General features: G+C 40.6%; 3 protein-coding genes and 1 long non-coding RNA gene across 9 annotated transcripts; 1 reads left to right on the forward strand and 3 right to left on the reverse strand.

Annotated features, from left to right (window-relative positions):
- Positions 1-35,136: 35,136 nt before the first annotated feature.
- EIF3H (eukaryotic translation initiation factor 3 subunit H) lies at positions 35,137-121,976 on the reverse strand. The gene is made up of 8 exons (XM_064395182.1): positions 121,821-121,976; positions 103,737-103,893; positions 52,095-52,262; positions 50,511-50,610; positions 48,983-49,132; positions 40,822-40,942; positions 37,419-37,551; positions 35,137-35,401 (listed from the first exon to the last, which is right to left on the reverse strand). The coding sequence occupies exons 1-8, from the start codon at positions 121,938-121,940 to the stop codon at positions 35,304-35,306; spliced, it is 1,047 nt and encodes a 348-aa protein (XP_064251252.1). The 5' UTR covers positions 121,941-121,976; the 3' UTR covers positions 35,137-35,303.
- Positions 121,977-135,285: 13,309 nt separating this feature from the next.
- On the forward strand, positions 135,286-139,308 carry UTP23 (UTP23 small subunit processome component). Its single transcript, XM_064395196.1, has 3 exons — positions 135,286-135,745; positions 137,757-137,931; positions 138,805-139,308. Exons 1-3 carry the CDS (start codon positions 135,558-135,560, stop codon positions 139,189-139,191), a joined length of 750 nt encoding a protein of 249 aa, XP_064251266.1. The 5' UTR covers positions 135,286-135,557; the 3' UTR covers positions 139,192-139,308.
- Positions 139,100-149,528, reverse strand: LOC135284005 (uncharacterized). 6 transcript variants are annotated; one of them, XR_010349574.1, is made up of 4 exons: positions 149,434-149,528; positions 147,955-148,138; positions 146,591-146,774; positions 139,100-143,738 (listed from the first exon to the last, which is right to left on the reverse strand). It is a non-coding gene; the product is annotated as an uncharacterized LOC135284005 (long non-coding RNA). The 6 variants fall into 6 exon arrangements; XR_010349573.1 differs by lacking the exon at positions 149,434-149,528 and adding an exon at positions 148,966-149,170; XR_010349570.1 differs by lacking the exon at positions 149,434-149,528 and adding an exon at positions 148,946-149,170.
- Positions 149,529-166,885: 17,357 nt separating this feature from the next.
- RAD21 (RAD21 cohesin complex component) lies at positions 166,886-187,501 on the reverse strand. The gene is made up of 14 exons (XM_064395241.1): positions 187,277-187,501; positions 181,170-181,343; positions 179,704-179,833; positions 177,517-177,616; positions 176,397-176,503; positions 175,315-175,518; positions 174,674-174,799; positions 174,363-174,485; positions 172,504-172,727; positions 172,028-172,187; positions 171,557-171,708; positions 169,910-170,059; positions 169,362-169,445; positions 166,886-167,490 (listed from the first exon to the last, which is right to left on the reverse strand). The coding sequence occupies exons 2-14, from the start codon at positions 181,311-181,313 to the stop codon at positions 167,299-167,301; spliced, it is 1,896 nt and encodes a 631-aa protein (XP_064251311.1). The 5' UTR covers positions 181,314-181,343; positions 187,277-187,501; the 3' UTR covers positions 166,886-167,298.
- Positions 187,502-245,919: the final 58,418 nt, after the last annotated feature.

The following is a 245,919-nucleotide window of genomic DNA, read 5'->3' on the forward strand; positions in this document are numbered from 1 at the left end:
TAACTCTTCTTTTGACACAGGCAATTATCAATGCTTCTTTGGTTACAAACTCTACTGACATAGAGGCTATTTGTTGAGGAGTTGGGTGTAAAATAAATCATTCTAGGAAAGCTCTCACATCTTTGGCAGGCCTGAAAAATCAGGTTAGCTATCAAGGACTATAAATATATATCTGTCTCTGGATTTTTTTTCCACCATCCTTGTACTCAAATCATCCATACAAAAGTGTATCTTCTTCCTGCAGTTTTTGTGGCTGCATTTCTCTTCTGTCTGTTTAAGTCACTTAATGCAACATTTTTGCTTCTGCAGCCAATACCTAGATCCTTGTCTGCCCTTGTGAAAGAGGGTGATATCCCAGGAGACTTATTCTATCCTTTCTGTATTTGAATCTCAATTAAAAACAATCTGTCATAAGAAGACATGAAGTGGGACCAGTGCAGAGGGCTGAGGCCTAGTCTAATCACCTGAAAGGGCAGTTCAGGGGCTGATTCTGCTAAGGATCTGCAGTGGGACATGTTGTAGGATTGGGCTGAGCCCCTTTGCTTTTAGAGGACCACCAGCATGAACTTGAAAAGTCCTTCATCCTGAACATCCTTAGTTTTTCACATGTGTAATGTGAAAAGAAGATCTTCTATTATTATTATTATTAGCCTAGGCCTCTCCTACCAGTTTTGATACAAAATATTTAGGGGGAATTTATTCTTATTGAATGTCTGAGCTGCACTCCACACAATGAAGCCCCCAGTCTCCAGTGGTTCCTCTTGTAATACAAATCAACTACAGTGATAAATATGTCTCTCAAGGAACAAGTTTCTCTCAGTCAATGGAGTTCAGAGCACCCCCTTAGGCAAATTCACCCTTTCATGCTTAGCATTTAAAACTCATTTTATGAGCTGGTTATATGTTTATAATGTTTAATCTTTGCCTAATACTTTTTATGGGGTCCTTGTGGATGAAGGGTACACTTTGAGGGAAGTCAGGCTATGTGAAAACTGCTTACAACAAGAGCTGGAAGGAATGGTTAGCTGAGAACTGGGGAATAATCCTGTAGGTCCTTAACACCAGAACTTGAAAATGAGGGAATTACAGCTCTTTTCTGTTATTCTGCAATTTTTAACTCAGCTTCTCTTTTGGGTCACGAATGTTTTCCTATAGCCAAGGTAGATAGGCTAATGGCTGGATGGGCCACACCATTTTTATGTTGTCTCATAATAAAACTAACATTAACTTGCCTTCTCAAAGCCTAAACTGACTGCAATGAGGATATTCAGCCCTTGGAACTCCCACTGACTGTTGCTGGAGGCACCCACACAGGAGGCTGACCTTTAATCCTGTTGCACTGCTTCAAGGTAACTCTGTTCACTGTGCTTTGCAGTGGCTGGCTCTCCTGGGAAGTGTCTCTATAATATTTGCTAGCTATGAAATTCTATTCTTTTTAACTCAATGGAAATAAATTTGTGCTTTCTGTAGGGGATCTGGAGAGTTTTGCATCTGTCAGTGCCTACTGATGACCTATGTCAGCATCACTCATCTGCACAGAAATCCTCCTACTCCTCCTTCTTCATCCCATCCTTTCTGGACCTCCTCTGAGCTTGAATGAGCTCTCCAAGGAAAAAAGCAAAGCTCAGCTCCTAGCAAAAAAAGAAATCCCTGATGATTTCAAGAGACTTAGGGTCATGGTCTCTGCCCTCCTCCTTGCCTTTACTTCTGTGTGCTAATCTCTGTAGATAAAAACATTTGTTCCCACATGCTGGATGACTTGCAGCACATGCACCCATGAACACCCTCTATCCACCTTCACATAAAAACAGTCCCTTGCTGTTTTCTACAGTGCCTCTTCACAGAGCTTTGTAAAAACCAGCAACCCCACGTGGTAGAGCAGCTCTGCCAACCCTCCGAAGGCTCAGGACTAACAGAATAGAGCCCTGCAAAATGTGTCTTCTCAAAGCACTCAAAACATCCACAAATTTACCATCAGAACCCAGGGAAAACTCTGGCACTACCCAGGGCTGACAGTGAGCTGGCACTCCCAGCCAGAGGGAGTTCAGAGGCACTGGGCCATGTGGACCCTGATCTGTCCTGTGTCGGGGCTTGTTGATCACTTTGCTCATTAGGGTGACTGTATGAACACTGCAAGGCCTTCGACTTTGTTATACCCAAGTGCAGACCACTGACATAAAAAAGTTATATTTTCAGAAAAATATATTGGAGCAGGCTCTCTTTTATGAAAAACAACTCATTATTTCAAACAGCTCCTTTGCAGAGCAGGTGCCTCTGCCTCATCGGGTATCAAGCTCGGCTAATGTTTTGATTGCAAATAAACATCTGCCTTGCTTTTAACTCACTTACACTGACAGTTCCCTGTAGCCATTTGCAGCACAATGTGGTGTGAAATCATCCATGTGAACTGGAAATCTTAATTGTTACTCTTGTCACTCTTAGTCAACACTGCAGGCTCTTACCTCACACCAAGTGACACCAGTAATGGACAAAAACATGAGGTACTGGTATTTATCTAATACAGCAGCAGAGAGGGAAGGCCCTGAATACTCATTCAAGATGTTGACCTGAGCAAAAACAAAAAAGGAATTATTTGGATGATGATTCAAATCAAAGGCTCCAAAAAACACAGAGATTATTTACACTGTAGAAAAACCTTTTTGGCCTGCTTAGTACTTTTAAACAATTTTCCTGTAGACATAGGGTTGCGATGGATAGTAATTATTTCAGTCCTTAATACAGACTTCAGCCCCCTCCTTCTTCTCCTCCCTCAGAAAAAAAAAAAGTTATAGGTAGTAATTTTCCTTCATTGGCCAACACATGGCTGTGTGTGAAGAATACTCTGGATATCCAGCACGATGTAGGCTTTGATGGATGGAAATAAAAGATCATTCTCTGCAAGCTGGAGCTGAAATGTTAGCCTTTGAGAGCAAAGGTTATTTTATCAGGAAATAAATCAGAGCCCTCTTTCATTACTGTTTTTTTCCGTGCTCATCTCAGTGATGACTAGGGTGTGTGTTCAGACCACAGGAATCTGAAGAACCACCCAGTCGCTTCATCAGTCCTAGAAGACGACAGGGCCCAGAGTCAGAGCTGCACCATCCTGGATCCTTTTTTTTTCACTTCTTTTTTTCCTTTTCCTTTTTTTTTTTTTTTTTTTTTTTTTTTTTTTTTTTTTTGCATTTGGTCTTATTTCTGTTTGTTTGTTTGGATGTTCTCATTTATAGGCTGGTGGTTACAGTTCATTCCAAGGACTCTGAGCCAAGAGACGCTGGGTTTTTCTTCCAGCAGCCTGTCCCCTGTGCTGCCATGCCACAAGATGCCACCCCACGGTTCTTCCTGATCCATCCCCGGGGAGCTGCCTTCCCCCAGGCTGTGGAAAGCACAGATCCTTCTGCAGATCAACATCCATGGCCCTTCAGTGCTTTTCTTCAAGGAAGAGGCTTTGCTGTTCTGTCTGTCACATCTCCCCTGTGCTCACAGCTCGCTGCCAGCTCCTTGTGTGTGGCACTGGGACAGCGTGCCAGCCACGGGGGTGGCTCCAAGGGATGTGGCTGTGGAGCCTCCAGACCCCCACAGAGAGAGGGGACATGTCATTAGATCTTTCCTAGGGAGGCATGCAGGAAGGAATTGCGCTCTGTCCCTGCATCTAAAGCCACAGGAAAGAGGGGCCCAACTGGAGATGTGAGCTGGAGAGGAAGGAGGGGAGGTTTGGGGACACAAACTCAGGATGGCAAGGGAGGAAGGCACTGGGACAAGCCTGCACATGCATAAGCATCCCCCAGGGTGGGTGGCACAGGCTGCCAGCAGGGCAGAACAACAAGTGGCCATGGAGAAGCAGGGTCTGGGTACACGAGTGAGCAAAGAGGATGAGCACAGGCTGCCAGGGAGCCAGACCCAGGCCCACAATGCCTCCCTACATCAGTCCTCAAATAAACTGGGACACCACACCTTTGAGAAAAGATACAGCTATTTATAAGCATTCCAAGTATGCCTTTGATGCTATTTCAAAACCCTAAGATATAATTTAGGGTTGCTTTTTCTTTTTTTTTTTTTTTAAGAAAAAAAAAGAAGAGAGAGTATCACAGAAGAGAGAAAAGAAAGAAGTTTAAAACCAGAAATATAGTCCTACCATCACAGCTCACTGCTGACTTACAGGCCTACAGGTCCCGCTCAGCCCCTGCTTTCCTGGCAATCAGACTTTTTAATTCACTGATTTATCGCTGAAATTTCACACAATTAAGTGTGTATTTTTTTTCAAATATGAATTTTATGTTTATCAGCTGCTAAACATACATCACCCATGCCCCTTCAGGGAACATAATAGGTATCACCATTTTACAGATGGCAAAATTAAGACATCAACACACTAGGTGACATATCAAGTGTGCCAAAGCAAGCCTATGTCAGAGATAAGGTGAGAGCATGACTGCTTCATTTTCTGCTCCGATGCTAAATGCCACGCTTTTCTTTTTAATCTGTCTTTCTTCAACCTGGCAACAATTTTAAGTCTGACTGGTGAAATAAGATCTACAAATTGAATGTCTATCAATGATCACACTGTGACTTACATTTAACACCAAAATCCTGCCATGGATGGAGTTTTTGTTTATTCTTGACAACAGTGTAGATTATACATTGTCTTAATCACTGGACATACCCATCTTTTTGGATACTTCTCTGCTGCATTACAAAGGTCATGAAGCAGTTGCAAGATCCAAGCTTTAGAAGTGTCATTGATCAAGACCCATGCTATGATATTAACCACGACAGAAAGTTCCTTTGCATCAAATGAGCATAATTTATGCTGCTGCAAATGGGTCACTTCATCAAGACCTCTTTTGCTTGACCATATTTTGCACAGCTTGGTTCACACATGGTTGTGAAAAGTCTCTGACTAGGCTTTGCAGGAACAATCAACTTGTAAGGGGCAGCTCTGGCCTGGCCTCCTCAAATGAGGTGAGAGGAGTATCTGAACCAGCATTTCATCATCCTGAACATGCACATCAAATCTGATAAATTTTAGAAGGGAGCATTTTAACCATGGCTGTGACCTTTTTTGATCCTGGCCTTGTGCCCATGATATCAGTCACATGCTATGAGAACAGCAGCTGGGTTTATCACAGCCTACATTTTCTTCTATCTAATTACAGTCCTGAAGTCTAAATTATCTGCACAGCTTTGTTTGAAGTCTACAATGCCTGCTTTGAACATCCCTTAAACTTCCTGCTGGTCTTGCAAAATCTTTCTCTGATTGCTCTGGAGGGTTTCTCAAGGACCCAGCATACTGAGCAGGAGCCAACAAAGGCAGTGTCTTCAGGTAAGTGTGAGAGCAGAGTCTAATGTGCTAAAATTCAGCAACAGTATGCCATGAGTATATTACAATATATTTATATCCTTTCGCTCCAGATGTGGTTTCAATTCTTCTCCTCCTTTAAGGCTTCTTTATGCTGCTCAAATGATACAGAAAGAAATGTTTTAAGGCATCAGTGTCCTTCTGCTAGGAAACATCATCCTTATAAAACAGCTTCCCTGCTGGCTTGGGAATGGTGTTATGACTCTGGCCCTCTCAAGCCAGTGACCCTGGAGGGAAGGAGGGAGAGCAAGGGGAAGGACAGAGCAAGGACAGGGAAGGGGAAAGGCCTGCATGGAGAGGGCAGCATGCAGAGCATGACGATGCCCTGACAGCTCAAAGGATGATTCTCCAGGGCATCCATCAGAGTGTGTGGATTTGGCACAGCCTGGTTTTTGGTAGCAGGGGAGGGCCACAGAAGTGGCTTTTGTGAGAAGCTGCTAGAATCTTCCACCATGTCTGACAGAGCAATCTCTGATGGTTCTGAAAATAGACACACCACTGGGCCAGTTAGAGAGGCTGCTAACCCCTCTGTGATGACACACTTAAGAGGAAAATCAAAGCAGTGCAAGTGTAGGTTTTTCCCAGGGGCAGCCCATGGCCATGCTCCGTGGCCTCCTCCATCTCAGTGTAGCCTTCAGTGACCCTGCCTGCCTGCCACCCCCAGCCAGCCACGCCATGTCCCCTGCCCAGTGCCCCCATGAAAAGAGATGTCAAACACACGGTGCCACCGCGGCCACCGCCGCCAGCCAGCAGTGAAAACATGGCAAACAACTCTCCAGGGCAGAGCCTAAACGAGATCAACCTCTTGGCACTGCAGGGTCCTGCAGGAATCTTTAAATTGGTGGAACTTGCTGGCAATGGCACCTACGAGCAGCAGTTTTTATTCTGGTCAGAGAAGAGGAAGTGAGGACATGTGAGGGAAAACAACGCGGCAGCACCAGGGTCAGTGGGAAGGAAAGAGGGGGAGGAGGTGCTCCAAGCATTGGAGCCAAAATTCCTCTGCAAGCTAGAGTGAGGACTGTGGTGAAACCAACTGTCCCCTGTAATGCATGAAGTCCATGGGGGATGCAGAGGTCCACTCACATCCTATGGGGAAAATACACCAGAGCAGGTGGATGCCACAGAAAGCTGTGATCCAGTGGGAGACCCAAAAAGAGAGAGAGCCCTTGCTTCCAAACTAGAGCAGCCTATACTTGGAAGACTGCACCCTATGGATCAATGACCCACGCCACAACAGTTTTGGGAAGACTGTTTGCCCATGGGAGGGACCCCGTGGCATAGCAGAGAAGACTCCTCTCCCTGAGCAAACAGAAGAGGATCTCAAATGATGGATGAACTGGGCAAAATCCCCACGCCCTGTCTCCCTGCACTGTTGGTAGGAAGGAGGCAGGGCCTGAGGGGGGGAAAAAGAGGTGTTTTGAAGACATATTGTACTTCTCATTATCCTACTCTGACTCTGTTAATGAAAAATTTACTTTATACCTTCAAATTTGAATCTGTTTTGCCCCTTACAGTGTCTTCCCCCAATCCTTATCTCAACTCATGAGCCCTTCATTTATTATTTTTTTCTTTTCCTCTCCTCTGCCCAGCTGAGAACAAGAAAGGAGTGAGCAAATGACTTTCATGAGTGTCTGGCATTTGGCCAGTGTCAAACCATGACACAGAGTCCAAGAGGTGCCCTGAAATCCTTGGAAATGCAGCCCTGCCTCCCGGCCTCACAGAGGGTATTTTATCCATACTGTACTCCTGGTTGGGACTCCACACATACCTGCTGAGTTTAACATTTGTGATAGCCTGAGTGCATCACTGAAGCATATTTAGCTGTACAGTACAGGGGAAGTTAGCAAAATATACTGTGAACAGACTTAAACACCATTTTCAAAATGCCTTAAGGATTATTTACTTCATTTTAAATACATGTATTTGAAACCTGCTTAAATATATCTTTAACTGAAGACTGGACATATTCCAACAAAGTCATCTATATAGTTGAGCAAATGATACTCAATTTATGACCATTTGTTATTTTATTAAATAAAAAACAACAAAAATTGTCATTGCCAAAGAGAAAAAGAAAATATCTCCCCAGAAAACATGTATTTACTTAGTATTATGGCTGCTATACAAGTTAAGAGAAGCCAAGACATTCAAAATCAAGGCTATCCTTTATGCTTTTACCCAGCAGCTATATGAGGTAAGAGTCAAGTGCCAGCCATAACTTGCATTTCTTGTCCAGCACTGGTTGATGTACCAATTTGTATGTTATGGCAACAGGCTTCATCTGTTCTTTCAAACCCTTTCCTGCTTTTGCAGTGCCTTCAATAAGCATCCAGAATTATCCTCTTCCTGACTCTTTTATCTTCCATCTTTTTTTAAGCCAGGACTGCTGCAGCTCAGCCATCCCTGAGATGGTGCCATAGCAGGGTTTGGGGCTTGGCCCTCCCAAGCCTTTGGTGGTGGGGGCAGTACCTGACAGCCTGGCCCCAAACCCAAGGACAGACTGTCCTGGGAGAGGCAAAATCCCAGAGGTCCAAGGGATGGAGGGGAAGGATGGGGGCCAGTGGCTGAACCAAGGGGCCAATCCATCCTGGGACAGGGAGTGCCTCGAGCTGCTGCAGCAGCCTGTGGCCACACACCACAGGCAGGGGAGCATGATGCATGTTCCTGCAGCTTTGGGCAGCTCCAGGTGCCAGCTGCCTCCACCCAACCTCTCTGGACTTGCATCCCTGGACTCATCTGCCCTCCCAGAGCACACTCCAGGCCCTACAGGCACTAGTGTGGAGATGATCCTTGCCCTGAGCAATGGCTGGATGGTTGCCCATACTTAGGGTCCAGCAGGAAAGAGATCAATGTATCCCCATAATTCAGAAGCACCCAGGCAAAGCTCAGGATTTCACAGGTCCTGCCCAACGTTGTGACAATGTGCCTAGACCCAAGAAGAGCTGAGTATCAGCCACAACAGAAGTAGCTGGTGAGCCTCAGTCCACAAACTCCTCTATTATTTACTATACAGGTTGCATTAAACTAAACACTTGAGCCACAGAACAAGACACCAACCTCTCAAGTTCTGTGCAGCCTCAGAACTGAGGGATAATCCCCTCTGTGAGAGGCATACTGGAAGGAGAACCTGACATTGTTCTTGCCAATGAGCTCTGTTCATTTCTCTGAACCAGTATCACAACATACAAGCAAATAATTTCCTGATGTATTTTCCAGAGTTCCCTTGTGCACAGTATTTGTCCTCTCAGTAGCACAAGGAGAGGAGAGAAGGATACATTCAGGGGCAGGTGTGGGAGAGGGGTCCCTGACCAAGGGTTTGTAGGGGAATGGCTTGTACTTGAATTCAGTGCATGCTGGCTGACAGGCTAAAGGGTTGCATACCAAGTGGAATTAAGATGTGCTAGTTTTTCTAGCTCCTATAATTTTTAAAGAACGGAAAGAAAAAAAAAATCTCGTTGAATTAATCTATTTCTTATGCTCATTCCAGCTGTGCTTAATTTACCCTCTGCTATTTCTTCCCTCTGATCAAGGAATGCTGTACCCGTACATTCATATTTCCCCTTAAAATCCCTGTGTTGAGCAGAGCTTTTCTTAATTGCTTTAATATGCTGCATTCTGGGATGGGAGAAGCTGATCCAGAGTGACAACTGCTCCTTGTCCCCCAGCAGCACTGCAGCCCTGCTCCCCCGTGGGGTCCATCCTCCAGCCTGCAGCCCCTGCCCTGCAGGCTGGGCTGCAAACAGGCTCTGGCTGCAGTCTGCCCGTCTGACCCAGCTCTGCATGTGCAGGGAAGCAACCACGTCATGTGCTTGACACAGTGACACCAAGCACCCTGCAGCAAAGCCAGAGTATTCCCCTCTGCCTGGCTCACTTTCATTCGTGGATTAAAAGGCGAGAGAGAGGCCTTTAGGGGGTCAGATGGAACCCAGCATCCTGGCAAGGCTGCCCAGCCGTGATTTAGCAGCCAACGTGCCAGATGGACCCAGCCTGGAAGAACAGGGATGGGGCAGCGCCAAGCCAACAAGGCAAGGGGAGCACAAAAGGGAGAAACCAGGGAAGAGGAGGGAGATTAAGAGGAGTTTGAGGTTTTGTGTGTGTGTGTGTGTGTGTGTGTGTGTGTGTGTGTGTGTGTGTGTGTGTGTTTGCCTTGACTTGGCTGCAGCCAATTTCCCTCCGAAGCCCCTCAGATAACCTGGGCTCTGCACTTAGCTCTTGCATATCAGATGGGCTGCCAGACAGAGCATCTGTGCTGCAGGCAGCCTAAACACTTGCCATGAGCTCTAATGCCACAGGAAGACCTCTCTGCAGGCAGAACAAGAGCCTTCTACCATCAAGTTGCCTTGGCTGAACCAGTGACACCAGTATGTCAGCCCAGAGCAGGGACACATCTTCCACCACCTTTACCTGCCTTCAGTTTCCTACTGACCCACCCTGCAGATGAGGTGTTGCAAGGCTGTGAGAGCTACCAAACCACAGCCCTGTTTTCTTCATGTGAAAGGAGTTTCCATGAGTTGTGCCGGTGGTTTCATTTTTCTTGTCCTTGAAACAGTATCCCATACCCCAGACAATGTGTTATTCTGTTAAGCAGTACAGGAGTGTCCAGGAGGAAGGTACACACCTCTCCTGAGGATGAACCACAGAGGGGTAATGTATCTAGACCCCTGCATAATGACCAGACTGAACATAACACAGCTCTTTGCCAAAATAATCACCCCAGGTAGGCCACTCTCATGAGCTGTGCAAGTCATTAGGTCTAACGTATGTGGCAGAACTGCTCAGCAAAATAGGAATTACATAACAATTTATGAGGGATAGAAAGCATATTCTATGCCATAACTTCCTCCTCATGGAAATTTCTCTGTAGGTGTTTCTCCCCAGCCCTGTTCCCCTGCTGAAGATGCCCTCACTGTTACTCAGCCTCACGTGATGCCCCTTACTGGGAGTCTGTGGAGACAGCTCCCTCGCTGAAGTGTTTAGGATTCATTGCTCCCCTCTTTGAAAGCCACTCCAGGGAAGCTTGGGACAGATCATGTAGCAGGAACTTTTTTTTATTTTATTTTCCTATTCTGACCTTTTCAGAGACAGCTGAACAACCATAAATAGACCAAACTCTTGGAAGGAAGGAAAAATAAAAGAAAGGCAGGCAAGATGATGATGTGAAGTTATGCAGTGAGACCAGGAAGCTGACAAAGAGGTAAATTATCTGGCCTTTTACAGAGATGGTCAATGGTGGTGTGTACACTGTGCCCTGCCTTTGGCTTTGGAACAACCCACAAGCAGCAGCCCAGTGTCTGAAACAAGCTGGGCTGAGTCTCCTGGATGCCAGGGAACACCGGCACCACCGTGCCCACTAACAGGCCAAGCTGGGGTTTCCTCCTCTTGTGGCCACAGCTATGCTTCACCACCGTCTGGCTGGCTGCTGCTATTTATTCCATGATTTTCTAAAAATGTGCTCAGCCTAGATGTCCAGACTGTTGCCAACCTCCTTCTTTAATAAAAGTAACAACAGCAAGGTATTGAAAATCACGAGGCATTTAGAAATATACAGACTCCTTTATGGGTGAAATAATCTAATAGACAAGCTGTTGTTAATTTACAGCCTCAATTTTCAGACACACTTCTTGAGTCAAAAGTACTTCCTGCTCCATAATTCCTACAGGGACACAGGTGGCCCAAATTGCAGTATACATCTACTGTACATTAAAATGTATTTCGGACTTAGCTTAAACATTTTTGAAATCTCAAGTTTATGTCTAGACTATTTTAATCAGCTAAATGTCATAATAAGCCATATGTTGGGCTTGATAGGTTACATATACCAGCCCTGCTCATAAAGTATCAAAAGGTGTTTTTAAAAAGGAGTCTGTGTTTGTTTTACCAGGAAAATGGTGCTTTTAGTCAGTCGTATCAAACCTACTGGCAAAGTGCACAGGCTCTGACGTAACTACTGGGAAAGACGGAGGCCGGGGTGGCCGCAGCGTGGGGAACAGAGATGGCTCAGTCCAGCCCACGGGCACACGCCGGCCCTGCTGGCAGGGAGCCTTCTCCTGCTTCACCCGCGGAAGGGCTGCGGCACAGTCACCCCGCACCCCGAGGCTGCTTCCCTTTGAGGAGCATTCCTGGGCTGAAGTGGATGAATGTTTTTTGCCAGACCCTTCCATGCAGGAGCAAAGGGCACCAGCCAGATCCTGAGCAGCACTTTGCATCAGGTCTTACCAGTGTAGGGGGTGACCAGCTAGAGCAAAGCAGTGCTGGCAGGTTCTTTGGGTTACACCGGAGAAAGAGGGCTTTCACCAATAAAACTCTGCCATTACCAAATTAAATTAATTAAGCATAACTGCACAAAATCAACCATTCTTTCTCCAGAGATTTCGCTAGTATAAACCAGCAAAAATCAAAGTCTCTTTCCTGAGCATTGTTAAGCCAAAACGCCCAGGCTGGGAAATGACCCATGACTGAGGGATGCCTCATGCCAGAAGGACGGTTCCCCACCACGTAGGCTGAAAGGGATCCTCTGTTTGCTCTGAGCCACAGAGGGCCTATGGCACACAGACACGTAGCTTGGACTGGCTCCAGCAGCCAAGGATATACATGCACACAAATTCATCACACTGTTGTATGAGATTATTTCCTTATGAAAAGCTGGCTCCCTTCTGGATGCAGAAATTCCCCTTCAGCTTCCAGCTGCTGCCACGGGGAGGTCTTGCAGCCCCAGCTCAGGTGCCCTGACCACCAGAATGGCTATGGGCCATGCCATGCCCAGTGCCCCTCCAGGGCAGTATGCCCATCCCCCACATTCTGTTCTCCTGACAGCCCTGGTGCAGAAGATTTTTATTGGAAAAACCACATATGGCCCCAGGAGACATATCTGTGTGTGTCCCAGTGGATGAAATCTCAGGAGTTCTACGTCTGGCCACTTGTCTCTGGAGGTTCCCCAGGGACTGAATATACATACGGGAGAGCTTAAAGAGGATTTTAATTATAGTCTCTCCTCATGAAGAACAGTCCATTCAGTGCACAGAGATCCTCAGGGGCAACACCTGAATTGTGACTAAAAGTAGAGTAACCCTCTGGTTACCCCATCACAGTTCCATAGGATGGGCCATTTGAGATAATAGCTAGAGTAACCCACAAACTGTACACCAACCCCCCCTCACACTATCCCAATTCTTTGGCTCAGGGGTAATTTAGCCAGTCACTTTCCAGATGCAATTATTCTTCCTCCTTTTAACAAGGCTCCAGGGCAAAGGATGAGAGAGAAGTTGTCACGCTCTCATTCTGCAAAGAAAGTGTACTTCCTCTGCAGAGTGTGAAATACAGTCCAGTGGGGTGAAACCATGGAGAAGCAGAGCATGCCCATGGTACCAGGTAAGAATACTGGCTTTTTTAAAAATATATTTTACTGTCAGTTTCTCCACCACAAAACATAAATCCTTACGGGATCCCTTTTTTCAGAGTTCCCCTGTTTGCCAGCAGTAAACATCTGAGAGCTGTTTTTATTCCCACAACAGTTTATTGCCATGCAAATACCATAATTTTCAGTCTCTACAAACAGAGAGAGATCGTCATCCACCCAGTTTGTTACTATACTTGCTGGGCAGAAGGATGTAGTAAAAGTCATGATTGCTCTTGATGTCCAAACTGGAATTCCAGTTTTTAACTCTTTCCCTGCCTCTGCAAGCTTAGGGTTATTTCCTCTAATGCCAGCTCGTCAATTTGAACTCTGGTGTGAAAATCTACCCCAGCTTCTCCCTGCCATGCTGACCACCTGAAGAGGAGGAATAGGCACAGAATTACTAAGACACAGTGGTAACTCATCAGCCTGTGGAAACTGGTGCAGCTTCACTGAAGGTGCCATGCTGAAGATATGACATCAGGGCTTATGGCCTGAGTCCCAAAATAATAATGAGCCCATGGCCATGACCCACCATTGGTCATTTCACTTTTTTCTCTCCCAGGCATGCATCCAAGACCCTGTATCACTGCAGTGTAGGTCTGCCCAACACCTTCCAGTCTGTCTCTCTGTCTGTCTGCCTGTGTCTGGACATGAGGAGTGAGCTTGCTTGCCTCAACAAGAAACTTTGGCATGTAGCATTGCAGGAAGGGACAAGGCCAGCTGGATTTAGGTGGCCTCTCAGGGTGTTATTGGTATAGATGGATCAGCCCCTTTAAGAGAGGACACACAAGCAAATGTTGTAATTCTGCAACTTCTGGATGACTGATTCCTAATATGAGTGAACAGGAATCAAGAAAAGAAAGAAGGAAGCAACTAGAAATAAAATGGAAAGAGTAGACAGTACCAGATGAGTCTCTTTTCTCAGACACATAGCTCAGCTGGGCTGGGGACATCTTGTTTTCTGTAGAAGGAAATGATACCAGAACAAGGAGAAGGAATGGGATCTGTATTAATCAATAAAGAGAGAGAAAATTCTGTTGTTAAATCAGAGACACACCGAGCCTTGCCATCACAGTCACCAGGACTGCGCATGAGTTTTCAGTCCCTCTACAGTTCAGCTTCACCAAGGTGATAATTGCTCCAGGTAGGATCAATCCACCTAATTAAGGCTCCTCTAATGCTTAATACAATGGTTCTTCTAATTCCTAATATATTCATCATGGAAATGACATGCCTCCAGAGACTTCCAAAACGTCAGTCCTGGCTATATCCTTAACAAGGGCCTAGAAAGAGCTTCACAGCCCTGGGTCCAGACATGTAATTCAGCCACAGTCTTTTCTTTCTGTGGGAAGCAAATCTGGGTGTGTTGGAAGGGGATGAGCAGTGTCCCCTCTCATCTGGCCAAAGAGAAAACCAGGGCTGTGAGGCACCTGCTCTTCCTGCCTAAAATCAGCTCTTCAGGGAAATCAGGCACTTCTTAAGGAGACCCAGATCCCATTAACAAGTAAATCCATCTTTCCTGTCAATTTGATGCACCACTTTGTTCCCAGATGAAGGGAGTTGAACACAGCTGTTACCTTGAAGGTCAAAGTCTGAGCTCAGTCTTGCACCTGAACAGGCAAAGGACACTTCTTGGTGTGATCCTGCAATTATACTGAGACATCTCAGCTAAACACTCTCACTCACATTCTTGACATGAAACATTTTCATAAGCACGTACATTTCTTTTATCACTGAAACTCTCTATGTGGCTTGTTTGGGGTTTTTTAAATCAAATCCTTGTGTAAGGTGTTCCCACTTTTAATCTATTTCTCATTAAAAGTTGTTGGGTTTTTTTCCTAGAAGTAGCTTTGCTTTCATTTTTTGAGGGTCTGTTGAGATTTCCTTTTTTAAACTTACAATGAGGATGATATTTTTAACAAGCAGTAATTATAAAACACAATACCTGATAGCTTCACAGACAGATGGATCACAAGAGAGTGTAACTGGAGGTGGGTAGGAAATTACACCCCTACCATTCACAGATGCCTCTGTTCCTTAGACAGAGACACTTCTTCTGATCCTTGAGAGCTCTTTAATCTAACAAGCACACAGGGAAGAAAATATCCTCTTCTACATTGAATGTTGTTGACTACAGCTCTGTCAATCAGCACAACATTTCAATTAGGTTTTAGACAGTGGATTTTGACAAAACACTGTCTGTTAGACCAAAGTTGCTGTTTGTACGAGTTGCTAAATTGTGTGATGCATTTTTCAATATTTATCCAGTCCTGAATCAAAGTTTCTATCTTTCTAAAATATATGCTGCAGTTTCACCATAAATTGTTATGTTGGGAGCAGTTCTCATAGTACAAAATCTACAGCTTGTGCAATACTAGTCAAAACAGGAGTAAATTCAAAAGCAACTTGGGACCACAAACAGCAACCATTTTTTTGATGAGTTTTAATGTTTTTAAGTACCAAAGAATGATACAAGGCTGCTAAGTCACTCAGGCATTTCTGAACATGCCTAAGTCTTGAGTAATCCCTAGTGCTTCTGTACCATTTCTATTTCCAGAAATAACCTGTTCAGCTCTATGATGAAAGGCTCACACCCACACAGAGGAGCACAGAGACACCAGTGCCGCCTCAGTCCGAGACAAGAAACCCTGTCCCAGCTCCTCCAAGGCTGTCCCAGGACAGCATCAGCCCCAGGAGCTAGGAAAGACCCCAGACCATGAGCCCACCAGGACAAATCTCTGGGGTCCTGCACAGGACAGGACTGAAAAGAGGACAGGATTAGGTCATTTGTGCTGTGTTTGTGTATTTCTATCTGCTTTACTCTGTGTTCTTTCAGGCTGTGCACACAGGTGTGTGTGTGCACTGGGAACATGTGCTCAGTGCCACTGCTGGCTGGGCCTGAGGCTGAGGAGCTGCAGCAGCTTCCCCTCCATAGGACTACTGGTTTTGGCAACTTGAAATATAAATCTTGTGAGTATTTTCAGACAAAGCTTGAAATTCAGCATCCATAACTCTTAAATGAATTGTTTAATGTCAGACTAAAGCAAAGCATGAGCTGCAATGGTCATTATTAGAAAAAACATGGGAAAAGTAAATAACAATATCAGATCCTCTTAATAAAGCCAGAGTATCTCCATTCCCAGCTCCATCTTAAGCTCTTCTGGCAGTGAAAAAGATAGACAGGATATGCGAAATGATGGAGAGAAAGTCACAAAGCAGGGAAGGGCACATCCTGGGAGGTCTGCAGGCTGTCAGCTCTTTCAGGGCAGAGGACAATTAGATCAATGTAACACACATTTGTAAAAGGGTCCTGACCGAGCAGATCAGCCTCAAAGGACCTGACGCCCTCCCAGGCTGCTGAAGCCACTGACCCAGAACAGAGGCAATCAGGGAGGCAGCAGCACAGCCAGCAAGCAAGAAACCTGAGCGGGAAAACACAGCCAAGGCCAGAGCAAATCAGATGATGGTGTTTCTCCTGGTGTCTCCCCTAGACCACACCAAACACATCCAAGAAGAAGCAGTTATAAAAATATCATTCACAAAATTAGAAGACAGCGGGGAGGAGGAGGAACAGAGGGAGTTATTGACAACATCATCAGTCCAACAGATGCCCACACCTCTGCCATCCCCACTAGAAACTGGGTTAGGTCTTTATTTGTTGGGTTGGTTAGTTGGTTGGCTTGCTTGTTTGTCTTGATAATAATACCCTGTGGGTTTCTTCTTTTTCACCTTTTGAGTTTTCAACCTTGAAGTTGAAAAACTCTCAAGTTTTTCTTCAACAAATTTAGAGCATTACTTAGAAAATTGCCTTCTTCTAACACAAAAAGAAACCCAAGATTCTTCTCTGCTCACAGAAAATGATTCTAAAGAAAATATCAACATCAAAAGCCACACAAGAAAATTGCTAGACCATCATTTTTTTTCAATCAACTACAGGAAAGAACACATTCCTACAGGGCAGGTGAGGAAGGCTCCCCTCTCATCTGCTCCTGTGACCAAAAAATCCCAATTGCTCATCTGTGAGGGATGATTTAGTTTTCCTTAGCTATGGGACAGGTAAGGTACAGAGGTCTCCTCTCTGAGGAGAGTACAGAGGTCCAATGCTCTCTCCACCAACTCTGCTGCAAGTCATGCACTTGGCAGGGCAGAAAGATTTGCTCTTTGAGTAGATTTGCTGTTGCCATTACGGGGAATGGGCTGCAAAGTGCCTGAGGCAAAACAGCAGGATCCCTCTATTTTAAGGAATGTGTGTGTACAGTGAGTATATAAACCAGATCTGACAACCAAAGCGGCAGCAAAATTAAAAGAAAATGAAAAGAATGCTATTTATGACTGAAAAGAAAAATCACTTTAGGATTAGGAACAAGCAAAAGAGAGCCAGCAAACTATATAATCCTGTTGCCTTGTCTCTTCCAGTGTTTTGAAACAGCAACAAAAACGGCCATGACATCAATGTTTAAAATGCAGCACATGCCCCAAATGTCTTTTACAGTGGCTGTTCACGAGCAGGGTTAAGCTCTGCTGCAGCACAGCCAGATTTATCACTCAGCCAGTTGCCCACAGAGCAGGATGTATGTACTGGAGAGATCAAGCACTACAGACCATCAGCCACTCCTGAAAAAACTGGCCTGACCAAACAGATCAAAAGCCCAACTACTAAGTGGTAACCTGCTCACTAATTACCCTTGTAACGCACAGTGATTGATTTACCTTTCTTTATTGTAATCATATCACCACTCACCTTTCCTAGGTGGGTACCTTCGGCCCTGCTGCCCTGGGAACTCTGCAGGTGAATGCAGGAAGTGGGAAAAACCTGTCACTGCTACAGGACCAGCAGGTCTCAGCCTGAAGCCATGGGCTGTGCATTTAATATTGGCACATGACATCTTTTTGAGGCAAAAGCAGCTTTTTCTTAGCATTTGCCCAAGACCTTGATTACAGGAATTAAGAGAGGGGAATGAAGTGATGTCAATCAGTCACTTCCCATGCTGTGCCCCAGCGCTGCACTCTCCTGTCAGACACCCAGTGCATCTATCAACTCCTCCTCAGGGCAGGTTGGGATTTTGAGTTTAATCTGTGACCACCAACTAAGTACTGACCCCAGTGTCCATGGGCTGTCATTGATGTGACACAACAGAAAACAAACATCCCCAGAAAGACCCCACTGCTGGGGTGCAGGGCAGCAGCAGCAGCACACAGTCCTCTGCAGGGCAAAGTCATGCTGACCAGTCCCCTGACAGTTTCATCCATCCCTAGGAAGGAGCTTGGGTTCTCTGTGAAGCAGCAAGCTCAGCAACCAAGACCACACTGAGCCAGCCTTGAAGTCCAGCTCCCGTGAAACTTTTTCTTCCACGGGGCTAGAAGAGAGCATCCAACTTTCAATTTCCTGCCTGCAGACACTTTGAAGCTGGCCCATACAACTGAAGTGTATTTTTTTAGTGTTAAATTTAAAATTCCTACATGTAATACAGAAAAATTATTACAGATGCTGAAAGGTCTCTAACATTCCACCTGAAATGCACACATTGGATTAAACCCTTGGATGCAATGTTTGAATTTATGTAGATCGTTGTAAAGAAATAATTGCTAAATTAAAATCTATATGAGAAAACCAGTGAAGGTGGATAATTGCAAAACAAGGCATGTAGGACTAGATAGGAACACAAATTCTACCTCAGCCACTTATCAATATCAAAGTACTTCAGACAGAAGTGATTATTTCACGGAATATATGTAACAGCACATAAATCCTTCATCCGTAGTGCCTCTGGTGCAGCCAAGTTCCAAACACTTATCCAGCTCAGCATTGCTCAGTGGGGCCTATGGGCAATCCACAATCCAAAAGGCACCAGAAGGTGGTCCGGGAACTGATTGCAGAAAAATAATTAAGAAACTAAACCAAAACACACACAGCATCCCACGCAGTTGGCAGGCGTTTATGTCAGTGCCTGCCTACAGGCACTGCTCACTCCCTGGCTGCTGGTGCTCAGATCAAAAAACCTTGTAGGTCCTTTGATTTTAAAAGATTGAGAAATGCTCATTTAGCTTCTGTGAAATAGGGCAGAGCTCTGACTTGGGCTCCCAAGGCCTGAGTCTTCTCCCACTGAATCAGGAATGTGCCACCTCCTCCCCACTGCTCCTCCATCACACAGAAACCACCAGCAGAATGTTCCCTGGCCAGTAACATGTAAAATATGCCTCTCAAATTCACTCAGAAGCCTTATCCTGTCCCCACCCCGTGGTCCCAGCCCTCTGTTGGTAGCATCACAGGGCAGGACTGGACCCACTGTGCCCAGGTGCAGGGTGGGCAGTGACGAACAACATCCAGAAGTGATGTTGTTCCATCTGCCCTTGCAGAACCCCCCCACCCGTGATCACCCCATCCCAGGAGCATGACAAGAAATGCCTGACCCTGAAGAGCCTACAGGGCAATGGAGTTAAACCATAGCTACAACTGAGAGATGCAGCTCATCCAGTAGCTAAATAAAAGGTGAAAGGATCCCATTATTCCTAAATTTGCCATCCTGACAAGCACCAAAGCTTGAAAAATAATAACATCTAGAAATATTTCCAGGTATGACAGACTCTGCAGTTTTCCAGTGGGCAATTTGCATGACCCGGGAGGAATTATTGGGTATGCATGTTTAGCTGATTGATAGATTTTATTAGTAAAGCAGATTTCTCTGTTGCAAAATCTGTTCCAGTCTTCAACTAGGAGTAAAAGAACATTGTTTCTCCCCAATAAAGAAACCAGCAGCTTATAACTTAACTGCCCAAATTTAAGAAAAATGTAGTTCATGGATTTTTTTTTAATTACCCTGTATTTAAAGAATTACCAGCAAGCACCCTGTTTCTCTTGTTGGGAGCTAACATCAAAAAATTGCCTGACAATTTTTCTAAGAGCCAAGAAAGTCAGCTAGTAATCATGTGGAGTTGTGTGGCCAAAGGTACATAAACTGGCTTCACATGGGACCAGCAGTAGATCAGATTGCATTGGGCGGAATGAAATAAAAAATCCCAGAAGTCTAGTTTCTTTGGAAATGTACCAAAACTGTCTAACCATACCAACCTGGCACATCGTATGTAAAAAGTGACTATTTCCTAGTACAGTATATGGGGTGTTTTATAGAAGTCAAAAAATCAGAATGGCCTTAGTCTGACATCGTAAACACAATATACTGTAATGTCATTGAGAGACTACTTGTTACCTACTTGTCCCAAGATTAATGCTGAAATTGAGCACACAGATCTACCTACAGTTTCCCTCTGAGCGCAGACATGCCTGAAAAATCTCTTTGACATACAACTTGGAAATAGTTACAATAACTATGTAATAGTAGAAACCACTTCTGTTTAATTCACATATATTATTTACATTGGCCCAGGGAGTTTACAGCACTAGGAAGCAACAGCAAGGGAATGACACCTTGTTGTGCAGCAAATCTTCTTCCTATCTGCAACACAGCTGCTGTCCTGCTTGCTGTGACAGCAGGACTGTGTTAGGAGATCCAGGTTATTCTTCCTCCCCAGTCCCTCCTCAGCTGGGGCAGCATGGCAGGGACAGAGCCCACAGCCACCACAGCAGGGGAAGCAGGTCTGCAGAGACGCAGCTCTTCAGCTTGGGCTGGCTTATCTGGTGCCATCCAAGAGATAATTTTTGTCCCCCCTTTTCAAGAGCAGGCCTGCAAAGGCAAGTCTATGTGTAAACAGGTTGCAGAACATTAACAGGTGTCTGCACACAGTTGATAAGGTTTAGGTTTTCATGATGATAACAGATGCAATTCTGCTGTGCTTCAGGTGCAGATGGAGGTTTGACAACAGGGAGGGAGTTGTCATTAAAGCCCATGAGCCCAGTCACAAACTGCAATTCTGAAAGTGACTACATCCTTAATCTATTCATATTTAGCATTTAGATTAGATTATCTCTTTTAACAGGCTGCACTGTGTCTTGGAGTCAGTGCATCGTTCTTGCTGAATTAGATATATTTTCTCCAATGTAACTTACAGATCACCAGCAGCCTGGAGGCACGAATCACTTAGATTTCAGTAATAAGAAAGAATGGTAATTAAAAGATGCTGCAGAAACAACAATCTAACACAATTTTATGCAAATCAAGGTTTCTTTAAATGCAAATCAATATTTGTTAAGATTATATTCTCAAATATAGCTCGTGAGCTCCTAAAGGAAAACACTATGACTTCAACTCTCACGTAGGATGCCAAGACTGCTAGAGCCACAAAATAAAAAATGAAACAACAACAGTTAGATTTGATAACATTTGCTCTAACTGCAGATACTAATCACCAGGTGTCCATAGGCATGCAGAAAAGACAGCAAAAAAGGTGAGAAAGCACTAGGAAACCAATATGATCAACCAATTTGCAAGCAGCACAGGACCTAAACCTGGAAGATTCTGCCCACAGCTCCTTCAAGACAGTTTTCAACACAACTTTACGTAGCTGCATCTAGTGAGGGCAAATCAGTCATGCTTGTAGCAAGAGTGTCTCCCACAGTTACTGGTTAAAGGATCACCACACAAATCTTTGTGTGATGATCCTTTTGGGTCCCTTCCAACCCAGAATATTCTGTGATTCTGAATCTAACAAAGGTGACCATCCTTGCAAGAGTAATGCATGAAATGAAGAGTCTAAATTCTATTTATGACACTTGCTCCTAAAGTGCGAAGGTATTTCTGAAAACGGGAGTCAGACACAAAGATCCCTGTTCTTCTTTTTGCCTTGTATGGTTATTAACTTGCAGCAATTAACTCGCCGCGTTCCCGCTGGTGCCTCTCTCCCCAGCGAGCGTCAGTGGGTCTCACAGTTTGCTCTCCTCGCTGCATTCCTCGGCTGTACCACATGTCAGTCCCTTCCCTTCCTTCACAAGGGCTAAAGGCTCATGATCAGAAGGTCCTTTCACAGCCCTTTCTAGCCTCTCCATGTCCGTCTTGGGGTTTTTCTCCTTCTTTTGCCATGAAAGGACAGAGCGCAGAGGAGCTGAATCAAGTACAAGGTTTTGCAAGTTATCTGCTTGCTATTAGGTATCACTGTACAGCACTGAATTATTTATTCCAGCTTCCTAGGCAGGTGTGTGGCAAATTTCCATACAGCTTTAATGGGAATCAGATTGCCAGCTTCAAACCCAAATTCTTCATCTGCACCACAGCATGACTGTGAAGTGTTGCTGAGCAAGGGCGGGGTGAACAGCTATGCGGGAACAGACCGCAGTCACAGCTGGGAGAAGTATGTGGGTCTCACTTAATAAAACTTGATAGAAAATATTTGTAGCTATTAAAAAATATCGACAAAGGCACGATACACTTCATGTAACCAACATGATTGTCTCACTAAGATGGACACGATCTGGATTTCAGAATTTGATCGTCAGTGGGGACTGACTCCACTTTCAGAGCACGTTGGAGCACACACACACCTGCTGGCAGACACAGGGGAGGGTGGCACAGCACAGCAAGAGCACTCCTTGCATGCAGACTTGCTTTATTCCCATTTCCAGGTGCAAATTCAGGGTTTTCAGAGTATCACATGCCCAGCATGAAGAGGCAGATCTCATCTACGTACAAAAGACCCTCAACTCCAGTGTGACCTCAGAGGAGGCACCAGGGGGATGTGCACTTGACTGACAGTCTGCATGCACCTGAGCAGGTACCCCTGTGCCTCCTGTGCAGCCAGCACAGCTCAGGGCACAACCATCCCATCCAAAGTAGGTGCCTGCATCTGGTCCCCTGGGCATCACACACTTCACAGAGGCACCAGAAGACCAGTGAGATACCAGAACATAGCTGAGATGAACCACTCTGGGGCCAAGTGATACACAAGGGCCCTTGGCAGGTGGTAGCCTCTAGATCAAAGCCAGCTTGTGTGGTCTCATCAAAGGGCTTGCACAGGCCAGCAACCAGCAATGCAGGTGGCATGGCAGCCAGGATCTCAGTGGTATTGCTGGATCTGCTCTGGAAGTAGGTAGTGGGATGCTCCCTGGGTGGTGGCTCCCAGCAGTGCTTCCCCTGCCAAGTTGATTGCTAAATATTTAGCCTACCAACCCATAATCAGGAGTCTTTCATGAGGAACCATGGGGTGCACTTTCCGCATAGCACACTACAGACCTAGATGACCAAAAAAAACCTCTAATCAAAGAGCAAGAAACACCCCTCCTCCAAAAAAAACAAAACCCCCCTCATTTCACAGGGAAACAACAGAATGCCTTTGTTTGTTCCTTGCCAATGTCAAACATGATTCACAGTCAGATGTTAAAATAAAATGGTCCCATTTTTACTGTATTTACTACATCGTGCTGATTTGGTCAAAAGTAAGACCTCTTAAAAATTACAAAAACCTGAGCAGCTTCTGGAACAAAAATCCAGATCTGAGCGGAAGAACAAAAAGTTGGTACAAACTGATAGTGTCTGAATTTGTTTCTTTTAATAGATAAATGTCTGTGATTATCACAAAATGGGTAGAGCCAGCAGTTTCACTGAAGAGTCCTTGACTGAAGGGTCCTCATGGTCTCCCTAGGCTTGCACAAACTGAATGACTGCACTGCTGGCATAGCTGCTCGCCTTGCCAGCAGGGCACAAAGGGACAGCGGGGAAATTATGGTCTCAGTTATGGATGGGGAGAGGGAAAGCTGTGCCTGGATACTGGCTATGTTTGCAATGCTGCAGCCTGAAAGTGTGCCAAGGGCAAGCATGCCTTTATCACAGCGGAGCAGACAGAAGCATTCAGCACACCTGAAATTTGAGGGTTTTAATCTGAAACTTCTCTAAGGGGGATTCAGATGGCCAGGGTACCATGAAACCTTGCTTGAAGCTCCTACTTGGGAGCAACATCTATCCTAATTATTCACTTAAATAAGTAAGAAAATAAAATAGAGATGGAAATAAATGTGTAAAGGAGTTCCATTTTGGCCATTGTTTTGAGTCACAACATGGAGTTCAATACTGCTGCTGTCTCATCTGGTTCCATCTCCAAATGAGATGTTTCAAACCAGGATAACTACACTTGCAAATTGACTCAGTGAGCTGAGTATTGCAAACAATGTGCAGCAGTGAAGGGGAAGCTCTGCAATGCCAGTAAAGCTTATTCTGAAAGAGGCTCACACACAAAGAGAAATGGCAGTCACTGGACAACAGCAAAATGGTGCTGGGGGATGTGATGGGTTTGGGTGCCTTGGTGAAGGCTCTGATTTGCAGATATAAGTGGTGAGGACACATTCCAATTCTTCAGAATAAAGTGTCATTTGTGAACTAATACCTGAGAAAAAAGTTTCCTGTTCCACCAAGACCACTTTCACTTAGCATCGCCCTACACAGGCACCTACTTGCTCTTCCCAGATCACCAGCATAGTCTCACCACTTGCAGAAGATTGCTCATCACTGGCTTCAGTCTGCTCATGTTCATATTTATACCTAGTTTGAGCTACCTCCAGGCAGAAATATTCCCACCCAGTAATATGAAAACCCACGTTTGCATCTGCCCTTAATGTCTCCCTCACACAATGGGCACTTCCTCAAGTCAGTTGATTTGTTAGGGCAGATAAATACTCTGTGTCTTCCTAATTCCTTCCCTTTCCTCTCCCACACCAAGACATTTCAAAGTGATCCCCCCTTTGCTTACTCTCTTAGTGACCACCTTCCTACCTGTGTTTTTGAAACATACCCTGGTTCAAAGCTGGCCCAGATCCACTGCCCTCTGACATGCCAGGCTGAACAAAGAACAGGCACTCATTTCCCCAGTCCTCCCTGTAACCTCAGTGTCCTCCTGCCAAAGCACAACACTCATACAAATCCAAACCAAGAAACATGGACGTAAAGCAGGTTTTTCAACCCTTCCATGTCAGAAATGACACATATTATTAATAGCCATTACTCTTGTTATAGCCCCTTTGGAGAGTTCAGACTTTAATTCATGTCTTTGGCAAACCAGTCATGCCAGGGACACTCACCTGGTGAACTACTAGAGAAAATCTTGGCCTGGAGATGACAAAGCTTTTCATGACCAGGGTGAATAAAATAATTCTTGCAAAAAAAAGATGTAGAAATTCAAAGCAAAGGCTATTAGAGTATAACTTTTTTTTTTTCTATCCACAATTTGTGATGAATCAGAAAAGACCCTGCTATTCCTCCATGTATCACCCTTCAGTGACAAACAGGATTTGGGTTGAAAAGACCACAAGAAAGCAGAAGACAAAGGTACGTACTTGTCAGAAGTGTCTCCTCCTGTTGGACTAGAGCAAACATCTCTGCCCAGCAGCCCACACAGGCTGTGTGCCAGCAGCACACTCCATCTGCTCACAAACCACCATGCTTTTGTAAATGGTCACACCTGAGCCTGCTTTTGTCACTTGGGGAAATCCATCTTTTTATCCCACTAGTTGTGGACACTTGTTCTTCACTAAAGTTAGCCTTCTTCAGCTCTGCAAACCCCAGTTCTCCTGGCTTTCCCACCTTCTCTTTTTCCTCTGCCTTTACCCCAGGCCCAGATGCCAGAGCATCTCACTCCCTGATGCACACACACACCTTCCCCAGCACAAGCCCAGCACTGCTGCCCCTACTGTCACTGTGCCCTGCCCTCCCCACCTGCAGGGAAGTTTTGAGTAGAGCTTTATCACCAAAAACAATGGAAAACTGCACTGAGAAATGGCATGGCCTAGCAGCACCTCCTAGCACTCATAACGAAAAACAATGCAGGAATTGGTGAGGCCTAAAAGATTTTTTAAAAATAAATTCTCTGTATCAGGGTCTCACAGGAGGTGCGTCTGGGCACTTTTTTTTTTTTTTGCCATGCTGAGCAATAGAGATGGAGAAAAGTGTGATTGGTCATCGAAGGGCACAGCACAGAAGTAGTTATGATCTTGAGATGAGACTTCATTCAAAGGGACAAATAAAGCAATGAATTAAGGTATCCTGGTGGCAAAAGGGCTATTACATGTGAAATAAACAACTTTAATGAGGTTGCAACCCTGGATTTATAGTCCCATCTTCATGTGCAGGACTTCAGGTGCATAAGTCCATTAGCACTAATGGGATGTGCACAATTAAAGCCCCATACAACAAGATGAGACTGCTGCTATTAAAATCAGCCATGAACAAGCTTCAAAGAAGTTCTCCCATTTAGCTCAGCAGAGTGATCCGAAAGAGAGCAGCTTGTTTGTAGCTGAGCTGATCACTTTGCAAGGTGCTCAAGTATGAGCACGTACATTGAATTCTCTGTATGGTGCCTATGAATGGCTTGGATGCTGCTCCTGCCCTGGACATTTTAGATCTCCTCTTCCAGGAATAAGCTTCTGCTCTCCATGAATGGTCAGTAAAAGTGCTGGCTTCAGTCACCATCAACTCCAGCTTTCAGTCTGGGGAGGTGCTGGCACAGAGGGTATCCTGAAGCCTCCCTCCCTCTCGATTCCTTGGCACATTGCATGGAATGCCCGGGCTGGGCAGCGTGGCTCAGCTCACAGACACTGCGTGTCCCTGGGCTCCCAGCAGAGCTGTGCCCAGCTCAGAAAGGACTCCAGCTAGCTGGGCTACCACAGCCCAGCGGGTGACTTAACCCCATCCCTCTGAACTACTTGCTCCCAAAGACAGCTCTGGGCTGGCCCATGCCCTGGCACAGCAGGTATTTAGCTCTGAAAAAAAAAAAGCGTCTGGGGATTCAAAATCAACATCACACAGCATTGAAGATATTCTAGATTTTCATGGGGTCAAAAAAAAATTGCCTAACACATACAAAATACAGGACAAATGGCTCAGTATTTTAAATCTGCAAATGTCTCAACTGTTCTCAGGAGCAGAGTACATATTGTACACCCCAGTGACAATGTGCCAGCTGAGACCCTACTTGTTTACCTGCTATTAAATAGTGCCACCAGGCAGCGATCTCCACTTCAAAAGGGCAGCAGTTTATATTATCAGTTTCTTAAAAAAAACAATGCAGATAATACAGTCAGAATTGCTTTCTTGCCAGAGAGAGGTAAAAGCTATTTAAATCTGAATAATTCCACAGCATATCCGAGGGTAATGGAATAAGGTGCAGAGACTGAAAGCAGAACTACAATGACAAAACATTAAATACCAATATGACTTTAGATATTATATTATGCTCTCCCAAGAGTTGTAATTCTTCAGATATATGAAGCATTCAGAAAAATTGAATTGAACTCTTCATCACATATTTTTTTAATATAATATTAAAAATGTAATTTTACCAGAAGCCATGGGGAGTCTTATGTTCTTAATACACTTAGAGATTTTTACAAGCTAACGTTAAAACTGACTGAATTGTCACACACATTCTTGCTCACACTTAAGTCTGGTCTGAAAGCTATTCTCTTTAGTTTTGCACTGTAATGCCTATATTCTTGTATTTTTAATACTCACAGATTTCAACAGTACAAAATTTTCACATCACCCCTGCAACGTCCATGTTCACACAGAATCCAATAATTTCACCATCAGCTTTAGTTGCAGAAGGCTTAAGCCTAGAAGTCTCAAATCTGATAGCCATTAAAGAATGAGCAAATTTCCTAGCTAATCTAATTTAGCTAGCACAAGAACATTCTCTACAAGGCCAAGGATATTACTGGCAGCACAAGTAGCCACACTTATGAGGAAGCTACTTAACATTTTCCATTGTAATACTCTGCTTCAGGATAACTTTGAACAATTCAGGCTAAACATTCCTGATGTTAGCTGTCTGACTAATAGGATCTTTTTTGGGAAGCTTTAGCTCAAGGGATTCAGCTATTTCCAAGGTTGAGGTTACAGAAAAGGGGGGAAAAAAAGAGAAAAAAGAGAAGGAAAGCTAGAGTTTCATATTAAAAGCTCTGGCACTTCCATAAGGGAAAATGAGAGTTTTGATCTTAAAATTCAAAGAATGACCAAGGATGAAGGCTGACAATAAGTAACATGATGATCTAATAACCGAATTAAGAAACATAAGAAATTAAAATCAGGTGCTAAGAAGAGGGGATGCAGAACAACCTTGTCTGGCTGGTAGCATTACCAGACCAGAAGGGTTCATCACATCTGTGCATTTTGGCCTCAACATGGCTTTGCTCTTCAGCAGGTAGCAAAGCAGCTCATTAACACCTTTCTGCTGTCAGGTACACATAGCAGGTAATTGCATTGCGCTGCTGCTTTCCACTCTCTTGGCTCTCAGAGAGAGTAACTGTGTCTCCAACACAGCCTCAAATACAGCTGGCATGGCAGTCTACACAAATTCATACAATAATTTCTGCTTTACTAGACTTTGGAAATCTGAGCCCTCAAGAGACAGGAAAAACCTGAATTGTCAGTGCAATCTTCATCCTGTTACTCAGTACACAACCTTTTAATAGCCTAATCATGTACTATTTTCTCCATAAGATGTAATAATAAGGCAATTATACTTAGATTCTCCAAATGATATCAAGGGCCTGCTGAGCACGGGCTGGAGTGAGCACATGAAGTACTTTAAATGCATATGACAGATGACAGCATCTGTCTTAAGGAGCTTACACTCAGAAAATACAAAAGAGAGAATTGCTACTTGTACTGGAGGAATGAAGCACAGGGATTCAAGGACCTCAGGGAGGACTTTTATCTGGATCTATTGTATCCAGGTTTGGATAGGATTCTTGTTGGGCTCACGTCTATATTGCCAGGCAGATGTGAATGAAGTAGCAGCTTGTACATTTCAAATCAAGAGCTGCCCTCTACATAAAGAAATTTTTCACCCATGTCTATCAGCAGCACTACTGACACTCTAGTACCTAGAGTGGCACATTCTCTGCTATGGCCTGGTGGCAGGCAGAGCTTGTGCCTGGCGAGCCACAAGACATGGACAAGCTCCTCTCCCTTGGGACTGCTAAGCCCATGGCGCAGGTCCTCTTTCACCTCCTTCAGTGAGGAATACCTTTCTGTATTTTGTAGGAGAAAAGTAAAGTTTGGTTGTCCCAAGAGAGGAAGAAAGAGCAGCTGCCTGTGAAGGGGGTGAGAAATTTCAGACAGATGTCTGATTTGTGCCACTTATTTAAAAGAGATGAAAAATACCATATATAAACAAAAGGAGTCTCTTCTAATAATGCTATGATCTAATGAAAGTTCTTATGATTTAACAAATATTCACACCCACAAATGCTGACTTTTCTGCCAGCATGTGTAATTTATAGACAAACACAAACCAGTCACTTTATAACTTTATAACCATGGAAGTGGTTTGGTGCTTGATGCAGAAGCCTCTCATAAATTACCTGATTTCCCTTCTACAGATACATAAAATTAAATGTCTGGGTATCCCCCCTAAACAGAAGTTTTTCCTTGGAGTGTGATGATTAATTAAATGATCATGGAAGTCTTAACAAAATATCAGTTTGCGAATGGGAGCTCTTCACTTCCAAAGAGCTTGTTTGTCTGCACTCCGTGTTAGCCAGCCCAGGATGGATGCTGGTGGTCCCTGTGAGCGCAGATCTGCACAGCCTCCCCTTCACACTGCGCTGTGCACAGCCGGTGGTGTCACATTAATGAAGGATGATGCTGAGCTTTTCTAACGAGGCAGAGCTAAGGCAGTCATGCAGTCTCTTAGCTCATCTGATACCTTCCAAACTCACTGGCCAAGCACAGTTATGAGACAGAGCAGCGGGCTGAGCTGCCAAGGCCCCGAGCAGACCTGCAGGACACAGCCCCGCGGGCTGGGAGCTGGACCAGCACTCGCTCAGAGTGAGAAACTCCTGGAGAGAGAACTGAACATCTCGTGTGGCTCTTGTGTGTAGGAGTCATTGTGAACAGCTATTTGTGGTTGAACTAAGAAGACCAAAAAGCCACAAGAAACCAAGCCCATGATTGCTTGTGCTCACATATATAACAGTAGAAAGTGCTCTTCTATGAACTGAAAGGGCTTTTCCTCCCTAACAGTACTAGACACTTAGATGTCTTAGAGCATGACTCAGGAGTCATGTTAAAAATTATTAACTTTAATATGACCTTAAAGTCCCTGTAAAGAAGTTGTTAACATCACTGGAATTTGTAATTGCTAATCATTTTGGAAACTATTTTCTTCATAGCCAGTAACAACAGATTTGCCAGACTCTGCACAGCAATTAATACGCTCATGCCTTTTTTGCCTTTTTTTTTTGTCCCCAGTGAAAAAATAAATAACTATCTGTGGAAATCACACATTTGGTCCAAAACAGAAACAACTCGTGTTAAAACTCTTCCAAGACAACTAACCTTGATCTACTTCTAAAATACATAAATTGGTCATTATTAGTCAGGACTTCCCTTTCAAGCACATTCTTTGCCACATCTTGAAAAAGACAAGTCTATTGCAACTGGTGAGTTCTAGTTATATAATATGTTTTTCTGCCTCAGATGCAATCTATGAGCTAATAATTAAATGTGCTAATGTTAAAGGAGCAAAGTGAAAGATCTGGGAACAAAAAAACCCCCAACTTAATTGGTTCTGTGACAGAGAAAACCTATTTAAGTGCCTTGTTTTCAAACATCAGGATACACAAGCAAGCAAACACTGCATGAGTTATGAGACCCTGAACCTTTCAACCAGATTTCAACTTTCCAACCTGAGGGATATGGCTCTCCATAAGTTTTACTGAGAGACAAGGGATGAAATCACACACTGAGTAATGAAAACGTGACATATATAAAACTACATATGTATTGGTCAAATCCAGAAGGGAAAAAAAAAAAAAAAAGATTGACGTATGGCATTTAAGCAACATCACCCCCAGTAACAGAGAGAGACTGAATAAGTTGATCATTCAAACTAGAATGGCAATCCTTGTTACACATATTATTTTCATCTTACGAAGTTTGGAAGGCTTCAGCTATGTTTCTGATGGCTGAATACATTGCTACTCTTCCTTGTTTATTTTACTGACAGTCTAATGCCTTTTAATATCATTGTAAAATGGATCTGGCCATTTTTCCTCACATATAAATGTTTGCTTTAATTGAATAAGACATTAACTTTTCTTTTATTAAGGAGCCTTTTGCTTTTCTCTCAGTAAGGAGCCTTTTGCAAAGCTGTTGTTTTTAGACATCCTCCACAGCTCTGCATAGTTCACTATTGCTAAGCATATGATGAGCTGTGTCAACAGCAATCTGTTCTGTCAATAAAAGATCAAAAATAAAACACAAGCCCAACTTTGTATAAACCTCCTTCCAGTAGTAAAGCTGACATGAACAGCTTCTGAACAAGTCCCTCTGGACCAGTCCAAAGAGCAGCAGCACCACCATCTCTTGAGCAGTGCCAAGGTTTAAGGCCCTGAAGCTGAAGTGCAGGGGCATAAGAAAGTTGAATTTGGGATCATACATGACACCTGAGCAACTCAAAGCTCCAGCATAAATGGAATGTTAAGAACACAAAATTTAAACCATCATTCCAACTGCAGACAAAGCTTTCCAGAAGAATTCATGGAAAAGTAAATATAATGACAGAAGGCATGGGTTTTAGAGCAGCATGCTGGTTTTGCTTAAAAATCAACAAGCTGTGGGCAAAATCTGAAGAAAATTAAAAGGCAGTATAAAATTCAAGGGGAAAAATGCACAGACATGGAAAATCATGAGGGATGTATCTCTCACCCCAGGGCTGTCAATGCGGATAAGAAGCAGTTCTACAGACAGGAATTCAATTCCTCTTGCTGCACACACTGCACATATTTTGACTGGGATATTATTTGCACCACCAGCTTCTAATGATGCCTCAACAGAGCATTCGGCGTCCTTTGGCTGCCAAGTGAGAACCATTAAATAGTGCTTGCTTCTTAAAGATGCCTCAGATTGTCACCTGTGATCCGTCATATCAGAGATTTGTCAGAAGGCAAAAAACTGAGCAATACAGACCAACAAGATGAATGTTTGGGCGCAAAAATTTGCAAAGTATAAAGAGCAAAAACACAAAGATGTCAAATGTTCTTTACAAGTGTTATTGGTTACCAATGCCAATCCCACTGACCATCCTTGCTAGCACCAAAACCTCACTCAGACCTTCTCTACTCTGCCCCTCTGTGCACGTGTTTACATCTGCACAAACACTACCCATTCTTACATGGCAGCTCCTTATACCCACGCTGGTCAGCTCTGCATACATGTCCAGACTCCAACAGGACACACAAGAGTAGAAATTATGCCTCCTAAATCTTTAAATATTTGGGAGAATATCATGTGGAGCTGAAAAGAAAAAAGGACATGATAACCTGGGCAGAAGGTGGGGAGCACCCTGCGTTTCCTCCATGTGGGCAGTCAGCAGCAGAATGCTTTACAGCTTAGATGGAGTCTGGTCCAACTTTGAGAATACCAAACTGAGAATGGAAACAGTGCATCATATCATGATATCAAGACAAGATCACATCAAGTATGTCCCAGTTACAGAAAAGCTCTCCCATTTAGTTTCATTTTCCTTACATATTAATGTTAAGGACTAGATTGTGACAACAGCTGTGGTAGTTAACTGTATCTAAAGAATTTATTTTTTTAGTTAAACCAATAGACAGTCCAAAGTTTAGCACCTTTTCCTATGGCCTCCTGAGCATAACTGGGGTGCTGGTCCAACCAGACACATTTCAGACTGTTAGAAATGCTGAGATTAACCTGTTCCACTTTGCCTTGAGCCGAGTGGGAGCATGCACCATCCATTGCTGTGACTACCTCAAACAACCAGAGCATGGAATTTCTGCCCCTTTATGCAACACCAAGCTGCATCCACCCCACCCTTCACCAGCAAAGCCTTTTTGTCTACAGGACAAGGGTGCTAGGACAGGGGCACCTGTAAGTGGCAGCCATGGCACTGGGACCTGAGCTAGTGCTGTGGTTAGGGGAAACAGCACTTCACATCCACGTTTGCTCCAATTATCAGTACAATTAGACATTTCGCAAGTAGCAGTGGAACAGAGGCAGTAAATCTCACAGCAAAATCTCACCAGCTATGCTAGTGAAGATCCTAAGTGTTAAACAACTAGAAGAAATGCTGTTCTTCTCCAGCATCAAAACTAAGATAATTGTCCCCTTTCTTCTCCTTTCAGATGTCACTTTTGAAAGACTTGCACATCTAGCTTGAAGGGCCTGTAAGATTCACACCAATTAGAGATGGATGCCATAGCAACACTTTCTCTTACAAGGATTACAGTTCTGCAGAAATAAAAAATCGATTACAAGCCAGTTATCCCAACACAAACCTGCATGGTTAGGAGCCTGACAGGAGATGACAGCTTGATGCAGACCATGTGTGTAACTAGTAACCACAGGGCAGGCTTTCCCCTGTGTGCATGTGTTACCTGGGAATATGTAATGGAGGGAACCACAGGGCAGAGGCCATACCTGCCTCTGCAATGGCTTGCTGACCAAAAAGAAGTTCTAACTTATTTATATGCATTTCTCAAAGACACAATGTCACTACCTATTCACTAGTCTACAGAAAAGGCTTTCTGAACAGACAAGAAAACAGAAAAAACAGTAGTGCTACAATAGTCAGAAACAGAAAGGACACGTTGTGGTGAATGAGCTCACTTACAACAGGTAAAGAACAAGTAAAAGCAAAGCTATAGAAATACATAGATAGTGGGGAAAGTCCACACTGAATCCAGTATGAAGACACAGCCCATCCCTATTCATCTCCAATCTCCACAGATGTCGATTCTCTTTTATTGATCAACACATTCAAGTGACTCCACCTCTCTTGCCTCCCAGAGAAGCTTCCTATGATTATTTCCACCATGACAGAAGACCAAGGTGTAATTCAGAACAGAACAGTTAAATCATCTCCAAAATCTTCTTACACCTCACTTACTTTTGTATCTCGTTTTCCTCTCAGACACAGGTCTATACTTTCAAAAGCTACAAATCTCTACTGAAATCTTCCTTATTTCTTAATGGACTTTAATTGACATCTAGCGGGTTTTCAATCTGGCTAAATAAAATCCACGGAGCTTGTTAAGCTTCAGCACAGAATATTACTGCCTTCTTTCTCCATTACATCCTCAATCCTAAAGAACTAATTCAAAACACACAGGTTGTTTTTAACTTGTTCCAAATATTTGTTTTGCTAACTTTGCAGACCTCCTAGTATGTATAATGTTACTGCTGCTTCCTTCCATACACATAGAGTCAGTCTTCTATTCCCAGTTATCCAGGAGATTGTTTTTTCTCTCTCAAATATCTCATCTTAGCCTAATTATCTGCTCCTACTTCTGTTCCCTGGCGGTTATTTTGGTGCTACAGAAAACTAGAAAATTTAACACAGTTTGAATATTTTTTGTATAGGACATGAAACTCAATCATGTGGCACTGTAGCAGGATGCTTCCGTGATCTCTGATTTCAGAGTTCACTGTATGAAAGCTAACACAAAAAAAGGTGCCCAAGGTTTCCAAAGTAAAATATCAGCCTGGCGATTTGACAGATATGTGAGGGCTGAACAAAATTTGCATGCATATCTACATAAATATTGCAATCACTATAGTTTAGATTGGAAAAGAATAAGTACTTAGTCTAAACCCCAGGTTTGACACAGTTATGACTTTCCAAAATATTCACCTTAGAGGCTGAAATATTCCATGATAGGTCCATATTTAGAGGATATGATTTTAAAAGACCAAACCACACTTCTTCAGCTATTTTAGGCTCTTGGTATTCAAGACACAATGACATGCAAGAACTCAAGGAAAAAAAGACGGAATCATGACAGCAACATGTGTGAATTGCCATGTACTAAATCTTTAACTTTCTTTTTAAAAAGATAAGTAGACCAAGTTCAGGAATAAAGACTCATCCACATGACAAAGCTCCAGCAGATGCTGCTCTTTTACACTGCACTGGCTGCTCCACCTACTTCTGGACTTTCTGTCATGAACAATTCAGTAGCATCACTGGACTGCACAGAATTGCTTAGGTTGAAAAAGACCTTAAGATCTCCAAGTCAAATCATTAACTGGTTTTCATTCCAGCTTTTGGTTCCAGATTCTGATTTCAACCCAGTTGGTGGCAGCAAGAGAAAATGGGAACACAACAAAATATGGTGGGGACCTGTCTCCACATCCCACTGGTTTTGTATGTTCTGAATGTGAAGTCCAAGAAACATTTGTGATACAGGAGGACCATTGCACCAGACCATCCAAACAGATTAAAATAAAAATGAGCAACTGCCCCAAGTGTCTAGCACATCGCAGTTGTAACTTCTCAACCAAAACTGGGAAATCTTAAATTTCTTCTCTAAGTCAGTTATAGTGAACATTTGTAATATTTGTTTTTATTTCTGACTCCAAGTTAAATAAAACCTGTATTATTTGCTATGACTAAACATGAATAACTGCCAAACATTTATAAAACCTGAGTGACCACAGAAAATTCCAGTTCAATTCGGCCAACAAGTAAGAAAATACTAAAATATCATTAAAATGTGCCTTTATTTTTCTATTATAAGAGAATTCTACATAAACCAAGTTGACTTTGTTTTACAAGACTTTCCTCCCAATATAATAAATTTTCAAGATGACCATGAACAGTGTAAAGCTGTAAATTACACTTCTTGTTGAGGGCTTCAGCAAAGTTTCTTCAGTTGTTGTAATCCTGGAGAGCTTGAGCCATGAAAAGCTTGCCCAGGTTCTGTGCATTGAACTCCTTAATATTCTGGCAGTAGGTATTAATTTGACCTGTCAAAAAAAAAAAGAATAAACCCTTGTCAGTTTTGAAATTCAGAAAGACACCCCAGATCATAGTTTTTCAAAAGCCAAACGTGTGTGAAGCACTGAGGATTTATAGAGAAGCTACTAACTCTGCTCAACTACTCCACACTTAGGAACTCTGTATTTTCAGGATGCCCGAATATATTCGGGAAGAAGAAGAAACTAAATTAGGAGAACAGGTAAACTGGTATGTTCAAAAAACGCCTTAATTTTCCAGCAATACTACAAACTATTTCTGAAAATATATATCACAATAGAAAGAATGAGATTCTTGCTACTGAACTGAAAGTTCGATCACATTAATTCTTCAATTTAGCTGCTCTTAAAATTCTGCTAGACTGCATTTCAGTTCTGTTCTTATGCATATGCTTTCTCTATTAGAATATTTGCAATAAGTACTTTTCAGCAGCACATTGAAAATTGTGCCATTCCTCTCTGACATTCTGCTAGCCTTTTTTTTTTACCTAACATTTCACTTTATTTCAAAAATGATCAGGGTATGAAGATTTGTCAGTGCTTTACAAATCAAACGTGCCCATCAAAACATTTTTGTACTCTTACAGCTACAAGTTATTTCCCTTGTTAGCTACGAATAGCAAAACCTGAAGCCAGTTTAATCAAAATTAGGGCTGTTTAGAAAGCAAATAAAGTCTCGATTTAAAGCTCTATTTGAAAGTTTTTCAGTGCCTCAGAGACAAAGAGCTAAGTTTTATTCTTTATCCACAAACTACTTCATCTAAGTTGAAGTGGATGCTTTCAATTCTTCCCCTGACTATGGTAAAAGAACAAACAAAGAAAGTGCTTTGGCTGAAAACTGTCTTTTCCTTTAAGTATAATAGTTTTCAATCCCTTCTCTCATAAGGGGTGATTCATCCTAAGCTTTCACTTTCATAAAACACACGTCTACACATATACACTCTTCAGTTGCCTTTATAAGCTCTGCTAGAGCTGAATATTTAAATACTTTAATGCTGCTAGGTTTCAGTAACTGCTAAAAACTGTAAAAACAACAGGGTTTTCTAAAAGACTCTGTAAGGAGTAATAAATCAAGAATATTCTTTCTTCTAAACACAGCACTTATTATCAGTGTGAAACTATTAAATATTAAAAAAATAATCTCTTGGTCACTTCAAAATTCAGGTAATTCAAATCCACTTTTTTTTTAAATGTCAAAGCAGTCTTTGATGTACAGTACATCACCAAGATTTTGAATTTTCTCTCAGTACAAAACAAAATGATAGGTATCTGGTCCAAAAAGCCTGCTATAGTTAAACAATTTGCTTTCTCATGACATTTTCCAAACTTATTTCACTTAGTAGGGCACCCAGGTTGCCTGCTCTCTGTTGACACTGTGAGGTCCCAGGTATTTTTACCCTTTCAGGAGGCACAGGACAGGCACTGACAGTGCCTATGCCTGCAGCCCACCAGTGAACTGAAGAAATTGGGGGGTGTATCTCTAACTATCTATGCTTTGTTTCCATTTGTATTTTTCCTCTCCTGGCAGTGCAAGAATATGGGGATAGTTTCCCTAAATCTCTGGCCATACAAAACAAAGAAATTATCTCCACTCCATTTGAAATTAAAAACAAAACCTTCTCAGCTGCTGCAACAACCAGTTCAAACCTAGAAATATTATCAATAACGTGGGGCTGCTGTCAACTGCTCTGAATCAGAAGTTCCAGCCCAAAGAGCTTATTCCTGAGCCTTGTCTGTACAGCTCCTGGATTTCTGGAGCTGAGAGAGGGGCTGGGGCATGAGTGAAGGGGGGAGTTACACCCATTCATGGAGAAAGCCTTCCCCGTGGAGCACGGGGGAGCTTCCTTCCCCTTACAATATCAAGGATAGGATGTGGAATGCTACCAAGCCAAAGTATCATACCATAATGGCAAAGGTAATGAAAACTTAAAATGCTTTCACAGGATACTTTTTCCCAAGCAGATATTCTTATGTTAAGAAGTAATTTGAAAGCACTGCTAAACATTACCTGCAATAAGGAGTGACTCCATTCTTGGAGGTGGTTGTGGTGGTTTAAAAAGCTTATTGATGTCCTCCTCAGGAAGAGGGGGCTCTCCTCGGCTTTGACGCTGTATATTTTCTTGCTGACGTCTCTGCTGATACTGAAAATAAAACAACAGAATCAAAATGCAGCAGGACTTACAAAGCTGAAAAAAAAATTTCTTTTCAGATGTTTTCAAGAAACCAAGCAACCATACTTCCTTAAGCAAGTATGTTTTAAAATTACAATTTTTAATGCAATTCAGGCTACAAACGATATAATGCAGTTCACAGTTTATTTCAATTCACTGGCAACAAGGCATACCCCATCCCACACAGTGGCACCTTAAAAAAGTGAAATAATGGAGAATCATATCATACTGAAGTAGTGGGGTTAGCTTCTAAAATTTTTCAGAGATAAACACTGTATCTGATGGAAAGAATACAGCATGGTTGAGAAAAGCCTCTATTGCCCCACACAATAGAGAAAAGCAAGGGTGGAATACGTAGGTATGAGAAGCCACCACCTCAGAGGGTTGCACAAACCAAAAATTCTCCATTTTATGTAAGTTAAAGGTCAAAATAATATTAATGTGAAAGGGGAAGCAAACTTGATTAAATAAGATATTTTAAGCCAAAAAATATTAACTCCAAACTGAGAACAAAGTGGTGGCTGAAACCAAGCACAATGGTTCATTTCTCCCTTAATATGCTGGAATAGCAGCTTGTAAAAGTTTTTCTGCTATATATATATATTAAAAAAACATTTGTTTTCCATACTTCTCTTTGCCACAGAGATTACTCAAACTTTATAAAAATTGAGACAAACATTTCTGCAGCTATCAGATAAACATTTGTTCTTGCAAAGCTCATAAATTCAGAAACTATGTGAGATTTCATACTGCATGTGGCAGTGAGGATTCAGTTATAAAGTTTGTCTTCAAAGTCCTCACATTCAACACAAGAAAAAAGTCTTTAAGGAGACAAAGAGTACAGAGTGTTTTCTCTTGCTTACTTAAATGTATCTGTGATCCAATGAGTTTGAAAACAGTTCTTACTTGGTGGCACAATCAAATGAAGTAATTTTTTTCCAGTAGTAGTGACAAATACATGTTTTTGGACAATGTTAAAAATAAAATCTGAAATGCCCATATTTGTATGTGAATTGCATGCAGTTTCTTCTTTCTTTGCATTACCCCAATTCACTTCTCAGCAGTCTGCCTATTATTCTTTATTGAAATGGCTTGCTCTTAATCACAATTGCTCCATTCTAGAAATTGAAGTTACAACCACTAAGTATGCTGCAATGAGCCACTACTAAAGCAGCTATAGTTAGTAAAGAAATTAAGTGAGACACCATGGAACCTACTTTGCTCTGCTTTTCAAAATAAATACATCCCCTTGTTGTTAACAAAAACCTTTGAAGTAGATGCCATTTTTCTATTCAAATTAGGCAATAATGGGGAAAAATTCTGAAGATAACATGCATGAAGCTTCTATGTCCTTGGGAATTCCATAGCCAGGAAAGACCACTGATCATATGCTGCTTCCCTAAAATATACCCTGTCCAAGCTGCACTTTACTTATGTGGAAAAAAAAAAACAATTTTAAAACAGTCAGTGATGAAGTTCTTTTACATGAACAACAGGTGCTCTTTTTAATTATCACTTACTGTGTGTGGCAATACCTGCAACATTTAATCTTGAAAGTGATCTGGCCCATTTTCAGTTGGCCAATATTAAATCTTGTCATATCTCTGTCTGCTAGATAAAAGAGCTCAAATTTATTCTTCATGCAGGCATCTCTTGAGTAAGCAAGTAATTTGTTAACTTATCACATTATGTGAATTCTGTTCACCAAAATTTTCTCTCCAGGCTTTCAAATAATTCTCATAGTGCTTTTTTTTCCAATTTGCCACCATCCTCCTACAGTCAGACAGAGCACTGCAGCAAGAGGAAAGAAAGTAATACTGTCTTCAAATGCCAGAATAGTTAAAGTTGGAAGGGACCTCTGGAGGTCACCTTGTCCAACCCTTCTGCTCAAGCAGGGTCACCTAGTGCTGCTCTTCATACTCAAAGATTCTCTGATCAATGGATTTTAATTCTAATTCTCTAATGCTTTGGATTTTAAAGAGGCCCTTTGGCACTAGGAATTGAAAGTCAGCATCACCCAATCAGCATCACTATTTATTGATACTAAACATGACTCAAGTGTCCTTTTCAATCAGAGAACAGTCCAACTTCTTCACAGTCCACTGGACTACACTTCTTTATTTCTAGATGCATGACTACATGTGATGGCACTAAGACACAGTTTGGTTTGGAGCAAAACTTGTAGTTTCACCTCTTTCATTTAATGAATCTCTTAATCTTGTGTCTATGATGTATTTATAAATTATTTTGGTTTATCCCAATAAACATGTAAAATAGCAAAGAAAGCTAAATCCATACCATGTGTCACTAGAAGTGAATTCATTTGGTAATTGCCCACTGACTAATTCATTTTATAAATCTTCTTGTACTGGGTTTGTGTGTCAATATTTTGGTAGCAGGAGGACTACAGGGTGGATTCTGTGAAAAGCTGACAGAAGCTGCCCCCATGTCCCATATGGCAAACAGCAGCTGGCTCTGAGGTGGACCTACCACTGGCCAAGGCCAAGCCCAACAGGGACACTGACAGCACCTCTGGGATAAAATATTTCAGGTGGGGGGAAAAGAGGAGAAATATGCCAGCCAAGAGAGAGGAATGAGAGTATGTGAGAGAAACAACCCTGCAGACACCAAGGTCAGGGAGGAGGGAGATTCCCCTGCAGCCTGTGGTGCAGAACATGGTGAATGTGCCCTTGCAGCCCATGGAGCAGGGGAGGAATGTGAGGGGACCTTCGCTGAGGAGAAAGGACCAGCAGAGATGTATGGGATGAACTGACCACAGCCCCCATTCCCTGGCCCCCTGCATTACTGAGGGGAAGAAGGAGAGAACGTTGGGACTGAAGTTGAACCCAAAAAGCAGGGATGGGTGAAAGGAAGATGTTTTAAGATTTGGGTTCATTTCTCATCATCCTACTCTGATTGGATCAGTAATAAATTAAATTAATTACCCTAAGTCAAGCCTGTTTTGCCTGAGATGGTAATTGATGAGTGATCTCTCCCTGCCCTTAGATCAACCCATGAGACTTCCACGTTTTTTCTCCCGTGCCCATCTGAGGAGAGGAGTGATAAACTGGCTTTCTGAGGCATCTGGCACGTGGCCAGGGTCAACCCACCACACTGCTTAACAGTGTATTTTTGAAAGATCTTGCTGAGATCCCAATTCATCCGTCTTGGATAACACAACCCAAACTGTATTTTGTGGGGAAAAAAATGTTCTCATTTAAGTTTCTCCATGTTACCAACCTGATGTTTCTGCTGCTGCTGCTTGCTTACGTTCCTCAGGTAGGTATTGTACTTAACAATGTCTTGGCTCATCTCATCCACTCTGTCCATCAGCAGCTGCAGGCTCTTCCCAAGATGATTACTGAAATGGGAGAAACATTCATGAAAGATTTACTACTAAAAAAATTTAAAATTAAAAATTCATTTCTGTCTCTTGACCAGTATTTCTGCAATAATGGCACCATTTGCAAATTTTAAACTTCCTGATTATCTTTGTTCATACATTTATTTGATACTTTACATGGTATATCCTCCTCTAGCATCTTTGCCTTACTGCAAATACCAAGTTTAAGTGTTTTGGTCTTTCCAGGAACCTCCCACTAATGAAAAAACAATGCCTTGCATGAATTTGCAGTTATTAGAGATGCAGGTCATACATATAAAAGAAAAAGTCTGATGTTTTTGTGACATGCAACCCAAGCAACATTCCAGGAGATGTGTTCAAAGTGCTTGGTTTCAAAATTGCTTAAAAAGTCACTACCTGAATTTGGTTTTGCACAAATTTTCAATTATCCCTCTGTTAAATATTATTCTGAGTAAGAACAGTTAAATATTCTTCAGAACTCCATCTCATTAACCATGCCTGGAAGTTCAGCAGACATGGTTTGATCCTAGTTGTTGAGAGGGAGTCTGTGTCCTGTCCAGCCAGCTCCACATTCCATACCATAGGCAACATGGAAGCAGCAGGCTGGGCGTGTCCAGTTCCAGTTATGCGATCTACTGCCTTGGCCAGACAAATGCAGTCTGTTAAACAACTTTTATTGTTACCATTTTTAGCAATGGATTCAGTATTTTGCAGGAACATTCAACTTAAGGTATACCTTCCAAGTCAAAGTTTTGGAAGTTTTTAGGTTGGTGCCCATGGAGACATCCTCCTAAATTGTGTTTACAGGGCAGAGCAGTAAAAGAAGGACACTTTCTGCTCTCTATTGATCCCTTTGATCAGAAGCTGTATTGTTGGCTCTGATGTCCTACTTGGCTGAAGACCAACTCAAAAGCTAAACTTCATCTTTCTCTTCCTCAACTGAAATCTACTAATAATCACAAGTTTCTTTCCAATTTAAAGTTTGGTGCACTTCAGTGTCAGGATCACACCCTTCAGTCACTGCTTCACCATATTATCTGAGATTCTCTCTTCTTTCACAATGCTTTCCTATCATCCTACAGCCTATGGACTGGAGAAACTCTAACTGGAAGACATAGGCATAAAGTCAAAAGAGAACCACACATGTAACACTGTGCACATCCCTAAGTGTAAATTATTTCCAGAATCCATAGACCGCATAGCTGGAGACAGGAGCTGATCATGCACTTAGGAATACCTGCAGAGAACAGAGCTGGAGACACCCTTATCTCTGAGGGCAAGGACAGCTGTTTCACTCACTGAGCTGCTCCCTGAACAAAGGTCTGCATCAGGAACTTCAGATCACAATTTATTTATAAGCCAGATTGTTAAATTGCACTTGTGTACAGAGGCAGATGGTGTGGAGGATTTCAGCTCCACAGCAGCAAGAAAGGCGCCACTATAATAATTATTTTTAAACTTCTTGGGGTTTTTTTTTCGGTTGAACATTTCAAGCACATGATATTTAGAACTGTGGAATATTGCCATGGCCAGGAGTGTGCATGTTTTCAGTTTTTTACAGAGTTTATACTGTATGGAATTAGTGTCAGAACTGGGTATTATCAGAAATGCCTGTATACATACACACTAATAGCTTTGTAAGGTATGTGCACAACAGAAATACATAATTATTTTACAGATAGTGTCCATGTGAAATATAGCTGGTTACAAACAATGATTTTATATGAATCTCTTTGGGACCAGCTGAGTACAACAGAGCACAGAAACAGAGAGTTATTGTCAGAAGTTGCAGTAACACAGTGTTTGCTCTCATTGCCAGGGCAACAAAAAACAGATAACTTAAACAGATGTGAACTGAGACATGAAGTGATAAGTATGTTGCAAATACAGAACCAGCCTTTCCCTCAGTTCTCATGTGGCTGATACCCTTTTTTGCTCCATCTCTTAAAAAAACAGAAAGACAAATAGGAAGCAGTTTGTAAAAAAGTGTATGTATGATCTCTAAGCAAGCTTTATTCAGCTGAAGTTTATTCTGCTGATACTTTGGAATTAGATCCCATTGCTCCAGCCCATAACACTCATCATACACTTCATTTGCCCAAAGGCTGCTTTAGGCACCTCCATACATTGTGCATTCCCAACAGCAGATCTCAATGATCACACTGCCAGGTACCTAAATACCCCCTATGCATGAATACAATTTTTAAAAAGCTTTTAAAAAATTATATATATATTAAGTGGTGCCAATAAGTGCTGCTTGCATCCTTATCTAGACTCACTTCCCTACAGGGCTCTGTGACTGTCAAGTGTAGACAATGCGGAGCTCAGCACTTGCATTTGTTGTTGTTCTGGGGATCAGTAATAAAGAAACTGCTATTTCAATGGCTGCATTTCAGTCAGCAGATTCAGCAAAAGAGTCAATTAAATTGAGTTTACATTTAAATTAGTGAGTAATGCAGACCAACAGGAACAGACCTATAAAGCAAAACAGCTGGTGTTGAGAAACCAATGGCCATGCTACATGTGTTTGGGGGGGTTCTTATCACTACTTCTGACATGGTCCAGTGATCTGCAAGTGGCTGAGGCATAGTAATTATCCTCCCAAAGCCTCTTTTCAGTTTAGTTTCATCTGAAACAAATAAGGTCTGAGATCACACAGTGGTGATGACCTGAAGGCACTCTTGAATTGAGCTAGAAGACAGCTCCACCTTAAGATAGCACCAGGAGACCACCACTCCTCTGGTACAGTGAATCTTCGTGGAAGAAAAGTATCAGCTTTCATCAGAAATTCACCCCTCTCACATGGGGACCATGTTCTTTTTTTGTAAAGAAATATATATAAGAAAAGGGGGAAAAAATTTAAAAATCATAAAAAGTACCAGCCATGTGGATTCTTACACATCTAATGAAGAATAATCTAATCTGAGAACACTCCTTCACCACAACTGTTACCAGAATCATGGACCTGTAATCAGTGACCCACAAAACTTCTGGAAATTTATAATTTGAGACTTATTTATGTAGCTTAGATAGCATAATCAAAAATGCCCCAAAATGACTAACGCATACAAACTGCCAAAGGGAAATTGTCAAAGCCTTTTTACATCACAAAACACACTAGAAACTATAGTTTGGAAAGCAGTTGCTTGAGCTGTGCATTTTTTCTGTAACAGCCTTATATGTGATGGGATATAATTGTTTACCCACAAGGGCAGATATAAGATCAGGTCATTGACACATGAGATTCATTGTTTAACAGATTCCTTGTTTAACAGTTATCAAATACAAGGGTCAATTAATTCTGAGGGTGAAAAGTAGAAGCCTGTGAGCACAGTAGCCTAATCTGCAGATAACACTGATGGTCTTTCCTGTCTTGTTCTTTCTGCTGGTGAGACCTGCAGTTGGCAGTGATGGAATCCAGTGCCCACAGAAGGAGAAAGCAACAATGGTACATTAACCAAACTCACAGATCACTCACTGCACAAGGGCATCCTCTTAGAATCTGACTAAGAGACCTGAATACAAGCCTTCCTCTTCCCAAGGGAGTGCTCATACCACCAAAGCCTCCCTTTGCAGATGTACTGTAAGGAGAGCAAAGGTCCAGTTCACTGTTGCCAGCAAAGGCAGTTTAAGAGGTTCCACCATCAGCATCTCCCTGATTCTCCCTCTCTGCCCACAGGTTACAGCACTCTGAGCTGTATGGATTCAGCTGTTTGCGTGGGCACACTTCAAACTCTTTCAGTGAAACAGTCTACTGTAAATGCAAAAAACACCCCCTGTTGGGGTTTCTATTTTCTTTGGGGAGGCAGAAGGGAAGGCTGGAAGGGAGGAGTGGGAGTCTGACTTTTTCCATCAGACTATACCACAAAAGCTATTTGTACAGCCATATTATGAAACAGATGAGGAAATAAAAATCTTTGAGGGTGGGAGGGATGTAGAGATGAAATGGGGGTAGTGGGGAGAAACAAGACAAACAGCTGGAACTGGAACCTCAAACTGGCTCTGCTTCTGTAGCATTCATAATTGGGAAGTACACATGAAGCCCACATTCACTTCAGCATCTTTAATCAGAAAATGACTCCAGACACACTTGCTAAAGGTCTAAAACACCCAAAATGAAGCTTCAAGTCAGACAGCCAAGCTTCAAAGAGAAGCAGCAATTCCCATGGCTCCCAGGGCCCATGTGCTGCTCACTGCTTTGCCTGTGCTAGGTGCAGCTCCCGGGCTCCGCTGGCACAGCCCGCGGGCCCTGCTCCTCTGAGACACGAGTCACGGTGCTGCACCCGGGCACCAAATTTTGGGCTACAACAATCCTCAAACTGGAGACGTGCAAAACAGACAGCCCCCTAAACTTGCCTACAGTTACCATAATTGAACCCCCTCACTTATTTATTTTGCTTCTACCATGGCTAAGGAAGATGAGAACAAGGTACAGCAAGAGGAAGCGTTGGTAAATGCTGTATCTGCTGCTCATTTTTTCCACTTTCCATCAGCTCCATTGAGGCGCCCTCTCAGCCACTGTTTTTTGGGAAAGGTGCCATCCTGTACAGAATTTTCCTCCTGGTGGGAACATCTTTGGGTAGATTAGAGAAGTACTGCTGGGCAAAGCACATCTTTTTGATTAAAAATGTGTATAAGGTACGTTCCCACCACTTAGCAGAACTTGTTTACATCTCAGCATTTGAGCCTGAGTTCAACCTGTGCTGTTTAAGAGGATTTTGTTTGAATGAGATATGTAAGTCAAGAGTCTTGAGTTCCATTCTGTTTTCTATTCTAACTTTGATGTGTACCTTTGGGCAACACATTTACTCTCTCTGTGTCAGGTTCCCCCACCTGCAAATTAGAGATTTTCATAATTATCTTAATAATCCGTTAAGCACATTGAGCGTTTTAAATAAGCAGTGAAATGTGTAAAGGTTAATATTATTTTTAAAAGGCAAAGCAACCCTTCTTATGTTACTTCTGCAAAAATACTGCATCTGATGTTTGAAAAATATAACTGCCAAGTAGATGTTAGTGCAGTAAATGTTCAGCACATGTTTGCTTCCACTGACGCACACTATTAGAAAAATTGCTTGAGACAAATTGAGATATTATAGAACAACCCTATTATGAAGCTAGACCACAAAAAAGCTTTTTTTAATTTAAACTAGATCATCAATAGAATAAGGAAGAGATGGATGAGAATGAGAAAGTTGGTTGTAATTATTTCCCTGCAGATCTGGAACATTATCTGACAGGATTTTAATTCTTGAGTCTCTATCAAAAGACTGGCAGCACTCCAAGGTCTTCAAGACGTTTTGGTCCTTAAGAGTAACAGGATAACTGTTTGAGTAAAAGGCCTTTACTTGCTATTACTTGCTAACCCTGTGCTAGTCTGCCTTCAACCTCTTTGTCTAGAGTACTTGAGTCAATTCACATTTCACAAGAGAAACACAACTTTGTGTCCAAAAACGTAAATTATTATATACAATTATCACAAATATACTTCAAATGGAGAAAGAGTCTAAGGTGTAAGAAAAGTGCCTCAAATAGGTAGAGCTTTAAACTCAGACAAGGTGGGTGGCTGAACATGTGAAAATCTTGATGAAGCAAATTCTCCAGAAGAGAGGAACTACAGGTAAATAATTTTACTGCCAAAATCATTGCTTCAGAGAGTACAGAAGTTTAGGGATGCTCCCAAGGAACTGAAAAAGCCCCCCAAAAAGCCCAGCAGATCCTAGACTCCAAAGAAATCAAACAACAACAAAAACCCAAACAAAAATAAAAACAAACAAAACCTCAAACAAAAACAAAAAACCACCCCACAATCAAACAAAACAAACTAAGACAAAAACCAAAACACAAGGCCAAATGCAAAAAGTAGCTTTGAAGTTACTGTCATCAACAGCAAAGTTAAGTGAGGAAGATACACACCAAAAATTAAAAGTTGTTATCTGAAATGTTTTAGCCTAAACTGCTGAAAGACAAAAATAAGAAACTGTAAAAATAAAACTCCAGAATAGTGGAGGTTTGAACTCCCTACTTCAGGTAATATATACTTTGACAGAGTAACCTTGGTAGCTGAATGCAAGTAAAAACTAGGTAAATATTTCAGCAGGCAGTACAAGTCACCTAACCTTGAATAAACAAGCATCAAAACGCTTTAATTTCCCACCTGCTTTATACTAAGATATCATTGAATGTAACCTGCCTGGTAACTAAAAGCAGCTATCAAATATTAAACAAATGACACATACAAAAACCTCCAAACAACCCAATGGAGTAATTCCCAAAACTTTCTCTCCTTCAAACCAAACTAAGCACCTTATGTTCCTCAAAGAGACCAGGTGAGCTTCAAAAATCTCCAGGAAAGTCTGTTTTTAGTTTCAAGCTGGTACTTCTCTTGTTCACTTCTTGTTCCCTTTACTGATATGAAGACCAACACAAAAGCCTCTCTTGCACCAGACATTTAACACCAGAAGGGAAAGTAATTTGTAGATTTCTTATCTTTTATCTTGAGTCAGGACAGTGGCACAGAACAGTTACTACGTAAGAACTAAAGGTGTGATTTGTGGTCTGTTTAAATTACTTTCCATTTCCAGAATTGTACTGTGCCACGAGCAGTAGCCCTTACTAGATCCAGGGTGCCATGCAATCCCAGCCCTTTATATAGGAGGAAACCCAAAGAATCAAATGAGGGCAATGCTGCCAGGCCTCCTGGAAACCTTCTGTATCCTCAGCATGGTCCTCATTTTCACCACAAAATGACAGAGCTCACAAGGAATCAAACCATTGTCATCTCCTACATCCAGTCCTCACCCACTCCTCAAATGGGAAAAGCTTTGTGATCTTTGACCATGGAAAGAAAATGACTTACAGAACGCCTGCAGAGTCAAGCACACTGAGTATCTCAGCAAGAATTCCTCACTTCATTAATCCCAACGTGCAAAGTAACAACTTCACTGGACAGAATTACTGACTCAGTATTACTTGTGGCATTTGTAAATACCCCAGAAGAGTTCAACCTTATATCCGTTCTCTCTTGATCACTTTCTCTAAAAGCTATCAGATCCCTCTGAACATCCACATAGGCTCAAGCAGAGAAAGTGGAAAATTTCTGCCAACTTAGGCAACACAGGGACCACTAGAAATACATACCCATTAACTTGAGCCTTACATGATGGGGGAGGGAAGGGGAGCAGGACAAAAAAACGAAAAAAGGCCACTGGGATCAGAATCTTGGCAGACAATAACTTGATGCCAAAGTGAAGTGTTTTACCCCAAAAACCTCTTAATGAATGCAACCTAGCTTTTACATGTAACACGATACTGCATTATTTTGTGTATCTCATTATTTTGGCCAGACCAATAATAATCCAACTGTATTGTGTTGTCTAAGATTTAAATACTGCCCAATTTTTGATCATACTGCTATAAGTCAAGCCTATAAGTCAAGCCTACTTTGTTATCAAAAGTGGATTTTCAGACCAAAGTGCTACAAGAAGAAAACGTTATTCCTAGACAAAGTTATGGGAAGATCATTTTAGAAACTCTTAAAATAATTTCCAACATCATGAATGCTGTATGTCATGACAATCAGTGGCATTTTTACCAGTTTATCAGAGCCTTTATTATTTTATTTTCAAATTCATCCTGCTACCAAAGTAGAAGAAATGCAATTTCTTTTTTATTAAAATAATTTATGTAATTACTAACAAAATAGCTAACAAACCCTATTTTTATAGAACTATTTGCCTGAAATTTCTGAGTGCCTATATTTTCCTGAAAAAACACACTCTTCTGAAACATTTATACATTTCAAACACTGCAAGAATATGAGGATGAGACTGAATTTAGTCCTTGAATCTAATGCTACAGTTTTACCATGCAGTTTTTCCTTCAGCAAAAAGAACATGAAGGGTAAAGTGTTAACCCCATTAAAAGTCAAGGCAAAGCTTCCATGGTCTGTAATGAGACTGGGATTTCACCCAAGGTGTTAAACTGTGGTTTGGGAAAGCGAATAAAAGTACATCCATTATTGTAACAAGTACTTACCTGCTAGCCAGACTGAGCAACTCATGTCTATCGGCTACTGCGGATTTCTTTTCCAGTTCCCACAACATCACATTGATCAGGTACGAATTCTTAATTACAATAGGCACTTCTTCAAACATGTTTTCATATGCAATATTGGCTTTTTTCAAGCTGTGAAAAAAGTTACAGAATAATTACTAATATAAACGGTATCTCTCTTATTCTCTTTGTTGAATTGTTGCTCCAACAAACAAGTTTTGTAAAAATTCTTGATTTTCATAGTTCCACAATTAAACAAGAGCCAAGTTTTGTTAAGAAAGCATTTGCATGGCAAAACCTCACATTTACGAAGACTAGGAAAAGCTGCTCTAGGAAAAATTCTCAGAAGACAAGCAGCTGCCTTGCTTGTTAATAGATTACCTACGTGAAAAAGCCTCCAGCAAGAGACTGTACTGAGAGGATTAACTCTGCCCCTTCCAAAATATTTTACTGATTTTCCTGCCATCAGCATTTCTTGAGCAGAACTAAACAGTTAGTTACCACATGATGCTAAAATACCTTTAAATATCATAACTATTAAAATGAAGAACTATTTTCCCACTAGATGAGTAAGTAAAATTTTTACTGACCAAACATGTAGATTCACAAAATATTGTATGTTTTGGAATAACTCAATTCTGTGGTGAATATTAAAACATAAATTTTCAGTGTGTATTTTTTTACAATATACACATAAAAAGCTATTGCTGTTGCTTTATAATGAAGTAAATAAAGCAGACAGTAACATTTTTCATAAAATATAGATATAAAAGCATGATTTAGAAATTTCTAAGGAAATAGAGCCTTAACTGGTTTATATTCATACTGGATTTTGGAACAAAAACTTTTGCTTTTTGCCTCCACCCCCTCTTTTTTTGACTGATTACGGAATTGTTTGTTCATCATTACAGTTTAAGACACCAAGCAATGAAATGAATACATTTTTCCTCAACAAAGTGATTTTAACAAGCTGTTTATGCTTTTGCTATTGAACACCAAGCAGTTGGAGGCAAAGGATGCTAAGGCCTACATCTGTAACAAGTAGCTAATCTTTTGAAAAAGAGTAATTATCCTACTTTACTCCAGAAGATGGTGTCCACATGGGGAGTTAATTTGGAACAAATACACTGGAACAGCTATTCCAGTATACCTGTTCTATTTTAATTCTGGGGGGAAAAAAGAGCTTGAAGACAGGTTAGCTATTTCCCTCGCTCCATTCATTTTTTTTCCTGTTTTTGGCTCTGCTCCCTCCCACGGTCCTTGCAGCACACCCTCTGAGTAGCCCCAAACCCAGCCTGGGTGTCCCCACTTCTGGAAATGCCCAGCCAGCCTTCCACACTCCTCAGCCACTGTGCCACTGCACGCCTGTCACAGCTCACACAGGTCTGTTCTCCCCAGCACACACTGTTACATGCGATGCTAAAATACAGCATTCCATCATCCCAGGGACCGTTCTGCATCCCAATAATTCAGCAAACCCTAGGAGAAAACATCATTTGAAGTTACTTACGCTTCTGGAGAGAAGTCTTTTTCCTTGCAAACTTCCATCAATTTGGGAGTCAGCCTATATGCCTTCAGTGACAAAGACCCTTGGGCAGTCTTAATGGGATCTATTATTAAAAATGGAAGGAAGCTTATTATTACCAAACCCAGACTGCCTTTTTCTTTTTAAATATCTGAATGACATAAACAGGAGGAAAATTACTAAGTAGTCCTAGTGAAAAAAAAAATAACACAACAAACACAGAAAAGACACTACAGCAGAGGCAGTCCTACTGCACTGCTATGTAAAATACAACCAATAATATAAAGTGATGCCAATTAGCAAACTTAACTTGGAGATCCATTCTACTTGTATTATTTCCCCATTAAAGGTCCAATTCACATTTCCTTTTTTTTATATGAACTGTCCACAGAACTTATGTAAGAGTGAGTTCATTTAAATAAAAATTCTTCCTTCCAGTCATTCTGCAGTAAATGAAAATATTCATTAAACAACATTTTATATTAAAAAAAAGTAATTTCAGAGTAGCAATAAGCTAATGCAGATCAAGCTCCCATGCCACTTTGTGCATGACAATGTAACTGGTATATACAAAAATTCTTTTTGCCTTGACATACTCTGCTGCATTTAGGGGGAAATTTTCTAAACAAACTGTTACATTCCTTGGACAAAGAAGCTTAACACTTGCAGCATGATAACAGCTGAAGCATGCCAACACAAGAATAAAAGCTGTGTTAACATTCATGTTGTCTGAAACTTAACACAGTAAAACCTTTAGCAATCGGTGATAAAATGAAAACCAAAATAGACTGAAACAAGTGGAAAATTCATCAAGGTCTGATGATGCAATGTTTCCAGCCAATATAAGTATACTTTAACAACTTGTTCTTTACTGTAATCCAATTGTTAACATACTGAAACAATTTTGGGGCAGCTCATAAGATTGATCGTATTCATTAGTATTTTTTCTGACAGATACTCAGGACGTTACATTTACTTCTCAGCTGGAAACTATATGCAAGTCTGCCAGATATGGCAAACTGTGAGTGTTTGGGGAGGGGGAGGCTATAAAGCTGTTAAATTGCCTACGGTTCTGATACAGCACAGAACATCTGGTCTGGAGAGCTTGAGGAAACACCATTAAATAGGCAGAAAAGAAAAAAATCTTTGTGCTAAGAAACAGTCCAGGTTTTGTATGCTTCTGTCAGAGGTATTAAAAAAACTTGGCAATTCGTGTGATGATTGGTCAGTCACGTACAGAGCCAGACACGCTAGCAAGCGGGGTTTGTTAGACATCTGGTCGGGTTCCACCAGCCCCTTCCACGAGGGAGGGGAGATGAAGGAATAAAAATGAAGCAGCTACTCCAGCATTCCAAAACGTACACATCAGGGCTCTGATAGCAAGAAAAATAAACAGAAAGAAGGAAACCCTGTCTAGACTTAGCTGCTGCTGAGGCTGCTGTAGACACAGGGTTGGTATTTACTCGAAAAGGCCTGCCAGGCTACTCTTACAGGCAAAAGACAGAATACAAAAATAGTAGTAATAATATTAAGAGGGGAAAAGAGTAATAAAGGAAACCTCATACTAACCGTAAATGAGAACTACAGACTCCTCAATTGCATGCTGGTAACTGAACTGGGAGTCCAGGAGGGCACGGGTGACAAAAGAGCCATAGTATGTGGACTGGTACCAGCCAACGTGAAGATGATCAATGTTTACGTGGCGCAGGCTTCGCATCATTTCCATCTGGTATTGGACTGGATTACATAAAAAGCATGTTAAAAAAGTAAACTTACACAATCAGTACTATTTAAAGAGAAAGCTTGATATTAAATGAGTAAATTGTATTTCATTTTCATTTTTGCAACTGCCTAGAAATTTGTTTACTCACTGGACTGTCTTCATTAAAACCCAGAGTTTCCTCAGAGAATGAGAGTAAGACCAGCCTGAGTAAGCAGACTTTTCAGCTGCAGTTAATTGCTAAAGTGATCAACAAACTGTTACACGTCATTTACAGTATGCATTACCTTCTGCATTCATAAAAAAAAAATGTGATACTGGGTTTCATTAAGCAGTAACATTTTACCATTTAGTAACAAAGACTTATTGTGATTTAAGTTGCAATACTGTCTGGAATTAGGCAACTTGTGGAATCAAAAGGAGAATTATTTAATGAATACATGAAATAGATTATAAACTGTCTTTTTCAGAACATGAAACTACATTTTCAGTATCAGAGCTTGGGGAACCAGCTATAGCTGTCAGATAGTTTTGACTGCATTTTATTTCCAATTTTTAACACTGTTTATTCTTTTTAGGTGTATATAAATGCAAAGGATGCATGCATGTACATATTATTGTTTATAACATACACATATCTAAATACAGAAAGTTACCTTAAACATATAGTAGAGAACATATTTTTGTAAGGTTTTTACACCAACAGCTGTAATGTTTTCTTGTACCAAGACAAAAATTCTATTTCTATTAAATACTCCATTCAAACAATCACCTTCATGGAAGAGAGCTCTGTTCAGGAACATCTAACATAATCCCATCACACAGAACAACACACTTTATCACTGATCAGACCTTTTAAACAGACAGACACTGTGCCTGCTGGTTAAATTTAAGGAAAGAGAAATCATTGTGATTATCAGATGAACCAACATTAGGAGCCAACTCACAGGAAATCAAATTCAACAACACTACACAATCCTTAAGTTTTGTCTGCAGCTGCAAAAATTACAAAGATAACACACACACACCCCATGTGTTCATTTTTGGTAATTTTTTTCAAGGCTTCTCCTTGTACTGATGCAAATATGATATTCATTATAAAAGAGAGAAACACAAATTAATTAGCCGCGGAATGTGCTACATTTTCAGAACCCACTTCATATCCTTTAAAAAGGGGGGAAAATATCCACACATATTATTTAAAGATATGAGGAGACATTCTTCAGGACTGGACAAATATTTTTCCAACTTATCACTCACCCTTGCAGCACAAACTACATTCTGCAGTCTTCTAAACTGCTCTATCTGTCTGACTGTTGTATTGAAGTAACCTTTAAACACTTACAGAAACCCTTGCAGACTTCTATCAGTATGTGCTGGTGATTGCATTCTATACCATAGTATCTTAACAAGAATTACTTGGAATTTATGTTTCATCCAGGGCACCATGATAATACAGCATCCCAAAACTAACACAGGAAAACCACCCGGGCTCTGTTCTGAAATGCCCTAACACAGCCAGTGCAGGAGAGGCCTGCTCGACGTGGGTGTCTCTAAACCAAGGCAAATCTGGAGATGCCTCTACACTCTTCAGGGCAGCCTGCACAATTGATCAAACCGCTATTTCCAAGTCAGAATGAAAACCTTTCCCTTTGCCAGACCTAAGCAAGCTCATTGTACTACTTCCAGAAACAGAGGCCAGGCTGAATGAAGCTACTTACCCAGAGCCCAATGCTTTTGCATCTCAGTGTTCAGCTCAAAAGCAAAGATCTAGTTTGTCAAAGAGGCTCTGTCCTTAAACTTTAAATGTTTTTGTGGATTTTTTGGAGGTGAAGATGGTACATTTCTGAATTTTATAATTAAAACAAGAACACAAACCTCTCCCAAAACAAACTAAGACTCCTCATGTAAGCATGATTTTGAATTTTAAAAGTATATCCAATTATTAAATGTAGCTAGAATAAATTCTTTTGGTTAAAAGAAGCTTTCCAAAAGTATATCTGTGTAGATAGCAAGAATTACTTGTTTCTCACGACTTGCTACAACATGCTAAAAAATGAAATTATAGTTAGAGCCTTTGTAGCCAAATGAAGTCATTAAGAGGAAAAACTAGAAAGGATTTTCAAAAGCAGCTGAAACAGATAAAGGATTTTGTGATAATTAAATTAAATTAAATGTGGTCTTTTTGATAGCTGAGCTAGACTTCTGGCAGTGGTGGACTTCTTGTAATGTGGACACTCTCAAAGTAGAGGTGGTCATGTAATGATGTGGGAAAGATACTTAGACATAGATTCCTATAAAATCATGTGGCTGATACATCCAGATAATTTCCACCTTGAGAAGTGTAATATCCAAGAGCAGGAAAACATCCAGATTTTTTACAAACTTGAATAAAGGCTTATATCATGCTCTCAAGTGCTCTTCTGAGAGCTAAATGGTAACAAAGTTCCAGGACAAGCTCTTTTCTTAAACACAGTACACCCAGCAACATGTAAGTGATGTTACACAATGCAAGAGATACTATCCAGAAGAAAAAGGACTCACTGAAAACCATCCAGATTTCATGTCAGCAATTCCTCCTCTCATGACTGTTAGCAGTTAGATGATAATGAAGGCAATAGTGGAAAAAATGTCAAAGAACCAATAAAGCATCAATAGCTAACATCTTTGCCTTGGGAAAACAACTGCAGAAATTAAAACATGATGCAGTCCCCACCAGGGAGAAATGGAAACTCTTTTAACCAAACATATATATTTTATAACATGTATTAGTAGCTAGATAGCTCCAACAAGCTGCCAACTTGCACAAATGGGTAACAGCCCCCAAGCTGCTTTTGTTGATACCGTTACCACTGTTTCTTTACATCGTTTGCCCAATCCACAAAACGTCATCTTTTTACCTAGAAGCTTAGCACAGACTGGGCATCTCTCCATCTATTTATTACTCAATCTGCCAGCATTTGGGACAGTTGTGCACTTTTTCATGTCACAGTCCCTCCCAAGTCACTCTGCAAAGCTGACACTGAAGGAGCCACTTAGTCTAAAGTGCCCAGAACTGAGGTGAGCAAAGGAAAGGGCAGGGGAACAGCCAGAGCAGGATGCTGCCTCCTTCTCCCGCACATTTAGACAGTGTACCTACATTTTAAAACAAACTATTTGTTCAGGGATGTCCTTATGATGAGGAAAGGAAACAGCCACACCTGCACTTCCCAGGGGTGCTGCTTGCACTGAGAACGTGCAAACTCTGTCTCCTCAGCCATCAAAGCTCTCCCGAGCACTCGAGATTCTTAGATCTTTAAATTTTTTACAAATATTCTCTCTTTTCTTATTATTAAAAAACACCACCTCCTTCCTCTAAAATGGCAATTTTTAGTTTGCAAAAAATGGGCGGGGGGGGGAGCTAGAAAGGATTAAGGAAGCTAGAAAACATTACAATAATATGTCTAAAGCAAGCAAAGTGCAAAACTATACAATAGGGGGTTTTGTTTGAAAATGACTGACTTGTGTGGATTTGTATTACCAAAATGCCTTGACTGAAAAATCTCGACAGTAAACCCTATTACAGTAGTTTATTTGTTTTAATATTTACCGTAAAATATTTTTTAAAATAATAGAATACCAAAGACATCTTCCTTTTCTAGAAAGCACTGCCAATATTAGAAACTTTATCTGGGTTTTACCATATATAGGAGATATATACCCTACCTTACCAACAAAAAACACCCTCAAAAAAACCCCAAATCAAATAAAAAAAAAAACACAACCAGAAGAAAAAATACATAATATATCAGATACAAGACAAAGAAGTGAACCCTGATGTAATTAATGGCCCATTCAACACTGGGACAATTTAGCCATGTTTTCTATACCTTAAAATATCTTGTCAGTAATTTCACTATTTGAAAACCTAATTTCAGAATAGGTCAAATCAGCTGAAGCATTGAAGAAAGGTCCATCATTATTCTAAAATGCAAACAAATCTAAAACCCTAGAGCTGAAAGGCAACCAGCAAATGATGCAAGTTTACTTATTACTGACCTGCTTCTTTACCAAGACAAATTAATCAGAATTCACCTCTCGTGGGATCACATATGCATGTTGCTACAATTCAGTCCTTAAATAATGACTGTTATCATCAGAGCAGATGCATTTCAGCCTGGCCACATTCAGACTATCAGTAACTATTGTGACATGTGAAACCCACATGCCCAATAGTGGCCCGGAGGCAGTGTATTTGATGACCCCTCACCAGCTCAAGGCCTTAATTTCCAAAAGATAAATTAAGTTGATACACCTTAAGAAATTTGATTTTAAGAGCAGCAATCCACATGCTTCCTAAAAAGCCACACCCCATTGAAATGGAAGGACTCTGTACCAGTTAGGTGCCATAGACTGACCGGTTTTATGGTGCTCATCACCAAGCTTGCTGCAGTGGACCCTGTGCAAAAGAAGCAACAACCAACTCTAAGCTACAAACCACTAACATCTGTGTAGCCTTTGGTCTGCCACTCACAATTTAGTGCTTGCCTCAACCCGTGTTTCCAAAATTTAAGTGTGCTCAAAGAGCAGAAGTTGCATTGCCTTCAGGAGGGCAGGTCACTGGTTCAAGAACTAAGTGGACCTTCACTGCTCCCTCACCTCCTACAGCCTCCTCACAAAGACATGCTCAGGAGAATTAATCTGAGGATGAATATTGCTTCCTCAAAAAATGCTGAGCACCCAGAAGACAGATGAAGTAAAAAAATTTAATCAAGATTAGGCATACTGTCCAAGGGACACAAAAGTCCATCAGAAGAGACAGCACACAGGTTCTGTGCCGACACTTCTCTGAATTTAACTAGCAACATGAACATGCAAGTTTTGGTTAATCTGGTCGAAATATACTGAAACCCCCCCAAATATTCCTTTTATAGCACTGCTATTAATGTGGGTTGTATTTTTGATGCAATAATTTATCTGTTTTGAAGTGCTACCATGTGGCAGCATGCGTACTGAACAAGTGCTGTACACTTCGCAGCACAAAAAAATTTGCGTTTTTCTATACATATTAACTTTGCCAAACCACATGTATGCTTCAGACAGTATCTTCAATGACTAAACCAAGTTAGCAGATGCGAGTTCAAGGAACCAGCGTATGCATTTGAAAAGAAGGAAAATTGATTTATTTAATTTAGCACAGAGAATTATGGAGACAACAGATTAATTCGTTTCCCTCCACACACACAATCTCAATTAATTGTCTAAAAAACTATGAATCACTATAACTGCATCTATTGATAACAATTCCAATTGTGAAGACACAAAAAAAGGAATGCCACAACCAACTTGTTATGGTTAAAAAATACAACTAAAAAGAATGAGAAAAGAAAAACAAGAATTCAGAATTAATTCCAGTAAAGACAATGTTTCATCTGAAAAAGCCTTTAGATACTGTTGAAATATATTTCTCTGTCCGAAGTGTGCACTACATATGCATATAAATATTTACAGATTTTTATCTATATCCAACCACCTCATACATACACACTTCTCCCAAGACAAATGCACAAGCTTAGTAACTTAACAATTCTCCTATTCACAGAGAAAAAAAATTAAAAGTAAATATTGCCTTCCTCAATAATATTAATTTCCTCCTCTGAAATATCAAGTCAGGGTTACAAAACAGTGCTCTATTTTATGCACTTTTGCTATACAGGACTGAAAGCACCTGACCTCATCTAAACCTGGAAGCTAAGCAGAGCAGGGTCTGTAGGTAGCTGGATGGGGAAAAAAAAATCACGTGAAAATAGGCAAAAGTCCAAGAGTCATAGTCATAAGAGCACTAAACAAAAAGCAAGTCAAAAGACTTAATTCTACCCCATTTTAATTGCTAAATTGAAAAATGAAAAGAAAGGTAGAACACATCTGGCCAAATCACAGAATCACTATCACTAGGTTGGAAGAGATCTTCAAGATCATCGAGTCCAACCCAGCCCTAACACCTCAACTAGACCATGGCACTGATTCCCACATCCAGTCTTTTTTTAAACACATCCAGGGATGGTGACTCCACCACCTTCCAGGGCAGACCATTCCAGTACTTTACCTCTCTTTCCATAAAAACTTTTTCCTAATATCCAACGTATATTTCCCTTGATGCAGCTTGAGACTGTGTCCTCTGGTAGTGCCAGTGCTGCCCGGAGAAAGAGACCAACCCCCACCTGACGACAGCCACCTTTCAGGGAGTTGTAGAGAGTGAGAAGGTCACCTCTGAGTCTCCTTTTCTCCAGGCTAGACAACCCCAGCTCCCTCAGTCGTTCCTCACAGGATTTTGGTTCCAAGCCTCTCACCAGCTTTTTTTAAGGAATTTTGTGTTCTAATGAGTTAGCAACAGAAGAAGAAAAACTGAACATTCACAAATTTTCACTTTCTGTACAGGCTATGAAATAAATTGGCTACCAATCTTTAGAAATCCCCTGCTTCTATGCCACCAACACTACTGCCCTAGTAAGAGCCAACCTCTTCTGACTGAATGCTTATTACAGCAACTGAGGCTTCGCTAGTACCTTCATGTTTTTCTAAAACAAAAAGGTCTTTGCTTTTATGAGAAAGAATGAGAGAAACAGAAAAGGAAAGACTCTTCAGTACCAATTCATTATGTACATTCAATAAACTCATTCATTTTTAACCTTGATTACAACTCAATGTTAGTTTTATGACAGCACTCTGTGATATTAATTGTGCTCAACAGAATAAAGTACAGGACACCCAGAGGAGATATCACAATCAGTAGGTGAACAGTGAAAAGTAACAGAACATAATAAAAATAAAAACCATCATTTGGAGTGCTTCTGTCAGGAGATACTAACCCAAGTGTAAGCATGTACCTCCAGACTGTTTTTTACTACCAGAGCACAGTCCCCACCAGAGCTGATGACCACAGCCCTGGTATTATTAGGGACAGGGAGAACTGTTCTGGGATCAGGGACACCCCAGCAATGACTGCCCATGACTATCTTGCCACTTTGCAGAGGTGGCTCCAAGCCATAGCCAGCACAAGGACAGCTGACAGCTCCTGACCAAGCAGGGCAAGGTAGGAAAGGGCAGCTCTGTCACTGGAGGGAATAAAGGATGAGGACAAGTTTTGAGAGCAAATGAGTAAAACAAGGGAAAGGGGAGCACCAGGATGTGCGTGACAGGACAACGGGAAAGCAGAAAATGGAAGCACACCACTTCCTGCACATGTGCTGGCACTCGCCCAGGGTTTTCTGACAGTGGGTTTGGGGCTCTGGTCTAAGCACACAACCAGTGAATTAGGAGGCAATCAAACCCATCAACCTATTACAGCATTTTATTAACACATGAGCAAACACTCAGATAAGCCTTTGGACAAGCTAAATCTCAATGACCACACAATTCAAGATAATGGAAACTTGTCCTGTTTTTAAATAAGTACATCCAAGCCTCAAGACGACTCTAAATACAATGGGTAGGACTGTCAAGGTAACTTGTGAAATTGTCTTCTAATGTATGCAACATTATTCCAAAGGATAAAAGCATCATAATACTATCTTTCAGAAATATTAAAACACTGAGTTTTCAAAAAGCATTTTCAATTCAGAAATCCACTACAAACTAGCATCTTGAAATAAAGTTAAAATCAAGCAATATAATTCAACTATTTTGTTGGCAATGATTATCAAGAAGAAATGGCCAAAAGAAAAATCAACGTATCTGAAGGCTTTCTGCCATATTTTTGAAGTATTTTTTTCACATTTATCTAGAAAGATCCGTCTTCACAGATCTTACAACACTAGCCAATTAATACTCCATCTCTTTCCATAGGGCAGGTAAATATTATTCTTGTCCAAGCATCCATCTGGCTTACTATACTACTATTTCTACATTGATTGAAGACAAATTTGATAAGAGATCGAAATCTTTATCCAGAGAAAAAGTTTCAGTCAGCCTACATTGTCATGACAGCAGTAAATTGTACTACTAAAAATGCCATCTGTTCAGCCTAAAGCTTGCTTTCCTTGTAAGAAGGCAGGAAGATGATATCTCATTTCCTAATAAACATCACATGCTAATGAAAGCATCAACTGTTTTCTATTAGGAGTGTATTCCCATGCACTTCAGCACCTTGAAGCCTTTACTTACACCAATTTTGTCCAGTATCATTCTAGCTGCTAACATGCAAAGGTGGATTAAAGGCATGAAAAGGAATTAGCATGGTCAAAAAACAACTCTGTGTTATAGTAACCTCATATCTAACAAAGCACATTCTTTTTAAAAAAGTTGTTTTTTTAAAGTTTCCTAAGATATCCTTAACTTTAACAGGTTTGTTTACTCTAGTGAGGATACATTTAACAGGTAAAAGCCCTTTCTTTACAAAATATCAACATCTTCTTTACAACATATCTACCTTAATGCTCTAAGTTACAAAGCAATTAAGCACAAAATAACACAAAAATGTGTGGTGAAACTAATTCCTTTCCTACATAAATGTCAATCAGATTAATGTATTTTTTATGAAATTTTATATTACATAAATACTCAAAGAGGTTATTCAATTACCTGGAAAAATTTGGAAATGTTTAAAGATTAATGAATTACACAGTCACTTTTACTTTAATATAATACAGATTTTCATATTCAACAATTTGAAAGCAGAACAGGAACAGACTGAAATGGAAACAACTCAAAACTCCCTGCATTTTGAAAAGCAGTCATTTCATACAGCATGCATCACAAGAAAGTCAGTCTCATTTAGTTAATAACTTATCAGTAAGTGAAAAAAAAATGATGACTTCACATAAGGGGTTTTGGGCCTTTGAAATGCCTCATCTCCTCTGAAAACACAGAAAAAGCATTTTTCTTCTTTGTAAAGCTTCAAAGTCTGGGTATTTTCTACCAATCACTGTTTGCACTGCTGAAATTCGAAGGGCAGTGGGAAGTGGAGGGACTTCTTCCACACCTTATTAAAGGTCAATACACCCATCTTGTGTTACCAGATACAATAAAGCAAGTGGTTTTCTGATGACTCAGTATTAAATATGCACAAATCTGCTTTCAAGGATTTCTCACATTGTTCTTAAGTTTCAAGCTCATAAAACACGGTCTGAACACAGAAGCACACACAGCCCCCATACAGCAATTTTCCTGAATTGTCTTTATAGCAATTCATTGCTACTACCTATTTCTTCAGCTGAAAATTACACCAGCTATTTTTCTGTGACCTCCATCAGCCCATCATGTAGTGACAACACTACTAAACATTTAGCAGAGGGAATCAGTGAAGTTCCAATTTCTGGCAAAACAGAAGAACATGGTAGCCGCCCCCATAAACTCATCCTTTGAATCAAAATTACACAGGTATTTTATTAAAAAATAAAAATATTATTGTATCTTCAGCATTGCCCTTACTGCTTCTTCCCACTGGGGGCCTACTGTGCAAGGCAAGACCTCCCCATGCACTGGGAAGGCCTGAAGCAGTCGCCATCTATTGCTCCTTTCAGGAAGGCAGAAGGACCCCACACAACACCCAAAATTCAACTAGTTTTACAAAGTCTACCAGCTTTGTCTAGCCCAGGTGCTGTTACTTGCTGAGCAAACAGCTATGAAATGCCACATTAACTTCCTTCTCTTCAGCAAGAAGAGCATTTAACGATCACCCTTCATTTAACACAGCAACTAGGAGCTTTGTCTAATACTTAGATGAACACAATGTCACAAGGACGCTTCAGCACGCCTCTTACAACACCCTTAGAGCCCCACCTACACCTCCAAGTAACACATCCCATTGAGCAGCCCAGGACACAGCCTGAGACATCCCATCTGACCAGCAATGACTAAGCTGAAAGCTCTAACAAAGGGCAGCTTCACTTGGATCTCTGCTGTAGGACCATCTACAAGTGCTCCTCATGGCTGTCAGCCAGGTCTTCAAGCCATGACCAACACTTTCATTCACAGGAGGTACAAGTAAGCCAGAATTCAAGCCAAGCCCTACCCAGCAGACACATGACAAAGTACCTCTTGACTACAAGATCCAGGGTCAGACATTTGCTTTGCCAAGCATTGACTTCCAGATAAAATGAGTCAAGTCCTTTTGCTTGCAATCCCTGCCACAACAGAAATCTTTGCCCTTGTTTAGCTTGCAGGCAGATTAGAGTGACGGGTTCCCTTCTGGTTTAGTTCTTGAGCTAATGATTGCCACTACACAACAGACACACATATTTAACACCACTTATTATCACTAGGCAACTTTTCAAAAGAGAGGGAAAACTCAGCTTTTATTATCCAAACTCTAACACAAAAAATTCTTAACAGGCATACAAAAGGGTAAGTAAACAACCCATCCACCCAAAGATTTTTCTAGATGAAGTGAAAGGTTTGCATTTCATATGTGGAGGCCATGGATCCATACAGAGATGATGCCTAATGACAGCCAGAACTGAGTATATCAAACTCCATTTTCTGAGGGGCACATCTTACACTAATATTTTATTGTAGCATGATGGCTACCAAGAGCTGTTTTCAATTCTCTTCAGGATAGTTTTAAGTTTGTGAAATAATATGAAGGAAACCGATTTTAGATGGGTTCAAAAGTAGAAGACACTGATCAACATTTTATACGGCGCTTGAGGAAAAATACTCAATTTCAGAGGAAGAGTAAGACTACCAGTCCAAACCTTGTGAAAGTATTTGCCCAAAAGACTCTTAAATTACTGCAATTAGATCACAAGACATGTTCTGCTTTTTTATTAAGTCTTCCCTGCCAACCAACAGTCACAGCACAGTTATTTTGGAAACTGTTGGCTGCACCAGGAAACAACAGATTAAATCAAATTCTCATAGAGGTAGTCCCTTCCTGCATGTGAAAATCAGCCTCCTTTGCTCCCTAAATATTACATATAATATTGTGTACATTTCAACACGACAGGTAATAGCTTTAGAAGAGTACTGGAGATGCAAAAAGTTATACGGTGGCCACAGATGCTAGCAGGCAGCAAGAGCTTGCAGTGAGAGACATGACACTGACCAAAAATTCATCATCCAGAACTGATGGCATCCAAATTTTCAACACACCTCATCATACAGCTAAGCAGTAATGTTGGAAAAAAGCCAGTGCTACGCTTCATTAGGTAAAACCTTGTTTTTATGCCAATTTCAAAACAGAAATGTTCAAGAACATCACTAATACATCATTATACTGTTTCCTTACATGACTACTACCACAGCACCTATCAATTAATTAGCATGCGCAACATTTAATTAGTGAAAGAGTATTACAGTACTTAAGGTTTTAAAAGTGTACAGTTTCAGGCATAACAGACTTCCAAATAACTCCAAAATGATGCTTTAAAACAGGTTAGGCCATGTGCCAGGGAAAGCTAGCAGGTACAGTTTTGAAAGGCTCAGTGGCAGCTACCGCACCACTTTAACACCAGAACCATCACAGTCAGGGACACACAGCAGATCTTGTTTTAACACACAGGAATCCACTGCAGTACCTAAACAACAATGGCTCAGTTTTCAGAGGCTTTCTACGTGGATGTAAAAAAAGTAAAACCTGGTACACCAGAGTGGCATTTCAACTGGTCAAGACTGATCTAGACTAACTGTGCATTAACTGCAATAACATTTTCCAAATCCCCAAACTATTTCTATACCGGACTTCCAACCTTGTCCTGGACAACCTGCATAGTTAGCTACTACATGTCCCATTTTCTTCCCAAGGAAATCAGATGCATCATCATCACTTACTGACTCCTTTATTTTCAGTCATGTGTGTGCATATATGTACACATACATACATACAGACATGAGGAGGGTGGTAGAAGAGGGAGAGAGGAAAGAATACATACATAAACACAACATATACATATATATATCCCATATGTAAACAGACATTTAACCATGAATCAAGGTGTATTTCCCATGGTAAATGTAATGGTAAAAAGCACGTGACCATGCTTTTATATACATAGAAAAAGTAAGGTAAAGGCAACTTCTCAACAACAAACCAGACACAGAAGGCTGACAGTATTTTCCAGTATTACAAAGTTAATCTCAATCCTTACCCCCACTCCAAAAAATTTTCAGCTTACAATTTCTCACCACTGTCCAGATAATAACACCATGGTTAGGGAAAATCAGGCCAAGGTACCTCAGCACAGAAATCCCCATTTCACTGAGCATTACTCCTGCAGTAAGGAGCTACAACACTGCACAGCATCTACTGAACGGCAGAAGTGGAGTTTCTAAAGCCCAAGCTAACACTAGTAACGCCTGCATCAGTACCACTTCCTCAATGTGTCCTCAAAGAAACAATGAATTCAGGCCAGATTCAGGAAGTCTATTCCATAGCCCAGCAATAGGAACAATAAAACCAGGAGTGGTAAAAACAATCATGACTTTGCAGGAGCAGCCTTTGGCACACAGCAATTTGAGACTGTGAACTGTGTTCAAATGTAAAGATATGAAATAATTTAAACAAAACTAAAACCCACAACAGTTTAAGAATTTAATTTTGAATATAAAGCTCGTGTCTTTTAGATCAAGCTACACAAGACAGAGTCAGGATAAATTCCTCCTCTTTCTAGGGTTTGTAACATCATATGGCAGAATTTTGCAAGCCAAAGCTAATATTTCAGCAACACAGCACTTGCAACTTTTATATCTAAGTGTGGCTTGTTCTTTTAAAGTAGCCAAGAACTGAACTCACACCCTGTTTGAACAGGCAGAAAAAGTGCTCTGTGCCAAGAAGGAAGTTATAAACTTAAAGGTTTTTTACATTCGAAGTAAGTTGGGAAGCAGAGGGGCAGATTCACTGCAATCAATTCTTTAATGAGTAAGAGAAAAAGCACAGTACATCAGAGCTGGAGGCAGTAGGCTGCGGTTCCACTGCTTGCTCAGCTGAAGGACTCCCTGATGGGGGCTGGACAAGTCAATTCTTTCCACTCCTGCTTGTTCTCTGAAGACTATAAACCCTTGGGACAGCACTCACCATTTATTCTGAACAAAGCCTCGAAGCAAAACAGTTTCATTTGAGGAAGAGATGAATCATCAAATCACTTGGTGGTACCTATTTTTCACTAACTGCCAAAATGCCTTTTGTAACAACATTGTATTTACAAACTCAAATTATAGTTGGAGGGGGGGAAAAAGAATACAACAAGATTAATACTATCCAAACACACTTCAGAAAAAAGCCACAAAGATGATGAGCCATGGAGGGCTGTGAGCAGCAGCACTAAGCCCATCCAGATGCCAGTCACTCTTTGTGTGCCCAAGGGATTGATAACTGGGTCGAATACCCTTCTGTCATCTTCATTAATGACCTGGATGATGGGACAGAGTGCACCCTCAGCTAGTTTGCCATGATAAAAACCAGAAGGAGGTTTGTGCTGACTTCCAGAGTGACTTAAACAGGCTGGAAAAAAGTTCAGCAAAGAAAAATGCAATGTCCTGTTCCTGAGGAGGAAGAACCCCAGCCACCAGCACATGCTAGGGCAGACTAGCTGGAAAGAAACCCAGCAGAAAATGCAACTGGGGGTCCTGGATGGACATTCAGCTGAGCCATCAATGGACCCTTGCAGCACAGGCTGGGAATTCTTGGGGATTGGGCAAAGCATTCCCAGCAGGTCGAGGGAGGTGATCCTTCCCCTCTGCTCAGCCCTGGTGAGGCACATCTGGGGTGCTGAGTCCAGTGCTGGGCTCCTCAGCACGAGACACGGACCTGCTGCAAAGAGCTCAGGGACAGGGCACAAGATGCCAGGGGACTGGGGCATCTGTCATTCCAGGAGAGCCTGAGAGAGCTGGAGAAGACTCAGAGGGATCTTATCCATGCGTGTGAAGATTTTGGAAATTCAACTTCAATATATGACAAAATAGCTTTTTTGTTTGTTTGCTTTCAAACTCTGAGGAAGGGTAAACTTCCCAGCAGGCTGTCAAGAGAAGCTGTAGAGCCTCCAGCCTTGGAGACAATTAAAACTCGCGTGTACAACCTGTTCTAGCTGTGCTGCTTTGAGCAGGAGGATTGAACCAGAGACCTCTAGACACTCCTTCCAAGCTCAGCAATTCAATGATTCAATGACTGAAGAAGATGGCTTAGTAAGTTAGAATACAGTAAAGAAAAATAACAAAAAGAAATGCCAAACATTAATTTCAGCCACATAAAACATTTTTTTAAATGGGCCAAAATCACAAAGTACTGCTAATTGTTAAAATAAAAATATCACAATATAAGTAAACCAGGTTTGCCTTGAATAAAATATAGGTTTCTAGAAACAAACAACCACAGTGTGAAAGCACATTGAAGGAGATTTTTTGTGTTTCAAAAGCATTTATTTTCATTCTGCATTCATCTTTTTGTTAATTATTGAAAACGTTAAAAGCAATTATACAGAGCACTATATAATTCTCAAAGGATTCAGCCTAAATACTTTTTCAAATGCAAACAAGACACGAGTCACAATAGGTGCAAAATCTTTGGTTAACAGCCACAGACTATATTTATTTTAGACACTCTCACTGAATGTCAAAAATGTAACAGAAATTGTTTCAAAAAAATTAACATGGGTAAGCCAGTCTGAAAATATTTTGTTACACAAACTGTGCTTAGATTTGCATCTGCAGTTCAATATGGTAAGCAAATACAAAAATACAGAACTGTCAAAGGACAAAAAGGAAACAAAGCCAAGGACTGAATAACACTGAACTGCAATGTCAAGCGGACTTGAAAATAAAGGCCTGGAGAATTCATTTTGTTCAACAGACAAACGTGGCAGAAAGAAATGCACATTAAAAAGCATTTAGTACATTGACCATGATGTCCTATTTTTCAAGTTGCATTTCAATTTTTAAAACATGGTGCTGCAGCCATCAAGAGCAGACTCAGTAAATTCTCTTTAATATCAATATAATCAGAATTACTTCTAGATGGACAGCTAAAGACTCCTTCTCCACAAGATATTACAAAGAATGCTATTTCCTGAAGTATTTCACTGAAAAAAACTAAAAGCTTCCATTTGACACAGTTACACATTTATACCAGAAAACAGTTCAAAACAATACAAGTTTAATGAGTGGAACAGTGGCAACTTTGAGGTATCTGTTAAGGTGACAATTCAAAAAGAATAACCTCAATTTATGCTCACCTAATTATTTTTAATTTCCCAATGTATTTTATTTTTATGTATAACAATGACAGTATCAGGTCCCAGCGGGGAATCCGCAAACTTTGTAAGAAGTTCACTCTGCCTTAGATGAAAGATGTTTATATCATTCTCAAGAGTCCCTAAACAACTACTTAAAAACCTGCAATTTGTGTTTTAAACACCTCTTCCATATTTTATCATTAGAATATACTGAAGGGGACTGGAAAAAAAAAAAATCCTTCTTTCTGTGGGAAGACTGAAGGCTCTCTAATAATAATAATAAGTGATGCTTATTAGAGAGCCTTAATGTATCCACACAGACACAGAGCTTGTGGTGTATATGCACAAAGCTTTAGCCAAAAAACACCAACAAAATCTTGTTGATTGGTAGCATAACAGTTTTTTCACGCCCAATGCATTCAGTTGCTGATTAGCTAAGAGTCTAATTCAGTTTTTTTACAAATAATCTTTCTTCAATTCTTACACATAAGGAGTTCAGGAGTCTTGAAACCATGTCCCACTCCTTCAGCAACTGGAAGATTCCACACAGAAAAAATGTCCTTGCCGAAGTCCTGAGACTTAGAAACACTTGAGAAACTGAGAATTGCACTACTGAAACTTCTCTGCAGGAGAGCTGAATTCAGAATGGTTTGAGAAATCCAGATCTCTACCTCAGACTCAGCATAATCTAGTCCATGGTGATCCATCCCACTTCTGTGATGGACAACCAGTCCCTCCTAAGTGACTTCCAGGCAGCTGGCTAAATGAGCTACATTATCATCCCAACACATTCCCTTGCTGTCCTTTAAAGGAGAAGGAGGCCAGGGTCTTCTCCTCTCCTTCTCTCTTGCAAAAAGGCCATGTGGCAAACCAAGTCTATTCTCACAGCCTCCCTTCTTAGGCATTACTTTGGAAGCGTGAGGAGGACCAGGAATACAACCCTGACCTTAAAGACATGCTAATTAGCTTTTAAAACAGACCTCCAAATTCCCTGACATGTCCTTACACCATTAAACATGCTTGATGAACAAAATTCACTAAAAACAGATAAACATTTCACTTCCTCTCCTCTACAATTTTCCCTGGCAAAACTTTCCATGACATGGGTCTGCTACACTTACTTTTTGTTCAGAGACACCAGACACACATCAGCTTTTGGACAATGCTGTAACTCAAATATGGCAAGGGTGGCACATGGTTTGAGCACAGGAGTAGCTGTGGGTGGACAGAAGCTGAGTTTCTCATACTCCATCTGCACAGAGGTGAAGGCCTTTGTGCAAAGGCTAAACCAGTGATCCACACAAGTGGCCCACTTATTCAAAGATGAAATTAAAAGATTAATTTCCTTCAAGAAATATCAACTGCATTAGCCTAAGGGACGTCTTCTTGAGATTCATAATTATTACTGAAATTACTGAGGCTTCTTCATCTAAAAGACTACTTTATGCTGTGAACAATCTCTAGCAGCAAATATGTAAGATATCAAACCACATGAACTATTAATAAATACAGAAGTAGACAACAGGCTTACATAAACATTCAAAATCCACTCTGTTTAGTGTTACATTATCATTACAAGCAAGCTTAGTCTAAGACTGGATCATTATACAAATGGAAATTATAAAATATCTTGCTGAAATACAATCTAAAAGAAAAATATATTTAATATGAGACATTACAATGGTTCTACAAGTTATAAAAGGTTTCCTTTATCTCCAAATATTCATAACATGTTTAAAATATATTCTGAATTTTATTTCTCACAGTGTTTGATATAAAAAACAAACCAGAAGGTTGCCCTAAAGATAAATGAAACATCTGGTGGAACATGTAATAAGCTTCAGGCTCACATCTGCTACTGAAGTTAGTATTCCCGCACCACAGCTACAAGCCCTATGCAAAGCTCTACAAGAATAACTGAGAACAGGGAGGATTATAGGGAACACATTCCTCAATCTAAATTGATATTTCCTCTTCCATCTGAATCAACATTATGCTTCCATATGTATGCATTAGTGCCCAGTGCTAACCCTCAGTGGAAAATAATTTCTAAAAGCAAAGTTATCTCAATTAAAACCTATCCTATTATTTTATATGGTAAGGGGTTTTAGGCAGTTTAAAACATATGAAACCATTTATCTAGGCATATTTATGTACATAAATATATATAGCTAAAACTGGATATGTGCATATATATATACAGAGTTTCACTAGTTATAGAGTGAAAGCAAACTTACAGTCAGTTCATCCATATGTCATTACATTTGACAAAACTTATTGGCAAAATAACAAAGAGTACACAGTAGACAGCATAGTTACTGCAATTATATAGTAGTGAAGCCCCACGTATTTTCAAGCAGTAAACTGAAAAACTGATAACTGAAAACTGATAAAAATGAATGTAAGATATTTCCTAAGGAACAAACTATGTCTAACTCACATTCCTGTTTCTATAAAATGACTGCTCAATATTTATCTTTTTTCACCCATTCACTCCTAAACTTTCGATTTCTTCCATAAACAAAGACAGCAAAATGTTTACATTTAATGCCAACAGAAATTGCTTTATATTTGTGACATTTTAAAAAGACCCTTTTGTGCCATGGAGAGTTTAGAAAAAGGCAGATATCTGCACAGCAGGGAAAAAATGCACTTACATTTTGCAACAGCTGTGAAAGATCAGTCCACCAGGGAAACCAAAATCAACGGCAAACTGGGAAGTGTTTAGGAAATAAAATGTTTCCATCACCTCATACTATCATTCACTTCCATTAGTACTGACGAAAGAGACTGGATTTTATACAGTGTTATAAATGACAGGAACATTACAGGCAGTGGAAACAGAACTGATCACTAAACATTGTTTGGTGACCAACAAAATTGGTCACTAAACAATTCTAACATCAAACCTGGGACAAAAAAGCATAAATACCCAGCAAGCATCTGGTTAGTCAGAAGATGAAGAAACGATATCCACATCCAAACTTATTTTTCTTGGATAAAAGTTTCACAGTAGAACGGAAACTGATTAAGATGTTTAATCAGAGAAACATGGAAACTTTTTCAAAAAATAGATTACATGGTAACACAAGCTGTGCTGCAGAAAACTCTCAGTATAGGGCCCCTTTCTCACACTTAAATTTGCAAAAATTCATTTATTATAATATATATATTTAATGCAAGACATGGGAGAAAAACAGGGAAGATATAAATGTCATGCCATCACCTAGGGAACAGAAATTACGGACTGGCCACAGAAAATGTGATCAGGCCAGTAGTTCATTGTATAAATCATACACAATACCAAGAATCTATCATGCAGAAACAGAATTGCAATACCGAGCATGTCAAATCATTACGTGTTACTTGTGTCCTGCTCCTTGACACCCTGCAGAAAAAGGATGAAAGGTTGCAGGATAAGAATGGACAAAGAAAGACTGCTTCTGACACAAGAAGAACCAAGGCATGGAGGGAGCACTTGCATTTGTTCAGATTTAAGAAAAAACAAGCAAGCACCAGCTTCTCTTCCAAACAACTGTTGCATGTAATCCACCTTGCAATGTAACTCTGGAATACTTTGAAGACAAGTGTGATGCAAACGTTTTTCAGAACTCAAAGCAGCTGGCAAAGTAGGGGCAAAACCCACCCTGTATTCCCAAAAAACCTAAACCAACACAAACAACCAAAATGTCAATCTGATGCACAGAGCCCTATGAAGCTTCCATGCTAGGCTCTAGAAATCCATTATCTATTTACACTGCCTTGTACACAGTTTGGATGAATCTCAAGTATCGTCTAAATGCTCAAGTAACCTGTCTGTCTTTGTGAGCTCAAATTTAGTTATTCCTTTAATGAGAGTAATTTTTTACAGAAGCTGACATGTCTACAGCAGTGAAACAGGTAATACTTTGCTCAGGCTTATTTCAGAATTACTGTATCTGACATTATCTGCATATTTAGCTGAGAATAAATAAGTCACCACAATAATGTTTACAGCTCTTGGTAATTTTATGATAAAATAAAGTCTCTGCTGTTAACAGACAACAAAGTAAATAAGCTGGCAACAAAAATTAGACTGTTTCATGTCACACTCAATCCTTTACCCTCAACTGCTGCTGAAATGGGTGGTCGGTCCATACCCAATCTTTCTGTTCCTCCAGCTACATGAGCTTCATCAATTTATTTGATTCACTCTCCAGCAGATCAATAAGCTGATCTGACTCGCCATGCAAGCCCCAGATCCTGCACAAGGCAGGAGGCAGGACCAGGCAGCCAAATGCACAGAGGAACAATTGGGACGACCCCCATCCCTCAGCAGATAGATTAAATCACATGTATTATAAAATACTCAATTGCAGAGAACAAATCTCTCCTTCTAGAATGAACAGCACTGTAACTAGAAACATCCAATCAATTATTTTTTCTTCCTATTCATCATTTTTTTTAAAAAACTGTCCTAAAAATATCAAAGAAGGGATAAATTACATGTTACGGTTAATTTACCATTCTTGAAGCCATCCAACTTAATCAATACACCACTGCTTTCAAGCCACAATACAAATGCTTTGGTTATCTAAGAGTTGCTTTGCCAGGGGTGCTTAAATTACAAAATTTAACAGCCAAGAACATATTTAAATTAAACTCTACCTACAAAGGTCTTCCTACAGCAATGATCATTTGCCTCAGAAACTGCAGAGCAATGAAATGGTCTGCTCCCAGCAATAAGTGCTCTAACAAGAGCTATAATAGATCAGGAAAAACATCAGCAAGACACTTAAATAACATCTAAACCATTTAAAGTCATCCAGAACTTACAGAATTGATCAAATAATACATATGTACTTTGTTTCTTACATTTGAGAAACTGAGAAAATATTGTAAAACTAAAAGCAAGGGTCCTGTGTCACTAACTGGAAACTTTAATTTACTGAATTTACAGTGTGAAGGATAAATACATAGTCAGAGTGCCTTACATACTGACACAGGATTTATGCAGCAAATGATTAAAAAGGAGTGTTAGAATTCCAAAACACAAATCTTCTCTTAACAAAAAAACAAACAAAACCAACCACAAACCCCCTCACTTCTGTGTGGAAAGCTGTCTAAAGAGTAGGCATTTGTTTTGTCATGGAAAACAAGCATTTGAAGGGGTACCATGTATTGATACAAAAAGTATTCTGATTATTAAAGATACAATCCAGTTTGAGACAGAAAAACATGCAATAGAAGAGTGCATTAATAGTCAAGGTATTCAGAGGCTGCTGGTGTTAGAATTACTGATTTGAGCATTTTTATGGAACATTAAATTAGGAAATAGTTTCTGAAAATTCTATTGCCAAGCAGAATTGCGGGACTTGAAAACGGTGACATATTTTGCTTTAAGTCATTCTGCAGTCTCCTCTCTATCCTGAAGTGTGTGCAAATCACTATCCCCATCCATGCACACAGATCTCTGGTGCTATAGGCAAGTAGGAGTAAGATCAAGTTATGCAGAGGAAATAATGGTACACACTGTATTTCAGTCTTTGCCCAACTAACAACTACATGAAATAAGTCAAGACAGGAACCATCAAAGAAAGTGTCTTCCTCTCTGCATAATGCTATACAGACAATGAATCACAAAAAAAAATTATTCAAATTTCAACTGTGGGGAGGGAGGGAAGTGGCAGAAGGGAGAGAGAGAGAGAAAGAGAGATAGAGATAGAGAAAGAGAGAGAGAGACCAGAGATTTCTATTCTTGGTAGACTGGCAAAATAGCAGAATAACTAAAAGGCTTGAGGCATATGTTTAATTTTACAGCAAATGGAGAATCAAGTCCTGGAATTAAGTTTGATCTTCACACTGGATCACAACAGCATGTTCCCACAGCACCAGTTAACACCTCCATACCCTTTACTAGGTAAGTGACATTCTTGGGCATCTTCATCTTCAATGAAAGCCACATCACCAGCTCAGGCTTTATACAACCCACTGAATCACCTTTTACCCATTTTGCAAAACCTCTCAACTTCCTCTCTGAGTAGGACAGCTGAAAAAAACTAGCCAGTGTATTTTCTTCTTATTATTCCCAGCTGTCTTTCTTCCTTAGCTTGACGTTCCCTACAGCTCATTTTCTTTTCAATCCAAGCAAGCTTCACGTTGCATAGAAAATCCCACCTTGAAACACATCTGCGCTTTTTGATGCATAAAGCTTACTAAAAATACTGCTTTAAGTCAAAATGTAGGGATCCTCTCAAGTTGTCTCCTAGACACATTCTTAAAAGAAATCAATTGCAACTTAAAACACAGCCATTCATTCCTATGTACAGGATCCACAAAGCAACAAATAAACAATCCAGTCTCTTGGTATCTTCTTGTTTAAAAAATATTATAATTGGCCTTCCTTTTGCTTTGACCAGTATACTGATTAATTTCTTCATATCAATTCACCAAGCTAATACAGATAGCTCTCCTATTCAACTGCTTTAATACATTAATAAAGAAGGCTGGAGTGGAAAGGAAAAGCTGTTGTTGCTACAACAAATACAAGTATATCTCTCTACTTTTAAGCTTTTGTCTAGCTTTCCAGCTTCTGTGAGTAAATACTCCTTTAATACTAAAGGTTCATTTCCATTTTCCTATTCTCACACTTCCCATCACCTTTTGGCATTATTTCAGCTACATTTTTACAAAAAGCACAAACACTGCAGACTTTGCTTATGAAGAGTTGTCCAAAACCAGCTGCAAATCATTCTCGCTTTTCTTTGAGGAACCACTCCTCTGTTAGGATGCTCAAGAAAGCTTGATAAAAATCTATTAATTTATCAGGTCTACTTTATAATCCCAACACTCAAATTGCTAACACTTCCAAGCAAGGGAACATGGCAGTTGGTGCATTACACAAATACAACATGACCACATTTGGGTTTACAGGTACCCTACAGAAATAAGAAAACGTACAGCAACCCCTCTGGGGCCACTGTTTTTGTGCTGGTTTTACCTGCTACACCATCAAATGGATGCTGCAAGCAAGGAGGACACTTTGCTAGGAACTGAAGAACCCATTTACACTCTGTGAGTCACTTAAATAAAATTTATGGGAAAAGACTGAGTTCCATGAAAAATTAGTGAGTAGCTTACAAATTACTCTAAAATTCCTCTGAGATACCCAACTTCTAGGCACATTAAAAACCAGCAGAGAAAACAAGCTTGTGTTTTAACAGAGACAGTTCATTAAACTGAATACTTGAAAGGCTGAGGTACTGTAAGAATCAAAACACCAGAATGATTTTTTTTAAAACCTTTTCAGCATATACTTAAAAACAAAACCAAACCAAAACAAACAAAACACTCAGGGATACAGGCCCCTCCATCTCACCAGAACACTGCGTGCAATTACAGTTTAAAATGTGCTTAAACAAAGAACTCATGAGAGGTTTTGCAAAAAATCAGACTGCATCAGCTAAAGCACAAGAAAAACTCGATTAAAAGCATGTACTTTGTTGTAAACCAAATGTGTTACCCTTGAAGTTTATACATTGAAAGTAGTTCTGTGTCTAGTAAAATGGAAGGTATCTCACCTTATCATCTCTTTACTTGCATATTTCTGTGAGAGTGTAACATAGTACTGCCTCATAAACTTGGAATGAAAAACTATCATCTCCTCCAGTAAATACTTTCAACATTTAACAGGTTGAAACATTTAACATATTTGGGTTTTACCATTTGTTGCTTAATTCTGATCACTGTTTTGCTTTTTCTATGGCCAGATTACAGATATCTTCTCTTCCTAGGGTGAAATGACAATTGAAATATCGCCTGCCTATATATTTGCTACTCTCTAAGAGAGAGAGAGTAAATTTACAATTTTATAAACGCCAAGGAAGCCTAGGGACATTTGTTTTAATACAATAAATATGGCCTTTGAAATATTAAGGGACATTCCCAAGCTTCTACCCCACCCTTCCTCCACCTTTGTATACTGCTCCTTTTTTCTGCAATAGCCCACACTTCCACAGCAGCTACCAAGAAACTAAAAAAAATAGAAGAACCAGAAAAATCTGCATGTTACCTTCATGTTATTTAAAATAGCCAGAAAAGGTGTCTGAAAAACAGTAGATTCCTTGTGCCTGTAATGTTAGGTGTTAAGTGTGACTAGATGATGGTCAACTCAATTTGTCATTGTCTTTTTGCTCAGTTAGGTGAGACTAGTGGAATTTTCAGAATCAGGTAAGTAGCTGGCTTATTCTAAAGAAAGGCTTAAATATCCTGCTTTAATCTGCCCATTGCATGGAACAGTGAAGTTACCAAACTTCATCTTTTGTGGAATTGTATAAAAAAAGTAACTGAAAATCTGTTTGGCTTACTTGATTTTTTTCCTCTTGGTGATAACTGACTTATACAAATTAGACAGGAAAAAAATTAGGAGCCATTAATTAATTATGCTTAGAAAAACAACATGTTAAAATATTTCTAAAGATTTTACTTTTCCCCCTTTCCAGTATCACAGTAAGAACCACAAGCTTTATTTATTTTGGCATGACTTACAATCCATTTTTGTCTAGCTGGTTATAATATTGTGCAGTCTTCTAATAGATGTGAAGTATCCTTTTTTCAATAACAAATTACACAATCTATTAGCAAGTCAGCTATTTCTCTTTCTTTTTCAACCACCATGAAGGGCAACCAGATAGAGTAATTTACTGAAATGTATTTTCTTTTTACTCCTAAAGAAAACAATATACCTATGATAAGCAACAGACAGTGCAGACCTCAAATACTGTGATTCTTGTAACTGTTCAGGCCTTGTTCCCCAGTTGGTTTTACAATGACACATTTTAAAAATGTCAAGGAAAAATTTTAGAAGGAATGTTTCTGTTGGGGAAGAGGGAAAGCACTATTTACATGGCCAGTTTTCAGATAAATTCTGTTTAAAATAAAATTAGCCTGAAACATCAGAATACTAGTAAGCATGGTGTGCCAAAAACATATACTACCATCTGACAGCACCTCAAACAGATTCTAGTCATTAACTTCGTATGTGTCCTGAAGTGATAATATTTTGTATAAACAGCTCGCTTTGCTTAAGAAAATAATCCTGTTTTCTTGATTATGTTTGAAGCAAACATCTTTCCTGGTATGCAGACAGATCACCTTCCAGAATATCTACAGAGCACACTAAGTTTTTGCAGTATGTACTTGATATGTGGTTTTTGTGAAATACTGTCTACCATGATGGAATACACAATGATAAAGTACTTCTAGCAATTTTTCAAAAGCATACAAAGCATGTTCCTCTGACAAAAAGAGAGCAGTCTGATATGGTTTGGCCCTCCACATGAAGATCTACCTAAAGCCCAAGTAATTATACATTTCATATCCACTTCCTTCATTTTTAGAAAAGGAAAGCCATGATTTCATACGTAGAGGATTAGACCATGAAAGCCCAGGGAAAGGAAAACCTTTAAAATCTTTTTTGAACAGAAGACATACACTGAAAGTAGAAATTATTATTAAAAAAGAAAACACCACATGTTCTAGAACAGATGCCCACATTTTCATTTTGTAGTGTTATCAGATTAGGCAGCACAAGGCAAAGATTACTATCCTCTTTTCATACAAAACACAGCTTATTACCAATTTATGGTGAAATACATTCTTTGCTGTCAGATGTTCAGCAATTGTGTGTCTGGGAGCTACAGAAAAGCCTACATGAAACACCATATCTGCATTTCTGGCATGACTAAGGGAACATATATTAGGTTTCCATATGGAAGTTCTCTCTTAGGTTAACAGCAGGAGTTATTTTAAAAAATTACACATTTCCCTCAGTGTCAAAAACTTGCAGGCCTCAGGGTCTCTTGTGGAGGTAAAATAATCACTTAGCACACAGTTCATCAAATTTCTCAAATGCTGGTTTTTGTGCATTGAATCAAAACCTTTGATTTTTACAATGCAGAAAATAAATTCACCCATTTTAGCCTTATCTTTACAGAAAGAGATTATACTTTAAAAACAATACCCTGCTTTTTAACTTCTACTTCTCATCACCACTTCACTCCCAGTAACACAGAATTACAACTCCCACTCCAGTAAATACACTGTTTCTTCATGTATAAGTGCTCTTCTCTCTTCTTCCACTCTTAGCCAATCACATGCCCATATTTCTTTCCATGGTCCCTGTTTCTTAAGCTTTGCCTGTTTACTTATGCAACTCTCACTGAGTAAATACAAAACTAGTAAATTACCATCTTATAAACATAAAAGTGGTACACTGTCATCTTCTGCATTTCTCACTGATATGTTTTTTTGCCAATCCTCCTTTGCCTATTTACCTCTGGGGACTATGGCTAATTCATCTGATTTTTTTTCTCAAAAAAACATGATAAAGACATTCTTTCCCAGTTAAAACTGTAAGTAAACTCTATCTTGTAGTCCATTTGTTACTTAAATTTAGTAACCCACTTGGCTTGTTCAAGTTCCAGGATGTAACTGGCACATCTCTATTCTCAGCAGAATGGACCTATAGTACTATTTCACTGTTATGATATAAATTAATTACTACAGTGTTCATTACAGATCTCATGTTATCCACTAAATTTGTAAAAATTCCTTATTATCAACAAATATAAGGACACCTACTTTTACACAGCAAAGTTTCTTAAATAACAAAAATGTATTCATTTCTTAAATGTAAAATTAACTAAATGTAATCTTCAAATCAATATTGACCTGCAGTGAGATTACTAGTGTTTTACTCTTCTTGGGAGTAAAGTCTAATTAACTTGTACTAAAAGTAGTCAATTCAATTTTAAAAAATAAAAATAAAATCTCTTCCTTCAGGGCTGAATCATTAAATGCTAAAAACTCCATTTCCAGCCCACTGTGAAGGGAAATGGTAAATAGGTGTTTCAAATAGGTCAGCTGGATTATTTGCTGTAAAGATTTAAATAACACTGCATGTAAGAGCAATGTTTTCTTGGGCATTATTATTTTACAAACTCTTTTGTAGAAGAGGCAAATGAAATGAATGTATGTTTCAATGAAATACAAAGCTTTTGAAAGAAGTCTCTACATGTTTCTGGAGTTTTCTGCATATCTTAAAAATAATTGTGTAAAGCAACCGGGAGGCCCTACTACTTAGCAGGATGCCAATTTAAAAGAAGGAAACAACATGTTCTTTTGCCAGATTCCAAATCAACTTGATGTCCAGGCCAGGAACAAAGAACCACCATGCTCTGAGATAATAATTTAATAAAATTTGTGGCATCCCAAGTAGCAATCTTTACCTCAGCATGATATTCACAGGCATCAAATTTAATAAAATGGCCCCAATAAAAGTTAATCAAAAGTGTTTAAATGTATTGGCAATAAAACAAATTTTATGGCAGCAGAGTCAGTTCTCTTCTGTGTGACAAATGAACTGAGCACAGAAAATGGGTGATGCATCAATACCATTTCAACAATGAAAAACGCATGCAAGTCTGGCAGGAGAGAAACTCCACGCAGGAAGAGCACAGAAATTAGTAAAACACCCATAACACCATGCACTTTGTACTACACAGAAGAGAAAAACAACCAAAAGGGTTTGCTTTTCTTCAGCATGGCCATAAATTTACCCAGGCTACAGCAACAGGTAATGTCTGATCTTTAATTAAACTGCCAAATGTAGAACAAGTACCAAACACTAGAAAAGTCACCATCTGAAGGTTTGCAGGTATTCTTGTAAGAGACAAATTCTGCAGCACTCTCTACCGTGCCAGTTTGAGCAATTACCAGTATGAACCTCTGAAATTTGTAACACACGAATTGTGACCCTAATTAGCTTTCTTGGAGTTGGATGATGAATTGGAATGAGTTGGTTAATGTTATCTGTATGCATATATTACAGAAATTTGATAGAATCATTTTCACAGCAGAGGAGCTAGAACCAGGTGATCTTTAAGGTCTTTTCCAACCCAGGCCATTCTGTGATTCTAAAATTTTTAAAAACAGCATCAGCAACTGCACTTGGCTCAAAACTTTTTAACTTGTCATTTGAACTTAAAACTGCTAAATTCTTTTCACTGGCAACAAGCAACAGGACAAGAGGAAATGGCCTCAAGCTGTGTCACAGAAGGTTCAGGTTTGACATCAAGATGAATTTCTCCACTGAAAGGGTAGTCAGGCATTGGAATAGGCTTTTCAGGAGAGTGGCGGAGTCACCATCATTGGAAGTGTTCAAGGATTGCCTGGATGTGGCACTACAGGCTATGTCGTGCAGTAAAACACTGGACTCAATGATCCTGGAAGTATTTTCCAACCTTAATGATTTTAAGGTTTCTCCCTGGAAACAATCCATTACCCTTCTCATCACAGCAATCATCCTGTGTCACCTAAAAAGTTTCTGAGATTCTCTTCTGTAACAAAGACAAGCTTTTTACACCTGTTTCCAAATATTTCTCTTTAAGACACTAGTTAAATTATGTTCAGCCCTAGTCACTCTTATTTTAAGGAAGAAATACTGTATGGCCTGCCTAAATGAGAGGCAGATCAGAAAAAAGACAAACCACAAGTTTGGTGGAAAAAAAAGTAAGTAAAAAAATTTCATCTACCTTGAATACTTCACCTTATAATTTTGCCTTGCAGCATGAGATGCACTGTGGCATATTAAGAAGAAGAAAAAAAACCCTACTTCATCTTGTGAGGCAAAGCAGTTGAAATGAAAGATTAAAACCAATTACCAGTTCTGTCAAGTCCACAGTACTTTAACAGAAAATCCTGTTTACCTTTTTCTTTTTCTTCTACAAAGCTGAGGTCAAAAAATGTGTTCTGCTTACTGAGCACATGACTATTATTATATTTTTCTCACTACCTTTGACTCTCCAGTGTCTTAAAACCAAAAGGAAGTTACTACCAATAGTTGCTACATGTAATACGAAATCATGTTCTATAATGTGGGGAGGTATATACTCAGTGTCCATTTTTATCTTTGTGTACTTTAAATCAGTATATTTTCATAGTTCAAAAAAAATTCTGAAGTACACCTCTACCTTAAGAATTACTACTTTGAGTCACCTTTCTGAAGATAGCTTTTCATATATACTACTACAAAGGATGCAGCCTGTAGCACTGTTTCCCCTAAAACACAAATTTCATTTTCATATGCCTCTTTAACCAATTACTTGAGGTATCCTTTCCCGGGACATACCTAACTTCTATGTACTCCTGTTCTCCTAACCAGTATGGACAAGCAGGAATTTTACACTGACATGGTTAAAACAATAAAAAATTAGTTCCGGTTATTTTATTCCTAACATGAGGGAAAAAAAAGACGCATAGGAAAAAACTAATTGGAAGTTTACTTTGGGTAACAGAGAGAACGCAATTTTATTTAATGCTCGTAAACTCTAACAGAGACAAAGCCATGCCTTCATGGGAGCATTGTTAGTTAATTTTTAGTTCACCCAAAACTGCCCTGCCACCACCAGCAAAATACATATTTAGCTTCAAGTATGGCAACTCAAACACTACAGGATTACTGGTTTATGATTTAAGTGACAAGAACAAAAGAGAACAGACGAAGAATGTATTTTGACACCTGTATTTTGAGAAGAGTGGGAAGAAAGTCAAGACTTAACTATTTCCATGGTAATACTCTGCTCTTCAGCATTTAAAAGAGACAAACAACTTGCATTGCTCTAACTCAGTTAAAAGAACTTTATTTCCTTTTTCAACAGCTGTCACCTGTAAGACCACAGTTCAAAGGACCACAGGGAAAAACACAGGGAAGGAACTCACAAAACTGAAGAGCTGGAGGAACAAAAAGAGCTAGAATCAATTACTGCCTTTTGTGTAGGGAAATTAAATGTTGTGATGCTAGACATTCCAAAATTAGCATGAAACGAACTTCAAATACTTCTGCCACAATTACCCAGGCATCCCAAGGAAGGTACTTCAATTCTTCTATGCATCAGCTTCTTTAACCGTAAACTAGTGATAGTTTTTACCTCACAGAGAGGTTATGAGGCAATTAACTGATCATAAAGCATGCCAAGATCGTCAAATGAAAGGTGCTATGCAAGTGCAGCGTATTAATCTCACACTCCAGGTACAAATCATTCTCTTATCCCACCTTTTACCTAGTGTTGGCAGCTTTACAACCATTAAAACTCTACTACACACGTTGGCTCGATTCCCTGCAGCAGACATCTTAGACACAGTGCACTTTTGTGGTTCAGCTACCTACACTTTCCTACATAAAACAGGGCATTTGGTTCAAGACATCTGCAGCTTCAGGTAGACTGCCCAAACACCCAGCCTGCAAGCGGGATACAGACTGGTTTTGGCTGCAGTACTACAAGATCCATGAAACTTCTGTCAGCTGCGTGTAATGTATGCTGCTAGATACCATCTAATGAGCATAAAAGCTGGAAAGTAGAAGCAGCAAAAGGACCACCGGCCACCCTTGCGAATTTAACTTTTAAATGCATATTTTTCAAAACATGCATTGGTTCTATTACCAGTTAGAATGCTTACACTTCATTCACCATAATGTTATTTAAATTATATATTAGATGGAGACTTCCTTCAAAATTAATTACACAATTATTAATTTTGGAATAGGCAGTTACCTAAAAAAACACTGGAAAATTTACACTCAGGATCACTGGTGATACAGATCCAGCAGAGGTAGCAAAAAGGACAGTGCAACAAAGAGATAGTGCTTTTATCAGCCTGGTCTGCAGGTCAGAAGATCAAGTAGAAAAAAGGGTTTCCAAGCAGGAAGTGCAGGAGAAAAAGAGCAGCAGTGCAAGCAAGGGCAGTTCTGCTCTATGTTAACAGGACAAGCTGGGGGAAGGAAAGAAAAAGATCAAGGCAAGAGACAAGAGAATTATAAATCAAATGTAACCCTAATGCCATAATCCGGACAGGGAATGGGAGAGACTTTAAAAAAGAGGTGACACTAAAAATTGATTTATCATAGAGTGATATTCCATACAAAAAGATGGAATAAGACACCAAACACTTTAGAAAGCTTAAGAAAATACAGCATTTGCAAGGTTCCAGATAGGACAGAAGAGCAGTTTCAGAGTCTGCATGTGTGGATGACATGATGACAACAAAGCCATTTCAAAGATAGCCTGGGACACCACGAAGGCAATGCAAAACAAACCATAATGATGATCAAAGTTACACAGCACTGGCTAAACCCACTTTAGTCCTGCATTCACTATGGCTTCAAGTTATGATTTACTAGTATAAACAAAGTCTTTTTTTTTCCTTCCACAGCTCAGAAGTGCTTTGCAGTTTCCCCAAGCCTGAAACCTACATCCCTTTCCATTCTTTTCTTCCAAGTCTCTTTTGAGTAATTTTCCCTTTTCACAGAGCCAACAGCAATACCATTTTATAGATGTTCAGTGTGCTAGACACCTCTCTTCTACACAGAGACAAAAAGAAGCACACATATACCTTTATACTAGTTTTGACAGGAGAAAAGCATTTTGGGAAGAAAAATATCAACAGGGCTTCTAAACAGTTCATACTTTTTACATTAAAAGACTACTGAGGTGTTCAAAAATACGTAATCAAGTACGTTCTTCATGTCATGCTATATTCATTCTGTACCTACATAAAAAAAAGCAGGGGACCAGGGTGGTCTTAAATTGTAAGAGTTTGAATGCATATATATGAAAAAACGTATTTAACATTAGTAATAAAATTTTATGAAACTTCTAGTTATTCATCCATGTCTACAATTCTTTTATCATTTTTAGTCACAATTTGATAAAATGAGAATGGTGACCTTGTGTTAAGCAAGATATGACAGTAATCTCTGATGATACTGGAAGGTGTATTATTTTACCACTTTACAGAATAAGCTGAGTGGGAAGGCACCCACAAGGATCATCCAGTCCAACTCCTGGCCCTGCACAGCACATCACCAAGAGACCCACCATGTGCCTCAGAGTATTGCTCAAACACTTCTCAAACTCTGTCAGTGCTGTCACCCCTTCCCTGCGGAGCCTGTTCCGGTGCCCCAACACCCTCTGAGTGAACATCTTTTTTCCTGATATCCAACCTAAGCCTCCCCTGACACAACTTCAGGCTGTCCTCTCGGGTCCAGTCACTGTCTGCCACAGAAGATCAGTGTCTCGCCCTCCTCCTCCCCTCATGAGGAACTTGTGGAGTGAAGAGGTCTCTCTTCAGTCTCCTCCAGGCCAAGTGCCCTCATCCACTCCTCATATGGCTTCAACACTTTCTTTGCTCTCCTTTGGATGCTCTCTAATAGAGAATATCTTTCTTATATTGTGGCACCCAAAACTGCACACAGAACTTGAGGCTGCCCCAGTGCAGAGCAGAGCAGGACAATCCCCTCCCCTGCCCAGCTGGGCCTGATGTCCCCCAGGACAGGTTGGCCCTCCTGGCTGCCAGGGCACTGCTGGCTCATGTTCATCTTTCCATCAACCAGAACCCCCCCCCAGGTCCCTTTCCATGGCCCTGCTCTCCAGCCTCTCAATTCCCAGTCTTTCCATACATTTATGGATGCCCCATCCCTGGTGCAGAATCTGACACTTTCCCTTACTGAATTTGGTATTGTTTGGGATTGCCCAGTCCTCTAATTTGTCAAGGTCTTTCTGCAGGACCTCCCTGCCTCTGAGGGAATCAACAGCTCCTCCCAGTTTTGTATCACCTACAAACTTGCTCAGTGTCCCCTGCAGTCCCGTGTCCAAGTCATTTATGAAGATGTTGAACAGCACAGAGCCCAAGATGAAGCCCTGCAGAGCCCCAGGAGTGACAGGTTGCCAGTCTGATGTCACCTCATTCACTGTAACCTTTTCCCATTATGTCTTTATCCAACTGTGGGCTGGACATTTTGTCCAGAAGGATCCTGTGAGAGACAGGAATGCTGAAGCTTTACTGGATTCCAAAAAGATTACAACAACTGCCTTCCCTTAATCAACTAGGTGAGTTACCTGACATGAAAGGAAATCAAGTGTGATACCAGGACCTTCCTCCCATGAAGCCATGCTGGATGTGACCTACAGCTGCATTGTCTTTCTGGTGTTTTCAATATGTCTCAGAATAACATTTTCCTTAACTTTGCCAGCCACTGAAGTGAGACTGACAGGCCTGTAGTTTCTGGGCTCCTCCTTCTTGCCCTTCTTGAAAACTGGGATAATGTTCGCCAGCTTCCATTTAGCTGGGACCAGTCTGGATTCCCAAGGTAGCTCAAAAATCAAGAGAGGTTCTGCATTGACATCAGCCAGCTCCTTGGGGTCCTTGGATGAATCTACCAGGCACCACACATTTGTAAGGATACATCTGGAACAGCAAATCCTGCAGTTTCAGGGTCACCTAGGAGTTAATCATTCTCTCAGTCATGGTCCTCCAGCTCAGGGCACCCCTTGGAGCCTCCTCTGTGTTGAAGAAAGAGGCAAAGAATGCATTAAACACCTCTGCCTTATGTCTGCCCATGTTTGTGAGGGGACCATCCTCATCCTGTAAAAGGACAATTTTATTTCTACACTGCCTTTTGCCACTAACAGATCTGAAAAAAATATTTTTATTGCATCCCACAGCTCTGCCCAGATTCAACTCCAAATGATTTCTGGCCACACAAACCCTCTCCTTACAGAAGCAATCAGCATCTCTGTATTCCTCTCAAGTGTTTCCAGTGGGCATGCACCTTCCTTTTTTACCTTCTTTCCAAGAGAAGATCCCTGCTCAGCCAAGCTGGCCTTATGCCTCCCCTGCCTGACTCCCAACATTTGAGAATTGCCTGCTCCTGTGCCCTTAGGACGTGATATTTAAAATGTGACCAACAGTGATGGACCCCAGCACCTGCAAAAACACTTTCCCAGGGGACTTTACTCACTAATTCCCTGAGCAGGCTGATGTCTGCTCTCCTCATGTCCAGAGCTGGGGTCTTGCTGGCACTTCCTGTCAATAGAGATTTTAAACTTTAGCACTTTGTTGTCAATGTGGCCAAGACAGCCACCAATCTCAACTCTGCTCATGAGATCCACTCTGTTGACAAGCAACAAATCAAGGAGGGAACCTCTCCCCATCAGCTCCTTAGGACCTCCTCCATAAAGGTTTTTGTCATCCAGGTTTTTCAGTAATCTTCTGGTGCAGGTTGTACCAGCTGTGTGATGCTCCCAGTTAATTTCTGGCAAGTTAAAGCCCTCCATAAGGACAAGGACAGTTGACTTGGAAGTGTCCCTTAGTTCCTCAAAGAATAAATTCATCAGCATCATCATCCTGGCTGGGAGGTCTACAGCAGACTCCTGCAATGACATCTGCATTATTTGTTTGCCCCTTGATTCTCCCACAGAGACTCTCAATTGTGCCACTACCAACTGTGAGCCCCATACATTCAAACACTTCTATTACATACAGTGACAACCCCCAGCCTCTCCTGCCCTGCCTGTCCCCCCTGAAGAGCCTGTAACCATCCAACAGGGCACTCCAGACACAGGACTCATCCCACCAGTAATGTCAAATCTCTGGGACTGGGACAAAGCCTGAGGTTCCTCTTGTTTGTTCCTCACATTGCATATATTAGTATAGAAACATGTGGTAGATTGTATCCAATACCTGGCAAAGCAGATTGGGGGATTCTCTAGTACTCCCTCAAATTTTGGCACCATCGCTGGCAAGGCTTGTTAGTTCCTTTCTCCATTCCAAGCTAGATTAAAGTTCTAAAAATGAGCCCCATTACCTCCTGTCCTAGAGCTCTTTTTCCCCTTTGAGACAGATGCATCCTGTCAGGAGTTGGACTGGCTGTTGAGTATATCATCCTACAGTCAAAAATCCCAACATTTTTCCACTGACACCAACCTCAGAGCCACACACTGACCTGATGGATCTCCCTATTCCCATCCATATTATTTCTTGATAGCAGAAGGATCAAGGAAATCACTGCCCACACTCCTGATCCTTCTACCAATCGCCCTAGGGCCCTGAAGTCTCTTTTGATTGCCCTCAGACTTCTGTTAGTTTGTCACCACAGCTTGAACAACCAAAGGGGATGGTAATCAGAGGCTTTATTGACTGGAGAGTTTTTCAGTAATGTTCCTTACCCGATCCCCTGGGAGACAGCAGACTTCTCTGTGAGTGGGGTTCACTCTGCATACTGGGCCCTTTGTACTCCTTAGAACAGTCTCCTACTGCAACTACCCCACTTCTGTTAACAGAGGAGGTCGTGATGCAGGGTAGAGGTGGAGTTACTTTAGGAGGCCCCACTATCCCAGAAAGACCTTCACTCACCTCATCAGATGTCTGGCTCTCTAGTTCCAGAGTCTCACACCTTTGCAGAAGGTGCCAGTCCTACTTGTCAAATTCCAAGGAGGAACCCCCCTCCTGCTCTGTGCAGTGACCTGCTTCCAGCCATCATCCTGAACAGACCCTTGACTAACAGTCCTTTGACTAATTACCGTGCAGGGTTCTGAATCCACCTGCTTTTCCTCTGCAATGGAGGTTTAAGACTCCCCAGAGTGTTGAGACCATGGTGTCTCTGAAAAGAACCGGTCAATCTCTTGCTCCTTTGCTGAAATACTGTGTAGCCTATTCACTTCCTCCTGTAGCTCCTTCACCTGGTGACACAGCTCTTGAACCACAGCACACCTTCTGCAAAATAACCATTGGCTCCAGCCTCAGGGAGAGGTATCAGGCACTTCTGGCAACCTGTGACCTGGGAAGCTGCAGTAACAGTAACTATAACTGTGAGCTGTAATCTTCAAAAACACAGAGATAGGCCTTTACCTGAGCAAAAGATCTCCAATATGTACTAGGAAATAAAACCAAAAAAGTCTACTTGAGCTGAAGGCTCAGAACATTAGCAACACTTTTCCTAAAAACGGACTATCCAAAAATGTGCTCTTAGAAGTGACAATGACTATTTTAATACAAATTTACAATAAACAAATAATTTTATCAACACATTTCCATATTTAAAACCCACATATTTGGCTGAAAGACTTACACCTATGGTAGAAGTAACTTAATGAGTTAATGGGGACTGGGAGTATACATTAATATCATGCTTTGACACTTGAATATAAAAATTGACCACTAACATTTGCTTTTTTTCACCAATACCTTTTTAACCTTAAGAAGAGCACTACATTTGAGACCTGACCCAGACAGAAATAAATCCACTGACAAGAGAGAACTGCAAGTCTCTTAAACACACAGACTAGGTCCAGATAACCCCAGGCAGTGACATCTGTCCCCATTTAAATGGCACTTCCCAGTTCACACCTGTACGAGCAAGGGCTTGGCTGCAGAGCTGGCTGGAGCTGCAGCTGGTGGGAAGCGCAAAGCCCCAGCCTGGAGCGCGCAGCAGCACCGGGGACACGCCGGCACCGGGGACACGCCGGCTGGGCACCAGCAGGAGGGACAGCACCTCAGTCCAGCATCTCCCGTGGACACACATTTAGAGGTTCACTTAAGCTCTGAAAGCAAGTAAAAGTATAGTGACACAAGGATGAGAACTTCTGAAGCAAGGAAAAGTGAAATAAGTAGGAAGGTTACAGAGTACATGCGTCTGAAAACACAGACCTGCTGCCATTTCAACTAAGATTGTAGCACTTCCTTGAATGCAAAACAGTCAGTGGTAAAAGTTATTAAAAATTTTAGCTTAATTATTACACAGTTGTTCTGAAAGTGAAAATGTGGACTAATGAAACAGTTGCACATATTTAATGAATTTTAATATTAACATTACAATTGCTAAAACTATCAAGAAAAAAACAGATTTTCCAATCAATATATATATATATGGAAGCTTCAGCTTTTGTATGCAATTTGAAAACAGAAAAACGGAAAACCACCAAAATCAGACATTTAAAAATGGGCAGGATTTGCCCTTTTCTCCCAAATGTGCCCTATTTCCTACTAAAATTACCTGTTCTTATTTTATACAGTAGCAGATCTTAAAAGACATTTGGGCATTACTCTATGTTTACCATGTTCACATCAACTACTTTGCTTTATGTTAAAAAGGAAAAGCCTACAACATATACAACTGAGTAAAATGACAAATAATTAAAAGTAAAATATTATTTCTTCTTTATATTATTCTGACATGCTTAAACTACATCAGTTGAGATGTTTTCATGCAAATGTTGGCTTTCCATTTCATAACTGTGCCTATTTCCAATTAAACCAAACCGCCTTCACATGAGCCCCTGTACAAATGAAGACTTCCACATACAGGAGGGTGTATGGAAAATATTACTTAACTAGTTGATCAAATTACAGTAGTTGAAATGCATCAGTTTCAGTAATTTAAAAGTCTCTTTCAAATTCAGGATAAATAGGATATCAAAATCATAGGGACAGAGCTAAGTCATCTGATAGCCGTTTCCTCCCATTACGCACTGTTTGCAGCAAACATCTGGCTAATGTATCCTTCACGACCTCCCCAGACTTCCACTCAACCTGCCCCACCTTACCACTACTCTTATGGTGTTTCTCCTCATGACTCACCCTTAATACAAGTTGAACCCACTGCTTCTTCTTGCAGCCACCCAGGACACAGGAAAAAATCTTGGGCAAAACCATTTTTTTTTTAGAGATTTAATCAAATGTCCCTTCACCTTCTCTACACTGAAGAATGCAAAAGTACACAACAGAATCAATCCCAATTAAAAACTACCGTCCCCATTACTATAAAACACTAGCTGTTACACAGCTGTAACAGCAAAAAAGGGCGGAAGGCAGGGGAGAGGGACTTTTCAGCAGCAGATAACTTGCGAAGAAAAGCAGTGTCGTTCGAGGGTCAATAATATGCTCAAGTATCTATGACCAAACCAATACCCAGATATCAACAAACAAGCAGCTCTCCTACCTCTGCCAATCAGCAAAACCTCAAAGAATTATAACCTCCACGACTTGTATATAGTGATGGCTTTATTTCATAGCTGCAGAACTGTATCAAAAATTTATCAAAGAAAGAATAAAAACAGATCTTTCCCCTATTCCAGTTATTAAGATGTATTAGCAAGTATGAGCAGGATCAGAGGCTGGACCCAAGTGCTCCTCCTTTCATGTTAAAGTGCCATTTAAATGCAAGAAGAGAAAGCAAAGGGAAATTTTAAGGAGCACGTCTGCGTTGTGCAAAGGGCTGTGCTGGGAACCCAAGGCTGGACCAGGAGTGCAGTGCAGAGCTGTGCACCAGGCCTACAGCCGTGCCTCCTTGTGACACCAGCTCCTAAGGGACACAGCTGCACCAAACCAACACACACATGGCCTTAGTGACATCTACCCTGATCCCTCCATCCAAGATGACAGTGTCCCATTCCATGTGAACTCCTCTGTCTGCTGCCAGCAAGCCTGAGTTATTACCACTCTCTCCGTGGCATGATGTGTCCCACATCTACTGAAAGTCATCTACTGCTCTTTCAGATTACAGGTGTTGTTTAAACAGGTGCTTTTGTTCCCAGGTTGACACATTGAACTAGCATCTCTCCCATACCAGTTTCCCATTTGAGTACTGTCTTGATTTTTGCAATTCCTCTTTGTATTGTGTCAGATTAAAATCTAAATCCCAGTGATGACAAGGAACATTGATGTTGTAAACAGACACCGCTTTAAATAAAGTTGTGATCAAAGTATCGAGTAGCCCAATAAAACCCAGGTGGCTCTAGCTTATCGTATGCCATACTCATTATTTCAAGCGTCCCATTTAATGGATTTCCAGGTGTCAACAAAAGGTTTGTGCCAGTTCTTTCATTTCTGGCTCTGTTCATATATCTGGTGCCTTTTGATAAGAAGGTCTAATATTAAAAAAAAAGTTTAAAAATACTGTTTTTTAAAATTGGGCATTTCACCACAGTTGGCAAAACCACAGAAACCAATGCGTCTTTGTATTATTCCCCATGTACATAAAGCATAGCTAATTACAGAGGAATACCAAATGACTCATGTTTGCCATAGTTTTCTGTGGGCTAATGTGTTTATCCAAAAAAGTAAAAAAAAATTTAAAATTTAATGTCAACTTTAAGAGATTTAATCTGAAAGTTTCACATAAAAGACAGTCAAAATTTTTAACTACTTATGGAAATCATTACCTTTAAAATTGCTATAAGCCCTGACAGCAAGCAAAGAGAAAAAAAAGCAGATTTGACATTTATTCTTCATTTAACTTTGTGCATTATGTGTCTAAATACATCAATTAATTTTTCACTTGAAACATCATTACAAGAAAAATGCCTTGGAAGATTTGGTCAAGTATCATACAATGGAGCACTGTGAATAGCAGGAACCTTTTTCAAATGTCATTTTAAAAAGTAAAACCAAGAGCTCAAATTTCTACATTTGAGGATAGAGGGATGTTTTGTTTTTAATTCTACACCACTGCATCAAAGTAGAATTTTACAAGGCTCTTCCTCATCCCTAACCCTGTCATTCATCATTTCAAGTAGTGTCTTGCTTCCTCTCCAAGCACATGTTATTTTCTGACCCACTATTTCAATTTCTTTGCAAACAAAAGAGACAAAATTTTTGCATGGAAATATGGTTTAGAGGTCTAATCTTTCTAAAATACTATGGTATTTTGCCTTACAAACCCCCACTTGCCTTTCGGTTATAACTGAAATTTCAGTTTCCAAATTAGCCAGGTAGAGATGCCAACAATATTCCATTGAAAGCCATTAAGAACTGGACACCTAAACTCCTGTGCTGTTTCTAAAATGTTTGAGCAAGTATGTGTTTGTATAATGTTCAGGACACCCAGAGCCAGCTGACGCCTCTGGGCATGAGCACAGTAAAGCATAAATCAGGTCACGCTTCCTAGTTTGAGAGCTACACAGCTTTCAGGGTGGAAGCACTAACCTCATTCCAATTTACATCTAAACATTTCTTCCTCCCACTCCTTATTCCATCTCCTCAGCATTCCTCATATCTTCAACACTTGGTGCCTATTGGAAACCATCACTGCCTCCAAGTCCAGTAAACTGACCAATCCCAAACCCATCCTCAACTGTCCTTTCCTCTAGTCTGCTATCAGTAACGCACCATCAAAAAGAATTTGACACTGAAATTATCTAAAAAGAAAGCACATGGCAGAATGAAACTATATATAAAAAATACATACAAAAAAAATATATATGCTTGCAGGCAGACATTTCATTAATATATTTTTTTGGTTTTGCAATTGTTTTTTCTGTTTCTGAGGAGAATTGTCATATTTGGTCTCGTTCCTGAACAGTTGGTGTTGCACTCTTTGTCTCTGTTACACATGATGGGAAGTATGGAACTAGACAGCAACATACCAAGTCTAGAAAACCATTCTCAGTAGAACTGAAAAAAAAAAAAAATCCTGCCCTTGTACCTTTAGTTACTCCTTGGTGGAGTGAGGACAATGTTTCTCAGCTATAAGAACCACTAGGCTCAGGAGAGAAAGACCTTCAGAATTTCCTGAGTATACAAAGACCTCCATTTTTACAAGTGCCTGCTGTTCCACTGTGTGAGAAAGTCTTTCAGGCTCAGTGTGTACCAGGAGTGGCACCCAGTGTCCAAACTGCATCCTTACAACAGCGTCTTCAGTTCCCTTCTCAGTCTCTCCTTGTTCCTTTCTCCCAGGCTGCAGTTACAGAAAATCAGCAGTTCCCTGCTTAAACTGTACATATACTCTGAGCAAAGTAGTTTACACACACTTTTTGCCAAACTGTTTAAATCAACTGTGCACAGATGAAAGAAATTTTCAACTATTCAATGTGGACAACAACTATTAAATCCCGTAAAATACTTCAATTAAGCCACAGAGATACAGATTTAAACTCTGAATGAAATCAACATTTGTGTAGACTATGGCCTTTTAACTATACTCAACAACTGACTTCACAGTCCCAGGCTGATTTATTCTCCATCATTGGCACTGCTTCAGTAGTCCAAACCACTCTTCCTAAACACGTTTTGTTAGAACAGAAGTAAAAATCACTAAAAGAATTGGAAAAAAACCCCAAAACAACAAAGCACCAACAACAATTTTCTTGCTTTGCAGCTATGCAGGATTTTATAGATCATCTACCGTGCTTGGCTAAAACAACTGAGTAAAAATAAGAGTAATAAATCTAGAAAATAAAATTGTTTTGTTCTTCCCAAAACTGATCTGAGGGATAACATTTAATTTTAAACAAGACTCAACACTGAGAGTAAGTTATAAAGAAAGCTTCCCCCAAATTGCTGCAAAAGCTACAATTTCTAGTTTTTTTTTTATTTCACTACCACAGAGTAGCAGAAAACAGATCAAGATAAAACACTTAATTATTATAACAATTATACTAAAGCATTTAAACAGCTATTATTCTATCTGTAAGTAAGAGCACAGTATGGAACAATGGAGCAATACAAACTGGTAAAAAGGAAAAGAAAAAAATAGGAAAATAAAAAAACCCCTATTTTCATCTACATGTGAAAGTTAAATTGCAAACACCCTTTTCAGTAGTTTTGCCAAACTTTACCTGGTCAGTTCTCCTGTTTCACTAATATCAAAATCTACCCCCCCCCATGACATCTCTCCCCTCAAACAACCAAACCCAGAACTATTTGCCTCATGTGTGCAAGCTGCAAGAATATTTCATGCACCTCTTTGGGAGTCAAATGCCTTGCAGCTAAGTGAAATTCTGAGTTTATTAAAACCTAAAAGATTAGATCTACTGCAAATATCTCTAAAGAAGCTTTTGTTTCTCAACCAAAGACACAAAACTGGCACAATTTAACACTTTATCGAGAACTTCAAAATCATGATGTTGAGTCTGCAGTTCCTCCCTTACCCCTCCGACTTCTCTGCTGCATAAAAGAATACTACAAAATCTGCAATACACCCCACACGGATCAGGTTTTTATATATAAATATATGTATATATATATATACACACACACAGAGACACTGAACAGCATGCTCAAATCCTTGAATTACTTCCCCGGTAAGATTTATTTTGTTTCAACGAGACTTCTACTTGCAAAAACACGCACACATTGCACAGCAAATACATCTCTTGTTAGGTGCCTAATATGGCCAGGGAAACCATTTTGATTATTCTGTGCCCGCTTATGCATTGTCCTACAAAACAATAAGATAGAACAGCAAGAAACTAGCAATTAAGAGAGGCTAAATGCACATCGGGAATCACTAAAATCCACGCTAGCCAAGTCAGGAACAATATGACTGATGAATAGGCCATATTATATTAGGATTGTTAGCAAGTGTTAGAAAATTATCCTTAGCAGATGTCCCTTATGACCTATATATATCACACAAAGAATATGCCTGCCTTGTTTTCTAAAAAAGTTTTAAGAAATCTTTCCATTTTTATTTCTGACTAGAACTCCACATGTCTGCATGTTTGCTATAAATATGTACAGAGGATTTATCACATGAAACTTACAAAAACATACAAGTATTTTACCGTAAACAACCTATTTTCATGTACAGTTTTCTACTGCATGAATTTACGCTGTACTGAAGCATGTAATTCAATAAAAGAAATCAAACTGTGTATTGAGCACAGTGAAACAAAAGACAAACTGCATACTACAAGCTACACACTACAACTACAACTTATCAACTGACACACCACAAACCAAAACAGAGTGAATTTCTTCAGTCAGATGGGTGAGTGCCTTATCTGCAATAAAAACATTTTGTGGATGCAGTCAATAAGGAATTATATAAATTTAAGTTACTGTACATTGTTACATGTGCAACTATGCACACCCTGCTCATCTTCACTAGAGCTTAAAAGCAGTTTTTACTTTCTTAAATTTTGCTGGTATTAAGATTCTATACACTGCATTACCTTCAAACTACAGAGATAAGCAAGATTTTCTCAGTTTGAGCATTCTCAGTTTCTCCATATATTTTTGACTGACTGCACCGCTGGATTTCACAATATATATTAATCATAAATAACTAATGCTAAAATAAAGATAAAAATATAAACTCTACTAAGGACTTTTTCTTTTCTATAAAAGACTAGTATTTTTAGAACCCCTTTAAAATTCTATACTTTTTTATGAAAAAAAAATCTTATATCTTTTTAACTCCACTGCTGTAGTGGGTTTCCTGCCAGCAGAACGGATTTCGAGTCTGTTTCCTCAACATTTAATTTCAAATTCAGTCCTGAACCTTGGGCCAGCTTCTTGTCTCTGCCTTTCCATCAAAAAAATAAATGTCAACACTATGAATAGAAGAGGTGCAACTTAGGATTCATGTGTACTATTATCTTGAGTATGGAACATTTTCTTAGAGAATAATGCTACGTAATTTGTTCATATTATGCAGTTGATAAGTCCATAAAACATTACTGAACAAAAAATAAGAATGAAAATTATTTTTCATAATTTACTGCTACTATTTCTTTCAATCAGTTTCTATTACCTCTCACACAGATGTATTGATTTGAACTGCTTTTCAATAGAACTATAGGCATTTCCTTAATTTTAGCTCTCAGAAAAAAAAAAAGGGATCTGCTCATTTTGCTGTGCTTTCCTTCAGCTCCCTCAAGTTTATTACAGCTTTCTTTGGGAAAGGAAATGGCTAAATACTTGCATTAGCAAAAAAGGAAAGGAGGGGGAATGGAAAGAGGTAATAAGAAGGTGTTGAAAGAACTCTCTCTTCCTCTTGGTCCAGTCCCACTGGGAAAAGAACAGATGAGTGCAGAGTCCAAATTCATGGCCAGGGCTGAGGGGAACCACAAGGGCCACAAACAATTGGTCTCTTAAGAAAGGACATGCTACAGACCCAAGCAAGACATGCCAAAAGCACAGAGAGTGAGATCCAGGCAGTGAAACAGCCACTCCTGCACCACATTGTCCAAGACCAAGAAATAATCATCAAGGATGATGATGATGATGAAGAAGATCAAAGTTTTTAGCAGAACTGACAATACTGTCTTCACTGCATTGCGTTTCCTTCTGGATGAAGCTTTAGTTCCTCCAAACACAGAGGGAGACACAAGAGCAGATATTAAGTATGTGTGTATATATATAGATACATATACACAGACACACTTTCATTATTTAATTGGTTATCTGCTTCTGTGCTGTTTTATTTCTTTAGTCAATGTTGAACTGATTATATTAGCACCAAAAATATTCAATTCAGAACAGTTCATTCGTAATATTTTACCAAAACTGAAGGTAAAAGAAACTGGGCTTTCATATTGCTGACCATATAAAAATTAATGAGTTTCTGCAAGTCTTACAAAATTATATGAAATATACACATAACAAACTAAATTATTGTATATCGTGATTCTAAATAAAGAATACAGCTAAGATAGAACACAAGTTATGAAGTAAAAGCTCCTGGCTTCAAGATGAAATCTTCCATACAATGAAATGCTTAAATGCATAGCTGAGTCGGATACAATCTCCCAGCTCATTTTAATGCTGCTAAAAATCAGTTATATACATCTAACTACCTATCTCTTGCAACAGATGCTTTTCTAATTTCATTTTCAGGCTAAGTAAGTGAATATTCTTAAACACAATTTTCAGTAAAGTACAGCATGGGAGTTTATTAAGTATGATAATAATATCTCTGCAATTGCAAATTATGGAGAAAAAAAATCAAGCAACCTACAACAGATTTTAGGCTAGGTTTTTCTGTTTAAAATTGCTCAAGGAAAAATGCCATTAAATATGTTTTCTTTTAAAAAAAAAGCTAAGAGTTAGTAGAACATTTTGCATTTTAAATCAAATTGCACTTATTTTGCAGCAAAATTTCAATGGAAACTGATTTAAATAAAACTTTAATATGCATGGTACTTAAAAGAGCAAAATGATTTCTCTTTTTTGATATAAAATTAGATGTTGAACGAAAGGATTAACCTACCACTTTAAAGTATTGTCCCTACAGTAAAAATCAACTCGAAAATCCAGAAATGCGGTAAACAAAGCATTTCAGGCAGTTTGTGCAATACTGTCAGAAGAGGAATAGTTGATATACAATTTTTAAGTCTGCGCAGTCCAGTAGTGTAAATCCCTTTAGATAAGCCAAGGAGTTCCATCCCAATTGCTGCCTCCTCTTTCTTAGTTACGCGTGGTAGAATTGGGAATCAAAGAATCAAACCTGCAGAGCAAGCAAGCTCCCGTCCTGCTTTTAGGATACACACACATGGAAGTCTGAATCAAATTCTCCCCATCTACACTGAGCCTTACAGCACACAGCACATTCAGGCTGATTTAAGAACCGCAAAAACACTGAGTTAGGATAGCCAATGCACTTTCTAACGTATTTTCTGAATTCGTCTGTGTAAAAGATTACGGGCACCGTATCAGATGAAGGCGCCGTGCACCCCGCGCTGCCGCACGCCCGGGACACCCGGCCGGGCCGTGCGCTGGCCACGGGCGCCCTCTGACGGCGGCTCCGCGCCTGCGGGGGACACACGGCCACGGGGAGCGGGGGACACACGGCCACGGGGAGAGGGGGACACACGGCCACGGGGAGAGGGACACACGGCCACGGGGAGAGGGGGACACACGGCCACGGGGAGCGGGGGACACACGGCCACGGGGAGCGGGGGACACACGGCCACGGGGAGCGGGGGACACACGGCCACGGGGAGCGGGGGACACACGGCCACGGGGAGAGGGGGACACACGGCCACGGGGAGAGGGGGACACACGGCCACGGGGAGAGGGGGACACACGGCCACGGGGAGCGGGGGACACACGGCCACGGGGAGCGGGGGACACACGGCCACGGGGAGCGGGGGACACACGGCCACGGGGAGAGGGACACACGGCCACGGGGAGAGGGACACACGGCCACGGGGAGAGGGACACACGGCCACGGGGAGCGGGGGACACACGGCCACGGGGAGAGGGGGGACACACGGCCACGGGGAGAGGGGGACACACGGCCACGGGGAGAGGGGGGACACACGGCCACGGGGAGAGGGGGACACACGGCCACGGGGAGAGGGGGGACACACGGCCACGGGGAGAGAGGGACACACGGCCACGGGGAGAGGGGGACACACGGCCACGGGGAGAGGGGGACACACGGCCACGGGGAGAGGGGGACACACGGCCACGGGGAGAGGGGGACACACGGCCACGGGGAGAGGGGGACACACGGCCACGGGGAGAGGGGGACACACGGCCACGGGGAGAGGGGGACACACGGCCACGGGGAGAGGGGGACACACGGCCACGGGGAGAGGGGGACACACGGCCACGGGGAGAGGGGGACACACGGCCACGGGGAGAGGGGGACACACGGCCACGGGGAGAGGGGGACACACGGCCACGGGGAGAGGGGGACACCCGGGTGGACACCCGGACAATTCACTTGCCTCGGGCGAGAGAAATGAAATAAAAGCACCGTTTCCTGGCACTTGTGATTACAAAACCATGCCCTGGCACACACTGTCGCCGCCGACAGAGACAAGTGCACGCATCACACACCCAAGGCACGCTTCAGCCCGCACCAGGTAAAGCAGCCTTTCAGTGGGATTTCTTCTTTCTTACCCACTGAAGACAAAAACCTCCAGTCATTACAGGTAAGTCTGCACAGTACGAAAACTCAGGCAAAACATCTAACAGGCTGCATGCCTGCTACTCCACTGAACCATCACAATAACACAAACCATGTCAATGTTAGCTTCCTTTCAAGAAACAAATCAAGGGCTTGCACTAGGGACAGGTAAAGTACAAAATAATTCAGGTATGATTAGCAGTTTTATTAAAGAACCTTGAAGATGTGATACATATCATTAGATGACAATTAATTTTGTCCATTATTATATTGCAATATCAGTTCTGGCAAACCACAAAAAAAATATCGAAGGTCAGATGACATTATTTTGAGTATTTAACAATTGACCATCCACCCTTTGTCATAATAATCGGAATTCCTTTTATAAATTAAACCTTATTGAGCCTATGATCTATTTCACACATTCATTATAGCCAAATGATAAAGAAAGAAACAAAAACAAACAAAAAAGCTTAAAATTCTATATCCTTTCTTTTGCATAGAGAATGAAGCGTAACTTCATAAATGCATGGACAAAACTGACGGGCTTTCACGAGCACTCAGTAATTGAAAAGTCAACATTTACACAGTATGGCTTTCTTCCTAAATTACAACAGGCCTTACAAAAAACACAGATGAGGAATTTACATAAACGGACAAAACTGGAACCGGAACCAAGGCTGTGATTACGGAACTTTTGGGTTATATGTTCCTGTCCTTAATGAAATAAAACTCAAATGTCATGTAACCTGATTTCTTCATTTCATAAACATTCCATTTTCTTAAAGTAAACAACAACAGACATGAGCTACAACTGTTATATCTAAAGAGAATAAAGCTATACAAACAAAAAAAAAAAGGAGAAGAAAAAAACAGCTAAAATTGTATCTGCCTATTCAGAACATAGTTACAGTCACTGCATGTTCAAGGTCTGCCATACAATACAAGAGACATACAAGATGATAAATACAATGATAAAACCTTTGATTTAAAATGGGAATAAAACAAGAAAAACTGACTAAATCTAACCTGGACAGAAGCCTTTACAGAAAGCAGATGAACCAACACTGCTGGGGATGGAGCAGTGATTTAATGACACCAGGACTTCTACAGCAATACTAGCAATAAGCCAACCCTCACAGAGTCCATTCGGACCCCATTGCAACAAGGCCTATGAAAGCTCTAGAAAATATGTCTTAAGGGAACAGCTGATGGAGCTGTGTTTGTTGTCTTGAGTAGAGGAGGCTCAGGAGGGACCTCACTGCTCTCTACAACCGTCTGAAAGAAGGGTGTAGTGAGGTGGAGGCCAGCCTATTCTGCTGTGCCTGCAGTGAGGACCAGAGGAAATGCCTTAAACTGAGACAGGAGAGATGCAGATTCAGTATTAGAATTTTTTTTTTCCAGTGTTAGGGTAGTCAGGCACTGGAATAGGTTACCCAGGGAGGTGTCAGATTCACCAGCCCTGGAGGTGTTTAAGAGGTATCTGGATCTGGTCCTGGGTGATGTGGTTCAGGGGCTACAGTGACAGTACTGGGCAATAGTTGGACTTGATAATCCTCTTTTCTTCCAACCCTGATGATTCTTCTACCTGAAGCCCTCTGCCTCTGCAAGGACCACATGTCGGAGGTGAGTGAATGGAGCAGGTAAGGCTCAGCAGCTCAAACTGCTGCGGCCCCTGGCCAAGCAAAACCCTGAATAAGCACTATTTATGAGCTATGACACCTTTGTATCATAGCTCATGAAACTGCACCCATCTGAGACTAAAAAAATGGTGGGTTTGTGGAAATGTTACACTATGTTATTCCTAGTTGTTACTGAATGATTACACAACTAAATACTAAATACAAGCTAAAGCACAGAAAACCATGGGTAATTGAATATTTAATCGTCTATCTAACTTCTAACCTGAAAAACAAAATTAATCTTCTTAAGTAACAAAGTAAAAATCATGTTGGAGGATAGCGGGAGAAGGCATCAGCTTTCCTTCTGAAGCATTTCAGAGGGAATCTAATAAAAGAAGAAAAAGCCACAACCATATAGAACTTATTTTGATGTATAATTATATAACTGTCTCAAAGTTCTGATTGGCATATTTACCACAGGACTCAGTTTATTATCTTAGCTTTGTAAACTAAGTTACTAAAATACAGGGGACTGAAATAAATCTGTTTCAAAACATCTCTAATGAGTGACAAGAGGTATGCTTAATTTTTTAACTGTTATATTTCAAAGAAGGGAATATAAATTTCTTTTAAACTGGGACAAAAGCTACTCAGTGAAAAGGACTGAAGATAAAGTCAATAAAGTGCAAGGGATTGAACTTAACATATTGCTTAGAAATACACAGACATGAAAAGTACATACATTTATCAGGAACAACATAGAGAAAAGAAGGTTTTTAGCACACCTTAACTGAAGACAGCAAAACTATGCTCAGACAAAGGTTTGGAAGTGCCCTAAAGTGAAAGCACTTCTCAGAAAACCATCCTCAGTGAGACAAGCTGGAATACTACAATTTTTCACAGAAGTCCTAAGCCAAAAATCCTTACAGCAGAAATCTGATTTTCCCTAAACAAGAGTTGAATCTGTGGGGTGGAGGATGTGGGGGGCACAGGAATAGGGCATGTATGTATAAATCACTGGAAGTATCTTTATGAAATTTAAGATCAATGCTTTGAAAAATGAAGTCAATGCCTATGAGGATTTAAGTGCACCAGCAGTAAGGAAACACAGTTATGTGAAAAGTAAGTGCCTAACCAAAAGCACAAAGTGCAGCCCTAAAATATTGAACTTTCACACTGAAGCATCTTTTGCTGAGGACTCAACAACAACTCTGCAATTTTCCTCTATTAGCTCACACATCATCAACTAAACTTCACCTACAGATTTCTAACAGAGAGCTGGGTTGAACCCTCTCACCCCCACTAAAAATCTCATGCTGCAGCAGACCAGCCTAAGCGTTTAAGACTTCCCTGACAGAAAATCTTACCAAAAAAATTGCACTTTGTAAGAAGAATCATAGGAAGACAACACTTCAGGAGAAACTTTCTATGATGAAAAACACCTGTGGATTCATACGTGGTGGACAGCCTGCCCACATTTAAAATAAGAATTATCTGAATCTAAAAAACCTCTCTGCGTTCTTTAGTTTCAGAAATAGTCCAATTCAAACGGCATTAAAAACCGTTCTTGCACTCAAAGAACAAGTTCAGATATGGGGTTTTTTTTTTAAAAAATTAACTTCTGAAGGAATTCTGTAACAGCAAATAGTCAAAATTTGATATTATCTCAGATAATATCATTAGAAGCAAGAGACAAAATGGCACCATTACAAAAGCATAACTAAGCATATCTAAAGAAATGGTTGTTGTAAGCAAGTTTAAATACATCTTTATCAAACTGATTCTTAAATATCATGCATACCTATTTCAAGTTCAATTTAAGGATATTTTCTTAGCACCCTCAAAAATGTGTTTTGTATTAGGTTTGCACAGCTTAAAAGAGGAAAACATTCACGTAAATGTGTCTTGCCAATTACCCAACAGTTTATTTGCTCACATGTCACCCTCCTGTACAAAAGCTCAAATTCTCTTAACAACAATCACCTCGAGACCTCTAAGGCCTACACTAAGGCAAAAGATGATGCAACATCATCCTGATAAAAGAGCACATTAAGTATTATTCTGTGTGATAGCAGTGCTGAAGTGTCAAGACCTTTGTATTTTCCCTCCATTTCTGTGGGCCTGAATTTGTGCAAATATATAAAGCCAGGTAGGGTACTGAAGTAACACACAAGTCGTAGGGGGAAGGAGGTGCCTTTTTTTCTTTGTTTTTTAGCATCCTGAATGTTAATATTCTGGCACATAACAAGAGATTTCTCTACATGAATTATCTGCATCTAGAAGATAAAGAATCTTTTGAAAATCTGGCAGGATGCTTGCATAGGGAAACACAGCTCCAGGGAAAACAAACAGAGGGCATTTATCAAACTTTTTTTTTTTCACATTGGCAAGACAGAAGACAACTCTGAGGAGCCTAAAAAGCCCAAAGGCTCAGGCTAGCAACTTCAACAGCCATTTTGTTTAGGTTTTCATCTTCTCTAGGCTCTACTACATAAGTTAAAGAGCTCAACAGACCCCTACTACAGGGAATGCAGAATGAACACAAGCACTTTGCATTTCCTAAGTGGTTCAGTCTATTTAACTGTATTTCACTGAGAAGAATACAGAGGCAACATCTCTGTGATCCATGTAGTAAAGGCTAGGGAAGATGGAAACCAGTGGGAAATTCTCCTGAATTAGCTCACAGGGTTTAGCACAGGCAAGCTCCCCAGCCTGGCTGCAGATTCCCCACCACTGCCAGAGGCAGCACCAGCCTCACTGCCACAGGCTCACTTCCCACTCTGGCCAGAGTTTGCTCTGCTTTCTGTGCCCACAGCTTGGGAACAGAAAGCTGAAAAGCTACAGGGTCCAGGTGAGGAAAGCTTTGCCTTTGCACCTTACATAATGTGAGGATTATTGCCCTAATAAAGGAAAGACTTGTACCAAAAACCTCTTTCCTGGAAGGAAGTTTCTCCCAAACACCAACAGTTGAACCCTGCATACCAGATCACAGGCTTAGAGCTCAGGATGGGAGCCATCCTATGGTGAGCTGAATCCATCTCTGACACTGAGAAATTTGTTTCAATACTTGCTCTCCTATCAGCTACATGGAAATAATTCAGCCATTTTCTACAGAAAAAAAAAGAAGCATGGGGTCCAATTAAGAATTTAGATTACTCCAATCATTTGAAGAGCTCCAGAAGAGAAGAAATCTTTAAAATATTTTTTAGGCATTAGTAACATATAGTTCTGACCCAAGTGTTATTGTAGGACAATTAAGATTCCTTTTTGTTTTGCACTCTTATTTTCTTTGACCCAACTGTATGATCCCACAAAGGAAGCAATACACAGCAACAAAACCTTACCAAGTTGCAAAGAATTCTTAAAATTATCTCTGCTATAAAAGCAGAGTCCAAGATTATTTTGTTGTAAGATAAAATATTAATTCAATAATACCTAATCTCATAAGCAAGAAAAAGCAGTTTATACTTACAGATTAAGTGATCTTGCTCAAACTGAATTATCAAAAGAGAAGCAACTGCAACTACTTTGACTATATTGCCTCTTTAGTTACTCTTGAAGTTAAACTGATTCTATATGCCCTAATAAAGTTTTTCTACTAGTATCATTAAATACACACATGCATACTTATAATATCAAGATTAGAACTGTAAGCCTTTTAAGTTTGATTTATAAATTTGATGTCATTCTGTGCCAAGCCAATCATACTAACTTACAGTGTCACTAACAAAACATCACTAGGACCAGCAAAAAACAAACAGAAAACATCCATTCTTAGAGAACTTAGAGACTTAGAGAGCCAAATGATCACCCAGACTTCAAGTTAGCCAAAGCCTGACAAAACTTACAAAGCTCTGCTCTCCAGGTTTCCAATGAGTACTTAACACACACAATTAAACCCAGAGAGGCAATCTGTGTGCCGAGCTACATCCAGACGTGTATGTATGCACACACATACACACAGCCATTTCCATAAAGAGCTTTACAGTGATTATGAATTACAGACAGGAAACTAATGTAACTTCCTGTGTGGAGTCTCATTCTAAAATAAATGTCCATATCATACAGTATTCATTCCCTATAACTTCCCTTATACAGACAAGCTTCAAGTTGGATATTCAGCACAGCACTCCAATTAACGTACTGACACTTCAACCCACAGTAAAAAATCTGGGCCCATACAAACTTCTGCTCATTGTGAGGGAAAAAAGGCCTTTATAGCCCATACAGATAGTTTTTTTAGTTTAAGTTTCACAAAACTGTAAGTATTACCTTCATCAAAGTCTGCATCATCTTCTGTATGTTGAGGGAAAGGGAAGCAATTTGTGATTTCCAGTCTGTCATCCACCACAAGACCCAGGAGCACGCCTTGGACCACTTCATTCCCCTGTCCTTCTTCTTGGTAATGTTTAATGATCTTTAACACAACCTAGAACATAAAACAATAAAATCATAATATGCAATGCATTATTTTTGTCCTCAAACTATGTATCTGGAATTTTAAATTTGCTACATGGTTTAGAGCTGCAAACCAAGTGAGCTTAAGCACCAGCAATTTTAATACAGGTTGAGGAACAGCCAGCCATCCTAATATTACAGGGAAAAAACAAGACCATTAAATAAACCATCAAAATACAGTTCTAAACCAATTTTCTGAAACACCATTCTAAAATGAAATATTGATCCTTTTTACTTTAGCTTGTTGCTTTAACTGTGAGCTTTTAACAGTATCTTGCAGGTCCAATAAGCCCCTTCTTCAGGGACATTGTGCACAAGAAACTAACAAAACATCTTAAAAAACTAAGCAGAAACTGGTAGAAATTTTTAAAAAGGTGCAGATCCCATCAAATTTCAATTACATTAATCTTCTAAAGTATATCTCACTGCAGTTTTACTTCAGATGATAGTTCAAGTTATATAACGTGAATGGCATGTCATAGGGTATTTAAGGGAAATCAATGATAAAAGAAAAAAATATGCACAAATTACTCATAATATTTTTAACAACATAATTTCCACTTCCTTCCTTAAATCTGAACTCTACAATGAATAATTCTCATGAGATGATCCTGTAAATTGGAACAGCATGAACAAAACCACCCAAAAATAGTCCGTAGTTTGCTAGCAACACTTCATACTTGAATAACATTTTATACTTGACAAGAACTACAATAAGGTAAGACACTAACCACAAACATTGACTTGAAAAAACTTATGCTTTCTCCAGTGTAGAGAGGTTTATTTTACTAAACCCTAATCCATCCATTCAAAATTCAACATAAATGTCTGATGATTGTTTCCATTAAGCATTATACTTTAACATCTGCTGGCAAACAAACTAGTTTAGTAGATTTCAGCTCAACCGCCCTTAGAACAGACTTTGTACAGTCAAGTACTGGCTTTTATTGAACGTTCTACAGGGGAGGGGGGGAAAAAAAAGGAAGTTAAGATCATATATATATTTGTCCCTAGCTTTCACCTTTGTTGATTAGTAGCAGATGTTACTTTTTGTAAAGCACCATTAATGTATTGAAGTACCACAATACAGATTAAATTAAAGAAAAAGGAGAGTAGAATAGAAATTATTTGCAAATACACTGCCTTCTTGGGCTAAAATGGGAAAACTAGCTTCATACTTGGAGGCAGGGCAGAGAGGGTAAAACTGAGAAGAAACACCCATTTCCATCTAAGTTGCATTTCAGTACCAAAATGGACTAATACCCTCTGATTCCTTGTTTATTTACAGTATCACTCATTTGTGCTTCCTCTTCAATCTAGATATACTTGCATTGAAGCTTCTCAGTCATAGATAGAAAGCAACATTTCACTCCAATACTCATTCACATCTGTCACTCAAATCCTCTGCAGCCACACCTTTTTATTCAATTTGCTACAACAGGTCTACAGAGCAGAGACACAAACAGGTACTTTGGTTATATACATCTTATTTCATGGGAAAACAATAAGGAAACAAAGATCAGTGGGCAGTGAAGCAGTACTTAACAGGGATGGAAACAGTTACAGCAACCACCAGTTTGAGGTCACCTGGACGTAGCAGATGAACGTGCCACAGAGCCAGCACATAAATCATATTCAACCTGCATTTAGTGTACAGCTCAGGTTTATAAGCCTGAGGTTTATAAGACATAAGCCCTGTCTTCCACAGTCACAGCACCCAGAACTGCCCTGCCAGAATACAGCACAGAGTATACTCAGCTGTCTACTGTACAACTATTCTCAGCAGCTTTACAGTCTTGTAAGCTTCACCTTTTCCAGTATTTTTCTCATTTTCTCTTGAGCTCTCTATGCACACTGACTGTCCTTGTTAATGTGAGTACTATTTGCCTGTTTGATTTCATTCCAGGAGCATTTGTGATACAATGCCAATTTGCTGCAGCGTTTCTGATGATAATTGCTCACAGAAAGCAGTCACAAATCAAACAAGCATGAGCTGTCACAGAGTATCAATAATTTTTCGGAGAAAGAAAACTAGGAGTTCAAAACTCTTAGATGTTAACCAAATACTCCAATACACAATGAAGTTATTACACAAGCCTACACTTTTCAATCTCCAGCCTGAAGACCAGAGCAGACATTATTCAGGGAGATAGAGACCCCAGGGATTTAAGCCTACCTGCAACTTTGTTTTCCAACAGAGTCTGAGAAAGGGAGCAGAGAAGTTCATGAACTCAATACTCCAAATTTCACAACCATTAGGACACTGCAGTGTGTTTATGACTGCACTGGAAAACACATTAGCTACCAAAATGGCTTATAAAATGATGCATCCAATGACACAGGATTTTTGTTTTCATTTTGGTCTTTGTTCTGAACAGTTTTATTTAGACACATAAGACATCAGTCTTTTGTACAGCAGACTCTTCAACTCAGACTGAAAAACCTGCCACCAAAACACTACCATATGACCAAGCAGGAAATGTGCTCTGAAACTTGTGTTTCAGTACTAAAAACAGACCTGCAGGTGTAAAGCAGAACTATTTCTCTAGTAATTACATCTGCTACAACATTAAAAATGTCATTTCCATTTGTTTGCTAGTCTAGATACAGCAGGAAGGGCTGATCACTGTGCAAACACCAATGCCATGACGTTTCTGACTGAATGTACAAACCAATACTTCATACTGAATAAACCACATATACCCAAGAAAAATGAGCACTAACTTTTATCTAAACATTTCCTAAAAGAAAGAGATGTTATGTTTGTGAAGCATCAGAACAGAATCAGAGTAGTTATATTGGTCTGAAAATAAATGTAGTAAGTGTTAATATAAATAATGCAAGTAACACAGCATATTGAAAAATATCAGTTTTTCCAAATTAACACTTTTTAAAAAATTCCAAAGAAATCTGAATGAACACCAGTATAAGCATCTTTCAGTCAATGCTAATTCACCTTCCAAATACCATTTATAATTCCCCTAATAGGAGATATTGCTCCTTTGTACAAGCTATGATTATTTTTAAATACCTGTAGACCCTTCACTGCTATGTCAGAGCTACACAAAATTAACAGCAGCCAAACCAAATCATTTTAACTGCTGCTGTTACTAAAGCAATGCAGCTGGCCAGCCAGGAAAGGTTATATTTTTAAGGAGAAAATGTACCAAATAACAAAAAACCCCTCAGATTTCTAAACTCTAATATCCTGAACAGAAGTCAATAATCATAAGCAGCACGATTTAGTAAATCAGCATGTGAGAAATATTCAGGTACATAATGACTCTTTAGAAAAGGATATACAAGTAATTCCTAAATAAAACTCAAAGAGTCCCCCAGCCTTGTAAATTTAGTGTTCAAAACACCAAAGTAATTTAATCACCTGGAATAACCACTTGTCAGATTTTAATGACCATTAATCCTCAATTAAAAAAAAAACCAAATCCACTTTGCAATTCTGCAGTGCTTCTAATCTCCAAATCTTCAAAGCACTGCTCAAACATTAAGAATAAAGTCAAACTAAAAAAAAAAAAAAATTAAAAAATTGAAAGCCATTCTGAAACTATTAAGGACATCAAAGATACATATTTTAACTGCATACTGCCAAATTTTAAATTGGGCTACATCCCGACATCATAGTTGTTAATTTCAAAAGTTTGTACCTCTCTACAGAAATACATGTGACATGAACCCACAGCTGAAGTATCATGAGCCTTTGGGGGGAGATTCTGTGAAGATCCCACTGAAGGGACATGAATACACCAAGATGCACATTTCTGCATTTATCTAAAGAGAAACAACAGCAAATCAAAGCACTGAGGATTCATTTAGAGCAGTGTTCCAGAGAGCTGAATGTCACCACACTGAAACCAGATTTCCAGTACCTGTGCTATGTCTTGCACATGTGAAATCAAACAAGAGAGAGCTTCTGTTAGTCCAATGAATACATGATGTAGCACACTGATCTACAGTCTTAAATTAAGTATTTATATCTTTTTAAATGCTTAACATTTTTTGCCACCCAAGAAAGCTTTGTGGTCACAACCACTAGCATCAATTGCCAGCATCTGGGGAAGGGGATGGGGAGAGTCTAAACAAGTCTGTGTTACTTCACACTAACGTGGAAGGTGCCACAACGCTCACGTCCTCTCAGTACTTAACACTGCTGCAACAGTGATCAACAGCTAGCTCGGCAAAAGGGGCTCGAAAGCTATCACTGCTAATAACGTGTGATACACTTTGAATACATCCATATCACATTGGTAGCCTTCTCCATACAAATCCTTAAAAGTCAAACCATGAACTTTTATATTTTTGAGTGTTTCAGCATGAGCAATTTTACTTAAACTCCTAGCATAAACCAAATTCAAGAGAGAACTGATAATGCAGCTTTGTAAATGGATAGATCACAATGTCAGCCATTACTAACAATGACTCAGGCAATCGTGTTAACCTCAAAGTTGCCTGGAATCAACATCTTCTTGACACACATAAAATGCATATATGCCACCTCTGGATAAAGAGTTGAACTGTTTAGCAATAAATAGCCACATGAAGACACATCTTACTCTGATTTAGTGGCCATGTCTCCTTCCCCAGGTAACCCCACACCAAAGGCAAATCTACAACTGGTGGTGTGCTGAAACAATCAATTAGCTATGCAAAAATGAAATGTAATTAAACAGATCTGAAATCCTCAAGTAAGAATGGAATGGCTTTATTTTTAAACAAAGATTTGGAAAAAAATACAAAAAACCTAGATATCATGAAACATGAGTAACGTTAACATTTTAATAGTTCCAGATGAGGTTTTTACACTACAGATAAGTGCTTATCCTACAGTTACAAAAGACAAGTTCTGGAAGCTGACCAAAAAATCTTGCCTTGAGCTGATTTGTCTCCTGGCTACAGCACCATTTGATAAGACAATAACAGAGACTCTCAACTTTCCTGCCAGGAGAAAAGCAACTCTGAAGTAAATTAAAGATATTACTGCAACGATTAACATTAAGAGAACATATGTCTGATACACATGACGCACTCTTCCAGATGATTAAGGAGACAGATGTTTATAGACACACATGAAAATTCCACCTTAATCAGTGCAGTCCACAGAAATGGGTTCTAGGAAGCACTGTGACAGATATAATGTCAGAAGTAATACAGAATCAACAGGTTGATACCCTGGTCTCATGGCTGTTGGATATGAACCTTCATGGCACAAGACTTGCCACCACATAAAGTCATGGCATGAGTCCAACACCAAGCTGAGTTGTGTGGTTGACAGTCCTGAGGACAGAATGCCATCCAGAGGGACCAGGACAAGCTCAAGAAGTAGGCCACAGGAACTGCATAAGATTTTATAAGAGCATGGGCAAGGTGCTGCACCTGAGTCAGAGCAGCCCCCAGAAGCAGCACAGGCTGGGGGATGAATGCACGGAGAGCAGCCCTGCCCAAAGGACTCGGGGGTGCTGCTGCATGTGAGGCTGGACATGAGCTGGCCATGTGCACTCACAGGCCAGAAAGCCAAACGTGCCCTGGGCTGCATCCAAGGCAGCGTGGGCAGCAGGTCGGGCAGGTGACTCTGCCCCTTCCACTCCACTCTGATGAGATCCTGCAGTGCTGTGCCCAGCTCTGGACTCCTCAACACAGGAAGGCCACAGACCTGTTGGACTGAATCCAGAGGAAGCCACCAAGTTGATCAGAGGGATGGAATACCTCTGCTATGAGGAAAAGCTGAGAGATTTGGCCTTGTTCAGCCTGGAAAAAAAGGCCTTGGGCTGACCTGACTGGGGCCTTCCAGCACCTGCAGGGAGCCTACAAGGATAATGGAGGGGCTTTACAAGAGCATGTAGTGACAGGACAAGGGGAATGGCTTCAAACTTAAAGTGGTTCTAGATCAGATATTAGGAAAAAATCCTTAACTGTGAGGACGGTGAGGCACTGGCAGAGCGCCCAGAGAAGCAGTGGATGCCCCATCCCTGAAGTTGTTCAAGGCCAGGTTGGATGGAGCTCTGAGTAACCTGGTCTTGTGAAAGGTTTCTCTGCCCATGACAGGGGGGCTGGAAGTAGATGATTCTTAAGGTCCTTTCCAACCCAAACCATTGTATGAAACTAAAGATTAGAGGTGAAACTGAATTTTGCATATTATACTAATCTCAAGAAGTATGACAATTTTTACTGATAAACACAGAATTCACTTAAATGCATATTCCAGCTTATTTGCAGAAAACTTTGAATTTTTCTAGATTCTCTTATTGAACAGGACTGCATTTTTGACCATTCCTGACATGAGGGATGTCTAGACATTTTTTCTTTTTTCTTCATACTTAACTTCAGAATAAAAGTTCTTAAAGCTGTCAGACCAATTTTATCTCAGAAGAAGTAAAAGAAAAACCATTTTTAAAATAATTTTCCATCAAGACCTTCAACATCTTAAAGTAATTATTTTGGCAGATATCTTCAATTCTAACTATGTTTAGTGGCCAAAAAAAAAAATTAATTCCCTGGGAAGTAATCAAAACCTACTTAATCTAAACATTCTGTTGAAAAGGCCAAGACTGAGTAGACTTAAAAGGAAGGTAACTTCAGAAAAATGTTGTTCTCAGCAGCAGCTTCAGAAATAACAAGACTTAGCCCTCACTGTCCCATCTAGAAAGTGTAGCAGTCATCCTTCGGACAGAAGACTTCAAATGCTCCGCAATAATTTACATTTATCTTGACTTGCTAGAGCCTATACAGCAACATTTATGAAGTCTTTGTAAATACAGTTCGTGGAATAGTAAGCTTGTATTTTATGCCACTCAACAGCTAATTCAACACCAGATGTTAAAATCTTATTTCTGAACTTGACAAAAATTTGGGGCTTAAAAACAATAATTATATAGAAGCATAACAGAACGATGCATGCAATTTCATACCATCTCATCTGGGTGCAAATATCAAAATATCCTTTTGACACAAGCAGAGCTGAGTTTCTTGGAGCTGAGCCTAAATTCACTACCGATGAACAATGTGTACTGATCCAAGGGCCTCAAGCAGAGGATGCTACACACATTTTCACACTGAAACTACAAATTATAGGAGTCTGTCAATTTTGTCTCATGTAGGTCCTCAGCACCAAACCATTCAGGAAAGCCATGTTAAATGGACTGGAAAACTGTCCATCTTGAACTATGGGGGGATAACTACATTAATATTTTTGATTATTAGGAAGCACATGAGAAGCATCCAAAACTTTTTGTTCCCTGGGTCTCTTTATGACATCACTTAGTACATAACACATGCTTAGTTTGTAAACCTCAAGACTTCAAATGATTTTGGGAACCTTAGTAACCTTTCTGCTCCACAACATGTACATGAGGCTAAATAAAACTACCCCAATCATAAGATTATTGATGTAACAAGTCTTTTCTGTCACTTCTGCTTGGTTTAGGAACCATTTCCCCCTGTAATTACAGGAATCTAGATGGTTTTCCAGACTACCTCTTGCTTATCAAGTCTTGCCATCTTCCTTTCCTTCAGCATTTGGCTAGGGGCTTTTTCCAACAGGACAAAGAAGGTGATAACACCCATATACAGCAATAAGCCAGATATAACATCCCTTGTCACTTGATTTCAGTAAGTGGCTGACTCAAAGCACAATTTTTAGTCAGCAACTGACCAAGAGGCATTTTATCAGTTATTCCTGAAAACTTAACTACTTATGTGCACTGTTTGGAGCATGGCTGAAAAAGCTGTACCTTGCTTACCCTGAAGCTTAGCTTAGAAAAAGCAGACATTCTGTTCATTTCTCACTTTCTGAAGACTCTTGCATAGATTGTGTGTAGCTCAGGAGCACACTCAACACAAACTGCAAGCAAAGCTTCAACCACCACCAAAATACCCCACAGAAAACACTTTTAAAGTACTGGCTCCTTCAGTTGCTTTATTTCTCTTTTTAAGAAGAATTACTTCCAAACTGCTGTGACTCAAGAGCTCTAGAATTCCCCTAACAGCAAGAGGGAAAACCATTCTAACAAGAAGGGGGCCTCCCTACAGCACCCCACTTCCAGTCAAGGTGGCTGTTCCCACAGTGCAAGCCCAGATTCCTACAGACACTGCCAAGGGATTGACACACAGGCTGTTCACTCACTGGAAGCAAGCTTAGCTGCTGCAAACATGGGATAGCTGCTCTCTCATTCTATTACTGGGACACTTTCAAAGCCACAAAGATTTAAAAAAAAAATCACAGCCTATAAAAAAAGCTACTTCAAATTACAAAAATCACTGATTTCATGTAAAACCAGACACAGAACATGAAAGACACCAATTCTCAATACCTAGAACTAAAACTGGTTAATATCCAAAATATAAAATGGAATAGACAAACTGAGACAAGACTCCACAGGTAGGTGGAGTTCAGACCAAAGAACTGAAATAGTACAGACACCAAGCCTGTTTGTGCACAAGTTCAACACTAGATGGGAAGATTACTGGGTTTTGGCTACAGGCGTGTTGGGTTTTCATAGGCTGTGGTTTTCCTTGACTCTGCCAGGAATTTACATTCATCAGCTAATGTCTTGTAGGTACCGTGAAATATCTGTTTAAGTCATTTATTTACTCATGTCCAAGTGAGCTGCTTGTTCTTGCAAAAGGAAGCAGTTAAACACAAACTGCAGCACATCAAAAGAAAAACTAATTAAACAGTGGAGAAAAGCAAAGGTTATTAAAACAGAAAAATACGGAATGTTAATCAAGGTGTGTGTTACCAAAGAGACCAATCTCTTCTTCATTTTTGTCCCACTACATTTGAGTTTTACAGCAGTTCAGGTTAACAACCATCTCCAGGGTTAATCACAAGCCTTTAGCATACTTTAATTTTGCCTCAATGTAAGTAAAAATGCACCATTACATGTGCATTGAAACTCCCCATCGCTGTGCTCACACGCTGGTAAAACGCAGTTCTCTGCGATACAAAGTTTCATAACACATTTCACAGTACATGGATTCATGCACATTCCCATGGAAACCATCAAGGCCAGGGGCACTGCAGAATCTCCTCTTCATAGAAACAGTTCCCTAAGACAGCCCCAGGACCTCACTCTGCGAGGGCAGGGCATTACACATTATTAGCACATTGTCAGGAGGCAGAGATAGGGATGTGATGAGATTAACATCCAAAATTCTGCTGGTTGCAAGCAGGATGGAGCATTTCCCAGGGACTACTTAGTATATTATTTCTTCTATTTCCCAAATATCACTGAACTTTTGAAAACATTCAGTATTTCAGGCAGTTTTTGCAAATTGCCAATACAATTCATATTTATTATTTTTAATGAATTCAATACCTAGCCATCATTTAAAGAATGAAAGCTAAGGAATATATTCCTTCAGACCACAACATATGGAAATTATATACAAGTGGTAGAGACAGGCACAGTTTCAACATTTTCTGGTCAAAACAGCAGAATTTATCCTTCAACATTTATCCTTCAACATACAGTTGATACACATGTTCTGTGTATTAGTGAATCACCAGTATTCAAATTCGTGGTGCACGAGGAGTGCATTGCAAGTATAAGGTTTTCTTTAGCATCAACTTCTAGCAGCTTCCTATACAAAGATTAAAAGATGACAGCCAAAAGCAGCAGTAGCAATTTTATTTAACAGCCTATTCTTTAATGAGATTGTGCCAGACTGCTACCATTTTGAAGCTGAAGAAAAACTGCAAGACAGTTACCCTTATCTATTTGACCTTCAAAAATCAGCAAAGTAAGGCAGACCTAGATGGGCATGAGGGAGTGGAGGTTCACGTGAGACTACTGATCTTTTCCAAAAACATACCCTGCACAATGAAACTGGGCTATGCTGTTTAAGGGTGTGTCTTTAAAGCATAACTTCCATATGCATTCAACAGATGCTTCCAAGTAACCAGTAAAATCCCTACTGGAATGACTTCCATATCATTTTAATAATTTATAACTTTGTACAACAATTTTTTCCACATTGAAACACTCAGCCTTTCTGGCAAACACTTGGTTATGTGCTAAGGGGCTGCAACAGAGACAGATCCTCCTAGTATCAGCTAGTGCAATCCAGAGAACCAAGCCTGCGTGGAGTCTCAGTTTTCCTGCTGACTTAAAAGTACAAAACTGAGGGATAAGAAAAAAGCCCAAACCATGAACGTCAGTTATTGCTTCAGCTTTCCCATCTTTCGAACAGAGATTTGCCTTTGTATCATCATCTGAACACTGCCACATGAAAATCACTTCCAGCAGAGTTCCATTTCTAATAACAGCTACTGTGACAAAGAGATTAAAAACAACCATTCCAATTCTATCACTGAGAGTGCCAATGGAGAAGGCAGTATGGCTTTCAAATTGCTTCCAAGGAGTGATGACAGCTGCAGTAAATATCCTACATCTCATCTAAAGTTTAAAAAGCTTTAAAACAGCCATTTTTTTTGCATTGATAATAATGTAATAGTAAAAAACCCCAAGACCTAAGTGCTCAAAACTCAGCCCTACATTGATGAAGCACTTGGGTGCTCCATACTTTTCTCAGGTATGCACGAAAAAATCCCCAAAAAACAGTAAGTGATTTACACCTCCAAGTTCCTAAACATCAAAGAACTTGCTAAACAGGAAGGGGTATGCACATTGCTTCTCACACAGATATGAGCTCCAAGGAACAGGAAGGAGGTGCAGCAAACAGTGCAAAGCAGGATACAACATGTGAGCAGAACAAAGGCAAACACCAACAAGACTTACATACTCAAAGCAACATCCACTCTCTTTCCAGAAAAAAAACCAAATATTGACAAAAGAGAATTAGCCTGTTACTGCATGCACAAAGCAAAATTCAGGCATATCTTCAAACTCCAGTGAGTAAATAAGCCTGTCTATTAACTTAAAAATTTGATAAAGCCAAAAGAAATTAATAGAATGCTTATCTGAAATAAATATCCATATACAAATCATCCAAAAACATTCCTACACCTATGCTGAAGTAACTTTGTGTATGCACATTAAAAAAGACATTATCAAAGTTAAGCTCTATTGTCTTGGTTTTAGATTACTGAATAATCATACAGAATACTAACAAGAATATTTATTATATGAGCCTAATTTTTTTTCCATTTGGTACATTAACAATTAATTTACTTTCCATTAAGGTGATATGATTTTGTTATGTGGTAACATAATTATACAGTGTTGATATAGCCAGTATCACATCTCTGCAATCTTAATGCTACTGGAAGATTAAAAATAATATGAAAGAAAAGTATGCTCAAAACTTTACCATCACTGAGAAGGTATTTTAAGCTTTTGTGTAAATATGGAAAAACAACACCCAAAAAGTAATCATATCCAAAAAATATCTCTGGCAAAGAAAGATTAATGATAAAATATTATAGCAACAATAAATTGAAGATACATAATCCTTTTTCAAAGATTAGGGGTCAAAAAAAAAAGTTGGCTCCTCTTCCTACAAGGCCTTTCATAATATATCTGTAAGATATATTTAAAAGGCGGAAGAAAAAGTCCCAAGACTGAATAGGTCTAGGAGGTGTTCATTTCATGCACACCACCAAGGGCCTTTCAGTGTCTGTACCTGCTGGGTTTCTCCCTGGGGCCTGCAGGTCTGTGTACCCTTCCCTCACCTACACCACACTGAATGTCAGCTGCAAAGCTCTGTTTTTTTTACAATAAACTGAAAATTAAAGGAGAACATTTAACAATGTTCAGTGTGCAAGCAGACATAATGAACTGCCTCAGCAACAAAGCCACCACTGGTCACCTCCCAACACAGAGTCAAAGCTAACACCAACCAGGACAAAAGGTAATGATTATTATCTGCTGCATTTTAGATGCAACATTTTAATCACTAAAAGCTAGGAATTTACCTGAAAGGTATCTGGTGGAAATACTGTTGTCCTCAGTATCAAGACAACCAAACAGGAATCATAAGAGCACGATCTAGTGTTTTCACAGGAGCTATGTATTCACAATTACCACGCCAGAGAGCAGTTCAATATGCACATAAGAGGGCCAAAAATCAGAGAATTTTAACTGCTAGTGACAGCAGTGTAGAGGGCAACACATTATTTCTCTTTGCATGCAGCAAAAGAAAGAAAAGCTTGTTTTGAAGTAATATTTTCCCCTTGAAGTCTTGAAGTGTAACACTGCTCAACACATTTAAGCCACCTCCACAGTCAGAGTAACTCCTTTTGTCAGCACACAAGTTTCATGGCATGAAGCGATACCAGATGTTCCAGTTCTAAATGCCTCACTAGGGTACACTTACCACGACACTCAGGAGATGCTGAGTGCACCACTGCACTCTTACAAATCATTTGAAGTTTGTGCTCTGTTAGCACATATTCACTCCTATCCACTGACAAAACACACTGAAATTTGCATTCTCAGAACATCACAACATGGGTACTTTACCCACTGCAGTTCAAGAAATTTCACTAAGCCTGAAAATTGTTATATTCCAAGGAGGCTCTTGCCCTTTCAACTTACCAGGACACATTAATGCTTTTTCTTCTGAATTTAAGCACAGATTATATGTCAGGAGTTCCCTTCTGGGTTAGATTCATGCAACTCATTGTTAACACATGAAGATTAATAAAATATAAAACAAAGCTCTTCTGTCTAATCCATGGTTCAAAGTATCCATGAATACATCAAGCCAGTATTCAATTCACACACCAACTCTCAGAGCCAGCATAATGTGATCTAACTCTTTAGGGAAACAGGTCAAGGAAAAGTCAACAAGATTAAACTTCAACTTAAAATTCCATTTTAACTCCTTTGGAAGACACAACATACAATACAGCCTGAAGGAAGTTACATCCTAAAATACTACTCTACAGCTCTGCAACGTCAAGAAACTCTACAGATAACAGCAAGCAGAAGCCACCACTGTGCATTCATGCAAAGTCTTCAGAAAGGGTAAAGAAGGAAAATAAGAAACAAAAGAAATGCCAGGAAAAGCACAAAATTCACAACTTAAGAAATGTCACAGATTCCAGCCAGTTCAATATAGGCTTCACCGGTACTAAAAATTACTCAAACACTATAAAAGTTGATTCCTTTCTTTCCATAGTGTCCAAAGTTGTCATTTAAAAGTCCTTACACAAACATTAGAAAGAAAAGTCTCTAGAAATTGATTTTCAGTAACCATGGTACCTTATGTCATTTACTGTGGTCAAACATATCATCCTGAAGGGCTCCCCCCTACAAACAGCTAAGGATACAGTCCAATGTATCCAACCCCTTTATGGCAAAAATGGATTGCAATTTAAAAAAGGCACAAGCAACTTAAATATCACAATTATGAATAGAGTAACTACTGAAAAGAATTATGTGAGGGGTTTTTTAAAATGCAGACTCACATATTCTTTTCTATATTTTTGTAAATAAATAAATCCTCTATAAATACTTACCATAGATAAGAACACAAAGTACTAGGCACACCACAGCATCACCACATCAGGGATGATGTGATGTTGGATTAAATCACTTGTATCTGACACAAGAGAATGTGGCACTAGAGCCCCACTGGTGATGGTGGTGCACACATGCAGACAAGGCCTACAATTCTAACTATTTCTTGACATATTCATGTTTTGGTGAATGTATGTTTGTATTTACTATAAACAAACTTACAAAGATATCTTAAGGTGTAGTGGCAGTTTGTTAAAAGCATGAAGGCTCTTGCACATCAGCAGTTATGAAGATATAACAACAGAAACCTACAGGCATTTTGAAAAGCCTGCATAACTTTTGCTAGTTCCTATAATAAGTAAAGATTGTGTGCAATGGACATATGTGTGAAAAGAAATCATATGCAGTGGCTGAGTAAAAAAGGAACCATCATGCCCATTAGTGAAATGATAAAAGCAATGCACATATTAATGGTATAGCACGAGCCAAGTGTCTAATTATATTACTTTGCAAGAGCCATGTATAAGCAAACCTTTTTCAGTCAGCTAACACTGTTCTTCAGAACCATTTCTGGGTGTGTAATTTTTTCAATGTGTAAATAAATGCAAGGCTAAGATTTAAAAACAAAAAGTAATTTTGGAGTGTAAGAATTTAGTTAGATGAATTGAGCTAATTTTTGCCTTCCTTCCTAGAATAACCTCATGAAGATTTGCAGAGAATGAAACACCTTCCCAGTAAAAACATAGTTCCTTGTAACTACTCTGAAGGCAAATGTGATTAATACTAACATTTCTCTGTGTCTAGCAGCACACTCACCTTGCCAAGAGCTCCCCACCTCCCATCCCACAGCTCCTATTTTCCAGAAGAAAGCTTCCACATATCCATCACCCACATATTAGTGATCTGACACAGCCCCCAATCCACCACATGGAGCATCTGGTTTTGGATATTAGCTCAATTTTTGAATGACACAGACTTTGATGTTCACCAAAAATGCTCCTTACTTACCCCACCACACCTTATGCCTTTGAATGATACACCACTTCACTTCTGCCTTCACAGTTTTCTATACTGCCTGATATCACAGTTTTCTATATTGCCTGGAATCACTAAAATCATGAGAAATGCATAAATATGCCAAGGAAGTCCTCTGTAGATGTAATTTTAGACAGTGTAGCAGGGTTACAAGTTTCACTAGGGAAGCATTTCAGAGAAGTCTCCAAGACTTGATGAAAATCTAGAATCTTCTGTTAACCTAAAAATAATTCAAAGGAATAATTATTTCTTATATACTAAAATACATCAGCTTATAGTTTGAAGTTTATTGCACCCTACTGAAAGAAAATACTATCATATCAGTGAAGCAAATCTGATTAATTTTAGCAGCTGAATTGCAAAATATTTAGTTCCCATTGAAGAATGTCTAAAATAGAACAAACCTGAGTCCATCCATACCTCTTGCAAAAACAAAAAAAAAAAGGGGTAAGCTAATTATGGCATTTCTGTACAATTATTTCTGACAGCTTGTGATAATCACAGAATCAGAGAACTGTTTAGGCTGGAAAAGATCTCTAAGATCATCAAGTCCCACCATCAACCCAACCCCACCACACAGCACTCACCATGAAACCAGGTATCCAAGTAGCACGTCTACATGTTTTTTCACACACTTTTGAGGAATGGTGATTCCACCACCCTGGCCTGCCTGTTACAACATTTAAGCACCCTTTCAGTAAAGAAATGTTTCCTAATATCCAATTTAAACCTCCCCTGTACCAACCTGTCCCATCACCAATTACCATGAAGAGACTGACCCCACCAGGCTGCAGCCTCCTCTCAGGGAGCTGCAGAGAGTGACAAGGTCTCCCCTGAGCCTCCTTTTCTCCAGGCTAAACACCCCCAGCTCCCTCAGCTGCTCCTCACCTGAGCTGTGCTCCAGACCCTTCCCCAGACCCTCAATGACTTCCTTGCAGCAAAGAGCCCAAAACTGAGCACGGGATTTGAGTGCAGCCTCCCCAGTGCTGAGTACAGGGGACAGTCTGCTCCTGCTGGCCACACTGCCCCCGAGCCAGGCCAGGATGCCACTGGCCTTTCTGGACACCTGGGCACAGGCTGGCTCGTGTTTGGTTGCTGTCAGCCAGCACCCCCAGGCTCTTTCCCAAGCCTGTGCACTGCTGTAAAGACAAGTTCTCTTTGGGCTCCCTGACTGGAGAAAACATGAGGGAATATCCACTCACATCTCTGCAACAGGAAGCAAAGACAACAGGATACCACATATGGCTCTTAATGTGATCTTCCTGTCAGGATGGCCAAAAACAAACACATGAATTCTTACAGCTCACCTGAAGGAAAAGCACATTTTATAGTGTACTTTTGGAGGGTTGTTTTTTACCCTGCATTTTTTAATTTCTTAGAAAGACCAGACCACCTGTATTGGAATTCATTTTCCATCTAAGTTTATTTATTAAGAAACTGAACAGATTAAAATAAGAAAGAAGTTCACTCCAGAATGCTTCATCTGTACCAGATTTTAAAGAGGCCTGAGAAGCAGACATTGCTGCATCATTACAGATTATGTTTTAAGGCAACATCCAGACATTTAGAACTTGTTCTTTTCATTACAAATACTGTTGGTTTGGGTTTTTTTACTGTATTATTCCTCTGAAATACCAAGCTTTCTAAACATACTTTCACATTCTCACATAGAGATGGCTGGTGCATCTTCTATTCTGCACTCACAGACTCGAAAGCAGCCCACCTACACATGCCTGTGCTTCCAAAGCAGCCCCCTTTGAATTGTGACACTGCCAAGGGATGGGACACCCCCGAGGAGAAAGAGATCCCCAGCTCCCCTGGTGCCCACCTGAACTCAGAATTCCTGACATGCAATCCTGGCCATCACCAAGATCAAGTGCTGTCACTTTGTGAGAGCAGACAAGACACTTAAACCAGTGGGGTACCAGAAACACTTCAGAAGAATTTCAGTAAGACATCTGAAGGACTTCTATCAGAATTCACATTGTCTGCACAGCAAGCAAACTTCTGCCAACATTTCCTTCCATCACAGAAGCCACAGAAGTTTATGAACCAATGTCCTGAGAACACTTTGTCTAGCAGACACCTCCAGGAGGAGGAAAGCTGAAAGCTTTCACAGTTTTCAGTAAATCACCTCCCTCTGTACTGACTCCACGTGAGAGGCACCACTGTGCTGTACCAGAAGAAATTACAGGGAGAAGGAAAAAAGCATGAAACAAACAAAAAAATCCCTAAGTATCTGCTGGACTGTCAGAAGCAGAGCATCAGATCTCAGTGGATCTGAATCAACAGCAGCTCACAAAGCAGACTGTGCCTGACAGAGAACAATCAGCAGCAAAATAAATCAAATTTACCAGTTGTTATCAAAGTGTGTGGCACCAGCCTGCAGCAGGAGCAGTCTGCTGTCCACTGCTGGGTTTTAGGAACATTTCACAACTGGTCAGGTTTCACCACGCCTTGAAAATGCTCCATGCACCAAAGCCACAGGCACACAGACAGCTGGACAGAAAGGGCAGAAAAAATGTGATCCAGATTTCCTCTTTCACAAGACCTACTACACACAAATAAATTATTTTTCATCTTCCCAAATATTTACTGCACTGTGTATCTCCAGGATGAGAGCAGAGGACTGCCACTAATAATCCAAGCAGGCTTCAAAGCTTGTCTCAAAACCATGATCTCCTTTCAGGGCACCACTCTCTTCTTCACACTCCAGCTGTGCATGTTCTACTGACACTTGGCAAAGGCACTGAAGTAAAAAACAATGTTTCAGCCCTTACTGAAGTAAAAAGCAATGTTTCTATCCCCTTTTCTCCCTGTGTCATTAACGGTATTACCAACTCTCTAAGGCCTGAACCAACACAAAAAGATGGAGCAGCAAAGCCAAGAACCAATTCAGTAAATGCTCTCCCACTTTAGCCCTGCACGGATTGCTGTATTAGGGTGGCTCTGTTCTCTGCTAAGCCCCTTCACCCGTCAGTTCATTTTATTTCTCATCAGGCAAACGCAGGAGCTCCTGGCAGCCCTGACAGAGAAGGCAAAAAGCACAAAGAGCGAGGGAAAACCCCACCGTGCCTCTCAGCTCTTACACCTGCGGCATTTTCTGGTATGTGGTACGAGTGTGAGCCATGAAAGCTGCAAAGAGCAGCTCCGGGCACAGGGAACTGAACGATGGAATGGGACAAACATTTTAAACACAAACCGCTCTGCCGTGCTTGCACAGGCGGGGCGCCGCTCCCTCAGCAGGGACGGGCAGGGCCGCCCGGCCACAGCCGGGAAGCCGGGCAGGGGCAGGAGGGGCAGGAAGCCGTTCCTGCCCCTCGGGAAGCGCCGGTGCCGGCCGGACACGAGGCTGGGCCGCGGCACCGCCCCGCGCCCGGCTCCGCGCGGCCGCCCCGCCCGCGGAGGCCCCGCACCCTCTGCTCACCAGCCCGTCGATCTGCACTTGCTTGACGGCCGAGTCTCCCGCGGCGGCGGCTTTGCCTTTGCCCTTGGCGGCGCCGAAGCCGCCGCCGGCAGCGCCCGAGCCTTCCTTGCGCGACGCCATGGCTGCCCCGCACGGCCGGAAAGGGAAGCGCGCCGCGCCGGAAGCGGCGGCACGGCCGCGGAGGTGCGCGGCCAAACGGCCCCGGGCGGCAACGCGGAGCGACGGGCGCGGGGTCCGGCATGGCGGCGGTGCCGGCTCAGGGCTGCGGGCTCGGCCCGGCTCGGCTCGGCCCGGCTCGGCTCGGCCCCGCTGACCCGGGCGTACCCGCAGAGGCCGGGCTGGGACCTGGGGCCTTGAGCCTTGAGCTTTGTGCCTTCTGCCTTGGGCCTTGGGCTTTGGGTCTTGTGCCTCGGGCCTTGCAGCGAGTGCCTTGTGCCAGCTCATCCGGCATGGCACAGCCCACGCAGCCTTCCCTGCCGGCTTTCCTCTCCACAGAATCATTCACCTTGGAAAAGACTGCCAAGACCATGGAGTCCAACCCATGACCGAACACCACCCTGTCACCCACGCCATGGCGTTTTTTGAACGCTTCCCTCGATGCTGACTCCACTCCCTGGGCAGCCCATTCCAGGGTGTAATCGCCCTTTCTGTGCAGGAATTCTTCCTGATGCCCAACCTAAACCTCCCCTGGTACAGCTTGAGGCCACGTCCTCTGTTCCTGTCATCCTGTCGCTATTTACCTGGGAAATGAGGCCGACCTCCATCTGGCTACAACCTTCTTTGCTTTCAAAATGCGGAATATGTAAAAAAAAAAAAATTTAAGAAACTGTATTTTTTGACATTTGTTCTTTGTATAGCTTCAAGCCTCATCAACAAAAAAGGGAGATTTAATTAGTGAATTAGATAGCAGCTAACAAGGTCTAAGTGATGTCCAGGCATTAGAAAGAAACAATGCTTGTTGTCTTGTTAAGGTTTAGTGCTGGATATGCTTCACTCATCTCAGACCTAGGAGGAAGTTAACAAAGAGCTTGGGAAGAAGGATGTGCCACTGGCAGTGGACACAGAGAATGTGGAATTTATGGGCCACAAGGACATTGGGCAGAACCTCCAAGTTAAGGAAGAAATGAATAAGGACAACTCAGCAACTGTACTGCATCAGCTCCCATGGGGTAAAAAGTAATTCCAGCAGTGGAAAATCATGACTCAAGAAAGTCACCAACTCAAAGGAAGAGAAAGACTTAGCATGCAGACTAATTAACATGAGAAGCAAGAGAATCATTAACCAATAGAAGATAGAATACTAATTAGTGAGAGAACTAAGTAACTTCTAACGAATGAACATCAGTGCCTTTGCTAAAATGTATAAATAGTGAAAAGTTTTGGTAGTCATTGTGCTGGCTTTGTGGATTTGCCACCCAGCACCCCTTTCTGCACAGAACTGTAAATAAATCAAATACCTCAGCTCTGTGTGGATTGGCCTCTTGCACACTGGGTGGAAGAGCCTGTTTGGGCAACACTTCCAGGGAGATGTAGAGAGCAATGAGGTCCCTCTTGAGCCTCCTTTTCTCCTGGCCAAACACCCCCAGCTCCCTCAGCTGCTCCTCACCTGAGCTGTGCTCCAGAGCCTTCCCCAGCTCCATTTCCCACCTCTGGACTCGCTCCAGCTGCTCAATGCCCTTCTTGTAGTGAGGGGCTGAAACTGAGCACAGGATTTGAGGTGTGGCCTCACCAGTGCTGAGGGGAGGGGAAGGGTCACTGCCCTGGTCCAGCTGACCCTGGCAAACCATTTCTGGCAGCCCAGGAACCTCCATCTGCATTTCCATGGCCACCTTGGGTGCCACAGTGACCTGAATTCCCAGCCCTGCTGCTGGGCCAGCCCTGGGCTGCAGTGAGGGCTCCCCAGCATGGCTGAGGAGACTCTGCTCTTGAGGGGGGATTTACACCTAATAAACCTGCAAGTGTTGAGGGAGATGTACTTCTAATAGATTTGAAAGCTTTGTGTATTATCTTTACAGAAAGCAAACTGCTGTGGAGTGAATCTCTGTCCTGAGCACAAATAACAAGGCATCAGTGCAAACTCTTAACATCACACAAATCCCTGAACTATCAACTTCTCATGCAGTTCTCAGGAACAAGTTTGTGTTGCATTAAAACAGTTGGTTTTGCTGCTCTGTTTTGTTTGAGGTAGGGGGTTTTTTTGTGTGGTTTCTTTTTTTTTTAATTCAATTTCAAACTCTACTCTTCAAATTCCTTCTGAAAAATGCAATGCACTGTGAAAGGCAGCCCTACCAAAGCCCCCAAATCTGTTCAGACACTATGCCAAATATGTGACTTCATAAAAATTCATCTTTTCAACAATGCAGTTAACAGTAATTTCTAATTAAGGATGAGGAACATATTTATCAACACCAATATTAAAACGTATCTCTATTTACCTGCAGCCACAGACCCAACATTTGCCTGTTCCTATAAAACAATTCTAACATCACTTAGAATAGTCTCTATCAGTTGCTTGCATTGGTGCTGGAACAAATTCAAGCAAATTATCTAGTATAGTAATCACCCCAGCAAGGCAAAATGTATCCCAAATGCCACTGATGTCACTGATTAGAACTGCATTGACCCTAACAAGAAATGTGGACACCCAGCTCTGCTAAGGACACCTTGTGATAGATATCTAAAGGAGGGTAGGATGAATCCCACCTCACATTTTCAATTGGGAAAATAATTCTTAAATGGAGATTGAAGGGGAATGGCAGCATCACTGAGGTCAAATGAGCCTTGTGCCCCAAAGAGACTGAAGTGCATCTGCAGTGGGATTAGGGGTTTTCTACAAGCAGTTTGTAGAGAGGCTGATGCAATAACAACCCTGAGCTTCAGGGCACTGTGCTGTGGCCAGCGAGCTCAGCCAACAGGTAGGTGTTGAAAATTTGAGTCCTGACTTTAGGTTTCCATGACTGAATGCCACTGGCATTGCCTTATGGAGTTTTTCTAGAGAATGAAGTTGTTTAATTCAATATTATTATTTCATTTAGCTGTTATACTAACATGAATATCCAGTTTTAACTTACAATATAATAGAGTCATAGAATCATCAAATATACTGGGTTGGAAGGGACCCATCAGGACCATCGAGTGCAGCCCTGGCTGCACATAACATCCCCAAGACTCACATCCTGTGCATGAGAGTGGTGTCCTGTTGCTTCTTCTTCATGAGTTTAGGTGGTGTTTTGTAATTAGACAGAAAAGCCTGCATTGCGGGCTTCGAGGGATCAGTTATTGGGTTAAAAGGGAAAATAATCTAAGTATCATTTCTTAATTAGATAGTTTAGTCCTAAAAAATCTTGTAACACGAGATAGTTAGCCATTTTGTGCCTTGCTAATGAAGGGCTACAGAACTTATAGTTGTGAGGCTGTTTCACTGATAAGAAATAACAAACACCTAAGTCTGAACATAAACTACCATCTCAAGTGCCTTCAATCCCAACCTTGAGAACCCACACTGTCCCAATGCCTCTTGAACTCTGTCCAGTTTCATGCTGTGACCACTTCCCTGGGAAGCTGTTCCAGTGCCCAGTCACCCTTTGGGTGAGGAACCTTTTCCTGATATCCAGCCTAAGCCTCCCCTGATTTAGCTTCATGCTGTTTCCTCAGGTACTGTGACTGGTCATGAGGGTGAAGAGATCTGTACCTGCCCATCCACTTCCCCTCCTGAGGAAGTTGTAAGCTGTGATGAGGTCTCTCCTCAGTCTCCTCCAGGCTGAACAGACCAAGTGTCCTCAGCTGCTCCTTGTACAGTGTCTCCTCAAGGCCCTGCATCACCTTGGTTGTCCTCCTTTGGATGCTCTTTAATAGTTTAATATATTTTCTATATTATGGTGACCAAAACTGTCCCCAGCACTCGCGGTGAGGCCGCCCCAGTGCAGAGCAGAGCAGGACAATCCCCTGCCTTGCCTGGCTGGCCATGCTGTCCCTGATGCCCCCCAGGACAGGGTTGGCCCTCCTGGCTGCCAGGGCACTGCTGGCTCATGTCCAACTTGCCATCATCCCCCAGGTCCCTTTCCATGGCTCTGCTCCCCAGCCTCTCATCCTCCTGTCTATACACAGCCAGGGCTGCCCTGTCCTAGGTGCAGAATCCAGCAGTTGCCCTTGTTAAACTAAATCTGATCAAACAGTTTTAATTAAAGAAAACAAAGAGTAGGAAGAAGTACTGTGGTAATACAGTGATTTTCAACTCCCATTCATGAACTGATGGAGATCTGTGGAATACTTCAAAGATGCTGTTGAAGGGTGTTTAAATAGGAAAACACCTTCTGAAATGCATAGTGCTTTACCACTGGCAAATTCTTAGGGATCTGAAAAAGAATGACAACTCCTGGGATAATATAAATGTGAAGTATTATCCTGGCCTATGAAATTTGTGAACAGAAAGTCAATGCAATAAAAAAAATTTAAAAAAACCCCAACAAGTAGCTACAGCACCATGTTCAGAGTTATTGCTATGGGCACCCAAAATATCCCTATTCAAGGGACTGGCATAGGGTTCACTACTTAATGCACTGCCAGAATAATTGAGTCAATTTTGTTAATTATGATTAACATGAAAAATGAAAAACAAATATCAACTTTCTACTTTATAAAACTCACCAAAACACTGGGGGCAAGAGGCCATAAAAATTTTACCGTTGAAAATTATGAATTCTTGAAAAAGAGGCCACAAAAAGGATGTCAGCGTCAAGAATTTGGAAACATTGCCTAAGCTACTCAGGAAAACCACAAAACAGAAGACTTTCATCACAAAATACTTTAGAAAATTCAAGTAATGCACAATCTCCATTAATCATTTTTAAATTATACTCTAAATCAAAAGACAGCTGGAACCAACCAAAAACCCTTTAATTCCCCAGTCCTGTTTAAGTTAAAACCTTGGTAAAACTGAGATGTGTCATATCCCCCAAAGCACCTCTGCACCATATCAGGGCTATGAGCAGAACTAGAGTTGCTAAATAGAAATTATCTGATTAGGGTTCAAAGATATAATCCCTTCCAAATCGTCAGACTGACTTTACCTTAAGGGCTAAACCAACTTGAGTTTCATTTGTGTATGCTTCAGGCTAAGACCATGCACCAGAGATGGGCTAGCCTGCAATGACTTGTTACCACTTGGTAAATAGGTCATGTCTGAATTCTGTGTTTTTCTTCCCTGCCCTCACAGCAATTCCAAGTATTTCTGAGCATAATGAAGCATACTTTAATTTCATTATCACAAAGTATAGAGGAATAGGGAAGAATCACTTAGGATACACATAGCAGTCTGTACTTGCACTGAGACATAGCAACACCCAAACACAAACTTGCACAAATAACTAGAGTTGCCTAAACCAACATTAATTATGTTAAAAAAATAAATAATTGCTTCCAGTAAAATAATCTCCAAAACTAGGTGGCAAAAGATTCTCCTAACACAAACTTAAAATCACCTTGTAATGTCTTGGAGTTTACAGAAGTTTCAAGTTCAGATAATCTCAGTATTCTGAGAGAGGAGATGTATTCAGGCTCAAGCTTTCAAACATGGGGAAGCACAGGTGTGTGGCACACAGAGATGTGAATCCACACTGACCTTTTTCAGTGTGCCACAAAGGGAATGCTGCCTCAGCAGGCCAGTGCACTGCTCATGAATGAAGTAAAAATCCAACAACTTTCCATCTAAAGTAAGGCTTGTATTTGGGAGGAGTGTAATGATTTTAAGGCTGTACTTAATCAAAGCTATTCTACAATAATTCTATGTTTGGCATGGCCTCTGCTCCTTTTGAAATCCCTATCTTATTCACAGGACACCTTTTGATAGGAGCCTCTCCTTTACATGCCACTCTCACATGCCTTTGGGAGAGTGAAAATCCTAAAGACAAGAGGTCCCTCTGTGTATCTGTGAAGATATCTGTGGTGGGTTAACCCTGGCCAACAGCCAAACACCCACTCAGCTGTCATCCCCCAGTGTGGGGGGAGAACAGGAGGATGCCAAGAAGACCTGTGAGTAACATTTCCAAAGCCATGGAATAGACAAGATCTCTTAAATGCTCATTCTTTTCTTACTTTTGTTTCCCCCCAAAAAAGATGTAACAGGCACCCTCATGTGTCACCAGCAGATGAAGTTTTGCCAGGTGCATGCCTCTGTAACAGTATAGGGCCTATAACTGCAGTTCTGTTCAGCAGCACTGTCTGCCACGTGCAGGGCAACTCCAAATTCCAGTCCCAGCCTCAGAAAGCAGCCTGGTACATAAACCTTGTGTAATTCAGGAGTTTCAGCTATTTGTGTCCTGCTGACCAAAGCACTTTAAGACTCGAAGAAATAAAATATCCCCAGGCATACCAACCCATGTTAAGGTAGGGTCTCCCTTATAAATGAGGCAGCACCCCATTCCCAATTTATTCAGATATCACTGATCACCAGCTGCAACTCACTAAGTCAGGACCTTTGCATACTTATTTCTACAGCATCTACAACATTCTGTTTCACTGATAAATAACCACCTTCTGAAGTGTCAGGTATTCATCTAATGTTTACTAATTTCCACAGAAGAGCTCAATGGGAAAATTCAAGATCAGGCTACATAAATGCATGGGCATTTTGTGCAGATGGATTTTTAATTACTGTTATTTCTCATGAGGCTAGTTGTGATTTTAGAAGTTAATGATACCAATACTCAGATCTAGTCCACATTTTTTTTCTAAGTTTCTTCAAGACAATCAAAATGAAGGAATTGGTTTTATTGTTGTTGTTTGTTTTTGGGGGTTTTGTTGGTTTTTTTTTTTTTAATTTGAAGTAGGAAATGGAAAGTAATAAGGTGTAGGAGAGAGAGAAAAATTGTAAAAGTGGGAGCTGCAACAGCATAGAAACCCCCAGGGACAAACATCAAATGCAATAAGGAACTACGGGACTAGAATATGAACTTGGAAAATTCAATTTCTTTTCTGTAAGAATGGAGGTTTCAGAGGCCATGGAAGGTTTCAGCCATGCTGTTACACAGGCAACCTTTCAGCATTTACGGGACCAGAAGTATAAGCATTATATTAAAAAAAAATGGGCAGTAGCATAATAAGATATTTCTGCATGTGAAGGAAATATTAAAAAATAGAAGCTCTTTCCGTTTGGGGGTTTTCCACCACTCAACCTTTTTTTCTCTGCTTTTTTCAATAGATGTTTTCCCATGAGTGTTTTTTGTTACCTTCTATTCCTACTAACTTTAATGTTTCAAGTGTTTATAGCTATTTTTTATTATTAATGGATCATTTACTACTGCATCTCAAAGCCATTAGCATACAGCTAACAGGAACAAAAAAGTGACAAAGGAATTAATGAAAAAATTACCTAATTGAAAATGCTAAATTTTAGCTAATTTGCTAAAACAAACTCAGACATTTTAAGTGCTAATTTTGGCCTGTAAAACAAAGACAAGGTATTTCACAAAGTTACTGTATGTTTCTCAGCAGAGCTAAACTCTTTCTAGAGTATCAAGTTAGAAAATTATGTAAGTGTAGGGAGTATGTATGATTTATTACCACACTAAAAATTCTACTTCTCTGTTCCCAGTAAACTGATTTCTCTCTAAAATCAATGAAAAGGTGAAAAGATACATATGGTATCTCAGGCAACCAAAGTGAGTTCTCTGGCATAAATCAGAATTTTGGCCATAAGTTAATTTCTTGTCGGAGAATTCTTCTCACATAATTTCTCCTTTGATGTCGATTTGTTCAGCCTTCTCTTCATAATCAGTTAATTAATCAATCAATTAATTGACCCTTCTAATTCATGATGACACACAAGCCATTCCATGATGAATATAACAACCTTCTCTTAGGAGAACAAGAACTGAGGAAATGGAAGTAAGCATACCAAAAATCAAAAACCTTTTATGGCTTCTGAGCTTCCTGTCATCTCCAAGGTAAAACCATGTAGGTGTTTAAGAGAATTAAAATGGACTTATATTTACTTTGTATCAGAAATAGTAAAAGGGGGAGAGGGATGTTCTGCTCAGAACCAAGCAATAGGCACAACAGGAGATGAGGTGTAAAGCATTACTCTGATATTCCCCTCTACCCACTTTGCACATCAGGTGTAGGACAGGCAGGGTTTGGCAAGGTATCTTCCTGTCTCCTGTGTTCTTCACAATTCACAATCTGAAGTTACAATTCCAGTCCTGAGTACTCCATTAAGACTTCCTATTTTCCTGCATTATGGCACTTTTACATCCTTCAAAAGCTTCTACAAGTGAGTACAAGGGAGCAGTACTGCAGTATTTGACACGTGGTGCAGAATGGCAGCTAACTGGTGCAGATCTTGGGGAACAGTGCAGGGAGGGAAGGCTGCTCCAAAACAATGTCCTTGTGTGTCCTTACAGGAGTGTGAAACCAGTTGTTTAACACGTACATCATAAAGAGCTGCATCAACCAAAAATGCTGCATAAACTAAATAATGTGCAGCAGAGATGTGTATCTGTTCAGAAAGTTTAGTTACATTGGATAAGATCTGATTCTGTTCTGATCTTTTATGTGAATTTAGCTCAAGGTCAAAAAAGACAGAAAAGCTGGTTCAACATTTGAGAAACTGTCAAGAATCCCGCTGGTTATTTTCATTCCTGTAATTTCTTTCAGCTCTAGTAAAAAAGGTAAAGTCGCCTGCAAAATCTTTGGTCTCCAGAGTATTCTCAAAATACACGCTACTTTAAGCAGTCACTTAAAACCTGCATTGATATTCTCTGTATTTTATTTCTTACCCTTGTGAAACTAAATATGCTGATCTCTATATTAAATGTGTGCTTCCTATGATACATAATTTAAAAGATAGTTAATGTGGGACATAGAGTGATGGGCTGTTATGGTACTTAAGCCAGAAATCATTTTCTAGCTGTGGTAACAGTAGAGCCAGAAAAGCAGAAAACTTTGTCATACACAAAATTCTCATCTGCTGAAATCATACCAACCCATGAAGTAAAAAGAACTTGTCACAGCCACGGTTATTATAAGTCCAGATACTGCATTCCCATGAAATATCAGAAAAATAGGCACTGTAAAAGAATGCATATGATAAAGACTAAAATTCAAAAGTTCAATACCAGGCTCAAGGTTATGAAAGGTAGGGCCAGCAATGAATAATATATATTCTGACAGATACAATTTAGCAATAAATGTATCTGAATCTTCTTCTATGGCCTATACATACCTCAGAAAAATGAACAAAAAATACACCTAGGAAAGTATTTTCAGATACCCTTCCACAATGATTTATGGGCTGTGTTTATTACAGTCTTGTTTATTTTTAAATGTTGAAATTGAAAACCTTATCCTTCTATTTTTTTTGTAAGTCAGTTAATTTCTTATATTTAAGCACAGTGCTAAGAATTACTGCAGATAACCACTCAGCACATTTGCCCAAAGCAACACATTCAGATTAAAAAGGTCTGACACAGGACAACTTTGGGAGAATCAGAAGCTATTTTCTCAACAAGCTACAAGCATTTGACAAGTGCCAGCTATTAAGGAAATCCTTGTTACTAGGCCTACATCAAAGCTCCTTTGATAAAGAACAGCTTTCACTTCAAGTAATCCATGTCACAGTAATTTTGTTATTTAATTCTACTACTGCATTACTAGCAGTCAAAACCAGAGCTGAACTCATTTATGCCAAGAGATAGTCTGCTCTGCAGAGGGCTCATTTTCTGCTGGAGCAGATTTTGTGTGCAGTGTGCCTGGTGAAGCCCAGCCTCCTGTGATGCCGGGTTCATCTCTGCACAGGCTTGGGAAGTTCAGCATGAACATCTCCTCCCACTTTGGATACAGAGAAAGGTCTCCTTCTTCAGTGACACCTTTTTTCATAAATACTGTCTATTTACCTTCAAGGTATTAATATTCTTGATAAAGACACAGGAACGGTTTTGTCAGATCAGAACTTTACCCAGAAACCTGTATTATGTCTGGCAGCAAACAAGGACTTGTATTTCAGAAAAAGAAGTTCCCCCTTTCAATTTCTCTTTCCTGTTTTGGACAAAGCAAGTCACATTAACAAAGGTAATGTTAAAACAACCTCCACATTCCTTCTCAGGCTCACTTCCACTCCTGGTAGGCAGGCTACTGAAGATGCAAGTGGTTCGTTGTGCTTCAATAAAATGCTCATTATAAAAAAAAAAAAAAAAAGACAAAACCAACCCCCAAAACACTAGAACACACAAAACCCCAAACTCAAAGTCTTTTGGTGGTGCAGCCAGATAATTGATGAAACTTCTTAATTAAAAATACAAGGGCTAGAAATCTCTAAAACATAACTTTTCCCCGAGCTTTATGACAAGCTTTGCTGTGCTACTAACAGTCTTTATAAGGGCATGTGGAATGCAAAAGCATCTGGTTCGTTGCATTTGTTCAGTATAAAAGAAGACAAGAAGACAAGTGAGCTATGAAACACACACAAGTGCACCAAATTTGCTGAATAAATAGGTGGTGATGAGGACAAGAGTGGGGAGGAGATGCTTTGAGGCCATTAAAGATGCTGCCCAAGAAGATACCCTGAGGAGGGTTTGTCTGGGTTTTGTCTTTGGTAAGAATAGGAAAGCATGATTATCCATGAGTATCACAAGGTATTTGACGGGGTGTATAGCCCTGTGCAAAATTTCTGATGGTATATCAGCAGGAGTCTGCAAAATTTTCTATGGGATGTTCACAGAAGTGGCCAAAGACAAGGAAAGGGAGCATCTAGGAAGACTCAATGGAAAATGAGACGTAAGGGGACTCACATGTGAGCTGGCAGCATTCAGCACATTTGTCTTACTGAGCTCTCTGCCTGATCACAGCAACTAGTCCTATCTTTTTATGAAGCTTCTTTCTAACTTTTGTTTTGAATGTAAATATCCTGTCCCAGTGAATTTAATGCTGTGGATAATTAATCTGCTGTCAGGACTAGCCAGAGAGCAGGAGGCACACACACATGCACGGGAGGGCCAGGGTCCAGGAATGGGCATTGGATGGACAGAGGGGCCTTGGGGATTTGTGAGTGAGGGTGTTCTGGTGAGTGCAGGCAGTGAGGATGGGAGTGATCACCTGGGCATTTCAGTCCTGTTCAGCTGGAGAGGGGGAGCGCACTTCACTCTGAATTATTTGTCATATCTGGCAGAGTTCTGTGTGCTGTGGTAGTCTGACTGGCTGGCTCTGTTAGTGCCCTCTGTGTGTGCCACACTTGGCCAGGACACAGCATAAAAATCCTGCTGGATCCAGAGGGTATGTGAATGGATTTCAGCAGCCACAAGCAACAAACCCCAGGTACCAGAGAAGTCTGGATTCAACACCTCTCATAATATCCCTAGGCTTAATTTTTTTTAAAAATCCACTTTACAGATGATTCATGGGAATAGTAAAAGATTTAAACTTGAAAGGAATATGGAGAATTTTAGTTTGTGAAAAATACTGTTACAATATGAAAGAAAATGCTGAAAGAATTGTACTTCTCTGCGCTGCTATAGTAGTCTTATAGACCTTATTTTTAATGTTTTGAATTTATTTAAAATAATTTTTAAAATAATTGCATACATATGAAACATAATTGTACTGAAAGTAGTTTATCATCCAATTAATGCCATCTTCTGAGGAATGAAGTAGGAGAAATCTGTGCTGTGTTTTGCCTGCTAGCCAGCCTTCTGAACATATTCCACATATACCGACTACATTACAGCTTGTCTGTGATGATACTGTTTACCAGGAGAACAGCACCTCATCACAATGGTATTTAACACCTTACTCTGGGTTATATCTTACTTTGTACTTAGTTCAAAAACTAGTTCAAGCTCTTATTTCCTTTTTTAAAAAATTTTTATCTCCATTCTGTAATAGCAGCTGTTATCACTGCAGATCCCTCATTCTAGCTGTAAGGTGTGGAAAGTATCCTTAACATGGAATAAGTGCCTGTCTTTGGGCAGTTACTTAGTTGTCATCACACACACACAGAACACAAAAACAAGCAAAAACCTACTTGAAGAAAAAATATTTTCTCTAGTAAGGTTTTACTTTGGAGTCTTGCTGAGTGTTTTTGTCTAACATCTTCAATAATTAAACTGTGCAGTTAGATAGGAGCACTGAATCATCATGGCATTATGGAAACACATCAGCTACAGGACTGAAGTTTTATGAAGACTTTTATATTAGACTATGTCTAATAATGAATTCAACACGTCACTCAGCTCATAATAAGTCATATATCCTCATATATCCATGTATGTCCATGATACTCAGAAGCACGCATAACTGTCCCCTGAAGACAGCTGGAAAGAAGGATTTAATGGCAGAAAAATACTGTCAACAGCACAATTGGATCCATGGAAAATATTCTCAATCACCTCTGTTCTTTGCACTTTCCACCCTAAATGCTTTAAAATACTTTTCCACGTAAACATTTGAATTTCTAGAATAGTAATCAAATCCTTTATTTTTCACTTTCTCTTGACACTAGCTAACTTACCTGGAAGCACTTATTTTCCATGTCTATTTGCTAGCAAAGGGGCCAATATGACAGCTGAATATTTGCTTAAATGATCTTAGAGCAGCCTCACTGATTCCAACAAACTGGCAGGCACTTGCCATGGTTTGCTTGCAGTACAGTTGTCCCAGGCAGAAAGATGTCTCCAGTGGAACCTACATAGCAAGACAGATGTCTCCAGTTGTCATTTTGATGGTATCATTTAAGGTATCACATCCTCTTGCCTGCCTAAACAGGGGCATTAAGTTTGGTTTCTTAATGCCAGGTGTCTGGTGTGTTCATGTTTTGTGTAGGATGGGGAGGAGTTTGTGCACTTCTTCAGTGACAGCTGTGTCCCCAGATTGCAGCGCAATTAAATTGCTTGGGGAAAAAAAAAAAGGAAAAAAAAAGTAGAATATGTGAATATGTGCTTTTCAACTTCAGTTTTGTGCGCATTGAACTTAAGATTGATGTAGCCAATACAGGCAAACAATATAAGCCTTCCTAAGCCTTCCAGGTAACAAGTGTCAGGATGAGAGGATGTAGTGTTAAGCTGTGCCAGGAGATGTTTAGAGTGGACATTAGGTGAAATTTCGTAACACAAAGGGCTACTAGACATTGGAATGGACTGCCCAGGGAGGCGGTGGAATCACCGTCTCTGGAGGTGCTTCACACTGGGCATGGCACTCAGTGCCGTGGTCTGGCTGGCAAAGCGGTGTTGGAGCCTAAATTGGAGAAGGTGACCTCAGAGGGCTTTTCCAACCAAGCTGATTCTCTCATTCTGTATGCTGATGTGTGATTAAACTACAGCCTCTGCGACTGCAACTTTTTGCAGTGAACTAGCAAAAAAAGAAAAACTCGGCATTTCTTATCTTGGCAAACGGCAGGAGCCAGCACAGCACGGCAGAACAAGCAGCAAGGAACCAACCCTGAGGTTACCCCTGTGCAGGGCGGGACCCTCCGGGGACGGGGCAGCTGCCCCGGCTCTCGGGGGAGACCCCGGCCAGTCCCGGCTCTCGGGGCACATCTCGGCACGGTACAGCCCGGCCCCGGCTCTCGGGGCACATCTCGGCACGGCACAGCCCGCTCCCGGCTCTCGGGGCACATCTCGGCACGGCACAGCCCGGCCCCGGCCCTCCGGGAGCTGCCCCGGCCGGTCCCGGCTCTCCGGGCAGGCCCCGCCCGGGCCTGGCGCAGCTTCCGGGGCAGCCGCGGCCGTTCCGGCCGGCAGCGCGGGCGCCATGGGGGTGACGAGACAGAAACACGCGAAGAAGATCATGGGCTTCTACAAGAACAACTTCCAGTTCCGCGAGCCCTTCCAGGTGCTGCTGGATGGCACCTTCTGCCAGGCCGCGCTTCGCAACAAGATCCAGATCCGGGAGCAGCTGCCCGGGTACCTGGGCGGCGCGGCGCAGCTCTGCACCACGCGGTACGCGGGGCCGCTCCGGCTGCCGGCCCGGGCCGGGGAGGAGGGAGCGCTGGGGGCTGAGGGCAGCTTGCAGGAGGCTGGGAGCATCCCTCGGACATCCCAGCTGCCTTTCCGAAAGCGGCACGACCTGCGGGGCCGGCGGTAACCCCGCTGTGTGAGGGAGGGCCGGGTGCGTCTGCTTGGCGAGGTGGATCCAGCCGGGGCAAGCTGGAATCTCCTGGGTCTGGAGAGAGTTCCTGCCTGGCCCGAGCTGCAGCCCGCCAGTGCTGGGCTGTTTCCGAGGCAGCTGCTCGCAAGGGAGGACAAGGATGGGCTAGACCAAGATAAAGCATGCACACTACATAGTGAAGTTGCCTCCAAGTTGCCTTTGTTATTACTTCACTAGATATATTGTATATATTAAAATACAAAAAATACAGTTACATTGTACATCTGCAATAACAGAATAGCCAACTGCCCACTATGGAGGCAAGTAGTGAAAATACCGGGAAGAGGTATACCCTAGGCTCAAAAAACACACCGAACCATCTTGCACAGCATCTCCTAAACAGTATAAAGTATTGAATCATGTCGTCAGCTGTGAAAGGTTTGGGAATTGCTGTGATCCAAACTGTTCCTGTCATGTTGAAAAATCACTTCTTGCTTCTTTTGTCATCAATATCTGTTGGTCATTTTGACCAGCTTCCACTTAGGCCAGTTGAATGGACCTGTTTTCTCTGCAGTCAGAATGCTGAGTTGCTGATGGCACCTCAGTGTTATGAAAAGAGCCTCACAGGGGAAATGAGCTGGCTTGGTGGGGTCTCACTAGTGTGGAGTAGGGTGGGGGAATCCCCTCCCTCACCTTGCTGCCTCTGCTGCTTTTGATGAAGCCCAGGACACAGCTGGCTTTCACATTGTCAGCTCATGTTGAGCTTCTTGTCCACCAACACACCTCCCAGTCACTCTTGCCAGGGCTGCTCTCAATCCATTCTCTTCCCAGTATTTGTGCTTGGGTTGCACTGACGCATATACAGGACCTTGCACTTGGCATTGTTGAACTTTATAAGGATTACACAAGCCCTTGTGAAGCCTCTCCAGGCCCTTCTGGATGGCATTCCTTCTCTCCAGAGTGTCAACAACACCACACAGCTTGGTGTCTATGGCAAACATGCTAAGGGTGCACTGGATCCCACTGTCCATGTCACTGACAAAGATGTCAAATATCCCAGTACCAACCCCTGAGGAATGATACTTGTCACTGGTCTCCATTTGGACGTTGAGGTGTTTACTGCAACTCTTCAAGTGCAACCCTGCAGTCAGTCCATATCCACCAAGTGATACATCTGTCAAATCCATGCCTCCAGTGTAAAGACAAGGATGTTGTGTGGAACAGTGTGCAAAGCTTTGCCTGAGTCCAGTTGGGTGACATCTGTTGCTCTTCTTTATCCATCAGCACTGTAACTCTGACACAGGAGGCCACCATATTTTTCATGGTTTCCCCCTAGTGAAGCCATGTTGGCCTTGTTTTCCTCACACCTTATATACCTTCCAGGAGGAAAGTATAATGTTCCATCTTGCCAGGCACAGAGGAGAGACTGACTGGCCTGGTGTTCCCCAGATCTTTTATTTTCGTTTTTAAAAATAAATTACATTTTCAAGTTATTTATAATAAGTTAATTTTAAAATAAATTAAATTTTAAAAATAATTTTATTTGTTAGGTAGTGGTTCATATGCTCAGTGGGATTCAAGCATAAATTTAAGGACTCAGCATTGTCACTGATGTGAATTATTTTTAAATCATTTAATATATCTTAATTTTATTACTGGTTAACCGTGTTTACAGCCAAGGAAACCTTGCTGATGTCTTCAGATGGGCTATTGCTTTCGGAGTTCTGGGTGCCCTTTACAAATCATAGGCCCTGAACAACTTTGCATTGCTCATTCCTAATTAACTTACATCAGTCTTTTGCTGTTGTAAAAATATGAGGGGTTTTTTTTTGTTTAAAAATTATTGTTTCTTTTGCTTTTCAGATGTGTCATAAAAGAGCTTGAATCACTGGGGAAAGCACTGTATGGAGCAAAATTAATTGCCCAGAGATTTCAAGTTCGAAACTGTTCTCACCATAAGAATCCTGTGAGTGGTTCAGCCTGTTTACTTTCCATGATTGAAGATGGCAACCCTCATCACTTCTTCATTGCTACACAGGTAAAAGCTCATGGGAAATGTAGCTCCATTTCTTTAGAAGTGATGTTTTGATACCTAAGGATAAAGAAGCCTACAGTAGCCTTGATTATGAGGTTTTTAAATAGTTGGTGGGAATTAATAATGTAAAGCTTTACTTGCTCTTTAATGTATTTCCTAATTACGAAGCAGGGAATCTTTTCTCCTACTTGAGCAACTAGACTTTTTTCACTTTGTAATGATACTGCTTAATTTAGGTGAAAGAGTATGAAAACATATTGACATGTAAAAAACAACTCGTGAATGTTAAATTGCATATTGCTTGTGTGTGCATCCCCTTCTCTGAACTGCTTGGCACAGTAGTCTGAAAAATGAAATTAAATCTTAACATACATATAACTTCAATTTTAAGACATTTTGAACTAAAGAATAAATAACTATAAAAATTAAAAAGGCATTTTTTTCTTGGGTTTGTTATTGGGACTGCATGTATAAATAATATGCAATAGATATAAAAGAGTTTATAGTAGAATTCTTTATAGTTATGTAAGTTACAGCAGTTTAAAAATTATTTATCACAGAAAAAATTATGTTACTTCTTGTGGTGTGGTCTGCATACAAGTGAATTGGGACTTTTTCCTCAAAAGATGTATTTATGCATATACATGCAGGAAAAGGGAAAATGTTGGTAAATTTTGCATTAGAAGTACAGCTAATCAGGAGAGAAATTGAAATTTAGTTCCTCTGAAAGGCACTGCCATGCATATCTGCTAGATTAAGTTTCTTATCTTTTTCATAATGTAATTTATCTTCATAGTTTTGTATTAAAAGTAGGTGCATTTGAATTGCAAATACTATTTCATCTGAAAATATTGACTGAAGTGTTTAATCTTGCAGGACCAGGAATTATCAAACAAAGTGAAAAGGAAGCCTGGCATTCCTCTCCTCTTTATTATTCAGAACACTATGGTGCTAGACAAACCTTCTCCTAAGTCTTTGGCATTTGTTCAAAAGTTGCAGACAAATCAGCTTGTTCCAGAGTACCAAAAACAAAGTATCGTGGAGCTTAAAGAAAAAGAAGGACTAGTAAAGCAAGAAGGTGAAAAGAGAAGAAAACGCAAAAGGGCAGGAGGCCCCAATCCTCTCAGCTGTCTGAAGAAGAAAAAGAAGAAAACACAGGAGGGTCAGGAGCCTTCTGCTGAAAAGAAGAAAAGAAGAAAAAGAAAACGAAATAGAGTTAAAGCAGAAACAATGCAGTCAGTGCAGAAGAATGAAGGAGAATAAACCCATCTTTGCAGACAACACAGAACTTGAACATTGTTTGAACTTTGGAGAAAAAAAGATAGATTAATATGCAGTCATATGAAATTGAGTTGTTAATATTAAAATTTATTTTTATGAGGTGGTTCTGCTTATTACTGTATCTCAGTATTTGCAGGTTGTTGTCCTAATAATTTATTCTGTTGTTTAGTATTGGGTTTGTGACAAAATATTTAGGAAACCTCATATTTCATTATTCTCTCCAGCATCATAGTTTGTGTTAAAATTCACATGCTATGTAGCAGTGTTTTAGAAATGTTTCTTGGCCTCCATATGGATTTCAGTGGGATATTAGACTTCTTTCTAAATCGAGGTTGCTAATCTTAATAAAACTATTTTTTACAGCTGGCCTGTTAGAGATTATGAAACTAATCTAATATAACACAATAACTTATTTGTCTCTGTTTGAAGACAAAAGTTAACTCCTGCAAAGAGACCACATGCCCTCAAAAGCCCTGTCCAGCCTAAATATCTCTGTAAGTACTACATGAACCAATACTTCTCTTGGTGTTGATCTTTATTTATTAAGAAAATCACGGAGAGTGTGCAATTGTGTTGTTATTCCTGACATTATAAGGGCATCTCTAGTCTTGCCTTGCCTATTTCACTTGTAGTTTATTCTTTTCTTTTTTAATAGCAAAAATGCAACTTAAAATTTCTGAATCAAAGCAATAGGTAGCACCTAATGCCATCACAGTATAGCAGAGCTGTGCAGGACTCCTGGAATACAAACAGCTGAGGGTGGTGGGACTCAGGCCCTGCTGACTGTTCTGCTGTTCTGTAAGGTTAGGAACAGATCAGAACTGGGTTGGAGGAGAGTTGTGGTTTAACCCCAGCTGGTAACTCAGCCCCATGCAGCCATTCACTCAACTTGCCCTGTGTTGGGATGGAGAGAATTGAAGGGTGAAGTGAGAGAACTCGTGGATTAAGATAAGGACAGTTCAATAAGGAAAGTAAAAAGCATGCAAAACAAGCAAAGCAAAACACAAGCAGTGCAGAAAAAGGAATTCATTCACAGCTTCCCATGGACAGGCAGGTGTTCAGCCACCCCCAGGAAAGCAGAGCTCCATCAGGTGTAATGGTGACTTGGGAAGACAAACACCACTTCAAATGACTTCCCACCTTCTTTCCCAGCTTTATATGCTGAGCTTGGTGCCATATGCTGTGGAATATCTTGGGTCAGTTGGAATCAGCTGCCCTGCCTGCGTCCCCTCCCAGTTTCTTGTGTCTCCCTGCCTACTTGCTGGTGAGGTGGGAGGCAGAAAATGCCTTGACCCTGTGTAAGCACCGCTCAGCAATAACACAAACATCTCAACACTGACGCACAAATCCAAAAGCACAGCTACTGTGAAGTAAAGTAACTACCCCAGCCTAAAGCAGCACAAGGAGACAGTTCCTAAAATAGTTTCAAGTACCTGGTTTTCTATAATAGCTATTGCTTCGTATGCCTCCTTAAATGTTTGGTGGTATTAAGAGTCTGAATGACTGAAATGACAATAGAGACGTGTGTGGCATAGCACATGCCACGGCATCAGTGTGCTCTCACAGTGTTCCCAGTCATCTCTTGCCAGAGTTTTAACTTTTCTCAATGCCTTTCTTCTTAACTGAGATGTTCTTAAAAGGAAAGCTTTTTTCTTCTTGCCTACATGGGTTTAAGCTGTGCGTTCTAAATTCTTTAGCCTGTGTATCATGCATTTGCAAAGTAGTTCTTGTGCACTGTCTGCACAGGTTCTTGAATGTCTGGAGTACATAGGTATAATCTATGGTGCTTTCTATTGGCTTTTCAAATTATATACACAGTTGTTTCATGGAGTTTGAGAAACCAGCTTGAGTGATGGGAGTTGGCCAGTCTTAGCAGACTGCAGGGTCACATCTGGCCAGGACAGGAGGTGCATGGTGTGCTCTGTGCTCGTGGCACGGGACATTGCTGCAGCCCCAGCCCAGGCCTTCCTCCCACCACAGCTGCTAGGAGCAGGCTGTGCCTGCATTGTTCTGTATGAGACCATAAGCATCTTTGGAACAGACTGTGAGACACAGAAGCAGGGCAGAAGGGTGCTGTAGTCAAGATAAAAGCTCTAATTGAAATTTAAAACAGTCGCACTCATTGTGGTGTTGTTCCCACATTGAATGCTGGAGTCCTGAAGAGAAATTTAGTAACTCCTAGAAATACCTTAATACAACATATTTGTTTGACACTTTTCTCAAGCTGTCATAGTCCCTATACCTTCACTTCTTTGGGCACAGTCCCATATTAATGTAGCTTTACTTCCCATTCCTCCATAAATATTGCTTGTACTTCTTCCTCCTCCTGAAACCCACTTACAGATATCACTGCTGCAAGTAAAACTTGGAGCAGACAGCAGAGTTGTTTTGCCGTCAAAATCTCATTCTGAATTAAAAGTATATTAACTTTACTAAAAAATAAAGCAGAAAACACCCTAATGATTTACAGCAGTCCCTTTCAGTGTCACTGAAACACAAAGCTTAAATTCACCTTTTTTTAAAGACTGTGAACAGACACATAATTTCTGTAAAAAAAGAGAATATTTTAACAGTCCTCTAATGACTCCCACCTTAAGGAATTTAAAACAGCATGTATCTGTTTCCTTAGCATTTGAACACAAACTGACTCATGGTGCTGCCATTGGGAAGAACTGGAATACAAAGGGAGTGAGCTCCTCAGAGAAAAACTGTGAAATTTCTCTGCTGCATACATGCATGTCTGTGAGCTTTGGGAGAGAGCTCCCACCCAGGCAACAAGCACAGGCAATCAGACTGCATGTTTTACTGCTTTGAAATAGAAAGAGAAGCCCACCTAGCTTCCAAGTGCAGCAGAGTGGCTGTGTTTACCCCGTTAAACCTGTGACCCTGGGAGCAGCCGGTCACACCGAGCGCGGCCGGCCCTGCCCGGCTGGGCTCTCCCGGCTCACGCCGCTGTCAGCGCTCCCCGCGGGGGCTCTCGGGCTGCGCTGCTCTGCCTGCCAGGTTCGGCGAGGTTTAGCTGGCCCAGGCTGTGAACCTTGGCAAGTGCCTCTAGGAATTCAGCAGTGTGAATCTCTAGGAGCATCCCTAGGCCTGTGAGAAACACCGCTGTGGGAGCACCCACAGAGCCAACTTTGCTGCCAAAGGTGTTCAGTCCACGTACTGCCCCAAAAGCCACTGCCTTATTTATCAATAAAAAGGCTGGAGTTGTGGCCAGAACTCTGCTACAGACAGGGTTCCCAATATAACTGTTCTCATGAAGTTTAGGATTGTTTTGCTCTAGGGTGTTAGAGAGACTGGCTTCAGTTTTGAAACTACAGAAGCCAGAGGTAAATCAAAAGGAGCTTGATCAAAAACTTCTTTGGGGCTATTGATTTCCTCTTTTCTCAGACAGTATAAAAATATACCCCAAATCCTAGGAGCAGCTCACTAAGTCTTTTTTTTTTTTTTCTTTAAAAAGACAGGGGAAATAACCAGTGTTATACAATACAATGTATGCTACATGTGCAGAGTAATAGAGGAAGAAAACAATAATACATCAGCCACAGTCTGCAGGGCATTAATGTTGAATTTAGGATGGAGTCTCATCTACAAGCAGCAGAAGATATTTACCTAGACTGCCTGCCAATTCAATTGGCTGGATTTATATGTTAGCGTGATCCGGTACTGCACAATAAATCACTCCCTGGGCATCTGTTAATGACACTAAATAGATGAGTTAATTAGAAGCTTCTGGAACCTGGGATGTTTATGAATCATTAAAGTAAATATGAATATGGTATGACTTGAGGAATAAATACATTCTGGTGGTGAAAGGAAAATAGGATGTCCAGATTAGTCCTGCTCATTTGTTTTCAGCTACACTGATACAGTGTGAATGACTTCTCCATCAGCTTTATAGTGCTCCTGGAGTTTCTTGAACATGTTCTGTCAGATACAAGATGAAGAACATGGCAACAATACCATTATTTATATTCACCGCATCTTTCATATAGAAGTTTCACAAACAGCTACTGTATATTTCATACCTCTGTGTGGGCGTAATATCTCACACAGGGAGCAGCCAGAGATACGGGAATGAACAAATAAGAGCCCCAGCAGGTGTTATCATTTACAATTTAAGGGAGAAAAATTGCAGTGTTCTGAGAGAGAATGACAGAAAGCAAAAGTTTTTGTACCAAGAGAGTCGGGAGTGAGAGAGAGACTGCACCTTGTGATTTAGGAATGGCCTAACTAATGCCAGGAAAGGGGCTTGTGATGTATTTCTGGTAATTATTATGTCTGTGCACTCCAAGCCCCAGATTTGTCTCAGGGAGCTCAGCTGTCTGCACACAGAGGCAGTCATTTTGTAGAAGTTGCTACAGCTTGTTATAGAAGAGACAGGCTGGGCTCCCTCGGGGCGACTTTGTTTTCTGATTTCTTCTCCTGCGGTTGAGAGGGAGAGCATGCAGCTGTGCTTTGTGTATGGATACAGGGAAACAACGAAGCTGTTAACAAGGGTCCAATTAAAAACAACCCAGAGCTGAGAGCTGGAAGGAAGAAAAAAGACAATATATTAGTCACTGAGATTTAAACAAACCAAGGAAGAGAGAAAAAATATATACATGACGGTTTCACGGTGTTAACTGGAGGAAAGAATTGGTCAGCAGTGAAAGGTGAACCAGAAATGGCTCAGCAGTCAAGAAGAGTAGGGAACACAATAATAAACCACAAACAAGTTTTTTTAAAAAATCTTTCTAATTACCTTAAGAAAATCTCATTACCCTTTGTGGCTCAGTTTCTGCCTTTTCAAAACAGCAAGCTGAACTGACTAAACTGCTCACAGACCCTGTGCTGATGGCCCAAGAATTCCTGCAGAATGTCAGCCTCATGCCACCAAACACTTTGTGTCTTTACAGTTTTTCAATATCACTCACTTTGCAGCACTGCAGGTCTGCAGCCAAATCATTCTGCTGTAGAGTTTGCCTGACCTTGCACGTGGCTCACTGCCCAGCATGCAGATATTACATCCAGGAGCAACCTTACTCATGCCATTCCTGATAGGGTTAATTGCTCCTGAGGGTACTCACAGCAATACTCTGAGATAGCCAGCCAGCAGTTCTGGCATAGTATGGGTTCTTTTTAAAGTCTATCTCCTTCCAATAACTCAGTAGGGGACCTCAGAAGTTTCTTGTTGCAGTCTTGACTTATAGTTGATCCAGAATGATCTCGTTGCCATATTAATTCCTCTGGGAACAAAGATGCTACTGATCTGACTCTTCAGGGTGGATACTCTTTCAGACTGTCTTGGAGAAACACAGGAAATTTTTCACTTTGTGAATTGGCACCCACTTTGACAGCCAGGTTTTCAGAAAAAAAAACTAAGAGAACAAACACTTTTCTAGAATTCCTGGCTCCCCCTTTCTGTCCTGACCTCTCTTTCAGCTCTGAAAAATACAAGCAGGGCTGTTCTGGGATGGTCCAAAAATCTGTCTCAGCCAGCATCACGCCTCCAATAGTGGCTGAATGCTGTTCTCAGGAGTAGAATGAAAATTGACAAAACATCTTCTTGGTGCTTCCCCAAATGACTTTCCAACTTTCTGACAATTTATTAGGGAGTTTCTGACCCAAGAAAAATATTTTGTTTTTAACAGCAGACAATGAATTTCTGTTTCACTAATTTGTTCAATCTCTCCTTGAAACCATGTAAACTTTAAACCTCTAATTTTCTGTGGCAAGGAGTTGCATAACTTGAACACATCTTATGAAAAATACTTTCATGTGTCAATTAAGAATCTGCTGCCTACCAGCTGGCCCTTATAATGGGTAAAGGTTTAAGGAGTCATTCCTTAGTCATCCTTCCCATGCCACTTGTGCCTGAATAGACATCTGTGCTACTTCCCCTCATTCATCTATTTTCCAAGCTGATGTGTCTTCTACATCACAAACAGCAGTAACTAAAAGAAAATCAGATTTCAGATTAGTCAGGCACACTTGAGAAAACCACAGTCTCTACCTTCAGATGGATGTTCTTCAAGGAAGAGTGTGGCCAGGAAGAATTGTGAGAAAAGGTGAAGGGCAGAAACTGTGCATTCAATTCTTTGTTTGCCACAGACTCCATGGGTGCTTCAGCTGAATGCCACTGCCCTTGAACACGTCTGGGCTTCTTGCCCATGGAATGACAGTGAATGTTCTTCCCTGAGCTCCCAAGCTCTCCAGAGGCTGGCATTCACAACTCAACTGGTACTGTGCTGATACTGTTCTAAGAGCCCAGTCATCACCCCATACAGAATAAATCCTAAATATAACTCAGTGGCACCCCAGGCTTAGGACTGTATCCCTGTACCCTAAATTTAAGATGTAAATGATAATTAGAATAAGGCATAATCATAGAACAGCCCAGGTTGGAAGGGACCGTGAAAGATCATTTGGTACAACCTTTCACAGAACGGGGAGCCTAAATGAGATTATCTAGCACCCTGTTCAATGATGTCTGAAAAACCTCCAGTAATGGAGACTCCATCCCATCCCTGGGGAAGTTGTTTCACTGAATGATTGCTCCTTGTGTAAAAAATGTCTTTTTTGTGTTGATATGAAACCTCTGCCAGTGTCACTTGTTCTTGTTGCCCCTTGTATTCTCCATGTGGATCTTTGTGAAGAGGCAGTGTCCTCTTGTAGTCACCCTTTAAACACAGTGATGAGCTCTCTCTAAAGCCTCCTCCAGGGAAAAAAGTCCTAACTCCTTCAGTCTTCCCTCACAGAGCAGGTTCTGCAGCTCTCTGATAATCTTCATGGCCCCTCTTTGGACCCTCCCCAGCCTGCTTACATCTTTCTTGAATTGTGGGGGCCAGAACAAGACACACTACTACAAGTGCAGCCTGACAAGCACTGAGTGGGATGGTGCAGTCCCTACCACTGCAAGTTAAGCCCCTGCAGATGCAGCCCAGGATTCAATTCACCTTTGTGGCTGCAGCCACACACTGCTGACTCATGGTCAGCTTGTCATCCACCCCAGGTCCCTTTCAGTGATTCTGCTCCCCAAGCACAGATCCTGACCTGTTCTGGGCTCTTTGGTTATGTTGCCCAAGGTGCAGGACCTTGCACTTGTTAAACTTCATCCAGTTCTTGCTCTCCCAGCCTGCCCAGGTCTTTCTGAGATGTCTCTCCCTTCTGAAGTGTCCCCCTCACCATGTAGTTTGGTGTCATCAGTAAACTTGTTGAGGCTGCTTTTCGTCCCATCATTCAGATCATTTATGAAGATGTTGAGCACCGTGGGGCCCAGTGTCAATCCCTGGGGGACCCACCCCTGGTTTCCATGACTTTTCAATTAGTATAGACAGCGGCCTTGCACTGAGAAGTAGCTAATTTCCCTGCCTTGTTTAGCAATGGTCCGGTGTCTTACCTGTTTCTGATTCTGCTTTTTGTCATATGGCTGAATACCAATTTCTTATTTTTCTTGACATCTCTGGCTAATTTCAGGTCTAGCTGAGCCTTAGCTTTCTTGGCTGCCTCTTTGCATGCCCTGCCACAGTTCTCGTAGTCCTCAAAGGCTTTGTGGCTGCATGTCCATAGCCAGAATCTTCCCCCTACAACATACCCATGTTTGTATTTTTATCCCATTTGTAGGCCTTGCCTCTCAGTATCCATAATGACTTCAGAATATGAGTTGCCTGCTTATATTAGATTTTTTAAAATTAATTAAACTGGATATTAAAAAAAAAAGAGTTCTGCATCATCATTAGAATGCCCACAGAACTGCAGTGTTTCTTTTTTCTTTATGTAGCAAAGAAGTCAGATTTATTGTTGCCCTAAACACAAACAACAGCACTGGTGTTAAGCTTCAGTCAGAGATAAATTTGCACAAAGATTGGTGCTATTAGAACCCAGGCAGGCCTGCCAAGCTTCTGAGAAGATAGTAAAATTAAAATGGGGATATGGCATTCATACAAATCACTGCATTATGCCAGGCAGGTGAATTTTCTTCCATGTATTTGGCCTTCTGTGATTTCTGGGGGACTTGTTTTCAAGTTTGTATTTACTTCTTAATGATACTAAGAACTAGAACATTGTTATTATGTATGCTTGACAATATAAAAATGGTAGACAATTAGCTTCCGTTATGCAGAGTATCTGAGGTCTGTTTAATTTATTAGATTTTTACTTGTTCTCTGTGTGTAATGGACTAGGAAAAGGTAAGAAATAAGGCTGTATAATTAATCTGAAAAAATTCTTGGTTCCTCCCCCCACTCCTTCCTTTTCAACTAATGAGATTTTTAATTATTATTTTTTAGGGTTGTTGTTGCTGTTGTTATTATTTATAACTTATTTAATTATGTGCTTTAGAATAATTTTTGGTGGGCACTTGCCAGTTTACTAATACTCACTGCCCACTACCTGATGGTGTCAACAAACACACCATCTGCTCACTTGTGCCTTCCAGAACTCTCTGAAGTATCTAGCTGACTCAAGCTGCAGGTGGTAGGATTGCTCAAAATACATAATTACCAATCTTCTAAGTAACAAAACTTTTTTTCTTGTATACTTTTATAAAATCACATTTGATTTTAAGGCTTTCTCAACTACCCTCCAGTTATACACAAGCTTACCTCCACCACAAACATATCTGATAGCATTATGCTGAAGAAGAAGAAGGCTAATGCTGTGCTTTCACATTTTTTTCTGAAGGATTTCTCAGCATGGTTTTTCTCCAGGCCAAAACTGTATATCCCAGTCCCTGGACACATTTCCCTTGACATCGTTCCTCACCTGCCTAGTGATAAGAACCACTTTTTTTGTATATTTGAGTGTGTCCCATCTTGGGTCATCCTTCTAGCAGATTGTGGATGGGAGACTGGATCTCAAAGCCGGGAGCCCTCACGTAGGACAGTGCTTGAGGATGGCTGTTTTGTGGCTGCTGTACCCTTTCCTTTGGTTACTGATGAATTAATCCCTGTTAGAACATGTTCAAAACAGAAATCTCAGCAGGTTACAGCAATAATAATAACAATATTCTATCAAAAGGGGAAATGAAGGAATATTGTTGATAGTGGATATCTCTACAGGCTTTTACTTGAATTCTCTGAAACAGCTAATGTTATTTCTGTGACTGAAGATTAATTTCTGTGCTATTATCAAATGTAACCCTTGAGGAATTAATTGCATATGTATCTCATATTGAAGTCCTATTTATATGATCAAGCAATCTGGAACAGATAAGCCCCTTCTTGGGAAACCTCTGCTGCTTGACAATATTTGCCTTTGCCTCAGACAGGTTACGTCCCCCGGGACCCCAGGAGCTCACTAAAGCACCATTTGTAATGCAGCGTGACAAATCCCGGAGCCAGGGCGATAATCTCTGCAAACTCTGTACAAACAGTCCCCGTGCCTCAGCAAAAGTGATTAATGGGCTCTGCGGAATCAGCATACGGCCCTCTGCATTAATTACTTCTGAAGGACGCTAAGCGGGAAGCCGGAGCTGTGCGCAGGATGTGGGGAGGCGGCGGACGGGCCCCGCTCGGCTGTGCTGGGGAAGGGCAGCGGGGCACCCCGAGCTCCCCGGGCCCCGGGGGCGGCTGAGGGGCAGGCTGCGGTCCCGGGGCTCCCTCAGCTGTGCTGGGGAAGGGGAATGGGGCACTCCGAGCTCCCGGGCCTCAGGAGCGGCTCAGGGCCAGGCTGGGTCCCGCTCCGCAGACAGCGGGGCCGGCTTGGCCTGGGTGGGCCCGGGACGGGCACTAAACAGCAGCTCTGCTCCACACACCCTTCTTGTGCCCTGCTCACACTGGGTGCTGTGGATCAGAGAACCTCCGCCCGGTTCGGAGCGGGCTCAGGGAGAGCAGCCGAGGGGACCGGGGCTGGAGGGGACGTGGTCCTTTCAGGAGTGACCGCGGTTTGCGATTTTCCCTCTCTCTCTCTGCCATAACTGCCGTGATTTAAAATGCACAGGCCCTTTGTAAATTATTGCAGCTCTGCTGCAACGACTGAAACTGTGCCAATTTATCTCCAGGGAAGATCTAAGCCTAAACGTTTTACAGAGAAAGAAAAGATGAGGAGAGAAGCATGTATTTATCTTTCCAGTATGTTCTCTGGGCTTCATCCAAGGGGATAACTTCTACATCTTGTCTCAAGTCCTTCAAATCCCAGCTAGGGGATTCTGGTTAGAGACCCCCACGGAAAAGTCTTAATGAATTTACCATGCATTTTTTCCAATTCATTAAAAATATGTCAAATCCAGTGAAGTACTCTAACCTGCCTGTATATTTTTCCCTTCTCCCGCAGAAGTCTGGGGCAATAATACCATGGCGTACCCAGCCCTCTGGGGTTCCTCAGTGGTGGCACAGCCCTGGCTGCTCTGCCAGATGTGATGAGTTTGTGCCCAGCTGCCTGAACCCCCGTCCTCAGACCATAGCAATGATCTCAGCTGGAAGAAATAATTTGGTTATACTGACTGTTCAGTGTGGCCAGTGACCCTGGAGGACTTCACTGCACTTGGACAGGAACCATATTGATAGTACTACAGCGGGGGAGAGCCACCCTGACCAGGATTTGACCCTCCATCGTGATGGACATCCTGTCCTGATGGACATGGGAGGTGAACCTTTCCTGACCCTATCTTATACACAAGAAAACAAAAGCAGAAGTGTCTTTTCCAACTTTACATGTGAGGGATAAGAATTACAGCATTTTGGTTTCCTTATCTTGTGCTGATCATAATATTCTAATCCATCCTTAAACAGTGTGTTCATCTGACAGTCACCCTCCTAACTGAAGCAATACACCAAAAAGGACAAAGATAGGAAAAGATACCTACAAGGACCCTTTGCACTGTAGCATGCTTGAGTAACAGAGGGGTTTGAAACATGGGTAAACAAATAGGACAATTTTACATTTTCTCAAACCACCCATCAGGTGTAATTTGGCATTACACTTGATTTCTGAAGGAACTCATCTGAGTGAGAGATAGAAGCTCAAAAGCTTACAAATCAGATGTAAAGATAGTGGTAAAAATCCTGCACACTGTCTGCCAGGAAGTATCTTTAAAAATGTGTCTCTTCGGATTTTACCAGGTAATAGTTCACTGTTTTCATTGCATTACTCTGTATTGACGAGAAAATGCATGAAATGTTTGGAAAATAGCATGGCATCTAGTTTTACAGAGTATAGCCTCCTGAAATTGCCAGGATAAAGACAGGGCAGCAAGTCACAGACACAGCAAGGAGGCTTAGGTCTCTCTTCTGAGAAATAAGACAGCTTGAGTTTTAAAGGGGCTTTAAATAAAACAAGCAATGAAACAAAGTCATTATTTCAAATTGTTCTGAAGTTTTGCCACATATTTGGCTAATCAGTGGGCACAGAGGGCAGGGACAAAAGGTCTGTGTAGTGGCACTTAGTGCAGGTCTGGAGGGAGGATGTTCTGTGACATCCATGTGAGTGGCTTTCTATGTGCCACAAATAACTAGATGGACATTTTGTACTGGAATAGCAAATTCAGAGTCATGGATATAATCAAGGAAAAGTGTCTTTAATCACAGGTAATTTTTCCACTTCCAAAGCACTCAGCTGGAGTAATTGCAACAGGACATGTTTAGCTCTGTGCTGGAATAGCCTTTCCACAGGGCAGATGGGTCCTGAGACCTGGCAATTTGCTGATGGGAAGAAGTGCTTGGGGAGGGGAAAGAGCAGATAGCCTCGGGGCAGTGGCTCCTCTTAGTAACATTTGTTTTGCAACTCGTGGAAGGAGTCTTTTTTCATCTTTGGGAAGTTTATAGCTTTTGTGGTACTCGGGGAGAGCAGTTAACCCAAAACCACTGGCAGCAGCTCAGCATGAAGAGCCTTGTTAAAGAGGGACCTTTGAGAACCCTCTAAATCGGATTTCCTCAAAGTGAAACAGGATGGGATTGCAATGTCTCCTTGGCATGGCCCTGAAACCAAAATGATTCTTCACTGACTAAATAGTTTCATGAGTTGGTTAGACTACAGCCTGCAACCAGAATTGAAAAGGAAGCTGCCTTTTCCTTGAATTCTGCTCCTTTTTCTCATGAGGGCTGAAAACAGGACTAACATAAAGTAATTCCTTTCACTTCCAACCTCCAGTTTGATTGCTCACTGCATTAATTTACCAATTCCGTGATTCGAACACATTGGTTTATTGATTTAGTCTTAATAGGAACACTGATGCAATCATGAGATTGTTCAAGTTTTAATTAACTTTGCAAAATTATAGTAGATTTACCCTTGCTGCCTTAAAAATGAACTCCCTTGTTTATTCTTTTCAATAAAACCCATTTCAATAAAATCTATCACACTGGTTTATTCTGTCAGGCAGCTCCAGGCAACTAGCGATAGGACAAGAGGACACAGGCTGCATCAAAGAAGGTTTAGGTTGGACATTAGGAACATGTTCTTCACAGAAAGGGTGATTGGGCATTGGAATGAGCTGCCTAGGGAGGTGGTGGAGTCACCATCCCTGGAGGTTGTTTAAGAAAAGACTGGATGTGGTATTCAGTGCCATGGTCTAGTTGACAAGATGATGCTTGGTCATAGGTTGAACTTGATGAGGTCTCAAAGGTTTTTTCCGAGCCAGATGAATCTGTGATTTTGTGATTTTATGGATCAGAAATGCACATATAGAGATGTCCACTGGACTCTTCCTTCAGATTAGGATGAATCCATCCTAGACACAGAAAGCAGAAAAAACACAGAAGGCAGCACAGAAAACAAAGCTGAGTAGGGGAAAATGACTTTTTTTCCCTCATACCATTTATTTTTCAAGTAACATACTATTCAATCTTATAATGATTTCTAACTCAATGACTGACAGGTAGAAAAGGTTCAGAAGTATGACTTAGGCATGGTATCTCACTGGTAGATGAATTTCCAGGTGTCAGACTATTCAGTAGGCTGACTTTAAATAAAGGCTTATTTATACAGTCTGCTCTGCCCTCTTGTCACATTTGATAAGGAAATAGTCCACTTAGTTTATTGAGATTTCAACTGCAAGTCTCTGCAGAGAGCAATCATACATTCTTAGGGCATTTTCCATCCCGGCTATCTGATGCTATTACTGAACTTTGCAATTTGCTGCCCATGTGTTTTGTAGCATGATCATACCTTTTTTTCTTTCTCAGCACTTGTTATGTTCAGTGTTGCACACAGAAATCTCCAAGACTGATGCCCCAGCACAAAGTAAGGCTGCACAGTCCAGACTTCATATCTTAGAGAGGAAGTTCCTACACTTACTGTGTGCATTCTCAGAAAAACTCTGGTTTTCTCCTTCCATTTCCCAGGCCCTACAGGTATCATATTTACATCTGGTGCTCTTTTTTATTTGAACCAGAGTCAAAACAACTAACCACAGGCTGAATATTTGTACTTGTAGGTGATTGGTTCTCCAATGTGATTTTCTGAATGAAAAAATGCATAAAAAGAAGGGGGATAAAGGGTCTGTTATTGGCCTAGAAAAAGTAGGATGTCTCTAAATGAAAAGATTGGTAGAAAAGAATCAGAACATTAAGGGAATGTTGATGCATCTCAATTTCAGTCTCCAAAGCTACAAGCAAGAAAATGAACTGCATCTCAATGACCTGTAAAAGAAACTGGGGTATTGACTAGTTTGAGCTTGAAGCTGATCTAGTGAAATCATTCCAAGAGATGTGAGCAAACAGCTGGAAGAGGGAAACTGACGGTGAAAAGATCCCGGGATAAATTGCTCATCAAAGTAACTGCAGCAATATGTTAAATTTGTTCAAGTTTCAACAAGAATAGACAGCTGCTGACCACTGTGGTGCAAAGGAAAAGGTGGCTGCCAAAAACAGTCAAAGGTTATTAGCCACAGCATCAACAACACAGATCCTCTCTTCTCAGCTCTCACAGGGACTTTTGCCACTTCTGGGAGCTTGTGGAATGGAGGAAAACCAGTGACTGGAGGTTTTGCTGATCATTCACACAGAAGGGACCCTCAACTGTTGACAAGGCTGCTCTAAGCAAGACCCTGGTTGTCACAGCTGAGATGCACTGGGGAAATTCTGAGGCCTGCCCCAGGACTGCTGGTTCAGTGGATGATGAGGAAGTGTCATGGTTTAACCCCAGCTGGCAATTCAGACCCACACAGCCACTCAACCCACCCCCTCTGGTGGGATGGTGGAAAGAACAGCAAGTGTTAAAGTGAGAAATCTTGTGTGGATTGAGACAAAGACCGTTTAATAGGTAAAGCAAAACCATGCACACGAGCAAAGTAAAACAAGCAGTTGATTCAGATAGTCCCAGGAAAGCAGGGCTCCATCCCACATAACAGTGACTTGACAAATGCCACCCCTCTGAATGTTCCCACCTTGCTTCTTCTGCCCCCAGCTGACAGTGACACCATATGTTACAGAATATTGCTTTGGTCAGTCATCCCAGCTTTGTCCCCTCCCAAATTCTTGTGCGACCCCAGCCTCCTTGCTGAGTTTTGTTTTCCTGTCTTTGATGTGTTACTGTAATGTTGTCAATAATTAAGCTATTTTTTGATACAAAATACATCCCTACTAATGGAAATATTTCATTTATCATCATTATCATGCTTTTTTCAGTTGTCATACTTATGCTGCTGAGAGAGCTCCAAGGTAATCCTGTGTATCTTGAGAGTGGGATAGAGGAAATAGAAAGGCCACAGCAAGGTGCTTGCTCACCCCCTCATCCCTCCACAAATCCATGCTTTTACTGATAAAGTACTTTACATAGTAATACTTTAGACCAAAAAGATTAAGCTTTTGAAATGAAGGAAGCAGCTGAGTCACAGCTTGGTGGGCAGTGGGTAACTGGGAAAAAAAAGCCTGTTTAATATCACATACAGTACAGGATATTGTAGGAGACATTTGCATATTTTAAATATTGTACAATTGACCACCAACAGCCTATTCACATATATACACAAGTAAATTAGATGATACTTAATTTTCTCTATCTTTTACAGAAGTGTAAGAGGCTGGATAAACTCACTCAGAAGAAACATGATTCTCAAGAGTACCTAGAGCTTCAGTTCAAAACTCAGATCAATAAAGTATTCCTGTGCCCTAGAATAAAGACTTGTAAATATGTACTTGCCACCTGATTCTCTTTGTAATATAACCAGGGGGTATGTCTCAACAAGTGATAATTGGAAAACACCACATGTGAGAAATCACCTTCCTTCAGAAAGGAGACAGCCAAAAATAGAATTGAGCAGATCACAGCCCAGGGTGCTCCAGGATCTTTCCACATGAATGAGAGCGAGTGAAAATGAAATGGCAGAATCAGAGCTGATGACAGCCTGTCTGCCTGCTAGATGTGACCTGAAAATGGATTTTATAACATTTTCATCTACTGTCAGGATTCAGGCTGCATATCTTTGTTGCCTGCACACAAACATTTTAGAAGGAAATGGGTGGGTTTTTTCTGGCTGTGCCTTTTAGCAGGCATGAGATGTCCCCAAACCCTTTGGCTTTATCTGTAGTATCTGCTATTTATCTTTCTGTGCCAAGCACTCCCATTTCACAGTGAGCAAATAATTTTAGAAGTAATGAAACTGCCATTTCCATCAGACGTGAATGCTGTGCTAGTCCTGGCTTGCTGCTGGAAAGCAGAGTCCACTGTGCAGGTTGGAGCTTGGCTGGAAGAGTTGGACACAATGGTTTCAAGAAAGCAGTGGGTTTTAAGAGCAGGAGACAAACCAAGCATCTGTTTGGTTTGGCACCCACCTTTCAACAAGCACCAGGGCTGGATGCCTGCAGGTTTGGGTTGGACAAAATATGTCAGGAATGTGTCTGGACATCAGACTGACCGCTACACAGGCATCTGTACATCAGGGTAATTTATTTCAGCTTCAAGAGCATTTTTGTTTTGCTTCTGATAAAGTGTGAGGAGAATAATCAGAGGCATATCAGAGACTCCCACTATACCTACCTTACATGTATCTGAATGGAAGTATAGTCCAAGGAAGCTGCAGTTTGTCTAAGGTTATTTTAAAGAATGAACAAACATCTCATCCAATCTCCTGCTCTTTGACAGCAGCCAGATCCATTTCTCACTGGAGTTTTTTGATGTACCTGTTGAGTAGGACAGCCTGTCTAGAAGAAATCTGAGGTGCAGGGTTAGAGGTCAGGCTTCTGTTACAGCACTTGCCCAAATCATCTGCCTTCACCACACCAATCACCTTGAGAGGAGGGTGACCATGGAGATTTCAACTGGACATGGAGATAATAGGCAGACAGCAGCTACAATAGGACAACACAACAGGAAAATAAAATAACAAACCAGTGATCCGTGCTGAACCATGATATTCACCCAGCAGCCGATCTTGTGCCTGTCTCTTCAGAGAGCAAGTGGCTTCTGACAGCAACAGGCAATTTGTTCTGTCCTTTCTAAACCCTGAGAGCTACCACTGGTTTTTATTATCTCACTCAACATCCAAAAAAATCAAGGATGGTCTTCCTTCTCTGTGCTGGGGGTTTAATTATAATTGGAATTTGTAGTTCTTGGTAGGTTTGTTTTCCTGGGGAAAGAGATCCCCTTCTGTGCTCCTTTCTCCAGTAGTGGTCATGGTGTGGGTGCTGGGTCAGATGAGGAGGTCCCTGCTTTGACTCCCTCCTCCTCTGCCAGCTAAAGCAAAACAGCAGCACATAAGTATTAGAAAGGCAGGAGGTCAAAGCTGCACATTAAATTTATCACCAGGCTGTTATTTTTATATAGCTGGGTCATCCATCACAGGGATGTTTTCTCTAAATGAGTGAAGCGTGTGGCAAGCTGCCCTTACAGTTACGGGCACATACAGAAGTAACACCTTGTCCTAATTTTTGCCAGAAATCTCCAAGTATGCTAAAACAAAAGGAGATATTTTTCTGACTCCACTTACTGTAGCTCCCTCTGTTTTATAATAACCCTGCATTGAAGGTGGGACATCAATTTGATTCATTGCACGTCATTTATCAAGTTTGCAGTGATACACAGAAGCCATCCCTTTAGGGATGAGAAGTTCTGATACTCAGAGAAATAAAAGTTAATATCTACTCTGCTGGTGTAATGGAAAATGTTATTGCTTTCAGAAACATATTTCAAGTTGGGAGACAAGGGTTTTAGGCAGATCTTTTGGAGAAAGTTGTGGTTTATTGGAAATGGATATAAAAGTAGATTAAGCCTCTTCCCATACATTAGTGCAACATATTCTGGAGTGTTCCAAGAGGTCTTGCCAGTTTATGAAAAATCTGAGCTTGTATAACTAACAGTCAAGTCTACCAGGGGACATCCTACAGGTAAGCCCAGTGTTTGCATTAAAGTAGCCTGAACACTGAAAAGTGTCTGTAAAACCAGGCAAAAGAAGATGAAACTAGATAATTTGAAAATCCATTCTGACTGAAAAAAAAAAAAAAATATATATATATATATGACAAGCACCCTGGCAAAACATCTCAAATACTGTAAAATGTTGTAGCCACAGTAACTTCAGCAGACAAACTGGAACTGATCTTGGAGACATAAGCACAATTTTGTCTTCTGCTCTTCTGGCAGTGCCTAGATAAGCAGGTAAGATTTGGTACCATTGGCTGATAGTTAGGTAATGTCTCACAGAAAAACTCCATCCTCTGGTGTTAATGCTCTGTTTACTTGCCAGGGAACTTGCAAAGCAGAGAGGGCTGGACATCACCAGTGAACTTCAGTTGTGATGAGTCTCCTCCTTAGACAGGGTTCTCATCACCAAGAGGGTCTGAGATATCCTTTTCAGAGCCATGAACAATGCAAAGCTAGGTCCAGCACAGCTCTGAGTTGGGCTGTAGTTGGCACCACTGCTGAGGGAGTTGACTGTCCTGGGTGCTGCTCTGGGATGGTGACAAATGCATCACACCTGCATGAGCCTCCAGTAACAAACAGGCTGAGAAATGACAGCTTCCAAAAGCTAAATAGTGTCTTTCTGAGCAATATCAGGGAGTGTTGCTGTTTTTTATGTAGTACCATAAATAATAAAGTCCTTCACTATAGGAAAACTGTTATTTCTCCCCAATGTTATTTTAAACAAATCTGTTCTGACAAATGTTCCCAATGCTCACCAATATGAACTCCTCTACTCAATTTTCCCAGCTCCAGTGCACATCAATGCCACAATCCTTGCCTCATCCTGCAGGTCAGTCAGCATCTTCCTGTACTTCACACATGGCCAGGACATGAATGGCTCCCTCCCAGAAGGCTTCCTGACACAGTTGTATTGGAACTAGATATTTTCCTCCCTGCTGCTCCTAAAAGCATCAGGTTCTTCCATGCATCCCCACGTTCCCAGAGGACAGATTGCATTTTGTATCACAGAACAGGCTGTGGAAAGAACGCTCATGGAGGCTTTCAGCTTGATGGACAATCAGAAAAACTGGAATGTCACTTGAACACTGCTTCCATTGAATCTAAAAGAGAAAACTAGAGACAGTGTTTTGTATAGGAAAAATGCAGGAAATAATTCTTTTGTGCTACTGGAACTGGAATTGGGATCCTTCTCTAAGCTAAGCAGTGCTGTGAATAACAGATCTGTGGCAGAAGTGACTTAGACTGGGAATTTGGGGGCATGGAGAGAGAAAAATTGCCAGAAATGGTGGTAATAATAGAATCAGAGTTATAGGATGGTTTATATTGGAAGGAAAAGATCATCTCATTCTAACTCCCCTGCCATGGACAGGAATATTTTCCAGCTCAGTGCCTTGTCCCATTTGGCCTTGAATGCTTCCAAGGATGGGGTGTCCACAACTTTTCTAGGCAGCCCATCTCAGCACCCTCACAGTAAAGAATTTGTTCCTTTTATATAATTCTACCACCCTTAGAAGCACGGCTCCTTCATTAGGAATTTGGTGTCTCCTGTCACTGGGAGTTCCCACCACATTCTTGGTGTGTGGATGGCCTTGGCCTCTGGGATTTCAAATGAGGACACCAAAAAAGCTAGTTAACCTAAATCCAAATGAAGCAACTGGACAATTACTTTCAAAGTTTTGTCACATACCTAAATTAAATGGGAGCGTTGTTTAGATGTGGTCTAACTAGCCGGGTAAAGAGACCTGAGAAAACTCTTTTGCCTAGAAGACCTTTCAGATATGAGGACAGAAGAGAAAGGGAATAGAAAGAGTCTCAAAATCTGTTTTGTATACAACAAAACCTCTCCATGGCAAAGAAGGCATATGGTACGAATGCAGAAACTCATTAGAGCAGACCTTTGGGAGACACTATGATTAAGCAAAACAGAGCCAGATGAACATTTGAGAGAAACAACAAATTGCCAGTGCTGGAGAAAAATAACTGAAAGCCAAATGCCTGCAGTTGCAAACTCACGAAAAGCATATTCAGGAATGTGATTTCTGGGAAAGACTTTTTCTGAGAAAAGTTTCTGGCTTTTTGAGACCAATCCAGACATGGAGGGAGTAGGTTAGCTCAGTCTTCAGTGGTGAAGCAGGGAGATATTTAGGTTGTTAGCAAGGAGCTGATGATATTTTTCTGTGGACTGTTTCCACTTCATAGTACTTTAAATACTTCAAGAATTCAAGAGCCTTCTCTGTGTTGCTCACTTTTTGGTCCTTCTTTTTACAGTGAGATCTTCTAAAATTAAAATATCCTTGCAGAAATATTAGGAAGACAACTATCTTTTCCCTTCCATAAGGGAATACGGAGCCACAACAAAAGATTTGACCTCACACACATCCTTCAGGCTCCAGGAAATGAACTGTTTGCAATATTTTTTTGACTTTTTGTCCACTGTTACATGGCTTTCATCAAGAACTCATACCTACCAGAAAACTGAGCTTCTAAACACTAAACCTGAAAAAGCTCTAATTTAGCTGATTGAAAGAAAAAAATTATGGAGAAAATACAGTTTGTAGGGGACTATTTTAAGTGCTAGCTGCTTCTATTACATTTAACAGGAATCTGTGACCTGGTTATAGAAGGATATGTTTTAAACATGCACAGACTACATTATGGTGATGATTTATCAAATGATACATTCTGCAATCAAATATGTTGTGCTTGTTTCCTATTTGTACCTTTTGGTTAAACTGGATCTCTCTATCCTGTGTTTGGAACAGAATTCTTTTGAAAAACATTAATTAGAAGCTAAAGCTTTCAAATTATATATGCTTTTTATAGCAGGTTTGTTCAATAACCTTCGAGCACTATTTTTTTTCTTTAAATGTCAGACCCAAGTTTACTGTAGCATTTTAAGTTATGTTGGTGGATTTCAAACTTGGTGTCAACTTGATACTTCTCCATTGGAGTAGGTGGAAAAGAATAATGGATGAGCATTCATTACTCACATCTGTGTAACATTCAGGTGAAACCAGCTTGATTTTTGCTCAGAAGTACCTTGTCCTGGTACTCTAGTCTGAGTCTTTCCCAAGTGACAAAGACCTGATTGTGCATTGATGACTTTGGTGCAAGGACTCTGTCCTAACCGTGAGGCTCCTGGTGAGAGATGATCTCTCCACCCTGCTCCTCACCTCTGCCACTGGCAGGTTGAGCTGTGATGAAGAACATAGTGGTTTTCCTCTGCAGCTGTGATGTGCTTGAGGTGATGGGATGTAGGAGAGGAATGTCAGGCACACAGCTCAGTTATCTTCACAGGGTTCTCTCACATGGGCTTCACCCCAGGTAGGCTTTCTAGTAGGACAGGCTGCGAAATTTCTCTGCTGGAGGGGAAGAGTGGAACTTCGTAGTCCAGGTGGCTTCCCAAGTGCTGTTCATGGAGAAGTGTTTACTCCTGTGTCCTTGCACAGTCTGCTTCTGTGGAGCTGGCAAACCCCAAGTCCAAGGCTGCAGGGAGCTCTTGGCAGCTCACAGCTGACTACCAGACTTGGGGCCACTGCATAACAACATCCATCTTCCCTTTGGGCAAGAGAATACTCAGGCCAAGGTTCCAGGAACGGTGTGTTTCTGTTTCATCCAGTCACTACACTACCACAATCCAGCAGCTGTGGGACCCTTTCATACAGTGCTGCCTGCCTCAGCCTGGCACAACCATCCATACCATGTCCCATTTCCCTCACAGATCACAAATACTACTTTGCCATTTACTCAGGCATTTTGCTGCTTAGCTTCCCTTACTGTAAGGAAGAAAGTGTCAAGTTCAAAAAAATTACTGTTGTTTAGTTTTTTAACTAAAATCGCACACATTAATACAAAACTAGAAGTACCACACTGAGGAGATAAGAGCGTGTGACCATGAAAATCTAGAAAGAGTAGTTTCACCTTTCCTTCCAGTATGGTAAGCATGTTTTGGTTGTGGTTTTCCAGTGATGATACCTTATTTTGCATGTGAGGTAGGGGTGTGCTTTGCTTGCAGTACACCTTGGTTCCAGAAATGTTGTCACAAAATCACAGGATCAATTAGGTTGGAGAAGACCTCGAAGATCATTCAGTCCAACCTATGATCAAACACCACCATGTGAACTAGACCATGGCACAAAGTGCCACATCCAGTCTTTTCTTAAATACCTTCAGGGACTGTGACTCCATCACTTCCCTGGACAACCTATTCCAATGTTTATTCACCCTTTCTGTTGTTCAATTTAAAATATCTTGGTCCTCAAATTAGGCAGAAAATTTTCTTACTGCTGAAAAACTGGGCCTCAGGGATGATAGAAGCAGAGAGGGGCTTTGAGGAAAGACCACAGAGACAGCATATTTATATTTAAACTCATGATCTATTGAGCAGGTGGGAAACTTTCTCATATCCTTGTCCCAGCAGCCAAACTGCAGGCCCTGTCTCTCATCCTGCTGAATCCACCTCCACAGCTGGTAGACCTTATGTCTCCACCTTGTTTGCAATGAAAACTCAACAGTTCTCTCACTTTCAGTCCAGCCTTAGGGATTCAGAGTCCTATTCATTCATTACACATATGCCCAGCACATCTGGCTGGGTTTGGTACCTGCTGTATTCCCTCAAGGCATGAATGATCTGCACATCACACTGAGCCAGAAGGGCCCTTTCCTAACAGAAATGGCAGTACTAAGTCATAAGAATAAAGTGCCATAATTGCAATATAATTTCATGTAAGGCTATATGTGCACCCCTCTTGCTGGACTTAACATTGTTCTCTGCAGAAGACTCATCCTCCTCCTCCCCAGCTCTGTCTGTTGTGAGTAACCTGCATGAGGGGGAACAGGGCTCAGAGCTCCAGGGAACAGCTCTGAGCAATCGTGTCAGGAGTACAAGTAAAGTCTTCCTGCACAGCTGTGTGCACTGGGGGCTGAGCTGCTTGCTCAGCTGTGCCTCACCAAAAGCAGCTCGCTGGTGATCAGCAGAACCTGCCCAACACCTGCCACGCTCCGATTGTCACATCACCCTGCCAAGGGAATAGCACAAGAGAGATGGGAATGATGGTGGCTTTGCTGCTGACATGAGGATGATTTAAATATTCCTTATAGATCCCTCTTGCATGTGGTGGGTCTTCTCTTTTTGGGCTTGGTTTTTAAAGTTGTTTTATCAGAGAGCCTCCATATAATTCCATAGGCTCAGTGGTGAAGGCAAGAGATCCCAGAGGTCCCAGCCCCAACTCACACCCCAAGGAGCAGCCTGCCACAGTTAATGGACTGGAACTGCTCCTCGCAGATGTGGAGATGAAACTTAGCACTGGAAGCACTGGTGTCTCCTGCACTGATTTCAGTCTCGAGACACCATCAAGCCTGCAGCTTATGTTGCTAAGTAGCTGCCATCATAACATATCTTCGTGTGCCTTTTCCAGCTCATTGCTGCCCCCCTCAGCATCAGCAGGACTAGGTACAAGTTTGCATTCATGTAATTACAAAATGCAAAATGGTACCATTAGTTTATTTTCAGGGTCTCTCATTAGTTACTTGACCAGAGAAACATTCCTAAGCATCAAATTTGGCTTTGAAATCCAAATGCTAAGCTTATTCTCCTTCTATTTTTTCTTCTAACATTGACTGTGGTTTCTTATTCCTTAAACATCAGCATTTCTTTTGTTTTGGAGATTAGTCCCATAGTCAAGAAATATGAGAAGCAGCTTAATTTGTACAAAGACAAATTTAGCTGAACTTTTCTGCAAAAATGCTCAGCAGTGGAACGTTTAACGGTAACCTGATCCCTTGGTTTCAGAGTTCGCAGTGCAGTGCGATGTGTGGTACACGCTGCCGGTGAATTAACTGAGATTCTGGCTTCCTCTGCAGTAACGTGAGGACTGGATATATTAACTTCCACAAAATGAACAGAAAATTAGTGCAGACACATCTGCTGGCAGAGGCTGGGCTTGGGCTCTGTCATAGAAATACCTGATTTCAGGGAGAACTTCCAACGTCGGCCTTGGAAAAACAGAATATTAATAAGTGGTGTGCAAGTTGATGATGAACAGGCCAGTACACAGTTTTAGCCAGGGCTGGGACTCCTGAATTCAAACTGCAACTTTGTGAGTAGTTTTCTTAAACTGATTTAACACACATGAAAAGTTGGCACAGCCAGACAAAAAAGAAATCCTTACTCCTTTCCTTCTCTATTCTACTGCCCGGTGCTTCTTGTGTTATGCTGGCACAAGTTTCTGTGTGGCTGCCCAGTGCACAGGATGTAGAAATTGATCCAGCTGGGGAAAAAAACCCTGTGTTTCTTTTGGTGGGTTTTACCCTAAATCAGTTTCCAATATCCCCAAACCTAGAAAACTAAATTGTACACATAATTGCCAGCACTACCTGGGCACTACAAGGCAGGGAAGGAAAGTGCTTCAAGAATGTAGCAGGACAGTTCAATTTAGAGAGGAGTACCTGCATGAAGAACACTGGCTTTAAACCCCCATCTGCTCTAGTAGGATGCCAAGTGTCATGAGCAACTCTCTGTTTCTCATCACATGTATTCTTGATCAGCGTCAAACATTTATAAACATCCATGATTAAAGGTCAACCACACATCCTCAATTATTTAGTGTTCATTTCAGGCTATGTTATGATCTTTAATGCTTTTATTGAAAACAAAAATTAGGCAAACAAGAAAAGTGGGGGGCTGGTGGAAGTAGAACGTGTAGAGACCCAGCTCATGACAACCAAACTACCTCTTGCATCTTTCCTGGCTGCTGGGGAATAACTAGGGCCAAATGAAACTGGAGCGTGTGTTCTCCCAGAAAGTTTCTGGCACTTTATTCTACTCATAATAGAACATGAAAATTAGTGTTTGGCTAATATGAATATTTTCTCCTACCTGATATTTTGGAATTTTTTTTTTATTCTGCATGAAGATGTTTTAAGCTAAAACAAATATAAAATCAGGTCTTGTTATAAGAACTAGAGAAAATCTTCTACCTCCTGTTCTTGTCTCTCTCAAAGCTTTACTATAGGTCAGCAAGAAATGCAGAGAACTGTCCTTTTTTCCTTGTGTGTTGGGACAATTTATTTCTTGGTAGTTCAGCTTTTCTATATGTTCATGTTGCAGAAATTCACAGTATATTCACTCCAGCCACTTCTTCAAGGTGAAAAAGAAAAAAGGTCTGAAAAAGCACAAAGATAAACATAACCAATTGAGGAAAGACGTACAATCTGTGGACCCTTAAGAGTTTAGAAACAGAAAAATTTAACTTAACCCCACTACCCCCAAAAAAGTAATATTAAGTACTATGATACAGACTCAGGTGTAGCAGTGGAACAACAACAGGGAGTGAAACAAACAAAAAAAAACCCTTGGAAATTTTAATGCTTTGATTTGCCAGTGTAGGATGTCAGCTGGAAAGACCCAAGCAGAAAAGGCAATTTTGTGCCCACAGAAGATGGGGACAGATCAACATCCTCAGCACCATGTGCCTGACCTTCCAACAAAGTCCTGAAGCAAAATTGCACACATCTGCTAGTTCATTGCTTAATAATCTGGTTGAAGTCATATCTTGTGAATTAGGAAGAATCCTCTATTCACACTCATAAACAGAGCACTATTTAAACTCCAGCAGTACATAACATCACCTGCCTTCTTCCCCTCCACCCCAGATGGAATAAAACACCAGTGTGGCTTCAAGGTGATCACACACATAGGGCAGGAATTCATTCAACGACTCCATCGTGTTGAAGAAATACTTCCTTAGAATCCTCAACTGTTCTCTTTTTTACACACCAAGGAGGAGTAATTTGGAAAGCAGGGCATGCACAGTACCCCCGCTGTGAACAGTTAAGCTTTGCAGACAGAACGAAACTGCCACCAATGGGAAGATGGAGCAGAGAAGCATTCACAGCAGTTCCTTCCCCTCACTGCTGCAGTGCAGCACTACAGCCAAGGGCACCAGAGCCAGCCCAACCTGACAGGAAAGCAGTGAAGAACACATTCTACAGAAATGCTCTTGATCAAATCTAAATCCCTCCCAAGAAAGAAAAGAGATGTTACTCACTGAGCTGCAACAAAAATGACTTCCTATCTAGTAAACACTAAGTGAATGCTTATGGGTAATTTCTTTAAAACCATTTCAACATTTGAGGAGGAACTATAATAAAATGCAGATGCTGTACTTCTTTACCAAGATATTGAAGCACTTTAAAAAAAAACAAACAGCAGCAGTCATAGGGAAAACAATGAACACTGTGCAACAGAGATCCCTTCTTCATCTCATCATCAACACCAATACTCTATCAGCATTCCTTAGACCTCATTCAACAGCTGATCAGTGCATTACCACAAAGCCTCCTTTCCAAGAAATGCAAGCCTCTTGTTACTACTTGTAGGCCATGGTCAGAACTAGTAACAAATCCTCTACATGATAAAGCAAAGCTTGCATTCAGTGTCCCAGGTTAGTGTCACCAGGCATACATTTGAGCAAAATCAATTTATCATGAGTGTTGATCACAGTGTAACAAAGAGCCAAACTGGTGATAAAACTGTACTAGATTATTAATATAATCTATTGATATAAGGAAATCCTGAAGAGCTTTCATCCTAGTCGGAGTGCCCAAATTCCTACAGTTCTCTCTCACAGAGATTGAACCAAAATAATCAAAGTCACTTTTCCAGTGCTGCACCTGCACACACACACACTTGGGCTGGCTCAGCACAGGCCAGCCTGCATCCCACTGGAATCACAGCACACACAGGATGGGCCCAGCTGCTTTCACAGGTCACTCAAAAGCAGGACAGCCCAGACTAAGCCAGCTCACTCAGCCTGTGTCAGTCACAGGCTTGGATCCAAGAGTCTGGATGTACCAGGAGGAGCATGTAACTTCAGAGGCACTGACATACATGCAGAGGCAAATCCAGAGCTAAAAGAATCCAAGCTGGAGATGTTCTGGCATTCAGAAGGGACAGGCATGCAGATGAATCCCATTTTACATTCTCCCACAATTTTCCACATGCGCGTTCCTAGCATAGAATCCTTGAACAAAAGCACAGTACAGCCAGTAGAGTAACACTTCCTTCCTAATGGCAAGAATTCTAAAAGATTAAACTTGAATATGTAAATAAAGAGCTAAATCTTTCCATAACTAATACCAAAATAACCAATTTCTTAGTGTTCAGTCTCTCCTACATAAATGGGAGGTGTTCAAACAAGATACAGAGCTAATACGTAACAGCTTATAACACAACTTTTATTAGAAAAGTTATACATAACAGCATCAACTATTTTCAAGAATATTAACTTTGAAAAGCAACAAAACAGACTAAAAATGTGTAACAAGAAACTAATGACCTTTTCTATAATTAAACATTCAAGTTATCTACAATGTCTCTTTTTACAAAGGAGAAAATTATGGTTTTACAGGCACATCATGTTGAAAATAAAGCTGCAGTAACTTTATACAATTAACTTTTTCAAGGATTAGTAAAACACGGTCATCATGTAGTCTCAGAGTTTTTTAAACATTCAAATAATTTTACAGTTGAGTATACATGGAAATTTAAGAGTCCCAAAATTATTTCACAAAAGTGCCAACATTAAAACCAGAACCTTCAGTGTGAATAATTTTGCCCTAAAAAAAGTTAAGACAGGTCTCCATAATCAACATATTCACATAATTTCTGGTGCTACCTGGTCTAACAGTAAAGCTTCATTCTTTAGAAATAAAATCAAACTGGACTTCTTTCGCAAAACGGATAAAACGTTTTGAACATGGGAGTGTACATTATCAGAAAAAATTGACACTAAAACCATAAATATATCCAAAGAGCCATTAATACACTACACAATTGAGTGGAATTGTGCCCATTTGTACTCTATATTCAAAGTTTGTTGCCCTTTTGGTACAGGTGGTATCTGAATTCAGGATTTTTCTCATTCTCAATGTTGGATGCTTGCTTAATAAAAAAATCAGATAATTTACAATCTAGAAGTCTGTTTTAAAAAGTCTGGTGTTTATATACAGCTCTAACAAACCTAAAGCATTATGATTTCTTAAATGGTTAAATGAAGTTACTAGTTTTCATTTGTCCCTTATTAACAGTAATTAGCCATTATCAGTAGTGGACCGTAACAAGGTGATAAGTGAAAAGGAATGTTTCATCTAAAACGCTTCACATGTTCTGTCCTTTCATGTATCACGTAGAGGAAGTGCTTTCCACAGACACTCGTTTCCCCTTAGCATCAAGGGCTACAAAAATCTGACTGCAAAAATGCAGTGACACAGCAAGCTGACATATCAGGCACTACCTTTCATATTGGCAGCTTTAAGAGACCCACGGTATGCACAAAGATCCAGAGAAGGGGAGGAAAAACTACTACTATGAGAAGCAGACCGAACATTTCAGATGAGTTTGGCAAAGTTTTTAATCAGACAAAAGGTTGGCCATTCAGATTTACTTGTATAGGTTAAAAATATCTATACTGAATCAACTAGTCAAATTATTGTAAGACATGTCATTGATACTCAACATCACATGCACCAATATTGCACACATCTGCTCTGAGCTGCTAAAACAATCTTCATCTGGGTGCTTGAGATGTCTGGTTTCTGCAGCTGGAACTCAAGTCACCCAAACCAGCCAGCAGTTTCACTAAAATTTTGAGTGGTAAAGTTAAAATACAAACCCCAAAATAACCCCAAGAGAAAACCAAGGACTTTATACAGACAAAATCTAAATTTTCTGCAATGGTCTTGTGGGCCCTACGGACGGGGCAATACACGCACGCGCTGGTGAGCACTGGCTCTGCTCTAGGGAACCATTCAGATAATGTGAAACCTGGGACCAGGGGTGGCAATGATGTCACTGTAGGGCTCCTCCTGTGTCAGCTCTATAGCTTGCTGCTTTTTCAGTACCAGGAAACTGTAGAACTTTGCAGCTGCTTGTTTTCTATTCGTATTTCTGCACAGCTCAAGCAAACTGATAGATTCTGCTCCAGTCTTAGCAAGAGCTCTCTGAAAAACACAACATTGATACCACAAGTTAAATAGAGAACTACACAGAAACAACAATGCCTCTTGGCAAGATTCTGTTTGTTGTCAACCCCAGGACACTAAGGGATTCAGAAGAATGGAAACATTACAACATGTACATGAAAATTTCTTCATGGATCTTAGCTAAATGAAACCTAGTAGGCCTCCCAGGGATGTGTGAAAAATCATTCTTGAATCTACTGAATGTATTCCAGAAACACTGTTGTACAGCACAAGATTTTGTTTCTGCAGCAATAGCTAACCAGTCTTTTTTGACTACAGGACAATTTTTTCTTAATAGGAATAAAATAAAGAAAAATCAAGTTGTATTTCTCAAAATAAATGTAATTCCAAAAATAATAAACTAAAATTTCAAGAGCTAACGTTGAAAGACGCGTAATTTTCCCAAGGTGAAAGCCTGTTTATTTCTAAAACTCCTCTGTCTCAAACTAAGTGTCCAAAGTCACTTAGATTTTCTCAAATATTATAAAGAATATATTAAAAAATAAATACATCTTTTTGCTGGCCAGGATAACAACTGAAGTGTTTGATTTAAAGCAGAACTGTCTGCCCTGGAATGAATTTCAACTACATTAAAAGGTATTTGGCTGGCCAAACCAAATTATTTTGTATTTATCAGACCTAAACTCCAAATTTCATTGCAGTTTTAATGTTTCAGCCATGCAATGTGATGCTCTTTTGGGTACATGGAAGAAAAAACTGTAAAAAGCTAGTTATGGGCAAAGAGAATTCTAAAGCTCTCTTCAGAAACAGTGATAAAATATTCAGAGAGGAAAACATGACATAACACTACCAACTCAACATCTGTATACCTTAGAAATTATTTTTAAGCTTTTTTTAGTTGTGCTGATTTGGTTTGGGTCAGAGTTAATTTTCTTCACAACAGCTCACATGGTGCTGTTTTGCATCAAATAGGCTGGAGGTGCACAAGGAGTTGGGAGGGGACAGAGCCAGGACCCTGACAGGCCAAAAGGATAATCCATGCCATATGGCATCAGGCTCTGCACTGAAAGCCGGGCGAGAGAAGAGGGGGGTGTGTGACCATTTGGGATGTGGCATTCAGTGACAGCCAAATCTCACCAGCTGCCTAAATGTTTAAGGGAACAAAGGAGCTACAAACCAGGCTGAAAGGCAAAGGGAGTCCAAGAGTATGTGGAGGACAAACACAGAGACCAATAAGCAAAGGAACAGTTTGCACTTCAGCTCAGGGTGAACACTGTGGTTTTCAGTCATCATATCAGAAAAAGCCTCTTTAGTTCCAGCAAGCAAGAATCCATCCTACAGACATATGTCTGTGCAGACTGAATCCACATGCTAGAAATCAGCCAAAGTCACATTTCCACAGTTGTTAAGAGATTCAGCTTCTCATGGCTTTCAAGTTTTCAAACTAGCCTAGACAAGAAGTAAACATCCTGTACAATGGTGTTATCCCTAGACCCTTATGGGGGTTTGCCTAAAGACAGAACACAAAGTCAGAGGTGCTATGATTTCACCAAAAATACAGTCAATTATTTTATAATTTAAATTTCTGGGAATCTTAGTTGTACGCCAAGTGTGGACTTAAAGGTTGGAAAACATTTAGGTGAAAAGTTTTGTTTCAAATGTTCTCTAAACAACAAGTAACAATTATAAAAGTATAGATTTAATTTTAATACAATTATTTGATATAGATTTAATCAACCACATGCAGTCTTCCCCTCAAAGAGAACTGGTATTTTAGGCTGTAACACTGACTGCAAAGAAAGCTCTTTCTTGACATTTTAACTGAGCTCAAAAGCATCAGTGGACACACTCCAAAGCTGCTTTAAGAGAAAGCAAATGATCATGTGTACCTGAAGGCCATGGAGCATTTGTTGAGTCCTCTTGTTCCATCTCCTTTCTTCTTGATCCTGATCACCCCCTGTGCCGTCTTCTTCCTGGAAGCAGGTGTAAAATAAAAACATAATCAAGTTTGCTCTGTTTGTTACCACGGGATATTCAATATTGTAGCTAAGAGACAATTTAAGTAATACTATTTGAGAACATGGCTGTTTTTCTTGCAAAAAGCTACTTTCATTAAGTAGCACAAGCTACTTAAAATGAACCACACCATTTAAGGTTCAAAAGCCCTTATCTAGGGAATCATAAACTTATAGTGGTTTAATCCAGGCATGGGTGAGAACAGGAGAAACTAATTCAAAACAGAGTGTATATATAATTTATAAAATTAAATAATAAAAATGTTATTAAATGGTCATTAAATAATTTAAGAATTAAATTTCCAAGGACTATTTATAAGGACGAACAAAAGAGTTGTTTCTTATGCCTTTTACTGAATCCACAGTCAAACATTCATCCACTTCTGGGATACACAAAAACTGATTCTACACAGAGTTCTTACCTCCTCCTCCTCCTCTTCCTCTTTCTCCTTTTCCTTCTCCTTCTCTTTTTCTGGCAGAAGTTCTAGCTCTGGTATTAGCTGGCAGATGTTTTGGGGCTCCTCTGGAGGCATTTCTACAGGTGGTATTTCCAGCTGTTGTGATGGTGGATGCTTTAAGAGCACACAATACAGTTAAACAAACAGTATCATTTTTTCAGTTCTTTTACAATAGAATGATGGTGCTACAGACCAGTTTAATAAAATCCAAGTATATAATCTTAGCCATTTGTCAGAATTTTTCATTTTTGAAAACCAAAAACCAATTTGTTTTGCTATCCATATGTGTATTTTCAATCCTTCAGATTCTACTCAAACCAGAAATTATGACACCACTGTAAAGTAAAAAGGCTTTCCAGTAACTTCACTTATGCCACCATCCAAACTACTGTTCTCACTCTTTGGATTGGCACATGCAAATTTAAAATCCCATATCACCAGACGCAATGCTACATGAACACACTTCAACTCACTGGAACTAGCCATATTCAAAATATCAAAATGCTATTCTCATCAATACAAACATTAAGGAATTTAAACACTGGTACCTGCAAAGTTTCTGAAAACATATTAATTACTTTGGAGCTGAAGTATATTCTCAGAAAATATTTATGTCAAGGGGAAAATACAGAAAATAAATTTAATAATATTTATGTAGACAGTTTTAATAAAATTAATGTATCGTACTCTCCCCCTGAATCTATAAACAATTAAGTGCTTGCCAGTAAAGTCATCTTGACACTTGAAACTGTTTCTACACATACCCTAAAAAGGCTAAACAACTTCTAATATATTCACACAGCAGGTATCACTACAGGCTGTTGCTAGAGGCCTGACCTGGCCTCTAAGATGATCACAGGATTCCCAACACACCGACACCCCCAATTACACTGACTTGGCACAGTCAATGCCGATTTCACCCCATGAAAGGGGTGAAAGGGCAAGAGGAGCAGCAGCTGCCACCCTGCTTACTAAGATGAATGGGACTGTTAGATGTTACATTAACAGGGAACAACCTGTTAGCCAAGGAATGTGAAAAGTGAGGTTAAAACACGCACAAACATGAGACACAGCATAATTCAGGACTGTTCTCACCACACAAACATTCAGAAAAATACACCTTTCATTTTGTCTATCTCCTTCCTCTCCCCTTCACAAGCAGTTTCCTTTCACACTGCAACACAGCAAGTGTCCAAGTCTATTCACAACTCAACTAGGAAATCTCTCCACATAATCAAAGTTTTTCTTTGAAGCCTTAAGCCTGGAACACTAGGGCTGTCTTAACAGATGTTTATGGAGATAACACAATCCTTGTTTCAGGGAAGCTGTTCATATACATTTGTCAAGCAGGACTTGGTAAGCCTAGATTCCTCGAAGACTTTTACTGGAGGAAATAGTATAATTTCTGTATCCTATCAGCATTTTAAATGTTTCAGTAAGTTTTCACCTAACAAAGACACCAGAATGATACCCAGGGACAAATGTTCTGATACTACTACAGTGAATATCAAAGGACCATAGAAAGCTAGGGCCTCAAATCTGTGTCATTTCCTACTGAAAGACACTGCCCACCTCTCATTCCCCATAAAAAAACAGGAAAAGCCTACTCACAGGTAACACTGGCTCTGGTTCTACTTGCTGCAGTTTGCGTTTAACGCCGGTCTGAGCTGGTGGGGGTGGCATAACTGATTCATCCAGGTTGGTTCTGCTGCCCTCCATCATCGACTCTTGCAAACGGCTTGGCTCTTCCAGAATAGGTTCATCTGTATTCCACAACAAATCTTCTTTTAGATACTTAAGAATGTTATCAGAAACTGTACCAAAATCCAAACTGCTATTATTTTAGAATTGAGCACTCTCAATAGCCTGCACTTTAATCCACTGATTCAAGCAATCCCTAAGCATCCCCTATTTCTAGGAAAAAAAAGTTATTCTGTATCAGAGGTTGCATCACATCAAGCTAAACAACCATTACAAAGCTCATTGTTTCACACATAATCTTTGATGACTTAATACAAAGCACAGATAAAAGAGAAAAATATGCTCCGAGGGAAAGCAGAGCATCTTTGACAAGACACAAACCAATGACATCTCGTTGCTGCTGTTGCTGCTGCTGCTCCTCTCTGGGAACCTCTGGGTTTTCGAAGTCTTTAAGGAACTCATCAAGATTGTCAGCTTCTCCACCTTTCCTCCTCTTTCTCAGGTCTTCTGGTACCAGAGGTGTGAGACAGCGAGTAAAGAGCTACAAAGGAAACATTACATTATTCACTGTTGCAGTTCTCAGTATCCTTTTATTTAATTTTGGATTAAGTAATTATGGTCTATCTTTCTATCTCAGTTTTTAAGCTCCTCTCCAACAGTACTAACTTCTAAACAATTATTTATCTTTGTAACTGGTAACAACAACATTTAAAATATTTACCTTAGTTGTTCTGTTTTTTCTTCCAATTATGAACATTGCCATCACTATATCACCATTTATATGCTGATGTTTGCTATCCATGAAGCATAATCCTGAATACAGTCAATTTAAAAATTACCTTGCACAAAAACATTACCTTCAGTAGTCTGTTATTCCACAAAGGCTGTGCAGGCAGAGAGAAAAGCTTTTCAACTCCACCAGTTTCTTTCCACATCATCAATTTCTTAGTGGGAGGTGCCAAATCCAAAGTAGTAACAATATCAGAGTAGTCACTTAATTGGGCTCGAATAGTCTTGCTGTCCAGTTCTTTCACACTGTCCACAATCAGCTTTCTCTTCCTCTTTGCTTTGGTTTCCTTGACTGTCGAGATTTTTAACAAGCAATGAAGCTTAGATCAAACAGGTACCATGCTGTAAAAGAATCCTGCAAGTTCTCTATAGGTCTTACCTGCCCACATATAAAGCTGCCTCAAGAATCTAAGGCAACACTAGCTTTGGGAGAAGGATTAAAAGCTATGTGCAGTATAAAATGTCAAACACTGTGAATGCTCTCCCATAACCTACAAATTCTTCTGTGAATTTAAATCTACCTAAGCCTCAATGCCCTCATCTGCACACGCCTCTCTCTCCCATGGCTTGCTTGATGGGCTGGTGCAAAAACTGGCAATCAAGTTGAACAGAGAATGGAGCACCTCTCTTATGAGAAAGGCTGAGAGATTTCGTTTTGCTCAGCCTGCAGAAAGGGGAGCTTTGGGGTGACCTAATTGTGGCCTTCTAGTACCTGAAGGGAGCCTACAAGGAAAATGGAGGGGACTTTTCACAAAGACATGTAGTGACAGGGTAAAGGGGATGGCTGCCAACTGACAGAGAGGACGTTCAGACTAAATTTTGGGAAGAAGTTCTTTACTGTGAGTGTGGCAGGGCACTGGAACATTGCTCAGAGGAGCTGTGGATGCCCCATCCCTGTTAGTATTCAAGGCCAGGCTGCATGGAGCTCTGAGCAACCTGGTCTAATAGAAGGTATCCCTGCTCATGGCAAGAGATTTGGAACTAGATCTTCATGATCCCTTCCAATCCCAGCCATTCCATGACTCTAATCACAGATTTAAAATACCACACCCACTTTATCCCCTAAGCCCTACCTGAGCTTTGGTAGAGTTAATGTGGCTGGTTATTTTAACTATAAACTTTTGACCCTGCTCTAGGATAACTTTACTGTGCTCACAGCCTGGGACTCTGCAGCAGACCCTGAAGCTCTGGTAAATGCTGTATTTGCTGGACCAGCAGATAAGCTGGTCCCCTGCTGCCAGCCCACCACGAGAGGGCAGTGCCAGAGCTCTCCCACAGGCCAAGCAGGGAATCGGGGTCTGGAGCTCAGTCTAAAAGCGAGGACAAGCTACTTTCTTTCCAGATATTAATTTTTTTAATAAAGCAGGCGTCAGTATATAATGAGCCAAACATAGAATCAGTTAAAATAAGCACATTTCTTGCATTAAAGAAAAAGATAAGGAAAATCCCTGCTTAGTAGAAATTCAAATACAAAGGTGCACCTCGTGAAATCAGCAATTCATTAAAGCTACAAATCACTAGAACAGCACTGATTCTCAGTGTAAACAGTCTGTCCTGCCCTTCAAACACAGCGTATCAAAAACTGTGCTGCACTACAGATACCATATTAGAATGAAAGAGATGCTGAGCTCCATTTCAACTCAGTGCATTTTAACTAGCATGTTTATCTAAAGCTGCAGTATCATGCTGTTACAGGCACTGACTGCAGAAACTACAAACTAGTATTCTCTGACACCCTCCATGTAAGCCACCTCTCTGGAAGGTACTGGAGGGCTACTATTAGAATAAAAGGATTTCAGCACTTGATCCCTGGTTTCTCTCCCAAGTGAGAAGCAGAGTCAGCAGCAGTGCTAGACATTCATTTCCACTCCATCAAGCTAAGGTGGTCTCTGACAAACTGCAGAGTACTCCCCAAGAGCTCACTCACCTGTTATGTCAATAGGCTCCAGAGCAAAAGCTTCCTCTTCATTGGGAACAAGCGTTGTCTGGTCAGTCATGGTTGGTAAGGGCTCCACGGGATCGACCGAGTCAGGGCTGTCGGGGCCTCCCACTGCCAGTGACAACGAGACCTTGCACTAGGTCACAACACAACAGGCTCTGCTACCCCTCCCATCCCCTCCTCCACACCTCCAGGTGGCTTCCCACACCTCATACTTTTGAGCTTGGTATGCTTTTAAGGAATTATCCCAACTACATGAGTTCAAATTAATTCTAGGTCTGGTCCTAGATCATACTCACTTGATACATTATCATCATCATCCATATCATCGTGGGGAGGCTGCTCTGGCATCATTACTCCACTTTCTGAGAGCGCAGGTGGGTCATCAAAAATACCACCATCGTTATTACTGAGAAGTTTGTCATCTGAAGAAACCATATGAAAGAATCACTTTTGTATCCACAAACTCATGAAATAAGTATAGACAAATTTACAAAGAAGTACAGACAAGTTTATTACAATGCAGATGAAGACAGAGCAGAAGTTAGAAAGTACTTTCAATGCTGACATAAAAGAAAGTAGCAGTGCTCTTTCAAGGAGCATTTCAGCTTTAATTCTGAGCTTACAGGTAACATTTACTACAATATATGTGCACATATTTGCATCTCACATCTAATTTTTTTGAATTTTGTTTTTAAATATGCCAACACTTAATATGCTGTGAGTTGTCTATACTGCTGTAGTACTCACAAACCAGAATATATGCTCAGTGCACATTCATACATATATATATACACACACACACATACAGAGTGAGTATAAATACTGTACAAGGCATAAATTTGACAGGAATCTGGCAACAAAGGAAAAACTTCCCTTCATCTACCCAAGAACTAATTAAGGCAGGAGGCAGGATAGAGGAAAAACAAACCAAACTTACCCAATATTCCACCATCATTTCCTTCCCCAAAATTATCATCTTTGTATTGGTCTTCATATTCCAGGTGATTAGATTTCTCATTGAGGTGACTGGTGCTCTGTTCAGGTTCCAGGAGGAGATTGGAAGCACTAGTGCTCACCAGCATGTCATCCTCAAATGCACTACCTTCTCTCATCATCTCACGATCATCCATCCCGAAGTCACCTGCCAGAATACAATTGCACTACTCTAAGTGCTAAAAAAAAAAATCAAGATGCAAGAGACCTACCTAACTGATCAACAAGGCCCATATGTAAGTTTAACTCAATTAATCCTATTTGCAGAGTTAATCATATGATGTAAGGAATTGTGCCCAGCAATACCATAGCAAAAAATACTGTTCAAACAATTATAAAAATAACTATCTCCTTTTCAAAGCATTTTATTGTACTTATTTGAATTGATATTAGCAAGATCCTACTAAACTTTATCTGCACAGAAACCATAGGATTCAATGGAATTCAAAGACATTGTGCTTTAATTACAGGGAACAAACCAATACCCAGACAACAACATTGTTAGATTATTCTTTCAAAACTATTACTGAATTATGGTTTACAATACTGTAGGTTAGGAACCAGACATTCAAATAAAACTGTCTTTAGATTTTGATTCAGATGTTGGAATACTGTTCTTGAAAAGATACCAAAATAGCAAACTTGTCACCAGTGATGGATTCAGCTTCAGAAATGTCCCAATGGTTTCTGACTGAGAGCATGCTTATGATTAAAGCAACAGTTTACTTCATATTCACATCACATTTTGAAAATTTTAATTACCACAATGCTTCAATGATTAACTTGACTGAATATTCTTCAGCTTTTCTTTCTGCTTATTTTAGGCAGCTAGAAGTTTGCTGAACATTACAGGACAGACTTTCTGGAAAAACTGATATCAACAAACTAAAAATTAAACACACAAAACCACAGCATGTTTGATCTAATTTGTTTAGAGCTCACTGGGCATTTCATAGTAATTGCAAAACCATATCTTACAATAACTGAAATTAGCTAGTAACACATAATAACACATGAGATCTTTACCAAAGTCATTATCCTGGAGGATACTGATGTTGCCTACTTCTTCTCTCATTGTAATTTCTTCCACTCTACTCTGGTTCAAACTGAACTGCTGAGCCACATCAATATCACTTAAACAAACAGAAAGCAATTATTAAAATCTCATTAAAAACCAAAGAACAGATAAAAGCCTGCTGAAATAAACATGACATTATTCAGCAAAAAACAATTTTACATTCAAGTCAATTATTGAAAAAAATAAAGGTGAACACTGCATAGAAACTATTACTTAAAACAGTGGGACCATTAGTGGTTCAAATCTATCATCCAAATTGCATTAGCTCCTGGGAAATGTATCAGTAATATCTCTTACTCCTTGTCATGTTGGGATTACTAATTTCAAAGGCCAAATTAACAATTAAGAAAAATCTTCCACCCCTTCAACTTAAAAAGTTATTAATATAGTTTATCAAATGCTGTACTTTGCATCACTACCAACTTAACACCCTTTGTGGTGTATTAAGGTGTATTCTTAAAAAAATACACCTTAATACACCATAAAGAAATTTTTTGCAGTTTCAAATTAGTATATACTCTATTTTAAATTTAAACTAAATTGAACACAGAGTAAGCTGGATTCTAAAAACTCCGTTATGAATAACTCAAATTTTAAAAAAAATGAAATAATAAAAACCATCCATTTTTTAAAGATTAAGAACTATTAAGGTTGTACACTTGTTCTATGTAAAAGTAACCATAAGTATTAAGAAGTTTTGAGAATTAAAAGTGCCACTTTAAAAGGTCAACAACATCCCCATAAAACTAATGTTGTCCATCTTAAGGACATATGTGAGGTAGGGTGCCTACATAGAAGAAAAACGAAGTTATAATAGGTAGCTGAGTTTTTGAAAAGCTCCTGTAAGGACAGCTTTAACTTCAGTTAAAGTCAATGCTACTATGAACTTAAAATCAACACGAAAATGACTGCACGCTTCCTTATCAATATATAAAAACGACCTAAGAATAGAAGTTACCTACAGACTATTTTTTTACATTCAGCAATGAGTTAGCTGTTTAAAACCAGGTCCTCCTCAACTAAAACCAATTCTCATTGTCATGGAAAAGGAAAAAAACCCAAGCTTACTCTAGATCAGGGAGTGGTTGGTCAAAATCGTGAAACTCCTCAGGTAAGGTAATAGCATTATAAGCAGCCTCTCTGTTTTCCTCAGGCAAATCAACAACTCCTACAAGGAAGAACACCCAGACATGAGTTCCCATTCCTTACAAGGACAGCATTTTTCACCATGCCATTAGCAATTTCTCTCTGCATGGGCCTAATGTCTTTAAATTTGTTGAACTGAACTGATGCTGAGATACCTACAAAGAAACCTTAGATAATGGTAGTAAGTGAAATTTAAACTAAATTCAAAACAAATATCCTCAATCCCTTGCACTGTCTGTATAAAATATGTTTGTGTACACTATGCTACACAATAATTTTATCATGACACATGGTATGAGCTGCAGGGTTCTACATTGCAGTGGCAGCACAGCGTGACTGCTTTGCTACTGGTCCTTTATTCAGTTCCATCAGCTCCAGAAGTCCTGGAACAGAACTGATTGCACTTGGGGCTCACTAACTCACAGGCTTCTGCACATAAAAGAGCTGTATTACCAAAACCACACACATACCTTTTCTTATCCTCCAGAGATGCTTACTCTTATTCAGCAGGCATTCTCAGAGCATGAATATCAGATTGGGCATCACAAAACCAGTGCCAGCAGTTGGTCCCTTTGTTTTATTCAAAGTCTTAAAAAGGTCAGGGCACTTGAAAGTGCATGGGAAATGCAGGTTCAATTCCTTCTGTAACTTGCAGAAGATTTGAGCTCTATGCTCTGCCTTCTGACCCACACATACAACACAGGCAATTCTGAGGTATAGATACTTCAGAAACACTCTGCTCACTGTGCTCCCCTCTGCAATGAATAATCAAAGAAGCACTGTCCACAGAGACCAGGAACAAGCACGAGTCTGTAGCTTACTCATCACGGAACTTGACTAGGAATGAAGACATCTAGTCCATCCTTTCAGGGCTGTTCAATATTTTTACTTGTCTGCTGCTTAAAATGAAACATGTAAATGATTCTCAGAACAGAAAGGCTCAATGCCTAAGGAACAAAGCTGATAAACTGAAAATAAAGACCAGTGCCTCAGCTTCTGTCAGGCCAGCATGCCACTTTTTGTAAATCTTGATTTTATAGTGCTTCATCTTTGACATGCACTCTGTTAAGAGAGGGAAAATAGACTGCCTTGTGATATTAAAAATATGCTCTTATTATAACCCAGGGAAGTTAAACACGGTAATAAACAAAAAATTAGCAACAGTCAACAAATTGCCACTGAAGGCTACATAAAATTCAGTACCTGAATTCAGTGCCCGAATCACAACTTGTAGATGAGGAAATTAAGATAAAGGCATTACATACTTTCACTTTTCTCAAGTAACTGCTGCACTGGCTTTCAAGAGTTGCCTCTTTAAAAAACAAAAATTCTCCCTCAAGTTCAGCTTTTAAATCTATTGCACTCACTAACTTAAAAAGGTAGAAATATGATTTAGCAGCTGTGAGCATCCAGCAGCATCACTACCACAGCTACACTTCAGCTGAGAAAAAGTTCCCCAGGCCAAAATTAAGAAAACTATCTATAAAGACAGGAAAGAATTAAAACCAAATAATTAATTGACTGCTGGACAAAAAAGTAATTTCAGGTATTAATATGGCACCCCATTTTAATGGAAAATATTAAGTAAGCAACTACAGAGTGGGAAACTATGTTATAAACATACAAAAGGAAAACTATCTCTGATGCCCACATTACAGTCCACATTATTTTCAGAAACTATAATGCCAAAGTGGTAAAAAAACAGCTTACTTTCATGTTTCTTTTGTAATTCATAGCAAAAGAATCCTGACCCTTGATGGAAACCAGTTCCCTTGTGTGCTTCTATTCAGTAGGGCACTGGCCTTTTTCAGACAGAAGGTAAAACCCATGCAGTGTATTTCCATTTAACATCATACACCAGCAACAGCCAAAATCATAAGTGGGATTTTACTGAATCAGCATCAATAAGAGAAGTTTTTGTTCAGAATTTAGTTAGAAGATGTTTTGCAGCAGACAACTCAGTCAGCCAGCTAGCTGCAATAATTACTTCTCCTATAACCTGTACCTTTATGTAATTATACAGACATAAGAAGGCAGAATTGTATGCCTTCTTAATAAACACATTAATCAATGTAGCTTTTCAGAGAGCACTTAGATAAAGACAGATACCTGGACGAAAAGCCATCTTAATCTTAATGAAAGCCTCATTACAGTCTGCAAGAAGATATTTTGCTTTCCTGTGGTAGATTCTAACAACGCCTAGTAAAAGATGTCCTGAGGTTCGAAGTGCCATCTTCACCTAAAAACACATTGCACAATCAGTGAATCAGATGTATCCTCAGTATTCCCTTAATGATACCTCAGTCAGCTATACATGAATCTTCTCAATAAAATCAAATATCCAAAACAAGTATAAAAATCAGCAGAAATCTGAAGAAACAAAGAATGCAAAGTCTACAGTTCCAAGATGATACCCTATTACATTATTTATGGATGACCAAGCAAATGTCACTAAATTAATAGCAGCTCCCTCCAGGAATTCCCAAACACTGCTCTGTCTAGTTAAAAAATAAGTGGCAAAGCCTATTTTTACCACATTTTCTTTTCTACCACCTTTGTTACTTCAGTTGTGGAAAAAGTGAAAAATACAAAAAGTTGGGCAGCCATAAGTAGTGATTTGATTAAGTAAAGCTGGGTTAAAAGCTGGTTAAAAGCCATACTTTGTCCTGGAGTGAGAAACAGCGCAAGATGTGGAGTGCCCATAAACAAGCACTGCCACAGTAAACCAAAAATTTTAAGTTCCTTTCCTCTTCAATCTCACTGCTTTACTATGTAATGAACTATCTACTGTGGGAACATAAAACTGAAAAAAGTAATTCACAGAAGGACTCTTCTTTAAGCATTTTAGGCTGAAAGAGCATGAAATTTTTGTTGAATGGTACATGGAATAATTATCTCACAGAAAGAGTAAGCCATACAGGATTTAACATCAACCTAAGAATTAAAGATTTTTATTTCCTCCAACATATATTGAAAATCTCAGCTAATGAACTGTTACACAAAGTTAAATATATAAAGTGCCTTTCTCTGACAGAATGCTCCAGCTCATTAGTGAGCCTATGAACATTACCTTCTTCCTAAATCCTTCCAAAGTGACAATAAAAGAAATCACTATTGTAGAAGAGTAAGCATCTCTGTAATTGTACAATGCACTTTTTGCTTACACTTAGCAGTTCTTCTAAAATCTAGAGTAGCACTATAAAAACTGTTAACATTTGTATCAACCAAAATAAAATATGTAAGTAAGTTTGCTTTTGTTTTCAAGCAGTTGCTTTTTTTATAAGACATTGACATCTGTTAAGTGACAAAAGTCACAACTGCGCCATCAGTTCTCAGATGAACAATTTCATTGGCATGAGTAGTAGAGGGGAAGAAAAACATGTAAAAACATCAAGCTACTTAAAATTTCCTCTCATTTCACAACAGAGTATTTCACATCCAAACAGACCTTTCCACCCTTTGAAACAGCAACATTAAGAACTCTATTTGCTTTGGTGACCCAATTAGTAATTTCCACCTGTACACTCAAGTTCCTTTCACTACAAGGTCACATGAGATGAGTGTAAAACAGATACCTTTGGGGAAATGATGCTCTCCACGCTGCTCTCCAGATTACATTCAAAAACATGGGCTTTGGTCAGCTTCTTATCCCAGTGGGCCGCCAGCCAGATTTTGGCCAGCGGCCCACGTTTGCTCAGGACAAAGTGGGCATAGAACATGGTCCCAGATGTCTAAAACAAAGTGCAAACCTGTAAAGAGAAAGGCAAGTATTTCTTTCTACATCTTTTATTTTATGGGAACATCCTTGTAAATACCCCCCTTATACTCAGAAGAAATGCATGTTTGATTTTTAACCACTGAGGTCAGACTATTTGTTTAATATGTTTAAGGAGCCAATACTTACAAATTGTATCCATGTAATAGCATATATATATTTATTACAGAAGAATTACAAAGCAGAAATAACACCCACTAACAGCCACATACATAACTAAGAAATGCTTACCATACCTCAAGAAAACAATCTTGAATCTTTTTACCTTTAGGGTAATGATACCAAACTCTCCCAATGCAAAGAAGCACATCTCAGTTTTCACTCCACAGTGGTGTTCTATAACTTCCACTTCTTTCTACTTTTAGTTCAGTAGCTACTACTCTGCTATACCAGTATATATTGTACATTGTTCCAGCAAATGATTCACCTTTATAAAATATACAGCCCTAAATCTTTTTGGACTTCACTATAATTTCCTTCCTAAAGAGGAAGCACAATCATGTTTTCCATTTCTTAACAGACCATTCTCCATTTCATATTTTTTTAAATTAAGTGTTGATAGAAGTGGTGAGAAAACTGACTGCATTATTCCAAACTTCCTTAAGATTCCATTTTCTTTCTCCTTCACCAGGAAAAAAAAAAGACATTCTTATCTATTTATCTAGTGATTACTTTGTTACGATTTATAAGATGCCACCACATCAAGCCATGGGGAATCAGAACAGCATGATGTCTTATGATCTAAGCATGCCACTTCCACGCATCAGGTAAAGATAAGAACAAGTAGAGGAAAAGAAAAGTTTGCTTTAAAAAAGTATGAGAATCTCATACAAAGTTTTTCCAGTAGTTTCCATTTCCCAGGAAAATGAATCAAAAGAAAAGAACAGAAAAGGCACAACAAGTGCATTTTAGTTTTAACCTCCTCTACACCCACAGAAAAACTGCCAGAGGAAGCACAGCAAGTCACAACTGAATTGAAGTAGGGGCAAGAGGAATTGCTAGGAATTGAAGTACAGGGGCAAGAGAAGCTCTGACACTACTGATTCAGTGGAAATAAAGCCAACCTCTAGACATCTGAATAATAACTTTAAATCTCAAAGTCAAGTCCAGGAACTTTTTATTTCCATTTTGAGAATTGTATAACAGATCTGATTATCAAGCTACTCTCTTAATGACAGATTGGCCACCAATTTCATCCATGACCAAAACAGTGAAGAGGATTTAAAGGAAATAAAGGCCACATTCAGCTTAAACTCAAATTAACTCAGTATACAGAATTAAAACTACTCTTAGGAGTGAAGTTAATAGCTTTTAGTCATAATAAAGCTGCAAACTGACAAACAAGTTAAAATGCCATTTTTACTTGTTGAGATTGTGCGAGGGCTAAGGACAGCACTACACAAAGATGGGCATGAGCAAGCTTTTCCAGGAAGCATAATGAAATAAATTTTGGATAAACACTATCTAAAGGACCTTTAGATAAGATCCTTTAGACCTTATCTAAAGGAAGGTATTCTACCTTTTTTTCCCCCCCAGGATATTTTGAAAATCATCACACTGTCTTAAGACAGACAATACAATCCTTGCACATTTTTGAAGGCCTCAGTATTTCTGTATCTGCAGAGACGTAACTTTGCAGCACAGCATTTTGATATCTTGAGTTGCTACCAAAACCATGCAACAGTAAGCCTGTAATTACTCCTGAACATGAGGAATAGGGGAAAACACAAACATAGAGTAAACAAAACCACCTGTATAAATCCATTAAAAGCATTCAACAACAGTCGCAAAATAATGTACTTTGATTAGTGGAGTTTGGCACAATTATTAAAACAGATAACACGAGTTTCACAAAACTTCAAACATACAGTTAACTGAAAACATACTTAAGTTCCCCTGTTAAATGTGAAACTCACTATTTGGACAACTTGGACAAAATCAATTTATCTATCACTTTAGATCTGTTTCTCTTCATCCATCACTGAACCCTTGCCATACGGAAATACATAAAGGGAAACAGTGACAATCAGACTACAGATGGTTTTAAAAGTGTGTTTCACTCTGAACTGCTATTAACAAATAAGGATTCTATTACCTAAAGCAACAATTTCTTGTCACATGAGTCCCTGACACTTCCAAATTCCAGCAGATGCTCTGCATGGCAATAACTGGGTTACAGCAACTGTACAAAGCCCACCTTTACAGTCCAGCTGTTTAGCACCTCAGCTCTTCAAAGCCAGCCCCAAAGGCTGCTCCCACTTTCTTTCTTTTCAGATACTCTCTTTTCTGCATTTCAGGCTTTTTGTCTGATCTTTAATTCATAGCACAGTATGTTGATGCTGTGGCATAAAGGGAGAAATAGATTTTCTGGCATAATTTGAGACTGGGACAAATGTTAAAGGAATCAAGAGTTTCTACAAGTGGCAGAGTGCTCAGGCAGACACATAGAATATCTCATTGGCTGAAAAGGCAAATCCTAAGAATCCACAAAAGAAAAAGGGTAGCTGATGGCTCTTAAAAAGCTCGTAAGGTAAAATACAACTGTCAGGTTTTGAATTGACTGGATATGAAACAGGACCATAAAACTTGTTCTGAGAACTTTGGCATTTTTCTGTTTTGCTTGCATTTCTCTAAGGCAAAAAGACTATGTACTCACGCAAGGCCAGGTAGCACCAAATCCTGATCCTGCCAAATCAACATTTTAAAATACCTGCAACATTATTGCCATTAATTCTGAATTTGCTTCCATGTGCCACAATTGTCCTCAGGTTTTCTCTGCCTAACTTGGTCAACAACTGCAGAATCTAAAAAATACTGTTCTTCTGATAGAAACGTAAAAATCTCCTCTATGCTCTTCTCTTCACTGTACTTTTCTGCACACAAAGTTAGTGGAATGTAAAGCAGAACTTACATAACACTGGTCACACACAGGGTCTGATCCAGAATGTGCCTGTTTCACCCTCATCTGAGACTCTGGTAATTGCTCCTTCCAAAGTAGCAGTAAGAAAATTTGGTAGACGGTGTAACTGTGAGCTTCATCTTAACCTTCAACTCACACATATTTCATCTTAAAATCCTTCTTCTGATTAGAACAGCTAACTATCTAACCTCTGAAGAGCACACTGGCATAGTTAGTCCCATTCTTCAAGGCATGCAGAAAGGTGCTTCATGAACTAAGCTGACAACAGGCAGAACATTCAGCACATTTTTATTTGATTGTGGTTCACTCTAGCTCATTAAACGCCCTCATCAGCTGCTCTCCCTAGGTTAGGTTATGTACACACACACACCAGTCCACAACTAAAGTTCAGTCTTTTTTTTTTTACTGTCACCTACTTTTGTTCCTTGTAAAGCTAGTCCAAAACCACAGTCACACACTGATGAGCAGACAAATTCCACACTACAGTTTAAGAAATCAGCCAGTCATTTTAATTAATTTGTCCTTATGCTATCCTTCAATTTATCTTCTCTGATTTCTCCCCACCTGCACAATTTCCTCCTAAGCGGTTTCTGCTTTGCTAAGCCCAGGCAGCCCTGGGTGATCTGGGGAAGGCTGAGATCTCCCTGTGCACCTGCATCAGTCTGAGCTGGCCCTACCAGACTTCAGAAGTTCAGAAGAACTACCCTGACCCAGCAACTGTTCTTGGAATTTTTCAGCTTTAACTCCTAACCCTTCACTCTCCAATCCTTCTTACATCACTAAACTTCCCATGTGTGGGCACTCACTAACGCTGCCTCCCTGGCAGGTTTTGGTACCACACTGAACACCTGGTGCCACTAAAAAAAATTCATCATAAACTCCACTAACATCCCCTCCAGCTCCAGGTCTCTTTTCACCACTACCTTATCTGATCTCCTTCCTTCAACCACTTTTATAATTGTCTGGATAATCCACATTTATCTGAATTTTAATGTATTTGTTTGTGTCACCTGCAGCTATAGTAGTAAAGCTCAGTGTCAAGTCACCTTAATTTCTTATGTCTAAAAAATCAATTATTGAAAAAGATGAAACTGAACTATTTTCAATTTTACATACCTTTGGAAAATACATACAACATTTTCCCTTTGTCTCTAGGTCTTGTTCTTTGCATCAACAATTTGTCAGAAATTCCATGGCTGAGGTTGCACTACCAGGTCTATTAATTACTCAAACCATACCACTCTGTTAGAGGAACTGCACTCACCGTTCTCCAGTTACCATACACTACACACCTACACAATCAGATAGAACCAGTGCCCCACTAAGGTTACCAATTCAAAAGACAGATCGCTCACAGGAACCGTACAGAGCTGGACATGACTGAACCCTCTGAACACTGCTGTCCTCCTCCCTCAATTCCACATTCCCACCTAACCCTCAGCAGCTATCCTGCCCTTGCCCTACACTCAGAATGATCAACCAGTAGAAATCTTTTTAATTTAAGGCCCTGTCTCCATTATCCCAATCTATTTTGTGCAATTCCAGACCCAATTCAAACTAATAAACTTGCAGAAACCATGTACTAACACACTCTTTTAAAGGTATGTAAGCTGAACATTCCTTATATTACTCCATCTTTTGCAGTTACTTCTCTGCACAGTTCAAAGAGCCTAAACATAAAAAACCTTTTTAACGTTTTACCTTTAAGAAGTTAAACTGATGTGGTAACTAAAGCAAATTCTGCGGGAAATCCCACGGTATAAGCAAGACATGATTAATTTGTGTGGTAATTTAAGTTTATTGTAGATCTCACTAGGTTTTTGCTCCTCCTTTTATTACCCCTATCACACCTACTTCCTCTCTAGTTAAAACTTTAGATGAGTGGGCTTTGCTTTCCCAAATTTTGTAGAATGTCTAATATTGACAGAAGAACCTTCATAAAATAAAACAGAAGCCTGGCCCCAATAATGCTTTGATGTCCCCCGGTTTTGATAATGAGTTTTATTGAGTAGGAGATTAAGGAAAGCATGCTTATCGCCCACATTTGCACAATGGGGGTCTAAATGGTAACTTCTCCAAATTTACAGTAGTTTCTTTATGTGTCTGAATTTAAATAAAAGGCATTTTCAATGGGGTCACAGTGACCCCAAGTTTCCTTTGTTATTGATAAAAACAACGCCCTATTTTATATTTAACAGAAGTGTTTCTAATCAGGATCAGATACCAAAAACGATACCAAGATTTCTAACAGTGTCCGCAAGAGCAGGACCTTGGTTCTTCAAAAGGCCGGCATCTTTAAAGGGCCCGTTTATTTGCAGCTAAACAGCCACAGCTCCAAAGGCAGCTCACCGCCACTAGAGAGGCTCTGAGAACACTCAGCACCCTGTCCCATCCATGGCAGCAGGAAAACTGCACTTAAACCCAGAACAGTGACAAACGGAACTCTGCTCCGTCCCTGTCCGCTCAGCCCGGGGCAGCGGGGATCTGTGACACCGCGCGGGCCCCGCGGCCCCTCGGAGTGTCCCGGCTCTGGGGCAGGGCCCGGCGGGGCCGCTCGGCCCGGACCCCGAACCCCGCTCCGGCCCGAACCCCGCTCCGACCCGGACCCCGCTCCGGCCTGGCCCGAACCCCGCTCCGGCACGGACCCCGCTCCGGCCCGGGCCCCGCTCCGGCACGGCCCCGGCTCCAGCCCGGCTCCCGCTCCGGCCCGGGCCCCGCTCCGCAGGGCGCTGCCAGCGCCGCCGCCAGGCCGCGCCCGGCCCCGCCGCAGATCTCCCCGGACACCCGGCCCCGCGCAGGGTCCCGGGGCGGCCCGGCCCTTGCCCAGGTGTCGCGGGGCACCAGGCGGGCCCTCCCCGCCGGCAGGGTGCAGCCGAAGAGCCGGCTCCGAGCATGACGGATGCGCCCCGAGAGCGGGGCTGCAGCTGGGCCCCGCCGGGCCCCTTCGGGCGCCGGCAGCGACCGCGGCGGCCGGAGCCACTCCTTACCCTGCTCCGGGCCCGGGGACCGCTCGCTGCTCCTGCCGAGCCGAGCCGAGCCGGGCCGGGCCGAGCCCGAGCCGAGTCGAGCGGCGCCGAACCGAACCGAAGCTGAGCCAAAGCCGAACCGGACCGAGCCGAGTGGAACCGAAGTAGAGCCGAGCGGAGCCGAGCCGCTCGCTCAAGCAAACAAGATGGCGGCCGCGGCCCTTCCTGCGCGCGAACGCGCCGTTCAAACCGCAGGATGTTTACGGTCAAATTCCCCCCCTCAACCGGCCCCGGCCCCGGCACTGCGCCTGCGCGCGGCACCGGGGGCGGGGCAGAGCCGTGGGAGCGACGAACGGCCGCTTGAGTGACAGCGGCGCGCGGGCCCCGCGGGGGGCGGGGCAGGTGCGCATGCGCTGCCGCCCCGGGGCGCGGGCGGCCCGTGAGGGCGGCCCGGCCCCGTTGCGGCCGCGGCGCGCTCTGAGACCTGCGGTGCGGAACGTGTCACAGCCTGGGCCCCGCAGCTCTGCCTGGTCCCTGCAGGTGTTTGTGCTGTGGGGTAGGTTGTTGTCAAGGGGAACAACTGCGGGCACCGCTCTCTTTCTTTCTTTAGACCGATTTGATTTCGACTGTACGTGGAAAGGCTTTCTTGGTCCTAATTTACTGATTTATGATGGCCATGTAATGGAGGGGGGAGTATGGCTACAACAGGATTCTAAACAGAAGGAGTCAATACCTAGGTAAAAGCAATGGAAAGGGAAAACAAGGACTGCTTTGGGAAGTAGGGATTTTTTCTGGTCTCTCCCAGGCATTAGGAAGTGTAATGCTATGAGTACATGCCATTCTGGATGAACACCAAACAGCCTTTGGCACAAAGGGACAGAAAATTCAAAAACCTCAAAATAACCTTTAAAACAACCTCTGAAACTATACTTCTAGTGCAATGGATCATCAGTTTACAAAGATAATGTCAGAATACCAAGAAAATCTTCCTGCTTAGGGCTTAAGGAGCATTACTGCTATTTGTGACATTCAGATAATATATCTTAAGGGATGATACCATCAGCAAATAATATGTAAGAACATGCAGGTTCAGTCTCCTGGTTCTCTTTCCTTAGATTTAATTTTGAAGATTTCAGCATTCATTTATGTTCATAATGTATTCAGAATAAACATTGATTCTGTGCATGTCCCACATGGATTTCTGCCAGGTGTAGTAATATGTCAAGGGTTTTCTTCTGCAGGAAAACATTGGCTGTGTCACTAGCTCCTGTGTCTCCATATGGAGTTAGAGCATTGACCCAGGGAGTGTCCAGGCCGTCGACCACTGGCCTGCTGATAAGACACTTTAATTAATTAAACAGTGCATTAATTTAACAGTGCTGATAGGCTGGATCGCATCAAAGTCCACCAGAAGAGTGGACCAGCCCGGCTGCATCATCGCTGCTACAGGAAAGAGCCACTCCCAGCAGAGAGACTCCAGGGAAGCCACAGTGCAGAGGTGTGAGCCAGAAACAGCAGCTCTGCACCGTGCTGCTGAAATGTGAAATGCCCGCAGACAGCTGGGCTCTGGCTCTGCCTGCTCAGGGCTTACCCCCCTTGTGTCCATTTTAGTGTGAAATCCTCCTTCCTCTGGCTCGGCAGACACTGAGGATTGGTCAAAATTGCCTTTCTAGCTACTGTGGGCTGGTGTGTGCCAGTGGCCTGTTTAGAAGCCCTACATCGTATTGCCATTGACTGAGCAGAAATTAATGATGGGAAGAAACAATAATAATAATAGTAATAATAATAATAATAATAATTCCTTAGTTGTCAGTACTAATTCCTTAATAGTTGCCCATTTAAAAAAATAAAATAATAAAAACATATCTATTGTTTTTCTCATGCTCTCTACCGTTTGAGCAAGCAATTCTTTCTATAAAGGACATCTCTTTTGAGAGCAAAACTAGTTCTAGTTAAATTTTTGGTGACACCTACCATGTAGTTAAAAGCATTAAGCTTATGTATAGGTCCAGTCTTTTCCAGATTACTCTCTGTAGTCGGTTTTCAATTTTTTCAAATTTTAGTTTCCAGTTTTTCATTCTTTGTTACTACAAGGCTTTCAGTGTACATACTTCAAAGAAGCAAATGTATGCAAATCCCAGAGAGTTTATAGTCTAATTTTGGCTCAGTTTAAATCTAAAGGATTTGAATTGTTATCACATCTGTTTCTCATGGCAGTATGTGACTACTGTGAAGATCAGCCAGTAATCTTGTCCTCTAATTTATTCTTGAATGTATTTTAAAATAATGCCAGTCTAATTTAATATTATTTATTTTTTCCAATGTCTATTCTGTTTGATATTTTTCTGTTTCATCTAAAAGGAATGCTTCCTTCCATCAAAATTAAAAATCAAGACAATTCATTTGCATGGTCTAACATCAAGGTTAATTGCCTGATACTAAAATGTTTCATTTGTACTGTGGAGATAAATCCACTTCATGAACAAATTGGTATTTAAACTTAAGCATAATTTTCAGATATTCTGCTAAGAATTAAAACAACTACAGTACAGTAAATAAGGAATTTCAAAATACAGTGTGTGTTAGAACTCCTGTCCAATGAGTTCCATCCACTGACCTATCAATTTTAAAACACCATAAATAAATTTTCTTCATTATTAGTAATACATTATATTACCACATGGCTCTTTCAAATGTTTGTGATTAAGTCAAATATTTTTCAACCTTTTTCACTTAGGTTCTCATGAAGGTCAATTCTTTAAAAAAAATTAAAAATTCTCCAGTACCAATATTGCTTGTAGTTTTTGGTTTGTTTTTGTTTTTTTTTTTTTGGGGGGGGGGTTTGTTTGTTTTTGGTTTTTTTGTTTGTTTGTTTGGGGGTTTTTTTGTTTTTTTGTTTGTTTTTTTTTAACTCAGCTTGGAAAGTGCTCTGAATGCCCTGGCCTGAGACAGACAGTGTAACTGATCTTCCTGTCCCCATTTTTTCCCTCAAGAGCTGCCACCAGCACTGATTTGTATGCGGCACTCCGTACTTTGCTGAATTTCTCCTCGGGCTCTGCTCAGACACATGCATTCCAGATGGTACTTTAAAAAGCAAGTTTGTGACTGGGATGTACACTCTTGCTAGCATATAGCAGATCACATTATGCAGTGACATTTAGGAAGAAACTGAGGCAAGAAGCCTATTTTTGTTTTCAGCTTTGGTCAAGTGTTTCTGTCAGGCAATCATAAATTTGCAAGTGCAGAACAACTTTGTTCATATATAAATAACTTTCTCTTAGGAGCAAGGACAACATGTTTTCATTACTTTGGATTAACTGAAGTAATCATTTTTCCCTGACAAACATTCTCCCTTGAAATTTGAGATCCAAATCCGCTCTTGAGTCACACACCCATCCTCCAGTTCCTTCCAATCTAAGCTGCTTTGCCCAATCTCTTCCAAGTATTGGCAACAATAAATTGCTTTTTTGAGCCATCAAACAAGAAATTCAGGATAGTCACAGTCACACTTCTACCATGTGAAGTAGAAGAAAAAATACCATAACGTGTGATTTGATTAGAACCTGTGTACACTAAAAACTTCAGCATTCCAAAGCAGATAATCCAAACTTTGTCCAGTATGTTGGGACCTTGTCTGAGGAACAATTTCAGCCTCTGTTTTCAGCAAGTCAGCTTTGCTGCAGCTGTACAGGAGATCTGGAGGTCCTGGAAAGGGACCTGCTATGCAAGTGCATATGGAGAGATGTTTTCAGCTGTAAGCCATGACTGCCCTTAGGCCATCCATAGGTGAGATGGTTTCTGAAAGTGGCATTCAAAAATACCACAAAATCACCATGGTACTCTGTTCTGAGCATTAGATAGACATTAGAATACAAATATTTGCACTCTAGCTGGTAGTTCAGACTCTTGATTTCAGTGTGGGCCACCTGCAACAGATCCCATGTGAAGTACATGAAAATTGAGAAAAACTGAAAACACTGATTTCTTGCCACTTGGCCTTTAGTTCACAACACATCCTTTTACCAAAAGCTACCAGCAAAAAGGGTTTAGCTTGCTGGCAATTCTTTATATGGCAAGTCAGAGGTGTTTCCTTGAGGATGTCCTGGTTTTGGCTGGGATAGAGTTAACTTTTTCCCAGTAGCTGGTACAGTGCATTGTTTTGAATTTGTTATGAGAATAATGTTGATGACACACTGATGTTCGGTTGTTGCTAAGTAGTGCTTACTTTAAATCAAGGATTTTGCATTTCCCATGCTCTCCCAGTGAGCAGTTGCTCAAAAAGCTTGGAGGGAGCATGGCCAGCATGGCTGGCTGGCATATTCTATACCATATTCTATACCATATTCTATACCATAGAACACCGTGCTCAGTATATAAACCAGGAGAATTGCCCAAGAGCCCATGATCACAGGGACGGGCTGGGCGTCAGGCAGTAGGGTGGTGAGCAACTGTACCATGCACCACTTGTTTTTCACGGGTTTTATTCTTCTCTCTCTTCTTTTCATTATGTTATTTATTAGTAGTACTATTATTAATATTAAAGATTTATTATTTTCTTTTGTTTCCATTATTTCATTGTTCTTATCTCAAACCGTAAGTTTTACTTTTTACAGTTCTTCTTCCCACTGGGATGGGGGTGTGGTAGTTTGTTGCCAGCTCTGATTAGACCATGACAGAGGAGATATAAATGAGGCAAAGAAAGTTTGGATTTCTGAAATTGCCCTGGAAATTCAGCTCTCAGTATTTACTAATCCTGGGTAGATGGAATGTTGTTAGGATCTGACACAGTAAATCATGCATCACATAACCAGTACAAGTAAACTTGTTTGTACTGGGGTTTTCAAGGTTTCTGTGATTTTTGTTTCTTAAAATGAGGATTTTTTTTTTCCAGCCGAGGAGAAATAGTATAAGAACTTAAAACTATCTATAGACTCAGCATTCTTGTACTGGCATTTTTGATTCCATTATGAATCAGCCCACTTCTGCTTAATAATTTTTAAAGTATTTAATTTTATGGCTATTCAAGAAGTAAACTGAAAACATCCTTCCCTTTTCTTCCTAGCACATATTGTTTCCAGTAAACCGAAATATATGTTTAACCATCTGTAATTTTTTTTATTATTTATTTTTTTTTTTAGTAATTGCAGCTGATCAGGTAGCATTTTTCTTTCATACTGGAGCTTAATAGGTGTCAGATTTCACCAGTAAACACCTGTAATGCTTCCATGGGCCTAAAGGTTTCTACTTGCTGTTTAATTGCAGTTTTTCTTCTCTCCTGTCTTCTGTTAACACTCTTCCCACGCATTCCTAGCTTTCTCCTCCCAATGTGCTAGCCGCAGTTTGTGGTCATTTTTAACTTCTAGAGTTGATCAAATGGTGCAACTGATGAGGAAACTGGCAGGTAGTAAGTGGTCCAGGGAAAAGAGCACAAGGACAGCTCTGCAGGGAAGGGAGAGACTGAAGGCAAGCAACAGAAATAGAGAAGACACATTTATTTTTAAACATATTTCCAGTCAAATATACCAACTTTTTAAATACTTTGAGTGCTGATGCTCTACAGCAGTTTAATTGAGAGCAGTCTTACAGTAGTGTAAATTTTGCACAAATGAAAGTATACCTTAGATTTCTGTCAGAACAGTAACATTCAAGTAGTTGTTGCCCTGGGAGCAGTTTAATACTGAAATGCAGTTAGGGTAGTTTTATCTGATCCATAGAACCAGCAAGGCATGTATTGCTGATGTATATGAAAATTATCTGTTATTGATAATATCTGAAAACATCTCAAAATACACTGCACAAGTTTCATAATTTCTTAACAATTGTAATCCACCATATATTTCACTAAATAGAGAACTTTTTTTAAAAAGAGTACAAAACTAAATTCGTTAAGTGATCATGAAAGTTTCTTTAACTGTGGCTCTGAGCCTTGTATATCTCTGGAAGATAAAAAAACAAACTAATTAGATTTTGGCACACTAGCAATTAGATGGATCAGAAAATTTTAGAATTCATGAGAGAGTAAAGTATATATTGTTGGTCCAGTTGTTGTCAGGCAGTTCGATTTGACCTCCCTTTCATCTGACTTCTCAGGCTCCTGTGATGTCAATTCATATAATTATTTTTTTGTGTGTTGACATGAAAGCTGTATTTGTATTGAAACTACTGTTTTACTAATCTACTGTACTTGTAGTACTTCTAGTACTTGTGCTCTGTTGGTAGGCATGTCTTTTCAGTTAAATTTGTCCAAGACAAATCTGGTTCTTTGGCAAGTTACACTTGTCAGCTTTCCAAATTATACTTTTCTGCATTCCAGCATTTGCTCAAAGTGATAACCACGGTGCAAGCAATGACTGTGGAGTGATCTCCCTTCTGATCACATTGCAGCTCCTGTACTGAATGTACCTGTCAGTGCTTCACAAGTCTGGAAGCAGCTTTGTACAGAATAAATCTCCGACAGCAGCTCCCACTATGGTCCGTCTCTGACACTACAGGGACAATACAGGAGTTACAGGATATTCTGGGCTGGAAAGGACCCACAGGGATCACCAAGTCCATCTTGTGAGTCAGGCCCATAGAGGGATTAAATCCACAACCTTGGCATTTTTAGCACCATGCTCTATCCAACTGAGTTAATCCCAGGGTTAATACGTGGGTGCTCTTTTGGAAGCCACCATTGGAAGCTGTGTCTGGCCCCCAAAGGTGCAGTCGTGCCCTGGTGACATATAAAAAACAGAAGGTACAGGTTGTATCCTGCTCTCAGACACTGTTCTTGCAGCACAGAACACTCTTAAAATAAGAGTATGAAAAATTATATCAGGATTATACTTTGATACAATTGTAAGTGATGTCTGGAAACAAATCCCGATTTCATACTCAGAATTATACTGACTTCCAGTTTAGCTTGTTAAGTGTCCTCTGAGTCTTCGTAGAAGCCATCCCACAAAAAGTGGTGTTTGAAAGGGGAGTGGAGAGACAAGCAATCCTCTTCCCCAATTCAAAATAAATTACATTCTCTGTATGCAGGGGCATCATGGTGAAATAAAAGTCATCATATTGAACATGGAAGAAACATCCCCATTAGTGTGACATGAATAAAGTGGATATTCCTACTGCAAGGTAACCTTGTAGGCAAGGCTGAAGTCTTGAGAAGAATTGTGGAATAGAGATTCTGAGTCAAACTATGTAACATTAATGGATGTTGAACAAGGTTGTCCAGTGGCATAAATCAGCCTGCCATTAAATCAAGTACTGGAAGTTAGTAGAAATACAGTATTTCATATCAAATGAGTATCAGGTCTTAAAAACTTCTAGGAGTAAAAAAGCTGTTTCCTCACTGAAATTATCCTTTTTTTTACCTATGCACTTTTTCTTTGTGCGTTCTTACATTTCACAATTCCTATTTACAGTTGCTTTACACTTCAAAGTTGTAATTTAAATATTTTCAGGACATATTGTCTGGGACTATCTGTTGAAATTTTCTCCTGGATATTTTAGTGTTATATATAGGTATGGCTGTATTTGTTTCTTTGATCAAGTAGGACAATTAATTACAGCATTTAAGTGGGTGATGTGATTTATAGATAATTGTGATGAAAGTTAGTGCGATGTAGTGGATGAAAATAGCTATTAAATAAAGAATGAAGCCAAAAGCTGTTCAGCCATAAAAACCTATGTATTATATATACAGCATAATAGCCATACTACTTAATTTCTAGTACTATTAAACATGTCAGTGTAGTTTCTCTATCTTCATAATCATGAATGATTTTTACAGGTTGTTGTAATTTCATTCTGTTAATAATAAAGATCTGTTTTATATAAGATAACCCCACAAACAATAAATTTTTGTAGATGAATGAATCATACTTTATATGAAGGGTGCATTTATAAATACTTAATGTAAAATTAATAGATGATCAATAAATGTTATAAGTGAATTACATATAAAATAAGCTGAAGGTGCCTGGAAGCATATAAGTGGAAGATGTGAGAGATTTTCATATACCAAGGTCATAAGGAAGACGCAGACCTACTGGCTGTTACAGCAGTCTTGAAGGGTGACCAGGATGTAGTTTGATGTACATTTGTAGACTGATGAACCAGAGAAGCCTCCTCTGGTGGTCACACTGCATACAAATGATGTGACCTGGAACAGATCAGGAATGGTAACAGCAGTCAAGGCAGAGATACTCAGGAGATGGAGAATCTCTGTCCATTTGTCCTCTGCTTAACACTGGTGAGGTCACATCCCAAGCACTTCATAAAGGCTGGGCCCGGGCCAGTAGCAGGGAGATGTCAGCAGACTGCAGAGTCTGTCAGCAGACTGCAGAGGACTTCCAAACCCTTTGGTGAGGGAGCTGGAGGATGTGGCATATGAGATAGACAGAGCAAAGTGGACTCAGCCAAGGGAATAGCAGGTTCCAGTCAGCTCCAAGAGCAGTCTTACACTGCTGAAAGGGACTTTAGAAGAGATAGGCTAGTAAAAGAACAAGAAGCAGCAGTTGCAGGAAAACAGGAAGGTGATTTACTTTAAAACATTGCTGATTTCACACATACTCTCTCAGACTTCCACAGACAATCACCAGGGCATATATACCCAGGTAGTCTGTCCAGCACACAGGTATCAGGATGCTTGAAAACAGGTGTTGAAGGACAATGACACTGGCTATTGAGACCTCATCTTCTCCCCTGGTGTCTTCTTAGGTTGAGAGCTAAAGCTGATTTTTACATATGCCTTTCTCTATCCTTTAGAGCATCTAAGCAATGAGTTTTTCAATCCTGTCCCACATCTCACCTCTACGAGCTGTCAGCATTTTCTCACTCTTTTTTGTCTCTGATGTAAGTGTCCTAAGAAGCTACTATCTGTGTGTTACAATAATGAACTGCTAATCTCTAGATGCCTTCAATACACTCAGCATATTCAATACATTCATACCCTCTGGGGAATGGGCCACTCCTGCCAGCCCAGCAAACTTACTGAGGAGGCTGTTATGTCCCACCTCTGAGGCAGAGTATCTGAGGTTCTTGCTAATAGATTCTTCGGAGTGAATTAGAGTGAAATGACACTGGATGACCAGTGCATATATGAGGCAGGTTTATTTTAAAACAATTTGATTGCAAGAAGAAGGAGATATGTAGCCTGGGATCTGCTGTTCAGCCAGTTCTCAATCCACCTCACTGTCCACTCATCCAGTCCATGCTTCCTGAGTTTGCCTATGAGGACATTGTGAGTGACAGTGTAGAAAGCCTTGTTGAAGTCAAGGGAGACAATATCCACTGCTATCCCCTCATCTATCCAGGTAGCTGTTTCATTGTAGAAGGTAAGTAATTTCGGTTGTTTCACTAAAGGTAAATCATGTTTGAGCCACCTGACTACCTTCTTGTCATCCATGTGGATAGAGATGGTCTCCAAAATCAGGTGCTACATTCCTGTTCCTAGGTCATTCCTTTGGCTCTTCTCCCTCCTTTGTTACTTCCTGCTGCTGCTTCCATAGCCAAGATCTGTCCTTGCCTTGAACAGCATGGTTAGATTTGGTGATCTGGTTAGATCTGATGATCTGCAGTAACTTCTGCACCTTGCCTTTCCTGTAATTATGTGACAGTCATAGGAATTGTCTTTGTGAAGAAAATAAAAAAGACTTTGGAATCTCTTCTAGAAAACATTTATGCTCCATACTGAGCAACAGGGATACTGGCCTCTTGGGAGAGTGTTATGTGAGTGATGAAGCAAGAAAAATTGCAAGGAGTGGAAAAGACATCTGGTTCTACCAGTAAGAAAACAAAATTTGATTGAAAAGTACACAGACAAAAAAAGAATAGGTTAAAGAGTAGAAAAACATTCGTAGCTATAAGGGTGTATTTATATTAATTAAAAGAACATATAATAAGGACAGTTTCTTGTCTGTCTGAGATTTTTTCTATAAAAAGTAAAAAGCAACTGAAGTATCTATAAAGTAATTATAAGGGGTTTGCACTAAAGCAAGCAGAACAACCAATGCAGAATATGAAATGAGATATTATAAGAAGAACAGGAACGTAGTGAATAGCAATCATCCTTGTAAAGCATAAAATATTCAGAAATAAATAATTTGAAATCACATTTCCAGAAGAAATGTTAAAGGCAGTTTGGAGTGGAACAGATATCTAAATGCTTAAGTCCATAAGTGGGTATTCCCTATAAGAGTGACTTCAAAAAGAAAAACATTAGTTTTGCTAATTTACTAATTTACTGTTCCTTTTGATGACTGATTCCTAAATAGAGCAAGAAAGTTTCCTGAAGGGAGTAGATGAAATTTGCCAGAGATTTCCCCTCAAATTTTGATTTAGACATAGATGCAATTCACTATAGTGTCTGTCATCCTGGAGACTGGAGAACAAATGTTAAAATCTAGATTTCTGAGCCTGGTATTATAAAGAACATGCATCAAACATTCAGAGAACCCATCAGAAATGGTACTAGATAAGACTAACTTTGTGTTGTGATGTTATTGAAAAGGTGGGTGATTGAAAAATAGTCTGAAATGAGTGATAAGAAATTAATTCAGCTATAGTTAAGTTGAAGTGTAAACCAAAGCAGCTTCTAAGGGCCACAACTGCAAAAGGTCAGTTGATGTGGTATCATACATGCAGTATGTTAATGAAAACAGAAAATGCAATCATCAGCTGAATCAGAGTTATCTCCAGCATCTAAATGAAATGTCATTAATGTCTGAAATGTTGTGGTTATGCCTTCATATGAAAGTAAATGTCTCATAAGGCTAAAATGCATGACATCTTCCCAAGTGCCACGCCTGAAAGAGAAGTCCAGGGTCCCTCCCAAAGCGTCTCCTGGAAATGCCATGACCTGCTCTGTCCCTTGAACCTTGCATTGTCTAGAGGAAAGCTGGATGGCGTGGGCTGAAGTGGTGCCAGGAACAGCCTGGGAGGTGGGAGTACCGAGAGAGTCAGGAGAGCAGGGAACTGCTCAAGAGACTAAAAAGGCTTGTTGTATTTAAACAAAAGCAGAGAGGTATACAATGCAGATTGCTTTTTGCAAGAGAGGTAAATGCCAGTGAAGGTGAAAATTTACTTCAGACAACTAGCAGCAATGACTCAAGGACAAACTTGGATAACTTTTTCACAAGAAAACTGAGGCTAGAAATTAAAATTTCCAAAGGTGAGAAAAGTGTGATCCTAGGATAGAACTCTGAAACTGTTTTTCATACAAAAATTGGTTAGTTTGTAAAGGAGGTAATGTAGTAATATACATGATTGGCAGATTGTTTCCTATTTGACCATCCTGTGATTTTATTTCCTAAATTTTTACAGATAATTCAGGAAGAGCATTTAAATTTCAAATACAGATCTCTGAAAACTGCATAAGCTGTTTTGGTATCATTTCAGTACAAAAAAAAAGTAGTAATTTTTCTGTATTGTAAGTTTTTCTATACTCATACTGTGATGGAGATTATTATATTTGTTCCTAAATTATACTCTGATAGGCCTAGTTCTGAACTGCTTTCTCAGTGACAGCTTCCTGTTAGCTGTGAGAATCTAGTGAGCAAAGGAGCAAAGCAATCAAACTGTGATCAAAAGACAGAGAGGTTGGGTCTGAGTGGTGGTTAAGAGAGAATACTGTAAGACAAGTGATACAAGAGGGAAACATACACCATTAGCCAAGTGCAGACCCAGTGTGCCAGGAAACAGAAAGGTTTTTTATGTCTCCAGCTACTATCCCAAAAGATCAATGGAAAAAGTCTTATTTATATCTTTGGGATTTCAAGTGTCTGGTAGAATTTATCTGCTGTAAATTGTCCTAGACTAAGTTAGTAAACTTGGCCTTCTAGCCTTAGATAAGGGGACAAGATTGAGGAGATGAGAATGCAGCCTGCCTCTAGTCTGTAATAGGCTGCCAAATGTAGCCATGAGCAAAACCTTGCAGTGGAACCTTCAATACAATTCAAAGGCAATATTTATAAAATTAATTAAAGAAAACATCTAATTAATTAAAGAAGCATCTAATGCAGGAGCTGACGCAGGGTATTCATGATCAGACTTAGATCAAGGCCTGAGTAAGGTATGTAAAAACATGTTATTTATCTATATAATATCCACACATTTACACAGATTTTTCTGCAGTATTATAAACCCTGTATATCATTACATAAAACCACTACTCCTGTGTTAGGAAACAAGGGAACATTTTCTCCTCTATGCAGGTTGTTCTCCAAACTGTCTGCCCCACAATTCTTTACTTCAGGGCTTCCAGCATCTTCTATTAAAAACTACTAGTCAGAGTTTTATTCTGTGATACTATGATAGCAAATTTTAATACAGAAAACAAATTTTAATATAGAATATACATTGTCTAGTAGAAATAGCAGCAACATGAAAGCAATAGAAGAAAGTAAAATATGATGCATAGCAATAAAAAATGCAGTAAAATAAATTGGCAGTACCATGCTGGTCTCCTTTCCTTGTAGGTCTGCAACTCATCTGTTACATTGCAAAACATTTTTCAAGCTTGTGTTCTTTCTAAGGTGACACAAAACATAAAGGAGCTCCTGACTGTGGTGATCCTGAAGGTATTTTAGAATCAGTTGTAATTTGATGGAGAAGCTTTAATGCTCACTTTAATAGTTATATGAAAAAACTACAAGCAGTAGTTTCAAATTCAAACTGCAACCCAAAATTTCTCTTAGAGTTAGGAGAGAAAAAGAGAATTTTCAATTTCTACCTCTTGTTCTTCCTTTCCCTAAAGTGTCCTTCCTATTACTATAATGTTATGTGCCTGATATTGAGATAAAGTGGGGCTAATCAGATCTAAATATGTACATGTATAGATGATTTATAGATAGATGTATATGTATATTTGCAAAAGCTCAGGTCAGTGAAAATGTTTACATATGTTACTATGATGATTATGTTTAATAATCAGGAAGCCATATTAAAAATGCACATGCAGAAATACTTAAATCTCATTTCCTATCAATTTGTGTCCTTGTTACTACATATTCTGTCTACCTTCACCTGGGAGAGCACTAGCCTCCCTTACAGCCCCTAGCACTTCTCCTTTTCTCAAAATGTTTCTCCCTTATTTCCTAAAAGCCTGGTTTTTTGACCCAGTTTGTCCTCAGTTTTCTCTCTTGGGCAAGGCAAAAGGAAACACGTACTGTGTCTGATTCTGAGCTGCCAGGATGCTGGTTCCTTGGATGTACTGGGATACCATTCCATGGATGATACTGTAGGTATTTTAGAATCAGTTTTCATTTGCTGGAAATTTTCATTTTCATTGCTCCCTGTAATAGTTACATCAAAAAAAGCTGCATGCAGTAATTTCAAATCTAAATATTGCTGCTGAGGGGCTGCCAAACACAACAGGTAACTTGAGCTCACTTCTCCACTGGCTATGCCATATTTAATCCTTCCTTCTTTTTGCATTTACAGCTTTTCCAAAATCTTCCAGGAACTTCCAACTGCAGAGACTTCAATCCCATTTGCCTTTCTTTTTTTTTTCAACTGGCCATCTGCTTCAAAACTTATTAGGGAAGGATTGTCAGAGAACTTAATTAAATAATCCTCATTTCCTTTCAAATTCAGGCTATCAGCTTGCTCTGCTGTAGGCAGCATTTCACAGAGAAAGCCAAACACAGATCAGTAGGATAATGCTTATGCCAGACTCCAAATTCCTGCTTCAAGTCATTGGAAAACTAAAGCTCCTAAACACATCCAAATTGCTTAACATGTGATAAAAAAATCAGTATTTTTCCTGTCTTGTGACTCCCTCTATTGCAAGAAAGAGATAAATTGACTTTGTTTGAAATCGCCTGCCTACATACCTATATGCATATTCTAGTTTCAGTCTAGAAACTCCTGCTTATCTCCAACCAATATATATCAGCCTCAACATCAAGAGCTGTTTTTCCAGTTAGTAACTATATCTATTAGTGTGAACATTTAACAAGCTGGGGCACAACAATCCCACTTATTTTCTTGCCATTATCACTGTAATGTTTTGAGAATGAAAGCCATATATGTATACACACCCCCTGTCATCCTATTCTGAGGTCTCTATGTATAACCAGAATAAGGTTTTGCATAAACCTTTTACTATGTTCCAGCACAGCAGAGAAGTTCACCAAGTCAGCACATTATTTTTGATAAAAATTACATTTTTCTTATATAGGAACAAGCCAGTATTTATTGTGACAATATTCCTTTGGAGGAATGTCACAAAAACCCACCTGAGTTCTGATTCAAAATCTAAATATTCCTAGAGATGTCATAACTAATATGTAGAAATCCCAGAGCTCTGAGTTTTCTAGTAAACTTTCTGTATATAATATCCTCAGTTTCCAGCAGTTAAACACCACATGCTGTTATAGATTTGGTTTTAGTGTTCTTTCTCAATAAGGTAAGTTTAGTTTATCACAGAAAAAAAAAAAAATCAGACTGGAGGAAAGCACTTGCAAATCAGTGGTGATGGGGAAATGTCCAAAATGACCCAGAGGGAGTCCTGAAATCAATTTCTATGAGACCTAATTATAGTGTTATTAATAGTAATTATAGTAACATTATTTAGAAGCACAGAAATCTCCACCATGTGTGGGAGGGAGAAAAAGAGCTATTAGTTCTATTCACTTGCATGAATTGCACTACTTCATATTCATAATTTATCCTTATGTATTCTTTGTTTATGTTTTTGCTCAAATATCAGTGGAATGCTGTTGTTTTCTTTGTAATGAAAGAAAATGAGTGAACAGGTATATGGCATTAAGCATCTCCTGCATGACTGTATTGACAGTTTGGTAAGGAGAAGGAGGAGGTGCTTATCTGGTTTTAACTAATAAGGTTTGCAGAGTTAAGCTGAAGGAGTGGACTAAGCTGGCCTTGGGGCAGCAGCATTGACTTTACTTTTATGATCCAACAGGACTGAGGTAACAGCAGTTAAACCAGTAAATGCAGAAATAACCAAGCAGTTGCACTTCAGAGTAGGGCTTGGACCTGGGAAGACTGGGGAAAAAAGGTATTTTTTGCATTCATCTGAGGGTGGTATTACAGCTGAGCAGAGTGTGTGGGGTTGACAAGAATGCTAAACTATAGTAACTTGACTTTACAGGTTAGCCAGACTCCTGCTGTGCTAGTTTGAATATTTGTTTGGACTCTTGACTTTGATGCTTTGGAACAGAAACCCTTCAGTAACTTTGGTCTGACACACAAGCTCTGTACATATCTTCATGCACCACAATACTATGAACAGAATTATCAGGGAATATGGTGCATAGACCTGAATGCCAAAAAACAATTTCATTTTGTACTGAAATTAATTAATAAACATAGCAGGTGACCACTTGAATCCAATACTTCATGCTAGATGATGTTTTTAAGTTGCCAGTTAAAAATAAGCAGAAACATGGCATTAAGGGCAGGTTTTCTCCTTGGACATAGACAGATGACTTAGCAGAATCTGTTTGAACAGCTGAAATCCTATTGTACTATAGTTTTTAATACAGTTTATTGCTTCCATAAAATCAACATCTGGTTTCCTCTGCTATTAAAAAAAAAGTGTCTAAGAGCTACCATTTCAGGCAATTATAAACTTGCCTTATACTTCATTAGGTATTGCTTATCTTATGTCAAGGTATGACAGCATATTTAGTGCTGTACATGACACTGAAAATCCAGTTTAGTGGAGTTTAGGCTGGGATCCATCACACATGCTAACCCTTTGTCCAGGTTGCCTGAAATGGAACAGGGTCACACTTGGTTTGGCTGTGGTCTCCCAGCAGGTGTTTGGTGGCCTGGATAGAATTTGAGTGTTTTTCTCACATTCTTTTGTGCAGTGCTGTGCTCACTCTCAGGATGTGCTGTCATTCTCCACTCTTTATAGAAAGTCCCTCTGGGAAATTACTTCTCCCATAGGTACCTTGGATGTTTACCCAAATAAAGATGGAGTGAATCTGAGCATAACAGCAGCCCCAGTGCAACGTTACATTTGTGGTGAGCTTTATCTCACCCATGTCTGGCATGTAGAGGCTGAGCTTGTCTCACCTAGCTGTCTCCACATTTGGTGAGCTGACACAGGTTCATCCAGAAGGCAGTTCCTCTTATTGGTGCCAAACACATTTCTTGAGGTGTGTGTCTCTCTTGTGAAGACACTTGTCTCTCTCTACTGACTGGAGAAGTTCTCTGCACAGCGGATTTGTACTGGATAGCCAACTTTTAGGTTAAAAAATGAGGATAAATGCACCATGGATGACCACATAAAGGTCATTTAGAAAGTTTAGAGTGACATTACCACTGATAGTGCTGGGTGCAGATGTACATCTTAGGAAGAGATCTGTATGACAGGCAATGAAAATGTAGGTGAGGATGATAGTTCAATCTAGAAAAGGACTGTTATCATAGCAGCTGTATTTTCCTAAAGTAGATCTTGATTTGAACATCTATCACAAAAGACATATGAGTACAGAAGAAAACTTCCATAGTTTTGGGTCCTTTAGTATATTCTTTAGTGTCTCTTCATGAAAAAATATATGTCTCTACAGTTTACTTCCCATGTAATTTTTTTGTATCTTGTTTTTTCCCCTCATTTTCCCAAGAGTGTAACACACCTTTTAAGATGATAATTGAACATAAACTAACATCTGACTTCAGCCCAGATGTTTCCTAAAACTGTGCTGAAGTAGTATGCCACATGCAATCCCTGACATATTACATTGCTAACATACCTCTCCCCACCTAGCAGAAACTGAGACCTGAGAAGACCAGAGATATAAGGGATTTAACGGTAAAAATATGCAGCAGAATCCTTTCAAAGAAAAGAGAAGGTTTTTAAAGGTGACTGGCAAAGAATCTCTTAAATGTTGTTTGTAATCTTACCATTGTTGTTTGTGTTCCCTTACAATGTGCAAAGAAAGCTTGAAATGTGTTATTTTTCTCAAAGCTAGCAACAGTTTCAAAAAAGGAAGTGTCTTTTCAAACAGTAAATTTCATGTTTGCTAGGTAACAGCTGTGAGAAACACATGCCTGGCCCTGAACCCCTTTGTGCCAGCAGTTTGTACTTCCAGCTCACTCATCAGTTTAACCACAGCCACTCGAGTGTCAGCAATGTTTGTTCAGCGGGGAGGAGGGTGGCCCTTGTCGCTGTGTGTGCTGTTATTTGCAACATGAATAGGAATGAAGAGAAATAATGTTTTCACTAAGCATCTAACTGGTTTTCATAGAGCTTAGATTTGGGAAACAAGTTCTTATCCAAGATTATACATATCCTTTTAGAAATCAGGAGAAAACTGTGAAGTTTGGGGCTGGAGGGAGGCATGAAGTCAGCTTCATGAGCCTTTTTTTGGGCAAAGAGAAGTGATGATGGGAGAGCAGAGGGAAGAGCAACAGCTCAGCACCCTTCTGGGCTGTGCTGCTGAGACTGCATGTGTGCAATGCCTGCATCAGCTGCTCCCTGGGAACTGTGGACCACTGCTAAAGCTTTCCTACTGATTGAGACAAAGTCCTATCAGAGAGGTTTAACCTGCTTTCTTCAGTCGTGCTGTTCCCAGTCTCAAGTCAAATAACCTTAAGAATTACATTCAAATTGACTTCTCTATCACCTCCTAATTCATTGCCAAGTCTTAACTGAAGATGTTTTTTCTTCAGACAGCTATAACATTTGGATATTATTGGGTTTTTTTGGGGGGTGGGTGGTTTTTTTTGGATTACTGTGTAATCTTCTGATCCAATAAGCAACAAATATCACAAAAGCTGAAAAAACATGGTCTTTCTGCTCCTTCTTATTGCAACTATCCAAAATGATTTTGCCTGTGGAGACAAGAAAGACAAAAAATGTGTAACAGATACACTGATTTTTTTTTTTTTTTCTATACTCAAGCTGAGGTCTGGTAACTCAAACACAGAGGCTGGAGACTTAGTACTCTATTATGTCAGTTTTACACCAGAGTAAATCTGAGTAAAGAAGAAGTCTCACTATACACTACATATGCCAGACTGATGCCACGGGTATCTGAACTGTTTTAGCCATTCCTGATGAAAGAAATTCTGAGAATACACGTAAAGTTGAAATAAAATGGCAGCTATTTAATTGAAGATTAGGATAATGTTTGGGATTAATGTCAGAGCTTATACTTTAAATCCTTGCATAGTAGGACAAAGTTGGTTTTAAAACTTCTTTGGTCAGTGAGGGGCTGTACAGCACGACAGATCTTCAACTCACGGTGTCCTTACATGCCAACTCCCCTGCTGCTGACAGCTTGGCAAACACCACCCATCTCCTGTCATACTGTTCTGTGCACACACCCGTGCTTTGCCCATTGCACTCTTCCAGTTTTGCCCTGTCCCTTCATGGGAATGAATCACCTTGCTCCCAGCCCTGCAATGCCAATAGCCCAGTGCAGCCATTCTCTGTAATGAGCCTCAGCTCCCTGAACCCCGATCCCAAGCTTGGTGAGCACAGAGTGTTTCTGTGTGTGCTGTCTGTGACCAGCTGGGGATGGAGGGAAAAGCCCACACCACTGGTCAGCAGGGTCAGCTGTACAACCCTGAGGGTGAGTTCTGTGGAAAGCCACTTGAACTGGCTTTGCAGAAAATGTTTGTCTGGTGTTTGCTCTCCTCCCACTGGAGGGCTCTGTCAGCATGACAGAACTGGCACAAGTGGTCTGGTTGTGATGGGCAACAAAACCAAATACAGTGGGACAAGTGATACTGAGTTTATCCACTAAGCTACAGCATCAGGATCCTTAGAGGCAGTACCCATGTGAAATCCCCACTCCTGGTCCTTTGCCCCTCTCTGCAGTGTCCTTGAGGCATGTGAGGAGCATTGTAGCTCCTGTCTGTCTGTGGCACTCAAGCTCTCTTTCTCCTCTCTCCTCAGAGAGGCTCTGGGGAGGATTGCACTGGGGGCACATCTCCAATACTCAGGTGGGGGTGTGGAGAGGACCTCCAATGCCACCTTACAGAGTGAAACCTCCCTGGGACAGCTCTTAAACACAGCCAGGTCAGGTCAGACTGAAGGAAGGTTAGTAATAGGAAAGAAATTATGTGCACAAAATAAAAATTTGCAGGTTCCATAAAGATTATTATGTTTAAAATAGGTATATCCTAATTTTTAAGGTGTATGATTAGACTTAAGTAGAGTTTTAGCAGTTTTAAAATAAATTAAATGTAAATCTCAGAATCCTGAGTTCAATTTGTTCTCCCTAGGTTTAATTCTCCTCATTTGCATGATCATGTACAGAGTTTTGTCACTTAGCTGGTACCTAAAGGTGCCATCATAAGGAAATTGAACAAAATCCTATCATGATTCATAGAACAAATACAATGAAAATTTTAAAACTGCAAGTTACCATGTGCCATCAGTACAGGTGCCCTAGTAACATCATATGAGAGAAAGCCTTGCAGCTTTGTTCCTGTGTGGTTCTTAGCTCCTGGAGATCCACCATCAATCACCATTGGTCACATGCTGTGTTGGCTTTTCCATGCAGGAATGAACTCACAGGGACTTGCAATTGAACCACAGCTGTTTTGTTTTTTTTTTTACCAGCCAACCATTATTAATGAATTTCTGTCCTTAAAATCCAACCTGGATTTGTCCCAGGTTAGTGGTGCCCAGGACAATTTTCAGCTGAGATGACTGGTTTTTGAGTCATGGGAAAAACTGCAGGTTTGTGAGTAGCATGCAGTGCATGCTCTCTAAATTTCTGATGGATCTCAGGGTGCCTTGCCTTTTCATCAATCATGCATGCTTTTGGCTTTCAAGCATTTCGTGGCAAATCTCATCTGACAGATTTTATCATCCTCTTATATTTCCTTTACACTTCTCAGACTAAGGATTTCAAAAGCAAAGTAGAAGTTCTATCAGCATCTATATGAGAGGCAAAAGTAGGGCAATTATATCTTTCTGTATTTCCCTCTAGGAGAGAATGGCACAATTGAGAGAAACTGCACTTTTTCTGGAAAGAGATTCTGGGTCTTCTTCTGACTAGAAGTTTTGCAAAAGTTCTTGCCTCTTAATAGATATAAGTTGATCTGAGTTGTGAGAAATTCACACACTATTAATCATCAGATGTATTAATGTATAGATTTGTATAGATTCTCTGAAGTTTTTGTCAACCCAGTTTCTTAACAAGGCTATGCTGTTTCTCTACTTAAACTGTAACAAATATTTAATTTCTGAAAAAAACCAACAAAAAACAAAAAAAACCCCAAAAAACCCAAAAAACCCCAACAACCTGAAAGCCTCCTCCTATCATGCTGTTTCAAAATAGAAAGCTATTGTGTTGCTGATTTTGTATTTCTAAATAATATTAATTTTCAAAGCAGATAAAATTCAATCTTTTTGTTTGAGTGATTTGAAGAGTGATTACTTCTTAAAAATGTATTGTTTAACATCTTTAACAAGATCAGCCTGCAAGAGGGTAGGTGGAAGGGGCAAGTCACTGCCCTGTTAAAGGAAATTAATTATGCTATAGCATACTTAGGAAGGTGGACTTTTTTAAAAGCTTTTTTTATTCTCATGTGATTTATTATTTGGTACTCCTCAACCCAAACAAAAGAGAACAATATATTTAGAAAGCTCATTTTACAATTTCTTTGCCTTGTTCTGTGGTGGGAGTTGGGTGTAATTTGCAAGGGTATGTTTCTGGTTGGTTATGGGGAGAGTGCTCTCACATTTTCTATGCTGGATACATAAATTCACTTTTATATTTCAGATAAAGACAAAATAGCCTTAGTTAGTGGCTTGCTGTGGGTCCACATCTATACTCCTCTGAAGCAATGCTGTTAGCCCTGCTAGCACTCCACTGCATACCATGTGAGGCTGTGGCCAACAGCAGCTGCTGGCCCTGCAGTGATGGATATTTGAGGCAAACTCACTGTGATGCCTTAAGTTTTTAGCCTTTACATTTTTCAGATTCTGTACTGCATGAGTGTATAACTCTGAGCTCTATATAGAATGCTAGTTAGCTTTCTTCATATTTTGGCAGACTAAACAATCCTTCAGGGACTGGGAACCAAGGTCACACCATCAGCCTCAGGCCCTGAGACGTTTAAACAAAAGTGAATCTGGGAGAAAGCCAACCAGGGAAATATGACTTCATTACCTGAAGCTGTAATTGGACAATTAACCGCTGATATGCAAATAGACCAAACTTATATCAGTCTGAGAAACTTGTGACTATCATCCACCTTGGGTGTAGCCTCTGCGAAGCTTTGCACTGCTCAAGGTGTGCCTTTGAAGGCCATTTAATAAATACCTACTTTATTCTTTTAACTTTGTCTAGCCTCCGTTATGAATAACAAGCTATCTATTTTTTTTTTTAGGTTGCAGAGTTAAAAACAAGTCAGACCAGTTGCTGATAAGTTAGTTTCATTGTTAAGAGTTCTTCTTCAATTACCTGTTAATGGTGGGTAATTAACCATTGTCCCTCTGATGCTTGCCACTTGCCAGGGAGGGACACCAGCACCTTCCAGGTACCAGGAGGATGGGAGTGGCATCAGAGCCAGTATGCAGATGAGAAATGCATTGCACCCCGAATTTTTACAGTTTTCCCAGGAAAACCCCTAAGAATTACGAGCCAACACAGAACTAAGTGACCTAAGTGACGTCTAAGGATGGGAACGTAGTCCAGTACCACTTGTATCCTTTTTGCTTCTCACCCTGACCTAAAAGATGTTGATTAAAGAGACGACCCAGGGTGTTGGACCAAAAAGGTGGAATCTGCTAATCTCCCGTGAGGACGGAATCCCCAGCTCTGTCTGCAGACCAGTGGACAAAGCTGCATCACCCTCCTTCTCCGTGCCACGCCTGGGAGCACCGGCGGTGTGGGCGCAACCCGTCGATTTCTCCCCACCAGAGCTGATTCTTCTTAATAAAGGCATTAAAAAGGAGAAAGATCTCCTGCCCATTTATTTCAGCCTCTGTTCCAGGTAGCCTCTCCAAGGCATCAGCTGCATCTGTCAGGGGCCGGTAGCCTCCAGGCAGTACAGGTATAACACTCAAGTACAAGCACAGCACATCCTTATCACCTTGCCATGGAACCAGGGCATAAAATAATTGGTGACAGTGTGCAAGTAGAGCTTGTCTCATCAGCAGCCCTTTTGAGCAACATCAACTGTTTGGTAAGCCACAAGTAGCTTGGAAATTGGGAGTAAGGCTCCTTTGTCATGATCATTTAGTAACTAAAAAACCATGAAAGATCTGTGCTAACTTCCTAAACTAGGCACAACTTCTCTATCCAGCCCATGCCAGGTAAGTCAATATTCTAGTTACTGAGCAAAACCAGCCTGCATTGATACTTGGCTGCTATGGTCCCAGTAGTTCTGTACTCTCCTCAGAAAAAGAAAGCCTGAAAGCGGGGGTTCCCATCGAGTTTTATACTGCAATTCCTGGGGCTATAAATCTATTCAACCCTAATCATTCTCCAATATGTTTTCACCTCAGCACTAATGGCTAGTTTGCCCCATAACTGAGGCAGATTTTATGATATTTTGTCTCGTTCAATTGTGCTTTTAGTGGCTGGAAGGCTTCCATATAAATTAATCTCTTGTCTCTCCTTCAGAAAACAAGGTCAACTATAGCATCAGTTTAATATATGGGTCTACAGGTCTACATCTATCAAGACTTCTGGATCTTGCAGTTGTAAGTGACAATTTCAAAGTGTGAAATCCTTTGCTAGTATCAAAGAGCAAAATCTGCTTTAAAATAATTAAAACTACTTTGATTTTCCTATCTCCTCTGTTTACTCTCAATTAAATTCAAACTTGTCTTGCTTTTTCTGCCTTGAGGGTAAGATTTCTTTGGTGTTTCCTGTCTACTTCTTGTTTGACACAGTCTAATGCCCTTTGTTCTTTTATTCCTCAACAGTCTCTCTGCTCCCCTGCCTCCCCTCTCCAGCTTTTTTCAGTCAGCTTGGAACCATGGTTGCACTTCCCCACTGAGCTTTTCTCACACCCAATTAGACTTTCAAATATTCATTCCTGTCTTGTATTTGTCAGAATTACTGTTTTATCTAGTTTCAGTATCTGTGGAGACCCCCTTCACCTATGTTCTTTCCTAGCCATGCTGGAGGGCTTCTTTCAGTTCAGACGCCCCTTAATGCAGTCTCCAGGACCACTGGCACTTCCCCACATCTTCCTTTCCATCTTATCTTTTGGTGAGCCTGTGCTCTCTGCTTTCTACTTTAATATCAAACACCATTCTCTTCAGCAGCTCCTCTGGAAGATCCCTATCCACTGTGTGTTCAAGTTTCACCCTCAGTCCTCCTCCTTTTATCTTTATAGTTTCTATTTTGACTGCCTTATCCTCCTCAACCATTTCTGTTGCTTACAACTATTTTTTTCCTACTGTTGTGAATTTTTGTCTCTGACATAGCTTCTTTGGTGTGACCTTGCCATTTCAAACTCTCTCCACATGAAGCTTTTTTAGCTGTCCCTGGGATGTTCTTTTGTCCCTTTTCTGTTTGTTCAGAATTTTACTGTCCTCCTTATCTTGTAGCCTTACTGTTACATTTGAGCTCTCATTCTCTTTGTCTCTCCATCTACTCACTTATTAAATATAATAATTTTATTCTATGTAGCATTACCAAGCCTATTCATGACAATTTATCTTTGTTGCCACAATACTTATCTTTTTCTGCCCTCATTTCTAATCATGCTTTTGCTGATTCTGAAACAAGTTTGCTAAACTCATCTTCACCTTCTCTTCTAACCATGTCTTCATCCAATCTGAATCATTTCACCTGCTTTATGAGTGTAAATCTGTAACCCTTTTGAATGCCTTGGATAATCTGTCCCTCCAAGAACCTCTCAGAATTTACCTACAAGCTGCAACCCATTCTTCATCCTTCTCCTCCCCCGACCCCCTTCTGTTTTGTTTTTTTTTTTTCTTGGACTCCCAGACTCTTTATTTCATTGTCCTTTCTTTCCAGGCTTCATTTAGGGAGGAATAAATATTCTAGGTTCTGTTTCTTCATCCTATCTCTGATATGAGCGGCAGATGAATGCCTTTAATGCTGTTGTGATGGTCATACCTGCCACCAGCAGATATACTAAACATCCTATAGACTAGAGACACCATGGAAAGATGCAATGGAGTGAGCTTCTTAACTGAATTTATTACATCCCTTTGATTAAACATCGATTTATTTACAGCGTTTTCCAGAAATTCTCATATCACTGCTAGTGATCTGCAATTAGTAGTTTTGTCTCACCATCCAGGGAGATGGGGAGCAAACAGGTAAGAGGGAGATCGTTTTTCTGTGCTCCCTAATGAATTGTATTAGATGAAGGTATGGTCTCATTTCTTCATGAGAAAAAGCAAGCATTTCCCTGCAGAAGCCAGCTGGGAACATTAAAACAGGGCAATAGTAACTTGTAGGCAGCATTTTAGCCCTGAAATAAGCAGTGTTACAAGTAGTGGCTTTGTCTTTTTATGTATTGTTTATAGGACTATCCTTCACTTTATCTTACAGCAATAATGTTCATGGCATTCTAGCAAAAACGGCTTCTGCAGTTATTAAAATGCTGAGGTGTTTACTTTCAAATTCTCTGTTACAGCATTTTTTCTTTCTCTTGGGCACCAATCTTTAAAGAGACACGTCAACAAAATTCAGTAGTACTGACTTAATTCTGTCTCTTTCTAAACCTCATTGCTCAAATTGTTACAATGTCCTCCTGGAGACTAAGCCTCAACTGCATTTAGCACCTTTCTTAGGCATCGCCCTGCCAGCCTCAGAGAAAAAATTTCAGGTTACTACCACAGAACATGCACAGTGCATGTTTCCTGGTGCTGTGCTACCTTACTCTGACCTGCAAATGCTGGCACCAGGGGTTAATGCATTAGTTATTGAATTTGCTGGTGAGTTTGCCAGCCAGGCTGTGATACACCGTTTTGTGCTACACGTACCACAATGCTTTAAACTGGACAATGCCAAAACCTCAGGACTCCTTGTAGGACAATTGTAAAATTATATTTTCCATTAACAATTATTCTGTTCTGGAATTTAACAGGGGTACTTCAGAGGAAGAGCACTGTCATGTGAGATCTCTGGCTGCATGATCTCTCCATTCTCCACTGCATTAATTTTGCTGTACCTTCAGATGTTGCCAAGATCATATTTGATTTGCTTATGGAGTGGTGTTAAATTGGCATAGAAGAAGCAGATTATTCACACATTTTCATAGCTTGTGACTAAATGACTGTATAAAATGGCAGTGAAAGAAAAAGAATTAGCAATATGTAATATTAGCAAGATGCCTCCCACCTACCAGCCTGCAATAATTGAAATTATTTTCTTTCACTTTTGGAGGGAAAATACCTTTTATTTTCTACTGAACATCTAAATGGTTGTTTCCTGTTCTGTGTAAAATCACAGAATCATTTAGGTTAAAAAGACCTCTGAAATAATTGAGTCCAAACTTTGAGCAATCACCACCTTGTCAACTACACCATGGCACTAAATGTCACATCCAGTCATTTCTTGAACACCTCCGAGGATGGTGAGTCCACCACCTCCCAGGGCATCCCGTTCCAACGTTTAACAACCTGTTTCAAAAAGAAATTCACCCTGATATCCTATTGGTTTTTACCAATATTACTGAATAGGTGACAACACACCACAACAAAATCTCCCCTGTATCTCCCCTGGCACAGTTTGAGACTGTGTCCTCTCACCCTGTCATTGTTACCTGGCAGAAGAGACTGATCCCACCAGGCTGCAGCCTCCTCTCAGGGAGCTGGAGAGAGTGACAAAGTCTCCCCTGGGCCTCCTTTTCCCCAGGCTAAACACCCCCAGCTCCCTCAGCTGCTCCTCTCAGACTTGTGCTCCAGACCCTTCCCCAGCTCTGTTGCCCTTCCCTGGACACACTCCAGCCCCTCAATGTCCTTCTTGTAGTGAGGGGCCCAGAACTGGACACAGCTCTCGAGGTGTGGCCTCACCAGTGCTGAGTACAGGGGACAATCCCTGCCCTGGTCCTGCTGGCCACACTGTATCTGATCCAGGCCAGGATGCCTTTGGCCTTCTTGGCCACCTGGGCACACACTGGCTCTGTTCAGTCCCTGTTATCAGCATCCCCAGGTCCTTTCCCAAGGGCAGCTTTCCAGCCACTGTTCCCCAGCCTGTAGGACTGCCTGGGGTTGTTGTGACCCAAGTGCAGGACCCAGCACTTGTTGAACCTCATGCAGTTGGTCTTGGCCCATGAATCCAGTCTGTTTGGATTCCTCTGCAATGCTTTCCTACCTTCCAGCAGATCAGCACTCCCACCCAACTTGGCATAGTCTGCTTAGTGCAACCTATCAGCATTACAGCCTGATAAAAATCTGTACAGTAGAAATTACCAGCCATTGAAATTCACTGGTAACAGACAATGGAAATTGTTAACATTCAAGAGTGAAAACTTCACCCTTTTTTTTAAATTTATCATATGCACAAATGTTAATTACATTTTTAAATGCCTGAAGCCTACAAATTTTGAGAGCACAAAAGAAACTATAGTAACCTGTTAGACACTTGTCCTTTTCTTTTACTTTTCCTTGGCACCCTTGATAAGTGAGTGCTAATAGAGGGGCTGACAACACAAGTGCATTTGTGATGCAGAACATCAAGCTCAGGGTTAAAGACCAAACCTTGAAGAAAAGAATGGAGCCTTTTTGTTGTGGAAATGAATCTGTAATAATGTTCCCAGACTATAAACTGGTAGCCTGGCGTGGCCAAAACCATAGGAGCTTTTTCAAAATCTTAATCAAAGTCAGCAGTTTTTTTTTTCTCCCTGTTAGGGTTTTAGTGAAGAAAAATGTGACATTTTATATGAACAGTTTGTTACTCATATAGCTCTTAGCAATGGGGCTGGAGAATATCAAGGCAAAGATTTTACTGTCCATTCATGAGCCTATTAGATCTATTAGTGAGATAAAAATTCTGTGGACTGAAATGTTCTGTTTCCAAAAATTAAACACCATCTAAAAATCAGACTCTGCAAAATGTCAGCTGTGAACAGGAATTCTTAGCAATCTTTACATGACTATCTACTTATGTGTGCTTAAAGCACCAAATGGAAGAGGCAGAACAGCCTGTAGTACCATCTGTCTAAGGAGTTTGGTAATTTAATGCCACCATTATTGTTAATGTATGTATTGTATTTCTTTCAGTACCTAGATGTTATGAGTGACCTCTAGGTCAAGTCAGTGGGCTCATACCTGGGGTATGTTTCTGGCCTCTCCCTCTCTGCCCCTGTAAAAGCTTTCCTGTCTCCTGCCTCCCGCTCCAGAGTGTCATCCCTGCCTTCCCAATTCCCTACAAGGACAGTATGGAATCTTCTTTTCACTGTCTGCTTGTCTCCAACTATGGGGGAGAAGGAGGTAAATTTTCCAGACAAGGAAGCCAGTCAGGGGGAAATGCAGATTACCACCAACATTTATTGGAACAGATTTTATGAGTTACACAACTATTAGTAAGAGAATAAAGCAGTCACTTTAACAGCAGGTAATTGTTGGTACAGTCCCCCAGTTACCCTCTCAGTCATTCATTCTACCCAGCTAGAGCAGCAGCGGGGAGGCCAGCTCTGGATATTCACTGAGAAGCAGAGGTTCATAGTAGTGCACCAGGAGCTTTTAGGAAGGTGTTCAGAAGCCCCTTTCTCCCTTGTATCAGCCCTGTAGACTGTGCTGTCTCTACATATGGCAGCCACCACCTCCTTGACTATGGTGTGACTTACAGAGGCCTGTGCTGATGCTCTTGCCATTCCAAGGTGATGGCCTTAGACAATCTGCAAGGCTCTTGCTGCTCTGAGTTTTATCAGCTACCTCAGATTCAAGAGGAACACAAGTCTCCAGAGCTTATCACCTTTTGTGAGACTTCCACATGCACTCTCTCTCCATACTCTTCCCCTTGCTGTTTTCTGGTGACATCACCTGTGTGCACACGTGTGTATCTATCTACAGAGCCATTCCCCAAATTCACCAAGAAGAGGGGGTGAAGGATCAGTAAAGTGTAAGCAGCCCTTCCTGTGTCCCCCTGGAGAATGGAGTGCTTTGTTTACTCCATTCTGTAGAAAATTCCCACGTCTATGCTGAATATTGCACCATGGCTCTGAGCTAACTCAAACATTAAAGGGTCCCCACCAGTTCAGCATGGCCCTTCATGCATCTCCGAGAACCTGTAGGATCATCCACTGTAATGAGGCATGCACTTTAAAGCTAGCACAGATGTCTCTGTCCTGCATGGCTACTTTGCTGTACCCACACAGCCAGACAGAGCATTTGCCCTGAAGAAAACAGATTTGGGGCCAGTACATAATAAAGAAAAAAGGCAAAGTAGATATAGATAAGGACTGCAATATACTGAAGGTCTCTTAACCCAGCCTGCAACATGACCCTACAGATCACATTGCAGTGCTTTTTCTTAACATTTGTGTTACTGAATTTATTTTTTCTTTACCCTCAAAACATAAAACAGACTCACAAGATATAACCAAGAAGTCAATGACAGATCTGGGCAAAAAGCCCAGAAATGCCTTGTGCCCTATTGCCTGTCCTGTGCATTAAAAATTTGTTCTTGTTTTTCATTTCTTTTTACTGAAATAAAAACTATTCTTAAATTCAATATAAAAGAAACTTCACTGCTAAAATCTTCTGCCTTGATTCAGCTGAAACAAGGCACAATCCCTACAAGAAGGTCTGAATTTGGTCTTTCCCCTTTCCTTTGATGAATTCTTTTCCCAGAAAGTCCAACATAAATCTACTTCAACATGATCTTCAGATTTTTCAGCACTAATTACCCAACCAGACTTATCAGGTCTTCTGAGGCCCTCCCATCCCTGCAGGTATTTGAAAACAAGATCAAACCCCTTAGCAGTCGATAGGGTGGAAATGCGACTCATTTGCAATTGTCTAATATTGCCAGTTGAAGTATGAGCTAGCTATTCATGCATTTTTGCACTGGAGGTGGCCATGAATAGATAAAATATGTATTTTGCTAGCAATTTTACACAAGGTTTGCAGGTATGGCAAGGCAAAAGACTGAAAACACCTATAAGAGACAGAAAGCTGCTCTCCCTAGCAATGCACAATCATTCTCTGAATCTGTTGTTCAGGAACTGAAATGAGCAGTATAACCCTCTCATTTTCCCATCTCTGACTATGCATTGTCATATTTTTCACTTGCATCTGTATTTGTAACATTTTTGACCTAATCATCAAGCAATATATATGCAGGGAAGACAAAATACAATTTTTGCTTACTGACCTTTCAGTCCTGTAACATATAAATTGTTTAAGAAAGCCTGCTGAATATTTTCTTATCTTGTGTCACTGGAAATTTCACGCTGGCTGTGAGACTCGGTAGGATGTTTAATATAGACACGGCATGGTAGGCTGATTGATGGGACACACTGCAACCCTGACAGCTTTCTGTGACTTAAAACATAAAAAAAAAACCACAAAAAAACCACCAAGCACACAACATTTCAGAAGTTTCATCCCCATGATGGCTTGGGCTGCCTTGGGGCTGGTTTCAGGGCAGGGAGGAGGGCTGGGTAGGGCCCTCCCCATCACCCAGCAGCAAGTCCCCACCTCTGTTCCTGGGGCCATAGGTCCAGCCCATTAATACATCCTTCACACCTAGGGTAGAGAGCAAGAGATGGTGCTCTGTAAATGTGGGTCCCCACATTTACAGATGGCAAAAAAGCCATCGAAGATGAGCTGTAAATAAGAGGCTGAGTCCTGGAAGCAAACTGGTTGCAGTAGCAACTTTACATCAGTAATCTTGAGTAAAATTAATGTGGAGCACTCTTATAAGGCTCTCCTTGGTTGGTTTCTCTAACCTATGCTTTTATTTAAAAGTAGTTCAGGTTCCGGCAGTGCTGACGTGTGCTGCCAAACCACTCGAGGTCCACGCAGCTGCCTCAGTTAAAATAGGGAAGAGGCTGGACTCAGGTGAAGTGTGACTTGAACTGTGGCATCCTGCTGTGTTGTTAGTTTAACCCGTAACTTTAATTTTGTCTGACTCCTACTAGCAAAAATCATTACCAGCTGATGTTTTGACTTCGAGGAAGCTAAGAAAAGCTCAATCCTAGCTAGCAGCTGCAGTGAGAAAATGCTGAGATTACAAGTTACTAATGCTCAATCCAAGAGTTCTGTTTACCACTTCACCCATTTATGCTGATGAGTTTATCTTAGTACTTGTGAGCTTGCCAGAGGCCAGCTAGGTTTAAAAGCTACTGTCCAGGTGCATAAGAAAGGTTTGATTAAAGTGGAAGCAGCTGCTGAAGGAGCGTCTGTGCTAGCCCTGCTCCCCGGGTTTCAGCCCTCCCCAGCACAGACATCTCGAAATGAAATGCCAGAGCTTGGCACAGGGCACGGGGCACAAGCTGCAGCAGCAAAGTCTGGCACAGTGTGTGGGGAGGGCCCTGTGAGCAGCTCTGAACAAGCCACTTGCAAGTGCTCCTCTTCCAGAGCTGTTTCCTTTCCATGTGCTTGGGGTTGCCTGCCTTTGGAGACTTGTGGTGTAAGAACGTTGCCTTTACACTTACGATGTTCATAACTGGAATTCTCCACCAGGCAATATTCTCAATATAGTGTGTGCTTAAGTAATTTATTCTTTATTTGTTGTATTGTTTTGCTTTGTTTTCTTTTTTTTTTACCCTTCTTTTTAGGAATCTGTTCCATATAAAATATGGAAAAGCATTAACACTGACTCTTTGAAACCCATGTTTCTTTGGTAATGCTTCCACTATGTCAGCGAATACTAAACCTCCAGTATATCTCTCTGCTCTTAACTTCCCTTTCAAGAACATTCTGAGAAATGTAAATGTCTGTAGTATTGTCGTTTAAAAAAAATTCAATTTAATTTGAAGCAATTATTCAAAGAAAAGTTCTAATAAAAAATTTATAGACACTAGTTAAACATTAATAATATTCAATATATTAAAATACTGACAATGATTTATACTTCACCATAAAATAGAAAGAAGAGTCAAGTAGCATCCCTATCCCTTTTTGCAGCCAATTTCATAAATCTACATCAGAGAAAAGCACAGTCCTAGTCCAATTAAATGTGTGTAATGAAATATTTACATGTATTTTATGACTTTGGGTTATTGAATTTTTAAGAGTTAAATCCAAAACTGCGATTGTATTTCCAGTACATATATTTTATTAATTGTACCTACAAATGTACTTTCAGAAAGATACTTTCAAAGTTTTGATGGGAAAAGGAAGACTAGGGATTATAGGAAAAAGCAAAATTGGGACTATAGCCTGGAAGTTAGAGATGTTGTTTGCACACCCTGAGTATGACATATAGAATACAATCTCAAAATTAATCTTTGTGTTGCCAGAAGGTTGAGGGTGTGATCCTTCCCTTCTGCTCCCCCCTGGTGAGGCCACACATGGAGTGTGCTGGACTCCCCAGTACAAGCATGGATGGTCTGGAGCATTTTCCCTGTCGGGAAAGCTTGGGAGAGCTGGGACTGTTTAGCTTGGAGAAAAGAAGGCCTGGAGAAGAGATCAGGGGGATCTTATGGATATGTCTAAGGCCCAGAACAGGGATATCCAGGGAACAGAGCCAGGTTCGTTCCAGTGGTGCCCAGTGACAGGACTGGAGGCAAGGGGCACAAACTGAGAGGTGAGAAGTTCTCTCTGAACAAAGAGAAACATTTCTTCACTGTGAGAGTAACCAAGCACGGACACAGATTGCTTAGGGAGGGTGCCGACTCTCTAACTTGGAGACATTAAGAAAAACATCTGGACATAGTTCCAGGGAACTCTCTCTGGGTGGCCTTGCTTGGGCAGAGAGCTTGGACCAGATGACCTCCTTCTGACCTGTCACTTCCAACCTCAGCTATGACTCCTTGAAAGGGACATGAGCTGAATCACTCACTCCTGTCTTCCCAAAGAACTAAATTACATGAGTTTCCTCTGTTCTCGTTGCAGCCATGTGCTAATCTCCAGTGATTTTTCTCCATAAGAGGTGATTGGTTCAGACAACTATCATGTGTTCATGCACTTACAGGCTTTCGGGTGATAATTGTTATTGCCCATGTTCTCCACATTTGCAGGGAGATTCTTCAAAATAACAGGGATAACACAAAGCTCACCAGTCCAGCACATCTTTTCCCAAGTGACAGTTTACAAGGAACCACCTTAATTTTAATATTTCCTATCTTGGAATACTCAGCCTTACAGACAATACAGTCTTCTATAATTTTCAAAATTTCTTAGAAAAAGGTAATTATTTTACATCTATTTCCATTTAGTAGATCCACAAAGGACAGTCAATAGACATTTAGTTACACAGCTCAGGCTTCCACTGGATGAATTGAAGAAGCAGCTGGTAACACTTACACAAACCAGCTGCCCTGTGAAGGTTTAGCAATGTGGACTGATTTCTGTTGGAATCATTTGGTGCTGAGTCCCCTCTTTCCAGCAGAGGAACAATGAAATCAGCTTTTGCAGTTGTGCAGTGGCCCGCTGTGGACATCCCAGGAGTGCTGTGGGCTGGAAAAATCCAGCAGGTCAGAACAACAGCAGTGGGATCCGGGTGAGAACGCCCAAGGATGTGCGCTGTGCACCGGAGCAGCAGAGACTCAGGGAAGCAGATTCCTTAGAGCTAAGAAGGTTTTCCTTCTTCCTCCAGTATAATTGTTTTTTCTGGTCAAGAGTGATTTCTGAAGTGAAAAGTCACCCAGAGTTATGAATCTTTTCCCAATGGTATGCCTGCCATAACTGGTATTTATAAGTCTTTTCAGAGGAGATGAAGCATGCTCAGTGCAGATGGGCCCCCAGTGATATTTTCAGCAAACATCCTTTAATTCTGAGATATACAGATATATATATATATATGCACACACAGATTGTATTTTATATATAATTAATATATAGAAAATGTGAATAGGAAATATACAGTATATAGATTTAAAAATATGTATATTTTAGAAACTTGTCATTTGCTCAAAGCAGAAGTTTTTCATGGGCACAGCACAAAGTTTGCTAAGTTGTATTTCCCTGTTGCTATGTGTAAACATAAAGAATATATAAAATATTAGTTCAAGCTCTTGCAGGGTTATTGACTCTTTCCCCCAGTTCTTCTCAGAAACAGCTGAACTGGCTGTTCAACATCTAAGAACCAAAACAAAAACATAACCACCTAGAGCAAAGAAAGAAAATGTACTCCAGTTGGTTGTGTTTGGCAAAATATAAGCCACTGAAAGCAAGAACTTCATGGCAAGACATCAGACAGCTAGATTTATCAGGATCACCTATCGTCATCCATGATGATTTAGCAGAGTTAAAGTGGAAATTGTTGTTGACTATATAGAAGTAACATTATGGTTTCATTTTGCATTTATGGGAAACATCTGGTAATGCTGGAACTTATTCTTACTTTAGATCTCCTAAATCTTGTACCTCATCCCTGAGACACTCATACTAGTTGGCAACTTTCATCCTTGCAACAGAACTCTTGCCCACACCTAAGTCAACATAAATTTACTAAGAAATTAAAAGCATGCAATAAGCATTAGAAAATGTGCAGCATTTTCTGTGGCATTTAATTTTACTTTAAAGACTTTGCATGGTAAGCAACGTGTGGTAGTTATTGCTAGGAAAAAAATTAAAGAAAATAGAGAATTATGGAAAAAGTACCTCTTTAGGGGAAAAAACCAAAACCAAAAACAAAACAAAAAACTTACCTAGAAGCTGAAGAATTAATTTTCAAAGGATTTATGACTTGATGTGGGAGCTGGAGGTGCTTTTAATGAAAAACATAAAATTTAATCTTAAACTCTGTAAGTTGGGCTATACAAGCATTTCAATTACAATAGCCATTATACAAGTGGAGGAGCAGACCTCTGGATCTGCATGCTTGTGTCTCGCTTCCAGCAGTTATTGTGTATTTGGAAAGTATGTGAAGTTAGATCTTATACCTCAAGACATAGAAAATGGGTGTAAAGGGTACAGTCCTGCAGGATGCTGGTACTGTGTCTGTTCATTGCCACTAAAAGGCTCCCTCCAGTCACACCCCAATGGGTCTTGTGTGATGTGTTTTGTTAGGAAACATGCTGAAGGGATTTGCTGGGCTTGGTTCAGGGACCAACACTTTACAACATTAAGTCTGTATTAATTCACACACTTGCATTTGATTCTATATTTCTGCTTTCAGATTGTTGACTTTTTGATTCTCATTATTTTTACTGCCTTTCCAGATTATTTAGGTATCTGATAAATATACATCCAGTGGTTGGTTCTCCAGTGAGGGATTACTTTGGCTGCCCTGTAGCTATCAGGAATGCTATATCACTTGAAAATGGTATGAGAAGTGTCTATTTTTCTAATGAGTTTTATGGCAATTACTTTTATGTTTCCACCCAAATGCATCTGTCTGTCCTAAAAGAGTCATGGTGTAATTTAGTTTGATGGTTATCTTCTGCTAATAAAAGTCTTTTCCTGGTGTCTTTAGCTGAAGGTGCACTTGCTGAGTCGTCAGCTTGCCAGGGCTTGGCTGGATTTGAACCCAGAAACACAAAGACTGAGCAATGGAAATGAACTGTCAGCAGCTTTTGAATCCAAAGTGCTGAATGTTGCCCTGAGCCCAGAATAATAAACTGTGTTTCAAGATGTAGACCCTGTGGATGAAATATATGTTCCGTAAATGGTTCTGAGAACAATATTATGGATAAGCTCCACAAGCTTCTTGATCCAGTTTAGTAGCAGAACACATGGCATTGTTTGGAAATTACAGAACTATTTCAGTGAGGGTGTAGGGGAGTGTGACGTTTATATTAGAGTTTGCAGGTTTGCTTTTGTTTTGAAGAAAAGAGTTTGCTTGTTAAAAAAAAGTATGTAAGAAGTATGCACATATAGGAAAAGGCCTTTGTTTCATTATTAAGTTATTCTTCATATATTTAGTTTTGTACAATTTTTAGTTCTTTAAATGCCTATGCTGATTTCTTCAAGATACCTGTCACTTCAGGCATTGATTAGTTTGAACTTTCTTTCCTAAAAATGAATATTTTAATTGTGCCTCATAAGTTGATAAGAACCCCCAAACCAACAATGTTAATACCAAGCAGCATTTTAACTTTCATTCCTAGATTCAAGTAGCTAAAGGATCTGAGGATGATTCATAAATGCAGAATTGGCTAAGCAATAAAAATCAGTGCATATAAAATATATGTAACTGTAAAATTTAACATTTAGTCATAAAAACTAATGTCTACAGGCACAGGAGAAACCAAATTATTAACCCTTTTACTGCATGCAGGGCTTTTTAAGAGGTTTGTGGAATGGACAAATTTTATATTCATTTTCGTAAACATGGTGAGGAAATACATTACCATATTGTATTCTATAGCAACAATATCTATTAGAAACTATTTACTGTCTTCCCAGTTATTTCTCAGAGAGTACAACAAGGACAAGGCAGTCTGACACTTGGAACTCATACCTAATCCCACAGTTCAGAGATTCTCTGTCAGGGCTGTGGACTTTTGTAGTGATCGAAAAAAGCTGCACCTTATGATCCAGTAATTGGATTGTGTGTCAGAAAAAAAACTCTAAGTGAAAACACAAAAACCAAGTAAAAACAAAGCTCCAGGCAGGGCAAGACAAATTTAGGCAGAGTAAGTCTTGCAAGCCTCTGCTCTGAGGCACTGTAATCTTGGTTCATGTCCAGCAATGGCAGCACTGGGCTGCCAGAGACCATGACTTTGTGTCAGCCAGAGCTGTGGGCTGGCTGCTTTTGCCAGCCTTGCCTGCTTTTCCCTCTATGGAGTGGCTGAAGGAAGCAGAGAAGACACAGCAATTCATATTTTGCAACTGCTGTCTGTCCAAATGAATGTGGGTTTTATCTCTGCCTGGCAATGGTAGGCTCAACTGCAGATTTGATGGGAGAAGCTAACAAGCAATTTACTTAAATGGGTACATATTCAAGGCCCAATTTGTTTCTGACTGATGGCAGTAGTAGTCTACCACTGGCTTAAAAGAAAACTAGATGAGTATTGCTCAGTGACAGTAATATTGCATCTCCTTCTGTATGCTGCAATTAAAGTTCTAGAAGTACTTGTGTAAATGCTTAACATTGTAATGCAGCTTTTGTCTTTGCAGAAGATTTCACCTGGAAATAAACTGGAAAGTGTTTTCCACTTTATATAAAGGAAAAAAACCCTACTACTTTGATCATACATCCTTAGAAGTTCTCTGTATGTCTTTTGCCAAATGCTATAGTCTTTAAATACATTTAATACTCCTACATCATCAATACCACATTCAATACCTGTCCCAGTGAAGGTATCTCCTCTTCCCCTCTCCTCAGAGGGTTCCCTCAGCCCATCTGGGCTTTTTTCAGATCTGAAAGCTCTGCCTTTGAGAGATGTGATTGCTGCATACACCAAGTCACCATCCTATCTATGCTGCTGGCTACTAACATCCATCCTGTGCTTTTGAGAAGGCAAATAAAATTCTGTGCACAGACCTCTCCCAGAATGTTAAAAACTTTTGTTGCCTGTGCCCCCAGGACTTGCCTCTGTGTGTGTGTAGGACTGGGCTTGCTGTCAGTGCACCCCACAGCTCTGAGCCCTCTACACAGAAGCAGTGCCACAGTCCTGCCCTCATATTTCCTCAGCTAATGTTATGTTACCATAAAACGTTTATTTGCCCAGGATGATGCCTAATTATGTCCATGTATAAAGGTGATAGAGTACTTGAATACTCTAGAGGACATTTTCCTAACACCACGTGGTGTGTTTATGATGTGTAAACATTTTTTAGAGAGATAGAGTGGCTGAAAGATCATCAGAACATTGCAGAGATATGCAGGAATGTTGGGCTGGTGGAAGAGAAAAAGCAGAGAGAGTTATGAAAGACAATGGATATTGTGATTGATACCCTAGTTTCATGCTTCCTGTTAGCATTTCTGGAACAGTACTAGGGTTATATGGCTGAGATCATGTCCCTCTGTGGAGAGGAGATGTACAGCAATACCTCCAGAACTTCTCCATAAAGAAATTAGATAGAAATGACTGAAGACAGTTTGCCCCAAGCACATCTAGCACCACATGACCTCCTCCCTCCTCTTAACAGTCCCTCATTTGTTTGGACAGGACATCTTTCCACAGATCAGGATGTCAATCTTGCCCTTTAGAAATTCTCTGCCACTTTCAGCACTTGAAGATTTTGGTGCCATCTAAGAAGCAAGGTGATCATCTTCTCAAATTTGTTTGAATGCAGATTTCAAAGGTGTAGTATAGATGATGTGCCTCAATGCAGTTTGCTGGAACCCCCTGACACTGCACAGCTTCACTTTAACATGAAGTAAGCTCCAAACAGTTCAAACTGACTTGCATGGGTGGAAGATATCCATGACAGCAACCCAGGCCAAGGGTGAAGGAAGGCAGAAGTGGGGCTCACATTATGTCAGCTCTGATTTAAGAAACAGATGCTAAAACATGTTGCTCATTGACAGTGAAGATGGGCTTTTCCCCACTGATATTTTAGTGTTTTCACTGCTAGTGTTGCTCAGTTCTATAAACACCTGATGTAAGGAAACAGGTATTCACATAAGGTATATTGAACCTTGTTCATTAGATGAAATATATTGAGAGGATTGATTTATTCACCATGTTAAATACCACTTATATGCAAAACTCTCTGTTTTCTGACTGGGAACATGAGGACCTGTGTTGATTGCTTGCCGATTTTTTAATACTTGAGTGAAACATTTTGGCAAAGACACAGCATCTTTTCTGCTTTTCATTTCTGTTTTTCACAGTTAAACAGACAGCAGTGCACACTTAGCAACACCACAGAACTTTATTAGGCTTAGAGGCATGTGCAAGAAGCAGCTTTAGAAAAGTACTCCAAGACGTGCTAATCATCTGCCAGAAGTACATATGTTATGACAGAGTTTCAAATGACATGCAAATCTAAGTTTCTCCATTAGAGTGGACATATGTCAAATAGTAATATTAAAATAATTTATTAAATATACATTGTAATAGCAGATAGCTGTTGTCCTTGATGTTTATATAGCATTGATCTCTTTCAGGCTGACAGTCTGTGAGTGGGTGGAGGTACATGCAATCAAAGGATAACTGCTCATGCAGGGTAAGGACTCCACAACGGAGCACTTCCACTCCATAGTGGAAGATAGACCCCACCAGCCCCAAAGCTGCTTCTGGCAGGATTTATTCACGTTATTTAGTCCTGCAGGACTGGATCTCTGTGCTTCTTTCATCAAGTACTAATATATGCAAACACTGAATTGAATTCCAGCTCAGTCTGCTAGAGATGATTTCTTACTATTTGATACTTAGATTGAATAATGGCTTTTTGCCCTCTGTCCTTTTTACTTGAGAAAAAGTAGCTCCTGACACAAAGCCACATTTATGTGATGCCATCATTCAGCCCTACCAGTTTTGTACTATTCCTCTTTAAAATGGAAAAACTGACTGATTTTGGTGTAATAGTGTATCTATTTCTAGAAGGAAGGACGGCAGCATCCTGAGATATGGCAACTCCAAAATGCTGCAAATCTACTGTCTTATGTTAGTTTTGGGGAGAGCATCCCTTTATCAGCCAGTTGGTATAAAGGACAGTTAGTTCAGCACAGGAAAAAAGGAAATACTAAGAATTCAGCCATGATTTTGAAACTAAGCACCCGTCTATATGACATCAAGATCATCAGCAGGAAGTCTTTGCTACTTCTCATCTCACATTTATCTGTTTTGCAGCATTCTACCCATCCATACATTTCAGCAAAAACTCGCTGTGAAATTAAAACAAACGTGAAGTTGCAAACAGGAATAAATAAGAAACAGGGGACAATGACACCTTGCGGCTCTCAGTTATTAGAACAGATTTCAGCAAGTGTCTTGGGATGATCTAGCTGTTTGTCTAGACTTTCTAAGACAGGTTATTTAAGGGCACACGCAGCCTTTGCCAGAACTAAGCTCTGCACTGTGTGGCTCTCAACCAGATGTGGAGCTGGAGTGCTCTGTTCTCTTCCTGGCTGAGGTCCTTCATCACCCCACACAGTAAATTTGCCTCTTCCTTCTCTGTATGTCAACTTCTATTCGTGTTCCACTCCTAAACAAAGCACTTGCATTAAAACAGGAGACAACTGTAATGTTATTGCATTATATCATTGCATACAGCACCATGTTGCATCAAACCACAGGGGAAAGAACCTTTTAGGAGCATTCTGTGAGTGTAACTTGAAGCCGGTTGACTTTCTTGCTGGCAAAACTACACTCGCTCGTGGCTTTTATTCCTGGCAGGTGCTTTTGGAGCTGGGTCTTTAAATCTGGCAGTGCGAACAGCTGCAGCCTGTGGTGGCCCTTTTGTAACATCTTTTTGCTTTTCTCTCTTTCCATGGACAAATCCCAAAACTTTTTCCTTATTGCTGACATAATGGTGCATCCTTCCAAGAATAATAAAAGCAGGTAGGGAACACAATAGCTGGACTTTTGGCTAAATATTTTGTAAATACCACATGAGTATTTTAGGATTAATGACCTGTGTGCATTTGACAGTCGGGGCATTGTCTAATTCTCTATCTTTTCACTTTGCTTCTGTGTTAAATGGTGTCAACAGTCCTTATATACAGAGGAATATTATTAATCTGATAACTGGTTCATCATTTCCCAGGTCCATCCAGCTACCTAAGGTGATTAGTGCATTCTACATGTTTAATGAGCTCTAAATGTGTATTTAAACCATTAATATAATGTACTTTTTCTTTGTACTTTTTTAAAAAAGATTTTTGGTTTAAACCTTGGTGATAAATTAGGAGTGAACAGATCAGGAAAATTATTATTATCTTCAGTCCAAGCAAATTTTGAGGTCACCACTGACAATTGGGCCAACATAATTGTTTAATAAACTTTTGAGAAGAAGGATGTGGGTGCAGAGAGAAAAAAGCTTCATTGCCAGGATGAATGAAACTGCTGCTCATTCAGTGCATGTGTTTGTTTATATGCTGCAAATGGAATAACACTTGTGGAAGCCAAGAAGGTTGTTCTGAATGTTTGTATTTTCAAACATAGCATAGAGCAATTAAGAGGGTGAAGAGCTTGCTAAGTATTGAAGTCATTTGATCACATGTACAAATTAAGTCAAAGGCAATGGAAAAACTTAGAAAAAAGTACTGGGAGAGATGATAAAAGAAAGCATTTAGGAAACATCTTCTAACAATCATAATCTCATTCATCATTGCTACTCAGGCAAAAACAACTTATGCAACAAGACTGTTAGAGGTGAACAACAGGCAAATTGGAAAATAAGACAATAGAAAATTTTATATCATTTAGAAGAGTAAAGGGATGGGGGGAGGGGCTTAACAACTATCAGAAGAGATTCACATTGGGAGTTCTTTGCCATACCAAGAAGTTCTGAATTTTGAATGTATGCTGAGAGTTAAGAATAGCATTTTCTTGAAAACATATCTTGTTCCTTTTTGCTGAAATGATGTGCCAAGAAAGGTAAATACGATATTTCTTTCTCTTTCTAAGAGGAACAGAAAAGGACTGCCCATATGAGCTTAACTTTCAATTACTACAGTGAGAAACGCAACAAATCTATAACTCCATTTTTGAGTTATCTTGGTATACATACCAGATGCAGAGATCAAAAATGGAAACATTAGCTTGTGTATGTTGATGTGGGATCTTTAAATCAGTGCAAATGCAGCATTGCAGGGGGTTGTGCATGCAGCTTTTGGATGTCACAGCTGCCTGCAGTTAAACAATTGTGCATTGAAATAACTACACTAGTGTCTGCATGTATGTGAAGCACTGCTCCTGAATGCAGAAGACTGTACTAAGTAGACTTCATCTGAACTGATCCAAGACTGTCTGGTAATGAGTTTGCATTGAACACAGTGGTACAAAGCATAGATGGTATTGGACTGATCTACTTCAATACACTGATTTGGAAAGAATCACTCCAAACCTTTCTTTCAGTTCATGAAAAGAATTGACATCAGCAATCAGAGCAATTGCCTGGTTCAGGTAGCCACAAAGTATGAAAAGAGAACAGTCCATCTTAGTGGGCTTCATGGAAAGGGAAGAATCAGAAATGGAAGCTAATCTGAGGGGAAAAAAAACAATTAAAAAATAGCAACTCAGAAAACACATGCAGACCATTTAAATTAATACGTATTTATGTGTATAATTTCTCGCCTATTTTTACTGTTCACATAGCTTGTACAAATATAGTTTTGGGCATTTTATTTCCCTATATGTGGTAACACTGTAAAATTACTTAAAAATAAAGTACTTAAAACATTTATTATTATTTTTCCAGTATATTAATGTTGGGATATCTGTTGTACTAGATATTGATGCAGAAGATAATAGTCTTTGTTTTAAAGCAATGACAGACTGGTGGTGTGAAGATACAGATGCCTTAATTCCAGACAGTATAATCTGTGGAATGAAGCCCTAAACAAATAAAATAGTAGGGATGACAGAAAGAAATTTACCTCTCATACAGAAGTCCAAGATAAATGTGTGAGAATCACTGCAGTCTTCCTGTGTTTTAACAAAAATGTGCAGTTTTGCAAAGGCAAGAGTTTTGTCCTGACCAGCAGCAGGGAAACCCTAGGGTGAGGAGAACCATTTGTGACACAGAAATTGTGAGGTATGTTTGCATATAAACTTTTAATTAAAACTGCTGCTCTTACCCTACTGCTGGTGGAAGCCATAAGGGTGACAAATTAGCTCACTTGCAACCCAAGCAGTATGGGTGCTAACTGCTAGAGATTATGGAGCAGTATTAAGTCTGGAAGAAATCTGGTTTATGATCTTGCATGGGGATCCATGTAAATGATCCTGTTTTTTAACACAGCTGTCACAGTTCTCAGAAATACTGTGATGATAAAGCCAGCAAGGCTTGCAGTTACCCATGTACTTACAGATTTGGCTCTAACTTGCAGTGATAATATAAGCATAGGTCCTGGTTAGCTCTGTAGCAAGTTTTGTGCTGGGAAATGCCTGTTCAGCTCCCAGTTTCACCAGGGCTTGGCAGGAGACAAGGCTGTCACTGCAAGACATGCACCAGAGCTCTCTCCCCTGCCTGCATGATGCTGACCTGAGGGTCTCATGGGCTCTCCAGAAAAAGCATTGGCCAAGATGGGCAAGGGCAGGGTGGCCAAAGGAGGCAAATGTCTCTAAGCTGCTGCTGCTGTTGCTCAGGGGAGAGGAGACTCTGCTCCTCAGCACTAAGAATTGCCACTGCACTCTTTGGGCTGTTATTATATATATTATATAAAGTTTCACAATCAAAATGGGAGCCAAATAGGAGCCTTGGTCCTGTCAGAGGTTACAGAACAAATCAACACAGGAGATGGGAAGACACACACTTCTCAATAGGAGTCTATTGATTTTTTAACTGCTGGGCACATTTGGCTGCTGAAAGAGTCATAGGGCTCAAATGAGCTACAAGAAAAAATAATTCATAGCACACTTCAAAGATGAGTAATTTTGGCTATGCATCTTACCACCCTTATGATTTCTTTTCTCAATTATTTTAATGGAAGATGGTGAGAAGTTATATAGAGAATAAGAAATGGGATTGTGTCTTCAGCAGTGGGACATGGATTGTGAAGGAGTGCAGAAAAATAACTCCTGATCATTCACTGAAACAAGAAGGATGTCAATGTGTTGGCCAAACACAGATATTTTGACTTACTCAGGGGTCTCACCCAGTTTTCAGCTGCCACTCCAGGGTGAAGCACAACTCCCATGGGTCCCCTTTCTTCTCTTCTGGTCTTGTTTATCATCTCAGAAATGTATGTAAATGAAAATAAAGCTGCATTCAAGAACTGGTGCTCTGTTACAGTGCAGGCTGTTTCAGATCTATAAACCAGTCGGGTTTGGTATTGCAGTGTAGTTAGTTCTCATTATTAGTTATGTCTGCACCTTCTGTGCTTTGGGATTTAAAGGATCACTTGAGTTCACTTTAACTTTCATGAACAATAGTGTCTGCAAAATTCATATGGTTACAAAAACCCTTTCTTTTATTTAATCTGTCATGTTTGTGGGTCAGGCTGATCTTGGAAATGGATTGGTGCAACTGGTCTGATTGGGAAAGAAGGAAAAATTTAACTACTAGAGTTACTGATGATATCATCTGGAGGAAAGAGGCTTTCTTTCCCCAGAAACTATTAATCTCCTGCTTAAGCTAATCTCTTTCTAAGAGTCCTAATATGTTTGGGGAACTGTATAACTAGAGGAACTGAGATAGAAATGGGACATCTTCTCCTTTTCTATCAAATTTAAATTATGCCTAGAGAATTATGCATAAACGGGAAACAGTTCAATTTCAGTAATTGAGTGACTCATTGCCCATAATGAGGGCTCTTCCTCTGACCCTCCAGAGGTCAAAATCCTCACTACAGTGTCAATGGGACTGTTGGGAGCCTGACAGCTGAGAAGGACTTCTCAGTCACATTGCTAGGAGAACACCTAAGACACAGAGAAGTGATTTTTGCATTATAATTTAAGAGTAAACTGTCACCAAAACTGTGAAGAGACATTTTTTTATCCTCTGACAGGCTGGAGATACTGTTATTAAATAAAGCACATTTAAAAAATTAATTTTGGAGAATATGTCAAGATTTTTAAAACTTCAGAATTTTCAGAAATCAGTGGCAATTTCATCTGATTGGATCAAGATCTTATTGTGTTGAGATTATGTTATTAAAAATGTAATTTCTGCACCTCAAGAGCCACAGGACATGTCTCTGTCAGAGGATAGCCTTGCCCTGTGCTGTGCTGGAGACCAGCAGAGCATGTTTTTGCTGGTCTGGAGTCTCCCCCAAATGCAGCTCAGCAACATTCCACCCTGCTGGGGTCTGTTACCAAAAATTGCTCCACCAGTTCCTACTGCCAGGAAGGAGAAAATGTAGGTCACCACCTTCCTCTTTGATCTGTGGAATGCAGAGTTGCTCACTTCTGCTGATGTGAGTGTAATGCATATGATTACAGAATCATATGTCATCCTAATCTTCTTCAATTAACCTAGAATTTTTAATGTAAGGAAAGCATTGTAAATTGGGTTCAGTCCACAGTGAAGTGCCTTTTCCCAGGAATACCAAGTATAACCCAGAAAAAATATAAATACCACTAATTCTGAATACTTCTCATATATGTTGTGGTACTTCAGATTTTCAGCTTCTGTCAGGTCTCTTTGGGGGTGGACATAATTTTCCTATCAAAATCTATATTGGTCTCCAGAATAAATGCTCTGCTGTGTTAGTTGTCTATTTAAAGTGTTTGTGGTCTTGTATTTCTTCTTTTAGGTGTGTCTGTGTGAAGTATCTGTCTGGCATTATATATCTAAAAATATAAGAAAACTAAAACCTGTGATTTTTAGACTTTTGGCAGCATTATGGCTTGGAGTGAGAACATAATGCAATGTAGTGAGATTACTGATCTGAGATGTACAAAAGTATAACTGATGTGCAACTGGTTATGTACGTAGGTGTATATAGAGAGGATAAATACATGTCTCATAGCACTGAACTGCTTCTGTAGGCAGACTTCCAAAGGGGCAATTTGTGAAAGATTGTTCCTGATAAGATGTGATTAGGGCAGGTACACACAGGGCTGGAAGGGGGACAGACTGTGAGCTTGCTGCCATCCTGTCACTGTGCTCCTCTTTGGGGTCTTGGATGCTGGCAGAAAGCTCCCTTAGCTGTCTCACCAACACTTGTCCAAATAAGGCATTTTCACCTGCAGAGGTATCATTTCAGCAGCAACATTTATTTGTTGGATCAGCCTCATATACTTCCTTAAAGTATCTGAGAATAATGAGCACAGATGAATTAATGAGTACAAAGAATTACTTTGTGTAGTGTTAGCATTCAGAACAGATAAATCTCGTAAATTTTGGAAGTGCTGCTTCATTCTGTCACAGATCCACATTTGTGTGAAATGTATGCCTGGATCTCACTTGAAATCAGGAGGGATTTGAAATCCAGTCATCACTTCAGCTATTTTCTCCACATCTCCATATGTTTGTCATAGTGATACAGGTTTCAAACTCTCCTCCTACATTCCTATCCCTGAAAATTACCACTCCAAGAAAGCTGCCATGTCTTCCTCAGTTGTGAAGGATCAGCGTGGAGGAGCAGGTATGAGCTGCTGGTGTGATCTGTGAACCACAGCATCATAACTGTGGGAACACTGCCTGGAGGCCACAGGTTACCAGGAGCCAGTGAGGAAGAGAGGGCACGTGTCCATCTCCAAGAGTTCTACGAGAGGCTGTGTTGGTGCTGCCTTCTGAGGCACAGGCCAGGTCTGGTCACAGATCTCCCAAAACTAATGCACTCTTAAGCACCACACACCTGAGATTTTCCTGGGCACACTGAATATGTGAAACAGGGATCAATATGTGAAACAGGGATAAATATGTGAAACAGGGATGGCCCTGATGGCTGAGCAGTGAGAGGGGTGGGATGGAGAGAAGGGCAAGTTTGGTTTACAGGAGCTTCTTCAGATTGGATTACAAATTACAAGAGGAAGGTCAGCCTCCCTACAAGCTGACCATCCACCTGGAAGTTTGCTCATTTAGAGGTCCTCAGGGTAGGATGTAGCTCTGAATCAGTTGCAAGTCCAAAGTTGACCATGATAAAGGAGATGCTGCATTTTCCTGACCTTTTTCCTGTCTTTATATAGTCTTTGTATAGTCCCACAGCAGAAAATCTGGCCTGTGGGCCCACAACCTGAATAACATTATTTTCACTTCAGCAGAGCTCTAAAATTAACTCACAATTCATAACAATACTATTGTCTTCCTTATGTTAGCTATTAAATAAGAATATTTTTCACTGGAGGTTTATTTTGCCAAAAACCTTTGAAATTAATTGTATCAGTGAGCTATAACATAGGCAAAGCTCCATATAAATTATTTGATACAGAGTTAAAAAATAACAAGACAGCAAATCTGGAAGAAATCACTCACTCTTTGACTGGATTTGAGAGCCCTCAGGTGACTCAGTTGATTTGCCAGAAAGCGTGAATTTTAAAATCAGGTCAACAAAAAAGCAGAAAATACTCTCAACCTAAACTAAAAGCCATGCCTTAAAGTTTAACACACCAAGCTTTAGCATATTCTCAGCTATGACTGATTGAGGTTTTTGCTGTTCTGTACTGCTCAGGGCTCTCTTTTAATTAATATCAAACACTGTGGAACAGAAGGAAATACATTAAAAATGAAATTTTTAATTTTCCTCCAGCTGTTACTGCTAGATGTGCCATATTTTTGACTACTGATTATTAATAGAATTCTGCATCAAAATTCCAATGCTGCTGTATTACATATCTTAAGAAGCAGAAGTGGTCTGGAAATGAGAGCTCAGGTCTGGGCTACTAGGCTACTTATCAATCTCTTCCTCAGTGTGACCTGCCTCAATTTCCCCGTCCCTCAGTTAAGCTAAGAACCTCATGCTTCCCATGGCTGCCATGGCCTTCAATTAATAACTCTGATTTATCTCAGGTCTGCATGTGCTTTTTGTGCTGCAGACTCAATTGCACAACTCTCATCCTACAATGTCTGGGAAGGGGATTTCAGCATCAGAAAGGAAATCTCCCCAATCCCTGCACGCTTGGAAAGACAGAGACTGACTTTCAGACAAGAGGTCTCCTATACAGAAAGCCAGAAGAGTGATGAGCATTGCCTGACAGCTGTCCCTGTAGCTGAGCACCCTGTAAGAGCAGGAACCTGTCAGCCATGTGGGGACAGATCCTTTTGCATTTTGTGAAACTTCAGCAAGGCATAATGAGAAATATCCACACTGAAAGGACATACATATGCACAATGTATCATAGAGTGAGAAAGGGGAAAAGGAGAAAGGTAAAGTGTATATTTTCAATTATGGGTAAATAATCCGCAATTTTATGAAATGTGTAGGTGGTGCTTATGCTATTCTCTGTGCCCTGTGCACCCACAAACATCAGAAAATTTCCTCCTGAAAACACTGCTGTCCTAAAGCAGTCTTTGTAAAAGACAGAAAATGAAAAAGGGTTTCTGAGGTCCGATGCAGAGTCTTGAGGACAGAGCCGTGCAGGAGACTGGAGGCATGGCCAGAATCCAAACACTTCATTATGTTGTGCCATTTATTAAATAAAAGGCAGTTAAAATGCATGAACTTGTGCTGTTCCACTGCAGTGTAGCCATTAAGCTTCTCTTTGCACATTAGGGTACTATTTGGCAAACAGAATATTTCAGCTGGTTCTGCAAAAAGGCACCACAAGACCATACACAGGCCCTGAATGTCCAGTGTGACACCCTGGAAAATCTGTGTCTATTAAAATTGAGTTCTGGTGAGTTCATGAAAGTTTTGTATCTATAAATACTGTAAGCCAGATTTATACTCAAGAGTACATTATCTGTATTACACTATTAATATTATAACAAAGCATTCATGGTGTGACCGCTAGTAGAGTTGCCCCCAAAATTGGAATAAAAACCTGAGTAGAGTGTTTCTATGACATCTGGTCTACAGACAGATTTTTTTTTTTTTTTTTTTTTTTTTTTTTTTGCGCATCAGCATTAGCTGGGAACCTTTCAATGCCCTGGACTGAAAAAATCCAGTGAGCTAAAACGTGCAGGCTCAAAAACATGGAATCAGTTTCCTAACAGGTCACTCTCTCCAGATTTAGGAGATTGAAAGATTGACGCAAAAAATGGAGAGTCTTAACCTGGATAATCTATATTTCAAGTGCAAGCACTATAGAACAGTGGGCAAGATAGAGTACAGGAAAACAGCAGGGCTTCTAGGATTGCTTGTGTGAGATAATATTAAGGCCATGGAAAAATCCTAGCAGAAAAGAAGGGATGAAGAAGCAGTGTGCAAAACCTTTCTTTTAAAGGCCAAGAATCTGAAAAAATGACAGAAATATGCAGTTTAATCTAAGCAAAGGGAAAGGGAAGTTGGAGAGGGTCTGAGAATCCTGAACTAGAGATACCATGGAAGGGGAGTTCCAGGGGAAAATTCTCAGGAATGCTTAAGACAGGAGAGGATGCACTGGTAAGGATGTACATGAGCATTTTTCAGGCTGATCTTATATCTTATTTACTGGCAAAACCTGTCGGAATTGTTTAGGTTTTTTAGTCAAAGATCTAAAGATCTTGGTAGATCCTCACATAACCCAGTGCCATCATTTTTGCTCTTTTCCTCTATATCAGGAAGAATTTCTTCACTGAAAAAGCTGGCAAGCATTGGAATGAACTGGAGGTGGTGGAGTCAGCATCACTGGATGTGTTCAAGAAACAACTGGATGTGACATTTAGTGCTGTGGTTTAATTGGCATTGTGGTGTTTCATCAAAGGTTGGAGTCAATGATCCTGGAAGTCTTTTCCAGCCTTGAAGATTCTACGATTCTTCTTCTGACCTCACCAATTTTTAGTTTTGCAGAGGTTCAGATAAACTCTGATCTTTGTGACTTACATTCTTTACTTAATGCCTTTTGCTGAAGACTGAGATTAAACATGAAGTGCAGGAAGGAGAGCTTTGGGTAATGGAGTTGAAGCAATGGCTTCTTTTGAGACAGAAGTGATGAGACCAGGAGACAGATGCCCAAACTCTTCCACCTCCTGCAAAAGGCAACAGTCAGGCTCTCCATGGGAAGGGTCCACATTCACAGCTGGTGTTTTAGTCTCAGCAGAACATTGAAATTCCTGTGTGTTCTGTGTTCGCAAATAAGAGTTGTGAACAGTGCTGTAATATATAATGTCTGAGGCTCTTTATCATCTTCATTTTTTAATTTCTGCTATGCAGCATTGTAGGAAATGTATTGGACTGGGATCTTTGAACATTCAAAACTTTATCATCCTGTGCAACCAATCTGTAACAGGTCAGTTGCTCTTAAGTTCTGTGATCCTCTATTAGGTGTGAGAATTTACGTAGAGTTGAAGAATAACTTAGATCAGAAAAAACCTTTCAGATCATCAAGTCCATTTGTCAACACAAGACAGTTCTTCACATCTCATCTTATTACTGATGCAGAATGGAATTTTCCAGATAATCTGCTCAAATGATCAAATGAAGAGCTTTAATTTTTACAACTTGCTCATTATTTAAAGTGCTTTCTTTTTTTCCTCCTAGGGCTCCTGAGCCTAATGTATCGAGCTCTTGAAGATATTGGTTTATTTGTATCTATGTTCATTAGAGACAGTGAAAAACCAAGAGACTATATGGACATTATAACAGCAAAAGGGATAAGTCATATGTAAAAAAAAGCTCCAAAATTCTGCATAGCAGGAGGGAAAAATTTTGAAGATATTGCAGACATCTAAAAGCAGAAATCACCTAGGCATTCAATACTCCTAAAACTTGTAGTACTTTTAAAAAATATCTACCCACTCCTTTGCCACATCCAAAGAGAGGATCAGCAAGATGAAGATAGAGGACTTTATCCACTTTTACATTAATCTAAAGAGAAAGAAGTCTATGGCATTTAGGCTGTGTAAAGACAACTTTTAGATCTGTCATTTATGTCTGTTCAAAGATTTGTAGCTGCATTCCAGCACAGGAGATTACAGGACACATGGCAGCAGCTGTCCCCCTCCCAGAGCTATGCAATCAGAAAATGCCCATGGTGATATTTAGTTAGCTATTAAACTTGATTTAATTTTCATAGCACTGCATATTTGTGAGCTGGCTGTGCCCAGGGATGTGAACAAAATTGTGAGTGGAGTTGGAACAGCTCAGCAGGGGAGGCTGGAATAGCCTGTACCTGGGAAGGAGCTGGACAGGGCCAAGTGTGTCCCTCCCAGTGCTAAGCTGTGAGCAGTCTCACAAAGGACACAACCACCTTCCCAACCTTGCTGGGCTGTAAGAACATGCAGCAATTTAGATGACTGACTTCAGGAAAGCACAAAGTCAGAACCTTAATTTCAGAGATCTCAAAAGTCAGCACTGGGAAGCAGGGCTCAGGAAGAGGGGCATGAGCCCACCTGAGATGCAGAAGGCAGTGCAGGAGAGCTGGAGGCTGAAATCTGGGTGATGTTGGTGTGGGCATAGCTGTAAATTCAGCAGGAGGAGACAATTTCAGCCCAGGCAAGGAACAAGGATGGTGAGTCCAGCAAGTGTGGAGTTGCCAGCAGAGCTGGGCAGTGAGGGGTGGGCAGGAGGAGAGCTGTGCTGCTGCAGCTCAGCTCCCAGCAGCTCTATCCTCAATAGCTGGATGTGCAGCATCCTGTCATACATCTATCTCTAAATTAACTCCATTAAATGGGCCTAATGATACACAAATTGGCATATGGCTCTATTTCTGTTTCTGTTCCCAGTCCAAGTAAAACATGTTATTACATTTCAGGGAAGGTTTTGACTTTAACCTCTAGAAATCAGAGTTGTAAGGATTTCCAGCTATTGTAGCCTTGTCTTTCTCAAGACCTGTACAGGAAAGTTTTCTGTGCCATCAGGTTTAGGAAAAAGTACAGGCAGGAACTGAGCAGCAGTGTTTGCACAGGAGACCTGTGGATGTCTGGGGACATGGGGAAGGTGACAAGTGCAGCGAACACCTGTCATGGTGAACACATCTCTGCTTCCTATATTTCAGAACTCCTACTTAGAAATGAAGATATTTTTAGAAGTTTATTCTAGATATGACCACAAGGTAAGAACAAGATCCTGCCTCCTCACTGAGACCAGGCAAATTCTGTCATTTTGACATGATAATTATGTATTAGCTGTGTTAGATGAAAGTCCAGCACTCAGCCTAGTAGGAAGGACAGGACTTCTGACATTTCCATATATGAAGTTACATCCTTCAGCCTTCAAAAACTATTTGTGTAAGCCTGGTGGAAGCCTTGTTCAGCTGGAGATTGTAAATATTGTGTAAGGGAAAATCATGCTTAACTGAAAAATAGTGGAAGTGAAGAGTGAAAGCTAAAAAAATCCCATATACACTTGCATCATCCTACTCTAATTTATCTAATATGTGTCTGCCAAAACTGTCTTTCTCAGCTGTCAGTCTAAACTCATCTCCATGAATATTAGTTTCCTCTCAACACTCTGTAATATTCAACTTTTTTTTCCATTTCACCAGTGCAGTACAGTTCTTCTCTGTGGATGCCTCCTATTCTACAGATATTCTTTGTAAGTAGAATATGCTGGTCTTGCTCTTCAATTCCCTAGCTGCCATAACTCCTTTTTGTCCATTTTGATGGAGAAATACCTTCGAACTACAGGTCACAAAGTTGTCTGTGCCTCAGTTAGTCTTCCATAACACCAAAGAAAAACCCATTTTAAATGTCAGAGGAGATGTTTTTATGTCTATGCTTAGATATATGTCTGTATCTAAATAGACCAAATCTTTCTCCCCCAAAACAAATGCATTTTATCTTCTTTTGGACATAAGCCACTTAGGGAAGAAAGTGCTATTGTGACACAGACCAGAGAGTGTTACTAATGGAAGATAAATCCTAAATAATAAATTAATAATAGAAAAACGGGGACATGAAATTGTGGTACCTGGAAAAGCCTTTTTTCCACACAATGACTGCTTTTCCTTCAATACACACTAGTTATTTCTTTCAGATAAAACTAGGAAAATTGATTTGAAATTAAATAGTGAAACCAGAAGATTTTTCCTTACAGAGTACCCCTAAACTAATTTGGAATGTATAATTTTACAATTATATAGTTCTATAGCAATTTATGTTAAATTTTATAATGAAAATTGTTTAAACCTAAATTGTGAATGTACCTGGAAATATTTTTTTTCTAAATGAAAAGGTGCTAAGCATAAATATAATGGAAACTCTGCCTTCTTCCCCTTATAATTAGAAATACAAGGCATCACTCTTGATTAATCTCTTTTGTTAATTTTTGAGCAGTCTTTGGAATCCAGACTGGTCCCAGCTAAATGGAAGCTGGCGAACATTATCCCAGTTTTCAAGAAGGGCAAGAAGGAGGAGCCCAGAAACTACAACCCTGTCAGTCTTACTGCAGTGACTGGCAAAGTTAAGGAAATTATTATTCTGAGAGATATTGAAAACACCAGAAAGACAATGCAGCTGTAGGTCACATCCAGCATGGCTTCATGGGAGGAAGGTCCTGGTATCAAACCTGATTTCCTTTCATGTCAGGCAACTCACCTAGTTGATTAAGGAAAGCCAGTTGATGAAATCTTTTTGGATTCCAGTAAAGCTTCAGCATTCCTGTCTCTCACAGGATCCTTCTGGACAAAATGTCCAGCCCACAGTTGGATAAAGACATCATGGGAAAAGGTTACAGTGAATGAGGTGACATCAGACTGGCAACCTGTCACTCCTGGGGCTCTGCAGGGCTTCATCTTGGGCTCTGTGCTGTTCAACATCTTCATAAATGACTTGGACACGGGACTGCAAGGGACACTGAGCAAGTTTGCAGGTGATACAAAACTGGGAGGAGCTGTTGATTCCCTCAGAGGCAGGGAGGTCCTGCAGAGAGACCTTGACAAATTAGAGGACTGGGCAATCCCAAACAATACCAAGTTCAGTAAGGAAAAGTGTCAGATTCTGCTGTGTGCATGTGGCAAATGAGTCACTGGAAAGCTGCACTGTGGAAAGGGACTGGGGGTCCTGTCAATGGCAAGTTGAACATGAGCCAGCAGTGCCCTGGCAGCCAGGAGGGCCAACCTGTCCTGGGGGCATCAGGGGCAGCATCACCAGCTGGGCAAGGGAGGGGATTGTCCTGCTCTGCTCTGCACTGGGGCAGTCTCGCTAAATATTGTATAAGATATTAAGCTATTAGAGAGCATCCAAAGGAGAACAACAAGAATGGTGAAGCGCCTTGAGAGGAAGCCATATGAGGAGGCTAACTTGGTTTGTCACTTGGTTTGTTCAGTCTAGAAAAGAGGAGACTGAGGAGATATCTCATTGCAGTTACAACTTCCCTGTGAGGGGAAGAGGAGGGGCAGGCACTGATCTCTGCAATCAGCAGTGACAGGACTCGAGGGCACAGCCTGAAATTGTGCCCGGGACAGTTTAGGTTGGACATTGGAGAAAGGTTCCTCATCCAGAGGGTGGCTGGGCGCTGGTACAGGTTCCCTAGGGCAGTAGTCACAGCACCAAGCCTGACAGAGCTCAAGAAGCATTTGGATAATGCTCTCAGGTGCATGGTGTGACTCTTGGGGATAGTGCTGTACAGAGCCAGGAGTTGGACTTGATTATCCTTATGGACTCCTTCCTATAAGGATACTCAACTCCGCTTATTCTGTGATTCTTCTGCTGGGGAAGAAGGTTGAGTATGGCTGAGAGAATAATGAAGCACAGTTTCAACTGCAGTATCCAATGGGAACACAATAACTTCAGTGCTTTATCTCCCCATTCCCTGAAATTTATGGCATCTTGGGTAATTCAGCTTGTGCTGGGTGAAGAAGTTCAGCTGAGTTAATAAATGCTATCCTCTCTTTCTTCAAACAGTGCATTGAAATTTACTTCCCCAAAGCACATCAGGTGTGATGAACAGCACCTGCTGTTTCTAATGACCTTGTTTAAAGGAATAAAATGGGTCTCAGAAAACTTACATTTTCCATGCTAGGCCTGTTGTTGCATGAAAAAAAGATCTCAGTGCTAAAAGAAGGTAGGCAAGGTGCAGGGCTAGTCTGCACAATTCAGTAGTGCTCTTGCCTCCGTTGGTTGGAACTGACATAAAACCTTGACAAGCTGTCACTTTGATGAGACACACCTTTATGGTCCTGGTTAGTGGGTGTGAAAACCTCCCTCCATTTCAAAACCCCAAATGAAACAACATGTTCAGCTAAAGCTGTCAGAGGAGATAGGACTCCTGTAAGGGAAATTCAAGAATGAAGATGTTATGGGTACACTGTTTGTCCATCCAGTGCTAATTTTTTTCTTGATACATCTAGAAGGTGTCCTAATAGGAGACCAGAGACAAATGTCATTCCTGAGGGATGGTGTTGGGACCTGTTTGACATCTTTGTCGGTGTCATTGACAGTGGGATCCAGTGCACCCTCAGCAAGTTTACCGTAGACACCAGGCTGTATGGTGCTGTTGGCACTCTGAAGGGAAGGGATCCATCTAGAGAGGCCTGGTCAGGGTGGAAAGGTGGGCACATGCAATCCTCATGATAATCAGTGAGGCCAAATGCAAGGTCCTGCAGCTGGGTCAGAGCAATCCCAAGCACAAATACAGGCTGGGCAGAGAATGGATTGAAAGCAGCCCTGGGGAGAAAGACTTGAGAAAGTTGTTAGTTGACAAGAAGCTCAACATGAGCTGACAATGTGTGCTTGTGCCCCAGAAAGCCAAATGTGTCCTGGGCTGCATCAAAAGGAACATGACCAGCAGGCCAAGGAAGGTGATTCTCTGCTACTTTGTTCTCAGGAGGCCCCACCTGGAACCGTGCTTCCAGCTCTGTGGGCCTTAGAACAATAAGGATATGGACCTGTTGGAACCAGTCCAGAGGAGAGTCATGAAGATAATCCATCAGAGGGCTGGAGCACCTTTCCTGTGAACACAGTCTGAGAGTTGGGGTTGTTCAGCCTGGAGAGGAGAAGGCTCCTACCTGACTTTATAGCAGTCTTGCAGTGCCTAAAGGGGCCTGCAAAAAAGCTGGAGAATAACTTTTGACTTTTAATAGGGGCATGCAGTGATAAAACAAGGGGCAATGGTTTTAAACTGAAAGAGAGTCAGTTTAGATTAGGTTTAAGGAAGGAATTCTTTACTGTGAGGGTGGTGAGGCACTCTAACAGGTTCCCTGGAGAAATTGTGGATACCTCATCCCTGGAAGTTTACAAGACCAGGCCTGGATGGGGCTTTAAGCAATTTGGTCTAGTGGAAAGTGTGCCTGCTTGTGGCAGGGGGGCTGGCACTAGCTAATTTTTATGGTCTCTTCCAACTCAACCCATCCTTGGATGTAATGAATTTATGATTCTAACAGTGGTTGTGTATTCCTACTAAGCTTTGCTTTTGAAGCAGTAAATAGCTCAAAAAGGTAAAAGTCACCCTGCATGACAAAAACCTTGGTTCATTTGTCACAATGTCCCATATTTGAGCTGCTGACTTTGCTGCATCTTGCACCTCTGTGGTCATGTTGGTGATGTCCTCTCCCACCACGGGCAATCCCTGTGTGCCTACTAACCCTGTACATAGACACATGGAGACATCCACATGTTGACTCCAGACATCACTTCTAAGAAAGGGGATTTTTACCAAAGTCCATGAAAGTCTGACCTGTTGGTGAGAACTCTGGCTGTCCTCCAGGCTGACTTTAGCCACTAAAGCTTTGCACTTTTCTAGAAGCATTTCTGGGGATATGAAGCCAAGATGGTAGCTCAATTTCTGACCATTTTCCTGCTTCCCCCAGTCCCTCCGTGTCAGCTGCTCCCTGTGACACCAGCCAGTGCTAGTGAGGTGGAGGGAATGTTTCCCGTGTCTGCAAGAGCTGCTTACCACTTGCACCAGCAGCAGAGCTGCACTGGCATCACCTCAGCAGCCACACAGAGGCCATTTCAACACCTCTCTGATCTACAGAGATGTCTTATTACACCCAGGCATTCCTGCCAGTGCTGGGAAAACTGGGAAAAAAAGCCTTTCAGAGGCTTCTCTTTCTCCATGGGTCACAGAGGGTGTCTGGCAGGTAGCTGCTGAGTGGGGTGTTCCCAGTTCCATCCTGCATGGTGTGGGGCACCCCATCCTGCCTCAGGGTGCATCTGCACTTCCCTTTGCTTATTGGGAGTCTTTTCAGTTTGTCAGGTTTTCAACTCAAGGTTAAGTAAAATGAACAAACCCCCTCCCTGGCCAGCAGGACAGCTCTGTAAAAGGTGGAAATATGTATCTCCAAGTGCTTGGCTCTGAAAGATGTTTAGTTTCCTTCTGGAGCTGAGGCCACATTTGTCCATTTGTTTCATTCTGTTCTCATCATTATCCCAATGTCTGCTGGGAGGAGGAGGAAGGGTTGGAAACAACCTGTCTCAGTGGAGAGGAACAAAATGTTCATTCAATGAATCTTGTTGATTACAATCTACTGGATAACTTCTGCACATTTTACTTTTAATTAACTACCATACATTTTCTTGGGATTAGTGACTTGTCAGCATTTTTGGAAGCTGGTGCTAGGAATTTTAAATAATAACAGCATTTATCTTCTGCATGGACACATTGTGGTCAGGCTGATTAAAATAGGTGAGGAGTTACAAGAAGATTTTTAAATCCAGAAGTGAAAGGTGGAAGAAGTTTGGGGTATTTGTATAAATATAAACTTACAATGATATTTCTTGTATTAGTAGACATAAAAGAACTTAGTATCTTTCTCATAAGTAAATATTATTAAATAAGTTTTCTGTCCATCCAAGCTTTTCCCTGATGAATCCTGGCCTTAGCTGCTGATTAAACTCCTCATTTCTTCAGACACAGGCACTCTGGTGCAGAGAGAAAAAATTTAAGTTGCTATCCAGGCAGGCACACCAGTACCTACTGAAGTTTATTCCTGTTTAAGGAATTTACACCCATCCTCTCAGCAGGCTCCAAGGGACTCTCAAACCCCACAGAGAGGGGCTTTACCAGGAAATAGGCTAGTTCAAATTAAAGCCAAGGTGCCCCTCTACCCCTTGCCAAACGATAAATAATAACAGTGCTGGTTAGGAGCTGTTGTGGCAACTGCCCTTTCCCACGTGAAACCTCTGGCTCCTTCTGGGGCATCTCTCTGCAAGTGATAGTGCTGGCTCAGGGACAGGTGAGGTGACACTGTGCTCAGGCTGGAAACTGATGCTGGCACGATGTAAGGCACCCAGACTCAGCATCTCTGAACATTTGTTGCTGCAGTTATAGTTGTGACTGATGTGTATGTAAATGAGGTTGGGTTTTTTAATACAAAACCAATTTCTACAGATTTTCTGTTAATCTCTGAGATAAAGGGGACAAAAATCTTACCATAGATCACAGAGATGGGTACTGAGCCCCTGAGCAGCACCATGTTCCCTGAGCAGTGTTTCCAGACCCAGTCCTCAGCGTAAATCAGGATTCCTTTGAAGCTGTGCTGCTTTATCCCATCTGAGAGATGGGGGACTGAACTAAAATCCTTGGGAGCTGCTGGTAGGCAAGCTTTTTTTAAAAGTCTTTGGTCTGCAAATAAAAGTTTAAAAACACTGGAAAATGTTTTTAAACACACAGCTGCATTAAACTTGCCTCCATTTCTAGACTGAAATGATTTCCATTAGCTTTCAGTCCTCGTAGCTGATCATTGTTGGAAAATGTGGGGGAGAGAGGGAGACTTCTCTGCAGGCATTAAAGAAGACCATGCCTCTGTGTGCCAATGAGATTTGGTAGGTGAGGAAATAAAGCAGAATAGCTTCAAATCAAAGTTAAATATTCACCTTATTTTAAAATATTTTCATATTTTTAAAAAATACACTGATATTTCTACATGCCATGTATTTAACAGGTTTCTCCTTTAACAAGAGATGCTGATGCATGGATTTTTTTTTGAGAAATTATTGCAATTAAACTGTTGATTAAAGAACTGCAAAGGAAAAATACTACTTCTCAGTATTTATTTAAAAGCCTGCTAGAATAGCAGTTTACTTGATTACTGTCTCTTTCCAACAATGAAACAAATGCAGCACTCTGTCCTTTTTTTGGTACTGTGGCAGCACCTAGAGGCTCTTGACAGAGATGCCACCTCATTTCACTGCTGAGCACTGCAGACACACAAATAGAACTTCATAGCCATTGTCACAAGCACCTAAATTTTTAAACACTTGCATCCGATGGCATAGCACTTCTTAGGGCTTCCCTGAAGAGAAAGTTCCCTGAAATTGTCATTAATCTATCTCTTTGATAACAAATGGTTATTAAGTGCTAATTGTTGTTTGATATTAATGGCTGATTCCTTTGTATCAAGGAACTGAAACAATTACAGAACTTGAATAGACAGCAGCTGGTATGTGGTTTGAAATGGTGGATAATAAATTATTTATAATGAAAACAACTAAGGGTATATATTTTCTGCCTAGCAGCAAACACAGAGAGCTTACCAACTACATTGTTTTTGACTTTCAACAGAAACAATATGATCATTTTGGTGTCAGATGCAGTGCATATGTACCTGAGTTCCTCTGTTCTGTATGACATAAACATCCTTCTTCTCTGAGAGAAGCCACAGCCCTTTTAATGGCTGAGTTCACTTTATTTGTCCATATTCCTCTCGGTAATGTCTAGAAGAGGAAACTTTGCTGTGTGTTGCTCTTGAATGTGGCAGATTTGGAAAAGAAATCGCTAAGCCCTCTAAGATGAAACTCAATTTTTCTAGCTTTAAATTCAGCACTGAAGGATACAGCTTTGTCAAGGTTAACCTAGCCCTGCACAGTGATTTGGATGGATTGGGATGTAAATCTTTAGGAGTTAGCAAAGATCTGAGCACAGACACAGAGGCAGTAAAATAGTCAATATGAAACAGTGCCAGTATTTGTAACCTTGTCTCCTCCTGCGCTGCGCTCCTGTGATGTGATCACCAATGGAGCAGGGGAAGGACCATCAAACAGATCGCAGCACTGTTAACTAACACTGAGTTCAATTTTTGATTTAAACAACAGCAGAACTAGAGCTGCATATAAGAAGTACTGAGTAATCATGTGGTGAATGCATACTAAACAGATTTATAGCATTTTTCCTCCAGCTGTTATTAGTAAGAAAATAAAGGCAAGATTGCCTAAATACAAAAGAGAAATTTAATCTTCG

Source organism: Passer domesticus, chromosome 1 (assembly GCF_036417665.1).
Source record: "Passer domesticus isolate bPasDom1 chromosome 1, bPasDom1.hap1, whole genome shotgun sequence".
NCBI lineage: Eukaryota > Metazoa > Chordata > Aves > Passeriformes > Passeridae > Passer > Passer domesticus.

Excerpts from the sequence above, each read along its gene's own strand:
- RAD21 (XM_064395241.1), bottom strand. The coding sequence starts at position 181,313 with ATGTTCTATGCCCACTTTGTCCTGAGCAAACGTGGGCCGCTGGCCAAA. Across the intron at positions 177,617-179,703 it reads TAAGATGGCTTTTCGTCCAG|GAGTTGTTGATTTGCCTGAG; the intron begins GTATCTGTCTTT and ends TCTTCCTTGTAG. Across the intron at positions 172,188-172,503 it reads GGAATAACAGACTACTGAAG|CTCTTTACTCGCTGTCTCAC; the intron begins GTAATGTTTTTG and ends TTTCCTTTGTAG.
- UTP23 (XM_064395196.1), top strand. The coding sequence starts at position 135,558 with ATGGGGGTGACGAGACAGAAACACGCGAAGAAGATCATGGGCTTCTAC. Across the intron at positions 135,746-137,756 it reads GCGCAGCTCTGCACCACGCG|ATGTGTCATAAAAGAGCTTG; the intron begins GTACGCGGGGCC and ends TTTGCTTTTCAG. Across the intron at positions 137,932-138,804 it reads ACTTCTTCATTGCTACACAG|GACCAGGAATTATCAAACAA; the intron begins GTAAAAGCTCAT and ends TTAATCTTGCAG.
- EIF3H (XM_064395182.1), bottom strand. The coding sequence starts at position 121,940 with ATGGCGTCGCGCAAGGAAGGCTCGGGCGCTGCCGGCGGCGGCTTCGGC. Across the intron at positions 52,263-103,736 it reads TGATGCAGACTTTGATGAAG|TCCAATACCAGATGGAAATG; the intron begins GTAATACTTACA and ends TATGTAATCCAG. Across the intron at positions 50,611-52,094 it reads GTCTGTAGTTCTCATTTACG|ATCCCATTAAGACTGCCCAA; the intron begins GTTAGTATGAGG and ends TTTTAATAATAG.